Below are 228,332 nucleotides of genomic sequence, written 5' to 3'. Positions count from 1 at the left end.
TGGAGAGAAGACAAAAGCTTCCTGCTGGCCAAGGAACTCAAGGAAGCAAGCCACGAGGAAATGAGATAGTTAACTGGGGAGAAGCAAATCAGTCTGCAGAAGGATGGTTTTCAACCTGGGCCCAGAGGAGACGTGCAAAAGTGGGCGGAGGGGAAGGGGTCCAGTGAGAGGAGCTGGACACCCCTCCCTGCCGAAGACAGCTCCATTCCATTGGCCTCATACAGTGGGCTTTCACTTCAAGGGAGGCTTCCTCTGCAATGGAAAATAAGCTTGAAAGCCACAGTGGTGGGGGGAATCCATTCACACAAGCTGGGTCTGGAAATGGCTGTGACTGGAAGGAATCCAGAGAAACCAATGAGTCTGTGTCAAGATAGCTGAGAGGTAAGGTTTTCCCTGGAACCAAAGGGTTTGCCAGGGAGACTGGAGGAATGAATTCAAGGGACCTCAAAGAAATTACTCCAACTTGAATTTGAAATAGAAATAGAAATGAATGGGGCGCCTGGGTGGCTCAGAGAGTTAAAGCCTCTGCCTTCGGCTCAGGTCATGATCCCAGGGTCCTGGGATCAAACCCCAAGTCAGGCTCTCTCCTTGGTAGGGAGCCTGCTTCCTCCTCTCTCTCTCTCTGCCTGCCTCTCTGCCTACTTGTGATCTCTCTCTGTCAAATAAATAAATAAAATCTTAAAAAAAAAAAATAGAAATGAGTTAGCAATAAGGAAAACACACACACACGCACACGCACACACACAAAGATGAGGCCAGCCAACTGAGGAACGAAGCAGAACTAAGGACCTAGTCAACATGCAGAATGCAATCTAGATGAGCTGATGGACAAGAGGCCAAGGCCCCATGACTCCCCTGCGTGGTTCATATTACTGCTTCACCAAGTATTCCTCCCCTGCTCAGGAAAGGTCTTGGGAAAACAGACAAAGGTTTGAGGGCACCCTTCTCCATTCCTTGGTGTGTGACAGAACTTCTGCCGCAGGACTCGGGGCCCATCAGTCCAGGCCCTGCATGGGCAGTATGGTGGAGTAAGCAGAATAATGACCGCCCAAAGACATCCCTGTCCTAACCTCACAACCTGTGAATATGTTCCCCTACAAGGCAAAAGGGTTTTTGTAAATGTGGTTAAGTTAAGGACCTTGAGACAAAGAAATTTTCCTGGATTATCCAGATGGGCCCAATGTAAGGATGAGTCTTGCAAGAGAGAATCAGGAGCATCAGAGAAGGAGATGTAACAAGGAAGCAGAGCTCAGAATGATGCAGCCCCAAGGCAAGGATTTCAGACCACTTCTAGAGTTAGAAAAGGCAGAGAGAGGTTCTCCACCCTGTAGCCTGCAAAAGGACCACAGGCAGCCCTGTCAACTCCTTAAAGTTAGCCCAGGAAGACAGTGCTGGGCTGCTGAACTCCCCAACTGTATGACAGCAAATTTGTGTCACGTAAAGCCCCACTATTGTGATTTTCAGAAGCAATGGGAAACTTACACAGATGGCGTTGTGTCTAAGTGTGTGTACTCTGAGCTCAAGGTGTCTAGATCCCACTTCCAAGGCCACCACCAGCCTGCTGAGTGAGCTCAGGGAACTTGCTTTACATTCTGTGACTCTGCGTCTTAATAGGCAAAACAAGGTGGTAGTCGTTTCTGCCTTGTGTGGTTATTGTGTGCTTAGAACTGTTCCTGACCAGTAAACTTTCAATAAATGGAAGCTGCGGTTAATTTATTATCATTGTTAATATTATTATTATTATTAAATGATCATCACAAGATATGTTTTCATTACCCTGCTTCCACCTTCCCAACCCTGGATTTAGGAATGAAGCTTGATCAGAAGACAAAGCATGACTTCAGAGTCACAGAAATGAAGGCTGGGCACTGGCACTATTCGTTCACCCATTCAACCATTTGTCTACTATGTGCCAGCCATGATTTCATTGCTGCAGCACATGGAGGGAGGAAAGAGGACAAAGAATTTCTTCCCTACATTGCTTTTGCTTTTTGTCAGGGAAGAAAATCTTTCCCAGAAGCCCCCTAAAATTCCTCCTGGAGTCTCACTGACCAGAGATGAGCCACATGCCCCCTCAGAAGTTCTGGGATTGCCAAAAGTTGGCTCAGATGAATATAATGTGTGTTGGCTGTATTACTGAGAATACTGAAGTCTGCTGTAGAAGGCAAGAAAAATAAAAGACAGGCAAAATTCATAAAATGTGTTAAGTATAGACAGTAGTTGGTAACTTGCAAGACGTGCTAGACATAGAATAAATGAAACATATGGACATTGAACATAGATTTAAGATACAAGAACATAAGGATGTTACTTGTACACAGAAAGGATCGGAAAAACCAAGCTATAAGGTTAGGATCGTGCTAATTCCAGATTGACAGCTGCCATCCCCAGGTGGGGATGCCCCCCCACCCCCTCGGTGATGCTCATTACAATCCCATTCCGGTCCCTTCCTTGTGTGCTCTTCCCTAGCTGCCCATCGGGTCATCCGCATGCTATGGTTGTAGCCAAGGGCACTTGCCCCATATTTCTTTGATAAAACCTATGTTGGTCCAGGAACCTTCCATTTGCTGAGCACCTCTGTTCAACCTCAACTCTGGTTCTTATGACCACACTGTCAGTGAGGAAAGATGGTGGGAGGGAGGGAGCAAATAGGTGGAGAACATGAACATGAGGGAACACAGGATTCCGACAGTCGGCTCCTTCCACTGCACTTACACCTTACCTGAAGTGGGTTCCCCTGCTCAGCTCTTTCCCCTTGCTTCTCCCTGCAAGCCTTAATTTGAATCCTTAAACTGAGTGATTCAACCATCTTAAATGGGTCTCTAAGTCCTTCTGTTCATGACCTCTGATGAGCTTGCCTGGTGGAGTCCTTAGAAGCTGCATCACATCAGGATAATTTCCCACATGACAAACCCTAATGATTTGTCCCTGAGGGCTGGAAGCATTGCTATCTGAACAAAATTGGAATCCTGTCAGAAAGAAGGGGAGAATGGCTATTGGGGAGGTGCCTGGAGTCACAAGAGTGAATCTGTTCTAAACTGATGGTTGCCAGAGGGGCAGGGACGGTGGGTGGAGGGTAAAACATGGCTGAAGCGTAGTGGGAGGTAGAGGCTCCTGGTTACAAAGGCACAGCATAGGGAAGAGAGTCAATGGTAACTGAAATGGCGTTGTATGGTAACCGATGGTAGTCATACTTGCGGTGAACACAGCATAACGCCCCAGGCTGTCAGGTCACTATGTTGCACACCCAAAACTAATGTAACCTTGTGTTATCAGCGACACTTGACTGAAAAAATGAAATAAAGTAGTCTGTTCTGACTCCAGGCCAGACAGAGTTCATTTGAGATAGAAGAGTTCGTTTTTCTGATAACTTGCAGATATGGGACCTTTAGAATTTGTCCTTCCTGAAGTGAACGGTATGGACTGGCCGGCTTCTCGAGGTCCTGCTGGCCCATGTGAGTATGATTATAGAAGGTTTGGGACTGAATGAGGTCATTTAGTCATTCGCAAAACAAAGACTTACCAAGCACATACTGTGTGCTGAGGGCATGAGGATAAGGCATGGTTACTGGACATGCAAACATAAACGTTATTAATTATAACACTATATGGCTGAACCTGGGCACCCCTTTAAGAATCTCCCCTCAGGAGTGCCGGGGTGGCTCAGTGGGTTAAAGCCTCTGCCTTCGGCTCAGGTCGTGATCCCAGGGTCCTGGGATCAAGCCCCGCATCAGGCTCTCTGCTCGGCAAGGAACCTGCTTCCCTTCCGCTCTCTCTGCCCCCATCTCTGCCTGCTTGTGATCTCTGTCTGTCAAATAAATAAAATCTTTAAAAAAAAAAAAAAAAAAAAAAGAATTTGCCCTTAGCAAAGCAAAATGTGTTGGGAGCCAAATAAAAAGGCACAACTAGCAGCATTACTAAGCCCAAATACTGAGGCACCTTGTGCCAGCAACCTGCTGTGGTCTTTCCCTGCCACCCTCCACCTTGTCCCCTGAGGGCTATCTCACTCTCCTCACCTGCCTGTGTTTGGATCTCTGCTGGCTTCCAGAACCTTGGGGTTCTAGGTCCCAACTAACACTACGGTTCCTTCTCTCTGTGGCTCAGCGATCCTGCTGAAAGCCTGCTGGAGAATCCCTGATGCCCTAACCCGCCTCTTACCCTCCCAATGCAGGCCCCACCCTGGCTGACACAGTCCAGCCCAGGCTTCCTAGGGGGATTCACAGTACCCAGGGAACCTGGAGGAGGAGGAGGCAAGGCGGGAGAGGGAAGGAGACGGCTTCCCAGGGGATTACATTTGGGCTGAGGCTTACACACTAATTTGCTCTGGTCACAGCGGCTACAAACACAAAAGACGAGCCCACCCAAGGCAGAAACACTCTCTAGGAATGAAGCCAGGGCCTCAGGGAGTGACATTAACTCTTCCAGGCCTCCACTGAGAGAATGACAGCAGGTCAACTCACATTACAAAAAACCCATCTGCTTGCTCCGCATGCTCCTGCCCTGCCTGGAGTTGCAGGAGAGTAAAAAAATAGTGTCACAGCCATGCTGTGTGACAGCACCCCCTCCCAACGTTTCCATGCTCAGCAGACCTCCCAGAGTTGCTTAGAAATTCGAGGCTTGCTCCTAGCCACTGCCCTGGCCCATTTCCCGTGCCACTGCTCCAAATATTAGTCACTCTCCCCGGTCTCCATTCCCTCCGCGATCAGCTAAGGACTTGACCTCTTTCCTACAAAGAAATTCCATTTATTCAGTCAACAAACATCTACAAAAGCTTGGGTGTGCTCGAGCCACAGGATAAAGCTGGAGTGGTTCTTGACCTCACAGGAGAGTCAGAGAAATCCAGATGGAAATCCAGACAGGCAAGGCGCAGAGACCAACAGGCTGTGTTGTAACTGAAGAGGCTAGGAAGGAGCCAGCTTCAAGAGCTCTGAGCCCTAGCTGCGCTCACCACCAGTCACCCAGCCCTACACTGGTGCCCAGCATCATGTCCCAACTCTTCTTCTGGGTATTCCCTGTTAGCATGTCCATTGTTCCTTCCTTTCCCCACACTTTAGATCTCTCATTCCCCTCCTCCTTCTACCCTCTCATGGAGGCTCCTTGAAGGCAGCAAGCCTGGTCTGTGCCCCCTGTCCCCTCACGGCCCTTTCTAGTTCTCTCCTTCCCTTTCCTACCCAACCTCTTGAAAGAGCAGTCTATTTTTCAACTCATGTGTCTGTGTCTGTCATCAGTCTGTCCTTTGTCTCCACAAATGAAGGAAACTGTTCTTGTTGAGGCCACTGATAACCTCTTACTGGCCAAACCCAGTGGTTTCTTTTCAGTTCTGGTCCTACTCCACCCACACCACACTAGGCTCCCGTTGCTTTCTCTGTTGTGGTATATATACTCAGCCAGCAGAAGAGCTGAACACATCCAAAGTTTAGAAAAAGGAAAGACTGGGAAGACCCCTGTCCCAGCCAGATATTTGTCCACACGTAAACAAAAGTAGGATTTATGTCCTGGATTAAAAACAAAACAAAACAGGGTGCCTGGGTGGCTCTTTCGGTTAAGCGACTGCCTTCAGCTCAGGTCATGATCCTGGAGTCCCGGGATCGAGTCCGGCATCAGGTTCCCTGATCAGCAGGAGTCTGCTTCTTCCGCTGACCTCTTTCCTCTCATTCTCAATTTCTCTCTCTCTCTCAAATAAATAAACAAAATCTTTAAATAAATAAATGAATAAGGAGGGACGCCCGGTGGCTTATTCCATTAAGCATCTGCCTTTGGCTCAGGTCATGATCCTGGGATCAAGTCCTGCATTGGGCTCCTTGCTCAGCAGGGAGCCTGCTTCTCCCTCTCCCTCTGCCTGCCCCTCTCCCAACTGTGCCCCCCACAAAATAAATAAAATATTTTAAAATAAATAAATCAAATTTTTTAAAAACACGAAAAATTATACATCCCCTTGTACAATCTCCACCCCAGCACCTGATTTCTGGCAACAAGGCTTGTGGGGAATGCACTTAGCCCCAGCACCTCACAGGGGCCATGCTCCTGGACATCTCTGCTGCATCTGGACTTCGAGTCTATCAGGACTGTGGCTCAAGTCTCTGGAGTGATGATCTGTTTCTGGTTCACAGAAATGTTTATCTTATTTGGGTGCACGTCCAAATTTGAATTTTCTCCTTCTGCACTCTACGTACTGTTGCCTTGGGGCTTCCAAGCATGAACTTTCAGTCCCAATTCTCTTGCTAAATGAGAGATTCTGCTGAAGCACGAGTTAGATCCTGTTACTTCCACACTCCTAAACCTGCAATGGCTCCCACCTCCTTCACAGTAAAGCCTCGGTCTTTATCACGGCTGGCAAGGTGGCACACAATATAAGCCCCCACTGCTCTTCTGAGCCCTCTTCTCTTGTTCTTTCCACCCTAGCCCCTGGAGCACTCCCTTCCTCTACCTGGTATGTTCTTCCCCAGATATCCACACAGCTCCTCCCTCAATCTCTGAGCTTTTTCCCAAAAGTCACCTTCTCAGTGAGGCGGCCCTCCCTAGCCACCATATTGACAACATAACACTCCCTACATTTCCTATTCTTCTTCCCTGCTTTATTTTTTCCCAAGCCTTTGCCAATTATGCTTGCTATGCTAGCATTTGCCTCTAACATACTGTGTATTTCATTTTTCTTATTTGTCTTGTCTTCCGTGCTATCTCAAGCCCCATGAGGATAGGGATTTGGGGCTGTTTTGCTCACTCATGAATCCCCAGGGCCTGGACGCTCAGTCGGCCCACAATAAATATTGGTTGGATGAAATCGCTGGGTTCATTTACCAAAAATCATGCATGCCCTTGACGCCTCAACAGTATATACAGCTCTTCTTTCTTCATGTTCCAAGGAGATGGCCATGCCACCATTTAGTCATTTCCCTATGTCCTTATCTCTTGAAAACTCTTTGCTCCTTTGGCTTTTATGACTCTCCTCGTAGTTCTGTGTCCATCCCTTCCTCTTCCCCTCCATGAGCTGTTCCTTCACACACCCTTTGCAGGACTGATATTTCCCAAGGATCTACCCTGCTCCCTCCCACTCTTTCACGCCTTCTCCCTGGAGGGGCTCGCCAACACCCTCAAGTCATAGCTTGAGGGTGTTGGCGAGCCCAGCACCCTCAAGCTATGACTGGAGCTCCCATAGCGCCAGCCCAGATGCCTCTCTTGAGCTCCAGGTCCTCATTTGCAGCTACTTCCCAGGTGACCCCAAACACCCCTTAACATAAAAGTTCAGTTGTCCAAGCTTAATTTGCACCTTCCCCTTCTTTAATCTTTCTGGTCTCAGGAAATGGCAACACTGTTTCCCTCTTCTCACAAGACAGTAACAGTGGAATCACCTTAGAATGTTCCTGTTCCCTCACCTCTGCAGGAAGTGCCATCAAAACCTGTATCCTCAGAAACTTCTCCACGGCCAGACTCTCTTCTCCATCCCTCCTGCCTCTGCCTTCATCCAGGTCTTTTCCAGCTCCCAATCAGCTCCCAGTCAAGACTTCCTCCGGCTTATTCCCCATACACCACCTGATAGCATCCTCAAAAGCACTCTGGCCACACGTGTGTTCCAGGCTACCCACAGAGAACATTTTTTTTTTTTAAGATTTTATTTATTTATTTATTTTTTTGATAGAGAGAGATCACAAGTAGGCACAGAGACAGGCACAGAGAGGGGGGAAGCAGGCTCCTCGCTGAGCAGAGAGCCCGATGTGGGGCTCAATCCCAGGACCCTGAGATTATGACCTGAGCCGAATGCAGAGGCTTAAACCACTGAGCCACCCAGGCGCCCCCACAGAGAACATTTTTAAAGCAGGAGTATAATCCTGCATGAGAAAGCAGATGAGATCCTGCCTTTAAGGAGCTCAGAGTCAGAAGACAGCCACTAGGCACGTAATGAGAGTAGATGGAGATGTACGACAGTGGGGAAAGCAAAGAATGTGAGGGCAGCACAAGTTGGGGGGGCAGACCTACCAAAGGGGCAAGGGGATCACCTTGAGGAATGGGCACAGAGTAGAAGATGGTCAGGAGTAACCAGGCTGTAACAAAGTCTGTGCGGGGTGCAGGTGGGGAAGGAGAAATAGTCTGGGGTGAAGAAATAGATTCAGAGAAAGCAAGACCCCTTGTGGGACAGACAAGAGCTAGAGGTCAGGGAAGAATGCTGAGGCCAAGCCAAGACTCCCAGTTCATTTCCATCTCTGCACTTTCTAAGAGCCCAGGGTAATAACTGTAAGTAAAAATTGTAAAGTATTGTCTTTTCTTCATCAGTGCAGGAAAGAAGAGGAGGAGATATCTGCAAGATTTCAGCACATTTCTATAAGGCAGCAGACAGAAGAATGCATGCTTGGGGATGAAGCAGAGTGGGGGAAGACCAGAACCCTCCCAGAGAAGGTTATACCGACCGGCTCACATAACCTCCCAGCTTCTGTCCTCAAGAGTCTGCTGAAGTCACAGAAAGCACCAGAAGAGGAGCTAAAAACCAGAAGTTAACTGGCCACCTGCATATTGTATACTTTTCCTGGTCCGCCTCCCCAAGTAGGGATCTGGGTTAATTTTAAAGGACCCATACCTAGACAACAACGTAGTGATATGTCAGAGCTTACGGATTAAGAAAAGATACCAAAAGTTCCCTTAAGTGAAAGAAAAAAAAAAAAAATAAGGCCCCATTCTGACAAGAAAATGTCAGAATGGCATTAGACTTCTCAATAGCAACACTTTTTGCTCAGACAAAAATGGAGCATGTCTTCAAAGTTTTCATGGAAAACTATTTTCAACCCAGACTTCCATATCAAATGAACCTGTCAATTCAGCATAAAGGAGAATAAAGAAATGTTCAGGGGTGCCTGGGTGGCTCAGTGGGTTAAGCCTCTGCCTTAAGCTCAGGTCATGATCCCAGGGTCCTGGGATCGAGCCCCGCATTGGGCTCTCTGCTCAGCAGGGAGTCTGCCTGCCTCTCTACTTACTTGTGATCTCTGTCTGTCAAATAAATAAATAAAATCTTAAAAAAAAATAAGAAAAGAAGTGTTTAGACATTTCAAAAGGTAAAAAGGCTTACTTCAGAGTGGGTGTGGGGAAAAAAGAGATAAGATCCACAAAGTTAAGTCAAAATCCTTAGTCTTCAATTGGATTTAGAAATTTCAGTGTTAAGTCATGATGTATTTTTTCTTTCTAAAAATGCATTTCTCAGGGCGCCTGGGTGGCTCAGTGGGTTAAGCCACTGCCTTCGGCTCAGGTCATGATCCCAGGGTCCTGGGATCGAGTCCCGCATCGGGCTCTCTGCTCAGCAGAGAGCCTGCTTCCCTCTCTCTCTCTGCCTGCCTCTCCATCTACTTGTGATTTCCCTCTGTCAAATAAATAAATAAAATCTTTTAAAAAAAAATAAAAATAATAAAAAAAATAAAAATGCATTTCTCTGGGTGCCTATATGGCTCAGTTGGTTAAGTGTCTGTGTTTGGCTCAGGTCAGGACCCTGGGATTGAGGCTCACTGGGAAGCCTGCTCTTCCCTCTCCCTCTGCCACTTTCTAGCCCCTCTACTCGTGCTCTTTCTGACTTTTTCTTGCTCTCTCTTGTTCCTTCTCTCTCTCTCAAATAGATAAATAAAATCCCCGGGGCGCCTGGGTGGCTCAGTGGGTTAAAGCCTCTGCCTTCGGCTCAGGTCATGGTCTCAGGGTCCTGGGATTGAGCCCCGCATCCAGGGAGCCTGCTTCCTCTTCTCTCTCTCTGCCTGCCTCTCTGCCTACTTGTGATCTCTGTCTGTCAAATAAATAAATAAAATCTTTTAAATAAATAAATAAATAAAATCTTTTAGAAAATAAAAATGCATTTCTAGCTCTATCTACTGAAAAGGCCTAGAAATATGACGACCAACCCAGGAACAATGAGAAATAGTTCATTCCTTGTCTAGAACAGGGAATATATAAGATGAAACTCAAACATCTATCATTCCAGCTGCCAAAGAAGAAAAAAGGTAAGAATCTCAGGAGCCAACTGAAAAAACTTTGCAGTGGCCAAAGAAGGAATGATGAGAGCATCAGTAGTGACAACTGGAATGAATTGAAACTCATCAAAAATACTTAAGTCCAGGAAAAAAATTTTTTAAAGTTAACAGGTTGCCTTGGGAAAATACTAGGGACTCACTGTTTTGAAAAATGGTAAATGAAAGGAATGTATCCGACCTTTCCATAGGAACCTCAGAGTAACTAAATAGTAAATGAAGGGAAACTTCTGTCTAGGACAAAACTCTTCCAGTTAGTAGGTGAAGGAGGGACAGAATATCACCATGTTGCAACCTACAATAAAATAATGCATGTAGGCAAGGATCACCAGTGGTCGCTCGTGTGGTAATGGAGAGACAAGTAGACATGATGTGCCTACTTTTGGGAATGTCACGATGCCACCTATGAAAGTGCCCCTCAAGTAATCAAACTTGAATCTGATTAAGAACCTAGACTGAAATACTAATTCACAGGAAGTACAAGAGATAAAAAAAAGACCATGTCAAAAGTCACAACAGGAATGCAATCAGCAAAATTTGGATTGTGGGAAAGTTTACAAGAAAAACAAAAGCAAAAAATAATTCCTTTTTCAACAAATAAACGAGACGGAAAAAAAGAGAGGAGGGAACTATGGAGTAAAAGACACTCAAGAGATACATCAAACAACAGCAATTGGATCCAATTCAAACAAGCCAACATTTATACATATCAGGGAAATCTGAACACCGACTGGTTATTTGATGATACTCAGAAATTATAGCTATTTTTTAGATGTGTTAATAGTATAGTCATTATGTTTTTTTAAAAAAGCCCATACCAGGGCAGATGCGTGGCTCAGTTGGTTAAGCATCTGACTCTTGATTTCAGCTCAGGTCATGATCTCAGAGTTGTGACATCGAGTCCTACATTGGGCTCCGTGCTGGGCATGGAGCCTACTTCAGATTCTTTCTCCCTCTCTCCGCACCTCTTGCACCACCCTCTCTCCCTCTCTTAAAAAAGAGAGAGAGAGAGCCCTTATCAAGATATATTCTTAAATATTTACTGGTGATATGATATCTTGGATTTGATTTGTTTGAAAATAAGCTGGGGAGTGGGCGGGGTGGGGGGTAGTGCCTGGGTGGCTCAGATGGTTAAGCATCTGCCTTCAGCTCAGTTCATGATCCCAGGGTCCTCTCATCAAGCCCTGGCTCAGAGGGGAGCCTGCTTCTCCCTTCCCCTCCCCTCCGCTCAAGCTCTCTCCTCCCTCTCTCTCTCTCTGTCTCTCAAATAAATAAATAAAATCTTTAAAAATAATAATAATAATCTGGGGGTAGTGAAAAGTAACTAGGAATATAGGTGATATAGGGTTGGCCATGAATGATAACTGCTGGAGGGAGTTGACATGTATATAAGGGTTCATTGTATTTTTTTCCCTCCTTTTACTTACGCTTGCAGTTTCCCATAACAAAAACGTAAAAAAATAAAACAAATACAAAGACAAAACATCCACTGAGCATTATTTGTTAGGAAGTAACTCCATAGTGATAGCAAGCTTCAGCAGTTACTGAGAGAAAAATACAGCAACATTCAGAAACAATGCATCTGATGGTGGGGAGCAGTTAAGGGAAGTCCCAGGAAGAGAGCCCAGAGCTGTGTGGCCAGGTGGCTGGACCAGAGATGGGGGTGGGGGTTAGTGTATGGGAAGGGGGACTCATCAGAATAGGGAGTATGATCAATGGCTTGAGAAATTCACAGAACAGAAAGAAAGAAAAGACAATAGCATATCCAGAAAAACAAAAAAGTAGACAAGAAAGGCAGAGTCAAGGGGCGCCTGGGTGGGTCAGTCATTTAAGTATCCACCTTCAGCTCACGCCATGATCTCAGGGTCCTGGGATGGAGCCCCTCATCCAGCTTCCTGTTTAGCAGGGAGCCTGCTTCTCCCACTCCCTCTACCCACGACTCATGCTCTCTCTTGCTCTCTCTCTCTCAAATAAATAAGTAAATCTTACAAAAAAATAAGGCAGAGTCAAGTATGAAGCAAACTGAAACATAGCATAGACATGAGCAGCACTGAACAGTTTTCTGTGGTTATTATAAACACGTTTTTTGCTTTTTATTTATTTATTTTTATTTTTTTGAAGATTTTGTTTATTTATTTGAGACAGAACACAAGTGGGGAGGGGCAGAGGAAGAGACAGAGGAAGAGACACTGGACTCAATCTCAGAACCCTGGGATCACGACCCTAGCCCAAGGCAGCTTCTCAACTAAATGAACCACCCAGGTAACCCTTTTTTTTTTTTTTTTTTTTTTTTGGCTTTTTAGAATCAACTTGGAAAGAACTTATGGAAGATTTCACTATGGTGGGGCACCTGGATGGCTCAGTGGGTTGAGCCTCTGCCTTCGGCTCTGGTCATGATCTCAGGGTCCTGGGATTGAGCCCCACATTGGGCTCTCTGCTCAGCAGGAAGCCTGCTTCCCTCTCTCTCTCTCTGCCTGACTCTCTGCCTACTTATGATCTCTCTCTCTCTCTCTGTCAAATAAATAAATAAAATCTTAAAAAAAAAAGATTTCACTATGGTTAAATGGAAAAAATCATACAAATGCATAAAGCATAAAGTACAGAATGGTTGGGGCAGGGAAGGGGGACAGTAGGCTGGGAGCGCTAATGTTCCCGTCTTACAAAGGGCTAAGTTAGTGGTAAACCTGTTCAAGATGGATGAAGCAAGAAGTGGAGATTTAAGTAAACTTTTTGAGGCTTCAAAACAAGCCTGAGGAGGAACTACCAATAGTCTGGTGATGGAGAAGAGAGACAAAGGTAACAGAAATCGACAAAACCCTACTATATCCCTAATATGCTAGGATATTCAAGATTGGTAAATCAAGAAACTTCAGTATACGCATACTACTTGGGGATGAGGGGGTAACCACCAGATTTATAAGACCCAGAACTGCTGAAAATTTCTGTAGGAAGGAGGGGGAAGTCTGTGTTGGAGCACAACTGCTCTCCATGCTCCTCTGAGCCTGTATTGCTTTGATCCGCAGCACTAGGATAGAGGGTCTTGTGAGCCATTTGAAGGAGTTTAGAGTTTTACATAGGCAACCAGGTGATATGATTAGATCTGTGTTCTAGATGGATCTCTCTGGCTGCTGTTGGCAGAGAATGGAATGGAGGCCAGCCAGAATGGGAGTGAGAAGGTGGGGGTGGGGTGGGAGGGGGTGGGGGTGGAGCAGGGCAGGGGGACAGCTGCAGATGTCCAGGCCGGTGATGGCCTGGCACAGGAAAGGAGTTGGATGGATTCAAGAGGTGCTGAAGACATTTGGAAGAATCATGTCTGATGCCCAGGTCCCTGCCAGCAGAGTGAGGGATGGTCCCTTTTATGAACTGGAGAACCCTGGGGCGGGACAGGAGGGTTCGAGAGGAAGATAACCAGTTGAGTTTGGACACGTTCAGTTTGAGTCATCAAGGATGTGTGAGGCCTTTAATAGTCTGGCACCAACCACCTTCTCCAACCTGTTTCTGTACTCACTCATCACCCCCCTGCCACGCTTACCTCTATTGTCTTGTCACACTGAGCTTCTTGCTTTTCTACAAGCATATTATATGTCTTTGCTTCTGCTGATGCTTCTGCTGAGAATGCCTTCCCTCTCCCTTCTCAGCCTTCAGAGTATCTGGTCATTACTCAGCTACAATCTCTGGTCTTCTCAGAAAGCTTTCAGATTCTCCCAAGAAGTGCTCCATTCTGTGGGTGCCCCAGTATGCTAAAAGATCTCTGTCTAGCTCTGAACATATCCTCCCATAGATCTCTTTTTATATGTCCACTTTCCCTACCAGGCAATAGTTTTATAGAGAATAGGAACTGTCACCAATGCTCCTTCATGCTTAAAGTAGGAAGATACTTTATCTAGTTTGTCAACTCTCTCAGCTTGGTGATGACTTCCCAGAATGCCACATTGTGGATGATTCTGAACAGATGCAAGGTCAGTGCAAGGTGGTGGTGGTGTTGGGAAAGTGGAAGTCTGTCATGGGTGGAGGAAGAACAGGGAAGGACCACGAGTTCAGTGAATGAACTATAAAGAAACATACCTCCCAGGGTACTTGGGTGGCTCAGAGGGTTAAGCATCTGGCTCTTAATTTTGGCTCAGGTCACAATCTCAGGGTTGTGGGATTGAGCCCCACATCAGACTTCATGCTTAGTGATGGGTCTGCTTGAGATTCTCTCTCTCCCTCCCCCACTGCCCCTCCCCTACTCTTTCTCTCTAAACAAAATAAATAAAATGTAAAACAAAACAAAACAAACAAAAAAAAAACCACCCTTCCCAAGTGGAGTAAAAAGCGTCTTCTTGTCTACCATCTCATCATTTAAAACACCTCACAGACTGAGGGGCTTGCCTTGGGGTCTGATTACCTTTATACTATCAGGAAATTTTTGCTCCCAACATTTGACCCGCATACACCATGACTCTCCAACATCCAGCCACACCATGGATTTTAGTTGAGACAAGCCTGGTCCAGATCTCTTCACAGCCCTGGATCATCTGAGCCCTACACTCCTGAAGAAAGCCTTTTCAAGATGGAATCCTCCAGTCCAGCAAGATTTGGATAAATCCCCCATTTTTTCCCTAAACTTTTATATTAGTTTCCTGGGGCACTTGGGTGGCTCAGTCATTAAGCATCTGCCTTTGGCTCAGGTCCTGATGCCTGGGATCAAGCCCTGCATCAGGCTCCTTGCTCAGTTGGGAGCCTGCTTTTCCCTCTCCCTCTGTCTGCTTGTGTTCCCTCTCTCCCTGTCTCCCTCTCTCTGTCAAATAAATAAAATAAAATTTAAAAAATAAAAATAAATGTCTATATTAGTTTCCTGTAGCTGCCATAACAAATGATCACAAATAGGGTGGCTTAAAATAGAAATTTGTTTACTCACAGTTCTGGAGACCAGAAATTTAAGATTAAGCCATTAAGTCACCAGGGGAGAATCCTTCCTTGCCTCTTCCAGCTTCTACTGGCTGCAGGCAGTAATCTTCCCTGACTTCCTTGTTCCCATCTCTGGCTCTGTCTTCACACGGCCTTCTCCTTTCCTCTGTCTTCTCTTCTTACAAGAACATGTGACTTTGGATTTAGTACCCAATGGATAATATCCAGCAAGCTCTCACTTGATACCCTTAGTTTAATTATGTCTGTGATAACCCTTTCTCCAAATATGGTCACTTTCACAGGTTCTGGGACATAGACATATTTTGGGGGGGAGGGTCACCATTCAACCCCTACACCTTCTGAATGGAAAATGACCAATAAGACACAGGATTTGTCGACTTTGAGACATAACAATAACAATTTCTGGGGCGCCTGGGTGGCTCAGTGGGTTAAGCCTCTGCCTTTGGCTCAGGTCATGATCTCAGGGTCCTGAGATCAAGTTCTGCATTGGGCTCTCTGCTCAGCAGGGAACCTGCTTCCCCCTCTCTATCTGCCTGCCTCTCTGCCTGCCTCTCTGCCTACTTGCAATCTCTGTCAAATAAATTAAAAAAAAAATCTTTAAAAAAAAATTTCTCTGGATGGGGACATACATAGGGTTCTTTAAAAATGTAGATAGGATAGTGAAAAACTATGACAAAGAAGCAGCAGAAAAAAAAAAAGCCCAATCCTAATCAACAACATTAACATGATTGTTTTTGTCCTCACTGTCACAGCCACACAGAAGGCTCTGTGCAGACTGTGGCCTTATTGTCTCTCCCCTGGAAAGTTTCTAAGGCCCAGTATGTTGAGCTCTGAGGACAGTAGAACATTGTGACATTCTGCCAAAAAGTTCCAGTTTAAAAAGAAAGGATTATTTCGCCCAGGAAATTCTATCATCATTGCTAAAGAAGAAAAAGACTGGGAAAGGAAGGAGAGAGGAAGGAACACAGCAATGAGCTCTGCAGCCTTCAGCCTCTTTCGGAGAGAAACGCTCACTCATCTGTGCTTTCGAGACTGGATGGCAAAGAGGAACCTTTCCTCCTGCTGATCGCCATCCAGTGCTTCTGTATTTTCGTCGCTTGCTCTTGCTGCAGCCATTCCATCTGGAACCGAGGCCCGGGTTAGTGTGGCTTGTGTTGCTAGCCTAGCTAGGCTCACCTCTGTTCAATCCATATCTGAGAAGATAACCAAAAGTTTCTATTCAGAAAAGTCCAAAAAGAGCAGACCTCTCCCAGCCTCACGCCTCACTTCAGCAATAAGGGGCCTCTTGAACCAAGGAAACCCACCATAACCTGTCCACGTGGGTCACCCCCCGGTGAGAGTCAGCTCTGTGAACAGTACCTCTGCCCCATTTTGGAAAGGCACAATCAAAGTGATGAGAGTCACTATCATGTGACAAGCTGCTACGATTTCACCATCATCAATAGTTATTGAACACATGGAATAACCACTGAATAGTTATCAAGGACAGTGTCCTCTGACCCCACTCTGAAACAGAAATATCCAGCAGTGGGGCGCCTGGGTGGCTCAGTGGGTTAAAGCCTCTGCCTTCGGCTCGGGTCATGATGCCAGGATCCTGGGATCGAGTCCCACATCGGGCTCTCAGCTCAGCAGGGAGCCTGCTTCCTCCTCTCTCTCTGCCTGACTCTGCCTACTTGTGATCTCTGTCAAATAAATAAATAAAATCTTTAAAAAAAAAAGAAAAGAAATATCCAGCAGTGACAGATTGTTGCCATTCCATCATTGTCAATATTTATGGGACATTTAGAGTTACATCCTAACTGGTGAGACACGACAACTCTCTCCAGGGAGCCTAAGCCACCTCAGGAGTAGGAATATAGGAAATAATATAGGGAAAGGACCTGTGTTATCCTTGTTCCCATTTAGCACACCTTGTGTTTTACTGATGCTCAGTCAGTAAGTAACAGTCAGTAAGAAACTGTTAATGACCTCTTCTCCAGACTACACAGCCTCAGAGGCAGGGTTCATCTTCCTGTTTCTTCCTATTGTTCAGCGTCACCAATTATTATTCTGAGGGGTGTTAAAAAAAAAAAAAACTGTCCCATATTTACTTAGCTGATAGTCTTGGAGCAGCAAGCAAGCAGATCTCTCTGAGGACCTGGAACTAGCCCTTCTGCTGCCTGCCCTTCCCACCTCCCACTTCCCACCTCCATCCTACCACTCCCCAACCTCACACCTCAGCTTGACACCCGCCCCTCCGACATAACCCCTCTAGAAGGGAGGGTCTCAGTCAATGAGTAGCTTTTGGGCTTTGTATAACTTACTTCAAATTAGTTTATTTGGAGACCTCTGCTAATGAGCTCTTGAACAACTGATTGGGAAGTTGGGAAGTTGGCATCTATGAATACTTGTTACCTGGAAAGCAAGTTAAACACAATATACTATTTAGTATATGAGTAGTATACATATACATCAGCAGTATACATAGTATTTGAGTTCAGAGAAGATTTGAACAGTTGTTACCTGTCCATCTTTAAAGCTGGACGCTGCCGGTGGATTTCACATGTCCATACACTTGGCATTGTCTTCTCTAAGCCCATGTGATGGGGAGTCCATAGTGGAATGGCCTCTGGGTTGCTGCTTGGTTCACCCTGACCCAAGCAGGCACTCCATTTTACGATGGAGTAAAGTGGAGCAGCCTCTCAAACTAAGCTTTCCTAATTTAGACACTGATTCTCTTGAAAATAAAAAGGTGCCCCAAAATATCCCTTGGGTGGGTAAACATTTTTTTTAAGTTTTTATTTATTTATTTGACAGACAGAGATCACAAGTAGGCAGAGAGGCAGGCAGAGAGAGAGGGGGAAGCAGGCTTTCTGCTGAGCAGAGAGCCCAATGTGGGGCTTGATCCCAGGATCCTGTGATGATGACCTGAGCTGAAGGCAGAGGCTTTAACCCACTGAGCCACCCAGGCACCCCTGGGTAAACATTTTTGAAACAAAACTCATTTGTGAGGATAAAGCAGGCCAAGAAGGGATGACTAAAGGCAGCAAAGGACCACGTCAACTCGTGATTCACTTAGCCAGGACAGTTTTCCAAGTCTCCACTGACTAGGCCTACAGGTGCCGTACTGTCCAACCGAGCAAGTCTGTGGAATCTGATAAGCAACCTGAAAAATGAATCACAGAAACAAAACCTCAGTTTAGAATGAGGGATCTGACACTCATCACTAAGATTTAGAAATAAAGAAAAGTTCCTCAATCTCAAAGAAGAGGGTGCTTCCCAAGTCACAGGCATGAGAAAGAGGCCCTTTTGCTCCCGCTGGGCTGGTAAGCAAGAACAAAACGTGATTTGTTCCGGAAGTCATGACTGCAAAAGCTTGCTTTCTGGGCAAAGTCCCTTTATAGGCACACAGCCCATCCCTCTCATATCTTTGGAGCTCCCACGGACTGGGGCCCCAGATATACTTCTTTACTGAGGATGATGCCTTGGTGAGGCACCAGGAGGCAGAGGAGTCAGGCTGTGGTGAATGAAGCCTGACAGAACCCATGACAGGACAAGACAGTCAGAAACATGAAACAGCCATTCTGGGTATCTGGGGAGCCCAGGCATAGGACTCAAAGGGTACTGTGTGTTATAGGCAATACATCACGAAACAATGTAACTCAACATGATATAACACAGGGCATGGGGGATTTTAAATTTTACATATGGTTTTATTTATTTATTTTTAAAGATGTTATTTATTTATTTGACATAGAGATCACAAGTAGGCAGAGAGGCAGGCAGAGAGAGAGGGAGGGAAGCAGGCTCCTTGCTGAGCAGAGAGCCCAATGTGGGGCTCAATCCCAGGACTCTGAGATCAGGACCTGAGCCAAAGGCAGCAACTTAACCTACTGAGCCACCCAAGCGCCTAAATTTTACATATATTTTTAAAGGTAGCTTTAAAAAATACAAAGGGTCTTCTATCCTCACCTTCAAATTTGAGACACTGAGATAGAAACAAACTTTTGAGAGATAAAAGAAATGAGAAAACTGAGACAGAAAACAAATTTCTATTGCTTTCTCCCATGTTCAAGACACATTATAAAATTGGACCTTTGCTATAAATGTACATTTTATATTTCACTTTCCTAGTACAAGCAAACTACTGGGTCAATGAAAGAATTGATTCAGTGGCCTGTCAGCAGGGCACCAAAATTTAAAAGCAGCCTGGGGAACTGGATATCATTGGCATCCACACCCTAATGTTTGCCCAAATTAAAAACAAATCACTTAAAACATTAAAGCTGGGTATATCCAGATGCACTAGTGTAAAGGTTGAAGCTACATTTTTATGTGGGATTTCCCCCTTTACTTATTAAACATTCAGAACATTGTTTTTAAGTAATTGGTGATCTAATTTGAAGTGGTAAATGAGTACAAATTAGTATTGGGGTCAGCCAATAACAAGCTGTGACCCTGGGCACGTTGCTTTGTATCGCTCAGAGCCTGAAGTCTATTAAGCACCGTCAATAAACTCTGCTAGTGCCAGCAACTCCTTTTCAATCAGTATGTAATCCCTTGTTTCTTAGTGATCACAGAATGAGTTCAAACCACAGAAATCAGTTGTGGTCTTTAGCAGGGGGTTCTTCTCCGCCCCCTCTTGGAAAGAGGGAAAAGTAACGAAAGGCCAACTTGGTGGAGGCTCCACTTCCTATGAGATCATATAATGATTTTTCCAAGGCACCCAGCAATTTGTCATATGAAAAGGAGCTATGGAAATGAAAATCACAACGGAGAGAATGTGACTAAAAATGAAAACAGGCAGGAGAATGCAAACTCTGCTTCTGAAACAGCTTTGGCCTCCATCCCTGTCTTCCTGCCCTCCTGCCCTAAATCCACATCTCCGTGGGTTTGAGCAGGCTGTAAAGCAGCGTGGGTTACGAGAAAATGTGTGGTCTAATGCCATCGGCAGAGAACGTGTCTGTGGCTGTGTTTATATCTAGGGATGTATATAGAAAGCTTCACAAAAAAAAACCAACAAATATTAAGAATGGTTCTCTAACATGTGATCTGTTCCTTTTATGTTTTGGACATCATTGAAAACTGGGAAAACATAATGATTAATTTTATAATCAGAAAACAAGTAAGCATGTAGAGAACAAACTGATGGTTACCACAGGGGAGATGATGGGGGTGTGAAACAGGCCCTGGGGATTAAGGAGCGCAAAAGTCCTGATGAGCACTGAGTGATATATGGAAGTGTTGAATCACTACATTGTATACCTGAAACTCATACAACACTGTATGTTAACTATCAGGAATTAAAAACTTAAAAAAAAATAAACCCACCATTTTTGGAGAACAAAAGAAAGAAAGAAAGAAAGAAGAGAGGAAGGAAGGAAGGAAAGAATCGAAGCTACTTTTTAAAAAGAAAAAAGAAAGCAAGCATTCCATGATAATCTACAGCAAACAGGATAAAGTCCAACTAGCATTTAAGGTCCTCTATCCATGACCCCAGATTACTTCCCCGACATTATCTTCTGTACCTCTGGCACATACCCTAAACGGAAAACACACTAGACTGTTTACCCTGGATTCAGTCTTCCCCACCCGACTTGGCAAGTCCTTGCCCATGTTGTGCGTACAGCCTGCCTCCTGAAGACTTCCTCAAGTGCCTTTTAGAACCTACCCACTGGTAAGCACACAGAGCATTGATTTCATCTGGATATGCAACATAATTAATTGTGTTTTTCTCTATTCCACCAAGCAGTGAGCTCTCCAAAGGCACATTGCACCTTGTCCCCTGAGAACCTGGCTCACTGCTTTGTACCCAAAGATAGTCAATAAGTGTTTGCTGAAATAGATGATCAATGCGAGGAGGAGGATGCCCCTGGGGCAGTTAGCTGCAGAAGACTTTACAGGGGTAGGATTTGAAGAAGAGGTAATATTTAGATAGAAGTGATAGCTGATTCCAGTTACCATTGTATGTTAAAAATACAAGGACTTCCTCAAGGACATTGTTAGCATTCTGATGTAGACTGCTTAATATTACAGAGTAAATTGATCCTAAAAGTTCTCCTTTAAAAGGGAGATGTACCTTCTTATTTTGCACTACCATTCTTAAGCTACAAGGATACAATATTTACAATTAAAAACTAGTTGTTGTTAATAAAAAATTAAAAGGCAAATGGCAAACTGGGAAAATCTTAACATATATAATAGAAGGTTAATAACTACATATCAACAAGAAACTATTAATGGGTAAAGAGGAAAAAGGCAATTCATAAAAGAACAAATTCAAATGGACAATATATAATCAGGGGAAAGTTTAAGATCATTAGTAATAAAATAAATGGAAACTAGCGTGGGCTACAACTTTTCACATTCCAAACTGACAAATTAAAAGATGCTACTCAATATCATTGGGGGAAAGACAAAGTACTTTCATGGGGCTGTAACTTTTCTGGAAAACAATTTAGAAATAAGTTTCAAGAGTTCTGAAAATAAATCCCTTGGACCTAGTAATTACACTTGAAGGATTCTATCCCAAGGAATTAATCAACAATGTACACAAAGTTTTATATATGAGCACCACCATTCCTAAGAACTAAAAACTGGAAACTATAAACTACCAACTGTAAAAAAACAAGTGTAATACTACTACATTTATTTGATGCTATAGTAAAAATCACATATTTTAAAGGATATTGTCATTGAGGAAAATGATCACAATATAATACAAACTGGGAGAAAAAAGATTTAATTGTATGCATTCTGGAAACAGGACTGAAGACAGCCTTGGGAAATGGGATTGGGGAAAGGAGGATAGCCTTTCCCATTTTACTGTTCTTTTTCTTTGGGTCAGTAATAATGGTATAGCAGTTGCTATACAACCAATAACAATGTGAATGTATACTGTGGGCCAAGCATCATGTTAAGTCCCTTGTGTTTATTTTCTTATTTAATCCTCCCAACAACCCAAAGAGGTAATCACTATTATCATCCCCACTTCACAGTTAAGAAAACTGAGGAACAGGGAGGTCGATCAAGTAGTCCAAGGTAGAGCTATGATTCAGAGGCGCAATTTTGACTCCAGGCTTGTTCTCTTTAACTACAAAGAAATGGTACCCCTTGTAGTATGGTGTTTGTAAATTAAGAACCTGATCCCACTTTTTTGCCCTGGTGGTTTACTCACCCAAAAAGCTTCTTCTCCTACCTAGCTGCGTAAGTACTTGATCTCTTTAAATCCTTGTATAAGTAGGACCTACAAATGAGTCATACACTGAAAACAGGGTGCAAAATTGCAATCCGCCCCTCCTCTTTTTTACTCTGCTTTATTTTCTCCAAGTATCGATCTAGCATATTATACAATTTTCAGATTCACCTTATTATTCCTGTCCCCTTGCCCCCAGCCATGTGATCTCCACTAGGTTAGGAGTTTTTATCTGTTTTGCTAACTGGGATATTACAGCCTCGAAAGGTACAGGCACAAACCAGATGTTCAACAAATATTTATGGATTAAATAAAGCTTTTAAAATACACCATGGGTGGCTCAGAGGGTTGGGCCTCTGCCTTCAGCTCAGGTCATGGTCTCAGGGTCCTGGGATTGGGGCCCACATTGGGCTCTCTGTTCTGCGGGGAGCCTGCTTTCCCCTCTCTCTCTCTGCCTACTTGTGATCTCTCTCTGTGTGTCAAATAAATAAATAAAATCTTTAAATAAAATAAAATAAAATATAGCATGATTTTCGTTTTCTCATTTTAAGACAAAAACAAGTATACACATGTATATGGGGGAGAAGAAAATATTTCAAAATGTTAGTGGTGACTCCAAGTGATATGTCTCCTTGTTCTTTGTGGTTCTATTTTCAAAATTTCATGTGAAAATGTACTATTTTACCATGACATAATTGCTTTTAAAACATCTCTTCTAAATCTCGGATAACTTACCTTGCCATGCGCAGCGAGTTGTCATTGCTGCAAATACAAGAAGCCCTTTTCCTTGTGTAACGCAGTCCACAAGAGGAAAGGTATTGATGGTCTTTAGATAAATTATTGCTCTTAAATCATCTCCCAATATTTTGTGGTCGTGAACTATTCCTTAGAGAAATAAAAATTTCTGCCTCTCCCGGTCCACCGCGGCATGCCTGGGGAACACACCCACCTAGCAACCGGGAGTCAGCTGAAGTATGGCACTGCGCCTTTAACTCCCGGGTGGGGGAGGAGGGCGGCGGATAATTTCCGCTCCTCCACTCCCTCCACGGCCCCGGTGGCAGCTGTCACCTGTAAGGCGAGCGCCGAGCACGGGGGATGGAGCCTGGCGCCTATTGGACACAATACAAAGGCAGAAACCTACCCCGAAGGCTGGGGGCCCGGCAAGCCGGAGGCGGTGGGCTTGCGATGCGCCCCCCCGCGTCTTCCTCCGGGAGACACCCGGGCCCCACGGCGCGGGCGTGACCAAGGTCCAGCTTCAGGGACACTCCCGTCCCGCCTCGGTGAAAACGATCAGGTGAGCCCGGCAAAGGAAGACCTCGCTCCCGGAGCCCTCGCTCCCGCTCGTCCCAGCGGGCGCGGAGACGTGCACCTGCCCCGGCAGCCAGGTACCGAGGGCCCGTGGGAAGGGGCGGCCTCGGCTCCCCTGCGGGGCTGGACTGCACCATGGCGCTAGCCGCTGCGGCCGCGGCCGCCGCCGCCGGGGTGAGCCAGGCGGCTGTGCTGGGCTTCCTGCTGGAGCACGGCGGCAAGGTGCGCAACTCCGATCTGCTGAGCCGCTTCAAGCCCCTGCTGGATGCGGGCGACCCCCGCGGCCGCGCCGCCCGCAGGGACCGCTTCAAGCAATTTGTCAACGACGTGGCTGTGGTGAAGGAGCTCGACGGCGTCAAGTTCGTGGTGCTGAAGAAGAAGCTGCGGCCCGGAGGGGCCCCGGAGCCCCTGCCCTCGTGCGTCCCCGGCACGCTCGCGGCACCAGCCCTGCCTTCGAAGATCACTTCCGTCTCACAGGGGGAACCGGCTGACCCGGGGGCTCCATCCCCGGCCGCGGCGCAGCAGGCGGTGGAACCACCTGAGGACCTGGCCCCGCCGTTAGAGCCACAGGATACTCCGGGGGCTCCGGCCTCGGAGCCCACTCAGCCGGCCGGGGAAGGGTTGTTAGGTCCGGCTCAGAAGTCAGGGGCGCCCTCAGACCCCCAGATTCCAGGCTTTGAGCTGACCCTGCCCCCCAAAGAACTCCCTACAGACGTGGCCCCGCCGTCTAGGTCGCGGTCGGTGGAGGCCTTGCCCCACGCAGAGGCGCGGGCCCCGGAACCTGGGCGTGGGGCGACGAAAGAAGCGCCAGCACCCCGTCGGCACGCGCAGCCGCCGCCGAAGCCCTGCATGCTGCCTGTGCGCTGCGTCCCGGGCCCCGCCGCGCTCCGGATCCGGGCCGAGGAGCAGGGCCTGCGCCGGCAGCTGTCGGAAGAGCCGAGCCCGCGGAGCTCCCCGCTGCTGCTGCGGCGGCTGTCAGTGGAAGAGTCTGGCCTGGGCCTCAGCCTGGGCCCGGGCCGCTCCCCGCACCTGAGGCGCTTGTCGCGCGCAGGCCTACGCCTCCTGAGTCCGGACGCGGACGAAGCTCCCGCCGCGCCGCCACCGTCTGCTGTGCCCCTGGAACCGACCGAGCACGAGTGGCTAGTGCGGGCGTCTGGGGGCTGCTGGACCCACCAGCTGCACGGGCTGCTGCTGCGCGACAGCGGCCTGGCGGCCAAACGCGACTTCATATCTGGCTTCACGGCCCTGCATTGGGCCGCCAAGAGCGGCGACCGCGAGATGGCGCTGCAGCTGGTGGAGGTCGCGCGACGCGGGGGCGCGCCGGTGGACGTGAACGCGCGCTCGCATGGCGGCTACACGCCGCTGCACCTGGCGGCTCTGCACGGCCACGAGGACGCCGCCGTGACGCTAGTGGTGCGCCTGGGTGCGCAGGTGCACGTGCGTGACCACAGCGGACGGCGCGCCTACCAGTACCTGCCGCCCGGTGCCTCGTACGCGCTTCGCCGCCTCCTCGGTGACCCCTGCCTTCGAGGCTCTACCGAGACAGACGCCGCCGGTGCTGGTGGTGGCACTATTGCGGCCCGGCGCCCAGTACAAGTGGCCGCCACCATCCTCAGTTCCACCACCAGCGCGTTTCTGGGTGTCCTCGCCGATGATCTGATGCTCCAAGACCTGGCTCGAGGCATGAGGAAGTCGGGCTCCTTTAGCAAGTTCTTGGGTGCCTCGCCCATGGCTCCACGTAAAAAGACTAAGGTCCGCAGTAGCCTGCCGGCTTTTTCAGAAATCTCTCGTCGACCTACTCCAGGACCCTTGGCTGGTCTAGTGCCTGGCCTACCCCCCACAACCTGAGGGTCCGTGAAGTTCAGCTTGGTTGATGTAACCCGGCCTGCCCCTCGCAGTCTAAGCCTGGCCAAAACAGCGGTTCAGCATCTGTGGCTCCATCCTGTTTCCAGCTTTGTCCACTGAAGCCTGTTTTACCCCCGTGGGCGAACACCTCTAGCTTCTCCCTGAAGCTTGACCTGTCTCTGAAATGGCAGTCAAGATCTCAGTAAGAACCTTCTATAAAGAACTCCAGACATCAGGCTTGAACATTGGAGGCTCAGATTTTAGGATCAGAGTTAAGTGCCCTGAATTAACCCAATACCTGTGTTAACCCAATAACTCCGCCATCTACACGCTCCCAAGCCAGAACTAGAGCAAGGGTCTCTTTAAATGCAGTGTGCTGCTGGATTGTCAGCTTTAAGATACTAGTGGTTTTGTAATTTGATGCTTTTATCCTGTTTTTAAATTAAAATGAGGTAAAACAACTTTCATAATAACCTTTTGAAATTATATTTTTCAATTTTTAGGCAAAATGCTCATTTTCAATCTTTTGCTAAGTATTTTGGAATTCTACCTAAAAAAAAAAAAAATGATCAGGATCTAAAGGAAATTAGTCCCAACAACAAAACCCTTAAACGTTTATCTACCTCATTTTAGACGCTCAAGATTCTAGAGAGACTTGAACACAGAATGTGACCATTGTGAATGTAATTAATTTCAGTTGTACTGTGAATGCTCAATATTAGAAAACGAGCATCTTGGGAGTGAGAATGACTTAACAGTGAGAGAAAAGAGACATTTTGGCAAATACTTTCAATTTCTGGTTGTCTTTATGATGAAATATAAACAGCCTCTTCGGCACTGGTGGGTGGTTATATTGATTTGGCATGAACATTTAATATTTTAAATGTGATTTATCTGTGAATGTACCATTGTGCCATGTGTCTGAATCTGGTTTTCCATTCTGCCTGAGCCTTTCAATGCAGTAGGTAGATATTCAAAGAAAAATATGTCCTAGCATTCCACCAGAAAAATAACTGGTTAAGTAGGGATATTAAACAGCAACCATTTTATATGAAAATTCTATAGAAGCAAAAACTATGTTATATCCACCTTTAAAAACCATCTGAAAGCAAACAACTTATTCCAAAATAGTAAATGTAGAATTCTTTGCTCAGTGACCTTCTAGAGGGATGGCTTAACTTCTCTAGACCTTTATTCCTATCTGTAATTGAGAAGGTTTGTAGCTATTTACCAGGAGGTCCCAGGTTCAACACACTGTAACTATAATGTCTCTTTTTCTATTTTAAAGATGGGGACTCTATTTACTCAACCAGCCTTTTTAAAATATATTGTGGTAATGCTCTGCTTTTGCAAATTATGTTTGCATGTCATTAGCTATAGCAAATAGTTTTTGTGGAACAGGGGAGTGTGGCTTCTCCCCTCCATATATATTTATCAGTGAGGTCTCTGACATTATTTAAGGCCATCCTTAATGGAACGTTTTGATTTAAGCAATGAAATAAACAAGTTTCCCATTTTGATCCTGCTTGTGTGATAATGTACTTTCCTTAAACTTTCTCCAGCTCCTGCTACCGTATTTTTCTTGTCTTTTTATTTACTTACTTCTTCAGTTTCTCCTCATCCTCTTCTGCCCCTTCCAGGCAGTATTATTGAAAGAGTTTGGATTGATCAGCTAAATGCAAGTTGCATCCACACATGGATATAAAAAACAAACAAACAAACAAATGAATGCAGGCCCTGATCTGACCTTCCCACCTTCCTTGCCTGGAATTCTAGCTAAGCTGCATGAATTATTTTAAAATGCAAATTAAATCTGTCTCTGCAGAAAAATTGTGGGAGGCAATAATTACAGCAATCTCAGTTGCTGAAGGTCTAGAAGACAGAATAAAATATTAGAGATTTTCCATGGTAAAAGAGAGGCTTGACTGAGACAGGATAACAAAGATCACAAAGACAGGTATGACCTGCCTTGAGAAAGACAAAATCTAAACCACCAAAGTAGTAATAATAATAACTAATGTCTATTACACTCTTAAATCAGAGGAGGGTTACTTAAACTCCCAGAAAAATCTTTGTGTTCAGAAAGGCATGCTGCAAGCCTTCCAAGTGAAATAAAACATTTGGCAAGAATTTAGGATCAATAAGCCTAAAACAAAAAGTGTTAGAAACCACTGTTTATTCCTTGCAGGTCAAGACTTTCTGAAACTATAAGTCAGTAGGAAATTATACTTTGATGTGCATATGGAAAATTTTCAAGAACCATATATTGCCTAGCACGAGGTACACCTATGAGGGGTATTTTCAACAAGTGACCAAAAAAAAAAAAAAAAAAGTTGCTAAAAGTTATGGCAATTTAGCTGGCTGGAATTGTCATGGGGAGGAGAATCACTCCTTTTAGTGGGGGAGAAGTTAATTGTTACATAGATGTGTATGAGTCATCCAGAGCAAGCTTTTAAATAAAGGTTTATACTTCCTTTAAAGGAGGTTGGAGGTTGTTCTAGAACATGTCTCACTTATCTAATGGAGACCAGGATATGCGTGATGCACATACAGCCTGTGTTTATTAAGCACCAGGCACGGTTTTAATCCCTGTGCAGGTATTAACCTCAACATTACAAGGTAAGTTCTGTTAGTATCTTGAATTTAAGCTGAGGAAATTGAAGCTTCAAGAAACTGTAAATAACTTGTCCCAGCTTCACAGCTATAACTGTCAGAGCTGCGGGATGGCATCCTGGTGCTCTTTTCCATCAGTGTCCTGCTGCAGAAAAGCAAGTGGTCTCATCTCAGCCCTTACTCATCTAGAGACCTTAAACAAGTCACCCAGTTCTCCAAGCACTATCTCCCTCCTTCTTGGGGCTGTAAGACTTGCAGTATCTATCCTACAGGCTTCGAGGAGGGTGGACCCTAGGGAAGGAGTAGGTAGAGCTCCTTGGGAACTGCAACACCATCTTGAAAGATTACCAGGGGTGCCCAGTTGGTCCCACAGGGTATCTGGCTACATTCCAAAACCAAATAGCTCTCATTCGTGGCTTTGCTTTACCAGATCACCATTCTGTAACTATGTTAGTATGTGTAACCAAGTAACAATGGACTCTGCTGGGAAAAATGTATTCCCACCAAAGGGAAATTATCTCACATTCAGTATGATATCATACAGAATGTTAAAAATAGACACCACGATGTCTTTCTTAATGCACACTCCCTTACCATCCTTAGCCCTGTCTTCCAGACCTAATGTCATCCAGCCAGCTGGACTGAAAGCACTCAACACAGTTCTAAAGCTGGGCTCACTCAGAACCCATATTCTCTGCCTTTTTTGACCCTTTCCTGTTAGAAATTATTTGGCCTTTTAAAATAGTTTGATAAACAGACTTTTTATTGCTCTCCAGATAGCTTTTTGCCTTGAACCTTTCACCCTGGCCTAACCCTTCCAGAACAGCCACAACTCTGAACTTGAACTTGTGAAGCACGTGAGGCCTCAGGTGTTTCTGCAGGGAAATGGTAAAAAGGAAGAGACAGAGAAACAAGGCGTGAGGGTGTGGTGGGAGTGGGGGTGGGGATATGTCCAGACATCTCCTGGGTGGGGGTGGAGGGGGTCTTTCTAGGGGTAAGGTGGTGCTGATTTAAGTTTCAACAACAGGTAAACACCTACCCTGCGGGTCTAACCGGTAGCTAGACTGTGACAGTAACACTGCGGGGTCCTGGAGATTGCTTTATAGGAGCTGCCCCACCTCCTCCTCCTGCCCCCACACTGCTCTTTCACCTCTTCTCTCCGCGGTGCTCAAGCACATTTGACCTAAATTTCCACCCAAGCTTCTGATTTACATGTGAATGAACAGCACCACGATCTGTTCTACGAGGATCCCTGAGGTCTACAGCCGCCGCTAGCGGAGGTACGCGGTGTGCCGAGCAGGCTGTTCCAGACAGAATGCGCGCGGCTTTGGGGCGCCGCGGAGCGCCGCTTCCCTGTTCGGCTTGCAATCTAGTCTGAAGGTAAAAAGTACGCTAATTAAATCCATAATAGGAGGAGCGGCGGAGGCGGGATGAGGCGAGCGGAGGCGGCGGCTGCGGGGCTGTCTGTTGCCTAGCAACAACGCCAGCCGAAGCCTGCTCTCTGCAAAAAGCCAAGGACCGCGCTGCAGGCTGCGGGGCTGGGGGCAGAACCGACCGGCAAGGGCGCTGGCGGCTTGAGAAGGTGGGGGCAGAAACCCCAAGAGACCCACGAAACCCTCTTTTCTACCCCGGGAGATTAAATAAGGCTCTTTTTTTTTTTTTTTTAATTTTTTTGTTTTTTTTTTTTTTTTTTTTTTTGACAGAGAGACATCACAAGTAGGCAGAGAGGCAGGCAGAGAGAAAGAGAGGAGGAAGCAGGCTCCCTGCCGAGCAGAGAGCCCGATGCCGGGACTCAATCCCAGGACCCTGAGATCATGACCTGAGCTGAAGGCAGCGGCTTAACCCACTCAGCCACCCAGGCGCCCATAATAAGGCTCTTTTTGATACTGATACTTGAGATCAACACCCCCAGCTTCCCTCCTCCCCATTTCTCATTAACCAACAACATTTCAATCAACGCCTGGTAGCAAAAGAAAAGCAAGCCAGCTTTCCCGTGGCTGGCCGGCCAGAATTTCTTCCCGACAGAAGCAAAAAGGCTCAGATCCAGCCTTCAGGCTTAACAAGTACTGCTCTGCGAGGAAGGCCAAGCCCCTGTGCTTAGCTCAGAGGGCCTACTGCCTGGGGAGCAGGCTACGGTGGTGTAGGTATCCGTCATCACAGGGCGAACAGTGCCCTCTGCTGGCAGCATCCTGGCTGTGGAATTCACCGGGCCTCGAGTACCGGCCCACACACGACAAAAAAAAAAAAAAAAGTCTTCGTCTGGGAGCGCCTGGATGGCTCAGTGGGTTAAAGCCTCTGCCTTCAGCTCAGGTCAGGATCCCAGGGTCTTGGTATCGAGCTCCACATCAGGCTCTCTGCTCAGCGGGGAGCCTGCTTCCTCCTCTCTCTGCCTGCCTCTCTGCCTACTTGTGATCTCTGTCAAATAAGTAAATAAAATCTTTTTTAAAAAGTCTTAGTCTGGAGGGGCACCTGAGTGGCTCTTCCTTTGGCTCAGATCATGATCTCAGGATCCTCAGATTGAGCCCCGCATCGGGCTCTCTGCTCCGCAGGGAGTCTGCTTGCTTCCTCCTGCCTCTCTGCCTACTTGTGATCTCTGTCTGAAAAATAAATAAAATCTTTAAAAAAAAAAGGGGGGGGCACGGTGGCTCAGAGGGTTAAGGTCTGCCATCGGCTCAGGTCATGATCTCAGTATCCTTGGACCCAGCCCCTTGTGAGGCTCCCCACTCAGGGGGGAGTCTGCTGATTCCTCTCCCTCTGTCCTTCCCTGTGGTCTCTTTTGATATTTATCAAATAAAGATCTTAAAAAAAAAAAGTGTGATGCCAATACTGAACACCTATGGTGCTCATTCTTGCACTCTGACAGAAAAACAGTGTGAAAAGGACATAAAATGGTGCAGGAAGAACACACAAGCAAGATGAAAAGATGGGTGCAGGAGGTGTGACCCTACTCCCCATCTGGTAAGGACAAGCACAGGAGCCTCATAATTCCCCATGGGAAAACCCAGTACAGAACCAAAGTGCACTTTAACAGGACCACAGCAGGCACCGATCCTCAAGTCCATCTTGGGCTGGAAGTCCTTTGTCTGAGCAGCACACAATTTCCATTGGCGTAACTAGTGAATGTTAAATGTTTTTCTAAGAATAACAATGGGAGAATGCAGGGGGTGCTGTACAGGGCAAAAGGCAGAAATAAATTTATTTCATCCAGACTATAAGCCAGCTGCCCTGCTAGGATGAGGACTTTGGAGTGGAGGCCCTGCCCACAGCGTTCAAAGGAGAGAGCAAAGCATAATGTTAGAACCCGCAACTGCCTCAGCAGGAGTCCCATATGTTTTTCATAAAGAGGCACAATGTTAGCATTGTTCTGCGCTCAATGGCCTGACTGTTAAAACTAATGCTTTTGGTATGAATACGACCATTTAAAATTCCCAACCAGTTGCACTTAGTGACAATAGGCATCAGAAAACAAGCCCAGACGCAGAGATTTCTCACTTTGGGGTCAGTTGGCTTTAAATACACATACACATGCCTTTAAATGTGCCCAACTTCCAAAAATACACTCAGCGTTTGCATCAACAATGTTCTTGGCCCTGGCGTGTGCAGCTGCAAATACTAAAGCACATTTTCACATGTATATTTGAGAACTTAACATTGACTCTGTGCACACGAGGCTGATGCCCAAAAAGAAGGGAGTGTGTGTCTCCTCTATTCATTCCACACCAGCACCTAACTTCCCACTCCCAACCCCAGCTCACCCCCAGCTTATCTCCTCTAGCACACAAGCAGAGCAGTCTCTCCAGGTCCTCAGTCCCCCATTCTAGGTCTCCAGACCATGACTCCTCCCTTCAGCTCCCATGCCCAACTGTCCTCCTCAAGCATGGTGGATCTCGTGGGGTCTCTTGATAAACTCACTTTTGACAATATATTTGTTGCTGAGACTTGGAATAATTGTCCCTGAATTCATCAAGGTTTTTAGGCAGCAAACAACTGAACCTATTATGTATATGAGGAAATTCCCTATCCCTTGAGTCCTGAGGGGAAGCTGTTACCCTCACTTGTACTTCTGAGGGTGGAGGCTTGGGTGAAAACCAGCAAAGGAGACCTGGGGTTGACCAGTCAGGCCTCGGCCTTTGTGGTAGTGATGGAGTTACCAGAACTGGTGGCAGTAGAATCACAAGGCCTGGCATCCCCTTGGTCTCTCCAGGTTTCAAGCCTGTATCCCAGTCTTCCCAGGGATTCCCAGACCTGACTGAGGTCCTCCAGCAAATTCCTCTTCTGCTCTAGTCAGGCAAGGCTGGTGTACTTTGTCTATAAACAAGATTTCTCCCCCAAGCGAGGCTCCAGGTGACACACACACTTCTCACATCAATTATTATTAAGAAAGAGAAAAAAAAAAAAAGACAATTTTGCATATTAAGTAGAAATGCTCCTTTGATTTGTCTCCTCTCCCTCCCACCAACCCAGACAGAGCCTCTTTCCTCACAAAAAGGGGAGGGATACTGCAGTTTTAAAAATCCATAAATTAATTAACAAATAACCCACAATACTTGGGTAAGGCTACAAGAAAACACTTAGAAGGATCCTGGGAAGACCCCGCCTGGGTCTTCCCTCTCCCCGCAAGGGAAAAGCACCGAATCAACCAGCGTCACCCCATCCCGAGTGATGTGGATAAGGGGCAGAGGCGGTGTCCCCCAACCCCACCCCCACGCCACCACCTGTAATTAGAGGAGGGGCGGAAGGAAGGGCGGTTTATCTGGAAGACGGGTCTCTGGGGGCCAGGCCAGACTGGGAGTCAGAGGACAACGGCCAAGGTCGCTCCTGATGGCGTCCAGTTGGTCCTGAAGGAGCCGGACCCGCTCGTCCAGGCTGCGCTGCTGGGCCAGGACAGCGGCCTTGCCCGCCAGCAGGGCACGATAGGTGCTCAGCTCCTCAGTGGGCAGGGCCCGCACCAGCACCTCGCGCAGGGCCCGCTCCCGCCGCGCCACATGCTCCTTCAGTTCCTTGGCGTCTTCCTGCTGCCGCTGCAGGAGCCCGAGTCGCTGCAGCAGAGAGGCCTGCAGCCGCAGGGAAGGCGTGCCATGAGCAGGGAGAGGGGGCCTCCGTTGCCGGGACCGTCCCAGTCCAAGCCAGCAGACCCCTCACTGCCCCGCTCTCCCCACCCCAACCTCTGTCACCTGCTCGTCTGGGTCGCAGTCTACGCCAGCCCGGGCCAGGGCGCGCCGCACGCGAGCCAAGCGACTACCCAGCAGCAACAACAGGCCAAGTACACGCTCTAGGTCGGCCATGAACCTGATGAACCGCTCTAGGTCTCGGGGAGAACAGGACTGGCCCACCACGGCCTCCAGAGCAGCCCCGCGCCTGGCCCAAGCCTGGGCGGCCTCGTGCAGCTGCTCCTGCTCAGCCTCAAGGTTCCGCAGCATCTTTTGGAGGAGGTCAGCTAGCTCCATCTGCAGGAAAGGCGCAGGTACTTAAGGGTGAGGCCAGACCCCCACGCCTCAACCCATATTTTGGGCTCTTGCCACACCCCATCTCCACCGGAACCTCCGCACTCACTTTCTTGGCTTGTATGCTGCTATTTGGTTGAGGGAGACCCTGGCCACAGGCCTGGTCAGGCACAGGGTGGGTGGTATGGTTTTCAAACCTCGTCTCCTCCAGAGAAGTTGACAGGAGCTGGCTGGAGCTAAATAGATAGAACCTGGGGACAAAGCCAGAGCTCGCTGGGTTTCCTGCCCCACATTGCAGGGACTTAGAATCCCCTGTGTCCCTGGTGCCCTTCACTCACCCTGGCTCAGGACTACCACCAGCCTTCTTTCCAGCTTCCTCACAGAGTGGCCTCATTGCAGCCCAGACCTCTGCTAAAGGAATCAGCCCATCTAGCAGGTCCAGGGGTGGCTCTGGGCTGGGACAGGAAGTGAGACTGTCACTCAGAGACGGATCCAGTCTGGCCAGCTCCTGAACCAGCTCCTCATGGCGAGGACTGGGCCATGTTGGCCTGGAACCAGGCTGGCCAGTGCCCCAAGCCAGGGCATTATGGCCAGAAGCACCTGGGGTATTGTTGCTTGGAGGTCCTGGGGCATCAACTGGGAGAGGTTTGAGAGGGTCACTCTCTGCAGCTGCCAGTGAGTCAACGGTCAGCAGTCCATTGGGGTCAAAGGTTGCAATGTCACCATTTGCAATCCCGGGGGGGCTATAGTTTACGGTCTTAGAGAACCCCATAGAGCCATTTATCCTCTGCCAGCAGTCATCTGCCCCTGCAGTCCCTGGGTGCTCATGGAGGGGGTGCTCCGAGGGGACTGTAGCCTGATCGGCACTCTGGCCCAAGCCAGTTCCATACTGCTGCTCAGAAACATGGACACTAGAAGTGGAAGAGACACTGAATCAGAAAAAGCTCTGTCCAGAGACAAGCAGTGGCCTCCAAGGACCACCTGTCCCCATCCCCACCAGCCAGGCTCCCAGACTCCAGCTAGGAGAGGACTCCCCATCCCTCCAGCATTTTGTTGATATGTGTGGGAAGGGGATGTCTCACTCTGCTTGGCAGCAAGAGGCAACTCACCTGGTTGGGTTTCCCGGAGGGGCATGGGTGTCTGGAGGTGATCTCCTTCTGACCAGGGGGACTTCCTCCAGGAAAACCTCATCATCTGGAAGGGATGGGAGCCGGGCAGACCCCATACACGTCTCTGAGACCCTCTGTTCCCAGTCAGCGGGACTGCTCGGGGGATACTCTGCAGAACACATCACTGCAGCTTCCTTCTGGGTCAGGAACCTGGAGGAAGGGACCCCACACTGACCACAGTGATCAGGAAAGAAGCTCTTGGTGCTGCACCAGAGACACAGTGGGGTGGGGTGGGTATGCAGGGGGATCCTCCAGGATGTAGTTTGCAAAAGAAAGAATCAGAAGGCTCAAACAGGGTGGGTGAGGGGGCCCTCTCTTTCTTGGGCAACAGCTATGAAAACTGCTTTTCTCCAACTTGCAGTGCCCCAGTGGTCCATGTCTCTCACCTGGCAAGTTTGGTCTGAAGCAATGGTCTGGGGGTTTCAGCTCCTTGGAGAACAGTCTGGAAAGGCAAACAGTTGCTTGAAATGTAGCTCAAGTTTTCAGTCTCCCAGCTGTCCTCCACCCCAAGCCTACAGCCCCTATCTTCCACACCTGGACAATGGGCATGACCCCTCCTGGGCCTCCCCAAAGAGCCAAGACTTCCCCTGAAGCGCTCTGACTCCGACTGGAAGGCCTATAGGTGTCACAGAGCTTCCGGGACCGAGGTTCTGGGTCCTCCACGCCTTGGGGCTGGGTCTCAGGCAGCCATCTGTTCCGGTGACCTTCGAATTCTGCGGGCACCTTATGCTCCTGGGGGTCGGGCCTGACGACCCCAGAACTGGAGCCAGCCTCCCTCGAGCATTCCCCTGCGGATCCACCGCCCCGACCCACGCAGTCTAGCTTCCCAGGCTCGGAGAAACACCACTTCTGCTGCTGGGTGGCTAGGCGGCCGCGGCCAACGGTTCCCCTCGAGGGAGCCCCGGAGCGCACCGGCACCGCTTCCCTGCCGCCGGGGTGGCTGAGCGAGGCCGAGCGCGGGTGCGCCGCGGGGGGCCGCATGGGGGCTGGGGGACGCAGGCGGGCGGGCAGGCTCATGCGGAGCTCCTTGCGCTGGAAGGACGTCTCCCGGAGCACGCGCCGCTGGGCGCCTTGCAACCGCTGACGGTAGGCGGCCCGCGAAGCAGGTGGGCTGGGCGGCTCCGCGGCCCGCGCCTCCGCCTCGGCGGCCAGCGCAAACAGCAGCGGAGTGACCTGCCGGCTGAGCGGCCCCGGCGTCCCCCGAGCCTCTGGGGGCCGCAGCCCACTATGCACGGTGGCCGCGGGCCGGGGCTGCGGGGAGGCGCGAAGGCTGCTGGCGGGGGCCGGGCCGCCCCACACCACACGCACGTAGTCCCAGTCCAGGTAAGGTAGGAGATCGGTCCCAGGCGACGGCGTGCGCGGCTCAGGAGCCCCGGAGGCGGCGGAGAAAGAGCTGTAGGCCGAGTCGGCGCGCGCGGACAGCCGCCGCAGGTCCAGGCTGCGAGTGGACGAGGCTGGGGAGGCGCGGTCGCCCCCCGGCCCCGGGGCCTCCATAACTGCGCAGGTGAGTGCTGAGGCCAGCTCCGCCGGGCCTGGAAGGACACAGACGGCGTGGTGGCGAAGGAGCCCCGGGTCAGGCTGGCCCCTCCAACTCGGACAGCCTGGTGCTTACTGAACATCCCTTCGAGGGTCACACGGCCTTTAGCGCTGCCACCTCCCAGGCCGGGGATGACGCGGGTAGGGCCAGTCCCTGGAAGCAACTCTGGAGTTTGAGGGCGTTAGCTACTCCCCTTAGCTCCGGGGAAGGAGTTGAAAACTAGCCCACTCCCCGCTGAGGTTCTCCAGGCTGGCAGCCCCCACCTCTCCCTAGCACTTCCAGAAGCACCAAGAATGTACCATACTCCTGCCCTCCCCAACCCAGTTCCGCCCCGGCGGCTTCCTGGCGGCTTTGTTAGCTGCTCCATGTGATCTTTCCCTAATAAACAACCGCCAAGAACGTTCTGAGATCACAGGGGAGCCAAGAAAGGAGGGGGCAAGACCTAGGTCAGAGGCAGCCTCACAGCCTCCTACCCCCCCCACGCCCCCGTGTCCAGGTGCTTCATATAAATATCTTGATCCTCTACAACTGCTATCTGCATTTTACAGATGAGGACACTGGGGTTTTTCAGAGGGGAAATGACTTGCCCAGGGGCACATAGCTGCTAAGAAGCAGAACCCTGTCTGGCATCTGGGCCTGCCTCCAAGCTTACTGCAGCCAGAATCAATTTCCTAGAAGCCAACCCTGCCGAAAACCAGTTTACCTTCACCACCACCCCCCTGCCCCACCCCCCACCCGCAACTGCCAGAAGTCTCCAATAAAGCCTAAACTCAGCTCTGGGAAAGTCACTCCGACCTGCTTGCAAAATACTAGCAGATACCACAACAATATGGTCTCTGCTTTGCAGCCTCAACCCCCCAGCTTTGTTCTGCTACTCTTGCTCCTCCTACTGGGTCCAGGTTAGAGGTCTTCTGAACTTTTGGGACCCCCTACACTGTGTGCTGAGCTCCACCCCCCTCAAACTCACACCCCACACAGTACTCATCACCCTGCATGCAACGCAACTGTTGGCTTGCTTGTGATTCCCTCTTCCCATTCCCACCCATGAACTTCCTGAGAAAAGGCCCAGTACTAAGTAATCTCTGTACCCCCAGTACCTAGCACAAAGTCAATGTTAAAGAAATATTTGTTGAATGGCAAGGAAAAGAGCAAAACTTGCAACAAGTGTATAGGGGGTGGCTTTCTTGGAGAAGGAAGAGGACTCTTTGGCTTCTGCCCACTCTTTTCTCCCTATTGGTCTTTTCTGGTGAGGGGGACAGAATGAATGAAGCAGCTGACACCATGGACTCTGTCCAGGTTACTCATGCATTATTAGGAAACAAAAGATTAGGCAAGCACAGGTGGAGTAGGACAGGCCAGAAATCAGTACCTCCCCAGAGCCAAGAGGGGAGCAAGGTGAGTGACAGGAGGAGTTGGGTAGGGAGTGTATGGGTCAAGGGTGAGAGCAGCTGTGAGTTTTAGGAAGCTGGGGCTCCTAATGGGGTATGGGGACTTTGGGGAGGTAGGAGGGCTTGCTTTCCCTAAGCTGGCTTGGGGAGGGGTATAGAGGAGGGTGACCAGCAGCTAGGGTGGGAACCGAAAAGCAGGTTCATTTTAGCCTCCTGAATACTATTTGGAAATCAGGGTCACCCTCCACCCCCTTCTCCAAGGCCAGAGATGCTACAGATTGCGGGTCAGGAGAGGGAAAGGAGGTTAGTGTTGTGAGGATACGATGTTTCCTAAAAAGAAAAGGCACTATCTACCGTATCCTCAAGAGGGGCTCGCAGGTGATCTGGAACCAGAACATCTTGCCAGTGCCTACTTGGAGGTATCTTTATGCCCACTAACACTGGCCCTGCATGTTGGTCCTCACAGTCAGGTTTGGGGACCTCTTCCGCAGAATGTTTCCACTCTCTGGACTTGAGGAAGATGAGCAGCCACTCTGAGTAGCAACTTCTGGGAGGACAGTCACCTCCTTTAGGAAAGCCGCCCTAGGCACCCAGGCACTAGCCCTCTCTCTTCCTGGTCTGAGCCCAGCTTGGGAGCCTTGTTTTCCCTGGCACACTCCACCCATGCCTGCCCATTGCTGGCTTCCTGCATCTATAGACACCAGCAACTATCCACGTACGAAGAAGTTTCCTCAAAAATGTTATCTTGTGAGTTACTGTGTTTGCCAAGGCTTCTGAGCTCAGCACCTAAAAACAACTTAACAGATAATAAAACTGTGTGTATGCATGTTTGCTGTTTGCCCCTAACTTGTTTTGAGGATACGTTTGCAGTGGTGGCCCCAGTAGGCCGATAACCACGCAAATGCTTATTCTGTGCCTTTTGCAGAACCTGCTACACTCAGAGGGGGCAGCTAGCTCCTCCAGTGTGTTTTGGGGCCTCGACACAAAGAGCAAGGAGACTGCATACTTGTCTGGCTGCAGAAGCCTCTTGAAGTCCAGCCAGCCACTGTGACTGGGAGTGGTGACACTCCCGTAGCCTCAGCACTGGTGTCAGCCATGGGCTGGGCTACAGAGCCAGGGCCTACAAAGAACTGGAGTCCAGAGGCTGGAGCCCAAGGAGTTCTTCAGGCCTTTGGCCAAGCCTTGCCAGAGCAGAGGGGGCAGCTTTGAATCCCTGCTGGAAAAGCTCCAGATTAGGGTGAGGGGAGGTCACATACACTTGTCCCCTGAAGGAAAGAGCAACAAGAAAGGAAAAGGAGACAAAGATGACCTCAGTGTTCAGAGCTGGAGGCCAGGGAGGTAGAGGTGTCAGTCTCAGGAAGGAGGAAGCTGCTATGGGGACTGGCCCAGGGTCCAGTGCTCATTCAATCTGGGGCCTGTAGGCTCTGCAGGGTCTGTGGCAAGTCGAGGAAGGTGGGATGTGGGTCTAGACCTCAGCAGAAAGTTTGGACTAGGCAAGCAGGCTGACTCAGATTTTTAGTTAGGGGATGTTGGGGAAATCGATAAAGACAGCTTCCGCCTGGTAAAACCACACCAGGACACTGGGAGCAGATCCAGGTGAGGTGGCCAGAAAGGCAGACAACCTCAAATGATCCTCAGTGACTAGGAATTAAAGCATACTCTTCCCCAAGGCCACCTCACATCCGACCTCTGAAGAACGTGTTCAGGCCACCACTCTCGGATGGACTTCCCTCAGTAGCACTCACTGTGGGGGTGCTGCCTGTCCCTGCCACACAGAGCTTCCGGGTCCTGGGCTCTGTCTTCAATGCCAGCACCCCAGAGGAGTCTGGCTGGGCAGGCATGCCTGGAAGTTGGATGGCCCTCCCAGTCCCCTGTGGGGGCCCTTTGTCCCGGTGGGTCCACAGGGACCGCGCAGCCCGCACAGCCTACAATCTCGGTCGCTCTAGCCCAGATGTAGTCCCCAGAGATTGGAGCTCCATGCCGAGCCGGGCGAGCAGAAAAGGCGGGGTGCTAGCTGCACCCGGGGACAGGAGGCCGCGGTCGTGGGCAGACCACATACCTGGGGCTTCAGGCTCTTGAAAGTCGAGGCGGGAGAGAGGCACTAGCCTGGTGACCGCAGGGGGCGGCAGAGTCACACGGTGTGGTACGACAGCGGGACTCTGGGGATGCCAGGGGGGCCCATGGCCGCTGGCCGGCGCGTTTTGGGACCTTTCCTGTTGGGTTCACGGTCAGAGAAGGTTTCAGACCAGTGCAGGGAAAGCGCCAGCTTGGGTGGGGGCCCGCCCCACATGGATTCTCCCGCGATTCGGCGGGCGCAGAGTAGGAGCCGGGTGGGGGAGCGGGGGGGGGGGGTTGGGTCGCGGAGAGAGATCCCACTGCGTGGCCTCACGGCGCCTCCCTCGATAGCCCCCGCCACTCGGTAGGTTTGGTTGCCCCGCCACCCCGCGAAGAGTTCCCGCACTCAAGGGCCGATTCGACCCGCGCCCGCCAATCTAGGCTTGGGCGGAACACCCAGAGGAATGACGCGCCTGCTCCTCCCCGGTGCCCCCCCACCACCTCTCCTGGCCGCGGTACTCGCTGTGCCCCCCTCCCGGTCGCCCTGCCCCCGCCCCCGCCCGCCCCACCACCTGGCCCTGCAGCATACCTGAACTCCTGGCCCAGACGAGCTCCCGCGCGCCGACCGCCGCGCGGTGACATCAGAGCCCGGGGCTGGGGCTCCCGACCCCACCTCCCGGCCCCTGCCGCCGCAGGGGAGGTGCCACGTCCGGCCAGGGGGCGGGAGAGAGGAGTGGTGGTGCTGCCCGGGGGATCGCCCACGCCCCACCCCCAGCCCCGTGGTGGCAGCTCTCCGGCCTTAGCCCCGGACCCAGGGGGTGGAGGGGGTGGACACTCGTTCTCCCGCCGACACTGGCCTCCCGCTCCCGGTGGGAGAAGCGGGAGAGGAGGAGGAGAAAGGGTGACCGCGGCACTCGCCTGCCCGCCTCCAGCGCCGCCTGTGACCCTGCGTGTCTTCAGCACCCGCGGAGCGCCGGCTTGGGGCCCCAGGGGACTCGACAGCCTCCTCGGTGGGGAAGCCCTGGCCGGGCCCCAGGGGCTTCAGACTGCCACAATTACTTTCAAGTTTGGCCAAGTGCGCAGAGGCGCCTACGGCTCGTTCCTCTGGTCCCGTCCCTCTGAGTACAGTTTAGATGGAAGTCACCGACTCTCCCTCCAGAGCCCCCATTCCCAAAACTCTCCCAGCTCTTTGAATCCTACCGGGGGCTCTTATCTCCCATTTTTGCCCCCCTTTTCTCCATTTCTCTCACTATCCCGCATGGTCTAGGCCCTTCTGGCCAGCCCCCTGAACCACAGCAGGCGCATTGTGTATCCACTTCTGCTGCCTTTGGCGGGTCCGTTAGGTGCCGCACGTATGCACATCCCCTGTGGCTTGGATAGGGTTCATTCCAGCCTGGGAGTCTGGCTCTCAAGGGCTTTGCCTGCGGGGTTCTCCTTCAGACTTTAGATAATGCTCTAAATTCATGTGGCACTGTGATTTCCTCCCCACCACGTCCTCAGCCTTCCCTGCCCCCGTTTCCCAAACCTCCATCATCCAGTACTGACTGGCTCCACCAAGAAATGCTCCATCCCCAGAAGGGATCATGGGGCCCTCAGCTGAGCCCTTTCAGTTCTCCAGTTCCTCTGCTACTGGTGTGGGCATCCCTTGATCTCCCACAGAATCAGCATGCCAGAGGGTGGGGAGTGGGTCCCCCCAACCTGGCATACTGGGTGACAAATTTTGTTGGTGGCAATAACAGGGACCCAGAAACCAGACCAGGGATCAAAGCTACCACTATCTGGGGGCACTGGGAGTCTGGGGAACTCTGTCTGCTTGGGTCTTCTAGGGGATGGAGACAGCAGGCACCTGAACCTGGCCTTTGATTGGTGCCCTCCTGTCTCTGCTTCTTCTTTACACAACACGCCCACCCAGACATCAGCTTCAGGTGGAGCTGGAGCCCTGGCTTCTAAGACAGTGGCGTAGAACCTCTTGGCTTTGAAAACCTGCCTCTTTGAAGTTTCTGAACTGGTTAGGCTCAGAGTAATATCACAATAGAGGGAACACAACTCAGCAACCAAAAGCCAGTTCAAAATTGCCCATGTTTTTATATTTTTCCATTTTATATTGAAAAAAGTATCTTGAAAACCACAATGTGGACACAGTTTCCACAGCAAGTCTTACAAACCCACTCAACCTTCCTGCTCCCTTACTTCTCTTGCACACTCTATAGAAGCTCTCCCTAACTCCCAGAAATCTGAACTCCTGTCCACCCACTTCTCTCCTTGCCTCCTGTCTTCTAAAGAAGAGAAAAGCCGTCCCCTGACATCTGGAAGTTGACATGTTGCTAGGAGCTGAGCTGACATTCACAGCCCAGGCCTTCATCTTCTTCTGTAGCACATAATCGATTTCACAGGACATCAACACTAGACAAGGCCATCTGTAACCATTCTGTAATCCTGTCTGGGCACAGACAATCCATGAACATTGTCCACATCATAAAAACGACTAAACATCTTTCTGTCCTGGCTGATAGGAATGACTCCCGTTTCTTTCCCAACTGTGCCTTTAGCTTTACTCTCATTATTTCTCTTTCTGGATAAGTTTATTGATATGCCTCATCATGGAATTACTCCCCCTTCCCAATGGCATCAAACACTGAGCAAAATCTTGTTTAATGCTCTCCAAAGTCACTAACACAAGACCAACTTCTGTAAGTCCTTTCTAATGCCCTCTTGCTGACATGCCCAGTGGTTCCTCGTGCTCTGTGTTCCTCCCTCACTGCAGCAATCAATACACCCACTTTGTCCACCTATAGGTGTGTTCCTGGTGGTCTTTGACTGGAGAGCATTAAGATTTCCTAGCTCTCATCTAGGGAAGAGAGCTAGGGAAGAGACCAGGGACACTGCTTAAACATCCTACAATGCACAGGACAGTTCCCCACAAAAAGAATTACACAGCCCCAAATGTCAATAGTGCTGAGATACAGAAATGCCTCTTTACACCATTCCTTTCCCTGCAACAGGCAACACTTCTGATGTATTCAGCATGTATTGTTTTACGTTTATTCTAAGGTGTGTGTTGTTGCTTTCTTGCTGTGCATGTTTAATACAAATGGTGTTATGTTAAACAAACAAACAAAACCTCCTACCTCTTTATTATAAAAGCAAAAAGAAGGGGCACCTGGGTGGCTCAGTCAGTTAAGCTAAGTGGACAACTCTTGGTTTCAGTTCAGGGCTTGATCTCAGGGTGGTGGGACAGAGAGCCAAGCTCCGCAGGAGGTCTGCTTGTTCCTCCCCTTCCCCTCTGCCCCTGCTCCAGTGTGCATGTACACTCTCTCTCTCTCTCTCTCATAAACAAAAAAATAATACCTTTAAAAAAACAAAAAGAAAAACCTCCAAGAATCTTGGGGCAGAGGGGAGGAGAAAAAACTGCCAAGTTCAAGTTCACCTTTAGTGGTGGTGGGTGGAGAGCAGGGGTCCTGAAGAAGGTGGAGACATGCACATACTGATCACATTTTTCTACAACATAAAAAAACAGACGCCTGGGGCACCTGGGTGGCTCAGTGGGTTAAGCCTCTGCCTTCAGCTCAGGTCATGATCTCAGGGTCCTGGGATCGAGCCCCACATCGGGCTCTCTGCTCAGCAGGAAGCCTGCTTCTTCCTCTCTCTGCCTGCCTCTCTGCCTACTTGTGATCTCTGTCTGTCAAATAAATAAATAAATAAATCTTTAAAAAAAAAAAAAAACAAAACCAATGCCTGTGTCCCTCAGGATCTCAGTATTTTCCCAGACTTGGGAGAGTCTTTTTTAAAAAGCCTCCTCTGTGACTGGTCTGAGCCAGGATTGCAGCCACAGACCTCACTGTGCAGGACCAGGCCTGATCTCAAGGATTGATGGGTGGGAAGGTGGTGAGCCTCACTCCACGTGGCTTAGCACTTGTAATCTGAACTTGAAATATACCTAAGTCACTGCCCACCTCATAATTCTCCGTGGTTTCTTGCTTTGATCCACCAGCCCCCCACTGTTGGATTTGGGTGTTATGTGACAATAGTATAAATACTAAAGACCATGTCTTTGCTGCCAGGCACTGTGGTAAATCTGCTACTTAAATTTTTAATCCTGTTATTCCTGAGAAGTAGGTATCATTATACCCCCATTTTACAGGTGAGAAAACTAAGGCTTGGGGAGATTAAATATCTTGTCAAGGTCAAGTGGCTCATAAGAAGTAGAGGCAAAATATAACCCTATGATGGTTATTTTCAAAAGCCATTTTCACATAACCAGTGAAAATAATTGCAAGACGTGGATGTCCATGCAGCCTTTGGGCCCATACAGGAGAGAAGAATTACAGACTGAGCAGGACTAGAAAGTAAATGGGGAAGGTGAGAAATGAGTAGCAGCAATAACCTCAATCAGAAATTTCTTCTTTCTGTCCTCAACAGGCTAACATGCACCTGGACTAAGTTTCACATATGGTTTCCATGGGTTTATTGTAAAGGGCTTATAAAAACTTTTCTTTCCAGAGGTACATATCCAAGGTGTTGTGCAACTTGATTTTTTTTTTTTTTTTAAGAAAGAGAGAAGGGTGGTGGTGGTAGAGGGAGAGACGGAGAGAAAGAATCTTAATCAGACTCCACACCTAGAGTGGAGCCAATAGGTTACTCAATCTCACAACCTTGAGATCAGGACCTGACCTGAAATCAAGAATCTGATGCTTAACCTACTGATACACCCAGGCACCCCTGCAATTTGATTTTTTAATTTGAAGTTATATCTTGGAGCTCTTTCACTATCTGTACATAGAGCTGTATCATCATTCTTTTTAATAGATGCAGTTATTTGTTACATGGGCATAAATAAATTGGGTTATTTTTATTGGTAGACATTTAGGTTAATCTTGCATTTTACTATTTGTAATTTTATAATTAATACCCTTGTTCATATATTTTTGTTTACATTTGTTTCTAGGATGAATTCCTAAAAGATGAATTGGAAGTGGATCCTCCCAGCCACCCCAGCTGACACCTGACAGATCAGAATAGAACCATACAACCTAGACTTTCCTCAATTTCTAACCCTCAAAACCACAAGCAAAACAATTATGAATGAAGTCATTATGTTTTGGAGTAGTTTGTTACACCATAATAGATCAATTTAACAAGGTATGTAAGTCTTCAATTTTGGTTGATACTGTTAAATTTCTTACCAAGAGGTTGTACCGATTTATATTTCTATCAATATAGGAAAGTGACCATTTTCCTACAGCCTCACTAATACAGAGTATTATCAAAATTTGATGCCTGCAATCTGAAAGGCAAGAATAGTATCTCACAGCTTTAATTTACTTTTTTTTAAAGATTTTATTTATTTGACAGAGATCACAAGCAGGCAGAGAGGCAGGCAGAGAGAATGAGGGGGAAGCAGGCTCCCCACTGAGCAGGAGCCCAATGCGATGCAGGGCTTGATCCCAGGACCCCAATATCATGACCAGAGCCAAAGGCAGAGGCTCAACCCACCAAGCCACCCATGTGCCCCTAATTTACATTTTTAATAAATGAAATTGCACATCATTTTGTCCATTTAAAAGCCATTTGTATTCACTTTGGCAACCTGTCAATTCCCTTTGCCCATTTTACTATTGATTATTTGTCTTTTCTTATTGATTTTTAAGATCTCTTTCTATATTAAGGCAATTAATTTTTTTTTCTTATGTGTGGCAAATACTTTCCCAAGGTTGTATCTTTTGAATTTGTGATGGCAATAAATCTATAATCCCTAGCTGAAGCAAAAGATTTATCTTTCTTTTAGACAGCTGCTACATAGCTGTCATAATAATTCGGAGATAGTCATAGAGTAGTAGAGGCCACAAAGCTTTCAACAAAATCATGTTGTCTATTTTTAGAAATCCAACAAAATAGGAGTCATTGCTTATAAACAAATCTCTACTTAAGTTAAGCAATTTGTTTGTTTTCTAATTCTGCACTGGAATTCTCCACACTTGTTTAAAGATTGGACTTCACAGGAAGACAGCCATGAGAATCAAGCGAATAGAGAATGGAGCTCACTCCCTCCCGCAGGGACTTCTGACAGGTAAGGCCCTGGACAAGGCTGGGTAGGGACTGGCTGTCATGGGATGAAACAAAAGTTCCCTTTCAGATCAGCAGTCCTTGGGAAGGAATGTTGGGCTGTCACATTCCTATTGAATACACGTATATCACCTTTTCCCTACAGACAGTGGGTGATAGCTCAACCTCTGTTTGCTATAACCAAAATAATTCAGCTTTTCTCCTCTAGCCTGGCCCCAAGCCTCACGCCTGGGACCATTCCATCTTCCTAGTCTACCTTCGTTCAGCTGTTACCTACATATCCTTGGACAAGAGAGGTTAAATGAGATAGATGGACAGAGGCCTGTCTTCTTTTTCTACCCCGGGGACCTAGGAGAGGTAAGTGGTGGTGAAGTGAGAATTTCTCTTTTGCACTTCTGGCCTCCTAGGACCTAGATGAAAATTGTCTGCTAAGCTTCATGTTGGTTTTCAAGAATATAAGTTCAGACTCTGAATAAGACCCCCAAAGTCATTGCCCAGAAAGGGTGACAGCTGGTTCAAGCCCAGGAATGGCCAAACTGCCTCTTCTGTGCTCGGGCCCTAACAGAGTAACGAGATACTCTCCAAAAGGCCCTCTCCTAAAAGTGCCTTCTGTGTGAGCTCAATCTCCCAGGTCTCTGCTTGCCAAGAAGTCACCTGGTCAGCATTTTTAAGGGGAGAGCAATCCAATTCTAGAGCTCTGGGCCCAGAACTGCACACAAAAGCCGCGTGTTGGCCTGGGGGCAGGACTGGGTCAGAGCATGCTATGTGCATGTGGGGTGAATTGTGGTGGTGGTTGGCTCTGAAAGCAAATCATGCAGCTACTTGACATTCAGGTAGGAAATATTGATTTTAACTGATGTATCTCAGTTACTCACACAAAGGAGACTTCACCCTAAAACTTGTGGGTGCCCATCTCCAGCATCCATCACAGTCCCTACATTTTCAGGACCCTGCCAGGATGACTGTAACACTCTCTAGCTGGTTGCTCTCTGTGCTTCCAGAGAAGGATCAAGTTAGGAAAAAAATAGAGAAAAGGAAAGAATAACCAAGGTATAGAAGTTACTTTTGACTTTCCTAGCCAATCAGCTAACAAGATCAAGGGGGAAGGTACCTATTTACTGGGTGACACCAAAGGAATTCTGGGGTACAATAAAAACAGTAATTGCCTAGAGGAAGCAGATGTGGATTCAGAGACAGGCCTATGGTCACCCTATGACTTCTCACCACAGAATAAGGATGTGTTCTCCAATTCACGTGTCCCAGCTATAGGAAAAGCAACGCAGTGGGAGGAAGAGCTTGAGTTCACAGCCTGGCAGAGTATGTGTGAACGCCCGTCACGGTAGGACCCAGGAGAAACCCCAACCTTCCTGGACCTTGATTTCCTCATCTGTAGAACTGGGAAAGGACTACGGATTTGCCAGGTAGAGAGGACATCAGATTTCATCACACATATTCCATGGCAGGCTATTATTCCTCTCTTCAGTCTCCCCTGTGGGGAGTACAATCTCCCCTAAATCCCAGCCTCAATATTTTTTTAAACTTTTATTAATATATATTTATTATTAGCCCCAGGGGTATGGGTCTGTGAATCGCCAGTTTTACACACTTCACAGCATTCGCCATAGCACATACCTTCCCCAACGTCCATAACCCAACTACCCACTCCCTACCCTCAGTTTTTTAAAATATTTCATTATTTATTTATTTGTCAGAGAGGGAGAAAGGGGGAGAGTATGGCAGGCAGAGGGAAGAAGCAGGCTCCCTGCTGAGCAGGGAGTTTGAGATGGGGCTCCATCCCAGGACCCTGGGATCATGACCTGAGCAGAAGGCAAATGCTTAACCAACTGAGACACCCAGGCATCCCTCCCAGCCTCAAATTTTATCTCTAAGGGTTGGTTTATACACCAGAGATTTCCTATGGGTGGCAGTCACGCTGTCGGTAGCTTACTACTCAACCTTGCTTAGTACGCCCCCAAACAGGGCTGCCATGGACCTCCAAACACTTTCTTCTTGGGAGGAATCTCATGTTGTGTTAGAGAGGCAGGGCCCCTCCTCCCACTCTGAAAGCCAAACAGCCACAGATTAGGTCTGAGACTCAGGCTTGACCAAACTGATGCCCCTGCCAAGACTCTCATGTGAGTGACAGAAAGACACTAGGACAGGAGAGAAACTACCAAAAGTCTGGGGGGGCGGGGTACAGTGAACAGTGGAGGTCAGAACTACCTGTCTCCTGCTCTTGCTGCCCAGTCTCTTCTGGTTCTTGTCTATTTTCATAGTCTGATCCTCCTGCTTTCTAGTCAATTCTATGAACTACCGTACTTGCTTCCAATACATTCCTTTTGTTGAGCAAGTCAAGCATCACTGGTTGCTGTTGCTTGAAATTAACAAGTTTCTGATATAGAGCCAAGACCTCTTCAACACTGGGATTCCAACATCAGCCAGGAAGAAATCTAGCCAGACTTGGGTATTGGAATCTACTCTATCCCTGGAAGAATTAACTACTAGGCACAAGAGCAAGAGAGATCTCACTCAGCTGCCCTGGGGTTAAGGCGCTGCTGTCCCATCCCTTTGATGTGGCTGGAGACCCTTGAGCAGGTCTTACACAACCTCAAAACTACCAACTCAGGAAGCAAGATAAAACAGCGCAAGAGAAACACAAGGCAGGCAAGTTCCTGGTTCAAAGTCACAAACATTTGCTATAAAAATGCAAACAAGATTTCCCTTAACAAACATAAAATCAAAGACAGGAAAATCGCAATCAGTTTCTTTTTCCTATTCCTGCGCTAAGGAGGGTTGACCTGAATTCCACCTGTTTCTTCACACCAGCATGGACCAAAGGTCAAAGCAGATGTCAGGCCAAGGTGGGCCTGTCTTGAAACCCAGAAGCATAGGCTCCCATCACATAGCTACCTCCTACAGAGGGCTGGGCATATGCTGAAGTTTCTTCTTTTTCTCCCTCCCCCACTAGCGAATGACCCAGTAAGGACCCATCTTGACAGTGAGTTAAACAGCCACTGAGCCAAGCATCCTCTCCTCGGTGAAGCTTTTCTGGTATCTCAGGCAGAGTTCAGGGGCGCCTGGGTGGCTCAGTGGTTTGAAGCCTCTGCCTTCAGTCATGATCTCAGGGTCCTGGGATTGAGCCCCCAGTTGGGCTCTCTGCTCAGCAGGGAGCCTGCTTCCTCTTCTCTCTGCCTGCCTCTCTGCTTACTTGTGATCTGTCTGTCAAATAAATTGGAAAAAAAAAAAAAAATCTAGGCAGAGCTCATTGTTCCCTGCCCCATCTAATGTTACATTGTAGAATAGTCATTTAGTTGTCTGCCCCATTATACAGATTTTGAGCTCTTGAAACAAAAGATGTCTGGCCTACCAGATTCAGAACTATGACTAGTGCTTGTTGAATGAATGCCTCTGGGAGACCTGATCCTGGGTAAACAGCTGTGCCATTCCTCTATTCTGGGAGTTCACAGCTAGCAGCAACATCCCAAGTATGGCCTTGACCTGGAGGATGCAGTAATGAGCATGTGAGTATGTGTGTGCTTTGGGGGGGAAGTGTGAGGGAGTGTCCAGTGAGGGCTGGACTCCTAGCCATTTCCCTTGGGCTGGCCAACAGGGTCTTGTATCATCTCTCTGCTCTCTGGGGGAACAAACTTTAGAGCAACATGTGATCCTGGACTGGTCACTTCTTTCAGGTCTCTACCATTATTGCCTCACTTTCTTCTTTTGATAGTTTTAAAAAAAGATGTGACTTACCATACTAGAAGGGACTACTATCTTTTCAGAGGAGTTGCTTCAGTTTCTTGCTTGGCCACAACCAAAAGAAGTCTGGGGAGTTGCTGCCAAGGATGGAATCAAGGATTTCCAAGAGTGTTCAATAGCATTTCCAAAGGCTTTGTGTTGGTTCTTAGGATTAAATTAATAATCTTTATTAGTGATGGCAGTAGGTGTTATTTCACAGATAGTCTTTATGCAAGGGTTGTTTTTAGGTGTCTGAGTGGCTCAGTTGGTTAATCATCTAACTTCGGCTCAGGTCATGATCTCAGGGTCCCTGCATTGGGCTCTGAGCTCAGCAGGGAGTTTGCTTCTCCCTCCCTGTCCCAAGTATGGCCTTGGCCTCCAGGATGCAGTAATGAGCATGTGAGTGTGTGCTCTTTCTCAAATACACAAATAAAAATCTTTAAAAAAAAAAAAAGAAGAAGAAGAAGAAGAAGAAGAAGAAAACCTCAAAACAATAGTGTTTTCAAAAACTTAACGCGTGCCTGCAAAGAATTAAAGATAAAGCCAAACTGCAGCCATCTGGTCTTCCTGGAGCACTGAGTGCTTTATCTAAATTACATTTACCTTAATACGCTTAACGGCTTGCAAGTCAATAATAAGACAAATAATCCAGCTTTTTTGTTAATGGGCAAGGGATTTGCATAGACATTTCTCCCAAGAAGATATATAAGGGGCCAATAAGCACATGAAAAGATGCTCAATATCAAATACAAATCAAAACCACAATGAAGTACCACTTCGCACCCACTAAGATGACTAGAATCAAAAAGATGTTCACCAAATGTTGGCAAGAACATAGAGAAATCTGAATCTTCACGCACTGCTGGTGGGAATGTAAAATGGTGCAGCTGCTTTGGAAACAGTTTATTCAACAATTAAACAGTTACCCTGTGACTCTCAGCAAGCCTACTCTTAGGTATATAACCAACAGAACTGAAAACAGGTTCATATGGAAACTTGCACATGGTTATAACAGCATCATTCATAATAACCAAAAAGTACCAAGAACCCAATGGCCTTCAAGAGATGTATAAACAATGTTGTATTTCCAGACAATGGATTATTATTCAGCCATAAAAAGAAATTAAGTACTGATACACGCTACAACATGAATGAACCTTGACAAGATTATGCCAAATGGAAAAGGCCAGACAAAAACACCACATATTGTGATTCTATTTATAGGAAATGTCCAGAATAGACAAATCCACAGAGACAGAAAGCAGATTAGTAGGTTGCTAGAGGTTGGGAGGAAGAGGGATGGGAAGTGAGTATTATTTGGTATGAAGTTTTTAGGGAAAATGATGGAAACATTCTGGAATTAGATAGTGGTGATAGTTACATAACCTTGTGAGCAGACTAAAAATCACTAAATATATAGTTTGTAACGCTGAATTTTATGGCATGTGAACTTTTCTCTGTATGTGTGTGTATAGATATACACACACACACACAAAGTTAACAGTTGTTGCTGACACTGCCAATTCATGCCCGCCCAAGGTCTTCATATACAGAGCAAGAGATAACCTCCAAGCACTCTAACCACTCTGATATTTTAAGTGTTAATGTTTAAAAGCAAAAAGATGTACACATTAAAGAAGTACCTCTTCTTGATGTGGGGCATTGAACACATGCCTTCATCTCTACTTCCTCCCACTGCCATTAGAACAAGTGATTATCAAATACACCACCTAAAGGCAAAGAGTAGGTAAGGAGAGTTTAGCAGATGAGTGTGAAAAAATTTTTGGGAGGTGGAAACTGGCCTCAAGTGTGAGCAGAGCTCATGAAAAAGGAAACCTAAAGCTGCTATAGGTGAGCTTATCAACAAGAAGCTACCTGAGGAGCACACAGAAGCCTGGAAAACCTCAGGAAAGGAAGAGTCCATGTACCATGGAAGGCAGTAGTGTCCCCTAGGATCCTAAGTGGGTATTGACAGAGTCTGTAGATATAATAATTGGACCCCATGTACACTGTCCCCATCCCAAACAGCTAGGTGACCAACTGCCCCAATAGAGAAGAAGGAGGGTGAAATCTATGGAAGTACAGAATCAAAGAGGCTCCAGAGCACCAGCTGCAGGTGTGGCAGAGATTGGAAGCCACCGATATATTGGGATAACAAGATTTGGTGAAAGCTCATAGCCTCTTGTATTACTGGGGTCTAAAACCACCAGCTGCTAAGTCTGTATTTTGTTCCCTCTTCCTCCCACCAAAAGATACAATAATTGGGCACCTGGGTGGCTCAGCCCTTAAGCGTCTGCCTTTGGCTCAGGTCATGATCGAGGCCCATATTGGTCTCCCTGCTCAGCAGGGAGCCTGCTTCTCCCACTCCAACTCACCCTGCTTGTGTTCCCTCTCTCACCGTGTCTCTCTGTGTCAAATAAATAAATAAAATCTTAAAAAAAAAAAAAAAGATAACAGTTAATTGTTCTGTGCAGAAACTTGTAGCATCTGTTAGAAGCCTCAAACCCGGGTGCCTGGGTGGCTCAGTGGGTTAAAGCCTCTGCCTTCAGCTCGGGTCATGATCCCAGGGTCCTGGGATGGAGTCCCACATCAGGCTCTCTGCTCGGCGGGGAGCCTGCTTCCCCCTCTCTCTGCCTGTTGTCTGCCTATTTGTGATCTCTCTCTCTTTGTCAAATAAATAAATAAAATCTTTAAAAGAAAAAATAAAGGGACGCCTGGGTGGCTCAGTTGGTTAAGCAGCTGCCTTCGGCTCAGGTCATGATCCCAGCATCCTGGGATCGAGTCCCGCATCGGGCTCCTTGCTCCGCAGGGAGCCTGCTTCTCCCTCTGACTCTGCCTTCCACTCTGTCTGCCTGTGCTCGCTCTCGCTCGCTCTCTCTCTGACAAATAAATAAATAAAATCTTTTAAAAAATAAATAAATAAATAAATAAATAAAATAAAAAAAGAAGCAGCCTCAAACCCAAGAACCTATTAACACCTGTGGCCCTCTCACGCAGAACACATTGTCTCCGTTTTCTAGGGCCATACACTTACAGATGCACAACAGAAGTTTGTTTATTTTGAAATGCCTCTAACATAAAAGACAAAGACCAAAACTGAACTTTTAGTATATGTGCTGCCGAAGCGAGCACCAAAACTGAACTTTTAAAAATCTTTTTTCTTTTTAAAGATTTTTTGAGGGTAGCATGGGTGGCTTAGTCATTAAGTGTCTGCCTTCTGCTTAGGTCATGATCCTAGGGTCCTAGGATCTAGGCCTACATCGGGCTCCCCACTCGGTGGGAGGTCTGCTTTTCCCTCTCCCATTTCCCCTGCTTGTGTTCCCTCTCTCACTGTCTCTATCAAATAAATAAATAAAATCTTTAAGAACAAAAAATTTTTATTTGAGAGAGTGTAAATATGCCTGAGTAGTGGGGGAGAGGCAGAGGGAGAAGGTCGGCAGACTCCCCACAGAGCAGGGAGCCAGACTGGGGCTCCATGCCAAGACCCCGAGATCATGACCTGAGCAGAAGGCAGACTTTTAATCAATTTGGCCACACAGGCACCCCCATACAAATTAAACTCCTAGGAAATTTTCAAGAAGAAAACAAACAGAACAAAGAAAAACTGTAATTCAGGGGCAGTTCGTGTGGACCAGAATTTCTACTCTGTCTGAAAGGTTGCCATCCTACAACCTCAGAGATCTGCTGAGTAACAAAACCAAGAACCCATAAAAATAATGCCAAGTTCTTCATCTCTCTGCATCCCCATCTCCACTGACATAATCCAAGTCAGCATCTTTCCCTTGGACCCTGACAACAGCCCCCTAGAATCCAGAGGGTCTTCAGGCTTTAGACTTATTTGAGAGAGTGAGAGAGAGAGAGAAAGAAAGAGAGAGAGAGAGAGAGCAAACTCTCACAGGAGCAGTAGGGAGGGGCAGAGGGAGACTGAGGGAGGGAAGTGGGGTGGAGGGAGCAGACTCCCTGCTGAGCAGGAAGCCTAACACAGGACTCAATCTTGGGATCATGACCTGAGCAGAAGGCAGACCCTTAACGAACTGAGCCACCCAGGCGCCCCGAGACTAATTTCTGCCAAATAACCCTACGTGTAATATTTAGAGAGATATTTAAGAAAAAGATGAATCTAACCATTTCCAATCCCTGATTTAACATTCTCCATGGCTTCTTAGCCAATCCCCTTGTGCTGGCCTAACAAGGTCTTTTACCATCTGTCTTGGTCTGTCAGCTTCTTCCGCTCTTGTCCTCCTACTCCACTTGGCACTCCACCCCCTCCTCCATGTTTCCTACTTGCCAATCACACCCAATTCTTTCTGTTCTTAGAACACAAGTTCATTCTCACCTCTGTTCTGCCTAGAGGCTCCTGGATTTGGCTGCTCATGGTATTTGTATATTGTCCGTCTCCCCTCACTGATACAAAGTTCCATGAAAACAAGTACCATGTTTCTCTTATTTACTGCTGTTACACCACTTACAAGAGTATCTAATGTGTGGTATATGCCCAAGAGGTACTTACTGAATTAATAAAACTATAGCGTAAAGTCCTCAAAGTTTTAAGGGTAAGGGTGAAATGGCAGAAGATGAAAAAAATATTAAACCATTAAATAATATCAAAATATTAATTTATCAAAACACCAGGATCGGGAGCCTGGGTGGCTCAGTGGGTTGAGCCGCTGCCTTCGGCTCAGGTCATGATCTCAGGGTCCTGGGATTGAGTCTCGCATTGGGCTCTCTGCTCAGCAGGGAGCTTGCTTCCCCCTCTCTCTCTGCCTGCCTCTCTGCCTACTTGTGATCTCTCTCTGTCAAATAAATAAATGAAATCTTTAAAAAAAAAAAAAAGATTTATTAAAAAAAAAAAACACAACTGGGGCGCCTGGGTGGCTCAGTGGGTTAAGCCGCTGCCTTCGGCTCAGGTCATGATCTCAGGGTCCTGGGATCGAGTCCCGCATCGGGTTCTCTGCTCCGCGGGGAGCCTACTTCCTCCTCTCTCTCTCTCTGCCTGCCTCTCTGCCTACTTGTGATCTCTGTGTATCAAATGAATAAATAAAATCTTTAAAAAAAAAAAAAAAAAAAAAAAACACCAGGATCTAGCAAAACTTTTTAAAAAATAAAGATTTTATTTATTTATTTGAGAGACAGAGATCACAAGTAGGCAGAGAGGCAGGCAGAGAGAGAGGAGGAAGCAGGCTCCCTGCAGAGCAGAGAGCCCAATTCGGGGCTCTATCCCAGGACCCTGGGATCATGACCTGAGCTGAAGGCAGAGGCTTTAACCCACTGAGCCACCCAGGTGCCCCTAGCAAAACTTTATTGACGTTAGGATTAACATTTCCCTTGACCAAGGAGGTTTCAATGTAAAAAAAAAAAAAAAAAAAAATCTATTCTATCAATGACAGTATCCTAATTATGATAGTATGCTACAGGTTTGCAAGGTATTATCATTGCGAAAACTGGACAGAAGATAAATATGATCTCTCTGGCATTTCTTACTATTTCATATTAATCTACAGCTACCCTAAAATAAAATTTATTTTAAAAAATTCTAATCTAAAGATACTATTCATTCAGCCTGCTTCTGTAGTACCACCCCAAAATGTATTCATCTGATGATTATTCTCTGGTGATAAAAGCTCACTCTTGGAATTTAGAGTAATAAAGGAAGTCTCTGTTTCCGGTACGTGATATATTTTTCTTGCAGCTCAGGACATCAGACTCCGTTCTTAAACACACATAGCACCTGGTCCATAGTCAGTGTTCAATAAATATTTATTCAGTGAGCTAATTATTTCTGAGAAAGCCAAAATGACCAAGGCACAGGCTGTGAACTCCTAACACTGCCTGTCACAGCATTCTAACAGGGAAAGACACCAACTCTAAACTGTTCACATAACACTATGCTTAAGCAACAAAATGCCCCAAATGCACAGTTGACCCTTACCCACATATATTACTCAATTGTTCCCTACAAATTGCACTACACACTAAATTAGGACAAAGAGAGTCTCAGTGGATTGAGCCTCTGCCTTCAGCTCAGGTCATGATCTCAGGGTCCTGGGTTTGAGCCCTGCATTGGGCTCTCTGCTCTGCGGGAAGCCTGCTTCCCCCTCTCTCTGCCTGCCTCTCTGCCTACTTGTGATCTCTCTCTCTCTCTCTCTGTCAAATAAATAAAATCTTAAAAAAAAAAAAATAGGACAAAGAAATACTGTCAGACCACTTAAAAAATCCTATTCTTTAATTACTGAAATAGCCCTGGTCTAGCATATAAGGGCCCTTTCCAAACATTAACTAGTAAATTTGTGGTTTGGGAAGGACAATTGCATCAAGAAGTAATTACACAAAGAGTACCTACTTATCAATTCTGGTCAAGGATGAAGTGTCAATCTCCTGGTTGTGTTGATTTTTTCCTTCTATTAGAGAACAGTTGATGGATAAAACAGAATGCTTTTCTATTTTATCAATCCCTTTAGCCAATGACATATTAAGAAATGTTTGAGGGACAAACATAACATCCTCTAAAAGAGTATCTAAAGTATTTTAATTTCACTTATTTTATCACTTACAATCCTAAAGTTACAAATTAAAATTGGGGACTTATACCAAGCTCTGAGCATTTTTCTTTGATCACTTATGTAACCATGAACACTTCCTCCTTTACCTCACATTTCCCCACAGACCGTCCAAACTGAGATCTAAACCAAGTCCAGTGGCTGCTGTCCTTGAACCTGGTGAGTTCAACTGAATACCAAGTATTCAATTTAACACAGGAGTTGATTTAAACAGATAAGGAGCAGGAAACTCAGAGCTGAAGGTAAAACCAGCTCTTGATGTGCCCCATTGTTCCTTGGCATACTAAATGGTCATCCCATTAGCTGACCTCCTATCTCATCTGAACTAAATACCAACGCTGAATGCATCTCTTTAAGGCACATGTAGCCTCATCCTTGAATTTCCAGATTTGTATCACCATTGTTCTTTTTCATTTCTTTTCTAAAGTGTCAGCATTTCTAAGAGTCACCAAAGAAAAACAGGTTTCATTTGGAGGAGGCAGTTGGGAGACTCGTATAGCCTCCTCTGTTGTACAGAAAAGAATCTCTGGAGCTTAAATTTAGCAAATATATAATCTCTTAACATTAACACTATCCTATGAATGAAGAAACTACATGAACAAGTAAAGCTTAAAGAGGGAAAACAAAAACAAAAACAAAAACAAAACCCTACCAAAATAACAGGGAAGCCAAACTTAACAGTTCTTCATGTTGTCACTGCACAACTATAGGCTCTCAGTACTAGTCACAAGTCAACTTTAGAAATTACCTGTAAAGATGAACTCTCCTTCTGCCTCTAATTTTGGCATTGACCCTAATACTTAACTTCCATCCGAATAACTCCTTTTCTTCTTTTCTAAACCTTCAGACTGCAGACCATATCCATACTCAACCAGAACTAGACCATGAAAAAAAGTAAAACAAACTCCTGTTTTGGGGGAGAAAACTTTCAGTTTATTGGAATTACAAGGAATACTTTAACTTAATATGTATTTCATGTGGTCCATTTGAAAACAGCTATTTTTTTTTTTTTAAGATTTTATTTATTTGACAGAGAGATACACAGCGGGAGAGGGAACACAAGCAGGGGAAGTGGGAGAGGGAGAAGCAGGCTTCCTAATGCGGGCTCGATCCCAGAACCCTGGGATCATGACCTGAACTTAAGGCAGATGCTTTACCACTGAGATATCCAGGCACCCCATTTTCCCCTTCTTAAAGGTACAACTGAACTCATCTTTTCCACATTGAGGCAAAACTTCCAACTGCCTATTGGCAAGTAAGCTGGGCTTTATTTAATACTATCTAATGAGGGTTTTTTTTTTTTCATCTTAAATACGGCATGCCATCATAATAGTGGATGTTCTCCTGCCTTAGAAGTAGGTCTGCTAAAAAAAAAAAAAAAAAAAAAAAAAAAAAAAAAAAAATTTAAAAAATAAAAAAAAAATGTAGTAGTTCTGCTTTCCTTAACTAAAACTGACCTGATGGTCACCTCAAGGATGAGGTGGAGAAGTTCAGGGAAGCCATCAGAGAACATATTTGCCGATTACAAAGGGATTACAGTTTCCCCTGCTGAGCAGGAAGCCTGATGCAGGGTTTCAACCTAGGACTCTGGGATCATGACCTGAGCTGTAGGCAGCTGCCTAAGGACTGAGTCACCCAGGCACCCTGAAAACAGTCATCTTTAAGGGAGACTTACCTTCAAATAAATTCAATTGCACATCGCCACTGTTACTCATGCCCTTTCCAGGCCAGTTACTTTTTACCCTGAAGAATGACAGAAGATGAGACAAAAACCCTTGAAACACCATCTCTTAGACTGGCAGCCTCATGCACAACAGAATAGACTCCTTCAGGTTAAACAAGATGGCAAAGTTACTTGGAAACTGGGCCATCTAAAACGACCTTTGTTGATTTTTTTTTTTTTTTAAGATTTTGAGGGGTGCCTGGGTGGCTCCCATGTTTAAGCATCGGCCTTTAGCTTAAGTCAAGATCTCAAGGTTGTGGAATGGAGCCCCATGCCCAGAGCCCAAGCTCAGTGGGGAGCCTGCTTCTCCCTTTCCCTTTGCCCCTCCCCCTGTTTGTGCTCTAATGAATAAATTTTTTTAACAGATTTTATTTATTTGGGGCGCCTGGGTGGCTCAGTGGGTTAAGCCTCTGCCTTCAGCTCAGGTCATGTTCTCAGGGTCCTGAAATCGAGCACCACATTGGGCTCTCTCTGCTCAATGGGGAGCCTGCTTCCCCCTCTCTCTCTGCCTGCCTTTCTGCCTACTTGTGATCTCTGTCAAATAAAATTTTTTTTTAAAAAAGGATTTTATTTATTTGAGAGAGTGAGAGAGAGCAAGAGAGGAGGGAAGGGCAGAGGAAGGAAGCAGGGATCCCGACATGGGGCTCAATCCAGAGGCTCTAGAATCATGACCTGCGCTTGAGGCAGAGGTTTAACTGATTGAGCCACTCAGGTGCCCCAATAAAGAAAATATTTTTTTAAAAAAAGACATTCTAGGGCACCTGGGTGGCTCAGTGGGTTAAGCCGCTGCCTTCGGCTCAGGTCATGATCGCAGGGTCCTGGGATCAAGTCCCGCATCAGGCTCTCTGCTCAGCAGGGAGCCTGCTTCCTCCTCTCTCTCTCTGCCTGCCTCTGCCTACTTGTGATCTCTCTCTGTCAAATAAATAAATAAAAATCTTTAAAAAAAATAAAATAAAATAAGACATTCTAGATCTTGAAGACTTAGCATGAAAAAAGGAATTTAAAAAAAAGAAAAGATTTTGAGAGCAAGAGAGAGCAAACATGAGTGTGAGCACAAGTGGTGGGGGGTGGCCAGAGAAAGGGAGAAAGAGAAGCAGAGAAAGCAGAGAAGTAGAGAAAGGGGAGAAAGAGAAGCAGACTCCCTGCGGAGGAGGGAGCCTGATGGGGGGCTCCATCCCAGGACCCTGGACCTTGACCTGAGATGAAGGCAGATGCTTAACCGACTGAGCCACCTAGACACCTCCAGGCTAATTTTTCTTAAAAATGTTTTTGAGCAGCTAAAAGAGCATTTTTGTCAGTATGTGCAGGCTTGTGACCTGTATGTAAGTTAGCACCACACCAGGAAACAACTGAAAAGGAAATTAAGAATTCTATTCTCAGTCACATCAAGAATAAAATACTTAGAATTTAATAATAAAAAGTGAAAAACTGATACTCGAAAAGTACAGAACATTGTTAGGAGCAATCAAAGACGACCTCAGTCTAGGGGAAAACTTCCCATGCTCATGGATTACAAGATTTAACATTGTTAAAATGCCAGTACTTTCCAAACTGATCTACAGATTCAAAACAATCCTGATCAGTGTCCCAGCTGGCTTCTTCAGACAGTAAGCACTAACCACTAAGAAAAGATGATTTACAAGAATGAGAAGGGGCGCCTGGGGGGCTCAATCGGTTAAGTATATACCTTCAGGCTCAGGTCATGATCCCAGGGTCCTGGGATTGAGCCCTGCATCAGGCTCCCTGCTTCTCCCTCTCCCTCCTGCTCTCCCTGCTTGTGTGCTTTCTCTCTTTCTCTCTCTGTCACATAAAGAAAACCTTTGAAAGAAAAAAAAAAAAAAAAGAATGAAGAGTATGGGTTGCCTGGTTGGCTCATTTGGAAGAGTGAGTGACTCTGGATCTTACAGTTCTGAGTTCAAGCCCCATGTTAGGCGAAGAGGCTGCTCAAGTAAAAAAAAAAAAAAAAAAAAAACCTTAAAAAAAAATAACAGTACATCTTGCATTTAGGAGTTACTTTATAGATTAGGGTGTTATGAACCTGTAGCAAGCAACACTGCATTAGTCCTAACTCTGGCCTCTAAGACTCTTCCAAGGTAGGATTTATTGAAAACTCGCATGTAAGCCCTGATATACAAACCAGGCCTGTTCTGTAATGTAACCTAATCACTGCCAGGTTCCTTTAATGGCAACACTCCCAAATCCACCTGGAAAAAATTTCTGGGGGTGGAGTGATGGGAGCTGAGGGAAATCTGCAAAAACAAACAAAAATGAAAAGAGGAAAAAAATGTTCCCTGACTTCCTTCCGTAGGGTCGGAGGTTTGAAATACATAAAGGAGAAAATATTCAAAAAATCTTCTTGTAAAAATCTGCAAGGCAATTTCCATTAAATAAATGGGACAAATGTTACTTTGTTTGATGTGAGCCACACTATTTCTACATGCCACCCGAAGAGCTGAATTAGCCTATCACACTAGTACAATAGGTTGCATGCTTCCAGTCCCAGTAAATGTCCTTCACCAGGTTTTAGGTAGAAAAGCTAACCTCTCTTAGCTAAAAAGTTATGCCAAGTCTAGCGTAAGCTAGATTAAGATTATACTTCTTCTCCCTCCCCAAAGACCATTTAAAAGCAATCTTTAAAAAGAAATTTAAAAAAGCACACACATGGTCAATTAATGCCACTGAGAGGGATTTATTCTTTCTATTAAATAAAACTATAGCCCTCTGAACTGTTCATTTAGAGCTGCAATTCCAACCAAGATTTACATTAAGATTTTTTTCTTATATCAAAAACAAGATTCCAAAGCAAAGAAAAAAAAAAATCGCTCAGGAACAAAAATTTAAAGCCCTCCAAAGAAATTTCTTTTACATTTGAAAATAAAGGCAGATGTTACTACTTTACACTGATGGAGGCCCCAGGATGGGCTCACAACATCCTTACGCATCACAGAGCGGGTTACAGCCATTCGACACAGCGCTCTCCCTTGAAGGCACAGAGAGGCACACAGTGTGTCCTTTGCAGAAGAGGCTCAAGGTTTTAGCTTACAGAACCGTATGTTAACGACAGGTGCACTGAGTGGCTATCATGTCTTCATATTCTTTGTAAGCGATTGAGCCATCTGGCTCAATGGTCAGAACACTGAGAGGGCTGTATTTAGCAGGAACACATGACGGTCTTGGCACTGAGGAGTCGAGCTTCTCATGGATGATGTTTTGCACCATGGTGTGAACTGGTGAGCCATACCGATATCCAACTGCCCTGGGACACTCCCCTTTGCAGTATCGAGGGTTGTATCTGTGCGGGGCCACGATCCAGTTGTCCCACTTCAGCTGGCTGAAGCTAAGCCTGAAGTCATGGAGCTCGCACTCATGTTGGGGAAAAAGAAACTGTTTAAAGTACTCACTCAGATTCAAAGAAGCTGGAACTAGAGGCTTGTTCAATGCCAAGCTGACAGTTTCCCGACCTCTCCGGTGACGGGAAGATCTTATACCCTCAGCCGACCCTTTTCCCTTGGAGCAGACAGACACACCACCGTTCTGGTCAGCACGCTGTGAAGGCCTCCGTTTGTAGCGAAGGGAATACCACCCGTGATAAGCCTGAGCACTTGTGTCATTCAGATATAAAAGCAGTGAGGGGGGCACCAGAAGAGTCACGTTAAATGGCTTGTCCCAGGCTGAAGAATCCTGCCGCTGGCCTCTCTCGCAGGTTAAATTGACAGACATGTGAATACTTCTCTTGTTGGAGGCCACTAGAGGCCGAAGAGGAGTGGTCACATCAACCTCAAACCATCTGTATTTCTTTTTAATTTCAAACTGTAAGTTAAAGTTAAATGAGGACTGAGCTCTACTGGGGGTCCTGCTAGAAAATTCTGGCTCTTTGATCACCAGGTTGCACACACATTTAACAGCAGAGGGAAAAGAAATGGAGTTGCTGAAAGTATAGAGCAAGACTGACTTCAGTAAGTTTTCAACGGCAGTAACACGATCCAGGTTAAACAGCAGATCCACTGATGGAACAGATCCTGAGAAGAAAAACAACCCACCAGCAGTGCTTTAATACAAAAACCAAACAGCAAGTCATATCAAGGCATGTGTCCTTCATCATGCTTTTTCTCCCTTCTCTTTCCCCACTTCCTCCAGCCTTAAGAAAGGGAGTTGGGGGGGGGGGTGAGTTATAGAGAAAATACAGGGCACAGACATCATAAATAACTGCCAGCGAGTATGACTGGCTATTTTATCACCAGAAATTCACAACAGTTTTGGTGGTGAACAAAAACAATGGAGAATCATTACATTTCCCAATCTCTGGTTTCCCAAGCTCAGCCATTGGCTCCAAACATAGAAGAAGCTAGTAAATTCTATTTTTCTCTTGGAGAGTCTCTAGAGAGGTAACTGTAATAAACACATTTACCAGCCTTGTTAAGAAAACTTTCTAAGGGGCGCCTGGGTGGTTCAGTGGGTTAAGCCGCTGCCTTCGGCTCAGGTCATGATCTCAGGGTCCTGGGATCGAGTCCCGCGTCGGGCTCTCTGCTCAGCAGGGAGCCTGCTCCCCTCTCTCTCTCTCTCTCTGCCTGCCTCTCCATCTACTTGTGATCTCTCTCTGTCAAATAAATAAATAAAATCTTTAAAAAAAAGAAAAAAGAAAACTTTCTAAGACCTAATGAACAGAGTCAATGAAGAACATAATGGTCTAATTTGGAACACTTGAGATTGACAACAAATAGAAGCTTTAAAACCACTCTAGTAGAATAAGACCTTAAGGAAGATGGGAAGGCTTTAAACAGCCACAGTTGACCCACTAAGTTAGAACGGCTTTGGTCATGAGCTAGTGAATCCAGGTTTGTTTGTTTTAAAGCACCGCTCCTTTCTCACACACACACACACACACAGGACTTCAAGGTGCTGGGTCAGACTGATGACTAACACTTTGTTCTTGGGAGGACCTACTGTTACAAATGCGGTCTTCCGCTTTCCTCACACAGAAAGCAACAAACAAGGGGAAAACATCCTATTTAACACAATACACCAGTAGCTAGGAGACGTTTTAGACATATTTCCAGGTCAGCATGGATAGAATGAGAATAAGAAAACAGAAGTTAAAATACCTGGTTTCCAGTCTTGATTTTGTGACCTTGGAGAAGATGCTGACCTCCAGCAACACTCTGCTCAGTCTTTAGAGCCAGTAAGTCGCTTCTAGCTCTAAAGTTCTACCATATGGGGGCGCCTGTGTGGCTCAGTTGGTTAAGCGCCTGCCTTCAGCTCAGGTCCTGATCCAGGAGTGTCAGGATCAAGTCCCTGCTTCTCCCTCTGACTCTCTCCCCTGTCATGTTCTCTCTCTCTCTTTCTTTCCCCTTCTCTCAAATACATAAAATATCAAAAAAAGATAAACTTCTACCATATGAGCCCACGTTAATCCATGAGGGCATGAAAAAGAAATAGGAAGGTCAACTACCAGATTTGTTTCAGTGTGGGTACTGAGTATCACGCAAAATAAAAAGTATTCATGCAAAATAAAAAGTAATCATGCAAAATAAGAAGTAATTTAAGGAGTAAGGCCCAGCTCCATTCTGTAACTGAAACACAGACAACTGTATCATCTTCCCACCACCCATTAACTAATCTGCTTCTACATACCTGTTGCCTGGTCCCCAGGAGCCTGCTTGCGCTGGGCACAGGATGTGAAGAGCCGAACAGTGTTGTAGAAAGGACTTCTGTTAGATTTAGGGATTCCCTCCTTGGTTGCATATGCCTTATAGAGCCTCTTCATGTAGCGCAAAGCTCTGGAGTCTGGCTGCAATCTAGGGGTGCCACCTTGCCCATCATACAGAACCCTGAAAACAGGAGAAAGGAAGTCAGATCTGTCTCTTTCATCTAGAGGCCGCAGCAAGGACCAAGGCTCAGCCTCAGACTTCAACTCAGCACCAGCTGCAATCTGAGTTTCTCCTCTAGAAGCCTGAGAACTAAGCCTAGTAGGAAAACACAGCCAGGAAAAGCAGAAAAACCAAAGGAAGAAGTTGCTGAGAAGCGCCATGGCCTGGAAGAACTAGCAAGGGATACATTTCCCCCTACCAGTCTTCTTGCTAAAAAGGCAGGAAGGGCCTAGCTCAGTCTTTTAAATAAATTTTAGGTGTGTAGGTAGGCTAGGGTCACTTCTGTAATCAGACCTCAAGGATGCCTAGCTGAAGATAATTTTTGTCAGCTGTGCATCTAACTGCTGATAACGTCTTATTTATCCAATTTGTCCTCATTTAGATATGGATGCATTCTGGTTATTTCTCTTTCTTCTCCCCCCTCCTTTTATTTTATTTTTAAAGATTTTATTTATTTATTTGACAGAGATCACAAGTAGGCAGAAAGGCAGGCAGAGAGAGAGAGAGAGGCAGGCTTCCTGCTGAGCAGAGAGCCTGATGTGGGGCTCGATCCTAGGACCCTGGACCATGACCTGAGCAGAAGGCAGAGGCTTTAATCCACTGAGTCACCCAGGCAACCACCACCCCCCTTTAAAGAGAGATTTATTTAAAACTCTTTAAGTTATTGTTACGCCAATGGACTAGTTATGCAAACCAAAAGGCCAAGAGAATTGAGAAATGATCTCAAAATCACCCATTTTTTGAGACTAAGATTCTTAAAATGTTCCTTAGGCGCTTGCTGAAACTTTCAAAGAAATGGGAAAGCTATTCATGGTAATAGGAAGATCTGTTGATACGCAGTGTATTGGATTCACTCTTCCTCTTCTTTCATCCTCCTCACCTCTCTGGCTTCCAGGTGCTTAGAATAATTACTTGTTGCATGCTGATTTGGAGAGTGAGAAAAAGTCACAATTGGCATTGAAATTCCAGAGAGCAGAGAACTGTTGGGTTGCCCAGTTTTCAGGGAGCTTCCTACAGAATATGTACTTGGAATACTGAAATATTCTTTAAAAAGGACATCGCTTTGAACCTTGACTCATGTTTAAATATCTTGATCCTTTGCTTTGGTCTGTACATTTATCTGTATATATTTTGGCTGAAAGGTTTAGAGATGTTTGCAGGGTTTCACGGTTTTTTAAAAATTAATTTAATTCGCTAGGGTGCTCTTGTCCTTGGTATAGGACTTATGCTTTTGGAGCTGAGACAAAGCTAGAGATGATGTTTTAGGAAAACGAGGTACACCATGAGAGACTGAAATGAGGGCATATCCAGTCAGTGCACCCGTGAGGAGACCATGCTGGAAGGAAGTCAACCCACACTCATGGTACAAGATCCAGAAGCAGTCAGTGCAGTACCTACGTTGATGAAACTGAGGGTCGTTCTGCACGTTTTAAGCTCATTGCCTGCCAAGACTCTCTGGCCCCAGGCTGGGAGGCAGGGTTCCATAAAACACACGCAGACTGCTGAATGACAGCTTACTCCAACATCACATATGGCTGGCAATTCCATGAACAAAAACATTTACAGACGCTCTGCGTCAGGCAGAAAGGCCAGGCCCGCAGCATCCTTCCGTAGAAAGTGCTTTCGGAAACGCCGAGAACGCCCCCGCGGCAGTGAAGCGCGGGCGGCAGACACGCCCCACCCGGCACCGCAGCCTGCCCCCGGCCAGACCTGGGTGGGAGGTGGTGGCAAGCCGGCGACTCGTGGAGGTCGCCTCGTTTCTCCTACCGCCACCCACGGCCGGTTATCATATGTTTGCCCGTTCCTTGGGAACTCTTCGTGGGGCACAATTTGAGGAAACGCTTTTATTCTACCCGGGGAAAGCCTGAGACCCGCCAGTGGATTCTCGGACCGCGGCAGCCGAGAGAAGCCCCAGATGCACGTCCCTGATCCTGGTACTGGGTCGCTGATGTTCTGAAAAGAACCGACCCCTTTAGCGCTTGGGCCAGAGCGCAGAAGGCTGCGAGCGGCGGCCCCTCCTCCGGCCTCAGGGTGCTCTCCACAGGCGCTGGGCTCGCAGGCCCTCAGGGCCCGGCCGAGACAACGCGCCCTCGACGCCGGCTGGCCCCTCTCTCACCACCTCTCTCTGCCTCCCAGCCCCGGCCGCTTCCTGCGGCTCCACAGCCGGGAAGGAGGCTGAAAGGAAGCAGGGGAACCTCCCGCGGCTGCCGGACGCCGCAAATCCCATTGCGTACTCCGGGCCTCAGATTGGGCCCCGCCCCCTCCCGGGCCACCACGACCGGCCGGGGTGCTTCCCCGCCGAAGGGGCAGCAACGGCGCCTCCCCCTGGAGACGGTCGGAAAATGGTACTCCCCGGAAGTGACTTCACGGCTTCCTGGAGCAGCTTCCAAACCTAGCGGAAGTGACGGGCGGAGGCCGCTGGTTCCCGCGACTGTGGAGGGCGAGGTGACCCCCGCGCGGGAGTGAAGTCCGGGCGCGCGGTAGTGGGAGTCCGTGGGAGGGTGGGGGCGCCGCCTGGGCGGGGAAGGGTGAGGAGCTCTGGGGAGGGCGTCTTGGGTCCAGGACGGCGCGTCCCGGGACTGAGGCAAGCGCCCGTCCACCCTCGTCTTGCAGACGCCGCCACGACCATGGGCCGCACGTTTGGGAATCTGACCCGCATGCGGCATGTGATCACCTATAGCTTGTCGCCCTTCGAGCAGCGCGCCTTCCCGCACTACTTCAGCAAGGGCATCCCCAACGTGCTCCGCCGCACGCGGGCGTGCGCTCTTCGCGTCGTGCCCCGTGAGTGCCTTGGCCGGGTTGGGGGGCTGGACTCCGGTTAGACACTGAGTGACCGCGGGCCCCCTCACTGAGCTCCCTCTGCTTGCCACACACACGTTTTCCATTATTTCAGCACAAGTGTATCCTCCCCATCTCACAGAGGAGCAAACCGAGTCACGAACAGCGGGCCCAAGGTCACTTGTGTGATTCTGGCGTCTCTGAGGTCATCTTTACCCACTTCGTAGCGATGAACTGTTCTGTGTGAAATGGGTAGCAGATAGTAATGATGGTTACAGAGCATTGTGAATTGTCCAAAAAAAACCCAAAACCCCAAAGAAGTGTGCACTGGCGTGTTAAAGGGCGAAGTATATGTTACGTGCATTACATCTCATCCATCTCACTAACATATTTTTAAATGTGCATCTGGGGGGAGAGAGGGAAGTTTTGGTGATGGATTTTCCTGGAATGGGCCGTCCTTTTGGTCACCTGTAAAATGGGAGTGTGGTGTAACCGTCCTTGATCATCTGGTTTAAAAGTGGCTTCTTGGAAACTAGAGACAGTAGGGCGGAGCCTGCAGTGAGTCAGAAAAGAAGACTGAGGACCCTGGTGTCTTCCATGGGCTTGCTACTTACTCTCACTTTTTATTTTTAAAGCGTTTGTAGCGTTTTATCTTGTCTACACTTGGGGGACCCAGGAGTTTGAGAAATCCAAGAGGAAGAATCCAGCTGCCTATGAAAACGACAAGTGAGCCATTCATCTGAATAGTGATTACCCGTGTATGAGGGACCCTTCTCTGGGAGAGGAGTCTACACTGTAGTGTCTTGAAGACGTAATAAACTTATTATGGACTGCACTGTTGTGATTTTGCGTTTTTGTGAGCAAGTCCCTGGTGTGACTGCTGAAGCTTAAGTTCATGACCTCCCCTTCCTAGCCTGAGTCCTGAACAGTTTGGCTGGTCTGCGAGTCTGGTAAAGGATCTGGACTCAGTGCTTGTTCTATAATGTACAAGAAATTAGCGGCATCTACTCCTGCAGCTTTTCACTTGTGTGTGGGATGAACTCGGGGGTTGGTTCCCAGTGGTCTCCTCCCATAACAAGATTTTGGTAACTATAATTACTGTTTCAAGTACTTAGCTCTTTACAAAAATAAGTACTTGTAAACTTCACAACTACCTTTGAATTAGGTATCGTTATTGCAGTCATTTTGCACATGAGGAGCTGGGAGCGCAGTGAGAGTAAGTAATTTGACCAAAATGACTCAGCTAATCAATGGTGGAGTCTGGCACTAAAGTTTTTGCTCTTAAAGCTATACTAGACTGCCTTTCTTCTAAGACAGGTCTGCCTTAGCCCAAGGGGAAGGAAGTCAGCTATAAGAGGAGGGGGTGAGGAGCACCTGGGTGGCTCAGTGGGTTATGGTCTCTGTCTTTGGCTCAGGTCATGATCCCAAGGTCCTGGGATGGAGCCCTACATCGGGCTCTCTGCTCAGAGGGGAGTCTGCTTCCCTTCCTCTCTCTGCCTGCCTCTCTGCCTACTTGTGATCTCTCTGTCAAATAAATAAATAAAAACTTAAAAAATAAAAAGGGGGGGTGAGGTCACCCCTTGGCCTCTAGAGCTAAACTGCCTGTGTTTGTACCAGGTTGGTAATAGTGGGCCATAATGCTAAAGATGTTTACTCTCTGGCCCTTTACTGAAAAGTTTTTCCCTGTTTTAGAGCCTTTAAATGATCTTTTTAGTAGAAAGCTACCCTTCCTCTACCTGGAAATGGTAGAGGTAGGTGTTGGTAGTTTTATGCTTCTGCTTCTCTGCTCCAATTTCAGAAATTTCCTCACTTCTAAGGATACTTGCTGCTTGTCCAGAGCAGTAACTTTTACAGTGTAGTTCAGCTTCTGGCTATAATTTTTCTCTTATTCTAATGATTATTCTCATCTGTTAGGAAGTGAAGTTTAAAATGCTTCAAAACAAACAAAAAAAGGTAATATAAATTGCATTGATTGGGAGGCAGGATAAAGAACCCGAGTCTGGTGAATTTAGGCCCATACCCTTAACCTGTGCTGCTTCAACTGTATGATACAAGAAAGAAACCTGTGTTCCTGAGCTTTGACCTTTTTGTTGTAAGATGATGTATTAATACAAAGCCATAGGGTGTGGTAATGGTGGAGTGAGTGATCTGTAGGAGTCTGGCAGGCTTAACAGAGAACAACTACGATGAAAACTCCTGCCTCACCCAACATGGTCCAGTTTTCCTGGGCTCTCTGTATTTGATCTCAGGGTTTGTTACATGTTTGGGTCATAGACTGTTGAGGATCTGATGAAGCTGTGGACCTGAAGATGTAAATGCACCACCCATCTTTCATTCTACATAGTTTTTGTTTTTGTTTTTAAGATTTTACTTATTTGGGAGGGAGAGTACAGGGTAGGGGGCTGGTGCCCAGTGGCGAGGATCAGAGGGAGAAGCACACTTCCCGCTGAGCAGGGAATCCGACATGGGACTCTGTCCTGGGGACTCTAGCATCATGTCCTGAGCCAAAGGCAGGCACTTAACCAACTACATAGTTTGAACAGCACCAGCGAAAGCTACTTCCTTGACAGGCCTTTCATCTTTCTCCCTCTGGCTAGCCCTGAGCTTTGAGGAGATGGCTACCCTCTCCCATCCTCTTGGCTTCATTTTACCACAAGACTTTATTTCTTCCTGTTCCTTGGCTCCTTTGGATATAACAGCTGAAAAGCAAATGTACCCTTTCTCAGCTCAGGTCAGGTGACCAGGCACTAAGTATGGGTCTGAATCCTTTCTATCCAAGTAGCGCTCTGAGAAGACCCTGCTGTAAGCCCTGTTACCTGCTGAACTTCTGCCTTTGAAGGAAATTATGAAAGTGTGCTGTAAGCCTGTCTCTCCCCAAAGGGCTTACTTCTCTAAGCTGGGGGGCACAAAGCCCTGTGTAGCAGGGTGCTGAGGTAGGTGGGGAGGCTGGAACGTGGTGAGTTGTATAGCTCAGTGCTCCCGTATGTGACATGGGATCTGGGATGATTTTAGGGACCACTCTGTCTGCCAAAATCTACAAAGAAAAGGAAAACATGAGTGAAATCTCTCAAGGAAGAAAGGGACCACTGCTGTGGGCCGCAATGCCTGTAACCATCCACGTGGAGCCTCTAGCCCTGGGGTGTGGCGCCTTCCTCTGCTTCCAGGGCACAGCTACTCATTTCACTCTGCTGTCCTCAGCGGGGCCCTGCCCCCACCAGGGCTTTTATCTCTGCCCTGTACAATGTGGCAAAGTGGACTCCAGGTTGCCAACCAAGTCCCAGAGATGCAGGCCTATCTAGTGTAGGCTGTGAAGTCTGTGCCAGGTCCAGCCCCAGAAAAGCAAATACACTTTGACCCTTGCAGTTTTACCTGGAAGTTTCTCCATTTCAGAGTCTTTCATTTTTTATTAGGCACGTCCTACTCAGGGACAGCAGAAAAGTCTCCAGTTACTGCCGAGCCTTCATGGTCTCCTCTCCCCCTGGAATGTGTTTCAAACTGCTCACGGAGCTACACGCACTTTCTCCCATTTCATCCTCCGCACTTAACCCCAGTGGTGGAAAATCCCTGAGAGTTGTTACCAAGCAATCAGCTATCAAACATGCTTCTCATTTTCTTCCTGTAAATTAATCATTTGAACCCCCAAATGTCAGTGGCTGAGAGGCCTTAGCCATCTCATTGGGAGAAAAAAGAATAAAGCTCTAAGGGAAAGGGTTAGCTTGTGGTTAGTTAATGTAGAACCCTCGCTCCTGCCTCCCAGCCAAGTATTCTCTCTATGGCTAAAATTAGTAAATGCTGCTTAAACCTTTTTGCTGGAAGAAGGAATATGGAGTTGTATGTTTATTCATTCAGTGAAATACTTCACTGTAGAGAGCCCATGAATTTTTTAAAATTATTAATTTCAGGAGTAGGATTTCACAACTATTCAAGGACTGTGAGATGGCTGTGGACAATTGTCTGGATGCCACTTCACTTTCAAAGCTGATTTTTGCTCCATGGCTGATTTAAAACAGTGACAGAGGTAATGTAGACATACACTGAAATACCTTTCCTGAGATGCCTGGGTGAGAGGTTCAGTCGGTGAAGAATCTGCCTTTGGCTCAGGTCAAGGTCTCAGGGTCCTGGGATTGAGCTCTGCGTCTGGCTCCCTGCTGAGCAGGTAGAAGCTCCCTGCTTCTCCCTCTGCCTGCCGCTCCTCCTGCTTGTTCTCTCTCTGAATCTAACAGTAGCAACAACAACAAAAGAAATATTTTTCCTAGCAGTGGTCCCTTCCGTGGGCAGTAACTGATAGGCTTTTTTCTTTAGGGAGGAGAAGCTGGCATACAAAATTAGAGGCTCAAACCCTAAAGGCTTCTGCAGTGTTGTCACATTCATGTTAATGAATGGTTTATTCTTTTCCCCTATGCACACTGGAGCCTTAGGCCCTTTCCTTGGCTGGGGTACTGGCTGTATAATAAATTAACGCAAAAGGCTAATTTGATTTTGCTTGCAGTAGCGGGAGGCAGAAATGGAGGATTAGGAGAAAGTACCTGTGTTTGGAACTAGCAGTTTCCAAATCCCATTTGGCAAATCCTTCTCTTAAGAACAGGCTGGCACTGAGGCCACATCAGACCAAACTGTCTCTAGGACATCACGTTGTTCAGTCTCTTGCTTATCTAATCAGGTTTGTGTTCTTACCCAATGTTCACTAGGTCATCACATAGCTTCTTCCCCACCCCACAGAGGTTCCTAGTTAAGCCCCTACATGGGGTGATTCAACATCCAAGCACAGGGGTAAAGGGAAGGAGCAGCTGACTAGTCTGCTTCTCCATGTTCCTCAAGTGCAAGCAGTGGTGTCTCCCTCTGGGCTTGGCTCCATGGTCCTTAACTGACCAGAACCAGGACAGACAGATCTGTGAAGTCACACGCCCATCCTCCCCTGTCCCAGTTCTGAGGTTCACCTTACCCACTCTCTTCTCCCTTGACAAGAGGATTGGCGACCATCCTGTTCCACCTTCAGCTGAGCCTCATCTCCTCCATTCTAACTTGTGGAACAGGCAGGCTCAAACCAAATATCCAACCCCTGAAAATGATACAGGCCTTGGGAAGAGGTATCAGTCACCTTTTTACAGAGACACCAGTCAGAAATAATCTTGTAACCTTCGTCTTATTGGCTCATCCTTCCAGTCACAGGAAGCTCTTAAGTCCTATAATTCATACTCAAAAGTTACACTATTCCCCCAAATTTATGAAAATGCCCAGGTCATTTAATGATTACCCACAATACCTCACAACTTAGTACATGCCCTTTCTTGTTCTAGTGATCTGCAATAGTTCTTACTTAAGCTGATGGATGTTTTGGGCTCTAGCGACATCTCAGTGCTTGGTCTGTTTCCCTGAAGCTGCTGGAAGGCTATGCTCTGCGGAAGGACCTAGTCAACTACTGTGAGGAAAACCCATTAATTCAAAGATTGCAGTGTGATTTGTCACCACCATCAGGCGATCCCAGTGGCTTAGGAGCCCCTGCTAATTCTTCATTCACACATTTAAAAACAAAACAAAAACCCCATATTCCATTCTATTCAACCCCAGTTCAAGTCCTGCATCAGTATTGATTGCCTTTGCCCTGGGAGAAGGCAGGTAGGCTAGACTTTGAACTTGCCACAGCTCGGTCCATTCTTCTAGGGAGAAGATCTGGAGCAGGAAACAGGACAAATCATCTATGAAGAAGGGGGATCTGGGGCACTGTTGGGTCACACTTGCTGAAGCAACTTCCCACAGAAGGGAGATAAGGGCCTTATCCAGTTGCCTGTAACATCAGATTGGTGCTTCTTTCCCAGACAAGGTTGAAAGGCGTCAACACGAAGACCTCATTATGAGACTTCTATTTTGATTACAGTGATCTCACTGAGCTATTTTGGAATCAAAATGTGGCTAGGTGCCTGGCTTCCCTCAGTGGCTTCACGTGGCTTTCAAAGGGAAGGAGGGGTTGGTGCTGACTTTTGGTAAAAGGGTCCAAGCCAGCAACATAATCACTCAAAGTCCAGATGAGGGATCAGTAAATACAACGTGCCTAAAAGGCAGGCCTTGAGCACATTCCTCTGGTAGACATTAACTTATTAAATCGACCCTGACTGCAAATATAAACTTTGCCCCCATCTCACCTGGCAACCATAAAAGAGGTGAATTTTAGTCTATAAAAGCAAGTGGGAACTGTCACTAGATTCTGGGCTCCAACAACCTCCCTCCAGCAAGATGTGGCACCTCAAGCTCTTTGCAGTGCTCATGATCTGCTTGCTGCTGTTGAACCAGGTAGGAAGTGGACATGCAGGGACTGTGCTGGTGGGGAAATTGTAAGCAGACCTTGAGAACAGGACTCAGCCCTGAGGAAGGGTCCCTCTGCTCTGGAGTCTACAGCATCATTCGCCCAAGGTGTGCAGATGGGTGTCAGCACTTCCATACCTGAGGTTAATTCTTTGCCCTACAGGCAGATGGCTCCCCGGTACTGAAACTGAGTTCAACAAAGAGAAGGTCACGGAGAATGACCCCGTTTTGGAGAGGGGTCTCCCTCAGGCCCATTGGATCCTCTTGCCGGGACGATTCCGAGTGTATCACAAGGCTATGCAGGTATTCCACAAACTTGAGCGCAGGCCGAGGAAGGATCAGCACACTTACCTGAGAATAAAAGTGGAACAGGCGATTGCCTGGGTTGTAGCCTGGAGCTCCCTGGTGAATCCTGAGGGATTCAAGAACCAAGAACAGCTCCACACAGGTACCACTAGAGAGTGGTTCCTTTGCTTTCTGCAGTTTACCCTGAGGTTGGCTAGAGCAAGCAGAGCAAGAAAATGCAAAGAGGTGACTGGCTCTGGGCACTGCTAGACCTTTGTCTTAAAAACCACCCTTTCTTTTCCTTTAGAAAAAGACGCTGTTCCCTAAGTGTGGCCCAGGAATGATGTACAAACCGGGGGAAAAGAGGACAGCGCTCACCTACAACAATGCTCCGTTCTATGGAATATTGATTAACTGCATTTTGGCTGGAGACACTTAAGTGAAGCAGTCTTGTTATTTTTAATATTTAAAGACAGATGTACGCTTTAAACTGGTCTCCGTTTCTTCTTAGAATGTTATGTAGCTAAGCATTACTAAACTTGTCAATTTAAGAGTTTATTTTTCTATGTATACTATTAAATGTCTCAACATTTTTGCAGTCTGGAATTCAAACTTTTAAGGGTTTGAAAAGAATTCATTTTGTATGCTACAGGAAAAAAAAAAAACCCAGCATTGCCTAAGAGCAGACTTCACAGTCTGTAAAGTGAACAGTTAAAGTGAACATTTAAGAAACAAAGAACATGATGAGAGGCTGAAAGACGAGTTTCCTAATAGCCACGTGTTTAGCCTTGGCAAGTTAACATGCTGTGGCCCTGGCCCTGATCCTAGTTCTTCACTCCGTGTCAGAACTCTCCAGTGAGTTGCCAGAGATGGACTGGCATTTGTGACCTGATGATGTGCCCACATTTGTCTAGGACTTAACTGAAGGAAGAACTGGAATAAGAATCTAGTTTAATAAAACAATAAAAACCCAAGCCCCCAAGAACAGCAGAAAAGACTTTTTTGGATTTCTGCTGGAGCAGGGCAAACTGTGATCTATGCAAAAGGATGCATGGCCATCAAGTTCAGAATTTCTGTAATCAGGAAATGAGAACTAGACTGGGGGTCCAGATTTTTCAGGCAGAGTAGCAGTGGACACTAAGGTACAAAACAGAAATTACATTGAAAAGGCAAAGTAAGAGTTGAAGAAGTTTAAAGAGCACAGTGTTTATAAACTTTAATACAGAAAATCTATTTGATATTTATTAAACTTAGTTTCTCCAGCTATGGTTTGGCATTATACAAAGCATCTTAATGACACAGTAGAGTTAAAAAGATCTTTACAAATTGAAATGTGATACCCTTGTCTCCAAATATTTTAATTGCCATAAATTTGTTTAAAAATACACATTAAACGCATGTTTGACACTCTAAACTTTCTATAATCTCAATACCACAAAATACATATAATATACTATACAGATGTGGAAAAATCTAGTTAGTATATAATACTTTGCTCACCATTAACAGCTTTATTATGTGAAATGCACATACTTAGAAATCCTAGCTTTTGAGCCCCAAAGTACCTCTGAAATTTTAATGTATTGCAACAAATAAAAATCACAGTATATAATTGAAATTTTGGTTGAAAATGTCAGATGCCTAAATATTTTGGATAAAAGAAATGTAAAACAAAGATTTGGATCATGTAAAAAACAAAGGCATCCTACCAGACACTAACAGTACCTTTCTGCAAAATCAACAAGGCTTTTAATTTATCAGCGGCATTACTTCCCCTCCAAAACCCTCCCCAAATATCAAACCATTATTCACCAAATAATTTTAATTTCAAATAAGATAAAAGGATTCAATAAATATATAAGCATTTCCATCCTCCATATACAAAATTTCGTAAAACCATTCAAAACGGAGGCTAGATAGAAATTTTCATAACCGTGCTAACCAACCTCACATCTGGTCCTCCAAAGTAGTGCCTTTTCAGGCATTGCCAATTGGGCCAGCTCTGGTGGCGAGCCCCGTCCCGCTTCACTCCAACCCCAGTACTGTTGAATGCTCATGTCAATGATTTGCCAGGTGTGTGCATAAAGTTATAAAATGGGGACACTTCTTGAACAGCAACAACAAACTCAACAGTATGGATAACCATGGCAGAGATGTGAAAGGCAGCATTTCCAAACATATTTTCCAGGGAGGAAAACATAGCAGGTAGAAAATTCCAGTGGTTAAAAGCTGAAAAGAAACCCCACGTGTAAGCGGTAACAGGTCAAAACTGCAGATTACTATAATTTCTGGGTGGGAGCTTTTCTTCCCTGTGCACATTTAGAGAGCTTTTTTGTTTCTTTTTTTAAGGATGGCAATTTATGCTTAGCTGAGCAATGGTGGCACAGAGAGGTCAATGCTGACATTCCTAAAGTCAACTTCATTACACAATGATTGCTTTTAGGCTGCTATTCCAGGATACTTAAACATCGAGAAGACTCAGTTTAGACTTAACAATAATGCCTTATTCTGTGACCAGATTCCATCAAAAAGAAGAGGTGGAGAGATTTTTCCATTGCTTTTCTAGAGAAAGTGACTTTTTAACTAACCATGCGGTTCAAATGAAGAGAATCAGCATGTGCTTTACCTACCAGTAGTAACTTACTTCTGGTCACTTGCCAGCTTGATTCTAAGGTCTATAAGTCTAAACTGAATTTCTCCATCACGGAGTATGTGAAAGATAAGCACGCAAAAGACATGACCAACTTGGCCTCTTCCTCTACATATTCCAAATCATTTGACAATTTTCTCTTTATTTTACTGAACAGCAACCTTAGAAGTGCAGTGTTATTTGTTTCTGGAAAAATGTCTGCCTCTCTCAACACATTAATATGTAAAATCAAAATGAAATCTGTGCTCCACATAATTAGGAAATATGGGTAATAGGAGTCTACATGGATGTGAAATGCTTTGCTTCCCAACTTACTTAAAGAAAAAAATCATCACAATCTGCCTAAAACTGTCATTCCCTTAGATGTTCCTGGGACCCAGAGGCAAACTCCTAAAATTGAAAATACATAATGAGGCCATTTTATTCAATTAGCAACTGGAAAATTAAAATCCTTCCCACCCTGTAAGAGCCCTATTATACTACAGAAGGGCTCAAATATATTTTAAAAGTTAATTTACTACAAATCATAGTAATTAAGCTTTAACAATCTAAAAGGAATACACATTGCACCCCTGAACATTAATATTCAAGGTGTCAACAAGAAAGTGTCTTAGATCAATTTAATAAATAATGTGGAAATAGTTGCACTAAGCTAAAATACTAAACACACACATTGTTGACAAACTAATTTCATGTTTTCATACATACATACATATATATAAAGTGTGTATGTGTACATAATTTTAAAATCCAAAGCTGCATACCCTCACACCTAGAAGAGTGCACAGTGTACCTCTCCTCTACACAATCAGGCATCACTGACTGGAGCGACCACTGGCTGCTCTGAAACTCCAGGGTGCTGCCAGCCTCCAGAACCAGAACTTTCATTTAGAACAGGTGCCTTCTGTAGGCTCTTGCTTCACAATGCAAGCTCACTCAATGAAGTAAGTTCCCAAAGTTTCTGTCATTAAATACAAAATGATGCTTGTCTGATTTAGCTGATTAACCTTTCTTTAATAAAAAGAAACGAACAACAATTAAAAACAACAACAACAACAGTGAATCTAATAAAGCCACAAGTGAATGCAAAGTGCGGCCCAGATGCCTATGGACCCGCCAGTGGGAGAGCTAGCCAGAGCACAGGCATGTTGGGCACATGCACACATTACTCTACACCACCTTTTCACTGTAGAATTAAATCAGGAGATGGTCAACCTTCTCCACTCTTCAGCAACTATAGCTAAAGATTTATCTGGAGTACTCATCGCTTTTAAAGTTAGTTCTTGGCTACTTGCCCAGGAAAAGGTGGCACTGAGGCAAGAAACAGGCTGAACACTCCCAGCAAGACTGGACCCAGGCTGGACTGTGGCGGGTGGATCACCTGGAGGGGAGTGCTCCCCACAGCCCAGCCCAGGCTGGGCAATATTACCACGTGACTTCATCCACTGTTCACTGGCTGCCTGTGAAGAGTCCGGGGGCGCAGGCTGCTGCCTCCTGGCATACAAGTGTGGTCTTAAAAAGCAGTCAACAGAGTGATTTTTTAAATAGCTGCTATTTCTATAATTAACTATATATTAAGTACAAGTCTCAGACGAAGTAAGTTTTTAGCCACTTGTTAAATTCAGTTTTAAATGGTCAGAGAACAGTGAAGACACCTATTGAGGAAGGAGGAATGGTGGCCTACAACAAAGTATGCACTGGAGCAGATGAAGACACAGAAAACTTTTGAGGAGATGGACACAGAGGAAAGGGAGTGGTGCTTCCGTAGACTAAGACACTGAAAATTCAATTATTTAGGACAGGATTCTGATCCACTGCCCGTTACCACCTGGTGGGAAAATCCCTCCACAATGAAAAGCTTGAAAAATTCATTCCCAAAGAATTAACACAGTTCCAGAGAGAGAATTAACTTAGAACAGCACCATAAAACATGCAGGAAACTAGGTTTTAACAAAATTATCAGTGTGACCCCAGAAACACTCCTGCTGCCTTTCAGGACACACAAGAGATTAGAATACACTGGAACTCAGAGGTGCCCTGCTGGCTGCTGTGGCTGAAAGCTTATCCACTTCTAAGACATCACTGCAAAGTAAGGAATCAGAGTAAGAGCAATCAGAGGACAGGACATACAGCTACTTGATCAACAGGGTCCAGTCTCTCATCGAATAACTACCCTAATCACTGAGAAGTTGTCCTCTTAAGGAAAACTGTTCCTAAAACATACTAATAAGTTAGAGCAAGATTTCAGAGGCAATGTCTCCAAGAGAAAAAGATTAATTTAGGCATAATTTCTGGATTCTAATCCCTAACGACATGCAAAAATCACCTGAGGTACAGGGCAGTTAAAAAGTTCTGTAAATATGAAGCTACAGGACAACGAAAGTTCATTAGCTTCAGAAATAAATATAAAAATGACTCATATACAGAGGATTCACTGCACCACTGGCTTGGGAGATATTCTATCCTTTCTTTCCCACTTCAAACCTTAGCAATCATCTATAAACAGCAGGGCAATCTTCTTTTCTGATTGGATGAATTCATTTTTGGAATAGGGAGAAAGACAAACAATTTTTTTGGAGCAGCCATTACCCAATTAGACTAAGTCATGTACCAAAGCATTAGCTTTTCTCAACTAATTCATCTTTATGTGACCCTAAAAGAAGATTAAAAAAGAAAGAGTACTGAACATTACTACTGCCAAAGACCAACCATACTGGGTGATCTGGTCCTAGTGTAAAATATCTGTAAACAATCCATAGAGTTTTCATTCAAAGGTAAGATTTAAGGCACACCAGACATGATAGGGGCACATGACAAGGGCATGACAGAGGGCACTTTTCTCACCTTTGACTCCAATATGCACCTTACAGGGAAAGGTACTCTGATATACAACTCTTACAGAGCTGGCTTAAGCGCTACCCTTGCTCCCCTCCCCTTCCCTTCCCAAGAGAGCTAACACTGAACCAAATTAGGAACTTTTCTAGTGTCAATTTTCTCAGAAATATAAATCATAGGTGAGGGCCTTCATAATACAAAGGGAGTCAGTACAAGACAAGTTTAAAAGGAGAACGTCATCTCTAGCTCAGGCATTATACCTTAAATTGTGTAGCAAAAGCACGCGCAGCAAAGCTCCAGCCCACTCCTGCATCAGTCACTGCATGCTCCCATAAGAGCATCATGATCTAGTGTGGCAAAAAACAGTTTACAAATAAGAATTCTGAAGAGAGAGTCAACCCTTCAAACATCATCACTGAAAGAGATGTAAGCGGCAACCCTTAGGAGGGGGAATCATCCTTTGTTCCATAGTAACTTACTCTTTTTCAATTAACTGTCAAATTATTAGCAATAAAAAAGAACACACGGTTTTAATACAATCCATGAAGTTCAAGATTGTCCTTTTATGAAACCCTTCACATGATATCCTTCTCCTAGAAAGTTTGCCTGCCCTCTTTTGTAATGCATTAAATGCAACCTATAGTCACCTTGTGATTGCTATAGTGTTATTAACACATTCACAGTTCTTGACATAATGCATATCAACTCAGACGCATTTCATTTTCTATCTGTAGAATGCCATCTTCTCATATTTAAATGATTTTTCATGTGTAGAATATCCTTAATACTAAGCATAAATTCTGCAATAAAACTGTAGTTAAGATTTAAAATAATATCAGGTAGTAGGTACGGAAAGAACATGTCCATATTTTAGATGAACCAACTCTTACTCTTAGAAGAGCTACCACAAAAAGACATTAGGTAACAAAGCTCCCCAAGTATATAAATAAAAAATGCCTACCTTAAATTTACACTTAATGTTCAACAAAGTAAATTTATAGGCAGAAATAACTAAGTTTTATACTAGCCCCAGTCTGGGAACTTAAAAAAATAAAATAAATAGAATTTCAATTGATTAGTTATGAATTACAACTGGAATTTCAAGCTTATTACAGATCACTGACACCATCTTATCAATGTGCTGCAGATTTAAAAACATTTAAGTAACTTTTCATATTGGGAATATTAAAGGGGTCAACTGACATCGTGGCTTTGGGTTATAAATAACAACAACACATGAACCAGGGAGGAGAAAACCATTCCTCATTCTTAGTGTCGACTAGGTGGTATGTTATGGCAGTTTTCCTTTGTGATGTGACACAGTGTTGTGGAGAAAATCAGAGGCAACGAGAATGTGTTCAGTTCAAGATATCAGCTTGGCATCCTGGCGAAGCCAGTGCAGTCCCTGGCGGGTGTATCGAACGAGGTCTGTCATGATGCTCGCATTAAAGATGAGAGGGCCCATTGCTTTATCCAGTTCAGCAAAGAATTCTAGAAAACCAAAAACAGTCATTAAATGATGTACACAGTCTCTTGAAATGCTGCTTTAAAAGTTTTAGGCTAGATTCTAAAACGGTAGTCAAATGAAGTAAAAAAAACACTCCCTCCTGCACTACAATGATGACCACCCATGTTTTAGAACAAACCAACCCACAGTCTGCCTTTCAAGTTCTAGTATTTTGCCTAGGTCATGAAACTTTTCAAACAGACTGTATAGTTAGGAATTGAGTGTTATACATAAAAGCAGAATTCCACTGATAGAAATTATCGATTGCTAATATGAAGTACACATTACTAAAATGGAGACAATGTACTACATTGTAGTATTACTGGAAACAGTCTGTATGTACTGCTTTTGTGTAAGAAGCAAGTGATACAAAAAGTTCTTAGAACGGTTCTCCGTAGGCGCTCCTGTGAGATTAGACATTTATGACAAACTTTTTGCTGTAATCATATGCCATGTAACACTGATAAATTATCCCATGTTTTCGACAGTATAGTTTAAAAATGCAAAGGATGGAAATGAAAGGATTCTTCCTGTGTGACCAAATAAAGGCTGATCTGCATGTGACGTGGGTGCAGAGAGGAGGAAGGAAGGACAGTGTCCTAACATTTGATCCCGATGCAATTTTGGAGAAAGAGAAGGATGTAGGACTCAGAAAGGAGAGTTTTTATACATGCAGAGAAAAAGGGATCATTCTCATGATAAACACCTGGGCCTACTCAAATAGAAGCAATCAAAGAGGAAGAGAAAAGGGTCTTCTTTATAGAATTCCAGATAATAAATTCAGGTGCAGTAACAGAATAGAAAATTCCTGTTTCCTTTTTTTGTTTGTTTGTTTTTAAAGTAGGATCCAATGTGGGACCTGGACTCATGACTCTGAGATCATGACCTGAGCTGAGATTGAGACCCAGACACTTAATCGACAGAGCCACCCAGGTGCCCTGAAAATTCCTATTTCCTAGTGCAATAATGGATGTAAGTAATGGATGTAAGTAATAACCTAAGTTAAAGTTTAATACGGAATCTTACATCAAACTGGGTCAGGCTGAAACCACCTGGATTGTGTCAATGGCCAAATCCAAGTATCACTAAACAAGAGACAACCATTAATTAAATGCCTCAATAATATCAATAATAGGAGATCTAGAGCAGCACCTACGAAATGTTAAAAACCTGAATCTAATTGAGTCTAAAAATGTAACTATCAGTATGAAGGAAATAAGGGGGACAGAGTAGCAAGCTAAATGATACCAAGAGGAAGCAATCAGTCAAATCCATAATAGGACTCATTTCCTCCTCAACAAAAATGGCACAGTGCCCCATTCCCCCAAACACCAAAACCTAGAAGAAGGAGACAGACTTTGGGCACTGCTGAAGGAATGTTTGGACCCTGTTAAAAACAAACAGTAAAGAAGAAAAATAAAGACATATTTGCAATAACAGGAAAATTGGATGATAGACTAGGTATTGGGTGACAGAAAGGAATTTCTGTTAATTTTGGTGGCTGTGTTAAAGGCACGACGATTGGGAGCCTGGGTGGCTCAGTGGGTTAAAGCCTCTGCCTTGGGCTCAGGTCATGATCCCAGAGTCCTGGGATAGAGCCCCGCGTCAGGCTCTCTGCTCAGCAGGGAGCCTGCTTCCTCACCCCCTCTCTGCCTGCCTCTCTGCCTACTTGTGATCTTTGTCAAATAAATAAATAAAATCTTAAAAAAGAAAAAAAAAAAAAAAAGGCATGACGATCATGTCCTTGAAAAATCCGTATCACCCAACGATGCATACACCTAAATATGTTCAGGGGAAATGCTTTAAATACTCCGGCAGGGCAAGAAAAGTATGATTCAGAGAGAGGGTGAGGTGAAACAAAATTAGGAAAATGTGTTGAATGAAAGATGCTCAGGGATCATTATGCCATTATCTTTCCTTTAGTCAACATTTGAAAAGTACCACACAAAAAGTAAAAGTGAAAGGACAAAGAGAATGAAAGGACAAAAAAAAACAAGGCTAGAAAACAGGCATCGGGAAGAAAAATGGAAAGTAAAGCAGGAGTGATTTAGTAAGAATTCCTGCTTTTGTAACCTTTCCTGAGCAATAGTGACAATATTTAAAATTTTAGGAAAGAATCAGGTTTTCAGGGACACAATTTTATGTTAGATGCTGAGGTTCCTCTTCTACCTTTCTCCCACCATTATCATTCCTTAGGGGTAAGAATCTTCATCTTCATCTCATTACCTGTTTATATTACACATATTTAAATACACTCTGTGAAAAAAGGAGACTTGATTGACCAGTATAGTGTTTCTCTACAAAGGGTCTATCTGAACAGCTGCCACACACACATATTCGCTAATAACAACTATGAAAATAAGATGGTGTTTATATAGTACTTTTGCCTAGGATCCTTTACTTATTTTTAAATTTAAAATCCAATATAGGGGCGCCTGGGTGGCTCAGTCAGTTAAGCATCTGCCTTTGGCTCATGTCATGATCCCAGGGTCCAGGGATGGAGCCCCACATCGGGCTTCCTGCTCAGAGGGAAGCCTGCTTCTCCCCACCCCCCAACTCTCTGTGCCTATATTCCCTTTCTCACTGCCTTTCTCTAACAGATAAATAAAATCTTAAAAATAATAATAAAATAAAATCTAGTATAGTTGGGGCGCCCTGGTGACTCAGTCGGTCAAGTGTCTGACTTTTGATTTTTGGCCCGGTTCATGAGTTTAAGCCCTACTTGGGGCTCCGCACTGGGTGTAGAGCCTGCCTGGAATTCTCTTTCTCCTTCTGCCTCCTTCCTTCTCCTTCTGCCTCCCCAAGACGCTTCACATGCGTGCACGCTCTTTAAAAAAATAAATAAAATAAAATCCAGTATAGGTAACATGTTGTTACATTTATTTCAGTGTACAATATAGTGATTCTTCTCTGGGACCTTTAAATACTTTATAATTATCAATTCTTATTTTGGGAGATAACAAACTTAAGGTACAAAAGCGTCATATAACCTAATATTTAAGAATGCTAGAAACTGATATATTTTGTTGTCTCCTTTATCACACAAGTTTTCCAATATTCCAGCATGATTTTTTTTTAAAGTAATCTCTACACCCAGCATGGGACTCAAACTCATGACCCCGAGGCCAAGAGTCAAATGCTCCTGCAACTGAGCCAGCCAGGTGCCCCTGAATGTGATTTCTTATATATTAAACATCTCATATGTACAATATGTCTGCATGTAATTTTATGCCTAAGCCAAGGGCTGTTAACCACCCTAAAACAGAACGGGTATTTTATTATTTTTATAATTGAAGCTGCACTTAATGTGCCGAGAACAAAGGCATATATGTCCTAGAGCAAAAGCTGTTTTTAGTTTTGTGTGCATCACTGGTATAGTGAGAGGCATTTCTGACCAAACTCCATACATTCGGTATGACTGGTAAGCAATGGTGATTAGGAAATACTTTACTGTCAACTCTAGACTACCTAATAAACTAAATACAGATCAGACACTTAATTAGATCATAAAAGCTCTTCCAACAATTTCATCCTTCAAAGTTTCTCTAGAGAACTTCCTACCTTTTTGCTCTTTGGAAAGCTGCTCAGCTTGGTCCCAAATTTCAGTGGCATAGAGGAAGTTGGACGTAACTTGAACATAGCTGGCTGCCATCTGGTGGATCCTCTGTGGAATGGTCACTGAAGAACCACTTGCTGTAGCACTACTGGCCCCAGAAGAGTAATTTCCGGAATTGCCGGGCGACAGCTTTGGAGAAACAGGGGAAGGCATCCCAACAGCTTTGCTACACAGAGAGAAACAGGAAACTTATTCATGTGAATGTGGTGAACATAACGAAACCCATGTTCTACTGGCTCTTCATAAATACTTAGAAGAGACTGTACTTCTGTGCGGGCTCTTCTAGTTTAAAAAAGTCTTTAAAATTAAAATTTAAAGACTTTTTTAAACTAGAAGAGCCCGCACAGAAGTACAGTCTCTTCTAAGTATTTAGCTCACTAAAGCCCATGGTGAATCATTGTATCTGGACCCTCTGTTTCAATGAATGGCAACAGAACAAAAGACAGCAAAGAACTGAGGAAGTCACACACCTTGAGAGCAGCAGTTCACCTCACTCCCAGATGGACACACTTTCCATCTATTCTGGCAAGTAACTGGGTACTTTTCAAGTTGTTTTGTAGAAAGTTGGGAGGAATTTGCATTTTAACACAAGAAAACTGTGGTAGTAGATAGGGATGTCTTATTTTGAACTCCATTATTTCTGGTACTTTCCTAGTTTAACCAAGTTATTCAAAGCTGACAAAGAGGTTCAGCTTTTTCATTCACCTGCAATTATCTCAGTCTTCCTGTCCATTAAATATTTCTTAGGAAACACATGTTGAAATCAGGGAAGTTCATTTCAGCAGTACTAAAATTTGTGGAAGTGCCCAAGACCATAAAAAAAAGAAAATGAAACAACAGTTGGGGGAACAAAAGCGATTTGTTGTGAATATTTTTTTTATCTTCTCTTTCAGCACTATAAATTTGGTTCAGAAAATACACAAGAGCAAAGACAAAGTCATTTAACATAAAAATAACTGAACAGAAAAAAATTACAAAACAAAAGCTGTCGTGGTAATTGTCCTCCTTTTGGGGGATGATCTGGGATGGAGGAGAAACCACAATCATGCCACTGTTACTAATTTCTGTCAGTATCGAGACCTGAGTAAAATAAAGATAAATTCAATGATAAAAACCCCTAGTTGTATAAATTAAACTCTGATAAGGACTGAGGTGCTGTCAAAAAACTCAGTTTTCTACAGGTGAAATGTCCCCTGCCTACTCCTGTGTTCATTGTTATTTTCAACTTAGTAAAAAATAAAGAGGAAAAATGAAGACTTTAAAAAATAGTTTATTAGAGATGGTTTTAATATTTTTTAATTGTCATCTTTTCATTTCTAGAAACTGGGCCCTACCCATCCTGCTTTTACACAAAAATAAATCATTTTGTCACAAAAAATATTTTATAGACTAAAATTTACCTACCTTCCCAAGCCAGGTGATGGTGCTTGAGAATTATTATAAGAATTCTGTGGAAAAAATAAGATGTACATAATTAAAAAAATACTACTTCTGAAGTATTAAATATATTTAAGAGCACACTGAGTCAGAATTACTCCTTAAGATGCTTTACAAATTTAAGAACCCAAAATATAAGCATGAGAGCAAGAAAATGTGTGTGTGTGTGTAAATGTGCAACAGGAAGACCTTATTTAGGTGAGAGCTAGGGGTTCTGGAAGACAGAGAATGAGTAACAGACAGAGAAGAGGTGAGTCATACTTTGTGCAAAGGCTGTGGATGGATGTGACTCATAGTTTCCCGGGAGCAGAGGTTTAGGTAAGGAACAGGAGAAAGGGACCTCAACGACTTGAGGTCTGGGTAAAAAGCTCAGACCTGACCTGGCAAGCAACAGTAAGCTACTGAAGAGTCTGAACTCAGAACCAGGGCAGGATTTTAAGAAGACTGATGTGGGGGTGTGAAGAAAACACATAGACATTTTAGGAAACTAACTTAACAGTCTGAGGAAGCATGGTAGTGAAAACAGAAGGCCATCTGCTAATTAGAAACTAGGTCTCATGACAGAAAGAGGCTCCATCCATTGAAATACTAGGAAGAGGGATGCCTGGGTGGCTCAGTTGGTTGAGCGGCTGTCTTCAGCTCAGGTCATGATCCCAGCGTCCTGGGATTGAGTCCCACATCAGGCTCCTTGCTCAGCAGGGAGCCTGCTTCTCTCTCTGTCTCTGCCTGCCACTCTGTTTGCCTGTGCTCGCACGCGCTCTCTCTCTCTCTCTCTGACAAATAAATAAATAAAATCTTAAAAAAAAAAAAAAGAAATATTAGGAAGAGCTACTGCGTATGGCTACAAAGATTCTACAATCAGATATATGTACATTTAAAAACTTTCCAAGAAGTTTCAAACCTATTTACAAATTCACCAACAAATCTTGTCCCCTAGGACAGGCACCTTCCTTGTTTCAACACTTACCTTCAAGTGCTCCGTCAGTGTCTTTGAGTACTTCAGAGCATTTTCCTTCTTCAGTTTGAACAGCCTCAGGTACAGCAAAGACTGGCATCGCAGGCTAGCCAATGGAAAAGGGTAACTTATTTACCAGCACAGTGGACTCTGACCACATATGCATAGACAACTTCTGTATTGTCCAAGAACAGAGGAGTGTCTCATGTGAACAGACCACAGCGTAAGGTCAATGACACTAATTCTCAGGCAAAACTGGAAGCCGTGTTCTGATTATGGTACATACCAAAAGGAGGGGAAGAGCCTTAGGACTAGTCTCCTATTTGTTGACCATCAAAAATAAAAACCTCACCTACAAGACATCAACATGTCATTATAACATATGCGTTCAAAGAAATCACTGAGGAGGGGCGCCTCGGTGGCTCAGTGGGTTAAAGCCTCTGCCTTCGGCTCAGGTCATGATCTCAGGGTCCTGGGATCGAGCCCCACATGGTGCTCTCTGCTCAGGAGGGAGCCTGCTTCCCTTCCTCTCTGCCTGCCCCTCTGCCTACTTGTGATCTCTCTCTCTCTCTCTGTGTCAAATACATAAATAAAATCTTAAAAAAAAAAAAAAGAAAGAAATCACTGAGGGGCAGAATCTCTAGATCAAATTATATATATCTGAAATTCAACAACAAAAACTAGGGAACTCAACTATGTATCTGAGGCAACATATGGGAACCTTACAATGGCTTGCAAACGCTTTGCACATTCACCACTGCCCACCTCTCCAGTCACTTTCATTTCTCCTTGGTCTTTATGTGTAGTTCCTTTAGTTCCTTGATAGTTGCCAGTTTCTTTCCACCATCCAGCCCTTGCATATATCCCCTCTATTTGAAGACCAGGTGTCTCTATACTCTATTATAGTTATTATACTTTTCTTTCAAAGTGCTGAATGCATATACTTGTGTGACAATTTGATTAATTTGTGTCTCCTCACACTTGATACTAGACTCCATGACAAAAAAAGACCCTGTCAGTTTATCCACAATTACATTCCTAGCTGTTAAAGCCAGTGCCAGGTAAAGTAAATACTTTGAAAAAAGGATCTGATAATATCGCCTTGGGACTAAGCCAACAAGCCACATTCGTTATTCTTAATAAGCTAAACATTTGCTCCCTACGGAAAGGCAGAGGATATGTGAATAAGGAGAGAGGATACTGAAAGAAGAGCCTGAAAAAGGGACCATGTGAGACATGTGGAGTTCCACCATCAGTCCTACCCTAACAAGGCTTTTGCCATGAGTACAATGGATCAGAGACTGACAACAACCAAAACCAACTAAGTCAGTAGGAATTTTGACTTATTTTCTACTTTACCCATCAAAAATAGATTTATGTCTGGGTTATGAAAGACCAAATCAAGGATAACATTCAGAAGGGCATAAACAGCACAATTTCTTAGGGAACAGCCTGTCATCTAGCAGAGGCTGGAACACAACACTTACCAAAGTACCGTGAGCCTTTTATCTGCAGCTGTAGCATCAGGGGCTAAGTAATTCTTTAGCTTCATAGTGTATCTGTGAGTTAAAGCAACAAACAAATTACACAAAACATAGTACTTCACCTTGATCTTAGGACTTCCTTAGTCCTCAGAACATTAGAACCCAACCTAAACAAAGGCATAAATACCCATTGAAATATCTAATTCTCCTTATCCCAGGACAATAAAGGATTAAGATCCTTCACAGCTTTACTGTATACAGCTGTATCAGCCCCTTCCTAGATGAGCCAAAGAAGTAATAGTGCCAATGATATAGCAGCCAAGTTTTCCCACTTACTTGATGAGCTCCACTGTCTCTGAATACATAGGGAATGGGGATTTGGATTCCTGAGCATTTTTCTCTAATGCATTCCCACATTCAATGAAAGATACCACAGCATCAAGATAGTATACAGCTTTCTCAAACCTATCAGACTGAAGAAAGGAGAATAAGGGTAATGAGAGATATGCTGATGTACTATGAGAACAAACAATAAATGAAAATTTAAGTTAATTTGATTAAATAAATAAATGTCAGAATGTTTACATACCAATGCATCAGCATTGTGCTTTAGCTTTTTTGCTTCTTGTAAATAATGGTCTGCTGAATAATTTCTGCAATGTAAATTTTTATAGTAAATAAAACAGTAAATGTTTTCTTAAGATATTACTTGTCCATTTTCCTCTCTAGCATCCCTCAGTTTTCATGTCTTCAAGTAAAGAAAATGACCCATTACTAAACATTCAGTTCCAGGTTTTCTGACAAATGTTTTTATTGGGTTAAGAGCATAATTTGTGTTGGCCAACTCACGACAAACTTTCTACTTAGGAAAACAGAGATCAAGCTCCTTAGTATTTATTAAATGCTAATTTTCCCAAGTTGTTTGAAAGATTTGGAATAAAAGGAATGTGTGGGTAAGAGAAATAACCTTTTAACAAAATGGATGAAAAACCTCAACACTCCTCTACTTATTTAAGAAAGCCTCCACGTTAAACAGGGTACCAGAGCAGTCAGGTTCTACTTGAAGGCACCTTACTCGCATCCCCTAGGAGTCATAGAGCTCAGTTAAAAAGGAATTCTACCTGGACTAGTAGAGTGCCTTTCAAATTAAAATCTGAATGTTCTATGGAGCACACCACAAGTATGAATTCTTCTGGTCACTGACAGGAATTTTTACCAGTTTCTTATATGCTGACTGGAATGATTTCTCCAATGCATAAAAAAAAACATTTCTCTCACCTGTCATCAAAGGCAAGCTTTGTTCTCCGAGGCTTAGAAGCATCAGGAGTTGGTGTAGATGAAGGACAGTTAGAAGAGCTATTTGGAGCCTTTTCCTGACCAAAAAAATATATAATGTTGAAAATACATAATGTTGGAAAAGTATGCATGTTGAAAATTCTGAGGTGATTAAAATTAAACTGAAAGTATTTTTTGAGCCACTAGTAGAAAGGGAACAAAATTCCACTGCCTTTAATAATTAATTTTCTTGTTACAAAATTTTTAAACTTCAGAATATAAAACCCCTTTTTACAGAACAGGTCCATTTTATATAACTAAAAATATTCACTCTAATAGCAGAGGTCTATTATGTACCAAGCAATGAACTAGACACCAGGTAAAACTTAAGGAAGATACAACCTACTTTGAGAACAGGAGTACTGCTTAAGACAAAATTTACCGATAATTACTGGTCAATGAAAACAGCAATAATAAGATCTAACACTATATGCTTACTACTTACCAGGCACTAAGTTAACTAGGTACTTAGCACAGTCATTAATCTTTCCACAATCTTATTGGAAGGTATACTGCTTTGCGGACAAAGTAAAAAGCAATGTCAAGGAGGGTAACTCACCCAAATTCAAACAGCTTTTAAGTGGCATTCCTGGAATTTGGACTTTAAATCCAGATCTGTCACATTTTAAAAGGTTAGACACTTCCTTTCCTAAACTTTATTGCACCTCCTATCAACATAGCCCTTTATGTGGGGACTGAGAGTCTGTCTTTTCAACTGCTTCCCTACATACACTTTCCACAACAAAACACAAAGTAAGCAGAATATATCCTATGATGCATGTTTCAACATTAAAAAACCCAATCGGGGCGCCTGGGTGGCTCAGTGGGTTGGGCTGCTGCCTTCGGCTCGCGTCATGATCTCAGGGTCCTGGGATCGAGCCCTGCATCGGGCTCTCTGCTCCGCAGGGAGCCTGCTTCCCTCTCTCTCTCTCTCTCTCTCTGCCTGCCTCTCTGCCTACTTGTGATCTCTGCCTGTCAAATAAATAAATAAAATCTTTTAAAAAAAAAATAATAAAATAAAATAAAATAAAATAAAATAAAATAAAAAACCCAATCAATATATAATTGTACTGCTTATGCTAAAAAATCTACTGAAAAGGAACCATAAACCATTTCTTTTCTTAAACGATAACAGCTTTTCAGTTCTACCCAATACAGCTTACCTCAAGGAATGAAAATAAAAGCCTTGGGATATGAGAAAATACTATGCTCTCTATAGTCAAGTTCCCATGTTTCTGAAATGGCTTCCTGCATATTATGATGGAATGTAACATTACTAGGCCAGTTTTCCCTCTATGTTTTCTAAGTACTTCCACAATTGCGTAATTATGCTGAAGGAAAACTGAAATTACTAAAATTACGTTCAGAAATTGTCTACGTATTTTAACATACTTTTCTTATATAAAAATTATATGCATGGGATTTGTAAAATCACTGTGTGGTTATGGAGGTTAACTAAAATTACCGTACTGGGCATTTCACAATATATCATATATTGGATCACAGTGTGCACCTGAAACTAATGTGTTATGTATCAACTATATCTCAGTTAAAAAGAACTGGCAGAAGTAAGAGGGGGAAAAAAGACAAATCTTGTATGTTTGTAGAAAAATGAACAAAAGGACAAAGTCATCAAAAACAGCAGCATAAAGAAGGTTTGAAAAGATGATTACTCTAACTGAATTACATAGATTCCGTGTCTACAATATATGCAGAATACACATGCTTTGCTAACAAAACATTACAAAAATCTACATATACCATATACCATACTCTCATAAAACAAATCTTATTAACAAATTTCAAAAGACTGTTACTATGAAGATTACTTTCAAGCCCCAATGCAATTAAGGTAGCAACATGAATCAGAAGACTACTAGCAAATCTCAGTATGTTTGGAAATTGACTAACATTTTTTTTTTTTTTTTTTTTTGACTAACATGCTTTTAATAACCCATGGGTCAAAGATAAAATCACCCTGGAAATTAGAAAAGATTTTAAACGGAGTTATTAAAACACACCAAATCTTCTAGGATGCATGTAAGCAGTATTTAGAGGAAATAATACAGCCTAACTGCTTATATTAGAGAAAGAAAAAAAGGCTTAAAACTAATTTAAAGATTAATGAGCTAAATATCCATTTTTAAAAGTCAGTAAACAGAATAGCAAAGCAAAAAGAAAGAATAAGAAAGGAAATCATAGGGGTGCCTGAGTGGCTCAGTGGGTTAAAGCCTCTGCCTTCGGCTAAGGTCATGATCCCAGGGTCCTGGGATCGAGTTCCACATCGGGCTCTCTGCTCAGCAAGGAGCCTGCTTCCCCCCCACCTCTCTCTGCCTGCTTCTCTGCCTGCCTCTGCCCACTTGTGATCTCTGTTAAATAAATAAAAATAAAATCTTAAAAAAAAAAAGGAAATCATAAAGATTGTAAGTTATTGAAATAGAAAACAAAAATAAACTACAAAGAATAAACAGGTAAAAGAGGCTATTTTCTGAAAAGACAAGGAAAACTAATAAGCCTCTGATGAGACTGATCAAGGAAAAAGGGAAATGGCACAGAGAACTAATGTTAAGAACAAAAGGGGAACCTAAGTAGAGATACCAAAGCATAGTAAGAGACTGTAAGAGACAAAAGGGGAACCTAAGTAGAGATACCAAAAAGCATAGTAAGAGACTGTAATGAACAACTTTATGGAACCACATTTCAGATATATGGTAATATGAGCAAATATGCAGAAAAAAACAAAATAAAAATTATATGTAATTTTGGTTTTCCATTATATGTAATTTTCCTTTTGCTAAAATAAGAAAAAGCGTATCTTCCAACTAAATTACAGATTCTCTTTAATAAACCCATTTATAATCGCCTAAACTGCAAATTGCCAAGACTAACATTAGTGATTTTAGTAATTGTTAAAAGCCCTAATATCTCGAAATCAAAGTGGTCAGGGCTTATATTTTATTCTCTCAATAACAACAGAGTACCAAATATCTACATTTGATCCAACAAATATTTCCTGATTACCCAGTAAGCTAAGCAGCAATGGAGAAAACACAAAACAAGATACAAATCCCTGCTTTCAAGGACCTGACAAACCAATAAAGAGGAGACACAGTTTTACCTATGAGAGCAAAAAAACCAACGAACAGGTGCGCTCACTTAAAGAATATATTTAAAGAAAGAAGATGGTTACACATGGGTGGCTCAGTTAGGCCTCTGACTCTTGATTTTAGCTCAGGTCATGATCCTGGGGTCGAGGGATTCAGCCCCACATCGGGCTCTGAGCTCAAGAGGGAGTTTGCCTAAAATTCTCCCCTGGCCCAACTCGGGCACACACTCCCTCTGTCTCAAATAAATATATATTTTTTAAAGATCTTACTTATTTATTTGACAGAGAGAGAGAGCATGCAAGTCTGGGGACTGGCAGGCAGGGAGAGACAGAGGGAGAAGCAGCACCCCCCACCCCCCCACCCCCTGCCCCTGCTGAGCAGGGAGCCTGCTAAGGGGCTTAATCCCACAACCCTGGGATCATGACCTAAGCTGAAGGCAGGTGCTTAACCATCTGAGTCACCCAGATGCCCACAAATAAATCAATCTTTAAAAAAGACAGAGAGGATGGTATGAAATTTTAAGAAATAAGCATTCAGGCCTCAAATCCCATAGGTGAAATATGGAAAATGGAGACAGAGCCAGTTAGCAGGTAGACACAGAACTGGGACGGTGAAGGAGGCCAAGAGGACACTCAGGCTCCTTAAGGACACTAGGACTAACCCTCTAAACTACTACATAAGAGTGTCCATGTGGAGAAAAAGCCATCTGTATATCTCAATTTTTAACTGTTCACAGTTAAAATCACATCAATTTTAAAGACTTCATTAAACTGCCACATTTAATAAGCACGAGTAACTATCTTTAATGGTCAATTTTTTCAACTCTTAAACCTTTGCTTACTCAAGTCACAAATAACAACCCAGTGAATTTTATCCTTAAAAATCTAGATGTTTTCTTAATTTTGTCAGAGTTTGCTCCCGATCAGTTTAGAAAATAATGTAAATAACCTGGTAGATAAAGTGAGGGTGAAAGTCTAATAAAGTACAGCCTTGAAAGAACTTCTATGATCCACTTCTCCACCCATAAAACATGAAGAACAGTCCCCTATATTAAGATTATGCTCCAGGAACAGTTCCAGTACTAGCTCAGCTGAAGAATTTTCTCCATGAATCAAAGCCAGATTGGCTGCTTTATCACTTTATGTAATACACTTGCTTGTAAAATCTAATTCTAAAAAATCCAAAGCCAACTTCAAATCACAGACAACTCAACCATAAGAACTGGAGAAATTTATTTTTTTTTAAGATTTTTTATTTTATTTATTTATTTGACAGAGAGAGAGAGAGAGAGACAGAGAGAGATCACAAGTAGAGCGGCAGGCAGAGAGAGGAGAAGCAGGCTCCCTGCCAAGCAGAGAGCCCAATATGGGGCTTGTTCTCAGGACCCTGGGATCATGACCCCAGCCAAAGGCAGAGGCTTAACCCACTGAGCCACCCAGTTGCCTCAGAGCTGGAGCAATTTATAATTAGATCATAATTGACTACTTTCTTCCAAAATCAACTTTTCCAATTATGGGTTTCTGTCTTAATACGCACCTGGCCAGGTGAAGTACTGCTTTCATAGTCTCAGGTCAATTGCATACGCTAGTTATCAAGATTATGACATTTTGAGAGTAAAAATGCACAGGCCTATAAATTTAATGAGAGCTTTACAAGATCATCAAAGCACAATGCCACCTCGGAGAATTCCTAAGGCAATGAGATTGCTTTTCAAAAGGCTCACACTCCCAATGCCTTACCTTGACCTCCTTCGAGCTACTGGAAGTCTTCCCTTCAGTCTTCTTCTGCTTTGATGTGGAGGAACTGTTTTTGCTGCTGCCACTATTCTCCTTGTTGCTATTATTACTTGATTTTAAAGAAGATGACTGACTAATAGTCCTCTTCCGAGAGCCATGCTCTGTTTTTGGATCTTTTGAGGGAACAGGCCCCGTGGGAGACGGCAACAAATCCTTTTCTTTTGCAGAACTTTGTTTAGATGACCTGCCAAATCAAACAAAAGCCTTCATTTCTCTAACAACATCATATGGGGGTGATGGATTTTTTTCTATTTCTCTCTGCCTGCTTTCAAGACAAATTTATTTCTCCCTATTTAAGTATTAGGACATATGATTTCTACAAAACAAAGTAAGAGTGTACATTTCATGAGGACAGGTATCTTACCTGTTTTCCACCCCCTGGCTGTATGTATACCCAGTACCTAAATATTGGCCTGCCACACAAGTATTCAAATAAATATTCGTAAATATTGAACTTCGTAAAGATACGAAGTTCCTAAGTTAGAAACTGGTCTCTTGACAGATCCAGATAAGCTTATCATCTAGCCAGAAAGTGGTAAAACTTTAATTCTTATCCTGTACTCAACCTTACTCCACTACACAAAGAAGAAAGGAAGAAGAGACTGAATCTTAAAAACTTTCCATTGCAATTAGCTAACAGCTTCCTCCTCTACTACTGGCTGGTATATGTACAACATTTACATGGACATGACATACAGAGCACATTACAAAGTACCCAATGGCAAATGACATACACATATTAACACACGTGACATGTTTTGGGGACATACTCTCTGTTGCTGGATGGCTTGTGACCTGCCGAATTCTTGTCCTCTGTTTTGGGTTTCTTGCTGTCATTGGCTCGGGTATCATCTTCATTCTAGATGAAAAAAAGAGAAAAGCAACTACTATATTTGATTTTTATTCGTCTAATTTCAGTTTCCAGCAGGAGTCACCTTCAAATAATTTATCCCTGATAAGTTCCAGAAAGAAGATAAATATGAAATGAAAGAATTCATTTAAATAAGGCTCAGTAAACTGAATTTCAAGGCTGAGAAGAAGTCTCCTATTTTAGATAAACAGAGCCCAAACACTGAAACACATTTCCTACAGTCTTTTAGGTGACATCTTTTCATCCTAATTAATTTGGGGTGTGTGTGTGTGTGTGTGTGCGTGTGAATTATAATTAAGATATAATTCATATACCATAAAATCCACTCTTTATACCATAAAACCCACTCTTTAAAAGTTCACAATTCAATGACTTTTAGTATATTCACAGAGGTGTACAGCCATTACTGCAAATAATTCTAGAACATTCTCGTCATCTAATAGACAACCTGTGCCCTTCAGCAGGCATTCCCCCCATTCCCTTGACCCCAGACTCTAGTAATCACTAACCTATATATTTGTCTTTATGGTACTGTCTATTCTAGACAGTTCATATAAATGGAATCACATTTGTGGCCTTTTGTGTCTGGTTCCTTTCACTTAGTAGAATATTTTTCAGGTTCACTGTAGCATGTATCAGGATTTCATTTGTGGTTATACCTGTATATATTCATTTTATGCATGTATCACACTTCTTTTTTAAAAAAATTTTTTTTAATTTATTCATTTGATGGAAAGAGATCACAAGTAGGCTGAGAGGCAGGCAGAGAGAGAGAGGAGGAAGCAGGCTCCCTGCTGAGCAGAGAGCCCGATATGGGGCTCGATCCCAGGACCCTGGGATCATAACCTGAGCTGAAGGCAGAGGCTTTAACCCACTGAGCCACCCAGGTGCCCCTATATCACACTTTTTTATCCATTTATCAGTTAATGACCATATGGGCTGTCTCCACTTTTGGCTAATATAAGTAATACTGCTGTGAACATACAAGTGTAAGTCTCTGTGCAGACATTATTTTCACTTCTCTGGGTATGTACCTAAGTGGAATGGAGTGGAATTGCTGGGTCATAAAGTAACATTGTGTTTAACTTTTTTTTCTTTTTTAATATTTTATTTATTTATTTATTTGTCAGAGAGAGAGAGTAAGCGAGCACAGGCAGACAGTGGCAGGCAGAGACAGAGAGAGAAGCAGGCTCCCTGCCGAGCAAGGAGCCAGATGTGGGACTCCATCCCAGGATGCTGGGATCATGACCCAAGCCAAAGGCAGCCGCTCAACCAACTAAGCCACCCAGGCGTCCCTGTGTTTAACTTTTTAAAGACTGCCAAAACTGTTCCAAAGCGGTTACCTATCATTTTATATTCTCACAGCACTGTATGAAAATTCTAACTCCTCCACATCTTCGCCAATACTTGTTACTGTCCATTATTTTTTATTATAGCCAGGCCTAACGATTGTGAAAAATTCTTTTTGCTGAAACAAAAGCTGTGAGACCATGTATAACTGCCAAAGCTACCTTCCTGACTGAGTCTAAGTTTTCCTATTGCTTTAAGTATCAGACCTCACAAATCCAAAACATTCTGCCATAACAAAAGAATCTGTTCTCTACACCAACGATTAAAAGTGGACACATAAAAACATGATACAAAAGAATCTACATCCTTCATTACCGTTGGCTGAGATTCCCCTCTCAGTACCATCTGCTTTATCTTCAAGAACTGTCCCTGACACTTAATTTTACCAAAGCCCATAAATCTCAAAAATCATTACCAAGTTTCTAGACTTGATCCTGATTTTATAAAATCAAAATCCAGGGGCATCTGGGTGGGTTAAAGCCTCTGCCTTCAGCTCAGGTCACGATCCCAGGGTCCTGGGATAGAGCCCCGCATCGGGCTCTCTGCTCAGCTTCCTCCTCCCCTCTCTCTGTCTGCCTCGCTGCCTACTTGTGATCTCTGTCTGTCAAATAAATAAATAAAATCTTTAAAAAAAAAATCCAACTTACACGTGTTGACATAAAAAGGATGGGAGGAATAAAACATGCCAATGAGATATGGGGAAGGGAAAGAGTGTGAGCAATTCTTTTAGAAGGGGGTTTTCCATTTTAAGTTATATACTATAGAATTTTAAACAAAAGAATTAAAAAGGCATTCTATATTGTATTTCTTTCTTTTTTTTTTTTAAAGGAGATCTTTCCATTTCTTTTTTTTTTTTTAAAGATTTTATTTATTTATCAGAGAGAGAAGGGGGAGAGAGCAAGCACAGGCAGACAGAATGGCATGCAGAGGCAGAGGGAGAAGCAGCTCTCCGCCGAGCAAGGAGCCCGATGTGGGACTCGATCCCAGGACGCTGGGATCATGACCTGAGCCGAAGGCAGCTGCTCAACCAACTGAGCCACCCAGGCGTCCCTCTATATTGTATTTCTATATTTTATAAAATCTTTTTTTAAGACTTTATTTATATTTTATAAAATCTTATAAAGAATATGTAATATTTTTCAAGCACCAGAGGACCAATTCTCAATTCCATTAAGCTCCTTAGTTTTCTAAAGAGCATAGTCCATTGTTTATAAGCTCTTACTTCATATAAGTCTATGTATTAAATCCTGCAACAATGTCCAGCAACTTGAGGTTGTAGCTCTAGAGGGGCCAGCAGCCTAAACTGACCAGCCGAAAAAGCTTCCCTATACTACAATAATGGAAACTCATTAGGGATATCACCCAAAGTAGTAAGCTTCAGTTTTCTATAAATCCAAACTTTTAAATATCTTCAATTTTTGAAGAGTCTAAGAAAAAAGGGTATTATTCTAGTTTGTTCAAATATACTTCATCATCTGTACAATGTACTGTGGTCTTAAGAAAATGAGGAAAGACCTCCAGCTCACTTCATTTTAAGAAAATGCTTTATTATTTCTATCCTCTCATGTGAGACTCTCAAGGTCAGCTGGGATTGGGTTTTTGCTCTGAGTCTACCTGGTACAACTATTCTGGTACCTATCTGTCCACCTGCTCACCTCTTTGGTATTATATGATCATATTCACACATACGTATCAGGAGAAATCATACTATTCTTCTTATAAATCATTAACATTTACTTTCCTCTAAAAATTTCTCACTAGAGCTGAAAGATCAAACTCTTTTTCCCAAAGAATCCCTGTCTATACATGAAAGTTGTTCAGCTCTTTTCATTACATGTCCCTTATCTTCCAGTCATAGACATCTGTGGGTTTTCACATCTCCTGGGTCTAAAAAGGCTGACCTTCAACATATACCAAGCTTCACCTCTAAATCCAAATTACCCCAGATAAATCTAGGACAAGAGCTGGCCATGTGCGAGCGAATGTATTTAGTCGTGAACTTGTAGACATGGGTGTTCGAAAAGGGAAATAAGCTGGAGCACAGATCTGTACAGAGAACTGGTAAGTTCCTAAGGATGTGTCCAAATTGGTGAATCAATCTGGAAGCTGGAATTAGCAGTTTAAAAGGTGTGACTTGGTCTGGGCATAAAAGAGAAGGGAATGTTAAAGGTTGTCACAACCTGAAAAATATATATCCCAACTAAAGACATTTAAAATCAAAAAAACGTTAAGAACATTGTGAAGGCCAGTTTGCAATCCCTGCTTTACTCTCACCTCCACCCTGGCCAGCACATATGCTAAACAGAAGCGCTGGCTCATTTCTTACTGGATGAGAAACTAAAGGAGACAGGCAGAGAGAGGCTCACTGGTCCTCAAGAGACGGTTCGGTCTGGAGCCTTCCCAGGGTGTCAGGCTCAACCTCTATTTTCTCTCCTAGCTATGACTCAACCAGGTATTTTCTGGCTTACTGAGATTTCCACTGCATTTCAGATTCTGATGTTTAAAAACAAAACAACAAAAACTCTTTACAAACCTTATGTTTCCTCTTGCCTTTGTTGGAAACTTTTTCTGAGGCTTGTTTCTGAGCCTCTCTTGTGTGCTTTTCTGGCACATTTTTCTTTTCCCCCTTGGGTGGCTCTGTTTCTTTATAAGGCTTTCCTGGTATTCTGGTCAAGAGATTCAGGTCAATCTTCACAATAAGTGGATACCTGTCATCAGGCTCACTAAGGGGTGAAAGAAGTTCCTTCTCTTCCATAGGAGAGAACATTCGTTGCCGAAAAAAACTATCTTCTTCCTCCACTGAGGAGGGTTTCACGGGAGTCCTGTTACTCTCAGGGTACTTAGGAGTTTGTGAGGAAGGAGGAAGACTCTCACTTTCATCTGAATCTGAGGATGAGGTATCTGTTTCTATGATTTCCCTTGATTTCTGGGAAGATTTACTCGTTGACTTGTATTTCTTTTTCTCTGCAGAAGGTCGAGGGGAAGATTTGGACTCCTTTTTAATATTGGGTTTCCTTGAGCCTTTGGTGGCTGCTTTATGTCTGCTGGAGGGCATGCTGGAAGCCATGTCTACAGGGGTTTCGCTTTCTATCTTCAGGCCTCCCCGGGGCTCTTCAGCAGTTGCCTTCTCAGCCTTTTTGGGTTGTTTTTTGCCTACAGTTCTCCTCTGTGTTGTGCTGTCACTCTGTGCAGGGGACTTCTGCCTCCCTCGCCCACTTTCTGATCCCTTTTGTACAGTTTTGGAGTCTCGTCCAGGAGTAGCAGAACTCGTTTCTTTAGGTCCACTCGGATCAGGGTAGCTATTCCCAGTGCCCTGTTCTCGGCCTTCCTTTTTATAGCCTTGAGATGATGGGATGTTACTATCCACAGAAGAAGCTGGTGACACTTTATGTGGGTTCACCTTATTCAACCAATTATCAAGTTGCCATTTGTTTGTTGGTGGTGGTTCAGGCTGAAAAACAGAGAAATAAGCATGCTTTTGTCAATAATGAAGCTTCTCCCCTCCTCAACGATCTCAAGGAAGACGAAAAAGCACATCTAAGACCACAAAGGCATCTGCTATTCACAGTTCTGATTGAACTAAAGCAAAGGGCTGAATATTGACTGTCAGAGCTCTTATCACTTGAATGCGAAGGTAAGCCTGATATTACATAGGATCCTTAAACATTAAAGATGGCTCAGTCGTTAAGCATCTACCTTTGGCTCAGGTCATGATCCCAGGGTCCTGGGATCAGGCCCTGCATCTGGCTCCCTGCTTGGTGGGAAGCCTGCTTCTCTCCCCCCCACACCCCCTGCTTGTGTTCCCTCTCTTGCTATGTCTCTCTCTGCCAAATAAATAAATAAAATCTTTTAAAAATAAACAAACAGGTGGCATCTAGGTGGCTCAGTAGGTTAAAGCCTCTGCCTTCAGCTCGGGTCATGATCTCAGGGTCCTGGGATCGAGCCCGGCGTTGGGCTCTCTGCTCAGCGGGGAGCCTGCTTCCCCCTCTCACTCTCTGCATGCCTCTCTGCCTACTTGTGATCTCTGTCAAATAAATAAGTAAATCTTAATAAATAAACAAATAAACAAACAAACAGACATACACTAAAGATTCCTATCAGGAACCTAACTTCAAAGGTAAAATTACAAAATGACCACAGCATATACTTAATACCAAAAAGTAAACAAATGATGTAGGTACTGATAGAGATTTTTAACCTTCTTTTACCAACCTATAGTAAAATTATAAAATATAAGACTCCTTTTATTCACAATAACTACTTAACATGAATTACCATGCTGAGATATAAAAAGAGAGCCTAAACTAAACCAATCCAGTATCTTAGGGACTGGAAATATGACCTCAAGTAATTCCTAATCTAGACTGAATGTTTGTTCAAATAACAGTGAAACTAAGTGTCTAAGCTTCCTCTAAGATACCCAGTTCAATTTCTTTTCTTTTTTTTTTTTTTTAAAGATTTTATTTATTTATTTGACAGAGAGAAATCACAAGTAGATGGAGAGGCAGGCAGAGAGAGAGAGAGTGAAGCAGGCTCCCTGCTGAGCAGAGAGCCCGATCCGGGACTCGATCCCAGGACCCTGAGATCATGACCTGAACGGAAGGCAGCAGCTTAACCCACTGAGCCACCCAAGCGCCCCACCCAGTTCCATTTCTTAACCTTCTTTCCCTTCACCTTTTGTATTTGGAATAGGTCTTAAGTGGCCATCACCAGGGGCCATGGGAGGCCTATGGAAGACACCCTGCCTCCCTCTCACCTCAGGAGATGCACTCTGGGATGGCTCATTTGCCTCACTGTCACTGGAGCTACTTTCACTCTCTGAGTCAGATCCAGAGCTGCTTTCAGATCCACTGTGGCTGCTAGAATCATCCCTGGAGTTATCAGCGCCTTCACTATTATGGTGTGAAGGTTCAGAGTTACTAAAAAGAGATAAAACATATAAATGACCAGAAGTTTTTTTTTTGTTTTTTTTTTACAATGACAGCAGGAAAACACCCAAATCTGACAATCAACTTTATTTAAAATGTTTACTGTTTGTTATGCTGTTACAGGTCTATGAATCCAGAATGTCATTTATAAATGAAATACTTTCTTAAAAAGTTTCTAATATGCTGCTCAGCCATTAGCTCTTCCCTTTAAAAAAGATTTCTACTGAGGTATAACTTATATATCACAGAATTCACCCATGTTAAGTGTACAATTCAATGATTTTTAGTTAATTTACAAGGTTGTACAATCGCCACTACAATAATATTTACTCTATAAGGTCGATTATAATATTACTATAATGCTATCAGGTGATACCCACCCCTCCAAGTAAAACAAGAAATAAAAGGACGCGTACCTTCCTGGTGTACTTCTTGGCATTGTCTTATCACAATCCTAAAAGTAAAATATGAGAGGGAATGCAAATGAATAAATAGCACTCTATCTGCTTAATGTGAAAATATCTGAGATTTTTTTATTAATTTTTTTTAAGATCTTAATTTATTTGACAGAGATCACAAGCAGGCAGAGAGGCAGGCAGAGAGAGAGCAAGGGAAGCAGGCTCCCTGCTAAGCAGACAGCCCCATGCGGACTCTATCCTAGGACTCTGAGATCATGACCTCAATCGAAGGCAGAGGCTTAACCGACTGAGCCACCAAGGCACCCAATATTTGAATTCTTAATAGAACACTAGCAGCTCTAATGTAGCCTCAACGTTTACCTATAACACTTAGGACACACTGTTGTTACCTAAAGAATAATTAACTGCCATGCTAAGATGAAAAGCTTTGTTAAAAGTTCTTGCCAATAATCTCACGTTTCATGAGAATATTCTGATTCATGATTAAGTAGTATGGAAAAGCCAATTTAAAAATAAAAAAAGGTTTAAAGACAGAGCAGAATATAACAACATTCCACTGTCAGAAAGCAGTAAGGAGCTTATTTTAAATAAATGAATCATGTATGTATCATTGGATTCTAATATTTATAAAATACAATGCAGGGGTGCCTGGGTGGTTCACGGGGTTAAGCCTCTGTCTTCGGCTCAGGTCATGATCTCAGGGTCCTGGGATCGAGCCGAGCATCAGCCTCTGTGCTTGGCGGGGAGCCTGCTTTCCCCCCCTCTCTTTTGCCTGTGGCCCTGCCTACTTGTGATCTCTCTGTCAAATAAATGGATAAAATCTTAAAAAAAATACAATGCAAACCAATACTGTACGAAACTGGAAATTCATAAAGCAGTAGACACACCTGCTCCCCATCGCTGTCTTCACTGCTGCTTAGTTTTAAGTCATCTTTTAACATGCTAGAGGGAAAAGGCAGAAAGAGTTAGTAATTTTCTAACAGTGTACCATGGCACACCAGAGTATTAAATAGCTACGAATCATTCTAGAAATAATCATGGTGGTAGACAAAGATTTATTTTTAAAATAACAAAAAAAAACCCAAAAACAAAGAAAAGAACCGGGAAGTCTTACTCTGGTGTGCTTCACAGCCAGGGTAAAAACTGAGAAAGGAGGAAGTAAACATTTCAAAAGCTCTCACTTTTCCATAAGTAAAACATGTAACCTTCTTTTCAAATTAAATAAGCCACCTTCTACAAACTCTTATAACTCAGTTGTTATCTCTATTTTTCTAACTGCATCCACACCCATTCATTCATATTAAAACAAATGATCATACTCATACCCAACAGTCCACTAGAGATAAAACTCCTAGAAAAAGGAAGATAAAATGAAAGTATCAGCAATTCTCTTTCAGTGTCCCTCATATTCCACGAAGAGATTCATACAACTTCGTAATTGTGAAAACCAGAAAACCAGAACACAAAATCCAAGCACTAGTTCATAAACGCCTTGGTATGAAAGACGACTGTTCTCTGGAGAAGTAACAATCTGGGGTAAGAAACTTAGCTATAAAATAGAAATGACCACGTATGAACTAAAAATAAACTCCAGGTTCTAAATCTTCCTTGATTAAAGTTCAAATAAATTAAAAAAAAAAAAAACACACACACACACAAATAAATTCTGTAAACTGATAGTTTCTGAAATTCATTTTTCAAAGTAAAATTACACATTTAAATTTCCCTTATGGTCATAAAATCAACATTAAAATAAAGAATCTGAGTAATGACCCATAAAATATTCTTTGCCTTTTTACGGGAGAATAAAAATTAATACAAAGCTTAGGGAAAACCACTAGAAAAATGCTTAATTTCTCATTACTAATAGTTCTATTACCTTTCTTCTTAAAATCTCATGACAGTCTCCAATCAGTGGAAAGGAAATCTTCTTTCACTCCAATAACTACTGATACTTTCCCCTCAAAGCTTACCCTGAGTGTCTATATCTGATCCCAAATTCAGATTATCCCCTAAAAGATCACCTTAAAACAAAGTAACCGGATGATTACAGAACTATGAATAGTGTTTTAAGGCTGGCCCAGTTAAGCAGGACAGAAAAAAAGAGTTTTCTTTTGGACAAGGGCTTAGTGCATCTCTATGACTGATATCCTACAAGGAAATGTACTTACTCTGAATTCTCTCAGCCCTTATGATTTAATAATGGCAGTTCAATGAACCTGTTCACACACATGGAGATGTCAAAGCTTTTACCAGACGGCTCAAGGTCCTGCATGTTTTTGTTCCCTCAGCAACCAAAGTGATTCACACATACATGGTAGGCTTTTACCGGTTCTTTGCATACAAATAAATATGATAAATATGAATATAATTTCAATTCTGTAGCGGGGGGGATTTCTTGCATTCACATAACTTCATTCTCAGTTTTTCCTTTGTTCAGCGTTTAGAGGCTGAGGTTTTCAGTACAGGTTACAGGTTATAGCTTCGAAAGCTAGCACTGCGGCCATAGCTTCTTCAGAATTTTCTTTAATCACTGAATTAACTTGTCTTAGGAATTGAGGAGTACATTTCTGAGCTGGAATTTATTATCATCCAACATATTAGCCTGATTACATTTTGATATATATTCCTGGTTTTACCTACAGAAGGAGGAAAACTTAAAAGACAGTACAAACTATGCTGACTTAATATTCTACACAAAGCAGTTAAATGGAGGGCTTACTAAGAATCCTGTATTGTTTGGTCTTCTTTATTAAAAACGAAGTATCAACCTACCCACAAACACTCTAAGAGATGAGAAAAACTATAATCTTAGAGGAGGTGTAAGCAAATTAAGGCAAGTTAAATAGTTAAAGTTTTATTGGAACACAATCGCACCCACAGTCTATATTTGCTTTCATACCACAACAGAAGGGCTGCCTGCCTAGTTGGGACAAAAATCATCTAAGCCCCTAAGGCCTAAATTATTTCACTGTCTGGCCTTTTACATAAGTTTGCTTACTCCTTCCTTAAAAGATTAAATACACATATTTAAGTGTTGGGCTAATATATACACACTACAGACAGACTCTCAACAAAACAGACAAACTTATTAAGCAATAAACTTACGATTTAGACTGGTGTCCATTTGAAGTTTTAGAAGAAGGATTGTATCTTTCTAGAACAAAAGAATGCAGAAATTAACAACTACAGTATGGCCATTTAGATCATAAAATATGTATCGGTATACCTTCAAAGAAAAGTAAATCAACACAAGATGGAATTTGTCCCTCCATCAAAATGGCAACACTTCAAAGTCCAATAAATAGAAGATACTGCAAACAGGCATGCTCAGAAGCTGTATGAAGGATTATAAATTCATATAATCTCTTTGGCAGGCAATCTGGTAATATTATCTTATGGATACTGGAAATGCACATATCCACTGATGCAGCAATTAGGATGAAAAAAAATTTACCTTACAAGTATATCTGGAAGAATACATAAACACACACTCACACACAGATGTTTATCATAGTATGATTTGTAACAGCAAAAACTAGAAACATGTCTATCAAGAGGGATCTAGTTAAATTATGGTACATTCATACAATATAACACAATTTTCATGTTAAAAAGAATGAGCTAGAATTTTTACACTGATATAGACATAGTTAAGTGAAAAACACAGTAATAAAGAGTAGGAGAAACTTATGATCCCATCTGCCAATAGTTAGTTATGGAGGGAGGAGGACAGAACTAAAGAGGAGACATTCTTTTTTCTTTTTTTCTTTTTTTTTAAGATTTTATTTATTTGACAGAGAGAGAGAGAGAGCGCGCACGCACGCATGAGAGAGGAAACACAAGCGCAGGGAGTGGGAGAGGGAGAAGCAGGCTCCCTGCAAAGCAGGGAGCCCTACACAGGGCTCAATCTCAGGATGCTGGGATCATGACCTGAGCGGAAGGCAGATGCTTAACAACTGAGCCAGCCAGGTGCCCCAAGATGAGACATTCCTAGAAGATTTTAAGATAGAAAATGTAAACTTTGGGGGGCACCTAAGTGGCTCAGTTGGGTTAAAGCCTCTGCCTTCAGTGGGTTAAAGCCTCTGCCTTCAGCTCAGGTCATGATCCCAGAGTCCTGGGATCGAGCCCCACATCGGGCTTTCTGCTCAACAGGGAGCCTGCTTCCTCCACTCTCTGCCTGCCTCTCTGCCTACTTGTGATCTCTGTCAAATAAATAAATAAATAAAATCTTAAAAAAAAAACAACCCAAACTTTCTGGCCTATAGCTATTTTATACATATCAACAATGGTGGGTCCCTTTTTCCTACAACTATAGCTTTAGGGCAGAACCAGTGTAGATCTATTTACTAAAGAAGTTAACTGTTCTTGGCAAAAAGATCATTTATTTTGTTGTAGAGCTATATGGGGAAGCCTAGATATTTCCAAGGTTCCTGACCTTGTCACTATCAATTCACATAGCCAACGTCTCTTGGGACCAGACTTAAATTCCCTAAGGCTAGGGTGCTTGGATGGCTCAGGTGATCCCCCAGGATCCTGGGATGGAGCCCCGCCTCAGGCATCCTGCTCCATGGAGAGCCTGCTTCTCCCTCTCCCTCTGCTCTCTGCTCCCCTCTGCTTGTGCCCTCTCTCTGCAAAATAAATAAAATCTTTTTTTTAGAAGATTTTATTTATTTGACAGATAGAGATCACAAGCAGGCAGAGAGGCAGGCAGAGAAAGTGGGAAGCAGGCTCCCTGCTGAGCAGAAAGTCTGACGTGGGGCTCAATCCCAGGACCCTGAGATCATGACCTGAGCCAAAGGCAGAAGCTTAACCCACTGAGCCACTCAGACACCCCTAAAATAAATAAAATCTTTTTTAAAAAATTCCCTAAGGCTATTATACCCTCAAGTTCTTCTCAGAAACTAAGACACGGGGTGAAAGGGGGTTCTACAATGGCAGACTTTCTTCCCAGACCTAAAGACCCAGCAAAAATAAACACACTGGGGCGCCTGGGTGGCTCAGTGGGTTAAAGCCTCTGCCTTCGGCTCAGGTCATGATCTCAGGGTCCTGGAATCGAGCCCTGCATCAGGTTCTCTGCTCCGCAGGGAGTCTGCTTCCTCCTCTCTCTCTGCCTGCCTCTCTGCCTAGTTGTGATTTCTCTCTGTCAAATAAATAAAATATTTAAAAAAAAATAAAATAAACACACATCTTCTTTATCCGTTTGTCTGCTGAAGGGCATCTTGGCTCCTTCCACATTTTGGCTATTGTGGCCACTGCTGCTATAAACACTGGGGTGCATATGGCCCTTCTTTTCACTATATCTGTACCTTTGGGATAAATACCCAGTAGTGCAATTGCTGGGTCATACAGTAGCTCTATTTTTAATTTTTTGAGGAACCTCCACACTGTTTTTCATAGTGGCTGCACAATTTGGATTTCCACCAACAGTGTAATAGGGCTCCCCTTTCTCCACATCCTTTCCAACATTTGTTGTTTCTTGCCTTGTCGATTTTTGCCATTCTAACTGGTATAAGGTGGTATCTCAATGTGGTTTTGATTGTAATTTCGCTGATGGCTAATGACGAACACTTTTTCATGTGTCTGTTAGCCATCAGAAAGGATGAATACCCAACTTTTGCACCAACATGGATGGGACTGGAGGAGATTATGTTGAGTCAAGTAAGTCAAACAGAGAAAGTCAATTATCACATGGTTTCACTTATTTGTGGAACATAAGAAATAGCAGGGAGGACATTAGGAAAAGGGAAAAATGAAGGGGGAGAAATGGGAGTGGGAGACAAACCACGAGAGACAATGGACTCCTGGAAACAAACAGGGTTTTAGAAGGGAGAGAGGTGGGGAGATGGGTAAGCCTGGTGATGGGTATTAAGGAGGACATGGACTGCATGGAGCACTAGGTGGTGTTATATGCAAACAATGGTCATGGAACACTACATCAAAAACTAATGATGTACTGTATGGTGACTAACCTAACACAGTAAAAAAAAAAAAAAAGAATAACTAAATATAGACACAGAAAGAGAAGAGCTACAGTAAGCTACAACCCCTTCCGGCTTATAATTTAACTCTCACAGAACCAATTACCTTCAAAAAGGAGACAGGAAGATAGAAGAATGGTTCTTGGGTTTATAAGGTACCCATCAAACTGAATTCATGAACTCTGAACTTCAAATATTTAATAAAAATAGTTAATTTTGATCACCATCAATCTATAATTCTTCATTTTTAAATTTAATTTAAACCAAGATTTGGTTTAACTCATTACTAATAAAAACTGGGATAAGACATGTGAAGGAATTGTAAAAGCAATGTACAATAAGACCATGAGAAATGAATGCTCAATAAAAAGCTTAACTTGAGAACTAAGAGGAAAAGAAATACTCACTTTGTTCTCCAGGGCCGAAACTGGACTGCTGAGATTCCTAAGAAAAAGGGGATTATAAAATTATATAGTGGCATTAAGAGAAAGGTTCATAGTGACAAATGCTTCAAATTAAACTATTCAATTCCAGCTAATTCAATGAAAGATCTGTTGAGCTCCTAGGAATACAGAAAAGAACAAAACACTGAAAGAATTTAATGATCACATATGATGGACTTCAGTAATCATGTGGTCAATAATGAACTTTCCCAAAAGTCACTACAAAAAGCATCAAGCTACCTAATAGTTCCTCTTTATTATTCATTTCTTTTCAGCAGCATCCACGGTACTCATATTTTGATTTAGGGTAATCATATTCTAATTTAGAGCCCCGGGGGAAAGCAAATGACTTCAATTTAAGATTCTTGATCTTAAGAAAATGTTTAACAATAACAACAACAAAATAATAGTAATACTAGGGGCACCAGGGAAGCTCAGCTGGTTAAGTGTCTGACTCTTGATTTCGGCTGAGGTCCTGATCTCAGGGTTGTCAAATCGAGCCCTGTGTCAGGCTCTGTACTGGATGTGGAGCCTGTTTAAATTCTCTCCCTCTCCTTGGGAAGGGGAGTCCTACATCCAGCTTGAGGCACATGCTTTCTCTCTAAAATAAACAAACAAACAAACAACCTATACTACAGTAAAAAAAGCTGTACAACCTATATGGACTCAAAAAATACCACCTTTATGAACTAAAAACCTCAAATGTTATTCACACATCATTTTATTACCTTCCTTTGCCTGTGCCCAATATCTTACAAACAATTAGCAAGTTGAGGAAAAGACTGTCATATACTCTTTTTAAGCTGTAAGCTGTATACTAGAGTCCAGTGTCTAGCACTCAGGAAATACCAATAAGAAAAGAAGCCAAAACGTCACTCTCAGGGAAAGAAACATGGCTTTTCAAACTCATCTTACATGATCACAACCCTTTTCACATGTGTAAATTATGCATTTTTCTAGGTTGAGTCTGTAGTATACAGTATAGTATTAAAATTATACAAACATCCCTAAAAGCCTACTTAAAAACAAACACCATCTGGGAGCCTGGGTGGCTCAGTTAAGCATCTGCCTTCAGCTCAGGTCACGATCCCAGGGTCCTGAGGCCAAGCCCCACATTGGGCTCCCTGATCAGCAGTGAGTCTGCTTCTTCCTCTGTCTCTGCCTGTAGCTTCCCTGCTTGTGCACCCTCCCTCTCTCTCTCTCTCTGACAAATAAATAAATAAAATCTTAAAAAAAAAATAAGCACAATCTTTAATGACAGAAACATCTGTGAAAGAGAAATCCACATAGTATGAATTTTTTAAAATACAGTTTCACTGTTTAAAAAAACACTGTACAGGCGCCTGGGTGGCTCAGTCGTTGAGCATCTGCCTCGGGCTCAGGTCATCATCCCAGGGTCCTGGGATTGAGCCTTGTATCGAGCCCCATATTGGGCTCCCTGCTCAGCAGGAAATCTGCTTTTCCCACTTGCGCTCCGCTCCCCCTGCTTGTGTTCCCTTTCTCGCTGTGTCTTGTCTCTGTCAAATAAATTAATAAAATCTTGAAAAAAAAAAAAACCCAAAACACTGTAAAAAACATCTGTGGTCAAATGATTTCAACAAGTGTGCCAAGAGCACCCAACAGGGAAAGAATATGCTTCTTAACAAATGGTGCTGGGACAACTGAACAGCCATATGCAAAAGAATGAAGCTGGATCCTTACCTCAGACAGTATTAAAAAAATAACTCAAAATGGATCAGAGACCAAATGTAAGGCTAAAACTACAAAACTCTCAGAAGAAAATTTACAGTCAAACTTTAATGATCTTGGATTTGGCAAAGAATTCTTACATATGACACCAAAAGCAAAAAACACAAAAGAAACAGATAGATAAAATGGACTTGAGCACAATTAAGAACTTCTGTGCTTCAAAGGACATCATCAAAAAGTGAAAAGACAACCCAAAGAATGGGAAAATTTATCTGCAAATCATGGATCTTTTAAGAGATGGCTATCTACAATACATAAAGAGCTCTTACAACTCCATGATAAAAAGACAAGCAATGAAAAAATGAGCAAAGGATCTGAGGAGATATTTCTACAAGGAAGATATACAAATGGTCAATAAGCACATGAAAAGATGTTGTTCCACATCATTGGTTATGAGGAAAATGCAAATCAAACCCACAATGAGACACCACTTCACACCTACTAGGATGACTAGGATAAAAAACACAGATAATAGCAAGTGTTGACAGGAATGCACAGAAAATCAAAGCCCAGCAGGAATGTAAAGTGGTATAACTAGCTCTGGAAAATATTCTGAAGTTCCTCAAATGATTAAACATAGAGTTACTATATGACCTTGCAATTCTACTCATAGGTACATAACCAAGTGAAACAAAAACATTATGTCCATACAAGAACTTGTACACAAATGTTTATAGCAGCATTACTTCACAATAGCCCAAAGCTCAAAACAACTTGAATGTCCATCAGCTGAAGAATGTATAAACAAAATGTGATATATATCCATAAAATGGAATATTATTTGGCCACAAAAAGAAATGAAGTCCTGATACCTGCTACAACTTGGAATAACCTTGGAAACATTATGCTAAGTGAAAGAATACAGTTGCAAAAGGCCATATATGGTAAGATGCAATTTACATAAAATGTCCAGAAAAGGAAATATACAGAGAAAAAGAACAGGTGAGTGGTTTTATTTATTTATTATTTTTATTACTTTTTTATTTATTTGAAAGATCGCAAGTAGGCAGAGAGGCAGGCAGAGAGAGAGGGAGAAGCAGGCTCCCTGCTGAGCAGAGAGCCCGATGCAGGGCTCGATCCCAGGACCCTGAGATCATGACCAGAGCCAAAGGCAGAGGCTTTAACCCACTGAGACACCCAGGCATCCCAAGGTGAGTGGTTTTAAATAGCTGGGAGGGAGAGGGAAAGTGGGTAATAGATGAAGAAGAGGGAGTTTCTCTTTGAGGTGATAAAAATGCTCTAAAATTCAATGTTGTGACAGTTGCACATGTCTATAAATATACTCAAAACCATGTAATTGTATACTTGAAATGGGCAGAAGGCATGGAATGTGCATTGTATTTCAATAAAGCTATTAAAAAAACTATAGAGCAGTGGCCAAGGTCATGCCTGTGAATTGTTTTAAGATGCAAATAATCCTCCACCCCCTTGAACTGCCAATTATCTTATACTTATTTACCTGATAAATGACCTAAAAGTTAATAGCCTGAACTTTAAGTCATCTCTCCTTGTCCTCACCTCTGACAATAGTCAGTCTGCTGGTCTCCAAATGCTAGTGGATTCTGTCTCTAAAACATTTACTAGGGCGCCTGGGTGGCTCAGTTGGTTGGATGACTGCATTCAGCTCAGGTCATGATCCTGGAGTCCCGGGATCGAGTCCCACATCAGGCTCCCAGCTCCATGGGAAGTCTGCTTCTCCCTCTGACCTTCTCCTCACTCATGTTCTCTCTCACTGTCTCTCTCTCAAATAAATAAATAAATAAAATCTTTTTAAAATAAATAAATAAATAAATAAATAAAACATTTACTAAATGCAACATCTCTTCTCCATCTACACTGCAAAGACTTCAGGTCCTCACATTTTTCAATTTACAAAGGCCATCTAATGGATCTTTCTGGCTGTAATCTTCACTCAATTCTCCTTCACTCAACTACAGTCTTGAGTTAATCTTCCTAAAGCCCAAATTCTAGTATGAGTCATTACTACTACTTTTATGGAGCCTTCAATGGCTCTTTGTTTTTCCTAGGAATGAAAGCCAAACTCCCTGACATGATATTCACTCATATACCTAAGTACTGGAAAAACAAATGATAAATAAAAACAAGGAGCTTATATTCATGGAACTTAACACTCATCAGTATAATGTCAATGACTATCTCTGCAACTGTTCATGCACATAAAGGTAAAATGGTTAACTGTGATAAGTACAACGAAAGGCAAATACATACACAATATTATATAAGAGCTTACAATTGGGTGTGCATGAGCATGTGAGTGAATGGGTGAGTTAGTGAGAGTGAGAGAGGGAGGGAGAGGGGGAGAGAGGAAGACAGACAGATCTAGCCAGGAAGATGAGCAAAGACTTCCCAGAGCAAGTGCCATTTAGGTTAAGACCTAAACTAGGTAGCAAGTAAACTGGGAAAGGTCAGTGTTCAAGGTACAGAGAACAGCATGCGTAAAGGCAGGAAAGACAGGAGAACGTTTAGTAAAAAGGTTTTAAAGGCAGTTCATGGGCACAAAAGGTACAGAAGGAAGGGTGGTGAGAAATGAGACCCAACACCTCAAAAGGTGAATCATAAAGCATGCAGACTTTATAGGTTATATTAAAGAACACACATATACAACCACATCTGTTAAGTAAAACTTGAGATTTGCGGGAGGGACAGAGAAGAAAGGGGTTGGGCAGGAGGTATAATTCATTTTTACATGAGATAACATGTCACGAAACAAACAGTGAAGTTCTACGTTAATGTAAAACATGTGAACTTCTAACAAAAAAATATACTGCGGGGTGCCTGGGTGGCTCAGCTGGTTAAGCCTCTGCCTTTGGCTCAGGTCATGATCTCAGGATCCTGGCATTCAGCCCCACTTCAGGCTCCAAGCTCTCTTTCCCTCTCTCTCCTCCCCTCCTACTGTGCACCCGCACCCCCAAAAAATAAATAAATAAATCCTTTTAAAAAATCATAAATTGAGATAACTAAAGCACCTGTACTTTCATCCACCTCAATATAGCTAATTTTGTACAATGAATGATTTATTCTAATACATGTTTCTTGAATCTTCAGATGTGTTTTCTAACCCTGCTTCAAAAAAGTGTTTCCTGACAAAGAAATGAATTTTAGTATATTCTCTGTTTACTGGATTTTTACTAATTTTTAAATAGAGCAGAAAGACCAAGTTTCTGGACAAAGGTACAGAACACTGGGAGAACTCTCAAAACGTATTTTTAATACAATTTACTAAGCCTGTATATTTAAGGACTGGATTGAATTATTACACAACTCAAAATATCAAAGAGTATGAAGCATGACACTGTCATAGTTTCATTAGTTAGTATATCAAGTACATTTTAAACTAAAAGCAAGATTAATGACATAAATGCATATTCAAACTACCATTGATAATCTGAATGTTTTCTTCGTTTTTTATTTTAGGTCACCCTTGTTTCTACTTTATACAGTGACAGTTAAGAGCTCATACCAGAAGAAGAAAAACCTCAGCTCTTGTCATTTTCTTATTTGCTCAAAAACTCATTTTAGTGTTATTTTCACTCAGTAGTTTCATGGCAGGTATATTTTTAAGCTGCCTGTCTAGTAGTGAAGATTAGCTGAATTAAAACCAGTTAATATAATCTGTAAATCATCTTAACTGAGCCCATTTAAAACTGTAATATGCTAGAGCCACTAAGAGCAAATGAGTGAGAGCAATTCTACCAACTTTTCCATAATGAAAAGACCTAAACTTCTCCTGGAATACCACAGAAATAAATTGTGATCATCTACCATTCAGATGAAGAGAAGCAATGCTACATTGATTTTGTTTTCTTAGATGTAAGAATGGAGAATTTTTCAAACTAAAAAATAAGAATAAAGTTTTCATCCTGTTTCTCCCCCAATCTCCAATACACACAACACTGGAGTATACATATGCTTTCCACTTTGGAGACTAATGACTTCCCATAAAGGTAAGAATAAAGATGGAGATAAAGAATGGAATTAAAACACATTACAGGAAGTAAAAATCATTAGGACTTGGTGACAGTTTATTGGGTATGACAGAGAGGGAGGTACCAAAGATAATTCCAAAAAGGGTTTTTATGGATTCATTAAGACAGGAAATAGTAAAAGAGGATCATGCTTGTTTTCTCTTGCTTTTTGGTTGGGAACTAGCAGAGAGAATCACAAGTTCTCCCTGGAAGATGTCTCAAAGTCACCTAAAACTCATTATCTAAGAAGAGTCAACTATGCAGCTGGATGTATATCTGGAATTAAAATAAACATTTTTATTAAGAGAAAAATTTGTAGAACACCTCTGTAAAGAGGAACAGGATATAAAGAGAAGACAATTCTAGGTCTAAGCATGATGTGTGGAAATACGCATCCACGTAAACACTAATATGTAATTTTTTCCATTCTTTTGTATTATTTTATTTCCACAACCAAACGTTGGGCAGACTGAGGCAAAACATATTTCTTCATTTGTATTCTTTTATGGCACCGAGCACAATGCCTGGAAACTCACATTAATTGGTAGAGGCAAAGATAGAAGAGAAAAAGACATTAGAGAAGCAAGGTGACTCTAGATTTTGTAAACTGGATCTACAAAATGGGCCAATAGTGGTCATAATGAAAATGGTTTTGGTGAGGTATCATGTGAAGCAAGATCAATCAGACTAGCATGAGGAGTACCTGAGGAAAGAAGAACAGATCTCAAATATGAACCACTCTAAGGAAGTTCAACTCCAAGGAGGAGGACTGGCGGAGAATCACATGAACAGAGGGATTTGCCTTACTGTATATATGTATGTAATGTGTTGTTTTTACAAACTATAGAAATGATCCCTGAAAGTATAGTCTTTTGTGTTGTTTTTAAATGGGTCAGATCAAGGATTATTTAGGCCAATGATATGGATTCACTAAACCAGCTCTCCAAACATATTCCTAAACTCAACTTCTCATCCACTACGAGCCACATGTGAACTGTGTTTCAGACTTGCTAATGAGTGTGAAATCCTTCCTTCTGGGCTCTTTACCTTCCCTTGTGCTTCTGGCACTGCTTTACTTCTCCTTCTAAGCCCAGTTACTGTCATCATCTTTAGGATGTCATCTCCAAATTCCCTAAGTATCAAAATTTTCTTCCTTCTCTGTCCTCTCAGTGGACCTAGTTCATATGGTTAGCACACAAAGAGAAAAAATACCTATTAAAGCTTCGTATAAAGCTTTAAACTATATTACACATGAAGGTGTACTCACTGAAAAGACAGAGAATGAGATGAGCTATAAAAAACCAAAACCTGGGGCACCTGGGTGGCTCAGTGGGTTAAGCCTCTGCCTTTGGCTCAGGTCATGATCTCAGGGTCCTGGGATCGAACCCCACATCGGGCTCTCTGCTCAGCGGGGAGCCTGCTTCCTCCTCTCTCTCAGCCTGCCTCTCTGCCTGCTTGTGATCTCTCTCTGTGACAAATAAATAAATAAATCTTAAAAAAAAAACAAAAAACAACAACAAAAAAAAACCCTAACTTGTAAAAGTAACCCGACCAAATCAATGATCACTAAGTAGCTAACTAAAATGCTTCAGAAAAAACAAAAATCTAAACACATTACCCAAGTATTTATATCCAAATTCAATAAACATTTACTGAACAGCCATAGGTGCCAGGAACTATTCTAGGTACTGGCACAGATTATTCTAATTGATTTTTAAAATACCAATCTCAGAACAGGGTAACATGCAAATGATCCAGTGTCATACCTCTGAAGCACCTAGAACACTGCCAGGAGTTGTTGCAAACATACACTGAATTATGTTCAAGGGCAGTCAAAAGCTTTAGTATGCTTCAAACTATCACTAGAAAATCTACTAGCCTACCTCCAACTATAACCACCTCATCTGCTTTCCCTCCTATGATAAGAAATGAGCTAATAAAATCAATATCCTGTACTTGAGCATTGAATCTCAAGCTCTCCTGAGATATCCTAAGGGCACCCTCTGTCTTTCCCAGGCAGCATACGCTTTTCCTTCTTATTAAAACATTATGATCAGTACATATGTATATATATACATATATATACACACACACACATATATATATGATATACATACTATATAACAAGTAAATACGTAAGTGAAAGTATAATTATATTTAAATAAATAAATTAAATATATATATGATAAAATATTCTCATCTTATAAAAATACTCACCTGAAACATCACTATACCCTTCTTGGCACCATCACATTTCTCTGTTCCTCAAAAGAAAATCTTCTTTTACATACTCACTGTCTCCAGTGTTTTGTGCCTCTGTAATCATTCTTTATATATACATTTTTTTTTTAAGATTTTATTTGTTTATTTGACAGAGAGCATGCGACTGTGCACACCAGCAGGGGGAGTGGCAGGCAGAGGGAGAGGGGGAAGCAGACTCCTTGCACAGCAGAGAGACTGATGTGGGACTCGATTCCAGGACCCTGGGATCACAATCCAAGCCAAAGACAGTTGTCCAACCAACTGAGCCACCCATGTGCCCTGTAATCATTCTTTTGCCCTCAGCTTTTTAACTAAAGTGTATTGTCAGTAAACACAACACATTTCAGAATTTATGGAATGCAAATAAAATATTACTTAATTGTTTATAGCACTAACAGCCTGTATGAGAAAGTAAGAAAGATCTCAAATCAATGACCTTAGCTTCCTCTTTAAAAAAAAATTTTTTTTTTAAGGGCGCCTGGGTGGCTCAATTGGTTAAGCCTCTGCCTTCAGCTCAGGTCATGATCCCAGAGTCCTGGGGTCAAGCTCCACATCCGTTCTCTGCTCAGTGAAGAGTCTGTTTCTCCCTCTGCCCTGTCCCTCCCCTCACGCCTTCTCTCTCTGGCTCTCTCTCTCTCTTTCAAATAAAATTCTTTTTTCAAGATTTTATTTATTTGACAGAGGGAGAGATCACAAGTAGGTAGAGAGACAGGTGGGTGGGAGGGGGGAGTAGGCTCCCTGCTGAGCAGAGAGCCCAATATGGGGCTCGATCCCAGGACCCTGGGATCATGACCTAAGCTGAAGGCAGAGGCTTATTTCACTGAGACACTCAAATAAAATCTTTAAAAAAAAAACCTGAATTTTTAAAAAATAAAATCTTTAAAATATATATATATATATATACTGTGATCCATATCTTGTCACCATATACAAAAATTACCTTGAAATGGATCATAGATCTAAATGTAGCCTAAAACTATAAAAAGTCTTAAAACAAACAAACAAACAAACAAAACCAGAGGAGAACATGGGTAGGGCAAAATTTTTCAGATACCAAAAACATGATCTGTAAACAAAAAAAAACCCTGATGAATTAGTTTTGATCAATATTAGCAACTTCTCATCTTCAAAAGATAGTTGAGATAATAAAAGGGAAGCTACTTACTAGGGGGAAAATGTGCAAATCTTTTATCTGATAATGGACCTACATCCTGAAAATATAAATTCTCAAATTCAATACGAAGAGGACAATAGGGGAGCCTGGGTGGCTCAGTCAGTTGAACATCTGCCTTTGGCTCTGGTCATGATTCTGGGGTCTTGGGATTGAGCCCCATGTTGGGCTCCCTGCTCGGTGGGGAGCCTGTTGCTTCTCCTTTTCCCTCTGCTACTCCCTCTCCTTGTACTCTCTCAAATAAATAAAATCTTTCTTAAAAAAATGGAGAGGGCAATAATCTGGTAAGAGATGGGCAAAAGATTTATAGTGCACCAAAGAAGATACACAAATGCCAAGTACATGAAAAGGTTTTCAACATCAATTGTCATAGAGAAATGTCAATTGAAAACAAATGGAAAAAAAACAAAAAACAAATGGAGCACTCCTACACAACTGATGAAAGGTCTAAAATTTAAAAAGACTGACCATGGGACGCTTGGGTGGCTCAGTGCGTTAAAGCCTCCGCCTGCGGCTCAGGTCATCATCCCAGGGTCATGGGATAGAGCCCCGCATCAGGCTCCTTGCTCAGTAGGGAGCCTGCTTCCTCCTCTCTCTCTCTCTCTCTCTCTCTCTCTCTGCCTGCCTCTCTGCCTACTTGTGATCTCTGTTTGTCAAATAAATAAATAAAATCTTTTTAAGATTGGGGCGCCTGGGTGGCTCAGTGGGTTAAGCCGCTGCCTTCGGCTCAGGTCATGATCTCAGGGTCCTCGGATCGAGTCCCACATCGGGCTCTCTGCTCAGCAGGGAGCCTGCTTCCTCCTCTCTCTCTGCCTGCCTCTCTGCCTACTTGTGATCTCTGTCTGTCAAATAAATAAATATAATCTTTAAAAAAAAAAATCTTTTTAAGATAGATAAATAAATAAATAAATAAATAAATAAAGGCTGACCATGCCAAACTCTAATAAGTATGTGGAGCAACTGAAAATCTCATCATAGGAATATATAATGGTTCAATCATTTTGGAAAACAGTATGAGATTTTCCTAGAAGTTAAATGTATATCCACCCTATGCTTGAAGGTATTTACTTATGAGAAATAAAAGCATGTACCCATACAAAGACTTGTACACAAATATTTAGAAATTTATTTTTTTAAAGATTTTATTTATTTATTTGACAGACAGAGTTCACAAGTAGGCAGAGAGGCAGGCAGAGAGAGGAAGGGAAGGAGACTCCCTGCTTCACAGAGAGCCGATGTGGGGCTCAACTCCAGGACCCCGGGACCATGACCTGAGCCGAAGGCAGAGGCTTTAACCCACTGAGCTACCAGGTACCCCGTCTTGTACACAAAAATTCATAGCAGCTTTATTTAACTAAAAACCAGAAAGAGGGGGCACCTGGGTGGCTCAGTGGGTTGAGCCTCTGCCTTCGGCTCGGGTCATGATCCCAGGGTCCTGGGATCGAGCTCCACATCGGGCTCTCTGCTCTGCAGGGAGCTGCTTCCTCCTCTCTGTCTGCCTGCCTCTCTGCCTACTTGTGATCTCTGTCAGATAAATAAAGAAAAAATCTTTTAAAAAAATAATAAAATAAAAAAATAAAAAATAAATAAAAACCAGAAAGAGCCCAAATGTTCATCAGTAGGTAAATGGCTAAATAAACTGTGCTATAACTATAAAATTGAATACTACTTAGCAATAAGAAAGAATGATTTATATATTTGACAATATAGATGAATCTCAAAATAATTGTGCTGAGTGAGAGGCGCCCGTGTGGCTCAGTCGGCTGAGCATCTGCCTTCCACTCAGATCATGACCTCAGGGTCCTGGGAGCTAACCCCATGTGGGGCTCCGTGCTCAGGAGGGAGTCTGCTTCCCCTCTCCCTTCACTCCTCCCCATAGCTCATGCTCTCTTTCTTAAATAAATTTTTAAAAATCTTTTTTTTTTTTTTTAAAGATCTTATTTACTAATTTGACAGAGAGATCACAAGTAGGCAGAGAGGGAGGCAGAAAGAGGGAGGGAAAGCAGGCTCCCTGCTGAGCAGAGACCCCAATGAAGGGCTCGATCCCAGAACCATAAGATCATAACCTGAGCCGAAGGCAGAGGCTTAACCCACTCAGCCACCCAGGTGCCCCAATAAATAAAATATTTTAAAAAATAGTAACTGTGCTAAGTGAAAGAAACAAACCAAAAAGAATACATGTATTATCATTCCATCTGCACGCAATTCTAAAAAATGCAAACTAATATATTGTGACAGAAATCAGATTAGTGGTTACCTAGGGATGGGAAGGGCAGAGACTATATAGGAAGAGAACATTATAAAGGATCATAAGGAAACATTTGGGGTACATCAACAAGAGGAAAGATAAAAACCGTATGAACATTTCAAAAGATGCACAAAAAGCATCTGACAAATTATAACATTCATTTGTGATAAAAAAAAATCTTCAACAAAGTAGGTTTAGGGGGAACATACCTCAAGATAATAAAGGCCCTATATGGAGAACACACAGTGAACATCATCCTCAATGGGGAAAACTAAAAGCTTTCTTCCTAGGATCATGAAAGAGATAAGGATGTCTACTCTTACCACTTTTATTCAACACAGTATACTACAAGTCCTAGCCATAGCAATCAGACAGAAAAAAAAAAAGATATAAAAGATATCCAATTCAGTAAGGAAGAAGTCAAACTTTCACTATTTGCAGATGACATGATACCATATATAGAAAATTGTAGAAGATGCCACCAAAATCTAGGACTAATAAGTGAATTCAGTAAGATCGCAAGATACAAAATTAAGATACAGAAATCTGTTACATTTCTATACATTAAAAATGAGGTAGCAGAAAGAAAAATTAAGGAAACAATCCCCTTTATAATTACAAAATTCAAAATAGTATAGATCAAATAGATCAAAAATAGTAAAATACCTGAATATATTTAACCACGGAAGTGAAAGATCTGTACTCTGAAAACTACAAAGCGCTGATGAAGGAAACTGAAGACAGCACCAACAAATGGAAAGAAACTCCATGCTCATGAATTAGGAGAACAAATATTGTTAAAACGTCCATACTATGGAAAACAATCTACAGATTTAATGCAATCTCTGTCAAAATACCAACCTCATTTTTCACCGAACTAAAACAAATAATCTAAAATTTGTATGGAACTACAAATGGCCCTGAAAAGCAATCTTAAAAAAGAACAAAAGTGGGGTGCCTGGGTGGTTCAGTGGGTTAAAGCCTCTGCCTTCAGCTCAGGTCATGATCCCAGGGTCCTGGGATCAAGCCCTGCATCGGGCTCTCTGCTCCTGGGGAAGCCTGCTTCCTCCTCTCTCTGCCTGCCTCTCTGCCTACTTGTGATCTTTGTCTGTCAAATAAATAAATAAATTCTTAAAAAAAAAAAAAACCTGGAGATATCAAAATCCCAGATTTCAAGATATGCTACATAAAGCTGTAGTAATCAAAACAGTTTGGCACTGGCACAAAAAAAGATAATAGATACATAAATCATAGATCTTAGAGAACAGAGAATGCAGAAACAAACCCATGATTATATGGCCAATTAATCTACAACAAAGGGTGCATGAGAGGGAGGCGCCTGGGTGGCTCTGTCAGTTGGGTGTCTTGGTTTCAGCTCAGGTCATGATTTCATGGGTTGTGAGGCTGTGTCCCATGTCATGCTTTGCATTGAGCAGGGAGTCTGCTTGAGATTCTTTCCCTTCCCCCTACTCCTGCACACATTTTCTTTCTCTAGAATAAATAAGTAAATCTTAAAAAAAAAAAAAAGAATATGCAATGGGAAAAAAGTCTCGCCAACAAATGGTGTTGGGAAAACTAGACAGCTACATGCAAAAGAATGAAATAGACCACTTTCACACCAGTTTCATTTTATACACAAAAATAAACTCAAAATTGATTAAAGCCTTAAATGTGAGACCTGAAGCCATAAAAATCCTAGAAAGAGGACAGGCAGTAATTTCTCTGGCTACAGAAACATTTTTCTAAGTGTCTCTTAAGGCAAGGAAAACAAAAGTAAAAATAAACTGTTAGGATTATATCAAAATAAAAAGCTCCTGCACAGCAAAGAAAACAATAAAACAAAAAGACAACCTAATGAATGGGAAGAAGATATGTGCAAATGATATATCCAACAAGCGTTAGTATCTAAAATATATAAAAAACTTATACAACATAACACCAAAAAAGCAAATAACCTAATTTAAAAAGTGGACGAAAGACAAGAACATACATTTATTTAAAGAAGACATACAGTTGGCTCTCAAACACATGAAAAGATGCTCAACATCACTCATCATCAGGGAAATGATGAGATCTCACCTCACACCTCTCAGAATGGCTAAAATTAAAAAAAAACAAGAAACAACAAGTGTTGGCGAGGATACAGAGAAAAAATACCCTCATACGCTGCTGGTGGGAACACAAGCTGGTGCCGCCACTCTGGAAAACAGTATGGAGTTTCCTCCAAAAATTAATAATAGAACTACCCTATGTACTGGTAATTGCACTATTGGGTATTCACCCAAAGAATATGAAAATACTAGGTCAAAAAGATACAAGCACCCCTATGTGTACTACAGGATTATTTGCAGTAGCCAAATTACAGAAGCAACCCAAGTGTCCATCAACAGATGAACGGAAGAATAAGATGTGATATACACACGCAGACACACACACATACATATTACTCAGCCATAAAAAATAATAAAATCTTGCCATTTGCAACATGGATGGATCTAAATGAAGTCAGTCTGAGAAAGACAAAGTACTGTATGATTTCACCCATTATGTAGAATTTAAGAAAACAAATGAACAAGGAAAAAGGACAAATAAAAAAACCGAGACTCTGAAATAGAGAGAACAGATGGTTACCAGAGCGGGGGGGGGGGGGGGATAGGTAAAATAGGTGAAAGGGTTAAAGAGTATGTACACTTAAGACGAGCACTGAGTAATGTACAGAACTGCTGAATCCCTATACTGTATACCTGAAACTAATACAGCACACTATGTTAATTACACTGGAGTTTTTTTTTTTTAAATTTAAGATTTGGGGTGCCTGGGTGGCTCAGTGGGTTAAAGCTTCTGCTTTCAGCTCAGGTCATGATCCCAGCATCCTGGGATTGAGCCCCACATTGGGCTCTCTGCTCAGCATGGAGCCTGCTTCCCTTCCTTTCTCTCTGCCTGCCTCTGCCTACTTGTGATCTCTGTCTGTCAAATAAATAAATAAAATCTTTTTTTAAAAATTTAAGATTTTATTTACTTGACAGAGAGAGAGAGAAAAAAAGAACAAGTGAGGATAGGGAGAGAAGGATCAAGCCCCATGTCTGGCTTCCTGCTCAGCAGGGAGTTGGCTTGGCCCTCTCTCTCTCTGCCCCTCTCCTGCCTTGTGTACACACTCACTCTCTCTCTCAAATAAATAAAATCTTTAAAAAAAAAAAAAAAAGGCAAAAAAGACAACTCACAGTATGGGGGAAAATTTTTGCAAATTGTTCATCTGATAAGGGACTCTGAGATAGACAAACACTATAACTTCATGATAAAAAGACAACCCAAATTAAAAATCAGCAAAATTATCTGAATAGATCTCTCTCTAAATAAGATATACAAAGGCCCATAAACCCATGAAAATACTGCCAACATCATTAGCCATCAGAGAAATTAATATCAAAACTACAATGATAAACCACTTCACAGCCACTAAAATATCTTTATTCAAAAAGAAGGATAACAAAAATTGGCCAAGATTTGAAGAAACTGGAGCTCTCATACACTGCTGGTGGGAATACAGAATGTAGCAAACACTGTGAGAAACCATCAGGCAAGTTCCTCAACAGATTGAACAGTTACTGTATGACCCAAGAATTACATTCCTAGGTGGAATAACCAAGAGAACCAAAAACACATCTCAATACTAATGTTACAGCAGCAATTTTCATAATAGCCTCAAACTGAAAATAACCCAAACGTCAATGAACTGGTAAAGAGATAAACAAAATGTGATATAATCATAAAATGGAAAATACTGGTAACATAACACGAATGAAACTTTAAAACATCACGCTAGATACAAAAGATCCAGTCAAGATCTTCTTCCTCTCCCTCTGCCCCTCCTCCCTGCTTGTGCTCGCTCACTCACACCCTCTCTCTATTAAATAAATAAAATCTTAAAAAAAGAAAAAAAAAAGAACATATTCTGTTTAGCATACATGGAAACTGGCCATAAAACATTAAAATAAATGTTTAAAAACAAATTCTACAGCTTATATTCTCAAACAAGAACTTAAATAAATTAGAATCAGTAACAGAATGGAAAATCCTCAAATATTTGAAAATGAAACCACATGCTTCCATGGGTCAAGGAAGAAGTCACACAGGGAATAAGGAAATATAATAAAATCACAATGTATCACAATCGGTGAGATACACCTAAAGCAGGTCTCAGAGGGAAGCTGATAGTTTTAAATACAGAAAACAAGAAATGTTTATGATTAATGACCTAAGCCTCCATCTCAGAAGTTAAAAGAAAAGTAAATGAAACCCACAATAAGTAGAAAAAAGACAACAACCACAATAAAGGAAAAACCAAGGAAATAGAAAACCGAAAAAATTAAAAGGTAATTATTGGAAATGATCAATAAAACTGACAAAACTCTAGTTAGATTAATCAAAGAAAATGAAGAGAGAAAATACAAATCACCAATTTCAGGGGGAAAATGACTTTACTAGAGATCCTACTGACATTAAAAGAATAAGTATTTATTTTATAAATAACTCTACCAATAAGCTTGATTACTTAGATGAAATGAACAAATTACAAGACTGACACAAGGAACAGAAAATCTGAATAGCTACATCTACTGAAAAGCTTGAATTTATAATTGAATACTTTCAATAAAGAACATTATGGGCCCAGATGGCATCACTGTTGAAGTACATTAAAACATTCAAAGGGTGCCTGGGTGGCTCAGTGGTTTAAGCATCTGCCTTTGGCTCAGGTCATGATCCCAGAGTCTGGAGATGCAGCCCAATGTGTCAGGCTCCCTGCTTGGTAAGGAGTCTGCCTCTCCAAACCAACTCACGCTCTCTCTTGCTGTCCCTCACTCTCTCAAATAAATACAAAATCTTAAAAAAACAAACAAACAAACAAACAAAAACCCAACAAACACATTCAAGGAAGAATTGAAACTAAATTCCACACACCAGTTCAGTAAACATATATGAAGAGAATATTTCCCTGCTCCTTTTAAAGAGCTAGAGCTACCCTGATACCAAAACCAAAGACAAGAAAATTACATGTAACATCTCCTAATCCTGATGCCACCACCACCACCCCCCCCCAACACCTCCCCACACACAAGTCCTAAGATTTGAACAGATATTAAAAAAGAGGAATGGTCAATAAGGTCATAAGAAGAGGTTCAACGTCATTAGTCTTCAAGGAATCACAAACTGAAAGCAGTATGATACCCCCTTATGTGTCCAGGAAAATGGCCAAAACTTAAAAAACTGATAATACCAAATGTACACAAGGATGTAGAACAAATCAAACTATCATATACTGCTGAGGGATGGGAGCAGAGCGAGCTAGGAGTATGACAGAATAGCTCAGGAAAATAGTGTTTAGTGTAGTACGAACTCAACGCATGACTGAGCAATTCTACTTTTTACCATATAACCCAATATTTATCCTTGAAAAAATAAAACTTAAGTTTACATAAAGGCTTTTTAGTAAATATTTACAGATACTCTCTTTTTTTTTTTTTTAAGATTTTATTTATTTATTTGACAGACAGAGATTACAAGTAGGCAGAGAGGCAGTCAGAGAGAGGAAGAAGCAGGCTCCCTGCTGAGCAGAGAGCCCGATGTGGGGCTCGATCCCAGGACCCTGGGATCATGACCTGAGCTGAAGGCAGAGGCTTTAACCCACTGAGCCACCCAGGTGCCCCACAGATACTCTCTTCTTAACCCAAATCTGGAAAAAACCCCAAATGTTCATCAACAGGTATCTGGGTACACAAATGTTGATATTTTCATACAATACAAATAAAAAGGAACTCAGGAATAAAAAAGAACAAATTACCAATACATTCCTGAACACAGAAGAATTCCAAAAGTATATGCTGAGCAAAAGAAGGCAAACATATACACATATGGAGTACACACTGTATGGATTCCATTCACATGAAATTCTAGAGAAAGAACAACTTATCTATACTGACATAGAACAACTTAGTAACTATGAGGGGCCAGTGGTGGAGGTGAGGTACACTGCACAGAACCACGAGGGGACTTTTGGGTGGTGACAGAAATATTCTAATTCTTGATTAGGGTGGTGGTTACACAGGTATATATACCTACCAAATTCCAACTGTACGTTTTTTAGGTGTGCACAGGTTGATTTTAAAAGTGTAAGAGTGTGATGGCACACATACAGGCAGAAAGTTACATGCCTACCTCACATTATTCACAAAAATAAATTGGGCTAAAGATAAACACAGAAAACAAAATTGTAATTACATTAAAGTAAAAAAATAAGAGGGTATGCTTGTGATTCTAGGGAAGGAAAAAGCTTCTTTAAAAGACTTAAAAAGCAGCTTCATAGAAGAGAATGATCTACTTATTCATCAAAATTAAAATCTTCCAGACCATAATACTTAAAAGGACTCTAACTAGGAGATGTGTTTATAGCCCGAAGAAGAAATTAATAGAATCCAGAATTCAAAAAGAACAAAAAAGAAATCCTCCTGAAACTCATTAGGTGAAAGATGCAACCCCAAGACCAGAGGAAACAGGTATACTCAGCTACAGAGAAGTAACATGGAGAACAAATGTATAAAGATGATAAACCTAGCTAGCAATCTAAGAAATGAAACGCCATTCTGCACTCAGAATATTGGTGCTTCAAATAACAAATGGTGATGTGCATGTGAGGAATCAGGGGGAATACAAGTGGGAGTACTGACTGGTACAACCAATAAAGAGGGAATTTGAGAATATATTAAATATACCATCTCAATACTCAACCATTCTACTTCCTACTTTACACAAAAGAAACTCATATGCATGAAACGAATGACGATGAAACTCACAGGCATGAAAAAGATACCCACACAAGTGATATTTATGGAAATGAAAACTTGACAACAACTTAAATACCAAAGGGAAATAATTCAACTAAAATACATTTATACTATGGATGCATAGAAAAGAAATGAAATACGTCTATATGTAATCTATTATCTATATATAATAAAGACACAGAATAACTATAGAATGGTCTCTAAGACCTGTTGCTGATTAAAAATCCAGAACAATACATCTGGGCAGAAATAAAGTCAAAGAGAGAGTGCTTACACATAATGATCACATATGTATGTTTGCAAATTCATGTGAAAAGACTTGCAAAGGTATGCATGGAGGTGAGATGGAAGAGACAACGCTGGGAAAGGCTATTATTAGGGGTCCTGGTCAAACTTCCACAAGAAGAATATATTCTTCTATTATTCATGTAAATATAAATTAATGTTTAAAAAAAAAAAAAGCACATCTACTGATTGTAGCTGAACCTGAACCATTATCTGAGGAACCTCTTTCCACACGCATCAGTATGACTGCTAAGTCCAATGGAAAGCGGTTCCTCAGGTAAGAGTTTGAGAAACCCTTACCACCTATAACCTAGACCACCAAAACAAACACTGACACTTTTTAATTCTCTTCCCAATTGCCTTCAAAACTTTTTCAAGAACCTCTTAATCCAAGTCGCTCTTGATTCCATTATCTTGTTTTATTTTCTTCATAGCAATGATCCTATTTGAAATTATGTATTTATTGTCTGTCTCCCACTAGAATGAGAATGGCAAGACAACTCTGAATTCATGTGATTTTAGTCAAGCCATTTATAGAGTTTTCTAATAGTATTAAAGACACATGTTATTTACTTACCTTAGTTGGAAAAGGAAATTTGGAAGGTTCTGTTTTGCATGGTGTATGAATAGCCGTTAGAGGGGGAGGCCATGAATGCGTCATCTCCTGAAATGTAATTATTACAGTTTGTTTTCAAACAGTTCAAGGATAAAAATTACATAGCTAAAAACCAGATTTTGTATTATAAATGCTGGTTTCATGATAGGTCCTCCAAAAGTATACATATTTAATCAATAAATATTAATTAAGCACAACTGTGTGCAAGGCACTACGGGGCAGGAAACAGATAAATAATATACACTCCCTGGCTTCAAGGAGCGTGGAGCTAAGATGATGAAACCTGTTAATCGCCATAGAAATCAGCCTATAATCAAATACAAGGTACACAGTTCAATGCTACTGAAGAAAAGCATGCTGTGAGAGCGGGAGGAGCAAGGTAATAGTAAGAAAAGGAGCTAACATTTACTGTGTACCTTCAATGGGCCAGATACTGTGTTGTTTTACAGGTCTGTTACTCATTGAGTACTCATAATGATATTAGGAGGTAGATGCCATTATTATTCTAACTCTATGTAGGATGAAACTGAAACACAGAAGTTATTTATTAAAGGCCAAACATTTGTGGACACAAATGGACACCAAATTTCATCTCAGGAAGTCTGGCTGCAGAGCTCAATGGCTGACAGAAGTTTTTAGTCAGGTGGAGGAAACCAGAAGAGAGATACCAAAGCCCATGAGAAGGAAGAGAGACAAGCAAGGCTGTAAGTATGATTTCATTCACATATTTAATGAATTTTAATCACATGCCAACTATGTTCAAGTGGAGGTTTGGATAAGATCACAATGTTTAGGTTAAAGGAGCAGGGGAAAGAGAGATATCAGATTTAGAATAAAGAAGGAGTGCTTTATTTCTGGCATTTAGTTCAAAGTAAGCCATTAGGTAGACTGAGAAAATACAATAAATTAAAAGTAGTTTAACTTTTAGGAATTTACTCTTTAGCTATACCCACACAGCTACATAAAGATACGTGTTCAAGTGGCCTACACTTAAAAAACAGAAACAACCTAAATATCCAACAGCACAAAATAATTAAATAAATTACCAGACAGCCATATAATGGGACACCAAGCAGACAGTAAAATGAGAAATTTAACTACTGATATGAAATGTTGTCCACAATATACTGTAAAGTGATAAACAGAAAACATAGTCTATGCCCTAGTAAATGTCTTTACATGAAAAAATATGCAGGAAAAAAATCTCTGGCTACCTCTCGACAACAGAACGACAGAAGGGGAAAGAGACCTGGGCACCTGATACAGTCTCTACTACAGGAACTTCGTAAAATAGCCACCTGCACTGTAATTGCTCTTTATCTACTTAAAATACTTTATTTTTTCACAGCATTTCACTTTCTGAAATAATATTAAATAGTTGATTATTTCCAATATCCAGCAAGAATGTCAGCTCAAAGGGTGCAACACTATCATTATCACCACTGTATCCAAAGAGCTTGACACAGGCAGGCTGTGAATTACTCTTTTACAATAAATGGTTACCATTTTTAGATTAAAATTTTCTTCTTTAAGTTTATGATGGAGTTCCTAGAAACAGTATGACTACAAATCTCAAGAAAACATGAAGGCAATTTGGACCTGTAGTTCCTTATGCACTGCATACAGGGAAAGGAAACAAACTCAGACACTCTAGGTTTTCAGTGTTGGCATTTTACACCTCAAATACCAAAGTACTTTCAATAGACAATCTATTTAACTCCATCGTTAAATGACTGAGCACCTGTTACACCCAAGGCTATGTGCCAAGCCCTGTATATATAAAATGAAGACTAAATGGTCAGTACCATCAAAGAGATAATTAATGTGAGAATACCTAAAATTCTTCCAGGTATTACAATGCCATGTATCCTTGAGAATTCAAAGAGAAAAGATAAAGTTCCATTACACTTTCTATATACATGGGAAATGAAAAATGCATGCTCTATGAGATTCAAAAGAAAGGGTTATCTTTGTAATCTGATGGTCTGACACAGAGGAAAGAAAGATTTCATTGGGATTCTAAGAAAAAACATAATCTGTATATGACTAAAGACAAAGGAGAAATATAGTCCATGAAAGTTTATTTAAAAAGATACAAGAGTTGGGGCGCCTGGGTGGCTCAGTGGGTTAAGCCGCTGCCTTCGGCTCAGGTCATGATCTCAGGGTCCTGGGATCGAGTCCCGCATCGGGTTCTCTGCTCCGCGGGGAGCCTGCTTCCTCCTCTCTCTCTCTCTGCCTGCCTCTCTGCCTACTTGTGATCTCTCTGTTTAAAATTAATAAATAAAATATTTAAAAAAAAAAAAAAAAAAAAAAAAAAAAAAAGATACAAGAGCAAGAAAGTGTAGGGCTTAGTGAAACCAATTTGACAAAAGTGGAGAATTAACAGTGAGAGAGGTAGAAGCGGTCTGTGAAAGGTCTAGAATGTTGAACTTGGACACTATTTTTTCTATGGGGCTCAGAGAAAGAGCCACTGAAATTTCGAAAACAGAAATTAACTTATGAAGACAGTGGATTAAAAAATCTGCCAGCAATGCAAAAGACAGATGAGCAAAGCAAGGACTGTAAACTGCAATTCTTGAAACTGAAGGTGGCAGAAATGGAAATAAAGGAATGTATTTTCAAGGAAAATTCAAACCGAACATGCAGTTTTGTGATTAAACAGAGCATGAGAGAAATTTAGGATTTTACACTGAGAAGCACAGAAGACTGGTAGTACTACTAGGAGAGGAAGGTCTGATAATTCTGCCTTTAGATATGTTGAGTCTAAAGAAGCAGGGAGATACGCAAATGGACACACAGCAAGGAAGAGACATAAACCACAACTCAGAGGCCAAAGAGATGAGAAAGACTGAAGAGTTAACAGGTGAAGCTGTAACAAAAGAGGAAAATCAAGATAGAGCAGAAAAAAACAGAGAAGCTAGAAAAAAGACCCATATTTAAAAGAGAAGACACCAAGGTTCCCAAAAGACAGAGAATGAGAGATAAGAAAGGTAGATGGAAATAAAAACAGTGAAGCATAATAATAGTCAAGGAAGGAAGAATGAGGTTTCTAGAAGGAAAAACTAAAAATTCTTGAGAACAGAAGAAAGAGCTGAGAACTCAAATGAAGCCCTCAGTGAAGGGACATCATGAGCTTAGTGAAACAGCTTCAGCAAAATGACAGAGACAAATGAGAGACTGTGCTGGGCTGAAGAAAGAAAGGAGAGAATGAAGTAGAAGTAGCAACACAGTAGTCTTTCGGAAGTATCCACAGTGAAATGCAGATACAGACACAAAAAATCAGGAGCTTAGGCAAAAATTACAAGTAATATGTGACTGACGGTTTTTCTCTACTGAACCAAAAGCAGTCACTGTCACTCACTAATCCACTAGACCTTCCCTTTTTACAGCTGACAACTTTCTCTTTTCCCAAAAGAAGAACACACATTTTGGTCATGTGTCGATTTTAAACATCCAACACTCAGAATGAACAGTATTCAGAGGAGGTCGTTCTTTGTAGGAACTGACCAGTAGATATAAATGAATTACAAAGCAAGCTATTTTCAATGAAACTATTTGACTGGTAATTACTAATAAGCCTTACAAAGTACTGTTGTATTTGCTTTCTTCCTCTTTTCCTAGTTTCATGGCAAACTATTATGACTGGAATTTGATTTACTTAAAAATGAAAAACAGACAAAACCAGTTCTTTGAGGGCAGTAGTAAATAAACCCAATGACTCAGAAACTAAATATGAAAATAAGCATAACAGAGTCAATTATTTTTTATAGACATAATGACATTTCACATGTAAGCAATCTGCTGCCCTAGATCCTTTGAGAAATATCAGGGGGGGAAGAGGACAAAAAGATACCAGAGCATCATAAACAAAAAAGACAGAAAGTATTAAAACAATAACAATGACTTACTTTAAGAATTTCATCCACACAGCTCACATCACCGGAAGCAGAAGCCTTAAGAGGAAAAGAAACACACATTAGATTTGGGGTCATTTATTATTAGATTTTTATCATTTGTTGCACAGATTCAATGAAACTATTAGAAAATGAATTAAATTTAAAGACATAATTATGATCTCACTATTCTAAACTGCAATATTCATTAATCTTTTGACAAATTTCCTTAAGTGCCAATTTTTCAAGCTCTAAAAAATTTTAGTCACCAACTATACAAGGATTTAAAGAACTTTGTATTTATCAAAAGTTTTGAAAAATCTTATCTCTCTTATATTTAGATTAGAAATAAATTTTTAAACGTTATTTTGCAGGTGGAGCAACTTGTCCAAAATTTGAGTTTATTGATACAAAAATATACCATGATACTGAAATACATTGTTTCACATAAACTAACAAAGAGAATAAAACCAACATTATTGAAAGAATACTTGTCTGGAATATGGTGGACATTTTACACAGCTTTCCTTGAATCATAGAAAAGTTGTTTATGCTAAAGCACAATCAGGAATTGAAGAGCTAGAGTTTGAACTCAAGTCTGTCTCCAAGGATCAAGTTGTTTGAAGAAAGAACAATCATTTCACTGTTCTCCTCAGAGGAGTAATTAGATGACAACTGCCACAAACAAGGAGTTTCTCAAGGCCACAGGAAAAATGTTTAAATGTTCTTAAAAATAGCATTTCACCTATTCTTGATCCCTTCCACCACTATTTTAAGCTATGAACTATGATTTTCAGTTACAAACACCATTTAAAATTTTTTTTATTTTAGAAGATAAAACTTAAACTATTTCACAGCGACTATTCAATTTCTTTAGTTACTCTGCTGCTTTGATATGCACTTATTAATACTGTAAATGTCAAACCACCACTATGAATCTAGAGCAGCTGGTCTCAAACCTTTAAGTGTAAACAGAGAAAAAGCTCATGGCATCCAAACCATATAACATTTACCATCTTGATGGACCCCCTCCCCCCAATCCCAATATTTACTATAATTAACCACAGCCCACATCACACTCATGGTATCACAATGAGAATACAAGTTAATTTTTTAAACAAAAGAACACAAGACATATTCCTTCATAAAATCAAAAGGAGGAAATCTAAGGTACTGATTTCACAGATCATGCTTTTTTATTCTATAATTGACCTATCATCTGAATAGTTCAAAACAGTGAATGACATGTTCTCTATTGCCCAACAGGGGAAGTGAACAGGTCTACTGATCCACTTCAGAGTCAATGACAAGTATTTTTTTAAACCATATATATCTTATTATTAAACAGACAAAATTCAAGTTCAATTATAATTTCACAGTAAACTGCTTCACAGAGTCATAATATTAAATGCTCTAAGGGGCTCCTGGGTGGCTCAAGTCAGTTTATCAGCCAATTCCTGATTGTGGCTCAGGTCCAGATCCTGGGGTGGCAGGAGATTCTCTCTCCTCTTCCCCTCCTCCTGCTATCTAAAATAAATGGATACATTTTTTTTTAAAGGCTATAATGTTTAACTTACATCCAATGGTTGGGAAGGTATTTTCAGCTTGGTGAGATGTGCTTTGCTACTGGGCTTCAGTTCAGTCATGCTGTTGCCATGGGACTGGCTACTGTAGTGCTCAGAGGACAGCTTTGGTTCCATGGACTCCTGTCCATCCATGGGCCGCACATAGGCAGTGGGTTTCTGTAACATTGAACTGGACTTTGACATCAATGAAGGTGGGAAAGACTGATTTGAATGCTGCCCACTTGAAAAAGGTACACGGGAAGGAGAATCCCAGTTTGCATCAGGGTCCCGAGGTGATTTGGAACGCTGATGTTCCTTGCTATGGTGATCATTCCCATGAGACCTGGAATGACTGGAGCTTAATGAAGAAACAGCCTGTGGTTTCCCAGGGCTGGAAGAGCGTGATTTGGAGTGTTCTGATCCATGCTGGCTTTTTTTCCGACTACTGCTTCCACTACTGCTGTATGAGTCACGGTCATGCCTCTGGCCACTACTACTGGTGCCACCACTGCCACCTGCACTGGTCCGCTGGCTACTATGTCCACTCTGCAACCCTGAGGACCGTTTCTGAGACTGAGAAGTACTGGGTGCAGGTCCTACTGGAGTCCATTTGCTACTCTGATGAGAGGTCCCATGTCTCTGTTCAAAGAAATTTGGGTTAGATTTTTCATCTGCTGTTGGTGGTACTGTAGGCTTGGGAATTGCAACAAGCTTTGGTATAGATCTGTCTCCTATGAAATCCTTCATTTCATCGTAGTTTCCAAGCATACTCTGAATACGACTTGACAGCTTATCTTCTTTGCTAGTCTATAAAAAATTGCAAAATAAAATGATACAATTAGCAGAACTGGAAATAAAAGATAAAAAAAAAAAATGAAATGAAAGATGCTTCTAAATGGTCTTTCCAAACTTCAAATGCAAAGGGGATTTTCAAAGGGAGGCCTCATCTCATATATTAAGCTTAATCTCAAAAGCAAACTCCAAATATAATTTTTATAGTGAAAAAAATGCACTGAATGTGAAAAAATTCATGCAAAAACACAAATATCCTATGGGACACTGAGAAGTACATAGAAAAGATTCCAGGAGGGGGAAAAAAACACAAATTTCACCAATAAATATATTGAGACAGTAGTAAAAGTCTTTTAAAAAGTGGGAAAAGGAGTAAATTGGAAGGGGAGGTGAATCACGAGAGACTATGGACTCTGAAAAACAATCTGAGGGGTTTGAAGTGGCGGGGGGGTGGGAGGTTGGGGTACCAGGTGGTGGGTATTATAGAGGGCACAGATTGCATGGAGCAATCTGGGTGTGGTGAAAAAATAATGAATACTGTTTTTCTGAACATAAATAAATTGAAAAAATTAAATTTAATTTTTTTAATTAAATTAAATAAATTGAAAAAAAAAAAGTGGGAAAAGTAATGTGCCTTTATGTAGTTAAGTTGTAGGTTAGCAGATTAGCCAACACTCATTATCATGGCAATGCAGGAAAACATTGTATTCTTGGAGTTCAATGTTATAGTTAAAAGGAGAAATAAAAAATTAATGAAACATGTTATACCCAAATGACTTTTTAAAAAATGTTAATTCCTTCTGTTACTGTAACTAATTAAGCTAATAAAAGTCAACAACAAATTAAGAATGGAAAATCCACTGATAGTGTCAAATATTCATTCTATTAACTCTGACCAAGAAACACTCCAAGTTTTGAAGTTAATGGTACAGACTGTAAGTTTAAAAAATCATTCTTGGATAATAAGAAAATCCAAGACATCTACAAGCTTTAGGACTCTTTCACGTTCACAAACATGAAAGAGAGTAAGCTTACTAATTGCATTAAAGAAAAAATCAAGACAGAACCACTACATATTTTGAAGTTGGCATGAACAGATAATGACTTTAGATTATCTGAAAATCAGTCTGACCTCTATTAAACAAGAGTGGGAAATATATAGCAATTCGTAGACAACATCAAGATTAGAAATCAAATCGAATTCATTACAATGTAATTACAAAATAAATAGTAGTAGGACTTAAACATTCTGGATCAAACTCCTGGGGTTTTTTTGGAATGCCTTTAATCTCTAATCCCAAACCCCAGGTTTGTGTGATTGGTGTTACATGCATATAAATGATGTCAGTGTAACTAACTGCCTTTAAATGAAAATCCTTAAAAACTTTTAAAAATGGCTTTAATAGGGGTGCCTGGGTGGCTCAGTCAGTTAAGTATCTGCCTTTGGCTCAGGTCCTAATCCCAGGGCCCTGGGATCAAGTCCCACATTGGGCTCCCAGCTCAGTGGGAAGTTCCACTTCTCCCGCTCCCTCTGCCCTTCCTTTCCACTTATGTTCTCCTTCTCTCTCAAATAAGTAAATAAATACATAAAACTTCTTAAAAAATGGCTTTTACAGATCTCATCAACAGCTTCTACAAACACCAAATGTTATTAAGGGTACTTAGAATATGTTGTTATATTTATATTATCAGAAAAAGTCTAGCGCACTCTCAGTCTCACACCGTAAACCAACAATGGCCATTACTGTTGCGATACCATTATACACAGTACAAGCCTTTAAAAATGTAAGGGGATATCAAACGATCCAAAGCCAAATCAAACATCAGAGACACCTGTGGCCACTACAGCCATGTTAGTCGTCAAAAGTGTTATCATTCAGTGTTTTATGTAATCCCAAATCAAGTACAATCACAGTTACAAAAATAGCAATTGGTTCACTTTATTGAACATCTTTGACAATTAGCTTTTACTCTAAATTGGATACTGTTCATTAAGCCCCATAAAAAGAAAGTCAGATAATTTAGTATAAAACAGAAAAAGGAACCAGACTGATACTGAAGATACATTTTATTCAAAGTTAGTAGTAGTCACTGATAATACTTAGGAAACTAAGAAAGCAAATGGCAAGAAATAGGGGAGAAACAAGAGAATCTCTGAAATATTTGTGTTTGATTGACTTTATACCCAAAAGAACCCAGGAAACAGTACACAATGCATACCCATTTACAAAATTTTAATTTAATTCAGAAAGGTGAAATGCCTACCCAGGGTTAGTGGTATAGAGCCTGGGATGTAGAGATCGATGTCTTAGCTAATTCAGACTACATTTTCAAGAATATGAAATAGCAACAGAGGGAGGGGAGGAAGTTTGGGTTTGAGGATGACTTTAGGATGCTTTATAATACTGTTTCTTGATTTGGGAACTGATTACATAAGGCTGTCATGCTGTGAAAATTCTTTCAGCTGAAACACACGTTTTGTGTACTTTTCTGTATGTATGTTATACTCTATGATAAGTTTACCCCAAAACGTACATACTTATTTAGAGGAAAGGAAAAATGTTAAATCGCATATCTGAGAGTAACACTTTTCTACTATAAAAATTCAAGTTTAAACACTTGAAAAGCAAAAACGTCACACTGTTGAGGGAAAAACCATTCACAGGACTACTTACAACTTTGTATGGCTCCGCAAAGAGAGGAGAGCTAGGTGGGAAGGCGTCTTCGCCCTGCTGAATTTCCTGATTCCGCCTTTCCCGTTCTTTCATACGCAGCACATTTCGGTCTTCACGGTTCATGTTGCTAACAAGAGAAACACAATATTTGTATCACAAAAAGGAAAGTTAAAATTAAACATTCTGTACTCATTTTGTGAGTTTAATGTTTCATTCGGAGATTCCCTTCCGACTTCGAAGTAGTAACAGACATTAGTGCTGAAGCTGGGTACCGGTAATGGTTTTACCAACTAATACCAGTAGTGTCTTGCACAACTATTGAGATACTAAACACTAGCCCACAGTAGTAGGAAGGATCCACCCCACTGAAACATTTAACCTTACCAGTTTTTAAAGTATTCAGCTGGCTAAAAGTGAGTTAAAACTTACACATTCAGATAGATGGAAGGTAGTACTTAAACCCAAATCCTTAAGATTTCCTATAAGCCTTTCATGGCTTCCTCTTCAGAAATCTAACTATTCTTTGCCATTAGAGGGGCACAAACCCACTCCCTCCTACCACTCCCTCCCCTCCCCCCCAAAGGGTCCAGTGCTTTTTCTCTACTTTGCATCTACCTTATCTTGATTTCTTTTTGTCCCAAACACAGCTTCCTTGGTGTCCATCCTTATGGCAGTTTGACCTCAGCTTTGCTGTTGCTCTAGATACCCTAAAAAACGACATTTCTGCTCTAAATACATTAATATTTCAATTAATACCTCAATAAATGGCAAAACTGAGGCTTTCAGTAATAGAATCTAAAATAAACTTGGGTTAGTAATAGTAGTGGAAATTGTACTGAAAAAGAAAGTCTTTGGAATGGAGGGGAAAATAAGGGTGTAATTTCTATAAACATTACAGCATGTCATATTTTCACCAAGAACAAACCAAAGAAGATAGTTTCTTTATAGCAGTAGGGACTTATGGTTAAACGGATAATAATGAAAAAGGTTGTTGAACCCTGGGATTAAGGGATTGCCAGGGACTCCAGCAACATTCTTCCCTGGAGAGAGTAAACCATTTACCTTGGTTTTGTTTGGGAGGGGGGTGTGGGGAATAGGGATGTGGAGAGTTCTGTTGGATACAGAAGGGAAAAAACGAGGTTATACTTGCTAAGCATTTCTAGCCTTATGATTCATAACTCTATTCAGAAAGTTAAAATAAATCAAGATTGGAAAGAAATTGTAATTGTAAAGTCAGAATGGACAGCAGGGGCTCCTGGGTGGCTCAGTCAGGTAAGGGCCTGCCTTGGGCTCAGGTCCTGATCTCAGAATCCTGGGACTGAGGCCCGTGTAAGGGCTCCCTGGTCAGCGGGGAGTCTGTTTCTTCCTCTCCTTCTGTCTCTCTTCGCTAACACCTACCCCATTCATGTACCCTCTCTTTCTCAAATAAATAAAATCTTAAAAAAAAAAAAGAAGAAGAAGAAGAAAAGAATGGACACCAAAACCAATATATTCTTGAGAATTTTTATGTTGTTAGAACAGTGCAAGTAAACATTCAAAAATAAAAATTTACTATCAAAGCAATTTAGTATTTAAAAAACATTCTAGGGACGCCTGGGTGGCTCAGTAGGTTAATGCCTCAGCCTTTGGCTCAGGTCATGATCTCAGGGTTCTGGGATGGAGCCCTGCATTGGGTTCTCTGCTCAGCAGGGAGCCTGTTTCCCTTCCTCTCTCTGTGCCTACTTGTAATCTCCGTCAAATAAATTAAGTAAAATCTTTTTTTTTTTTTTAATATTTTATTTATTTATTTGAGAGAGAGACAGTGAGAGAGCATGAGCGAGGAGAAGGTCAGAGGGAGAAGCAGACTCCCCATGGAGCTGGGAGCCCAATGCGGGACTCGATCCCGGGACTCCGAGACCATGACCTGAGCCGAAGGCAGCCGTCCAACCAACTGAGCCACCCAGGCGTCCCAATTAAGTAAAATCTTAAAATAAAAACTTCTAAGTGTTCCAAATGAATATTCAGATTTTTCTATTTGTATAATATTCTAATAAACTTAGACAAGAATATAAGCTATTTTGAGGTATTGAAATAGTATGTGCTTTCTTTGGTCTCCCTGATACTTAGCACCATACGAAGCACAGAAAGTGGGGCGTCTGGGTAGCTCAGTTAGTTAGGCAACGGGTCATGATCCTGGAGTCCTCGGATCGAGTCCCGCATCAGGCTCTCTGCTCAGCAGAGAGTCTGCTTCTGCTTCTCCCTCTGACCCTCCCCCTTCTCATGCTCTCTCTCAAATAAATAAATAAATAAACATATCTATCTATCTATCTATATATAAATTTTTTTTTAAATAAGCATAAAAAGTATGATTCTTTCAAGGTGCCTGGGTGGCTCATTCAGTTGGATATCCAAGCTCAGGTTCGTGAAACCTCCCCTACTTATGCTTGGGATTCTCTGCCCCTCCCTCCCCTCCCCATACCCACTTGCGCACTCATGCTCTCACTCTCACTAAAATAAATAAATAAATCTTTTTAAAAGTAGGATTGATTCCTTCTTTAATAAATACTAAAAAAATCTACACTTTGGTATTCAGAGAGTAAAAACCAAAGAACCTATATACCCTCCAGTACACTTGAACCAACTAATAAATGTATATCACGAACAATCAGGTTTCAGATAGACCTCTACAACTATAGTGCTGCTATGTATGACGTTATTTGTATCCTAAGAGGCTAAGGAGTATATAAAATACTAATTTCCTTACATTTCCTACATTCAATTTCTTAAAAAAAGAAGCACCTTCCTTAAACTATGATTTAATTAAAGCACTAAAATAATCATGCAAGAAACACTTGTACATTTATCGTAGAAAGAGATACAATTCCCACAACAAAATTCCTCCGATAATCCAATAAAAAAGTGTTTTCTTTTCTTAAACGATGAAAGTCATCTGACTGAGTATTTCCTTTTAACAAGACTGCCAAGAAAAAAACCAAAAATTAAATGAGTGCTGGGGCGCCTGGGTGGCTCAGTCAGTTAAGCATCTGCCTTCAGCTCAGATCATTAATCCAAGGTCCTGGGTTCAAGCCCTGCATATGGCTCCCTGCTCGGGGGAAGCCTGCTTCTTCCTCCCCCATGCCTCCTGCTTGCTTCTTCTCTCACTGTCTCTCTCTCTCTCTCTCTCTGTCAAATAAATAAATAAAATCTTTTTAAAAAATTAAATGACTATTTATAAGAACTAATTTCCAGGTGGGTAGCTCTCATTCTCTAAATTTTTTCTCATCTACCTTATTTTCACATCTAATTTATAAGATTCACATTTTTCTCCCGTATCTTTAAACATCAGTATCTCTGCCTAAGATAAAGTTTCCCCCAAGGTAATAATTCCAGTAATCAATTTGAGCTCCCCTAAAATTAACATAGAATTTAAATAAGCCAGTTTGAAGTATATCTTTGTTGTACAGACAAACCTATTTCATAGCATTTCCCTCAGGACATTTGCAATACTGAAAAAGAATTTGGTTAAAATTAGCTAATTGCTACATCAAAACAAAATCCGTGGGACTGTCAAAAAAAAATAATTTTTAAAAGAGTATTAACAAGTAGAAAGGAGAGTTCACCACCTAAAAATTTTTAATTACTTACAGTAAACTGTTTCAAAGTACCCATCAAGTACTTATGTTAAGTTGATACATTAAGAACATTCTATGGTGTAGCATAATGGTATAGCAATTTCATTGCTACAAAAGGAGCAAATGAGTAAATATACTGAGATTCTGCGGGATCCAGGCATGTTACTACAAGAGAGGAGAGGTACAAATATACAAAGAAATAGGGAGAAAAAGAACCTTTGGGGATTAGGACCTAAAAATAGCACTATGAATACATGCTTATATTTTAAAAAAATCTTTACCTATCAACCTGTCTACTGATCAAGACAGACAGACACAGACACACTCTCCATTTCTGTACAATGAAAGAGTCTAGGAACAGCAACATACTAGAAGAAGGAAGCAACCATAGCACCCAAATTCTGATTCCTAATATCATTTCCTACTAAAGTGGAATAGGACTTCTTGGAGAAATAGTTCAATCCAAGGCTGCAGCAGAGGAAGTACAAAGAGATCTTAAAACATCTTAACAGCAAGAAAATGCACAACAGACGACAGCATCAAAAGGGCATGCCAACCAGCCTGAAGGTGCTCTCACCAGTCAGATTTGGAAACATGAGCATCAAAATAAAGACAAGAATGGAATATAACCAAATGAGTAAAAAAAGTCCCTGAGGGGCCCCTCGCTATCTCAGTCAGTAGAGCGTGCTACTCTTGATCTTGGGGTCATGAATTCAAGCACCATGTTGGGTGTGGAGCCTTGTTAAAAAAAAAAAAAACAAAAAACAACCAGGGACACCTGGGTGGTTCAGTAGACTAAGCAGCCTCTGGCTCAGGTTAAGATACTAGCATCCTGGGATTGAGCCCCGCATGGGGCTCCCTGCTCATCGAGGAGCCTGCTTCTCCCTCACCTTGCTCTTGTGCTCTGGTGTGCACATGCATGCTCGCTCTCTCGCGCACGCTCTCTTTCTTCCTCTCAAATAAATAAATACAATCTTAAAAAACAGACAAAAATGCTCCAAAAAACACAAATCCCTGAGTTCAGAGTAATAACAGCAAAAAATAAAAGAGAAAAAAAGCAGGGAGTAAATGTCCTTCTTTAGAGAAAAATGTCAACTAATAAATGCAGAAGAAATAAAAGAATTAGAAAATCACTTTTTTTGTGACCATTAAAGTAATCATTGAGACAAGAATCATCAACAGAAAAAAGTCATCAATAAATGCTAGAACCAATGGGCAAAAAGTTGGGGGGAATGGAATCTTCAGTATCAGGCCACAGACTATTAGAAAAAAACCTTTAAAATAGAGAAGTGCAGTAAACAATACCCTTAATCAAGCAACCAGACTTAACATTACCAATAATGGGATAAAATGACATGATGTCTTCTGAGGAGATGCACTAAAGATATATCACCACCTAGGTATTCTTTCTGCTAAAAATTTAAAATGAATCTAATCAGGAATAAGTGGACAACCTTAAGTCTGCAAAAATTGGCCTGGCCTCTTCAAAAATGCTAGTATCATGAAAACAAACCAAAAAAGAGGCTAAAAATTACTTCTATATTCTTCTACATTCAAGGAGAGACAACAACTAAAGGCAATGCATGATGCATATACTGGATCTGGGGAGAAAAATCTGGTTGTGAAGGGTATTACAGGGACACTTGGGGACATCTGAATATGAACGGTATTTCAGACAATCATATCAAACATTTAGTTTTTGAACTATGATAATTCTATCTGGTTATACAGGAGAATGCTCTGGGTTCTCAGGATGTACAAAACATACATGGATGATATGTCATCATCAGATCTGCAACTCTCAAATGGTTCAGCACCCATCTGAATACAGATCTAGTATGTGTAGATAGTAAGTGAATGACAGAAAGAGAGGAAGAGTATATGTGTATGTGCTTGCATACAGAGAGGGTGGGGGGAGTAGGAAGGAGGGAGAAGACAGACAAGAGAACAGTGGAGCAGCTGCAACAATTACAGCAAAAATACTGACAAATGGTATATCCACGTGAAGGGAATATGGAAATGAAATTTTTCTAAATAAAAGATAGAAGGAAAAGAGTTATAAAGGTTATATAGTAGACCACTACAGGTACTTTCTAGCATTTTTCAGCCTTGGGATTTATTATCAAACTGTCTCTTCTCAGGGCCTAAAGTATTTCTGTCATGTCTAACATGTGTCCCTTCCTAACTCCATGTTTAAAGTGATCATCCAATTCTCAACTCCTCCTCTACGTCACTGTGTATTACACTTCAAAATGTGTAATACCATTCTTGGCTAGCAGGGGACACCAGCAACATGCCAAGCTTCAGCTTCCCTAAAGTAAATAGGCTTGCCAAATTTAACTAAGGAAAGATTTAATATTTAATATTTATTAAGTCTATTTGTTAACTTAACAAATATGCAATAAGCACCTATCATATACTTAGAACTGGAGAGAGAACAAGAAGAATTTGTCATAGCAGATATTAATTAATATATAAAACCATCATTATCCAAATAGCATGGTATTACAACAAGAAATCAACAAAATGATCTTCAAATTAGAAGCCAGAAATAAATCAAAGATACATGGGATTTTAACAGGTAACAAGTCAAATTCAACGAGAAAGAATGTTTTATATAAAAAGTTCCAGAGGTGGGCACCGGGGTGGCTCAGTTAGTTTTAAGTGTCTGCCTTCAGCTTAGGTCATGATCCCAGGGTCCTGGGATCCAGTTCTGCAGGGGGTTCCCTGCTTCTCCCTCTAACCCTCCTGTGTTCATGATCTCTCTCTCTCTCTCAAAATATTTTTTAAAAAATGTTCTAAGGGTGGGGCGCCTGGGTGGCTCAGTGGGTTAAAGCTTCTGCCTTCGGCTCAGCTCACGATCCCAGGATCCTGGGATTTAAGTCCCGCATCGGGCTCACTGCTCAGCGGGGAGCCTGTTTCCCCCCCTCTCTGCCTGCCTCTCTGTCTACTTATGATCTCTGTCAAACAAATAAATAAAATCTGAAGAAAAAAAAAAGTTCTAAGGGTGCCTGGCTGGCTCGGTCGGTGGAGAAGGGAACTCTTGATCTCAGGGTTGTGAGCTGGAGCCCCACACTGGGTACAGAAATTACTTTAAAAAAATAAAAATAAAAATAATTTGGGACGCCTGGGTGGCTCAGTTGGTTAAGCGGCTGCCTTCGGCTCAGGTCATGATCCCAGCCTCCTGGGATCGAGTCCCACATCGGGCTCCTTGCTCAGCAGGGAGCCTGCTAATCCCTCTGCCTCTGCCTGCCATTCTGTCTGCCTGTGCTTGCTCTCCCTCTCTCTCTCTGACAAATAAATAAAATCTTTTAAAAAATAAAAAATTTAAAAAATAATAATTTGAAAATAAATAAAATAAAATGTTCTATTTAATAACAACAGTTAAGAACCAAGTATTTTTCTAAAATGACAGAGTCACTGGGGTGGCTGAGTGGCTCAGTTGGTTAAGCATCTGCCTTCAGCTCAGGTGGTGATTCTGGAGTCCCAGAATCCAGGCCCATACTGGGCTCCATGTCCAGCAGGGACTTTGCTTTTCCCTCTGCCCCTCATGCTGCTTGAGTGTTCGCTCTCTCTCTCTCAAATAAATAAAATCTCTAAAATGACATAGTCATTAAAATGGTTAAGTGGTGTTTCCAAACTCAGAAAAAGTCCAAAAGCCCTTCAACCCAGCAGCCTTACTTGCAGGGCTACACCCTATAAGCTTATGGCTTACATTTCCATAAGTTACAAAGATGTTTACTGACAAACTGTTGTTAGTGGTAAAATAATTGAAAATAATTAAATGACCAAGAATAGAAAAAAAGAGTTAATAGTTTATTAAAACCATAGTTTAGGGACACCTGGGTGGCTCAGTGTGTTGGGCCCCTGCCTTCGGGCTCAGGTCAAGATCTCAGGGTCCTGAGACTGAGCCCCACATTGGGCTCTCTGCTCAGCAGGGAGCCTGCTTCCTGCAGCACCCCCACCCCCGGCCGCACGCTACCTCCTCTCTACCTACTTGTGATCTCTCTGTCAAATAAATAAATAAAATCTCTAAAAAAAATAAAACAAAACAAAAGCAAAAAAACCCCACCATAGTTTACTGGGGCGCCTGGGTAGTTCAGTGGGTTAAGCTTCTGCCTTCGGCTCAGGTCATGATCTCAGGGTCCTGGGATAGAGCCCCACATGGGGCTACCTGCTTGATGGGGATCCATGCTTTCCCCTCCCCCTCTCTGCCTGCCTCTCTGTCTACTTGTGATCTCTCTGTCAAATAAATAAATAAAGTCTTAAAAAAAAAAAACCATAGTTTATTAAAACAAATGAGGCAGATCTTTGCCGAAGATCTTGGAGGAATTTCCATCACTGCTGTAACATGAGAGTAAGAAGATGGAACACAACATTTGTAATATGACTGATCACTATTTCTTTAGGGTAAATTCAGAAGTAGAATTGTTGAGGTGCTGAGGATATAGATAAGAATTAGATACAACTAACTCAACTAACAACAGAATGTAACAACTAATACTCAACTCTCATAAGCTAAACACCAGAAAATGGAAATGTGAATATGAAGTTTTCATACATGAGAAATAGGATGTCTCCCTATTTAGCTGTATTTTCTTTCTTGGCCCTCAGTAAATGTTTAGGCTATTCCTGTAAGTGTGAATTAGGAGTATTCTTCCACCTATGCATTTTTCAAAAGAGATAAACCTCAATGGTTTTGTTTTTCCAACTATAAAAGCAATACTCATCACTCAAAAACTCTAATATCGCTAATATAAAGTAGAAATTCAAAGTGACCAACAATTTCACTCCCTTGAAATAAACAATGCTGTGAGGAGTCACATATGGTCATAAACATGCAAAAATTATTACACATATAATTCTCATTTCATTTAATAAACAATGAACATAATTCTACATCAATATATATATGAATTTTCCTTCTTTTATTGACTTATAGTATTCATTTAACCAGAAAGTACCTGGTAGACATTAGGTTATGTCCAGAATTTAGTATTACAAACATTACAGTGAACTTTTATATATAACTATTTTAGCTTCACATTAATTCCTAGATGTGGAATTCTGGTGTCAAAGGGTATATGCTATATCTTTTCAATGTGTATCACTAGACTGCTTTCCAAAAAGACTGTATCAATAGACAACCCACCAACAAAATACAAGACTGCCCTTTAATCATGCCATTTTCAATCCTAGGCACTAGGAGTCTTCTTAAGTTATGCCAATAATCTAGGAGGGGGAAAACCTAATTTCATGTGTTTATTTCATCTACCCAACAAATATATGAGCCTATCTACTATTGCTAGGCACAATGCTAGGATCTAGGGATAAAACGGAGAATCACACTTAGATAGTCCCTCACAGTCAATTGCATTCTACTGAATTTCCTGATAGTTAGATTGCACCTATTTTGTGTGTTAGCCACTTATATTTCTCCTTTTGTGAACTGCGTCTTCATACCTTTTGTCTGTTTCTCTGTTAGAGATAGTCTTTTGATTATGTGATAACTATGCTTTCGCAATCTGTCACATATTTTAACTGAGGAGTATCAGGTTAGGATTCAATCAAAGTGAGCATCCCAACTCTGACTACCTGTTTTCAAGTCATCTGCCTGCCTCTTCTTCTGGAAGACCATTTCCAAAACTCTACAGGCAAGCCCTGCCTAAACTATCCTCAATCCCTTCACAGTAAATAAACTGTACTGCAGTTGGGGAAATTTGTTAATACTCTCTCCAAGTTGGTAGAACTCTTTCTTCTGTCTGCTTCCTTCCTTCACCTTGATCTGCAATTGCTCAGCCTCTTTGGAGTTTTCCATTCTTTATTTCTGTGGGCTAACTGTAATTAATCTAACTGAATAATTTTAAATTCCAATAATATAGATACTATGCTATCTGTATCTTAAATTCTCAGTTATTTAGTTTAAAAAAAGTGAGTTCTACTAGGGGCGACATGGGATTGGGGGAGTGGGGTACTGAAGGAAGGAAACAGCTGGCTTTCATTAGCAGTCCCTGCCACCCACTACAGTTACTACAAAAGTCTCATCCAGGGCGCCTGGGTGGCTCAGTGGGTTAAGCCGCTGCCTTCAGCTCAGGTCATGATCTCGGAGTCCTGGGATCGAGTCCCGCATCGGGCTCTCTGCTCAGCGGAGAGCCTGCTTCCCTCTCTCTCTCTCTGCCTGCCTCTCCATCTACTTGTGATTTCTCTCTGTCAAATAAATAAATAAAATCTTAAAAAAAAAAAAAAGTCTCATCCACCCACTACCAGCAGCTCCAGCCAATTCTAGAGCAAACAGGCAAATTAGAAAGAGGTCACTTCTCTGCCATTTATATTTCTCTGAAGATCCTTAGGATCTCTTGGGGAAAAAAGGTACGCAATGAGAGAGGGATTAAGAATAGCAATCTCAGGGGCGCCTGGGTGGCTCAGTGGTTAAGCCGCTGCCTTTGGCTCAGGTCATGATCTCAGGGTCCTGGGATCGAGTCCCGCATCGGGCTCTCTGCTCGGCAGGGAGCCTGCTTCCTCCTCTCTCTCTCTCTGCCTGCCTCTCTGCCTACTTGTGATTTCTCTGTCAAATAAATAAATAAAATCTTTAAAAAAAAAAAAAAAAAAAAGAATAGCAATCTCAGGATGCCTGGGTGGCTCAGTGGGTTAAAGCCTCTGCCTTCAGCTCAGGTCATGATCCCAGGGTCCTGGGATCAAGCCCCGCACAGGGAGCCTGCTTCCTCCTCTCTCTCTCTCTGCCTACCTCTCTGTCTACTTGTGATCTCTGTCAAATACATAAATAAAATCTTAAAAAAAAAAAAAAAAAAAAGAATAGCGATCTCAGAAGAGTATCAAGAATAATTCAGAACATACAATATGTGTGTGGTAACCACCTACTGGATGAATATTTGGAGGCAAAGAGAGGTCCTCCCTTATTTCTCTGTAATCATCATCAAGGGGCTAAGGTATCAGTTCTCAAGATGACCCTTTATTTCCTAACACGTAGTACCTCAAATCATAGGTGAATCAGGTGGTTTAGTTATAAGTAAGGACTATTTGATCATCTAGATGTAGAGTAATATCCTGGCTAATAATATTCTCAAATATAAAATGTCTACTAACCAAAAACCAACACAGGCAATTACTTCTTAATTTACTCCTTAAATACATTAATAAAGTAATATAAATTCCAAACTTCAACTGAATTAAAAAGAGTTGAGGCATGATAGTTTAGTAAATGGGACAAGAATGATACCTGATTTTTAGTTCTGGTTATATATGTACTAGATGTATGTTTCAGGTTAAGTAATGTCCCTAAATCTCAGTTTTGTCTTTTATAAAATATCCACACTACTCTGATGATAATGATTAAATGAAAGAAGTATTTGAATGTATCTGAGTATTTACCAGTACACAAGAATAAAGGATTAAAACAAAGAATGGGGGCACATGGGTGGCTCAGTGGGTTAAAGCCTCTAGGCCTTCAGCTCAGGTCATGATCCCAGGGTCCTGGGATCAAGCCCCACATCAGGCTTTCTGCTCAGCAGCAAGCCTGCTTCCTCCTCTCTCTCCTGTCTCTCTGCCTACTCGTGATCTCTGTCTGTCAAATAAATAAATGAATTTTTTTTTAACTCTATAAAAAATTCTATAAAACAAAGAATGAAGGGTGACTGCAAATGAGCACAAAGATCATTCTGGGGTGATGAAAATGTTCTAAAAATAAACTGTGATGATAGCTGCATACTCAAACTGATTAAAAATCGCTCAACTGTACACTTAAAAACAAGTGAATTTTATGAAATTTTATCTCTATAAAGCTGTTTTTAAGAAAGAATAAAAGAATATTAACAGCCTGAAAAGGATTCTTGATTACTACCATTCGTCAACTATTCCTCTATCTTCAAGACCTTACTGATGGGCTGAAGACCAGTGCATTTCCTTAAATAATTCAGGCCCCTCACCTCCTGCTTAAACTGCCTGTCTCCCTATTAGAAACAAATGAGGTCTCATATCATTAAAATAATCTGGTGTTGGGGCACCTGGATGGCTCAGTCAAATAAGCATCTACCTTCAGCTCAGACCATGATCCCAGGGTCCTGGGATCAAGACCCCTCATCAGGCTCCTTGCTCAGCAGGGAGCCTGCTGCTCTCTCTCCCTGCCACTCCCCCTGCTCGTGCTCTCCCTCTCTCTCTCTCTCTGTCAAATAAATAAATAAAATCTAAAAAAAAAAAAAAAAATCTGGTGTTACTCAAGAGATAAAGGATATAAATAAAGACAAACATTATAGTCTCCCAAGATTTGATATATCAAACTTGAACACACTATAATAAACCAACAAGTCTTAAAAGATACATATACAACACTCTACTATGACAGAATATACATTCTTCTCAAGTACGATATTATCTTAAGGAATAAATACTCAGAAATATATTTAACAAAAAACAAGAAACCATACTCTGAAAACTATAAAATCGAAGAAATAAAAGACCTAAATAATTAGAAAGACATCTCACATTCATGGAACAGATTTATTTATTGTTAGGATGGACATATTTCCTAAACTCACCTATAAATTCAACACAATCTCTATCATCCCAGCCAACTTCTTCGCAGAAACTGACAATCTGATCCTAAAACTCAATGGGAATTCAAAGGCCAAAACTAAACAACTCTTGCAAGAGCAAGCTGGAAGACAAACACTTCTCAATTTCAAAACGTACTACAAACATACAAGTCAATAAACAGAACTGAGAGTCCAGAAACATACATTTATAATGAGTGCCAAGATAATAAAAAACTGGACACAGGACTTAAATCAAAAATCACTATAGTTTACCATGTAACCCCCCATTAGGATGGCTATTTTCAAAAATTAAAATTAAAAAAATAACAACTGTTGGTAAGAACTCAACTGTTGAGAAACTGGAACCCTGTGCATTGTTGGTGGGAATGTAAAATGGTGCAGTTGCAGTGGAAAAACAGTTTGGTGGTTACTCAAATGTATACCATAGAATTTCGTGTGATCCAGCAATCACACTCCTAAGTCTATACTCAAAAGAACTGAAAGCAGGGACTCAGGTATTTGTATACCCATATTCACAGCGGCACTATCCGCAACAGTCAATAGGCAGAAGTAACCCAAATACCCACTGAAAGATGAATGGATAAACAAAATGCGGGACATTATTCAGCCTTAAAAAAAGAATGACATTTTGACATGCTGCAACATGGAAAACCTTAAGAATATTACACAAAGTGAAATGAGCCAGTCAGAAAAAGATAAATACTATAGGATCCCAATTATATGAGGTTAAAAGAAAAGGCAAATTCAGAGGAAGTAGAGTTGTGGTTGCCAGGAGCTGGGTGTAAGAAATGGGTGGCTCAGCGGGTTAAAGCCTCAGCCTTTGGCCTTTGGCTGAGCCTTTGGCTCAGGTCATGATCTCAGGGTCCTGGGATCGAGCCCCACTTCAGGCTCTCTGCTCAGCAGGGAGCCTGTTTCCCCCTCCTCTCTCTGTCTCTTCCTGCCTCTCTGCCTACTTGTGGTCTCTGTCAAATAAATAAATAAAATCTTAAAAAAAAAAAAAAGAAGAAGAAGAAGAAGAAATGGGGAATTAGGTTTAATGGGAATACAGTTTCTGTTTGGGATGATGAAAATTTTCTGTAAAAAGACAATGGTGATGGTTGCACAACACTGTGAATATATTTAATGCCACTGAGTTGTACACTTAAAATGATTAAAATAATAAATTTTGTGTTATGTATATTTTACCACAACAAAAGTTACAGTAAGCACACAGTAAAATTTTAATGCACATTCATTCCCAATGAACCAGAAATTCATCTTCTATAATCTCTTAAGAAATCCATGTGTTGGGGCACCTGGGTGGCTCAGTGGGTTAAAGCCTCTGCCTTCGGCTCAGGTCGTGATCCCAGGGTCCTGGAATCGAGCCCCATATTGGGCTCTCTGCTCAGCAGGGAGCCTGCTTCCTCCTCTCTCTCTGCCTGCCTCTCTGCCTACTTGTGATCTGTCAAATAAATAATAAATCTTAAAAAAAAAAAAAAAAGAAATACATGTGTTAGTCTATAGCACTTTAAATATAATTTTTTTAAAAAAAGCTTTCATTTATCTGACAGAGAGGGAGAGCACAAGTAGGCAGAGCAGCAGGCAGAGAGAGAGGGAGAAGCAGGCTCTTCGCTAAGCAGAGAGCCCAATGCTGGGCTCAATCCCACCAGAGCCAAAGGCAGCCAGCCACTTAACCACTGAGACACCCAGGCACCCCAAATTTAATTTTTTAAGTAGCCTCCATGCTCACAATCCTGAGATTAAGACCTGAGCTGAGATTAAGAGTCAGATATTTAACCAACTAAGCCACCCAGGCATTCTTTAAATTTTCTTATTTTGAAAAATTTAAAAAGTAAAATGTGACCTTTAACTTGCTTCTTACAAGAGGTGTTCAGAACTGACAATGCTTTTTTTTTTTTAATTACTGTCTTAGAACAACTATACTGCTGACAAACAGAGCCATTCCACTACCAGATTATCAAATAATTTAAACTCCAAAAGTCTAAATGAGATTTGAGCTAAGATCACAACAAATCTGAAGAGGTTAATTCCTAAAAGGCAGGGAAACAAAGATACTACACCAGAGATCAAAGCCACTAGTAACAAAATATCAGGTCTCAAAACTATTTTGCAGAGCAGGACCTTTGCCCCCAAATCCGTAATGAGAATTTCATAGCCTTTGGGTTTAAAAAACTGTCAGGAAACACATGGAAGAAAAGATAATTCCAAATGACCTGTGCTATCCTCATCGTATCTTTATATATTATCTGTATTTTCCATAATCATTTTTCATAATTCACTCTCAACTAGGCCCTCAAAGCTTCCCAAAATTTTACTATCTTTTGCAGATGGATGCTCTTTTCTATTCCTCACAAATATTTTCATGGAGTCCTAGCACTCTCTCTCCTTATTTGCATTCCACAAATGACCTTGTCCTACTGGACAAAGACTAAAAATAGAATATTAAAGATTAAAGAGAGAAGGATGCCTGGGTGGTGCAGTTGGTTAAGTGTCAGACTCCTGATACATACTCAGGTCATGCTCTGATAGGTTTGTGGGATTTAGCCCGGCGTCAAATTCCATACTGAATGTGGAGCCTGCTTGAGATTTTCTCTTTCTCTCCCTTTCCATCTGCCCCTCTCCTCTTCTCTCTCCATAAAAAAGAAAAAAAAAAAGGAGAGCGAAATCCTCTCAGCAATCAACCATCAACTTTGGAACTACTAGTATCTGCATCTATTCTCTTCTTTCCTTTGGTTAAAAAAGAGAACTTAGGGGCACCTGGGTAGCTCAGTTAAGCAACTGCCTTCAGCTCAGGTCATGACCTAGAGTCCTGGGATTAAGTTCCTCATCAGGCTCCCTGCTCAGTGGGGAGTCTGCTTCTCCCCCGGACCACTCCTTTCTCATGCTGTTTCTCTCTCTCTCTCTCAAATAAATAAGTAAAATCTTAGAAAAAAAAAATTAGAGAGAGAGAGAGAGAGAGAACTTACCTCTTTCCTATCAAGTACCAAGAATGCCCATTTTGCTATCTTCTCCTAGACTTTTAACAATTACTGATTTCTCTCTAGCAACCTCAACTTCTGCTTCTCTAGTGAATCCTTTCCAAGAGCATTCAAACATATTCTTCTTTAAAAAAAAAAAAAAAGCATATTCTTCTTTATAAAAATAAAAAGACTTCCCTAACCCTGTCTCTCTCTCCAGATACCACTCTAACTGTTCTCTGCTCTCGTTCATGGTGATTCTCTACTTCCTCTCCAACAATTCATATAAAAGTTACCTGAAGCAATACAGTCAACACTGGTGTAACCCATGAACCACCTTATGAAATACAGCACTGCCAACATAGGGAAAGGCTACTGCATACCCTCCCCGGACCACATCTTCTGTGCTCCTTCCACATCACTGGTGGTATCAGCTCTTCTGATTTTGGCAATAATCATTCTCATAAATCCCTTTATATTTTTATAATTTATGTATGCATCCTTAAGGCACTGAACTCTTCTGCTTATTTTACAAAAGGGTATATTCTAAAGACTGAGCCTTTTTATTTCTTTTTAAAGATTTTATTTATTTATTTGACAGACAGAGATCACAAGTAGGCAGAGAGGCAGGCAGAGAGAGAGAGAGGAGGAAGCAGGCTCCCCACTGAGCAGAGAGCCCGATGCAGGACCCGATCCCAGGACCCTGGGATCATGACCTGAGCCAAAGGCAGAGGCTTTTAACCCACTGAGCCACCCAGGCGACCCAAGACTGAGCCTTTTTAATTTCCAGCATTACGTTACCAGGTTCATCCATGTTGATACCTACTGCTATAGTTCATTTATTTTCGCTGCTGTGTATCCACACAACTTATGAACCACTCTCCACTTGATGGATATTTAGCTTAGTTTCCCCTTTTTCTGCCACTACAGTGCTGTAATGATCATTTTTTATGCATTTTTCATTATACCAATGAGTGAGAGTTTTTCTAGAGTAGACACCTACAAGTGGAATTACTAGGGTGCAGGATATGAGCATCTGCAATTATAACAGATATAGACAAACTGCTTTCCAAAATGTATCCAACCACTATTCAACATTATATTTTTCCAACTTTCCAACATTTCTGTTTTCAACTTCCCACACTCCACTTTGCCAAGATTACACATGTTGTTCTGAACTCAAAGAAATCGTAACATTCAGTATTAATTAAAAAAAAAAAAAAGGGTGATAGTAGTCATTTATGGGGTTTTAGTCTGAAATGAAAATACAGGAGACATTTAATTTGGTGGATCTGTGTTGATGCCATACTTCTCCTCAAGAAGCTTCAACTGGTCTTCTTCTTTTTTGTGTCCATTTCTCTGAACTGCCCTTGGCATTATAGTACAAATCCACCAAGTGTCTGTTACAAACATTGAATTCTGAAAGGTGATCACACACATTCTGGGCATCAAAGAAATCTTTATAGACTACATAAGGTGTTCCTCTAGTTTTGGGTGTGTTCCCCACTCCAATGTGAAGAATAGGTCCATATTTCCCAAATATATCATACATTTCTTCAGCTATAATTTTGTACGGCAAATTCCTTATGTATAAAATCCAATTTACTTTGGGGCGCCTGGGTGGCTCAGTCGGTTAACAGCCTTTGGCTCAGGTGATGATCTCAAGGTCCTGGGATGCAGCCCCACGCTGTGCTCCCTGCTCAGTGGGGAGTCTGCTTCTCACTCTGCTCCCTCCGCCATTAGTACTCCTTCTCTCACAAATAAATAAATAAAATCTTAAAAAAAAAAAATCCAATTTACTTCAAGTGGAAATCAAATGTTCACCCTCTTGGTGGGCTGATGAGGTTAGTGCACCAAACACTGGAATTCCTCTGGATACCTCTGAAGCTCACTCAACTTGGACCACAACAAAGCATCAAAGGCAGGGTGTAAACACCCAGGCTCCCTCCTTCATATACCCTTGGCTTTTGTAACTCTAGCCCACCCAGTTATCCCATCACCTCTGTCTCCTCCCATTCTACCCACCAGACTTCTTAGAAGTTGGTACTTCTCTATGCTCAGTCATGGTTCTTATTTTGATTCAGTCCACATTCTTTCCCTACAATCTTGTGGCTTAAAATACTATCTATATACCTCTAATACAAATACCCAAATACGGACCATAACACACTTTCTCTTTTGAGATAGAGAACCTGTTTGCTCGTGTTCTTTGAGGGATCTCAATCTGAATAAATCCCAAATTGATTCCTCATTTGTTTTCCCCTACTGACAACAACTCCTGGTAAAGTAATCCTCACCGTATAAGCCAACTGCTTTTGTTCAATCTTCCCTTTAACTGCTCTCCACATCCAATCCATAACCATACCCCCCAGAAAAAAAAATACATATACGAATTTTTTTTTTTTTTTTTTTAGATTTTACTTATTTGCCAGAGAGAGAGAGAGAGCACAAGCAGGAGGAGTGGCAGGCAGAGGGAGAAACAGACTGCCCACCAAGCAAGGAGCCCCATGTGGGACTTGATCCCAGGACCTGGGATCATGAGTTGAGCTAAAGGCAGACACTTAACCAACTAAGCCACCCAGGAGTCCCCTCCCTAAATATATTTTTACTAAATATATATTTACTAAATATATGTATACTACTTTCTCCACAGCCACTGTTCAAAACAAGTCTTCACTTTATCTACAGCTTGAACAAAGGCTACAGCCTTCTAATTAGATTCTTGGTTCCCCTGTCCTCTCGCTAATCCATATTTCATCTCACTAATCTGTATTTCAATCAGCAGCCAAAGTAATCTTTTTAAAACACAAACCAGATCTTGTGACCCAACCCTTGCTTAAGAATTTTTTAAATAAGCTTTCCATTTATCTTTGGATAAACTTCAAGTCCTTGATACGGTATGGCCTACAAAGCAAAGATCTGACTTCCTACTTGATTTGACTCCCACCTATCTCAATCATATTTATTTTACATCTTACTACCCTCCTTTCCTAGTTCCCACCAAGGGTCTTTATTTTTTCTTTCTTTCTTTTCTTTCTTTTTTTTTTTTTTTTTTTGCTTCTCTGAACTTGTAGTGCTCTTTTTGGCCTCAGGAAAATCACGTAGACAATTCCCTTTTCCTTCATAGTACTTCATCACAATTAACTACACACTTCTTTTGATGGTCATTAATATTTCCTTTCCCACTAGATGAAAATCAGGGAATGTGTGTTTTGTGCAGCAATGCATACCTAGAACATAACATAGTGGACAATCACTTCAGTAGGGAAACTAATGAACTTCACAGTCTAGTTAGAAAGGAAGAGTTATCTCACTTACTACAAAATAATACCTAAAGATCATGACAGTCTTCACCTAATACCACAAAATACCAGTATTTCAAAACTGGAATAACCAATACTCATATTACACTAAAATCAGACACCATCTGCAACAAATTTTGATTCAGCAGACATTTAACATATCTGCATTATTTTAGATCAACCAGAATTGAAACACATTTATTTACTAATTTATCAAGCTATACAACCTGATTTTATAACTATAACTCAATTCAATTCCTCTTGAAACTTTTACTGATACAGCAAAACTTTAATTCCTCACCTTAGGGACCAAACAGTACCATGATCAATGTTTATTATGTCTTTAAGCAGACACCCGATTGTTCAACAACTAATTTGAAACAGTATTTTTAAAACTAATTACTAATAAACTTATTCTTTTTGAACACTAGACAGGGGCATCTCCCTGGCTCAGTTGGTAGCGACTATGACTCTTAATATCAGGGCTGTGGGTTTAAGCCCTATGTTGGGTGTGGTGCCTACTTAAAATAAAAATATTAGACAATTTTAAGACTTAATTGAAGAAAATAAATTTTTATTACATACACAAACATGCTTACACTTAAGGGCAAACATAAGAATATGAGTATCTCATATTACTTGTAAACAACTGCCTCCCTTTCTAAATACTACTTCTAAAAGCTCCTCCTCCCAGTAGTCCTGCACTGTTTTACATGCCATGTAGCTATTTCAGAATCAAAACCAAATCAAATATACTTCTTGTTCTTTTACTAATATTTGAGATAAATGTAAACGAAATTTAACTAGTTTAAACTTGTCTCAAAAATGGTTACCACAAATTCTAAAAGCATATGGATAAATAAATTGAGAAGTCTATTTTCATCTTGGAAGATGAATACATTGATGGAGAGAACGGTTAAAATTGAGAGTTTACAGCTCTTTTTATAAAGAAGAAAACAAACTTTTCATTCAGTTTCTTTAAAAGCAAGCAAATATCTAAAACCTACAAAGGTCTCTTATTGGCAACCTCTGTAACGTATGCATTGGTAATTTTTTATCTTCATAAAACGGACCTACTTAAGACATTCTTCTGCTTAGAAGTCATCAATACTCCAACCTCTATGAAAAATGTAAGTCCATAGTTCTCATCCCAGGATTTAAAACTATCCACAGTTCAATTCTCAGCCATTTCTATAAAACCTTCAGGGTTTACCTGAACCTGAAAATAACCTACACACATTCAGATCCGGATCTTTACTCAAACTAGTCCTTCTAATTAGAATGTCCTTCCTTCTCCCCATTTCTAAATACATACCGTTTAAAGTCTACCACGTATCCTACTTCCTTCAAGAAGTCCTCCAAGGGGTGGCCAGGTGACTCAGTGGGTTAAGCCTCTGCCTTCAGCTCAGGTCATGATGCCAGGTTCCCAGGACTGAGCCCGGGCATCAGGCTCTCTGCTCAACAGGCAGCCGCCCGCTCCCCCCGCCCGCCTCGGCCTGCTTGTGATCTTTGCCTGTCAAATAAATAATTAAAGCCCTCCAAGATTCCTTTGTCACTAAAGTTATATACTTCCCAAAGCATTTCTTTGTATCTCATCTGGCACTTAACACTTGCCTTACATTAGGATTATTTTTTGTTATTCTATCTGCCCTCCCTAGTCACCTCCTTACTATAAGCCTCCAGAGAGTAAGAACTATAGGTATCACTGGACTTAACCATTTCCCCTCCGGTGCTTTACACAGTGGCAGACATACAACAGATACTCAAAACATGATGAATCTTATAAAGATTACAACTGTGATCTTACATTACTGCCCCAAGAGTCAAACAGTCAGCATAAATACTAAACGCTGGGTTTCAGAAGATGATGTTGCCCCTCGTTTTCTACCCACAGTCAGTCTCACATTTCCTCCCTAAGACTTTGGTTATATCTGGTACCAAGAAAAGAGTAGGTCTTCTTTTTACCGCATTCACTATATTATCAACCCAATAAAAGGATTAATACTGATACTGAATGAATTCTGTTCCTTTTAAAGCAATTTTTCTACAGGAGTTATCTAAAAAGGAAAACAACATATGTTCAAGAAAAAAAACACATGTACAGAAATGATCAATTTCTATTTTTACTTAAACCCTGTACTCTGAAATGTTCACCAAATGTAAGTGCTAGACTGTAAATTCTCAGAATCATACTTGGCAAACTGAGGTGTAAAAACTGAATGTTTCAGTCTACAACATTTAGAAAGAAATTATTGTTCAACAGAGCACTATAAGGCTGCTTAGATTTGTAGTACCTGAGGAAGCCAAAAGAAAGTAATACAAGTCCAAACTGCAAAATAAAAACATTTTTTCTACTTAAAAATGCAGATAGTTGGGGCGCCTGGGTGGCTCAGTGGGTTAAGCCGCTGCCTTCGGCTCAGGTCATGATCTCGGGGTCCTGGGATCGAGTCCCGCATCGGGCTCTCTGCTCAGCAGGGAGCCTGCTTCCCCCTCTCTCTCTCTCTGCCTGCCTCTCCATCTACTTGTGATTTCTCTCTGTCAAATAAATAAATAAATAAAATCTTTTAAAAAAATGCAGATAGCACATTAAACAAAAGTTTAAAAACACTATACAGCAAGGGTTCCTTAGAGTTTACAATAAAAAGAACTACCTCAATAATCTCATCATTATTCACACATCTGAAAGACAGGTGGTAACAAAATCCTGGATTTCTTTCTCTTCTTTTCTTTTCTTTTCTTTTTTTTTTTTAAGTTTTATTTATTTATTTGACAGAGAGAGCACAAGCAGGGGGAGTGACAGATGAGGGACAGGGAGAAGCAGGTTCCCCGAAGAGCAGGGAGCCCAATATGGGGCTGAGCCAAACAAAGGCAGTCACTTAACCAACTGAGCCACCCAGGCGCCCCAGTACCTGGATTTCTTGAAATATATTTAGTTCCTCAGAATACTATAAAAAATGTTGAAGGCAAAATACTCAAGGCTTATGAATTTAAATCAGCCCCAGGCCCAATATCCTGTTATTGGATAATAACAGGACTCCCATTATTGGACCCCCATACCTATATCCTGTTAATAAGGTTCTACTAAAACGCACAGGAACATTATTTTAAGAACTTTAAGGCCATTTAAGGGTTAATCATTTAAGTAAATGACTGCTCTTTAATCACTGGAATAGAAACTCATAAATTATGAGTTGTTTATTATGGCACCAAGAATACTTACTTTGAAAGATCAAATTGTGAGTGGTAAGAGTAAATCTACTTATCTATTCATTTATTTATTTATTCATTTTATTTATTTTGATTTGACAGACAGACATCACAAGCAAGCAGAGAGGAGGAAGCAGGCTCCCTGCTGAGCAGAGAGCCTAATGTGGGGCTCGATCCCAGGACCCTAGGAGCATGACCCGAGCTGAAGGCAGAGGCTTTAACCCACTGAGCCACCCAGTTGCCCCTAAATCTACTTTTTAATAAAGATTTATTTATTTAAGAGACAGGGAGAGAGACACAGAATGCACACAGTGGGGAGGGGCAGAGGGAGAGGGAGAGCTCACAATACTGAGATCACAACCTGAGCTAAAACAGTCAGATGTTTGGGGTAGGGAAGGGAAAAAATGAAACAAGATGGGAATGGGAGGGAGATAAACCATAAGAAACTCTTAATTTCACAAACTGAGGGTTGCTGGAAGGTTGGGGGGTAGGGATGAGGTGGCTGAGTTATGGACACCTGGAAGGGTATGTGCTATGGTAAGTGCTGTGAAATGTTTAAAACTGATGATTCACAGACCTGTACCCCTGGGGTAAATAATATATTATGTTAGCAAAAATAATTAAAAAAAAAAAAAAAACAGGAAAAAATTCTTAAAACAACAGTTGGATGCTTAACCGACTATGCTGCCCAGGGCACCCCTCAAAATATTTTCTATTTAGACTTGTAACATATTTAAACAGAATCCAGAAGGAATTTTGAAAACTTTAAAATCCTGGTTTTAAAACCTATCTCTTCAGTATAGGCCTATACTATATATAAAAATACATGTTAACATTCTAGTTCATTCAACAATTATTTAACAATGTGTATACTGTGCCAGACACTGTGCGAATGTCAAGGATATAAAAAAAATTAAAGTAACCCTCATCTCCAAGATTTGGTTGCAGCTAGCCTGACTAGAGAAAAATGGCCAGAGGGAAGAAGGCAGGCAAGGTACGAAGAAGGTATAGAAGGAGGGAGGTTGGTTCTAAGCAGAGAACAAGTGAACGGGCCAGAAGACAGCACTGCACACACGCACACACAAAGAAAAGAGGCAGATCAAGTGTAGTTGGAAAATAGGGTTGGGAGAGTGCAAAATAAAAGATAAGACTGGAGCGACACAAGAGATCAGAGTAGACCTGTGGGGTGTGTTACTCAGATCTGAAAGTTATAAAGATACCTTTTCAAGAAAATGAACTTTCCTAGATCTTGAATGAGGACTTTATTCTGTTAATAATAGTAAAATATAAAATTAGGTATGAACTCATTATGTTTACAGGTCTTATGTAACTGTAAAACTGAAACTTTAAAAGTTAAATACACAGTAAATTTAAAATGTTACTGTAACAGATTATGTTGTTTTGCAGAAACTAGACCAATGAATGATACATTCAATCCCAGAAATATGCCATCTCAAGTCTGGTTCTACATCATAAAACCACTTCTATAACATGACTTCAATAATACTAGTGCAGAAAATGCTTATAAATATGTTATACTAAATGGATTTAAGAACTGCAAATGTTTATTTCCTAGTTTAGGGAAATATAACCATATACTACCATACCAACTTGCAGTCCATAAATGTCAATTTTAAGGAAGCTTCACTTGTTAACTCTGGCAAACTTGTCCTTTTGTAGTTTAGTACCTTATTAAAATCTACACTATGTGTGTGTCTAATATGATCACTGCTGAAGTTTGGAACAAAACATGACACTGGAAACAGACTGTTTCATACTAGTTAATTACATAGATGGGATCCAGCAGATCCATTTCACACTGAAAACATGAGGCTAAGGACATGCCAGGGTTCTCTTGGGTTTGGCCTGCCTGTATTAACGATCTACTATGACATGATCCAGTTTTACTTACCATCTTTTCTTGTCTGAGCCACTGCAAAATCACCAGTACAATGCATTATAACTTGGCACAAAACACAATCATAAAACAAAATCTAAACACAGCAACAAACTCCTAAGGGAGTAGCTGGCTACAAAGCACTGCTTCAAAAGTTTTAATGAATAAAACTCATTAATGTTGGAAGAATCCCTAGTTAGAAGAGGACTACAGAAAATCAAACACTACGAAGGAGTTTTAAGAAAACAAGTGACGGGGCGCCTGGGTGGCTCAGTGGTTTGGGCTGCTGCCTTCGGCTCAGGTCATGATCTCAGGGTCCTGGGATCGAGCCCCGCATCGGGCTCTCTGCTCCGCAGGAAGCCTGCTTCCCTCTCTCTCTCTCTCTCTGCCTGCCTCTCTGCCTACTTGTGATCTCTGTCTGTCAAATAAATAAATAAAATCTTTAAAAAAAAAAAAAGAAAAAAGAAAAAAAAGAAAACAAGTGACAAGGGGCACCTGGGTGGCTCAGTGGGTTGAGCCTCTGCCTTCGGCTCGGGTCATGGTCTCAGGATCCTGGGATCGAGTCCTGCATCGGGCTCCCTGCTCAACGGGGAGCCTGCTTCCCCCCTCCCTCTGCTATTCCCCCAACTTGTGCTCTCTCTCCTTCTCTCACTCTCTGTCAAATAAATAAATTCTTTAGAAAAGAAAAAAAAAAAGAAAACAAGTGACAAAATCAGATTCATATTTTAGAGGAAAAAACTACTATGATACAGGGTGGAGTAGATTATTTTACTAGAAGTAAGGAAGCAAACGAGAGGGCTATTGGAATAATCAATCCTGGTGAGAAATGAAAGCCTGGATTAAGGTACTAATACTAGGAATGAAGATATTGTAGAGAAAGGGTTTAGATTCAAAGATGTTAAGGAAGTAGAATCTTGGAGCCAGAGAGATGTGAGAAGTAAAACAGAGGATTCAAGGACAATTTGCAGGTTTCTGGAAAAAGCAATGACAGTGCTATGTTCCCCAAGGCAGGAAAAGCAGTGGATTTGAGGGTTAGGGGATTGAGAAATAGTAGAACTAGAGTTAATTTGTACATGATGAACATGTATATAAACTACCTGATCAGCTTCCAGCCTTACCTCTTCCCCAGCTTTCCTGGAAATTCTTGCTCCCCATTTACCCTACCTTCAGGGTACAGCTGAAAGATTTTACAAAGTCTGAATCCATAACTAAAGCTAAGCCAATGTCCAGACCATATCTGCTTTATACATATAGATACACATATTTTTTTTAAGATTTATTTATTTGAGAGAGACAGAGTGCATGGGATAGAGGAAAAGGGCATAGGGAGAGAGAGAGAGAGAATCCCACGCAGACACCCCACTGAGCAAGGACCCTGCTGTGGCCCGATCCCTAATCCTGAGATCACAACCCAGCCGAAATCAAGAGTTAGATGCTCAATATACTGAGCCACCAAGACACCCCTCTGTATATATTTAATTTATTTGTATCTCTTCATACACACACACACACTCTCTACAATCAAAAAACCCTAACTACCACCATGGTAAACAAGGACTGTGTAACTAAATGTTCAATCCTAAAACAGTCCTCAAACCCATGTATTCACCATGAATCTGCTTAAACAGAAGTTGACAAACCTTTTTAAAGCGACACTATAAATATTTTAGGTTTTGTAGGCCCTACAGTCACCACACTCTGTCATGGTAGCAACAAAAGGAGCTACAAACAATATAGAAACAAATGGGTATCTAATCTGTGTCCCAATAAAACTTTATTTATGGATACTGAAATCTGACTTTCCTGTAATTTTCACAGGCCACAAAACATTGAGATTTTTTTCTCACCATTTAAAAATGTAAAAACCATTTTCACCTCACAGGCCATACAAAAGGATGTTATGGGGCCTACTAAACATAGTTTACTAATCCTTATGCTAGGCAACAAAGAACTGCCTTCCCAAAAAACTCCTTCCAGATGTCCTCAGTATTATAATTTAAGACAATACACAAGGAAATAATCCTAGTTGACAAAACTGAAATTCCTCATTTGGCTTACCAAAGAACTCACTCCATTTGAAGGAAGTAGGTTAACAAATGAAGGCCGATATAACTGGCTGCTTTTGCCATCATTTACCTTACACTGTACCTACCCAGCAAGATAGGGTACAAGTTTTGGAGAAATGATACTTTCCTCTCTCCTCCCATCCCCTCTGAAGATTTTTACTTTTGTTGTTGCTGTTGTTGTTTCCACAACTGTGTATCAGCTATGTCAGGATGATTAAATTTAGTATTTAGCCCGTAATTTTCAGCCACTGTCAAAGCGTATCTAGGACCAAGTAACAAAGGACATCACCTTTCAAATCTGGACCCAGAGAACAATGATCTCTGGACGTGTTAGCCCAAATAGAATTTGGGCTGTCTCCATCAAAGAGTTAGGTGTATCTGCTAAAATATACAGATAGTTAGACTATGTTTTTAAAATACTTGGGGCGCTGGGGTGGCTCAGTGGGTTAAAGCCTCTGCCTTAGGCTCAGGTCATGGTCTCAGCGTCCTGGGATCGAGCCCTGCCATTGGGCTCACCTGCTCAGTGGGGAGCCTGCTTCTCCCTCTCTCTCTCTGCCTGCCTCTCTGCCTGCTTGTGATCTCTGTCTGTCAAAGAAATAATAAAATCTTTAAAAAAAAAAAATACTAAATAGGGGTGCCTGGGTGGCTCAGTGGGTTAAAGCCTCTGCCTTCAGCTCAGGTCATGATCCCCAGGGTCCTGGGATCGAGCCCACATCAGGCTCTCTGCTCCAGGGGAAGTCGGCTTCCCCCTCTCTTTCTCTACCTGACTCTCTGCCTACTTGTGATCTCTGTCAAATAAATAAATAAATCTTTAAAAGACAACAACACTCAGAGACGGTACCTGAAGCAATACAAATGGATGAGATCATCCGCAAGAGTGAAAACAAGAATGCCAGGCTAAAAGCCAGACCTATCAAGGGATTAGCAGAATTAACAGGCCTGTAAAAAGCAACTGGTAGGCAGAAAGACAGAAAAGGGACAGAGTCATAAAAGTCAAAGAAGAAAACAGTATCAAGGAGAAAATGGTTAACAAAGCAAGTAGAGGGCACCTGGGTGGCTCAATCAGTTAAGCTTCTGCCTTTAGCTCAGGTCATGATCCCGGGATTCTGGGGGATCAGGCCTGTTTAGTCCTCGTTGTAGGACTCCCTGCTCAGTGGGGTCTGCTTCTCTTTCTGCCCCCTCTGCCCCTCCCCCGACTCGTGCCCTCTCCTCTCTTTCTCTCTCTCTCTCAAATAATAAAATCTTTACAACAAAACAAAACAAAAGCAAGTAGAGAAGAGGTAAAGGAGTAAGCGATGACTATAAAATTTGGAAACAGAAGTCACAGGTGGCCTTGATAAGCAACTTCACTGGCAGGATGATAAGCCAGGGTAAAGGCTTAAGAGTATAGAGGAAGTACACAACACTACCCATGAAGTATTCTTGCCATTAAAAAAAAATTCAAGCCTGGCTGGTTCAGTTAGTAGTGCATGTGACTCTTGATACAGGGTCATGAAGTCAAGCCCCAGGTTGGGCACAGAGTTTACTTAAAAATAAAAACTGGGTGGCTCAGTGGGTTAAGCCGCTGCCTTCGGCTCAGGTCATGATCTCGGGGTCCTGGGATCGAGTCCCGCATCGGGCTCTCTGCTCGGCGGAGAGCCTGCTTCCTCCTCCTCTCTCTCTCTCTCTGCCAGCCTCTCTGCCTACTTGTGATTTCTCTCTGTCAAATAAGTAAATAAAATCTTTTTAAAAACTAACTAAATAAATAAATAAATAAATAAAAATAAAATAAAATAAAAATCCAAGCCTCAATCGGATCAAGCTTCTGTATGTAACTACTAATATATAGGGAAAAAGGGACTGAGGAACATATTACATGAAACCACAGGGATGCAATCAGCACAATCTGGACTGTGAGAATTCTCACAGGGCGAAGAATGTGGCTTCTTTAACAAACAAATTGAACAGAAACAAGAATAAGAACAAAAAGATACAATCTCATTTGGATCCTAATTCACACAAACTGTTAAAACAAAAATTGTAATCAGGGAAATCTGCACACTGACTAGATACATGATGAGACTAAGGAATTAGTGTAAATCTCTTCAGTGAAAGGTGGGATTATTATTTTAATCCTTATTCTTTAGAAATACATTTTGTAGTAGTATTAAAAAGTCTAAGATGTTTTCCCTGAGAGACTGTGCTGACTGTCACCCAGCAGGCTATATAGTCCCATAGTTAACAAAACAAGCAAGAGAGATGACAAAAGTGATGCAGAGATTCAAAGAGGATAGGTGCCATATGGGGTAGCAAGAGGAGTCAAGCAAAATTTTAGGAAGGCAATAGTACCTGCACTAGGCCTTAAAAAAACAGTGAAATTTTAACAGGTAGGGAACAAGAAAGGAAAAGTGGTATTTCAGATTGAAGAAATGGAAGCAACTACAAAGAGGTGGGAAGGCCTGTCAATACAGAGCACTCACCACTCCATAAAACTGGTGCTACCATAAGATGACAAGAAACGGGAAAGTCAAAGTGAAAAATCATAACCCACTAGGCATCTCTAACTTAAGAAAATGATTACAGCCATTTAGCCCTTAAGTAGTCACAGGACAGATCATGACAGTAACTGGTAGCGAAACCATAGTGGCTTTCCAGGGCACTCTATTCATGTCAATCCCTGGTATCTCCTGCCACACACACATAACTTTGGAAAAACAATGCACAATTTCTTTGTTTTTTTTTTTTAAGATTTTATTTATTTATTTGACAGAGAGAGACGCTGAGAGAGGAGATCAGGCAGGAGAAGTGGGAGGGGGAGAAGCAGGCTTCCCTCAGAGCAGGGAGCTGGATGCAGGGCTTGATCCCAGGACACTGGGATCATGACTGGAACCAAAGGCAGACACTTAACTACTGAGCCACCGAGGCGCCCTGCATAAGGTTCTTTAAACCCATCCTAGGAATATATTGAAAAAATTAGTTTAAAATGATACCCAATAATAAGCTTTGTCTACTGGCCTAAAAGCCATCACCATGATTTGGCACTCCAACACAGATAAAGTTACATGAATGCCTTCCCTCAGAACATTCCTCAGGTTACAGATTTTTTTAAATAAAGTTATAACTGATGAATCAGGTAGATTTAATTTTTATTTTTTGATTGTATCAACTAGTTCTTTTTCTTTTTTTAATTCTACTGCAGTTAATACACAATGTTGTATTAGTTTCAGGTATACAGTAAGTGATCAAACAGTTCTATACATTACTGAGGTGTTCATCAAGCAAGTGCACATCTCTTGCAGAGTGCACTGTGCAAGTGCACTATATGTTAACTATACTGGAATTAAAATAAAAATGTTTTAAAAAGACAAGCACATTCCTAATCCCCTTCACCTATTTTACCCATTCCTGAAACCCACCTCTAGTAACCATCTATTTATTCTCCAGAGTTAAAAGTCTGTATTTTGGTTTTGTTTTGTTTTTCTTTCCTTTGTTCATTTGTTTTGTTTCTTAATTTCCATACAAGTGAAATAAGATGGTGTTTGTCTTTTTCTGACTTATTTCACTTAGCATTATCCTCTCTAGCTCCATCCATGTTGCAAATGACAAGATTTCATTCCTTTTTATGACCAAGTAATACTCCTGTGTGTGTGTGTGTGTGTGTGTGTGTGTGTGTGTGAATATCAATGGATACTTGGGCTGCTTCCATAGTCTGGCTATTGCAAATAATGCTGCAATAAATAAATGGGTATATATATATCTCTTTGAATCAGTGTTTTCATATTCTTTGGGTAAATACCTAGTAGTGTGATTACTGGATTGTAGGACAGTTCTACTTTTAATTGGCTATACCAGTTGGCATTCCCACCAACAGCACACAAGGGTTCATCCTTTTCCACATCTTCACCAACACTCGACTTTTGAATTTCAGCCACATGAAGATAGACTTTGAGTAATTTTTTTCCTTCAAAAACAGAATTAATGGGGCACCTGGGTGGCTCAGTGGGCTAAGTCTCTGCCTTCAGCTCAGGTCATGATCTCAGGGTCCTGGGATCCAGCCCCACATTGGGATCCCTGCTCCGCAGGGAGCCTGCTTCCCCCTTTCTCTCTGCCTGCCTGTCTACTTGTGATCTCTCTCTCTGTCAAATAAATAAATAAAATCTATAAAAGAAAACAATAAATAAGTCTCAAAGTTAAAAATGCTTCTGGAATATTTTGGAAATGAATTCAGTGGTTCTAATATTTTCTGTATGCCAATACCATTAAAATTCTTCAGATCTGATGCCAGTGAAAACGAACATCAAGACAAACAGGAATGCAGATGATCAGCCAAAACTCAGTTAACTGTCATGTTTATTACATCCTTCTCATGTACTAGAGTATCACTTCAAACAACCAAGATGAATATAAAAACTTACTACAAGTAGAGGTGCTTTTCTTAAATCAAAGGAAAAAGCAGCAAAGTGAGGTTGGCCTTCAAGCAGTCTTTAATCACTGACTATACCTTATTTCACAATAACAGAGACTGGCACACACCCTCCCAGAAATCAAGCATAATCATTCCAACTTATCAGAGGAAATGAAAAAGAAAATGAGTAAATATAATGAGGACTGGGAGTTCAAAAGCTGGGAAACCTGTACATTATATAGGAAAATTTAAAAAAAAATTTTTTTTAGTATATTTGACACAAGTAAAGTTTTAATAGTAAGCTACCCGGAGCACAGAGCTAAAATAAAAAATAAAACTTCAACTCTTATAATACACATGGCACTTCCGGATCATTGTCCAGGTGTGTCTTCAATACCTATAAGAACACCTCTTTGATTTTATGAAAAATACTTTGAAGAGAAGGCCTTATACATTTTGGACTTCATTCCAAACCAGTAGATGGCCACAAAAGAAGAAATACCTGTTTTCTTTGTTCCTCTCAGGTACACATAAAGCCATGACATTTACCTTAACTCTTCAAAAAAGGTAAGATAAAGAACTTTTAGAAGGCTTCATCTTCTGTCATCTTCTGCAGCTGAAAGTCACATTTTCCCCTTCAAATACTGATCACTTGTTCATACAGTTTTCTTTACACTTTTGTGAAATCTTAGGTTGGGTATCATATTCAAATTCAATCTAATAGTTGTATAAAATACTGGGGAGGACAGGAGAAATATAAATATAGTTCTTGTTCTAAGCACACTACAAAAGACCTATAAGAAAATTACAATACAAAAGGAGAACATACCAACTGTTACAAAAGCCATACAATAACTCAAGAACACAGATAATCTATGTCATCTGACAAGCAGAAAGTGAATCGAATGAAAATATTCTATCTTTAGTAATTCTTAATAACAGAGCTTCACCAAAGCACTGTACAATCATCTTTACACCCCAAAACTGTTGAGCAGTTTCCAATTAACACAGTTAAGCTCTTTTTTTTTTTTTTACCCAGGCAGTAAAGGTTGGGTCATTCACAGACCTGCTATCTTGTCCCCAACTGACTCAAAATTTTACTTAAAGCAGAATTTGCCTACGGTTCCTGCATAGCTAACAAAAAAGCCAAAGTTATCAGCATGCAAGCCACCACAAACTGAATGAAACTACTGATATTAAAAAATATATATGTATATATATTGCATCCAGGTAAAGTGACTCTAAAAGATAAGTAAAAATAATTTCTTGAGGTATTTTTTTAATATTTAGAGAATTAAGGATGCAGTGATGAATAAGGAAAATAAACCTGAGAAATTTAAAGAAGCCAGCTTTGTTAAAAACCAAGTGGCCACCTGCCAACACTTCTTTATGCACATAGGACCAAAGATGATTCCAAGCACATTCGCAGGCCACAAAGGCTCTTTATCAAATGCCAAATTAAGAAAATTCTCATAAATATTTCAATTTTGATAGTCTAAGTACAGTTTAAATAAAAAAAAGCACTTTACAAAGCTTTGCAGAATCAATATGGAAACAAAGCTCTGAGCTTTTAAACACTGAGTCCTAAAAATCAACACGTATTTTAGACGTCACATTTAAAAACATCTTATTCACAGACACTCAGAGCTTAGATGCCATCAAGACAAATACCGTCACTGGAAAAGGGTTGGCCTTAGGTTAAAATTTCCATAAGGCCATCAGGGAAGAGATGGTACAAATTCTGAATTGCAAACTGACTGCGAGAACCCTAAATCGAAACTCTTCGTCCTCGACTTGAACTCCATACACGAGCATTTCAGATTTGTACTTTCAACTTCCTATAAATGATATCCATTGTGAGAGAAAAAGCAATAAAGATACTCCTCAAAGTCCTAGACCCCATGATCCATCCTCAAAGAGTGGAAGGAACAGCAAAGTGGAAGGAACAAAGCACTGACGTCAATTACGAGATTAACCCCGGGCCCAGGCAGCTGGAGGAAAGGCCTAAACATCAATATCCAAATACAGGCTATCGGGATAACTAGCTAACAGACAGATTGCGAAGTTATGGGGGGTATTCAAGTATTACACCCCCCCACATTCCCATATCTAGTCAATCCCCTTCCCTAGACGAAGGTGGAAAATTTTTTTTCCTTTTTTTTTTTTTTTTTTTGCAGAGAAGGTGGGGGTTGGGGGAGACGTGCGCAGGATCGCGAGAAGGAAAGCGAGAACTAGTTGGGTAATGATAGCTAGAATCTGGGCCTATTTTCTCTTTAACTAGAAATAACTTCCCATTGAAGAGGGTATTAAAAAGTAACAAATCAGTCGCTGGAATTCCTGAGGGAAGGAATGGATTAAGAAACGAAAGCGTAGAGGAGAAACGGCGAAAAGAGGGATTTCTGGGAATTTTTGTTAGGATGGGTTAGCCTTTTATTTTATTTTATTTTTTTTGTCCGAGGGCGGGGGAGGGGGGACGGTGAAACGGAAAAAAGAGAGGCGAAGCCGGGTCGAGCTGCCCGGGCCTGGAAGATCTCCCCGAGCCCCCAGGCGGACCCGGTTCTCCGTCTCCCCACCCCCACCCGGCGGCCAAACCAGGCCCGGCCCTCAGCCAGTTCCGTCAGCCCCTCTCACCTCCAATCCCTGCTCCGCTAGGCCCGAACCATCTCCCAGCTGCGGCAGCGGCGGCACCCGGCCTGCACCTTCACCGGACGCGCATTCGAGCCCGCCCGGGTGGCGGCGACAGGCTGCCAAGGGCGAGGGGCTCCGGGCGGCGGCGAAGGTTCGGGAGGTCTGGAAAGGAGCAGGCGGGGGCGGCGGCGACGCGCCTCACACGGAACAGGCGGAGGTCCCGCCCCGCTCCATGACGGTCGGGCCCAGGCCGGGACGGCCGACTGAGGCGGCAGGGGCGGGCCGACGAGGACCTGGCACCGGGATCCCCGCCCCGTCCGCTGGAGGCGGCGGCGGCGACGGCGACTCGGCTCCCGCAGCCAGGACTGTGACTGACGCAGCGGCCGTGCCACCCATGTGACCAGGGCCGGGCGGGGGCGAGGCGTCACGTGGCGACGCCGCGCCCCTCCCCGCCAGAAAAGCTGGGGGCTGCGGGGCCGCGGGGCCTGCAGTGACGGGAGGCGACACGGGGCGGTGACTTGCGCGGCTGTCGGGTCGAACGACCCGGGACAGGCGGAAGCACTGGCCCGGGTGGCCTAGGCCTGAGTTCCTGGGCCCCGTGGCCGCGGGGCGCAGGGCGGTCGGGCAGGACCCGGCCTGCAGATCACACCCTCCTGTGCACGTAGCCGCTACCGAGGTTCGGAAGGGCGGGGCCGGGCCTAGCCGGATCTACCGGTTCTGGGGCTCAGGTGACGGAGCTTAGGCTGTCCGCCCCTGGCCGGGGTCTAACCGAACCCTGAGCCCCCTGGACCGGCTTCCCGGTGCTGACGTCGATGCCCCGAGTCCAGCAGCCCTCAACAGGTCGGCAGAGAAAGGAAGTCTCCGAGGACTTACGCGGGAGGATGCTAGGAACCTCCCTTGGACTTCTCCCATGAAACCTCGCCAACCCTTTTTTTGTTCGTCATCGAAACGTTTTCTGCCACTAATACTGTTCTTCAGAATATCATTTTCAACACTTTCCTTCATCTCTTAACATCCTGCTAGTCAGGGCAAGCTGTAATTTAATTGAGAGTAAAATAATGGTTACAGACCAGACAGGATTTTCGAAGGGTCTCACAGAACTCAGTTTGGTTAACTGTTCAGAGAAACCACCTCCAGCTCATCATTTGAAAAACACTTTATAATCTCCTGCCTCTTACCTGTTGGTTTTTTTTTTCCCCCTCTGTGAAGAAGCCTCAGGAAGCTGCGTTGTTTTACCTTCTACTAACTTGAAGAAAAAAGCATTTTAAAGATTGCTTTTGATAAGGTTCAAGGTTTTTAAGGAGCTTTGTGATAAACTATTATAAGGAATGTGCGTACGAAAATGTTTTTATCAGCCCTAACAAATGGTAATTCACCAGCATCCATAGAAGTATAATTTTTTTTTAATTCTGAACTGACCACCTATTATTTTTTAAGCTTCACTGTATATATCTGTACAGATTTTATCTATATGTGTCTATAAAATGAACAAGTGTATTAATTCAAAATCCAAAAAGGACTATGATGAAATAGAATGAAAAATAATTCCCGCTCCCATCCTTGCCCTTCAACTACCATAGTCTCAGAGGCAATCATTTAGCATTTCCTAATGTATCCCTCCCAAGAAATGTTACAAATAAACATGATAATAGTTACATTTCTTTTTACAGGAAAGATAATGTACTATGTAGACTGTTAAGTTCCTTCCTTTTTTCTCTTAAAATAGCCTGGATATTCTTCCCTATTGATGTCGGGCCACAAGCAAACAGTCCAGAATTCTTGAGACATTTTTGGTGCAAAAAGGTGTTTACCTTATAGCACCAGAACAGGAGCTGTGGGCAGAAGGAGCTGCACTTTTGCTGAATGAAGCCAGTGGTTATCTGCTTAGAGCTCAAGGGGGAGGGGATGTGCAGCGAGTATTATAAATGTCTTCCTCGAAATTCTACTGGTAAAACTAGTTTTGGAAGATTTCTCTGGTGCTTATGGTTCAGCCTGATATTAACTATCAGTGAGCTTTACAGGCAGTCATGAGACCCTTTAAGAATGTAGCAATCAGCCCATGTTTGATCCTTATCTAAACTGTGGAGGCTATAGATCACCTCTCTGGGCTAAAGGTGAACATTTTTCTGCTTCTATACATCATAGCATATCACTGCATAAAGAACTGCTTCATCCTTCCTAGTGGCAGTATAGTTTTCCATTGTATGCAAATATCATATTTAATCAATTGCCTGTGGGTGGACATTTAGATTGTTGCCAAGCCAATATCATCACAAACTAAGCAGCAACTGATAACTAATTACACCACACAAAGGGAAACTATACCAATAAATCCTTAGACTGGAAGCTTTAGATCAAAGGGTATTTTTAATTTTGGTAGATATTGCAAAATTATTCTCCATAGAAGTTGCGCCAATTTTATTTGCTTTCTTTCAAATTTTGCCTGGGAAGATTTACAAGGCTATATTGGGAGAGAGTAGGGATGATAAGGGGTAAGAGAAAGATTATCACTTTATACCATAATTAAAGAAGTATTAAGATGCAAATTGATACTAAACAAACTTTACAAGAAGTTTCCTTTACTTATTTTGGAATAAATTGTTTGGCTAACCAAATGATGAGATGCTTTTTGTCCTGTAAAGGATCATGATAACCTTTCACTATAAAGTGAGCAACTTACTTAAAAAACAGAAAAGAGGGATTGAGAGTAGAAAATGAAGACTTTTCGGTGCCTGGTTGGCTCAGTCAATTAAGCATCTACCTTAGGCTCAGGTCATGATCCTAGCGTCCTGGGATGGAGTCCCATGTCTGGCTCCCTGCTCAGTGGGGAGTCCGTTTCTCCCTCTGCCCCTCTTCTCACTAGTTCTCTCAATCTCTCTCTCAAATACATAAATAAAAATCTTTTTTTTTAAATGGAGGCTTTTTCTTGGCATTATTCCGCAAATAAGAATTTTCTTCCCTACCAGCAATGAAAGAAAAATTTCTAGAATTGTTTCTCAATATATAACATTTTAAAGCTCTTATCATTTTATTTGATCAGATGCATCCATTTTTTTAAAGATTTTATTTATTTATTTGACAGACAGACCACAAGCAGGCAGAGAGGCAGGCACAGAGGAAGGGAAACAGGCTCCCTGCTGAGCAGAGAGCCCGATGTGGGGCTCTATCCCAGGACCCTGGGACCTGAGCGGAAGGCAGAGGCTTTAACATACTGAGCCACCCAGGCGCCCCCAGATGCATCCATTTTAACAGTGAATTTTCTCTATTTTTATGTTCCAGAATGTAAGTCAATTTCACAGAATGGAGAAATAGTAGAAAATACCAACCAGAGCTGTAAGAAAAAAAAACTCAGGGACGCCTGGGTGGCTCAGTTGGTTAAGCAGCTGCCTTCGGCTCAGGTCATGATCCCAGCGTCCTGGGATCGAGTCCCACATCGCGCTCCTTGCTCGGCAGGGAGCCTGCTTCCCCCTCTGACTCTGCCTGCCACTCTGCCTGTGCTCGCTCTTGCTCTCTCTCTCTCTGACAAATAAATAAATAAAATATTTTTAAAAAAAAACTCAAAGAAATAGATGATTGTTATATTTACATGCCAGATTTTAACAAAGTATTCAGTATATATTGTTCTGTAGCAGTTCTGAGTAGAGTTCTGGTTTTTAAGATTTTTATTTTTAAAAAATTTTCAGAGGGGGGAGGGGCAGAGGAAGAGGGAAGGTCAGGGGCAAGAAGGAAAAGGGAGAGGCAGAGGGAAGGGAAGAGAGAATCTTAAGCAGGCTCCAACCCCAGCGCAGAGCCCAACTCAGGGCTCCATCTCACGACCCTGAGATCATGACCTGATCTAAAATCAAGAGTCAGACAATCAACTGAGCTGCCCAGGCACCCGGAGTTCTGTTTTTTTTAAAGTCATTTTTTGAGATATAATTCACATACAATAAAATGCATCCTTCTTAATGAGTTCAGACAAATGTGTACAGTTGTGTAACTACCACCATAATCAGGACATATAACATTTCCATTACACCAAAACATTCCCTCATTCTCCTTTGTAGTGAACACCTCACCTCAACCCCAGTTCCTGGCAACCACTGATATGCTTTCTTCCCCTATTCTTTTACCATTTCCAGACTATAACATAAATGGAATCATAAAATTTGTAGCCTTTTAACTCTCTCTTATTTCACTTAGCATAATGCCTTTGAGATTCATCCACTGTCATTGCATGTATCAGTAATTTATTCCTTTTTATTGCTGAGTGGCAATCTATTATATGGCTTTAACACAGCTTGTTCATCCCTTCATTAGTTGAAAGACATTTGAGTTTCCAGTTTGTAGTGATTATGAATAAAGCCAATATAAACATCTATGTGCAAAGTTTCATTCAGGCTTTAAATTTAGGGTTTTCTTAAATTAATGTTTTTTTTAGAAAAAAAATTTCATTTTTAAGTAATCTGCTCATCCAATGTGGGGCTTGAACTCACAACCCCAAGATCAAGAGTTCTATGCTCTACTGAGCCAGCCAGGTTTCCCTAAAATTATTTTCTAAGAGTCACATCTAGGTTGGAAATACCACGTCACAACTTCATCGACATAAATACCATTTCATATTATTTTAGAAGCTTAAAGTTTATTCATTGACATTTATTAAACATCTGTATATAGCAGGTACCATTCTAGGCACATGGATAAAACCATTGTCAAATTCCCTTCCCAAAAAATATACCCAAACAATATGGTGATAAGGCAAAACTTTGTTTATTGTTTACTGGTAAGAGGGATCAGTACTTTGACAGTCTCAGTAACATTTCCAAGAGGGAAGGTTTTGGGGTCTGGTTTAAGGGGGCTCTTCAATCAGGAGGTTTGATTAGGATTTGGTGACAATCATGACATAATAGGTTAGGATTAGTAGACACAGTAAGGGGGTTTTAAGAGTCTTGGAGAGTGTATTAGTTATTATTGCTGCTCTAACAAACTACACAAAGTTAGGGGCTTAAAATTGCACAAATTTATCATCTTATAATTTTGTAAGTCCAAAGTCTGACACTGATCTTGCTGGGTCAAGACCAAGTTGTTGGCAGACTGAATCCTTCTGGACACTCCAGGAGACAATCCCTTTCTTTGTCTTTTCCAGCTTGGAGAGGCTATCTACATCCTTCGGCTTATAGCCCCTTTCATCTTCGGAGTCAGCAATTGCTGGGTGAGTACTTTCCTAAATCACATCACTCTGACTTTCTCTTCTGCTCCCTCTTCTACTTTTGAGAACCCCTGTGATTACTGTGGGCCAATTCAGATAATCCAGAAAGATCTATTTTAAGGTCGACTGAATTAACAACTTAATTCTACCTGCCACCCTATATCCCTTTGTCCTGTAACACAGCATATTCAAAGCTTCGAGGGATTAGTACATGCACAACTTTGGGGGACTGCTATTTTGTTTACCACAGTGTACACAGTCATTTAAAGTCATCTACTGAAAAAATAGAAAAGATTCAGCACTAAGAGAAAAAAAAAGTTAAAAAATAAAGTTATCTACTGAAAAGTTGAGCAGTCTGATGTTCATTTAAATGGGATTTTGAGGGGTGCCTGGGTGACTCAGTGGGTTAAAGCCTCTGCCTTCAGCTCAGGTCATGATCCCAGCATCCTGGGATCAAGCCTTGCATTGGGCTCCAGGGAACCTGCTTCCCCCCTCCTTCTCTGCCTGCCTCTCTGCCTACTTGTGATCTCTGTTTGTCAAATAAATAAGTAAAATAAAATATATAAATATATATTTATAATATATGAATAAAATAAAATTTAAAATATATAAATAAAATAAATAAGTGGGGTTTTTAAAAAATATTTATTTATTTATTTGAGAGAGAGAGTGGGTGTGCATGCTCCTGTGAGTGGGGGAAGGGCTGAGGGAGAGAATCTTCAAGCAGACTCTCCTTTGAGTGTGGAGCCCCATCTCTGAACCCAGGAGGTCATGACTTGAGCTGAAACCAAGAGTCAGTTGCTCAACTGACTGAGCCATCGAGGCCCCCCCAGTGCTAAATACTTTCAATGTGTTATTTCATCTTCCCAACCTTTTCATCTCTGTCTTGTCCATTACCACCATGACACTGAAACCACTCACCAAGAACACCAACAATGACCACATTGCCAAATTCAAAAGTTGAATCTTTGTCTTTACTTTACTGACATTTAATACAGCTGACCATTTCCCCTGGTTTGAAACACTTCTGTATTTTTTAGAGATGCCCCACTATTGAATTTCTCTCTAAACCCCCTGGTAGCTACTTTTCAGGCTCATTTGCAGAAGATCCTTTACCTTTTTCTGACTTCTGAATACAAGTGCCCTAAGACTTGGTTTTGAGCTCTTTCACTGGAGAGATCCAGAGATGGCCAACATTTTCTATAAAGGCAAGATAGTAAATAGCTTAGGCTTTGCAGGCCAAGCAGCAAAATCAAGGATTTTATGTAGGTATATAACAATAGATTTAATTTTTTCCATTAAATTTTTAAAGTTTTTTTTAAAAGATTTTATTTATTTATTTGAGAGAGAGATCACAAGTAGGCAGAGAGGCAAGGGGAAGCAGGCTCCCCACAAAGCAGAGAGCCCGATGCAGGGCTCGATCCCAGGACCCCGAGATCATGACCTGAGCCGAAGGCAGAGCCTTAACCAACTGAGCCACCCAGGCGCTCCTATTAATTTTTTTGATAAAATTCAAAATTTGAGTAAGCTTTGTAATTCAAGTCTACTAATGAGGATAGTAATTTTTCTTTTTTGGCAGGGAGTGAAGATAACATTTCACTTGATTGGGATTCAGAATTAATGTTTCCTGTCACCAGAAGTGCATTCAGGGGTGCCTGGCTGGTTCAGGTGGTAGAGCATAGGAATCTTGATCTTGGGGTCTTGAGTTCAAACCTCATGTTTGATTTTTAGAGCTTACATTTTTTAAAAAAGTGCTTTCAAATACTGATCTGTTAATGCTTATCTGTAATGAAATTCTATTTCACTTTTGAAAACATCTTTTCACACAGATGGGTACTGCCAAATACTAATATCAATCTGTTGGCATGTGATATTAATTAAGAATAGGCATGTCTTGGGGTGCCTGGGTGGCTCAGTCTGATAAGCATCTGCCTTCGGCTCAGGTCCTGATCTCAGAGTTCATGCTCACTCTCTCTTTCTAATAAATAAAATCTTTAAAAAGAAAAAAAGGAATATTCATTTCTTGGAAAAAAATTGTATAGAATTTCACTAAGTTCTTTTCTTGATGTATTCCTTAGGATAAATCATTACCTTGAAGGGCAATCACCTCTAATTGAAGATTGAATGGGAGATCCTCAGTTGTATAGATAGGTGGATTTTAAAATATGAACATTTCCTTTACATCTGAAGTGAAGTCCAGAAAACACTGTAGGCACTGAACTCAGAAAAGATATACGCAGCAAATTTGTGTGGTAATGCACATTTTACTTCTCGCTGTAACTTTTGACAGCACAGGAAGTGTGTGAAGCAATTTATATCATTTGTCTTCAAAAAAAGTTATTGTAGGGGCGCCTGGGTGGCTCAGTGGGTTAAGCCGCTGCCTTCGGCTCAGGTCATGATCTCAGGGTCCTGGGATCGAGTCCCGCGTCGGGCTCTCTGCTCAGCAGGGAGCCTGCTTCCTTCTCTCTCTCTCTCTGCCTGCCTCTCAGTGTACTTGTAATTTCTCTCTGTCAAATAAATAAATAAAATCTTTTAAAAAAAAAAAGTTATTGTTGCTGAAATGACTTCACTGTGGTAAAAGTTTTCACATATGAACAGTTTGCCTTGTAATTCCAGGTTGAACTCATTAAGACGCAACACTGAGTCTTCAGTAAAAGCTAAATTCCAAATTATTTCGTGTTCAACAGTAGATGAGGGCAATTCTCATTCATAAAAACCTCTGTCTCATTGTATTCACGATCGCCAAAAGGTCGAAGCAACCCAAGTGTCCATCGATGAATGAACGGATAAGTAAAATGTGGTATACTCATACAAGAGCTTATTACTCAACCTTAAAAGGAAGGAAACTCTGACACATGCTGTAACATGGATGAAACTTGAGGGTGTTATGCTCAATGAAATAAGTCAGTCACAGAACAGACAAATACTGTAATATTCCAGTTCTTTGAATACCAAGACTAGTCAAATTCATAAAGACAGAAGGTAGAATGATGGTTGCCAGGATATCGGGGAGCGGGAGAATGGGAACTTTGTTTAATGGGTATAGAGTTTCTGTTTCTCATGATGAGATGAGTTTTGCAGATGGATACTGACGATGGTGGAGATGGTTTCACAACAATGTGCATGTACTTAACACCACTGAAATGGTCACTTGAAAATGGTTAGAATGTTAAATTTTACATTTTACTATTTTACCATCATTTAAAAAAAATTTCCATCCATGTCCTGAGCTCCAACAATCACGACTATACTTTAACCCCTACTAAGCCATGAAACTAGTGTGGCAGAATCAGGATAACCAGATTTATTTCTGAAAGAAATTCCTGGAACTCATGATGGTTAAATCTAAGGGAGCAAATGAAGTTCATTGTTGACATCATTGGTTCAATAACATGTGATAAATTCAAATGTTTGCCCTAAGGCTGGCTTTAGACACCTTACATTTTCAAAAACTTTATAAATCTGTTTAACCGAATTTTTTCTGCTTCTCACATATTAGTACCATTGATTGTAACACATCTTATCCCACTCAACTTCCAGTTATAGTGAATTAGTGTTTCCTCAATTTCTTTGAAAATATTCTCACACGTAGAAAATATTCTCACAGACTAGTCTTAGAGGCTATTTCTTCGGTCACTTCTAAATCAACATTGATTCCTTGAATAAACAACTGACAGAATGGCATAACATCCCTGGGCTTATCAAGAGTTGAAGACAACATGGATTAATAGAATTGAAAAACTATAAATAATTCCTAACACTTATCATCAGTTGGTTTTCCACATGGGTTCCGAGGTAATACAATAGGCAAGCAATACTCTTTTCAACAAAGAGTACTGGGCAACAGCATCCATACACAAAAGAATGAATTTGGACCCCTACTTTTTGCCATAAACAAAAATCAGCTCAAAATGAATCAAAGATCTAATTTTAAGAGCTAAAACTGTAAAACTCTTAAAGAAAACATAGGCATAAGTTTTAAGACTTGGATTAGGCAATAGTTTATTAGAAAGGTGTGATATTGTGATTTATAATTTAAATGTGTATTTTTATGTGAATAGCCAAATGTATTTCTTATATATTTGGTGCTTGTGCACAATTTCTGGCTCACAGCTTCCTAAACCCTTGGGATTCCCTAAATGCTGAGAGTGATAAGGCATCTTTTGTTTATTTATTTTTTTTTTTAAAGATTTTGTTTATTTATTTGACAGAGAGAAATCACAAGTAGATGGAGAGGCAGGCAGAGAGAGAGAGGGAAGCAGGCTCCCTGCTGAGCAGAGAGCCCGATGCGGGCCTCGATCCCAGGACCCTGAGATCATGACCTGAGCCGAAGGCAGCGGCTTAACCCACTGAGCCACCCAGGCGCCCTCTTTTGTTTATTAATAGGGTGACTTCTGGGATTCACCTAAGGATGGAGACTGATTACCAAGAAGACCAACTATGTGATTGGAAGGTTGAAACTATCAGTCCCATTCACAACCCCTTACTCCCCAACCTCCCAGAAGGGAAAAGGCTGACTAAGCCAGTGGCCAGTTACTTAATCAATCATGACTATGCAATGAAGCTTCCATAAAAACCAAAAAGTACTGGTTCTGAGAGCTTCTGGGGGAGAATTACATACTTGGAGAGGGTGTGGAAGCTCTGTGCACTTTCCCCATACCTCGCTCTGTATATCTCTTCATCTGTATGTTGAGTCATATCCTTTATCATATCCTTTAATAGACCAGTAAACACGACTATTTCCCTGAGTTCCGTGAGCTAAGGAGGAGATTATTTAGTCCCTCCACAATCTGTAGCTGGTTGGTCAGAAACACAAGTTATAGCCTGGGGCTTGTGTCTGGCATCCGAAGTGGGGGATAGAAGGCATCTTGTAGGACTGAGCCCTGAGTGTGTGGAATCTGATGCTATCTCTGGGTAGATAGTGTCAGAATTGAGCTGAATTCTTGGACATCCACCAGGTATCCAAAAATGGCTTGGTGTTGGTGTGGGGGAACCCCTCCCATATTGGAATCGGATCTAGGAAATTTAAAAGAATACAACACCAAAAAGACAAGCAGTGAAAGAAAAAGATAGACTTCTTCAACATTAAAATCTTTTGTACATCAAAGAACAGCATCAAGAAAATGAGAAGAGGGCGCCTGGGTGGCTCAGTGGGTTAAGCCGCTGCCTTCGGCTCAGGTCATGATCTCGGGGTCCTGGGATCGAGTCCCATGTTGGGCTCTCTGCTCAGCAGGGAGCCTGCTTCTCTCTCTCTCTGCCTGCCTCTCTGTCTACTTGTGATCTCTCTGTCAAATAAATAAATAAATAAATCTTTAAAAAAAAAAAAAAGAAAGAAAGAAAGAAAAAGAAAATGAGAAGACAAGACAAATACCCTATTTTTCAAAAGTAGGCAGAAGATCTGAATGAACATTTTTTTTTTAAGATTTTATTTATTTATTTGACAGACAGAGATCACAAGTAGGCAGAGAGGCAGGCAGAGAGAGCAAGAGAGGAGGAGGAGGCTCCCTGTGGAGCAGAGAGCCAGATGCGGGGCTCAATCCCAGGAGACTGGGATCATGAGCTGAGTCGAAGGCAAAGGCTTTAACCCACTGAGCCGCCCAGGTGCCCCAACATTTCTTTAAAGAAGATACGCAAATGGTCAATAAGCACATGAGAAGATGTTCAACATCACTAAGCCATTAGGGAAATGCAAATTAATAAAATTAAGAGCAGGGGCGCCTGGGTGGCTCAGTGGGTGAAAGCCTCTGCCTTCAGCTCAGGTTATGATCCCAGGGTCCTGGGATCGAGCCACGTATCGGGCTCTCTGCTCAGCGGGGAGACTGCTTCCCTCTCTCTCTCTGCCTGCCTCTCTGCCTACTTGTGATCTCTGTCAAATAAATAAATAAAATCTTTTAAAAAAAAAATTAAGAGCACACAATGTGACTAAATTGAATTTAAATAAAATTTTGAAAATAACAAAATTTAAAGATTTAAAAAATAAAAAAATAATAAAACCCACAATGCAAAAGATACTACTTTATACTTGTGAGGATGGCTATAATCAAAATGACAGATAATTACAAGTGTTGGTAAAATGTGGAAAAATTGGAACACTCGCAGATTGCTGTTGGGATTATAAAATGGTACAGCTGCTTTGGAAAACTGTCACTTCCTCAAAAGATTAAACATAAAGTTACCATATGTCCCAGAAATTCCATTCCTTGGTATATATACAAGAGAATTCAAAACATATGTCCACACAAAAACTTGTACACAATGTTCATAGCAACATTACTTATAATAGCCAAAAGAAGGAAAACAACCCAAATGTCCAAATGGATGAATGGATAAACAATGTGGTATGTCTATACAACAGAATATTTATCATTTGGCAATAACAAAAATGAAAATGAAATACTGATGCATGCTACTCTATAGATGAACTTTGACAATATTATGCTAAGTGAATGAATTGAGTCACAAAGGACAATTTATTATATAAATTCCACTTATATGAAATGTCCACAAAAGGCAAATCTAAAAACAGAAAGAGGTTGTAGTTACCAATGACTGGGTGGTTAGGAAAGAAATTAGTAAAAACTGCTAATAGTTATAGGGTTTCTTTTTGGAGTGATAAAAATATTCTAAAATTTATTCTGGTGATAGCTGCACAACTCTGAATTACACTTTAAATGAGTAAATTGTATGGTATGATGATTACATCTCAACTATCATAAAAAATAGAGTGTCGAGGAGACCAGTTGACATCACTTACCTTGTTTCTTTATTGACTATTTTTTTTCTTAATTGACTATTGATGTTGGTCTCAATATCTTCTATTCTGAGCAACTGTTCTAACGGGAAGGCTAAACATCTTAAATAAGTTTATTTTCTCTGTAAACAGTTCTTTGCTGTAATCAAACGTGATTTAATGAGCCTGTCATCAGTAAATGGCTTTCCTTGCTTGGATGACAAAGACTCACTTAGAAACTTACTTTGGTTATAACCTCCTTTTCTTTTTTTCTTTTTGTGAAGAAATTCAGCTGTCCTGAGATAGCCCATTTAAAATTTCCTTTTTGGGGCACCTGGGTGGCTCAGTGGATTAAAGCCTCTGCCTTCAGCTCAGGTCATGATCCCAGTGTCCTGGGATAGAGCCCCGCATTGGGCTCTCTGCTCTGCGGGGAGCCTGCTTCCTCCTCTCTCTCTGCCTGCCTCTCTGCCTACTTGTGATCTGTCAAATAAATAAATAAAATCTTTAAAAATAAAATTCCCTTTTTTAAAAGATTATTTATTTATTTATTTTTAAAAAATATTTTATTTATTTATTTGACAGACGGAGATCATAAGCAGGCAGAGAGGCAGGCAGAGAGAGAGGCAGAGAGAGAGGAGGAAGCAGGCTCCCCGTTGAGCAGAGAGCCTGATGCGGGGATCGATTCTAGGACTCTGGGATCAGGACCTGAGCCTAAGGCAGTGGCTTAACCCACTGAGCCACCCAGGCGCCCCTCTTTTTTTTTTTTTTAAAGACACTCCTTTCACTGGGGCTCCAGGGTGGCTCAGTGGGTTGAAGCCTCTGCCTTCGGCTCAGGACATCATCCCAGGATCCTGGGATCGAGCCACGCATCGCCATCCGGCTCTCTGCTCAGCGGGGAGCCTGCTTCCTCCTCTCTCTCTGCCTGCCTCTCTGACTACTTGTGATCTCTCTGTCTCTGTCAAATAAATTTTTAAAAAAATCTTTAAAAGACACTCCTTTCACTTTCATTACCCCCCTTTTCTTTTTCAGATTATTCATTTATCTGACAGAGAGAGAGAAAGAGAGAGAGAGATCACAAGTAGGCAGAGAGGCAGGTAGAGAGAGAGGGGGAAGCAGGCTTCCTGCTGAGCAGAGAGCTGAGCTGAAGGCAGAGGCTTAACCCACTGAGCCATCGAGGCACCCCCCATTTAAAATTTTCAATACCTTTTATGATTTAGCCTCAGAAGTCACATCAATGGCTATGGTATTCTATTGGTTGCATAAGTCAGGACTATTCAGTCTGGGAAGGGAAGTACAAGGACATGAATATCAAAAGTCAGGAGTGAGTTGAGTCCATTTTAGAGGCTGCCTACCACAATGTCCTTTTAACTGAATCAATAAAAAACCCCAAGTGTCATCATTATTTTTCATTTCATAAAACATGTTTTGTTGTAATGATTATAATGCAAATAGTAAGTAGTTAATACAAAGTTGCTCATGGTTTATAGTCTCCATATATCTATCGCCCCCACCCCACCCCAGAAATGAAGTCCAAGTAAACAATTAAGGCAAATGAGAATACTAACAATCTTATTTTTTTTAAAAGATTTTATTTATTTATTTGATAGAGAGAGATCACAAGTAGACGGAGAGGCAGGCAGAGAGAGAGAGAGAGGGAAGCAGGCTCCCTGCCGAACAGAGAGCCCGATGCGGGACTCGATCCCAGGACCCTGAGATCATGACCTGAGCCGAAGGCAGTGGCTTAACCCACTGAGCCACCCAGGCGCCCACTAACAATCTTATTTATCATTTATTTATTCATCCTCTTAACAATTATCTACTGAATGCCTATTGTCTACCAGATAGCATTATAAGCATTCTAGACTGTAGAGGCAGTAGTGAACAAAACAGTTCTCTTTCTAATAGGGCTTCTATTTTAGTGAAGACACAGACACACAAATACACACTTACATATGATCAACTCTCAGGTATAAATACAAAGAGGAAAAAGGGAAAAGGGATAGAATGACTACAGATACTATTTTAGCTAGGTTGGCCAGGAAAAAACCTCTCAAAGGAGATGAATATTAAGGAAAAACTTAAACATGGTCTTTTTTTTTTTTTTAAGATTTTTTTTTTTTATTTATTTGACAGAGAGATCACAAGTAGGCATAGAGGCAGGCAGAGAGAGAGGAGGAAGCAGGCTCCCCGCCAAGCAGAGAGCCCGATGCGGGGCTCGATCCCAGGACCCCGAGATCATGACCCAAGCCGAAGGCAGCGGCTTTAACCCACTGAGCCACCCAGGTGCCCCAAACATGGTCTTTTAATAAATGTTTACTTTAAAACATATGAGCATTGGGGTTTTTTTTTTAAACTTTTTTTTTTTTTTTTTAAGATTTTATTTATTTATTTGACAGACAGAGATCACAAGTAGGCAGAGAGGCAGGCAGAGAGAGAGGAGGAAGCAGGCTCCTCGCCAAGCAGAAAGCCCGATACGGGGCTCGATCCCAGGACCCTGGGACCATGACCCAAGCCGAAAGCAGAAGCCTTAACCCACTGAGCCACCCAGGCTCCCCTGAGCATTGGGGTTTTTAAATCATAATTACTGCATAACAAATGGCTCAAAACTTAGTGGCTTAAAAGAGCAGTAGCCATTTATTATCTCTCACGATTTCTGTGGGTCAGGAATGCAGATATGGCTTTGGTAGGCAACTCTGGCTTAGGGGTCTCTAAAGAGGTAGTAGTCATTGGAAGACTTAACTGGGGATGGAACATCAGACGTGGCTTGTAGGTTGCTGCTGGTTGTCATATAGAAGATGCTGTTCCTTTCCACTGGGGTCTCTCTACAAGACTGCCTGAGTATCCTCATACCAAGGAGTGAGTGTTTCAAGAGACAAGAGCAAGGCAGAAGCTGTAATACCTTTATAACCTAGCCTCTGAAGTCACACACTGTCACTTTTGTATTATTCACCTGGTCACGTAGATTAGCCCTGATTCACTGTGGGTAGGGACTACACAGGGCATTAATAACAGGAAATGTGGATCATTGCAAACCATCTAAGAGGCTGGTTATACCAATCCAAACCATCGTTTTCTCTCGTATATGATTTTAAGCATTTACATGAGGGGAAAAAAACCCATTAATGAACACCAAAATCAATTTTTTATATTGGTCCAATTTCATTTCTAGTCTTTATTCACATGCATAACCTGTGTAAATTCACATAGAACACTGTACCCAACAATGCTAGAATATACATTCTTTTCAAATTACACTATGAAGGTACATTTACCAAGGTAGTCCATACTCCAGATCATAAAACAAGTCTCAGTAAGTGTAAAAGGATTCAGGCCAGGAATGCCTGCGTGGTTCTGTGGGTTAAGCATCTGATGCATGACCTCAGGTCATGGGATTGAGTCCAGAGTCGGCTTGAGTTTCTTTCCCCTCCCTGCCTCCTGCTCACACACCCTCTGTCCTTCTCTAAAATGAATAGATCTTCAAAAAAAAAAAAAAAAAATATATATATATATATATATATATATATGGGGTGCCTGGATGGCTCAGTCACTTGGCTCTCTTCAGCTCAGGTCATGATGCCAGGGTCCTGGGATCAAGCCCCACATCAGGCTCCCTCCTCGGTTGGGAACCTACTACTCCCTCTCCCTTCCACTCTGCCTACTAGAGGTCTCTCTCTCTCTCTCTATCAAATAAATAAATAAAATCTTTAAAAAAAAAAAAGTACAAAAACACTTTAAGAATGGATTTTTGTTTGTGGGAAATTTTAATTTCTTTAAAAATCGGGGCACCTGGGTGGCTCAGTGGGTTGGGCCTCTGCCTTCGGCTCAGGTCGTGGTCTCGGGGTCCTGGGATCGGGCCCCGCATCGGGCTCTCTGCTCTGCGGGGAGCCTGCTTCCTCCTCTCTCTCTCTGCCTGCTGCTCTGCCTGCTTGTGATCTGTGTGTCAAATAAATAAATAAAATATTTAAAAAAAATATTGGGTATTTGAGTCATCTGTTTATCTTGGGTGAAACTTGTTAGTTTGGCTTTCAAGTATTTTTGTTTCAACTAATTTATTAAATGAATAAGTTATATATTCCCTTATAGTCTTTTTACTATCTGTGGAATCTACAGTGATGTCATCTCATCCCTGATACTGGTAATTTATACCTTCTTTCGTTCTATCCTGAGCAGTCTGGCTAATGGTTTATCAATTTGACTGCTCTTCTTGTATAACCATCTTCTGGACTTATTGACTTTCTCTATTGTTTGTACCATTTTCCATTTCATTGGTTTCTGCTGTGATCTTCATTATTTTCTTTCTTTCTTTCTTTCTTTCTTTCTCTCTTTCTTTCTTTCTTTCTTTCTTTTTTCTTTTTCTGGCTTTCTAAGGTGCAAGCCAAAGTCATGGATTGAGAACTTTTTTTTTTCCTAGTATTTGCACTATAAATTTGCTGTAAGTACTGCTTTAGGAGCATTTCACAAATACTGATATGTTCTGCTTTCATCTTAGAAAAATATTTTCTAATTTTCCTTTTCAGTTTTTTGATCCAGGGTTTGTATCAAAGTGTATTATTCAGAGGTGCCTTGATGGCTTAGGGGTTAAACTTCTCACTTGGGCTCAGGTCATGATCTCAGGGTTCTCAGATGGAGCCCCGCATCGGGTTCTCTGCTCGGCGGAGAGCCTGCTTCCTCCTCTCTCTCTCTGCCTACCTCTCTGCCTACTTGTGATCCTATTGTCAAATAAATAAAATCTTAAAAAAAAAAAAAATACTTTGACCTTTCCCCCATTGCTAGGGTCAATTTATACACTTCAAATATATACAGATTATTCTGTCAACTGTACCTCAGTAAAGAGGTACAATCTTTTGTGAAGATTGTAGTTGCTATTATTGTTATTATTGTACTAGAATGGATATTTTTGTTTCAATATTTATCCAAACAACAGATCTGGCTGGAAACTTCCAGGTATACCTTTCCACTGTAATCAACTGATCACTAAGTTCTGTAATATTTGTCACCTTCTTTTGACTATCATTTTTTTTTAAAGATTTTATTTATTTATTTGACAGATCACAAGTAGGCAGAGAGGCAGGCAGGCAGAGACAGAGGGAAGCAGGCTCCCCACAGAGCAGAGAGCCCGACATGGGGCTCGATTCCAGGACCCTGGGATCATGACCTGAGCCGAAGGCAGAAGCATTAACCCACTGAGCCACCCAGGCGTCCCTATCATTTTTTTTTTAAGATTTTATTTATTTGCCAGAGAGAGGAGACACAGCGAGAGAAGGAACACAAGCAGGGGAGAGGGAGAGGGAGAGGGAGAAGCAGGCTCCCCACTGACCAAGGAGCCTGACGTGGGACCCAGGACCCTGGGATCATGACCTGAGCCAAAGGCTTAAAAACTGAGCCACCCAGGCTTCCCTCCTTTCCACTATCATTATTAATGTGTTGGGTGTGTGTAAATATTTGGGTTTGCATAGATTATAAGAAAGGGCACAAAAACCACACAATATAGACTCTACCATAAAGGGGTGAATTCTCTCTGGACTTAGTGGTGGGGACAAGTTGATGTGTCAAGGTTCTGAGAACCAAAGTCCCCAGGAGTGATCCTCATTTCTCTTCTGGACAACTGCAATAACATCTCTCATTCTTTTAATTTAATGTTAAAGGTGTTAACAATAAATCTATGGATGCCTATGTGGCTCAGTCAGGTAAGCAATGGCCTTCAGCTCAGCCCCATGTTGGGCTCCCCATTGAGCCCTCTGCATGTACCTCCCCCTGCTTGTGCTCTCTCTCTCCCACTCTCTGACAAATAAGTAAATAAAATCTTTAAAAATAAATAAATAAATAAACCAATAAATCTAATAACATGTGAAGAAACAATTTTTCTTGAGCATTTAAATGTTGGTTAAAGATGATCAATTAATTAAATGAAGCCATGCATTTCATATAATTGAGTATTAATCCTATACACATACATATATATTTATACACAACACTAACATCATGGATTTTATTAATGTCTTCGTTATCTCTATCCTAATTTTTGTCTTCCTAATTTTTGATCCCCTCTCTACTGCTATGCTTTTCTTCTTTTTGATATCTTCTGAAGGACCTAATAATATTTTTATTTGTTCCTAGAATTACATTAATATTACTGTATCAAAAGTAAAATTAGGGGTGCCTGGCTCACTCAGTTGGTAGAGCATGTGACTCTTAATCTTAGGGTCACGAATTTGAGCCTCACTTTGGGTGTAGAAATTATTTAAAAATAAAATCTTAAAAAAAAGAACCCACTAACAGTAAACCATCTCAAACAAACTGAGATTACAGAATTTGGGTCACAGTTTGGTTTAGTGGAGTTCTGGGGCTTGGCTTTTTCGTAAGATCAAGTCAATCAATTGGTTTTACTTCCAGTCTTGACATTCTTAAAAAGATTTTAAATGTTTTTTGAATGTGAGGCTCTCCTCTCGTCTTCCAGATAAAATACAAATTCCTTACTCCGCCATAGAATAGACTTGGGGGGGCCCTGGGTGGCTCAGTGGGTTAAAGCCTCTGCTTTCGGCTCAGGTTATGATCTCAGGGTCCTGGGATCGCATCGGGCTTTCTGCTCAGCAGGGAGTCTGCTTCCCTCCCTCTCTCTCTGCCTGCCTCTCTGACTACTTATGATCTCTGTCTGTCAAATAAATAAATAAAATCTTTAAAAAAAAAAAAAAAAGAATAGTCTTGGGAATATAGCCCCCCATTGCAGCCTCAACCTCTGCTGGTGTCCCACACAAACAGGCTTCCAGCCATTCCCACCAATTCTTTCTCAGTCAAAACATACCTCCTGTGAAAAGCTTATTATCTAAACTCTTTCTGGCAATTGTTTCAGACTCTAAGCTCTCTAGCAAATTCTTTGTAACACTTAAGCAATATCTGTAATTGTTTATTAATAGCCTGGGAATTCTCAGAGGACAGAGACAGGTACTTATCGATAGCTGTTAAATTTTGCATGAACAAGTGTTTTCTCCTTTGTCCACGCACTCATTATTCCCTTCAAGATAGCCAACTAGTTAGGGATTGTGCAAATATCTTTTCTTTTCTTTCTTTTTTTTCTTTTAAGATTTTATTTATTTGAAGGGGCACCTGGGTGGCTCAGTGGGTTAAGCCGTTGCCTTTGGCTCAGGTCATGATCTCAGGGTCCTGGGATCGAGTCCCACATCAGGCTCTCTGCTCAGCTGGGAGCCTGCTTTCCTCCCTCTCTCTGCCTGCCTCTCTGTCTACTCGTGATCTCTGTCAAATAAATAAATAAAAATCTTTAGAAAAAAAAAGATTTTATTTATTTGACAGAGAGACATAGCAAGAGAGGGACAGAAGCAAGGCGAGTAGGAGAGGGAGAAGTGGGCTTCCCACCAAGAAGGGAGCTCATGCGGGGTTTGGTTCTGGGAGCCTGAGATCAGGACCTGAGCCAAAGACAGATGCTTAAGGACTGAGCCACCCAGGCACCTGGCATTGTGCAAATATCTGATGACATTGGTTTATGTGCTTTGTGATCCTAGATTTTATTATGGATATGCCTAGTAATAACAGAAAATATATAATAAAATAAATAGAAAATCTAAATAGAAAAAATATATTAAAAGAAACCATCTTTTATTTATTTATTTTAAAGATTTTATTTATTTATTTGACCGAAGAGAGAGAGAACAATCAGGGGGAGCAGCAGAGGGAAAGGGTGAAGCAGGCTTGCCACTGAGGAGGGAACCCAAAACAGGGTCTGATTCCAAGATCTTTAAAAATCTTTTTATTTATTTATTTATTTATTTATTTATTTATCTATTTATTTATTTATTTATTTGACAGACAGAAATTACAAGTAGGCGGAGAGGCAGGCAGAGAGAGAGAGAGGAAGCAGGCTCCCTGCTGAGCAGAGAGCCCGATGCGGGGCTTGATTCCAGGACTCTGGGATCATGACCTGAGCCGAAGGCAGAGGCTTTAAACCACTGAGCCACCCAGGTGCCCCAAGATTCCAAGATCTTTAGATCATGACCTGAGCTGAATGAAGGCACTTAACCAAACGAGCCGCATAGGAGCCCCCTTTATTTAATACTAAAGACAAACAAACAAATACTGAAAACAAACAAAAGAAAACTGATGAGGATTTGTTTAAAGAATAAAGTAGTGGGGTGCCTGGGTGGCTCAGTGGGTTAAAGCCTCTGCCTTCAGCTCAGGTCATTGATCTCAGGGTCCTGGGATTGAGCCCCACATTGGTCTCTCTGCTCAGCAGGGAGCCTGCTTTCTCCCTCTCTCTCTCTGCCTCCCTCTCTGCCTACTTGTGAACTCTGTCTGTCAAATAAATAAATCTTAAAAAAAAAAAATTAAAAAAAAAAAGATATGGTTGTGGTTGAGAAAAAAGACATTTAATATATTTGTCAGGAACTCAACTTTCACATTTTTGCTTTTTGGCAGGATAGGGAAAAACTCTGTGGAAGTTAGACTCTTCTTTGCCATTGATTCTGTTATAACTAAACTGTGTGACTAAAAAAGAATAGGATTCCTACTTCCTGCACTTCTCCAGGGATACCTTATAAGAGAATAGTAAAAATAATTAGAATTTGCTTAAATGTCCTTACCCTCAAAAAGAATAAGAGCTCATCTTAAGACAGCAAAGAGATAATAGATGCTTTAGCCTATGAGCACAAATGATGAGTTTTATTTAATTGCCAAGTGTTGCAATCTATGTACACTTTTCTGTTCATTTTTTTTACTGCTAAAAATATCCTCATGGAGATGACCAACATTGTAACATGTGTCTAATTAATTATTAAATTTACCTGTCAATTGATATATTCTGTATAGAGTCTTTGAAATGATGTTTTGAGAATTTATTACAATCATTGAAAGGAGATGGTTCTAAAAAACATACAAGGAATTATAGTCTCCTTAAACTTGGAATATTTATTACATATATTTCAACATTTAAATAGAAGCCCATTTTCAAAAGCAATTTTCTACTACTTTCTCATAAAAATATAAAAAGGGACAACATTCATATTTTTAAAAACCCATATTTAGCCCAAATCAGGATTTTTCTACAAATGATACCTCTTTCCAAAAAGCTTAAAAGACATCACAGAATGATGTCATGCAAAACTAAGTAATTTCACCACAGCAGAGTATTCTACTTTTAAGAAACATTGTGCGGTATTTCTTTTTAATCTTACATGCTACATTTCAACTGTGTATATGGTATGTAAACACACCAGATTAATCCAAGTCATTCATATTTATGTAGTAGAGTGTCAGATATGACCAGGTGCCATGTAAACAAACCATCAATACCACGATTGCAAAAATGATAAAAGGCAATCCTTATGAAAGCTTAGAAAAGCTTAATAAAAGGCAACCAACATCACCCTAATTTTCTGTTAAAATTACCTCTCTTCCTAACTTTCCTCTCCTATCTTTTATAGCATAATAACACACAATGATATTTATATCACTTTTACCTTAAGTTAGGCTTTCAAATGACTCTTTTCTGATACACAGCATTTATCAAAAGGCACCAAGATTAGACTCCAAGTAGTTTTGGAATTTTGGTTCCTTTTTAGGTTCCTCCGGATTGATTTTCTCAGAAAAGAGTAACTTTACAGGACACCTGGGTGCCTTTTTCAGTTAAGCATCCAACTCTTAATCTCAGCACAGATCTTGACTCAGGCCTGTGAGTTCAAGCCCTGCACTGGGCTCCATGCTGGGTGTGGAGCCTACTTGGGGAAAAAAAAAAAAGAGTAACTCTAAGAACCAGAAGAAAATGAATAATATAACACAATAACTTGGCATTTGTACCATCCAAAAGGTATAAATATATTAATAGGTTCCTTGAGCTTTTCATTTAAGACAAGAACTCAGAATAAGTTTCCAAACATAAACATAGAAAGAGGGCACAGTTATTAAGAGGAACACTCCTAATTTTATAGTAACAATGTATTAAATCTTATATAATAACACACAGCCAAAAGCTTTAGAAATTCACTGCCAGATATTCTGATGCATTATCCTGAAAACACATCTGATACATAGCACTGACATATAACAAAGTATGGCATTTATTTCACAGGGAGAAAAGATAAGTTTCATCCCAAAAACAGACGTCCTGGATTCAGCTTTGATTATGTTTTACAGATATATATTAAAGATAAAAAAGAAAAACAAGATTTACCCTGAAAATAAAAGTCTTATATATATGTATAATCCATTATTAATACTCTTTATGCTCTTATGATGTAAAACACTTAGAAGCTTTTAAACTCCAGAAATGTTGATCGGTTAATCTATTTGGCCTTAACATATTCTAAATTCCCTTTCGAGAATCACATTAATGTTTGCAGACCAGCAGTCCAATAGGGATGGAGCAATTCTATTTCTTTTTCTTCTTCTTTGGTGGTTCATCCTCAGAGCTGCTCTCTGTGCTGGTGCTGCTGCTACTGGAAGAGCTGGAATCTGAGTCTGAATCGGAGGATGAGGAAGAGCTTGTGGAGGAGGATGAAGATGATGAACTGGAGGAGCTTTCATCCGTGTCACTGTCCTCCGAGGAGGATGAGGTAGACGTTTCTTCACTCTCCGATGAAGAATCACTGGCTGAACTGTCACTGCTGTTGCTACTGGAACTGGTTACACTCTTAGACCTAGTAGACAATGAGTAGTTAGATGCACGGGAAGCTGACGTTTAACAGAATAGTTAAAAGCAAGTGCACAGGGAAACTCCGTGCACACACTGCAGCTCTGTTGTGTGGGACTGCTGGATCTGCTGCGCTGGGGATTGCATAACTGCAGAAGTCCTGCGGCAACCACAACGTCTTTCACTTTAGCAATTAAACTCTCCTGGACAGAGTTCAAGATCAGTGTTCCTAGTCTATTTATGCTCTAGAACGAATAATGTTAGAATAAAGTTGCAGTGTAACACCTGGGTTTACTGAAACCTCAGGCAGCATGGCAAATGTTTCATAATCTTTAAACCAGATAGACCTGGTCAACAATTTTTTTTTTTTTTTTTACCAGTCTAAGAATATTTCTTATTCTAATGTAATAAGAGATTTTTAAAGTGAAATTATTTACTATTTCCAGGTATAAAGCCTCTGAGAAGTTGGAGAAAAAGGAGAAATGAAGGTAGTATGTTCCAGTTAGGTAAAGAGAAGAACATATCAGGAAATAAGGATGATACTTAATCATGAATTACAAACAAGAGACTTTAGGTCTACTTTATTATTATTATTATTATCACTTTTATTTTTAAATTTTTCTTCCCATCCCTCCCACTAGTATTATTTATTGTACATAAAAAACTCCTAAAGCCACACATACCTTTTTTTCTTAGTCTTCCTTTCTACATTAGTTTCTCCGATGCTGATAAATATGAGGGGGGAAAAAACTCCTGTTAATAGAGTGATTATACACAGCTCAGACAAACCCTTCAGGAGCCTCTCCAAAGTGTCTTACATTGGAGAAACACTTTGTTTTTCATGACATGCACAGAGCCCACCATTTCTTGTTATAACCTGCACCCCCCAACTTTGTCTCTAAAAAAACCTTCTGAGTTACCATTACAATATTACTATACAATTGATTAAAACAATACAGAGGGACACCTAGATGGCTTAGTTAGTTAAGCATCTGCCTTTGGCTCAGGTCACAATTCCAGGGACCTAGGATCAAGTCCCGCATTGGGCTCCTTGCTCAGCAAGGAGCCTGCTACTCCTTCTGCCTGCCATTCTCTCTGCTTGTGTGTGCCCACCCTCCCCTAATCCTTTCTGACAAATAAATAAAATCTTTAAAATAAAACAAAACAGTATAGAAATACAGTACAAATTTTAATAATTATTACACATCAAAGTAAATTTACTGGAAACACATCTCTTAATGGTATTGTTTTTCTAGTTTATGTATCCCTGGATCTTATTGCTAGGTTGTGACAAGGTTCAGTATTAATTCAATTCCTGTACTTAATTTTTACAGATTTAACTTAAGAAACTTTCTTAACCTAAACAGGTAGATTGAAATAGAGTTTTGTTGTAGGAATGTCAGTGTTTGAATACCTTCAGTGAAGGGTCCACTAGTCACAAAGATGTATGATTAAAAAATACTTTTATTTATTTTTATTTATTATTATTATTATTATTTTGGGGGGAGGGGAGAGGGAGAGAAAGAATCTTTTTTTTTTTTTTTTTTTTAAAGATTATTTATTTATTTATTTATTTGACAGACAGAGATCACAAGCAGGCAGAGAGAGAGGAGGAAGCAGCTCCCTGTGGAGCAGAAAACCCAATGCAGGGCTTAATCCCAGGAGGCAGAGGCTTTAACCCACTGAGCCACCCAGGCGCCCCAGAGATAAAGAATCTTAAGCAGGCTTTACACCCAGTATGGAGCCCAATGCAGAGTTCGATCTCATGACCCTCAGATCATGACTTTAGCTGAAATCAAGAGCCAGATACTTGGCTGACTGAGCCACCCAGTCGTCCCTAAAAAATACTTTTGAATTGGTAGCCCAATTAGATCCTTTTTCAATTTTGTTGGGGGAAAAAAATTACAAAAGAATTTGTTCCTCTCACTCTCTGCCTGCCTCTCTGCTTGCTTGTGATCCCTGTCTGTCAAATAAATAAATAAACTCTTTAAAAAATATATTTAGGAAAAGAAAAAAAAAAAAAGAATTTGCTCCTGGAACACCTGGGTGGCCCAGTCAGTTAAGTGTCTGCCTCCAGCTCAGGTCATAATCCCAGTCCTGCATCACACTTCTTGGTCAGCAGGGAGCCTGCTTCTCCCACTGTCTGCACTCCCCCTATTTGTGTGTTCTCTTTCTCTCTCTCTGACAAATAAATAAATAAAATCTTAAAAAAAAATTGCTCCCAATATTTAGAGCTATCCACTTTCTTAGTACAAACACCAGTATTTTGAAAAACATCTAAGTTTCTACACAGGAGAAAAGGGGAAGTAGGAAAAAAAAAAAGAAAGAAAAGGAGAATGAACAGACAAGTTCTTATACAAATTTATTTTTGGAAAAATTATATATGAAAGTTGATGACTTAGAAATTGATAACCTATCTATTCCTGCATAACCTTTGAAGAGCCATCAAGTCCACTAATTGTGAGACCACTGCCTTGCAAGTTCCCTTGTTTCACACACTATTATACAGGTAATGTCCTTATGAAGATGCTGCTTCTGATCTGTAGCACTGAGTACATCTGGCATCTTCCTCTTTCACTTTCTCAAACATGCTTACTTACTTAATTCACAGCAATTTTAAAAGCTTTATTTAAGGGGTGCCTGGGTGGTTCAGTCGTTAGGCATCTGCTTTCAGCTCAGGTCATGATCCTGAAGTCCTGGGATCAAGCCCCGCAATGGGATCCCTCTTCGGTGGGGTGCCTGCTTCTGCACCCTCTCCTCCCAGCTCCTGCTCCCTCTCCCTATCTCTGTCTTTCTCTCTCACATAAATAAATAAAATCTTAAAAAAAAAAAAAAAAAGCTTTATTTATGGGGCACCTGAGTGGCTCAGTCAGTTAAACGTCTGCCTTCAGCTCAGGTCATAAACTCAGGGTCCTGGGATCCAGTCCCGCATCAGGGTCCCTGCTCAATGGGAAGCCTGCTTCTCCCTCCCGCTGCTTGTGCACTTTCTCTCTCAAATAAAATCCTAAAAAGGGGGGGGGGGGCTTTATTCAAAGGACACAAAAGAGTATATAACAAATTTCCAGTTACTCTCCTATCCAGTTCTCCGAAAAAGGAGCCACTGTTACGGATCATTTCTGTTTCCAAAAAAATTCCATTATTCCTTTCCTTCTTTTTTAACGTAAACGACTGCATATTATATATACTGTTCTCCATGTAGTTTATAGCCTTAGTTTAAGTATCTTGGATACTTGTCTTGGGTATCTTTCCACATCAGCTCTGAGAAAATAAAGGGAACAGCATCTAAAATGGACTTGGGCAATCCTGAATGGGGAGCTGGCATACACTCCCCCTCCTCATCAGCAGCTGACCCCCACACAGAGGGCAGCACTTTGTTCTCAACAGGAAGAAGCTTACTTTACTATCTCAGCAGGAGGAAGGAAAATTTTCTTCTTGCCTTGCAATACAATAGCCAACGAGAAATTGCCCCAGTTGTCCAATGAGAAGCTTAAACTCTCACTCTCCCCCAGCTGACTTTTGTTTCAAACAGCCCTTCCCAATTTCCTCTTTTCCTTGATAAAAGCAAGCCCCTGTCCTTTGTTCTCTGGACTTGCCCATGGTTTGCCAGTTTTCTTGTCCAGGATTGCAATTCCCTTGGTATTCCCCAATAAACTCATTTTGCTGGTAGAATAACTGGCCACTTTATCTTTATGGTTGACAGTTCATATCATCTACCTCCTGGTATTCTGCTGCCACTTCACCAGCCGCTGAGTCAACAAAGCAAAGTGATTAAGAGCATGGACTGGCTGGTTCAAAAGTTTAATCTTTCCAGTTACTGGCTGTGTGACACTGATGAGTAACTCAACTTCTCTGGGCCTTAGTTTCTTCACAAGTAATATGGGGAGAATAGTACCTACCTTAATGATATAGAGGTGAAGCTTAACTAAGCTAATACTTGTGAGAAGCTTAATACAGTGCCTGGCACATGGGAAGGACTCATTAAACATTAGCTAATATTATAATTGAAATCTGGATAATCACCAAGATACCTTTAGTCACTTCATAAATTCTATCAATTAAAAATATTCCTTTGGATATCACAGGTCAACGTACCTTTGTTGTAATAATAATAATCTGTTTTCTTTTTCTTTTAAAGCTTTCTTTAGTTCTGCTGTTCTTGATGGCCTATGTAGGTATTTTCTTTTTCCTGTACATTCATAAGTCCAATGTCCAAATTCCAAGCATTTCTGACATCTTACATGTTGTTTATTTGCCTCACTGTGGAGCAAAAAGAAAAAAAAAGAATACAGGCCTTAAAATTTTGACTTGACATTTTCTACTCTGAAAAGCATAAATAATATGAACATTTTTAGGCCACAAATAAACGTAATTTTACATTTTAAATTGTTTACTATGTTAGATTTAGTCACAAGGCAATACAGTAGTCAAGAGCATGGACCTTGAGAGTTAGACCAAACTAAGTTCGAATATTTATTTCCTAATTCCATTCCAGTAACAGCAGACTGGGTAACTAAGACCAGCTCCTCAGCTCGGAAATAGAAAAAAACAGTCAAAACATTTTTAACAATCTGCTTGCGGTATCAAAGAACTAACAGTGGGGTGAAAAACAACCAAGCCAAGATATGGAAGAAAATGGAAATCCAGAGTAGTCAGCTCTGTATTTACGTTAATTCTTGCACTGGGAGTGTTTGCCCAACTCAACAGGGTAAACCTCACTTACAACAATTTAGGGAGACAAACTATGTATTCAGCATTAGGTCTCTGAAGAGTCATACCTTAAGAATAAACCAAATGTATAGAGAATACAGCCCAGCTTTTAGTCATCTAGGAGACTAAGAAAAAATCTTAATCCCTCATCCCTGATACTGGACTCAGATGCAACAAATAAAAGACAAACATGAAAGAATTGGAAAGGAAAAAACAAAATGGTCATTCCTCACTTATGACTTATTATGTACATGCAAATCCAAAATAATCTACAGGCAAAAATATTTTGAAATAATTAGAATTCATAAGTTCAGCAAGATTTTATATTGGGGTGGGCAAACTATAAAGAGTCAGATAGTAAAAGTTTCAGGCTTTGCTGATCAGGAGGCAAAATTGAGGATATTATGTAGGTATTTCCATGACAAGAGAGAAAACACAATTCCACAGGTATTTTTTTTTTTAATTTTTTTAAAGATTTTATTTATTCATTTGACACAGAGAGATCACAAGTAGGCAGAGAGGCAGGCAGAGAGAGAGAGAGGAAGAAGCAGGCTGCCCGCGGAGCAGAGAACCCGATGCGGGACTCGATCCCAGGACCCTGAGATCATGACCTGAGCCGAAGGCAGCAGCCCAAACCACTGAGCCACCCAGGCGCCCTCCACAGGTATTTTATTAATAAAAATATTTCACAGAAAAGAGATTTAAAGGATGCAATTCATTTGTAGAACATTCCACTCATTTGAGGTTGAAAGTTCATGTTTCCTATCAAATTAATCATATACGTACACATGTAATTAACATCCTTAACCCACAGGCCCACAAGAACAAGCATCAAGCAGGATTCAGTAGACAACCATTTTCTGAGCTCTATATTAGATATAAGGTAAACAAATAAAAATCAATAGAATTTCTATATAATGAAAACATTTAAAAAGAAATTTTTAAAAAGTGATATTTATAATTTCCTAAAAAATATCAAATACCTAGAAACACATCAAAGAAAATATGTACAAGACTTCTATGCACAATATAAACATTACTAAGAGAAATTAAACATCTAAGCATGTAGCTACATAGAAAAATATACCATGTTCATAGACTGGAAAACATAATAATCGTAAAAATGTCCATTCTCCACAAACTGATCTACAGATCTATGATCTATAGATTCAACACAATGCCAATCAAAATCCAAACAAATTTTTGTTTATTTGTTTGTTCTGTTAACAAACTTATTCTAAAATGTATGTGGAAATTCAAAAGGCCAACAGCCAAAATACCCTACTAAAGGAACAAGTGGGGAAGCCTTGGGTTAAAAGACATTGACTTACGGTAAAGCTCTAACAACTAAGAATGTGAAATTCTAGCAAAGATACACAAACCAATGAACAGAACATAATGTCCAGAAATGGACTAATGTATATATGAATGCATGATTTATGACCACTATGGTACTGGAGAGCAGTGGGGGAAAGGACATATTAGTGGTGCAGGGACAACTGATTTGCATATGGAAAAAATTACAACTAAACTCTACTCTTGGGGCACCTGAGTGGCCCGGTTGAGTGTCCAGTTCTTGATTTCTGCTCAGGTCATGAACTCAGGGTCCTGTGATCAAATCCTGCATTGGCCTCCATACTCAGTGGAGAGTTGGCTTGAGGATTCCCTATCTCCCTTTGTCCCTCCACCTGTTCATATTGTCTCTCTCTCAACTAAGTAAATAATTCTTTATTAAAAAAAGAAAATAGGGGCACCTCGGTGGCTCAGTGGGTTAAGCCTCTGCCTGCGGCTCAGGTCCTTATCTCAGAGTCCTGGGATCGAGCCCCACATTGGGCTTTCTGCTCAGAAGGGAGGCTGCTTTCCCCTCTCTCTCTGCCTGCCTCTCTGCCTGCTTCTGATCTCTCTCTCTGTCAAATAAATAAATAAAATCTTTTTTAAAAAAAGAAAAAAAGAAAACCTCTACTCTCCACCATATGCAAACATTGATTACAGACTGCTCAAGTAATAAATGTCTTAGATTGGTAGTATTAAAAACAAGTGACATGGGGGTATCGTGAGTTTCAGCCTCATGTTGGGTATAGACATCACTTAAAAATAAATAAATAAATAAATAAAATTTAAAAAAAAAAAAAAAAAACTAAAAAAAATAAGTAAATAAACTTACAAATAAACAGTGACAGGGGCCCCTGGCTGGTTCAGGTGGTACGGCATATGACTCTTGTTCTCAGGGCTGTGGGTTTGAGCCTGACACTCGGTGTACAGATTGCTTAAAAATAAAATCTTAAAAAAAAAAAAAAAGACATATTTGACTTAAGAATTCTTAAAAACAAAACCAAAATACTAATAATCATTTTTAAAAAAAGCTGTTAAGTTAGACTATGCTAAAATTAGTAATTTCTTTTCATTGAGGCACCTGGGTAGTTTGATTAGTTAAGTATCTGGCTCTTGATTTCAGCTCAGGTCATATTTCAGGGTTTTGAGATCAAGCCCCGTGTCAGGCTCTGCACTTGGCATGGAGCCTGTTTAGGATTCTCTCTCTCTTCCTCCTTCTCTTCAAAAAGAAAGCAAGAAAGAATTTATGTTCATCAAAATACACTATGAAGAGAGTAAGAAGGGAAGCCAAGACGTTGGAGAAGGTTTTACAAATCAATAAGGACATGATGGATCATAAAAAATAAGATGAAATGGAAAATGGAAAGACTGGACAAAAATGGGCCTGGGAAACACAAGTTAACACTACACATATAAAAAGTTATACTTTACTAATCAAAGAAAAGCATATTAAAACCCCCGGAAAGGGGCATCTGGGTGGCTCAATCAACCACGCATCCAACTCTTGATTTTGGCTCAGATCATGATCTCAGAGTAATGAGATCAACCCCAGAGTCAATCTCTGAGCTCACTGTGGAGTTTGCTTAAGACTTTCTCTCCCTCTCACTCTGTCCCTTTCACTCCTGCATGCATGCTTTCTTTCTCTAAATAAATAATTATTTAAAAAACAAAATAAAACAAAAAACCCAGAAGATACTACCTATCACACACCAGGAAGACTGAAATTAAAAACTGGCAACAGCAAATGTTAACAAGAATACACAGCAAGGGGCGCCTGGGTGGCTCAGTGGGTTAAAGCCGCTGCCTTCGGCTCAGGTCATGATCCCAGGGTCCTGGGATAGAGCCCCACATCGGGCTCTCTGCTCAGCAGGGAGCCTGCTTCTTCCTCTCTCTCTGCCTGCCTCTCTGCCTACTTGTGATCTCTGCCTGTCAAATAAATAAATAAAATCTTTAAAAAAAAAAAAAAAAACACAGCAAGAGGAACACACATCCACTGTGGGGATGAACACAAACTGGTGGTAGAACCATTCTGAAAAAAATTTACCATAGTTGAAAAGAAGCACACTCTATGATTCAGCAATTCCACTTGTAGATATTTATACAATAGAAATCAATGCAGTGCCGCCTAGGTGGCTTAGTTGGTTGAGTGTATGACTCTTGATTTCAACTCAGGTCATGATCTCAGGGGTGTGAGATGGAGCCTTCCAGTGAGCCCTGAGCTGGGTGTGGGAGCCTGCTTAAGATTCCCTCGGGACGCCTGGGTGGCTCAGTTGGTTGGACGACAGCCTTCGGCTAGGGTCATGATCCCGGAGTCCCGGAATTGAGTCCTGCATAGGGCTCCCAGCTCCATGGGGAGTCTGCTTCTCTCTCTGACCTTCTCCTCGCTCATGTTCTCTCTCACTGTCTCTCTCTCAAATAAATAAATAAAATCTTTAAAAAAAAAAAAAAAAGATTCCCTCTCCCCCGCTCCCTTTGCCCCTCCCAAACCACTCGCCCCCACCATGTGTGCATTACAAAAAAAAAATTTTTTTTTTAAACAGAATCAATGCACAGCTATACCAGATAACATGTGTAAGAATATTATTCTTGGGTGCCTGGGTGGCTCAGTCAGTTAAGTGTCTGCCTTCAGCTCCGGTCATGATCCCAGAGTCCTGGGATCAAGCTCCGCATCAGGCTCTCTGCTCATTGGGGAGCCTGCTTTCCCCCCTCTCTCTGCCTGCTACTCTGCCTACTTGTGATCTCTCTCCCTCTATCAAATAAATAAATAAAATCTTAAAAAAAAAAAAAAAAAAAAAGAATCGGGGCACCTGGGTGGCTCAGTGGGTTAAGCCGCTGCCTTCGGCTCAGGTCATGATCTCAGGGTCCTGGGATCGAGTCCTGCATCGGGCTCTCTGCTTGGCAGGGAGCCTGCTTCCGCCTCTCTCTCTCTCTGCCTGCCTCTCTGCCTACTTGTGATCTCTCTCTGTCAAATAAGTAAATAAAATCTTTAAAAAAAAAAAAAGAATATTATTCTTTATGTAGCTCTTAAAATTTCTGAAATAATTGTAATTTTTTTTAAGATTTTATTTATTTATTTGACAGAGATCATAAGTAGGCAGAGGCAGGCAGAGAGAGAGAGAGAGAGAGAAGCAGGCTCCCTGCTGAGCAGAGAGCCCGATGCGGGGCTCCATCCCAGGATTCAGAGACCATGACCTGAGCTGAAGGCAGAGGCCTAACCCACTAAGCCACCCAGGTGCCCCATCTTTTTTTTTTTTTTTTTTTTAAGATTTTACTTATTTTATTTGACAGAGAGCACAAGCAGGCAGAGAGGTAGACAGAGAGAGAGGAGGGAAGCAGGCTCCCTGCTGAACAGAGAGCCCAATGCAGGGCTCAATCCCAGGACCCTGGGAGCATGACCTGAGCCGAAGGCAGAGGCTTTAACCCACTGAGCCACCCAGGCGCCCCTGAAATAATCTTACAGAAAATATGCAAGTACAGTTCAAAGCACCATATTTCCTGAACTATTTGTAAGTTGTCAACCTGATGACCCATCAACTCACAGTATTTCATTGCATATTTTCTATATACCAGGATATTTTCCTACATAACAATGTAACCATCAAAATCAAGAAATTAATATAGATATATTCCTACTATTTAATCTCCAGATCCCATTTATTTCATCAAATGTCCCAATGTTCTTTAGAGCACACCCAGTTCAGCATTCTGTTGCATTTGTCATGTTTCTTTAGTTTCCTTCTGCCTAATGAATTCCTTAGTCGAGTCTTGTTTTTATGACCTTGGCAATTTTGAAGGTTACAGGCCAGTTGTTTTGTAGAACGTGCTTCAATGTGAGTTGCTTTCAAGCTCACTTAGGGGGCTCTCAGTAGGGAGCTGCGGTTCCCTTCCTCTTGACCTCTCCATTGGGCTGCTCACAACATGAATTCCCCCAGAGGGAGTGACCAAGACAACTTAAGAAATCAGTCTTTTATAACCTAATTTTGGAAATGACATGTCATCACTTTTGCTGTATTCTATTGGTTGCACAGACCAACCTTAGTATAATGTGGGAGGACACTATACAAGAGCCTGAATACCAGGAGGCAAGGATAATTGGGGGTCATCTTGGAGGTCAACTACCACATTTGATATCTCTACATGATTAGATTCAGGCTATGCACCTTTGGCAGGAATGTAATAGAAATGTGCTGTCCTTCTCACTGTATTGCTACCAGGTGACACAAGACTGTAATTCATCTTAATACTGTTGATATGCACTTTGATATCCCTTGATTAAGGAAGGTCTACCAGAGTTTGCATTGTAAAGTTACTTTTTGTCTTTTGTAATTGTGGTGGTTTTAAATTAATGTTCACATTAATTCTTTGATACTCTTCCCTTCAAGAGGTGGAGCCCTAATGCCCTTTACCCTGAATGTGGCTTGGACTTAGTGTTTTGGTTTAACAGAATAAAGCTGAGTGATGGAGTGTGACTTCAAAGATTAAGTCATGGAGCTGTCATGTTAGGCAGATACTTAAGCAGCCTCTAGGGAGGCTCAGGAGGTGAACAGCTGAGGCCTCCTGCCAATAGTCCTGTGAATGAGCCATCCTGGAGAAAGATGTTCCAGTCTTGGTGAAGCCTTTAGATGACTCCAGCCCCTGGCAAAATCCTGACCAGGACAACAAGGGAGAACATGAGTTAGAACCCTCAGCTAAGTCACTCCTGGATTCCTGACCCACAGAAACTGAGATAATGTTGATTGTTAGAAGCTACTAAGTTTTGGGGTGATTTGTCAAACAACTCTAAGTGAAAATTAATATAACTATTAATAACTACTTTGTGGGTCGGTATTTGATATTATATAAATACCCAGCCCATTAAATTTTTAGTTCATTTATTCATCTATCAGTATGAACTCATATTTTTCTATTTTACTCCATGAATTTTATTCAATGAGTTATAGTCCCATTACCACCATTTATTTTGAATTGTCCTAGATATGGTCAATGGAAAGGAATCCTTTTAAGCTAGATTGTGTGTTCTTCTGACATGGCTCCATTTTGGGGGCACTTCCTTGCTTTCTGGTACAACAAAAAATTTCAGATTCATCTACTTTACCTGTCCCAGCCTGAAATCAGACTGATGGAGCCCTGATGATATTTAGAGTCACGTCCTCTTTCCACTTAGGCTCTAACACTTCTTATTAAATTACATGTTGCTTCCCCTATGTAGATGTTCTCTTCACTAGGGTGACAACTTGTGCTAAATTGCTCCTGTGTGGACACGTTCCTCTCACCTGGCTTGGGATCTCACATCCCACACTAATCCTTCCCCCCAGTGGATGCCCTCCACAGCCTCCTGACACTATCACTTCACACACTTACGTGGATGCCCTTCTAAGGCCACTTTGGCCCTAATACTCCAATGCCAAGTCAACCTTCTGCTTGAAAGCCTACCCTGCTCTACACTACTTAATGGCTTTAGGCATGACTTATGCAAGAAGGGAAGAGAAAGAACTCTAAGAATATTCGTAACAGCATAACCTGTAATATCCTCAAAACCAGAAAGAACACTGAGGTAGAATGGATAATTTGTGGTACAGAATATAGCGAAATACTTCATAGTACTGAAAATGAACAAACTTTACAGTTTTAACTTATATGGATCTTACATCTAAGAAGTCAGATTATGCAAAAGAATCCAAATTGTCTGATTCTGTATAAGTTCAAAGACAGGCAAAATTAAACTCCAGTGCAGAGTAACATGGTAAAAGCACAAAGAGAAGCAAGGAAACAATTACCATAAATGCTGGGTCACTGTAGGAGGGAGGGAGAAGGTCATGATTGGGAAGGGCCTTAAGGGCTGCTGGTATATAGGCCATTTTATTACTTGACCTGAGGGAAGTCACACGCAATGTTCCCTTTATAATAATTTGTTAAGGGTGCCTGGGTGGCTCAGTGGGTTAAAGCCTCTGCCTTCGGCTCAGGTCATGATCTCAGGGTCCTGGGATCGAGCCCCGCATCGGACTCTCTGCTCAGCGGGGAGCCTGTTTCCCCCTCTCTCTCTTCCTGCCTCTCTGCCTACTTGTGATCTCTGTCTGTCAAATAAATAAATAAAATCTTTAAAATAATAATAATAGGGGCGCCTGGGTGGTTCAGTGGGTTAAAGCCTCTGCCTTCAGCTCAGGTCATGATCTCAGGATCCTGGGATCGAGTCCCATATCGGGCTCTCTGCTCAGCACGGAGCCTGCTTCCTCCTCTCTCTGCCTGCCTCTCTGCTTACTTGTGATCTCTCTCTCTGTCAAATAAATAAATAAAATCTTTAAAAAAAATAAAAAATAAAAAATAAAAATAAAATAATAATAATAATAATAATAATAATTTGTTAAGTGGCATAGTTATGTTGTTTCAACTTTTTTGTATATGTATTATATTTCACAATAAAGATTTTTAAAAATCTCTTTCACTACATAGCTGTAGGCTCTTCAGCAAACTGATTTGGGAACCTTGGTTTCTCTTCTAAAAGATGTAGTAAATATCTACTTTACTAGGGTACTGTGAGAATTAGTTGAGACCATAGCCATGGCTTATATTTACTCTGCCAGGAATTTAGCTAAGTATTAATTATGCATAATCACATCCAATCTCCATAACAACCCAGTGAGTTTGAAAGCACTATCCCCATTCTATAGACGAGGATGTGTATATATTATTGTCATTCTACATATTAGGCTAATCAATTATCTGGAATAATGATACATGGCACTTTAAATTTTCTCATAACATGGTTACACGATGAGATGCTGGATTCTTAGTGCTGACCTACAGCAGTCACCTTTTTTTATCGTTAGTGAACACATAATTGGTATTCAGTAAATGTTTGTACAATGAATGCTGGAAAATGCAAGTGTTTAAGAGAACACATTTTGGATTGTGGGACAGGTTCTGTAATCCTGACAATTAATTTAGTTTTAGTATCTGTCCAAAATTTAAACTAATCCTAATCTGAAAAAATGTTACAAGTAAAGAACTAAGGCTATGTCAGTAGATACAGTATTAAAAGATAATAAAGAAGACCCAGCTTTTTGTTCAGTAATAGTTCTTAAATTTCAGCAAGCAACTCCCAGAGCCATGATTATAATTTCTGACCTTATCTGAATATGTAATGTCAGAGCAAACTTTTAAGGGCATCAATAATAAAACACTCTATGGCCTTAATATTAGCTTTTGAGGCAAAAAGAACCACTAACATATTTAACTTACACACAATTGTAAAATGCACCCCAGAAATAATAAATTCAGAAACATCAAAGATGTTTTTTACACCTATAAAAGTGTAAAATCATGATTCTCATTCAAATACATATAAAACGAACACGGGTCAATCTAATTATTAATTAAAGGAACAAGTAAGATGGTATAACAGGTTCAAAAGAGAATTCAAAGAACACACATATATATGCAATTATGCTGAAAGGAATTTACAGATAGCTAAAAACTAGTTAATAGCCACATTGCAAGAATCAACTGTACTGTGTTTTTATGGGTAAGAATATTTTCTACCAGTATCCTATACCTTACAGTTATAAAATAGCTCAAAGACAATGATGCATAGGCTCTCATAGAGTCACATAGCCAGGAAGAGTCATTAGACAAGATACCTAGAAATCTTTGTTTTGAAATCCATTGCAAAGCCTTTCACAATATTTCCTAAAAATGAAACTATAATTGGTATGGAGGGAAGCCTCTCAGAATCAAGGAAATAAAGTCTTCTCCAACTCATAGATTGTTTCCCCAGTAATAAGAAACTTAATTTTTTTAATTGATTTTATTTATTTTATTTTATTTATTTTATTTTTTTTTTATTTTTTTTTTTTAAAGATTCTATTTATTTATTTGACAGACAGAGATCACAAGTAGGCAGAGAGAGAGAGAGGAGGAAGCAGGCTCTCCGCGGAGCAGAGAGCCCGATGTGGGGCTCGATCCCAGGACCCTGGGATCATGACCTGAGCCGAAGGCAGAGGCTTTAACCCGCTGAGCCACCCAGGCGCCCCTATTTTATTTATTTTAAAGATTTTATTTATTTATCTGACAGAGAGATCACAAGTAAGCAAAGAGGCAGGCAGAGAGAGACGAGGAAGCAGGGTCCCTGCTGAGCAGAGCCCGATGAGGGGCTTGATCCCAGGACCCTGGGACCATGACAGGAGCTGAAGGCAAAGGCCTTAACCCACCAAACCACCCTGGTGCCCCTCGATTTTATTTTTTTAAGGATTTATTTTAAAAAACAAGAGAGAGAGCATGAAGGCAAGTTCGGGGACGAGGGGCAGAGGGAGAGAAACTTTTAAGTGGATGCCCCACCTTGTGTGGAGCCCAATGTGGGGCTTGATCCCACAACCCCATGAGATCATGACCTGAGCTGAAATCAAAAGTTGGAGGCTCAAATGGCTGAGCCATTTGCAACCCAATATTAAGAAACTTACAACTTAAGATAAATAAATAATTTAAATAAATAAACATAAATTTAAAAAGCAAATAAATAAACAAATTAAAAATATTATCCCCCAGCACTGTGGAGTTTTCTGTAGCTATAAATAGAATATTCACAAATATCTGAATTCCTTTATGATTGACATGTTTTAACCATTAATTAATCACCCCTAAAAATAGTGATCTTCCACAGGGAGTCTGAATGAAGTAGACTTATAATTTCAAAATAAACAAGATTAGCATTTCTTTCTAACCATTTGGACACCCTATTCACAATATTCCATTTCTATATCCTAAGCTAAGGCTCAAAGAAGTGCTCTAATGGGACAGACTTTTTAAGAGAAATCACCTTTGATACCTAAAATAATAGGACATGCCTGCCATAATGATGGTCTATTGTTGGCAGAGGGACAGAACAGGCACTTTGCATATGTTCTTAACTGCTGGTAAGAATATAAGTCGTACCAACTTTCTGAAGGGCCATTTGGTAACTACAAAAAAGATCTTGAAAATGTACATACACACACAAAAACAAAACAAAACAAAAAAAACCCATCAACCCAAGACAGTATAAATGATGATTATCTATGTGGAAAATCCGTAGAAATCTAAAACAGAGCTAATAGAACTAATAAATGAATTTAGTAAAGTCATACAATACAAGATCAATATACAAAAGTCAACTGTATTTCCACATACTAGTAACGAACAACTGAAATTAAAAAAATGCCACTACAATACTTAGATATAAGTCTGGTGAAAGTTGTTCAACATCTCTACACTTAATTGTAAAACATCAGGGAGAGAAATTAAAAACTGTTAAAAAATGAGTACATTTTAACACACACATTCATGGGTCAGAAAACTTAAGACTGTTAAAGGATCCATTCTTGGGGCGCCTGGGTGGCTCAGTGGGTTAAGCCGATGCCTTCGGCTCAGGTCATGATCTCAGAGTCCTGGGATCGAGTCCCACATCGGGCTCTCTGCTCAGCAGGGAGCCTGCTTCCTCCTCTCTCTCTGCCTGCCTCTCTGCCTACTTGTGATCTCTCTCTGTCAAATAAATAAATAAAATCTTTAAAAAAAAAAAAAAAAGGATCCATTCTTCAAAAGCTGATCTATAGACTGAAAGCAATCCCACTGAAATCTCAGCAGTTTCTTTTGTGGAAATTGATAACCTGATTCTAAAATGCATACAAAAATACAAATAATTTAAAATAGTAGCAAAAACTGTGAAAAAGAACAAAATTGGAAGACATCACTTGATTTCAAGACTTATTACAAAGCTACAATTATCCTGACAATACGGTGTTCACATAAATAAACAGATCAATGAAACAGAATAGAATCCACACACACGGACAGCTGTTTTGTGACAAAGGTGCAGAAGAAATTCAGTAGAGAAAAATTCAGTAGTCTTTTCAACTATTGGTACTGGAACAATTAGATTGCAATGTGCATAAGGACAAACTTCGAAAAAGTCTGCCAGTTTCCATAAAGATTTCTGAAAAAGCTACTGTGTGGTCAAGCAATCTACTCTTAGGTTATTTACCTAAGAAAAAGGGAAAACTGAAGGCACCTGGATGGCTTTAAGCCTCTGCCTTCAGCTCAAGTCATGATCCCAGGGTCCTGGGATCGAGTCTTGTATTGGGCTCCTTGCTCAGTGGAGTTCTGGTACTCTCTCTCCCTCTAAGCTTACCCCCCCACCCCGACCCGGGCTCAAACCCTCTCTCTTCCTCTCAAAAATAAATAAAATACTTAAAAAACAAGAAGAAAGGGCGCCTGGGTGGCTCAGTGGGTTAAGCCGCTGCCTTCGGCTCAGGTCATGATCTCAGGGTCCTGGGATCAAGGCCCGCATCGGGCTCTCTGCTCAGCAGGGAGCCTGCTTCCCTCTCTCTCTCTCTGCCTGCCTCTCCATCTACTTGTGATTTCTCTCTGTCAAATAAATAAATAAAATCTTTAAAAAAAAAAAAAAAAAGGGCGCCTGGGTGGCTCAGTGGGTTAAGCCGCTGCCTTCGGCTCAGGTCATGATCTCAGAGTCCTGGGATCGAGTCCCGCATCGGGCTCTCTGCTCAGCAGGGAGCCTGCTTCCTCCTCTCTCTCTCTCTGCCTGCCTCTCTGCCTACTTGTGATCTCTCTCTGTCAAATAAATAAATAAAAAATCTTTAAAAAAAAAAAAAAAAAAAAAAAACAAGAAGAAAAAGGAAACCTAAAGTTTACATTAAAGATTTTAGAAGACAATATGGGCAGGGCCCCTGGGTGGCTCAGCCACATTAAGTGCCTGACTCTTGATTTCTGCTCAAGTCACGATCACAGGATTGTGAGACTGAGCCCATGTAGGGCTTGGGGTGGGCATAGAATCTGATTAAGATGCTCTCTCCCTCTCCCTTTGCCTCCCCCTATGCTCTGGCATGAACTGTCTTTCTCAAAACCAAACCAAACCAAACCCCAAACTATACATGAATGTCTATACCACTTTTATTAAAAATAACCCCAAACTGGAAACAATCAAAATGTCCTTCAAATGCCAAATGGGTAAGCTGGTATAGCCATATGATGGGACACTGTTAGCAATAATTAAAAAAGAAGAATGCACCACTAATACATACAAGAACTGCAGTGAATCTCAAAGGAATTAACTGAGTAAAAGATGCTGGACTCAAAGGTTACACGTTTATTCTATTCATACAACATTCTGGAAAAGGTAAAATTACAGGAACAGAAAAAAATCAGTGGTTTTCAGAGGGTGGGGTAAAGGGTTTACTTACAAAGGCTCATGAAGAAATTTTTCATGATGAAATTGTTCTGGGGGCGCCTGGGTAGCTCAGTGCATTAAGCCTCTGCCTTTGGCTCGGGTCATGGTCTTAGGGTCCTGGGATCAAGCCCTGCATTGGGCTCCCTGCTCCATGGAAGGCCTGCTTCCCTCTCTACCCCAATCCCTGCTTGTGCTCTCTTTCTCTCTCTCACTCTATCTCAAATAAATAAATAAAATCTTTAAAAAAAAAAAAAAAAAGAGGGGTGCCTGGGTGGCTCAGTGGGTTAAAGCCTCTGCCTTCAGCTCAGGTCATGATCTCAGGGTCCTGGGATCAAGCCCCACATTGGGCTCTTTGCTCAGCAGGGAGCCTGCTTCCTCCTCTCCCTTTGTCTGCCTCTCTGCCTACTTGTGATCTCTGTCAAATAAATAAATAAAATCTTAAAAAAAAAAAAAAAAAGAAATTGTTCTGTATCTTGATTTTGGCGGTGGTTACATGACTACAGGTATCTGTCAGAATTCATAGAACTGTACATTAAAAAGAATACATTTCGGGGCCCCTGCCTAGCTCATTTGGTACAGTATGCAACTCTTGATCTTGGGATTGTAAATTCAAGCCCCATGTTCGGTGGAAAATTACTTAAAAATTTAAAAAAAAACCTTAAAAAAAATAATAAAGAGGTGTCTCAGTTGGTTAAGCATCCAATTCATGATTTAACTCAGGTCATGAACCCATGGTCATGAGATAGAGCCCCACATTGGGCTCCCTGCTTATTGGAGAGTCCACTTCTTCCCCTCCCTCTCCTCTTCCCCTGCTTGTGTGCTCGCAAGCGTGCACATGTTCTCCCTCTCTGATAAACAAAATCTTTAAAAAAAAATCTCTCTCCCTCTGCACTCCCCTGCCCCTACTCGTGCACACGTGATCTGTCTCTCTCTCAAAAATAAATACATACAGGGCGCCTGGGTGGCTCAATGGGTTAAAGCCTCTGCCTTTGGCTTGGGTCATGATCCCGAGGTCCTGGGATTGAGCTCCACATCGGGCTCTCTGCTCTGTGGGGAGTCTGCTTCCTCCTCTCTCTCTGCCTGCCTCTCTGCCTACTTGTGATCTCTGTCAAATAAATGAATAAAATATTAAAAATAAATAAATACATCCTTACATACAATGAATTTTGCTAAACGTAAATTAAACATCAGTAAACCTGATTTTAAAAAGTATATAGTTAACCCAGAAAAATGCATATATGCAAAAATTTAGTTGTATATTTATTTATTTTTTTTTAATTAAAGATTTTATTTATTTATTTGACAAAGAGAAATCACAAGTAGTCGGAGAGGCAGGCAGAGAGAGAGAGAGGAGGAAGCAGGCTCCCCGCTGAGCAGAGAGCCCCATGCGGGACTCGATCCCAGGACCCTGAGATCACGACCTGAGCCGAAAGCAGCGGCCTAACCCACTGAGCCACCCAGGCGCCCCTAGTTGTATATTTATTATAGGAAATACAAATGGTTTACAAGAGTAAACCTGCTGGAAGCTGCACTAGCAGTGAGCTTAATGTATATATACAGCTTAATGTATAAACTTGGGGTATCACTATGCTGTGCAACTGAAACATAACATTGTATATCAACTATACTGAAAAAAAAAAAAAAGTAGACCTAACTCTCCCAACAGCAAAGGAAATGTTATTTCCACTACCATTTTCCAATAATAAAAAGTTATTGTTTATCCATAAAGAACACTACGAGGCTATTTAAAGTATAAAAATAGCCTGAAAGGTTATACACTAAAGTGTAAAAACTATTACCTTTCACATAGTGTTACAATATACTTTTTCATTATCTGTATTCTCTAACTTTCCTACAATGACCATGGACTGCATGTGAAATCATAAAACAAATAGTAAAAGATATTTTTCAAAGGAACATATAACTAAGGGATATATGAGAATGCTAAAGGCCTGTAAGAGAAATATTTAAACCTAATATAGGGGCGCCTGGGTGGCTCAGTGGGTTAAAGCCTCTGCCTTCGGCTCAGGTCATGATCCCAGGGTCCTGGGATCGAGCCCCGCATCGGGTTCTCTGCTCAGCAGGGAGCCTGCTTCCTCCTCCCTCTCTCTCTCTCTCTCTCTCTGTCTGCCTCTCTGCCTACTTGTGATCTCTGTCAAATAAATAAATGAAATCTTAAAAAAAAAAAAACTAATATAAATAAATACCCTACCAAAATAAGCTGAGGCTTATGAAAAGTGTCAAGAACAACAAAAATTATTTTGTGTTTTAGTTACATTTAAAGCACAAAGAACCAAAAACAAGATAGGTTCATTATTTGGGGTGCTAGGCGAATACATCACCAATGTTAAGCTATAGGCTGGAAGTACAAGCAGAATTATTTTTATTTTGCTTTAGTCTTCACTCAAACACAATGATACACAGAACGAGAAGAGTAGAACTGAACCCCAAGATAGTGAGGGGTGAGTAACAGAGTACTTTTATTCACTCTGAATGTTTAACTCACAATGGCCCAAGTGACTGCTCCACAACATACCAGAGATTTTCCAGGTGAGTTGACTATACTGCTGCTGGTAATCTGAGAGACACTGGCAAACAGGAGTGGTGCTGAAAGACTAGGAATAGGCAAATGCAGTTCTGATTTTCAAAGTCCGGGGAAAGGAAGATTCCACAAACCAGACCAATGAACTTGACATTCATTCTAGGCAGAATTCTCGCTGGATTTATTAAATCCATTCAGAAAGAAAAGCCCTGATCACTAAGTATCAGATCATTACAGACTCATACCCTTACTGGCTTTTGGGAATTTGTATTTCCATCAGGCATCCTGGAAGGTCTTACAATACCCTTGTGAACAAAACAGAACAATTAGACAGATCAGCTGAACATCATGGACAAAGACTACTTTTTTTTTTTTTTTAAAGACTTTATTTATTTATTTGACAGACAGAGACAGCACAAGCAGGGGGACCTGTAGGCAGAGGGAGAGGGAGAAGCAGTCTCACCGCAAAGAAGGGAGCCTGACTCAGGGCTTTATCCCAGGACCCTGGGATCATGACCTAGTTATTTAGCCCACTGAGCCACCCAGGTGCCCCACAAAAGACTGCTTGATGGGTTGAAGTAAATGCACAGAGAGGTATCCAGTGATGGCCTGAATGATTGGTCCTCAGTTGGGACTTGTTCAACATTTTATAAATGACTTGGAGGGCACTGATGTGCCTATTTATCCAACCTGCAGCTGACACAAAGCTAAGAGGGAGAAGTAATACAAAGGATAACCAAATCAGGATCCAAAAAGGTCTTGACAGGCTAGAACTCAATGTCAAATCTAACAAGATGAAATTTAACAAGAGTAAAATTAAGTCTGACTCTTAAGTCCAGAAAACCAATACAAGTACCAAGACAGGGGAAGCTTGATCTGATGGTAATTCAAGTGGATAACACCTAGCATTTTTAATTGACTGAAATCACAGTTTACGTCCAAAGCTAGGAAGTTAGAAGTGAGCAGGGCTTAAGCTTCATAAATATTTTCCTTTCAGTTCAACATAAACTTTTGATAGATACGAAAAATGTAACAGACTACTTCAGGAGGTAAGTATGTCTTTCCTGGAGGTCCTCAAACCAAAGTTAGATAATTCCCTTGGATGGTGAAGACACAGTACTGGAATCCAGTGGAAGGTTTAGCAGGGGAAATGATCCCACACAGTGCCAAGATTCTATAATCTACTCACATATAAGTAGATGTAATTACAATTTACAAACAGAAAGTAAGTTCATTTCAATTGATATAAAGTTAACTCCCTGAAAGATCGGCTGAATAGGAATTTCAAATTTAGGCTCTCTCTTTTTTCTCTTTTATTGCCTCCCTTTCCTCTGTTAGTCCAAAGACTCTTACAAAGAACGATAACTACTTTCTCACTTCTCCTAACTTAAAAATAGTTTCAAGCTTATTATGGAAGTAGGGGCGCCTGGGTGGCTCAGTGGGTTAAGCCTCTGCCTTCAGCTCAGGTCATGATCTCAGGGTCCTTGGATAGAGCCCCACATCAGGCTCTCTGCTTGGCAGGGAGCCTGCTTCTTCCTCTCTCTCTCTACCTGCCTCTCTACCTACTTGTGATCTCTGTCCGTCAAATAAATAAATAAAATATTTTTAAAAAAACACACTTACGGAAGTAACATATGCTTTTTATAAATAAAACTAAAACTTTGTGATGAACATAAAATGAAAAGTAATGGCTCCTCTCCCACCCCAAAATATTCTCCAAACTCTACCAGACTCCCCTAACTTCTGAAAGTTTCCTTCTCCAACTCCCTGAAGATTTACTCTGAATACCATGACTACTTTTATTATATGCCATTTGTTTTCTTGCCAACAAGACCAGAAACTCCTAAAGCAAGATTTCTTTTACTTCTGTGTAGCTCATGTAACAAATACAGGCATTCTATAGAAAAACAACATTTGTTGAACTTTCTGATACTTTTGAAATGAGATATAGATATAAAGACATATATAGATAAATAGATAGATAGATAGCTATAAAGTCTTTCACTTCATATTTAAGTGGACATTGCTTGTTTTTGCCATCCTAGTATTTATCATCTATCTAACCTACTTATCTAGCTCATCATTGGTTTATAGAAATCCATCTGATCGTGCTGGAAAAAGAATGCTATCTGACAATCAGGGCATCACAATCCCATAGACAAGATTCAACCCACACAAATGAGATACCATTAAATTGAAAGTGAGAGGATATAAAGGACCAAAATATAGTGCAGCCATCTTGGAACCAAGAGAATGAACCTAACCTATCCAAATACGGAACTAACACCCAAAAGAACAAACCTGGGAGTAAGAGTCTCTGGTGACATAATCTAGCACACCTATTATGTATTATATTCACTCCATTCTTGACTTCTTCTCTTCCACCAGGTATACTACCCTGACTCTCTAGGTCTTTATCCTGATGCTCAAGGAACTCTTTTCATTAGGTGTGAGAGGTAGAATCTGATGGAGAGAAGAAAAGGAAAGACAACAAAAAAAGAATAAAAAACAGATGGGACGCCTGGGTGGCTCAGTTGGTTAAGCAGCTGCCTTCGGCTCAGGTCATGATCCCAGCGTTCTGGGATCCAGTCCCACATCGGGCTCCTTGCTCGGCAGGGAGCCTGCTTCTCCCTCTGCCTCTAGCCTGCCACTCTGTCTGACTGTGCTTGCGCTCTGTATCTCTCTCTCTAACAAATAAATAAAATCTTTAAAAAAAAAAAAAGAATAAAAAACAGAAATGTAGAAAGAAACATACACATATATATGCAAGTAGACTAGGAGTGATATATCATGGACTTGCAAATGGTAACAGCATGAAATGCTAAGAGAATGATTGTTCAGGTGTGCAGGCTGGTAGAAGAAAAAGGGCTTTACAGGAAAGGGACGCGTGGGTTGGTATCTACATTACACATCCATGGTAAACCTCTTGTGCCACTCTCTCTTGGTCACTAACCACAATGGCCAGCTTTCAGTTTTTAAAAACTAAAGATCTTGGGGAGCCTAGGTAGCTCAGTCAGTCGTGCAGAGGACTGGATTTCAGGTTAGGTCATTATCTCACGGTCAGGGACCAAGACCCACTTTGGGCTCCAATCTGTAGCCTGTTTAAGATTTTCTCTCCCCTCCCCCTACCGTCTCTTTAAAAACCCCCCAAATTAAAGTTTTTTCCTGTCTGAAAGTAATTATGCCACTGTCTGATGCTCTTTCCCCAAATCCTCTCATGATTGGCTCTTTTCTCACACTTTCAATCTCTGTTCAAATGCCACCACTTCAGAGATGCCTTTCCAGTCCAACCAATCTAACCTGGGCCTTTCTTTCCATCACCTTTTAATTCCTTCAAAGCTCTTAACACCAACTCTATTTACTTAAAATGTTTAGTTTAACGACTCTTTACCAACAGTATGTAAGTTTCCTGAAAGCAGGGATTCCCGTCTTGAATACTTCTTTTTCTTTATACCCAAATTCTGGCAGAGAGCGAGATGGTTAATAAATTATTATTTACTGAAGAGAATCAGTGGTAGAAAGTGAGAAAACTTGGGAGCAAAGTCGGTGTTATAGTCAGGCTGTTCCTAGAGGCGATAGGAAGGGGACAGGAAAAGCCAGATGCGCTGGAGACTGCATAGGGAGCTGAAGGCTTACGTCGTTGAGAGTGGAGGGTGTCGGATCAGGGCTTCAGGCTTCCCTTGGCCACCCGTAAGGTGGGCGGCTGGGTGGGCAAAGGGGCATACGCCACTTAGTGCCCAACTTCTGGACGTCCGCTGTGCGAAAAGCTAACGCTAGGCTCTCTTCAGAACCCCAACTCCCACCCCATAACCTAGGTCCCGCCCCATGGACCTTACGCAGTCGTCTTCCACGCAATCACTAGCCCGTGGACACCAAAGTTACCACCCGGGCCGAGCCCCTGTGGAGCAGCAACAAGTGAGAAAAGACCACCCTCCGCCCGTCCACACAGAAGTTCCCATACCTGCCCCACATCCCCGCCCGGGCTCACCCGCCGGCTGACGCGTTTCTCCCCGCCCCCAGCCCGCCCCGCGGTCCTACTTGGGCCCTCACTTACGCTTGTCTCCGAGCTATGAGCCGATGCATGGGAGTCGCCATCTTAGCGCGGCTGAAGACTGCCGCGCTGGGTTTTGGGAAACTCCTCGGAAGGGGCGGGGACTTGGAACCCCGCGTCCGCCTGCCTGGGCGGAGCCAGTGCGGCCTGCAAGGCTTCTGGGGCAACTTTTGGGCTAAGCAGTGGGTGGGTAGGTGGTAAGTCTTGTTTCCTGTGTGTGTCTGTAGTTTAAGAAAGAGGAATGAGGCCCGTTGTCTCACGTGAGCGGGCTTTTGAAAGATGAGTACAGGTATACAGTGTGAAGAGGCAGAGAGAAACATTCTCAAAGGAGGGAAATATACGTACCTGTATACATAACCGTGAATAAAACTGTGCAGTGTTCAGGAAGTAGTCTGGAAAGCAAAATAAAAAGGAATGAATTGAGATTGGGACCATAAATTAAAAGACTGACTTTAATAAACCATCTACTGCAAATATATTAATTATTTCTATATTTATGTATTTCGTAGGGATGGTATAAGGACCAAATGACACTATGTAACTAAAGCTACTTTGTCTACTGGAAAAAGATTACACAAGCATTAACTATTTTAAGATATTTTAGCATTTAGTGGCAGATCATGGAAATTTTATTCCCTTAAATCCACATTCTTTGAACCATACATAAATTTTTGAAATCTATCTGTATATCTGGGCTTCCACTCATTTTTTTTTCAGCTATTACTTATGGAGTTGTTATTTATGGAACATTTAAAACATAAAATGTTTTTAAAAGTGAGGCTAGGGGGCGCCTGGGTGGCTCAGTGGGTTAAGCCTCTGCCTTCGGCTCAGGTCATGATCTCAGGGTCCTGGAATCCAGCCCCGCAAGGGGCTCTCTGCTCAGCGGGGAGCCTGCTTCCCCCTTCTCTCTCTCTCTGCCTCTCTATTCTTGATCTCTGTCAAATAAATAAACAAAATCTTTAAAAAAAAAAAAGTGAGGCTAGGGCATTGAACAAATAAAGTCATTGCACACATGGAGGTTTCTAAACAATGAACAAAGGCAATGTCCAATGAGCATAGTTACTCTAAAGAAAAAAATTGTAGGGTTGGGGATAAAAAGTATTTTAGCCCTGGGAGTCAGAGAAGGTAATATCCCTCACCTTTGAGCATATCTTGTTCTTAACAAAATGGAATCTTACTATCTGTTCTATTCTTCAGCTTGCTTGGTTCATTTCTCAGTGTCTTACAGACATCTTTTCTCATATGAGCACATACAGATTTGATTCATTCTTTTTCCATATTAAGTTATATAGGTTACATGGATATTCCACAATTTATCCAACTAGTACCCAATTTTGAACAATTAGACCATTTATCACAAAGATGGGATGAATAGATTTTTAAGCACTCATCTGCGTTTCTGTTATATGACTTTAGGGAAGTAGAACCGCTGGGTCAAAGGATATGTATACTTTTAATTTTTATTGGTATTATCTATTGTCCTTTAATTATTTTTTAACCAAATGTGTTTCCTCACCCGAACTGAGAATGGTCAAACTTTTAATTAAACTCTTTCATATCTAACAAGCCAACTGATTCATTATTGATAGGATCACTGGAGACTATTTTTTTCATGAATTGTCTGTCAAATTATTTGCTTATTTTTCTCTTGGATTTTTATCTTTTTAATAATGATTTGTAGAAACTTTTGAAGATTTTATTTATTTATTTGACAGAGAGAGTCACATCAAGAGAGGGAACACAAGCAGGGGAAGCTGCAGAGGGAGTAGCGGGTTTCCAGCCAAGCAAGGAGCCTGATGTGGGGCTTTATCCCATGACCTTGAGATTATGACCTGAGCCCAAGACAGAGGCTTAACCCACTGAGCCACCCAGGTGCTCCTGTAATTCTTTAATTACAATTATGGTTATATTCTGTGGTGACTGGGTGGCTCAGTTGTTAGGCATCTGCCTTCAGCTCAAGTCATGATCTAGGGTCCTGGGATCAAGCCCAGGCATCAGTCTCCTTGCTTGGTGGGGAAACCCACTTCTCCCTCTCCGGCTTCCCCTCCTGTGTTCCCTCTCTCACTGTGTCTCTGTCAAATAAATATATAAAATCTTTGAAAAAACAAAACAAAACCAAAACAAACAAACAATTATGTTTATATTCTTAATCCTCATTTTTAGTTTTTGAAATACCATTTACTAAATAGTCTGTCACTTCTTTACTGATTTGAAATGCTGCTCTCTTGTACACTGCATATGTACAAATTTAGTTTGAACATTTTGTTTTCTGATGATCTATTTTTGTCAGGATGTAATCATTATTTTAATTTCCATGGTTCAATAGGATATTTTGATAGCTGGTACAGTAATTTCTCCTAATTAATCCTTCTTTTCCCTCAATTTTATTCACTTCTCCGAGGACTTTATTTCCCTAGATAAGCTGTATTCTCAGATTTTCAAGTTTCCCACAAAACAAGATTCATCTGTCAGCTAATTTTTTTAAAAATTACATTATATCAAATATGAAAAGATGAGACAGAATGAGCTATAACAAATCAAAAGGAGAAAGCAAATGGCATTATCTGTGATGATTTGGTTGTGTACCTGGAAAACCTACAAGAATTAATTAAAAGCCTCTAGAGAGTTCAACATTGGGGATCAGATACATATACACAAAATACAATAATAACTTGCTTTTTCAGTGGCAAGAGCAAGCTAGTGAGCTGTTTCCCATTTAGGCTGATGGGCTTGAGGGACCCTTAGCTTTGTTCAGAGAATTTAGGCCAAAATTCAGATGCTGAGTTTTATAGACCTTAATGGGTTGCAGCTGAAGGAATTAAAAATTCTCGTGAAAGCTACAAGTAATTGCTATCGGGCAAGAATAAACATTTTACTAGTCTTTAAGCAGACTGTTCCTTTTCTAGGAAAACCTAAGTGTCTTCCAGTTACAAATGATGTCTCAAAGAAATGGGGGAGGGATAGATGTAAAAGGCATGTGTTGGAGAGAAAGTTGCATCTCTCTGGACTGGGATGCTTTGGGACAAGATGGTTGTTTCCTGCTCTGTCCCTGGCCGGGTAGCAAGGACCTGTGGTTTGAGAGCAGAGCACAGAACAGGGCCTGCTTCAGGGGCAAGCTGTGTACAGTTGAGGGCCCTGTGCTAGAAAAATCCCACATTTGGTTTAATTGTTCTGCTACTGCCATTTTAAAATTCATAGTAACTTTTGAAACAGGGAGCGTGTTTTTTACTGCACCCTGTAGTTTTGTACTGCACCCTGTAAATTATGTAAATGGTCTACACCAGAAGTCTGTCAAAGTGTCTCACAAGACATTGAGATGACAGTGAAATGTGAACTAGCTCCACCAGGGTCAGAGGAGGGGAGAGCACTATCTTGCCACTTTTCCTGGAATTCAGATTCAGTTTTCTCCCTCAAGGTTGGAGGCTTGCTTTCTTTCTTTTTTTTTTTTTTTTTTGTAAGGAAAAAAAACCCAACCTTGTTACCTTTTCATTATGTTTTACAACTAGTTGTTGTAACTATTGAAAAAAAACCTCAGTGTTGGGGCGCCTGTGTGGCTCAGTGGGTGAAAGCCTCTGCCTTTGGCTCAGGTCATGATCCCAGGGTCCTAGGATCGAGCCCCACATCCAGCTCTCTGCTCAGCAGGGAGCCTGCTTCCTCTCTCTGCCTGCTTGTCTACTTGTGATCTCAATCTGTCAATGTCAAATGAATAAATAAAATCTTAAAAAAACCTCAGTGTTGTAAAATTGGATCCTGGGGTAAAAACAAATGTGGGTTTTCCCTCCATACGCCTTTGAATACAAAGAAAGGAGCCCTTTTCTTTACAGTTGAATAAGAGAATTTGACTAATTTAGCTAAATAAGAGAGAAAGAGTCAGAGCAAGGAGACTGTATGTTTTGTAAAGAGGAGTAGCCATGCAAGGGAACTGGTGTAAGGACTCCCCAAATGCAGAAAGGATGGCTTTTCCATCCACCTATGGGCATGGAGGTGAGAAGCTCTTTGGAATTGGGGGAGAGCTGCCTTCCTCAGTTGCTTCCACTTCCTGTGATGGCTTGACAGCAAACTAATTAAAAGTCGTGTCGCGGTCTTTTATCTTCAGACAGAGCTGCGGGGACTCCTCGGTCTTTGGGCCTGGATGGAACACATAGCTTCACGGGGTGTTTCTGATGCTGCGGGACTGTGAATGCAGGATCTTCCTCTCTTGTAATTAAACGTATCAGCAGTGGGGGAAAAGGAAGCAGACATCCTGAGAGGACCAGAGAGGAAAGACAGAACAATACCTGCCTAGCCTTGATTGTTTTCCTTTTAGGTTATCCTGGCTTCTCTTTAGTAAATCCCTTTTGTGATGAAGATGGTTCAAGGTAGGGGGCACCTGGCTGGCTGAGTCAGGAGAGCATGTGACCTTTGATCTTAGGCTTGTGAATTCAAGCCCCACAATGGGTGTAGAGCCAACTTAAAAAAAAAAAAAAAGTTGGTTCAGGCTGGGTTTCCGTGACTTGCCCCCAAAGAATCCTTGATTTTATCACCAGAGTTTATCTCCCTTTTACAAATGAAGGGACTGAGAGACTTATCTTTGTTTCAAGTCCTTAAGGCAGGGTATTGGGAAAAGTTTTCAATTAGAAAGTATTGTGCCTCTGATAAACCTCACTGGCTACAATATTGCTACTGTGCTAAGCTCAGGCGACTTTGTTAAGTGTCATGAAGGACTTTTTTAGTGGGGGAGTAATAATAATTGGCATATAACATTTATTTCAGGTATTCAACATAATAATTCCATATTTGTACAGATGGTGTCCAACTTACTATGGCTTGACTTACAATTTTTCAGTTTTACGATAGTGTGAAAGAGGTATGCATTTCCTAGAAACTGTACTTCAGATTTTGGAATTTTGATCTTTTCCAAGATGTGATGTTCTCTCTTGATGCTGGGCAGTGTCAGTGAGCCATCACTCCCAGTCAGCCACATGATGGTGAAGGCCACTGACAGACTTACAGTTTTAAGTTCCTATCTATAGAGCCATTGCTTTTCACTTTTAGAGAAGTACTCAATAAAATACATGAGACATTCAATGCTTTATTATAAAAGAGGCTTTATATTAGATGATTTTGCCCAACTATTAGTTAATGTAAGTATCCTGAGCATATTTAAGTTCTGCTAGGGTATGGTATGGTGTTCCGTAGATTAGGTGTATTAAATGCATTTTTGACTTATAATATGGTTAACTTGCAATGAGTTTATTGGGACGTAACCTTATGGGATGTAACCCTATGATAAACTGAGCAAGATGTGTATTGCAAAAAGAACACCACAATAGGTCTAGTTAACATTCACGTGAAGGGCTTCTTATTCTTAATAAATCTTCAAAGTGAATTTTAATCCCCAGTATTTATTTTAATCCCCAGTATTTTTACATGAATATACTCACTGTGCTTGCAAGGTAAATTTTGAATATGGTGGATTTAATAGTCAGAGCTACTCATGTTGTGGGAGACAGAAACCAGAACCAAAATAACCGTGTAAAAAATGGGACTTAAGGGGTGCCTGGGTGGCTCAGTCACTTATGTTTCTGCCTTCAGCTCTGGTCGTGATCCCAGGGTCCTGGGATGGATTTCTCCGTTGGGGTCCGTGCTCAGTGAGGAGCCTGCTTCTCCCTCTGCCTGCTGCTCCCATTGCTTGTGTGTGTGCGCTCTCTTTCACTCTCTGACAAATAAATAAAATATTCTTTATTTTTTTAAAGATTTTATTTATTTACTTGAGAGAGAGATAGCAAGAGAGAGCACAGGCTAGGAGTGGGGATACAGGAAGAGAGAGAAGCATGCTCCCCGCTGAGGCAGGGAGCCTGATACAGGGCTTGATGCCAGGACCCCAGGATCATGACACGAACTGGAGGCAGAGGCCTAATGACTGAGCCACCCAGGTGCCCCAAGTAAAATCTTTAAAACAAAACAAAAACAAACAATGTGACTTAGTGGATAGATATCTGCAGATGCCAAAGCAGGGTATTTCTAGGCACCTAGGCCCAGAACCAGGGATGGGATGCCTTTTACAAGACAAGCTAGTCTCTACTTTCATCTGAGTAATAGCCTCATTCCCTCAGACCCCTCTCTGTGTCTGGGAATATGGCCACTAAAACCTTGGTAACACATTTTTATAATTTCACAGCCTGTCAAAGACAAAAACCAAACAATAAGTAAATTGGTTTTATTTAGGGTGTTACAATAGGGAGAGTATCCCGGATCTGAAGATCACTACCTTCAGCAGGGTAGTTTTTTTGTTTTTTTGTTTTAATTTTTTATTTATTCATTGGACAGACAGAGATCACAAGTAGGCATAGAAGCAGGCAGAGAGAGGAGGAAGCAGGCTCCCTGCTGAGCAGAAAGCCTGATGCGGGATCGATCCCAGGACCCTGGGATCATGACCTGAGCTGAAGGCAGAGGCTTAACCCACTGAGCCACCCAGGTGCCCCTTCAGCAGGGTAGTTTATCTGGAGACTTTTCTAGGGAAGAGTAGACAACTTCCAGGTAGGGTGATTTTATAGTTATGATTGTTTTTGTAATCAAGGGGTCTCAGTCAGTGAGGTGAACAGGAAATGTTTCTGTCTAGCAGGTTTCACTGGGACAGACAATTCACAGAATCATTTATGAGTCAAGGTGAATGGGAAACCTGAGAGTTTCTGTCTGGCCTTATCATAGGTAAACAAGTCCCAAAGATGGGACTTATCTAAGTCACATGAGGAAGCGTGGTTCTTTGTAGTAAAGTTGGAACATGAAAGGGTCACAGGTATTTCTTAACGTTCTCAATTTTCTAGGAACACAGGGCTTAGGTAAAATTCAACATTGTCACAATGGAGAAGGCAGAAGGGAAGTTTCCCACCAGGGGCAAGAGATATATTTTTGGAACAGTGCCATGTGCTTGGTCCCCTCTTCATCTGCCTATCTCTAGTTCAGTCTTTGTGGCCCAGTGGGTGGAGGTTCTTTGAGTGATTCAGCCTGGGTTAGAGTGCTAAAGAGAAGGGGTAGTGGGAGACAAAGAAAATGGTTTTACTGTGGGGAAATGGTCACAGTTCAATTCCAAGTGTGCTAAATGTGTGACTTTTTCCTTAAAGCCAAAGAAGACACAAACCTTTGTTCAAAATTCAATAATGGCACTGTAGTAATAATATTAGTAAATTACCATGAATCCTTTTTTCCGAACTTGAAACAGTCTGAGGAGTCTCACATGATGTTTCCATCCTCAGAAAAATTGCCCCTCCCTCTTTCCAATTAATGCTATAAGATGGAAACCACAAATAGTAAGAGCCTTTAGTAATATTTCAAACTATTCATTCTTTTTGACAATTTTCTTCAAGGTACTTGCCACTCTCCCATTCTACTTCAAGGCCAAATTGGGCTTACTGTGATTTGGAAATCACAGATCTCTCTGCTCCCACCACCAAAAGAGCTTTAAGGCCTTGTGGTTTATGAATCCGCATGGGGAGGAAACAGCCCTCCCATAACAACGTCCCAGGGAAATCTGACTCCTTGGATCAGTTGGTGCCCAAAGAAGCAAATACAGACTGGAAGCCCTAGAGTCTAAATAACACTTAAGGGCTTTGAAATGCTTCACCTTTCCATTTCACCAGCCCAACTGCTGGTAGGGAAACAGAGAAACCCCATCCTGTAAAGGATCAGGATTCCACTTTATAGTTAGTTGGACTTAATTTAGTCACAAGTGATTTAATTAAGCAGCTATTGGTGAAATCTTTGTGGTTTCTGAGAGCTTCAGTGCCCTTAGAGAACTTAATAAACTTGGCTCCATTATCCAGGCTCTGAGGTAATTCATAGATTACTCTATATTGGATGGTTTGATTCCTCTTAAGCTTCTCTTTGTTCCTACCCTAGGTCATACCGGGATATGTGAAGCTGCATCCCCCTTGCAGGTAACTCCCAGAAATCCCGTCACACCCAGTGTCTTATGAAAGGTATACGGACTTCAGTGGAAGGTAGTCACATGTAGATGAAATGACTCCTCCCTATCTCTCTCTGGCAATTACTAATCTCCCTTACTTCATCTCAGATCAAGACCCCTCTGTCCACAGTCCCTACATGTCACCTTGTAAAACGCTTCAGAAAGTGAGAAATAGTAAATATCCATCCCCCAATATAATAAATGCTCCCCCAATAAAATGTTTATTTCTTTTTATTTTTTTTTAAGATTTTATTTATTTGACAAGAGATCACAAGTAGGCAGAGAGGCAGGCAGAGAGAGAGGGGGGAAAGCAGGTTCCCTGCTGAGCAGGGGGCCCTATGTGGGGCTCGATCCCAGGACCCTGGGATCATGACCTGAGCAGAAGGCAGAGGCTCCAACCCACTGAGCCACCCAGGCGCCCCGTCTTTCTTTCTTTCTTTATCTTTTTTCTTTTTCTTTCTTTTTTTTTTTTTTTTAAGATTTTTATGTATTTATTTGACAGACAGAGAAAGCACAAATATACAGACAGGCAGGCAGAGAAAGAGGGGGAAGCAGGCTCTCCACTGAGCAGGGAGCCCAATGCAGGGCTCAATCCCAGGACCCTGGGATCATGACCTGAGCCAAAGGCAGACGCTTAACCAACTGAACCACCCAGATGCCCCCCTCTCTTTAGTTTTTACAAGAGCCTCCTTCTTACTTGTCTTTTCTTGGGAGACCACACCTTCCATTTTCACCTTGAAGTAATTCTGTACTCTCCCCAAAGCAAATTCCCCATCTCCCCTTCACTCCTTCCCACTTATTCTACAGAGACTAGAGGATTGAGGTGGTTGGAATGGGGAGGAGGCTGGAAATACATAGGCCATTTCTAGTCCTCTGTTGGGGAAGTTGGCTGATTCCAGTTACTGGCAATTTTCTTTTTTCTTTTAAAATATTTTATTTATTTATTTATTTATTTGACAGAGAGAGAGAGAGAGAGAGAGAGATCATAAGTAGGCAGAGCAGCAGGCAGGGAGAGAGGGAGAGGCAGGCTCCCCGCTGAGCAGAGAGCCTGATGCGATGTGGGGTGCCATCCCAGGACCCTGAGACCATGACCTGAGCTGAAGGCAGAGGCTTAACCCACTGAGCTACCTAGGCATCCCTACTGGCAATTTTCTTTCTTTCTTTCTTTCTTTTTTTTTAAAAATAAGATTTATTTATTTATTTGACAGACAAAGATCACAAGTAGGCAGAGAGGCAGGCATAGAGAGAGGAGGAAGCAGGCTCGCCGCTGAGCAGAGAGCCTGATGAGGGGCTCGATCCAGTGACTCTGGATCATGACTGAGCCGAAGGCAGAGGCTTAACCCACTGAGCCACCCAGGTGCCCCACCTACTGGCAATTTTCTTAAGGGTGGGGATTAGTGAGCACTTTTTAAATTCTCATCTATGGGCCTAATTACCAATTCTTTGACAACTGGGAAAAATCTCATGCAATATCCTGTTAGAGCAACAACGATAACAACCATCTCTAATTTTTTTTTTTCTCTTAAAAATTTTGTGTTTAAGTAATCTCTACACCCAATGTAGGGCTCAGATATACAACCCTGAGATCAAGAGTCTCCCACTCTTCTGAGCAAGGTAGGCACCACTGTAACAATTCTTGATAACTCATTATGTGTCAGGCAATGCGTATTTTATATTAACTGTCTCATTTAATCATCATGTCAACCCTTGAGGTAGATCTTATTATTTCCTCCATTTTTCAGGTGAAGAAACTGAGGCTTAGAGAGTATTAATCCATTTGCCTGAAGACACTCCAGCACTTCTGGTGTAATTGATACTCAAGCACAGGTTATAGGGCTACAGAACCTTAAACAGTCTACTATCCTCCCTCTCTTGTACACCTGTGGGAAACATGCTTGCCTACCATTTTTGGAGGGTATATTTTTTGAAATACAAATATTGTCACAGGGTATACATACTTCCCAAAATGCTCTCTGGGAAATCTGAACAGATCATGATTTCTCACATGCCTTTGCCAGTACTTTCTTTTTTTTTCTTTTTAATTTATTTTTATTTATTTATTTTTTAAGATTTTTTATTTATTTATTTGACAGACAGAGATCAGAAGTAGGCAGAGAGAGAGAGAGAGGGGGAAGGAGGCTCCCCTTGGAGCAGAGAGCCAGATGCGGGGATCAATCCCAGGACCCTGGGATCATGACCTGAGCCGAAGGTAGAGGCTTTAACTCACTGAGCCACCCAGGCGCCCCTTGCCAGTACTTTCTAATGTAATTTTTTTCCAATATGGTTTGGGAAAATGGAATTACATTATTGTTTTAATTAACTCTTTTAGAAATTCCAAGTGAGGTTGAGCATGATGTGTTTATTAGTCATTTGTATTCATTCTTTATTGAATTTTGTCTTCTAATCTTTGGTCTATTTTTCTCTGATTGACTTATGACAGCTGTGTATAGATCAAGAATATTGCCTCTTTTTAAAAAAAATTTGTTTTTTTTTAAAAGATTTTATTTATTTGACAGATCACAAGTAGGCAGAGGCAGGCAGAGAGAGAGGGAAGCAGGCTCCCTGCTGAGCAGAGAGCCCGATGTGGGACTTGATCCCAGGACCCAGAGACCATGACCTGAACTGAAGGTGGAGCCTTTAACCTACTGAGCCACCCAGACACCCCTCTTTTATTTTTATTTATTTGACAGAGAAAGAGATTACAAGTAGGCAGAAAGGTAGGCAGAGAAAGGGGTGAAGCAGGCTCCCCGCTGAGCAGAGAGGCCCATGCAGGGCTCTATCCTAGGGCCCTGAGACCAAGACCTGAACCAAAGGCAGAGGCTTAACCCACTGAGCCACCCAGGTGCCCCAGAATATTGCCTCTTTGATGTCATATATATTAAGAATATTTCTTTCCAAAGTTGAAAAAGAATACTTGGGATGCCTGGGTGGCTCAGTTGGTTAAGTAGCTGCCTTCGGCTCAGGTCATGATCCCAGCGTCCTGGAATCGAGTCCCACATCGGGCTCCTTGCTCAGCAGGGAGCCTGCTTCTGCCTCTGCCTGCCATTCTGTCTGCCTGTGCTCGCTCTCTCCCCCTCTCTCTCTGATAAATAAATAAAATCTTTAAAAAAAAAGAAAAAGATTACTTTTTTTTTTTAAGATTTTATTCATTTGATAGACAGAGATCACAAGTAGGCAGAGAGGCAGGCAGAGAGAGAGAGAGGGGAGGAAGCAGGCTCCCTGCTGAGCAGAGAGCCTGATGCGGGGCTCTATGCCAGGACCCCGGGATCATGACCCGAGCTGAAGGCAGAGGCTTTAACCCACTGAGCCACCCAGGTGCCCCAAGAATACATTTTTTTATTGTGGTAAAATATATGTAATATAAATTATACCATTATAACCAGTTTTAAGTGTACAAGGGGATGACAGTAAGTGTATTCAGAATGTTGTGTAACTGTCACCACTAACGATTTCCGGAACTTTCTCACCATCCCAAACAGAAACTCTGTACCCATTAAAAAGTAATTCTGGATTTGCTTCTCCCCACATCCCCTGGGTGTCTCTATTTTATGTTTTGTGAATTTGTTTATTTTATGTACCCCATGTGTGTGGAATCATACAATCTTTGTCCTTTTGTGTCTGACTTATTTCACTTAGCACAAAGTGTTCAATGTTTATTCATATTGTAGCCTGTATCAGCATTTCATTCCTGTTTTATGGCTGAATAATACTTCACTATATGTGTATCCTCTATTTTGTTTATCCATTCACCTGTTGATGGACACTTGGCTTGTGTCCACATTTGGGTTATTGGAATAATACTGCTATAAATATTGCTGTGCAAATATCTGCTTGAGTCCTTGCTTTTAATTCCTTTATGTGTATAAGTAGGAGTAAAATTGCTGGATCATATGGCAATTCTATGGTTAACTTTCTGGACAAAATACAATTTTTTTTTCAAAGTATGATTTTTAAAAATGTAAAAACATACATGTGTCAGTGATTTATGTAACTAATTAATGAGAGGACCAGCAGGATCTTAAAGCTGATTCATTGAAGAACTCAAGAGGCTGAAGTGAAGAAAAGAATACTGAAGTCAGAATGCTAAATTAAATACAAAACCTATTATTCTACCCGACAATAAAAGCATAGTCTTTGGAAATATCTTTTCCACCAGACAGAAATCATTTGCATCTCTCCCATACAAACACCATTTGCACTTTATCAATCTTTGGTAAAGTTAACATCTAATTTTACAGTCTGGGCCCTAATCAATAGAAAATGGCAAGTCAAAGTTACATTTTTCCTAGAGAATCATAGCTCCCTTAGGTAAGTTCATTATACAGTGTTTCTTTTTTTTTTTTTTTAAAGATTTTATTTATTTATTGTTAGAGAGAGTGAGCACAGGCAGAGGCAGAGGGAGAGGGAGAAGCAGGCTCCCTGCTGAGCAAGGAGCCCGAAGTGGGACTTGATCCCAGGACACTGGGATCATGACCTGAGCCAAAGGCAGCCACTTAACCAACTGAGCCACCCAGGCGTCCCTCATTAAACAATGTCTTAATATGATACTGAAAGAGCAAGCAGTAATCTTTTTTCCTTATGTCCAAATTTTGGGTAGACTTTCTTAATTTTGTATTTATTGCCCTTAATTTTGTTGATGGTCATTTTTGCATTCCGTTTTCTATCTTTTACTGTTTTTGTATTTTGGTGTTATGCTTCTAAAAGTTCACTATATGTCTGTGTTTACATAGATACATATGTATATGTATGTAATCACCTTTTTTTCCTGGTAATTATATGGTTTTATTTTTGAAACTTAACTTACAAACCTTTAACTATTTTACTTACCAGGAATGTATTCTTGTGTATGTGGTTTGAGGTAGGGATCTAAATTATTTTCCCAGATGGTTAGGTAGTGTCTGCAAATCGCCTTCTTCATGACTCGTTTGAAATGCCATGTATCATATGCTAAATTCTCATACTTGGGTTTGTTTCTAGACTTTTATTTCTCTTTGTTTTTGTCTTTTCTGGTACAAGTATCACAGTTATTATTACTGCTTCATTATGTTGTGTTCTCTTTTGCAGTTTTGACAGTATGGTTCTGCCACCAGCAACCACATCTTCAGTGAAGAGAACTCCTCACAGAGGAGGGGCAAGTGGCTAGCCCTGCTTCACAAGGCAACTCTCATATATTGCAGTGAAAATGGGTTGCATGCTTTAGAAAATTCCACAGAACATTCAAGGGAAAGACACTCACGTAAGATATCAAAGTAAATGCTGAATTGCATATATGTGTGTGTGTACACAGGTGTGGGTGGACTTTGGCTTGCCAAAGTGGGAGGTGGGGGGAGTGGAGGAGCCATTCGTGAACTTCCTCTCCACCATGTGGTTATACTTCCTGTTCATTTACACAGAGACGGCCAAGTTGTCACTGTGTTCCCCCGACTTTGGAAGGGTATTTCACTTTTTTTTTTTAATGATTTTATTTATTTATTTGACAGAGAGAGAGAGCGATCACAAGTAGGCAGAGAGGCAGGAAGAGAGAGAGGGGGAAGCAGGCTCTCAGCTGAACAGAGAGCCCAATGTGGGGCTTGATCCCAGGACCCTGAGATCATGAGCTGAGCCGAAGGCAGAGACTTAACCTACCAAGCCACCCAGGCGCCCCCGGTATTTAACTTTTGGAGAGGAAGCCCTAAGCCACTAATCTTTCTTTAAAAGTAAACTTTTGCCTTTAGTGGAAATGTCACAAAATATATTCATACTTAATAGACTAAATCATATTCTTAAAGGGCTGGTCATCCGGTTTTGAAGAATGACTTACTAACCACATTTCTGTTCTCTGC

The 228,332-nt window shown here is 41.6% G+C and overlaps 7 protein-coding genes, 3 long non-coding RNA genes and 1 pseudogene across 23 annotated transcripts; 4 read left to right on the top strand and 7 right to left on the bottom strand.

Moving 5' to 3' along the window:
- Positions 1-15,476: 15,476 nt before the first annotated feature.
- On the bottom strand, positions 15,477-17,728 carry LOC116586594. The gene is made up of 3 exons (XR_004284078.1): positions 17,409-17,728; positions 17,210-17,300; positions 15,477-16,099 (listed from the first exon to the last, which is right to left on the bottom strand). It is a non-coding gene; the product is annotated as an uncharacterized LOC116586594 (long non-coding RNA).
- A 5,181-nt stretch (positions 17,729-22,909) lies between these two features.
- SOWAHA (sosondowah ankyrin repeat domain family member A) lies at positions 22,910-27,672 on the top strand. Its single transcript, XM_032336755.1, has one exon. It carries the CDS (start codon positions 23,524-23,526, stop codon positions 25,234-25,236), a length of 1,713 nt encoding a protein of 570 aa, XP_032192646.1. The 5' UTR covers positions 22,910-23,523; the 3' UTR covers positions 25,237-27,672.
- A 2,972-nt stretch (positions 27,673-30,644) lies between these two features.
- On the bottom strand, positions 30,645-40,157 carry SHROOM1 (shroom family member 1). Its single transcript, XM_032336750.1, has 9 exons — positions 40,029-40,157; positions 39,444-39,597; positions 34,994-35,991; positions 34,846-34,901; positions 34,400-34,609; positions 33,629-34,201; positions 33,400-33,541; positions 33,021-33,293; positions 30,645-32,900 (listed from the first exon to the last, which is right to left on the bottom strand). Exons 3-9 carry the CDS (start codon positions 35,951-35,953, stop codon positions 32,568-32,570), a joined length of 2,547 nt encoding a protein of 848 aa, XP_032192641.1. The 5' UTR covers positions 35,954-35,991; positions 39,444-39,597; positions 40,029-40,157; the 3' UTR covers positions 30,645-32,567.
- Positions 40,158-60,199: 20,042 nt separating this feature from the next.
- On the bottom strand, positions 60,200-70,306 carry GDF9 (growth differentiation factor 9). Of its 8 annotated transcripts, none has more exons than XM_032336741.1 (4): positions 64,779-65,691; positions 64,265-64,306; positions 63,149-63,345; positions 60,200-61,536 (listed from the first exon to the last, which is right to left on the bottom strand). In XM_032336741.1, exons 2-4 carry the CDS (start codon positions 64,303-64,305, stop codon positions 60,572-60,574), a joined length of 1,203 nt encoding a protein of 400 aa, XP_032192632.1. In that variant the 5' UTR covers position 64,306; positions 64,779-65,691; the 3' UTR covers positions 60,200-60,571. The 8 variants fall into 8 exon arrangements, with proteins under 8 accessions (XP_032192632.1, XP_032192631.1, XP_032192634.1 ...); XM_032336740.1 differs by having other exon boundaries at positions 64,783-65,691; XM_032336743.1 differs by having other exon boundaries at positions 65,353-65,691.
- Positions 65,727-66,997, top strand: LOC116586587 (cytochrome b-c1 complex subunit 8). Of its 2 annotated transcripts, none has more exons than XM_032336747.1 (3): positions 65,727-65,829; positions 65,998-66,165; positions 66,798-66,997. In XM_032336747.1, the coding sequence occupies exons 2-3, from the start codon at positions 66,012-66,014 to the stop codon at positions 66,890-66,892; spliced, it is 249 nt and encodes an 82-aa protein (XP_032192638.1). In that variant the 5' UTR covers positions 65,727-65,829; positions 65,998-66,011; the 3' UTR covers positions 66,893-66,997. The 2 variants fall into 2 exon arrangements, with proteins under 2 accessions (XP_032192638.1, XP_032192639.1); XM_032336748.1 differs by having other exon boundaries at positions 65,775-65,864.
- A 2,004-nt stretch (positions 70,307-72,310) lies between the features above and the next one.
- LEAP2 (liver enriched antimicrobial peptide 2) lies at positions 72,311-73,345 on the top strand. Its single transcript, XM_032336737.1, has 3 exons — positions 72,311-72,450; positions 72,626-72,765; positions 73,055-73,345. Exons 1-3 carry the CDS (start codon positions 72,394-72,396, stop codon positions 73,089-73,091), a joined length of 234 nt encoding a protein of 77 aa, XP_032192628.1. The 5' UTR covers positions 72,311-72,393; the 3' UTR covers positions 73,092-73,345.
- Positions 73,346-73,933: 588 nt separating this feature from the next.
- Positions 73,934-168,587, bottom strand: AFF4 (AF4/FMR2 family member 4). Of its 3 annotated transcripts, XM_032336735.1 has the most exons (22): positions 168,168-168,587; positions 136,158-136,249; positions 135,543-135,669; positions 132,088-132,882; positions 130,526-130,570; positions 126,579-126,665; positions 107,426-107,462; positions 104,146-104,194; positions 101,925-101,979; positions 101,035-101,072; positions 100,447-100,609; positions 98,224-99,141; positions 94,240-94,328; positions 93,413-93,653; positions 88,510-88,604; positions 87,821-87,884; positions 87,568-87,704; positions 87,235-87,306; positions 85,760-85,853; positions 84,760-84,803; positions 83,301-83,521; positions 73,934-79,723 (listed from the first exon to the last, which is right to left on the bottom strand). In XM_032336735.1, the coding sequence occupies exons 3-22, from the start codon at positions 135,663-135,665 to the stop codon at positions 79,596-79,598; spliced, it is 3,495 nt and encodes a 1,164-aa protein (XP_032192626.1). In that variant the 5' UTR covers positions 135,666-135,669; positions 136,158-136,249; positions 168,168-168,587; the 3' UTR covers positions 73,934-79,595. The 3 variants fall into 3 exon arrangements, with proteins under 3 accessions (XP_032192626.1, XP_032192625.1, XP_032192627.1); XM_032336734.1 differs by lacking the exon at positions 136,158-136,249; XM_032336736.1 differs by lacking the exons at positions 126,579-126,665; positions 136,158-136,249.
- LOC116586585 lies at positions 112,512-119,170 on the bottom strand. Its single transcript, XR_004284076.1, has 3 exons — positions 118,966-119,170; positions 118,497-118,498; positions 112,512-112,523 (listed from the first exon to the last, which is right to left on the bottom strand). It is a non-coding gene; the product is annotated as an uncharacterized LOC116586585 (long non-coding RNA).
- A 21,403-nt stretch (positions 168,588-189,990) lies between the features above and the next one.
- ZCCHC10 (zinc finger CCHC-type containing 10) lies at positions 189,991-214,957 on the bottom strand. Of its 4 annotated transcripts, none has more exons than XM_032336731.1 (5): positions 214,911-214,957; positions 214,569-214,786; positions 194,811-194,975; positions 191,402-191,443; positions 189,991-190,725 (listed from the first exon to the last, which is right to left on the bottom strand). In XM_032336731.1, the coding sequence occupies exons 2-5, from the start codon at positions 214,607-214,609 to the stop codon at positions 190,458-190,460; spliced, it is 516 nt and encodes a 171-aa protein (XP_032192622.1). In that variant the 5' UTR covers positions 214,610-214,786; positions 214,911-214,957; the 3' UTR covers positions 189,991-190,457. The 4 variants fall into 4 exon arrangements, with proteins under 4 accessions (XP_032192622.1, XP_032192621.1, XP_032192624.1 ...); XM_032336730.1 differs by lacking the exon at positions 214,911-214,957 and adding an exon at positions 197,590-197,705 and having other exon boundaries at positions 214,569-214,630; XM_032336733.1 differs by lacking the exons at positions 214,569-214,786; positions 214,911-214,957 and adding an exon at positions 214,476-214,521.
- On the top strand, positions 214,683-227,760 carry LOC116586581. Its single transcript, XR_004284075.1, has 3 exons — positions 214,683-214,762; positions 222,444-222,481; positions 227,575-227,760. It is a non-coding gene; the product is annotated as an uncharacterized LOC116586581 (long non-coding RNA).
- On the bottom strand, positions 219,090-219,239 carry LOC116587327 (annotated as a pseudogene).
- Positions 227,761-228,332: the final 572 nt, after the last annotated feature.

This window comes from Mustela erminea, chromosome 3 (genome assembly GCF_009829155.1).
Source record: "Mustela erminea isolate mMusErm1 chromosome 3, mMusErm1.Pri, whole genome shotgun sequence".
NCBI lineage: Eukaryota > Metazoa > Chordata > Mammalia > Carnivora > Mustelidae > Mustela > Mustela erminea.
The sequence above is the reverse complement of the archived record's forward strand: the minus strand, read 5'-3'. Positions and strand labels throughout refer to the sequence as shown.

Bases quoted from the DNA above. Each gene is read 5' to 3' on its own strand.
- AFF4 (XM_032336735.1), bottom strand. From the start codon at position 135,665: ATGAACCGTGAAGACCGAAATGTGCTGCGTATGAAAGAACGGGAAAGG. The intron at 130,571-132,087 runs GTAAGTTAAACA...TTTCCTCTTAAG, and splicing joins TACCTTCCCAACCATTGGAT to GCTTCTGCTTCCGGTGATGT. The intron at 85,854-87,234 runs GTAAGTGTTGTG...TCCATTGGCTAG, and splicing joins AAAAGGCTCACGGTACTTTG to CCTGCGATGCCAGTCTTTGC.
- LOC116586587 (XM_032336747.1), top strand. From the start codon at position 66,012: ATGGGCCGCACGTTTGGGAATCTGACCCGCATGCGGCATGTGATCACC. The intron at 66,166-66,797 runs GTGAGTGCCTTG...TTATTTTTAAAG, and splicing joins CGCTCTTCGCGTCGTGCCCC to CGTTTGTAGCGTTTTATCTT.
- LEAP2 (XM_032336737.1), top strand. From the start codon at position 72,394: ATGTGGCACCTCAAGCTCTTTGCAGTGCTCATGATCTGCTTGCTGCTG. The intron at 72,451-72,625 runs GTAGGAAGTGGA...TTTGCCCTACAG, and splicing joins GCTTGCTGCTGTTGAACCAG to GCAGATGGCTCCCCGGTACT. The intron at 72,766-73,054 runs GTATTCCACAAA...CTTTTCCTTTAG, and splicing joins TGTATCACAAGGCTATGCAG to AAAAAGACGCTGTTCCCTAA.
- SOWAHA (XM_032336755.1), top strand. From the start codon at position 23,524: ATGGCGCTAGCCGCTGCGGCCGCGGCCGCCGCCGCCGGGGTGAGCCAG.
- ZCCHC10 (XM_032336730.1), bottom strand. From the start codon at position 197,636: ATGCCGTACCACCTGAACCAGCCAGGGGCCCCTGTCACTGTTTATTT. The intron at 194,976-197,589 runs GTAAGTTTATTT...TTTGCTCCACAG, and splicing joins GCCCCTGTCACTGTTTATTT to TGAGGCAAATAAACAACATG. The intron at 190,726-191,401 runs GTATGTGTGGCT...ATTGTCTACTAG, and splicing joins AGGAAGACTAAGAAAAAAAG to GTCTAAGAGTGTAACCAGTT.
- SHROOM1 (XM_032336750.1), bottom strand. From the start codon at position 35,953: ATGGAGGCCCCGGGGCCGGGGGGCGACCGCGCCTCCCCAGCCTCGTCC. The intron at 34,610-34,845 runs GTGAGAGACATG...CCCTTCCTCCAG, and splicing joins CTTCAGACCAAACTTGCCAG to GTTCCTGACCCAGAAGGAAG. The intron at 34,202-34,399 runs GTGAGTTGCCTC...TTCCACTTCTAG, and splicing joins CCTCCGGGAAACCCAACCAG to TGTCCATGTTTCTGAGCAGC.
- GDF9 (XM_032336738.1), bottom strand. From the start codon at position 63,545: ATGGCGCTTCTCAGCAACTTCTTCCTTTGGTTTTTCTGCTTTTCCTGG. The intron at 61,537-63,148 runs GTATGTAGAAGC...TTTTCTTCTCAG, and splicing joins TCCTGGGGACCAGGCAACAG to GATCTGTTCCATCAGTGGAT.